Raw genomic sequence first — 288358 nt, 5'->3', positions numbered from 1 at the left:
ATGTTTCAGTAACAAGTGACTGTTTGGTACATCATCATCGAAAGAATGACATTCAAATCCAGAAATTCTGCATTTCTGTAGGGGACCCATGCATTCATTCTGTTACTGGATGTAAATCCATTTCACTTACTGTAGCTCAACAAAAAAGAGATATTATCAAACTCAAGGTATAATATGATAGCTAACACCCCACCCTTTCTGCAAACATATTTGAATGTTAAAGGAGCAGGGAGTAAGTTGGTTGGAAATCGGCCACCTATGACCACCGCGGCGAAATTCTGTTTGAATTTCCAAACAACAACAAATGAACAAATGACATATTTTCTTTCGGGGGTCTCATTCCCTGGTCGCTACCAATTTAGTTAGTTACTACAACCATGGAATATTACAACCAAAAACATTAAATATTGTATTGTGTGTGTGTGTGTGTGTGTATGTACAGTATATACACTACATATAATTGGATGTAAACATTGTTTTAAAAGCTCTATATCTCCTGGTGCCTGGTGGTGAGTCACTCAATGATAGGTTGGTCATCAGCCAGGGCTGAGGATGTCCATGGACAGGAGAGGAGAACACTGCATGGCTGGCTGTGTTTAGTATGGGCGTCTATGAGGGCTGACATGACGCACAGGGACTGCTGCCAAGGGAAACAGGGCTAGCCTGCAGCGCCTCCTCTCCTCTCACAGTGAGGTAAAGAAAGGATGACAGTGATGATGTCACTGAGGATAAAACAGACATGCAGCGGCCAGAGGATCTTATTCGCTTTATTTCAGATTTCTATTCGTCACGTAGCGCAGGAGCGTTTCCTGGGAAACCTTCAGGTTCATGCAGTGATTGTCCTACAGTATGCCTCTAGGTCATTTCGTCTACTCCTACTTTATCTCATCCTTCCTTCCTCGCCTCCTTGTAAATGTACTATAATCACTGATCTAACCTAATAGGACTGGTCAAAGCCAGCCTTGACAGTGCTTATGCCAAATTGTGTCCGATCAATGACTGCTTCCTGGGAAGGGAAGAAGGAAGGACGCAGTTTTAAGAGTATTCAAACAGGGCCTGGGATTGTGGAACAGTAATCTGATCCTGAGTCAGGTGTTGAGGGCAGAGTGGAATCAGACATCTCAGCATTGTTGATAAGCTGTAATCAGGCGACAGTGAGAACACACTGGAGTAATGCAACTCAACAGTATCATTATCAGTCCAATGAGCTGCAGTCTATTTCATTATTCCCTCCTGTTGGATTGCATGGCTGAAGTAATCTAGAAGAAGCATCACTCAGTGTGTGTCCCTCTTTATGTACGTGTGTGTGTGTGTGTGTGTGTGTGTGTGTGTGTCACAAAGGAAAATGCTGAGAGTATTCTGGTCTATTTCTTTGGTCGTTTTGTGATAGTGACGTAGAATGCTACGTTTCATCTCAGCTGCAGTACGCTTAGTGAGATTACCTCTGCTCTTCTGGTCGGGTGTGTGGAACAAAACACTCGCCTGTTGCCCCTGGATACTTCCCCCCCCCCCTCCCCCCCAAGCAAGCCAAGAACAGCGCAAAAAGCCAGTCATACTACAATCAGCATTTCAAATGAAATAAATTTCACCTTAAACATTTTGACTAAAACAAATAAATGACCTCTAAATCCTATACTGTTCCTCTGGTCAGCGACGTAGTTGTGTACCGGACACAACAGCAAAGGCTCATCAGTTCACGCTTACTGTGTTAATTGTGAAAGAGCTTTGTACTAGCCTACAGGGAACTACGGTATCTGCCCCCCTTCTGTCCGAAGCATCCAGCGCACAGCTCACAAAACACTGCTGACTTGGCTGTTTCCCAGTGGCTTTGTGACGTGCGTTTAGCCCACTAATGTACCTACCTATGTAGGTTAAAGACCCCCTTGTGGTCTACAAACGCCATACTGTCCAGGGAGACATCCCAAGGTTACACATGTGCCTGGGCACTCACAATACCTGCTCTCTGCATTGCCGATAGGACAAGCAAATGAAGACCATAGGATGATTATTACAATTATTCAGCAAGACAAGATGAAACCAAACAAATGTCTCAACGTTCAAGCAATCGTCAGTGTTGCACAATTGTGCCACCTAATGTGACAAATGCATGTGCCACAATAGGGGAATGACTCAATTCTTATTCAGAGAACAATTGAGTCATTCCCCCTTCTTTCAAACACAGATGTGATTGACTTATAGCGCAGCACTACAGGGAAATCATCTCAACACATTTCCTGAAAAGACGAGACGTCAGGGACGAGTTAAATGATTTCATTAATCGATTAGTCGATCGTTGGCATCAAAACAGATTTTAAAATCTACCTTTTAGTGGGACAACTGAAGTAAGCCACTTGTCTGTGAGAATGTGAGTGGGATTTGTCTCAAATGTCTTTCATCCAACAGCAGCAGACGCTGTTCTTTCATTCATTCGTTGTCACCGTCAAATCACTCCAGGTGAGCTGGTCATGCAAGAGCTCTGCAGTCATAATTCAAAAAACAAGCAACATTGTTATTGAGATGATGTGCAGAGGTGTGTGGGGTAGATGAATCAACGAATGGATTGACCCTGGCAACCATCAATGAATTGATTTCAAAAGCCCTTCCCTACTAGATGTGCAAGGGAGCTGCCCCATACTGCACCTCACGTAGAGGTTTGCTCCGCGTACAATTAAGCATGGAGCCGACATGGAGCGACGTCAGACACTGCATAGCTGCATGCGGTAGTGTACTGCATGTCCAGACAGCCAATGGATGTGGGAGAGAGTTTTTCCACCAGTCTTAAACTGAAAGATGACCGTGCTTCCACTTAATTACCTGGGCCTGTCTGCGATGCTTACACATTCTCCAACCCCCTCAATTCCCTAAATGGCCTTAGGAATCAATATGAGGAAGACGAGTCCTCACTCAGAATGATTATATACATTCATCACAGACCCTCGTCTGGGCAGTGAAAAAAAAACGCTAGCCAAGGGATCCTTGGATATCCGCTGCATAGGAAGGAAGTCTCCTGCAAATCAAATTTATTTATTTATTTTTTACAATCCATGTTTATCTAAGAAAACAGCCAGTAGTAAGGATGGGTGTTTCTAAGGATATTGATCAAGCAATGACTCATAACAGCTCAGTTAGGTTGTCTCTGTCACACAGAGTGTGTAAAGTACTGCCAAAGAAGGAGTGCAGGGTGAAGTGAGAGTGTGGAATGATAGGAAAGGGTGGAGAGGAGAAGAGAGAAAGCAAGGGAGTTGTGGTTGGGAGAGAGAGAGAGAGTTAATCATGTAATGTTGGGATGGGAAGAGGGAGCAGTGGAGGGGGTAAGGACGGATGATGAAAAGAGGTGAGGAATGGGGGGGACTGCAGTTAAAGGAGAGATAATCTTGTAGTGTTGGGGAATGTGGGGTTCAAACAGAGCCCAATCCCTCACGAGAAATCATCTTAATCCCAGCAATTAGCCTACTGCAATTGCTGGGGGGTTAGAGACAAAAAGACCAAGCCAGACCAAACTGCAGCAATCTGGGCTACACTTTGTCTCTGGATAGGCCTGGGAGATCCAATGGAGCCCCTTGTCCTTGACACTAGACCAGAGGATTGCAGTAAGCGGAAAAAAATGAAAATCTATTCCATTAAAACTCCATCGTTACTGCACAGTACTCGAGGTGCGAAGATATGCAGTTTCTTGACACAAGTGATACATTTTGCTTGGCATGGTTGTCGATAAATGCTGGGAGAACAGTTCTGTAATATCTGCAGCAAACAAACAGTTATTGCTGCATATCGTTCCACGGACCACGTCATACATTCTAATCTCCAGAGAAATGAGGAATGATGAAATAGAGAGAAAAAAACACAGAAGAGACATCAAGGACACTGGAGAGCTGACTTGAAGGTCAAAACGTCTTTGCGATGTTAGGAGACGGACATTTCACCCCAAATTCGAGCTCGAACGGTTAGCTAGAGTGGCAGTTTAGTCTGGGCCTGTTTATCTGTTAAGCAAATAAGAGCTTAGAATTGGACCCATAAAAAGCAATCTGCCCAACGGGCTGTGCTGTGTTTTTCCCTTTTCCCTCTAAATCTCCTTATCGTACTTGAGAGGCAGAGGAAAGAGAGAGAGAGAAAGAAGGAGGGAGGGACAGAGAAAGAGGCAGACAGAGAGAGAGAGAGAAAGAGAGAGGGAAAGAGAGAAGGGGGAGCAGGAGAAATGAGGGAAGTGAGAGAAGACAATGACGGGGATAACATGGGGAGAGAGAGATTAAAGATTTTGAAATGGAGATGAAAAAGAATGTGAGAGAGTGAGATGTGAAACAGGACGCGGGTATTTATACAGAATGGACAACAAAGAGGAGAAAGACAAAGTAACGCAGAGAGAGAAAGGAACAGAGGGGCAGACAGAGCGAGTGAGAGAGAGAGAGAGAGAGAGAGAGAGAGAGACATTGACAGAGAGAGTAAGCATCCATAGGGGCTGGTGCTCTCCTTCAGAGAAGCAGCCATGAGAGGTATTGAGCAATGTGGGCTCCCCTGAGGGAGTGGTGGTGAAATGAAGCATTCTAAAAGGCCTAGTGTGTCCAGCGGGGCCAAGCCGTCACTGCACCAGCAGGCAGCAAACATACACCACACAAGGGCAATATAAAGAAAGATGGGGCTGAATGAGCCGAGTGGAACCTCTGGCACTCCCACTAAGACATCAACATTGTCCTATCTATCTTTTACCTGACTGTTGATGAGGGCTGTTTGGGGGGGGGGGGGGGGGGGGGGGGGGGCTAAAGTACTGTACAGTAGAAAGCTGTTGATAGTGCTTAAAATGGTGTCAGGCCACATTCCAATACATCATGAAGTCTTCTTCCTACTACTACTAATGTGAAAACAGAGGCTAATAAAAAAAGCAATACAATGCCTATCAGGAATGGTCTCTCACCTGTCGAGTATTTCAATGTCGGTGCAGATAGAGACATAGAGAGAGGACACAACATTAGACTATTGAGCCTGTGATTTTCCTCAGAAAACATGACAGCATTTTGCTACGAGCTGAAGAGTGTGGACAACTGCAAGATGCCTTTGAGAAAGACTGAGTTTCTGCGAAGGCTTCGCGTTGAGACAGAATACGCATATCACAATAAAAACCATATTGTGTTGTTTGTGAATGAAGCAAAAACAGGTAGACACACTCAAGATAACCTGACCAATGGCACGCGACAAGGGAGGATCTGGCTCCTCCCTCTACTGTTGCCCGGCGCATGGTTGCCATGGGAGATGTTTATATAAACTGTGCCTAATCCCGTTAACTGGGACTGCGGGTGCCGAGCAGCGAGTGTGTCTGGCACCGCTACAGAGCCCAGAAAACTCTGGAAGGGACAGATAGAGGCTGAGTCCCAACACTCTGGTGGCTGCATCTCACTAGTCCAAATGTTGCACCCTTTCCTCATCTCCTTCATCTGGTAACTGGACTAGGGAAAAGGAAAGTCCCGGTGGACGTCCACCATTTTGCTTTGACCATGGCCTGTGTTTTCAGATCAGTGAATATGGAAGAGAGAAAAATGAAGAGAGAAGAAATGCGACCTCTGAGTTGGCATTGTTTTACATGTCTCTGATCATAAGGTCATGGGGCTGGACTGGATGGCTTTCCACCATTTTGCTTTCACTTATCATGTCCTGTCAGATCAGTGGCGAGGAAGGAAAGAAGATGATGAGAGGAAGACATCTGAGGCTATAAGAACATCATTACAGTTAGTCCAATGGTGAGCATGAAAACAGGAGGTGGACTGGTATGAGAGGTCAACAGAAAAAGTAAAAAAGGGGAAATCCTTCTTTAACCCCAAACTAGCTCCAGCAGCTCTGCACTGCAGCTGACCCTGTGCTTCTCTCAAAAAAAAAATGCTTGAGTGACTCGAGTGTCTGGGGAGGTTGAGAGCACAGCAGAAAATGAATTCCTTTTGAAAAAGATGGACTACAATAATATTGTATTGTATTGTATGACCAGACCATACCCACCCCAGCCAAAACCAACTCCATGGATTAACCACTACAACCAACCAACCGATCACATGGACTGTTAGAATGAAATGTAGTCCCACAAACACTAACCATAACCTCTAAACCACTTCAATTCATACATTTATTTATTTTTTTAAATAAAAAAAACCGAACATGTGCAACATGAAATAATATTTTGTCCACACACTCCATCGTTTTACAAGGGACAGGAATAGCGAGCAAGATATAAGTATAAGCCTAATTACACAGATTAAAAAGCAGAGCGTATGAAAGAGTCATACAAAAGAGGATTATGGAGAGACGGAGAAAGAGAAAGACAGGGATGGCAGAACTGAGAGCTAGAGAGAAGAGCGTTGGATAAAGAGAGCCCATGACTTTCCTTTCTTTCTTTGCTCCTCCCTCCCTCCCCATTTGCTCTATTACATTCCCCTGGCTGTTCCAGAGTCACTCGCCAGCCTCCCGTGAAGGTCATTATTGCCATGACTCCAACTATAATACTGATCTACGGACAGTTTTACATCCCCTCCGGCACAACCATAGTCAAGGTTAGGATTTGGGGAAGAAAAGCTTATCCTAGATCTGTGCCTATGGGCCACATCACACAGATAAACAGGCCAGAGAGGCAGATAATGCATTGTTTCACTGTGAAAGCAGCACAATGGGAGAATCACCTCACATTTTTCCTCCTTTCCATCAATGTTTTGCAGACACACACACACACACACACACACACACACACACACACACACACACACACACACACACACACACACACACACACACACACACACACACAAGCTCTCAAACAAACTGCTGGTGACGTCTGGTGACCTTCACCAGCACTCCTACACACTTATCAGCCTGTGCACCTGTGCTAACCATTGACTCCACCAACAGCGTGTGTGTGTGTGTGTGTGTGTGTGTGTGTGTGTGTGTGTGTGTGTGTGTGTGTGTGCTTGCGTCTGTGTGTGATACGGAGAGACAGAAAGGGCCTGAAACAATGACAGCTTCATTTGGCCTGGATGTAGTCTCCCCCTCCCTCCCTCCCTCCCTCCATCTCTCCCCCCTCTCTTTCTTTCTCTCTCTCTGCTCAGTGCCAGCGCAGCACAGCAGCCCAGTCTGCAGCCCATTAAACACGCTCATGTTCCACTCAGCACAGCATCATCACTCTGATGCATCTGCTGATGGCAGCACAGATACAGATCCACGTTCAAACATGGCCTCTCCAGCTGTGGTACTGTGGCCGGGTCCCAAACCACCTCATTCCATCTCTTCTCCCTTCTCTCCACTGATCTGAAGGGGCTTAGCAGGGGAATCAATATGGTGGAGGCCTATCCAGTTGTTTTGCTCATCAGGAAGTGAAGGGGGGAGGATGGGCGAGGAGGCTGTTCAAGAGTGTTACGCAGCCTGTTACAACCAAAGAGATTAAGGACCGTACATACCGTAGAAAATCCTCTGATTACTGCTATCGCCTTTTGATTTTTATGTAAATATATCTGTTTTGACAATACTGAGTTTCTTCATCCTATAAGTGCTTGTTGTTTGTGTTCCCTGGTAAAGACACATACTATTGTTACTCCGGACTGCATTGTAATCCAAGGTGGCAAAGAACTGTTTTACAGTAGCTAACCTGGGATGCTATAGACAAATTCTCACTCAATTATTTAGTAATGGACAAATAGAAAGTCAATCCTGGACACAATGTGTAGCAAGATGGATAATAGCTCAACTGACTAGATGCACTGTTTACAACCTTTCCCCCACACCACAAAGACAGGAAGAAAGAAAGAAAAAAAAAAACCCACAAGAAACAATAAAAGGCAGAAAGACACATTGAACAAAGTAAGGAAAGACAGCCTTTCCTGACCAAGTGGGACATTTGATCTGAGGTCTTCTTCTCCGCTTTGTAGGTGAACAAAACACCCAAACATTGTCCTTTTGATTGGACAGTTCTGTCAACAAGGAAGCTATCAACACAAGCGGAGCTCTACTGCTGCTGATCCAATTGCACACCTGTCAGTCACGTCATGGCCAGGGGCAATGTGACAATAACAGAGTGACAGCTCTCACACTTTGATACTCTGCAGGTCCGCAGGTGAGGAACAACACAGGCGAAAGAGGGTGGGGGTCATGTGGGCGTTAATGATTAAGTAACGGCGTACGATGACCATGTAGCCAATTAGACTATTATGACAAAAGCCTCAATCAATACATATTGATATTGATTATCATCATCGTATTGATATTGTACCTAAAAGTTCGCAGTGCTTATTTCCTGAGTGAAAGGAGTAGATGTAGAGTACCAATCATGAAATATAATATCAGCAAACATAGTAAATATGTCAATACATTTGATCGATAATCTTAATGGTATTGATGTACTGTACAGCACCAGTCTACCTGTCAGTGCATGCACCACCAATGGCAACACAAAGGAGAGTTCACGTCAAATCACGTCAAACTCATTCAGCTTGCTGGGGAAAAAAAAAAAAAAGGGAAGCACTTTGTTTTTGCTGCATGAATGTCCAGATGATACTGAGTGTGCAGTTTTTGTCTTTTTGATTGCTCATGATAAACTAGAACAGCATAGTGGTGTCTGCAGTTTCACGTCATGTGTGTGTGTGTGTGTGTGCATGCGAGTACTGTATCATGTCGTTCTCTTCTTCACTTACCCAGTTATTCGTGTGAAAAGGTCCAAGTTCACCTGGCGCCTCAGGGAACGGCCCGACGTCGGCCCCTACCTACAACTTCCCTGTTAAACATTGACAAAGCGTGTAGGCCTCGCCAGCACCTCTCCATGCCAGGCTCCCAGGGCGTGAGACCGGGCCGGGCCAGACACCAGCTCATTAAACATGGCCATTCCATGCCAGCTCATCAGCACAAACAGTGGGGGGAGCTTTAAAAGATCCAAAATGGCTGCCGTCAACAATTAGGGTTTTGTTCTCCAGAAAGAAAAAAGGCAAATCTGAGGCGATAAGGTTTTAAACCACTGATAACACGTACCTGTCTTATGTCACTGAAGGAAAGCATCATGAGATTTACTCCATGTGACCAGAACGGTAATGTACTAAAGAGAAGGTTTCATTGATGTTTTTTTGTTTTTTTAAAATGGTTAAAACCACTTGGGGTTGGCCTACATGGCATTCTTTTCAGGGCAATGTTGACTCAAATCACATGGCATTTATGCCTGTCGGCAGTAAGAAAGCCAAAGCTATTTCAAGCAGATTGTTTTTGATATTCAGTCCGTCATGGCTACTGTTTCATACCTTATCTTTAAATTGTATGATATGTCTAATCTGATATACTGTTGCTAAAAAAAACAACATTGGTGGATTGATAAAGCTTCTAAACATTGAGTGTCTTTGTCAGCCATTATCAATACTAAAGACATATTGTTCAGTCTGAAAGCATACTGTAGGGTATTGTTTCCAAAACGGTAGGTTAGGACCAAATGGTAGGTCACAGCTAATTCCTTTTGAGTCATTGTTCAACATTAAAATACCCAGAGTGCTGCTGGAGACCTCCATTTGTTTGTGGGATTTTTTCGTAGTGTAAATAGTGTAACAACACTATTATGTTAAAAACAGACATTTAGGAAAGGTCAGGGAAGGAGGAGGGCATGGGTTTCACAAGGGCAGAGTTATTTTATCGTAGTGTCACATTGCACCTGTGGATGTAGTGTCAACAGTAGATGGCTCATAGCTGGAGCCAGGAGTTAACCCTAACCCTGTTCAGGTCACATAGTTAGGAAGTCCTCCAGGACCTACTCATACTGCACTGCTGTAGGGCTCCAAGGGCTAAAGATTACATTTCCCTTGACTTCACTTGGTATGTGTTGAGATTCATGTAATGCCATGAGGGGGTAGAGAGAGTATGAAGAGGCATGTCCAGTATTCCCCGCTGTAAAAGCCAGGTGGTATTTATAATACTCTGGTTGAGCTAGAACGTGCTGCTATTGAGGAAAGACTCTGCCACCTCATGCCCTGAGGAAAGGCTATTCACAGACACCTGCTTCTCCTGTGGGAGTTAATGACCCCTAATCTTAGTCTAAAACACGCACACACACACACACACACACACACACACACACACACACACTCACACTCACACTCTCTCTCGCACTCATACATTCAGTCATACATACAGTACACACTCAAACCCACAAACATACAGTCCCTCACATACATAACATATCCAGTCATATTGTAGACACACGCATCAACTGTGTCCCCCAGACACACACACACAAGCGCGCACACACACACACACACACACTAAACGCCCTGTGGTGCACAAAGCTGTTAACAGTGGTACAGCCTTGCAGTAGCGGTCACCTTCAATGTCCAATCCCGTTTCTTATTTTGCGCTGGTCAGTGCTGTTATATCTAAGCACACTTGTCTGTGTGCATCAGACAGAAAGAAAACTGATGTCAACTCCTCATACAATACAAGGGCGACAGCCAAGCTAAGGACAAGCAGTTTTTACATGGAATTTACAAGGAATTTACAAGGAATATTCTGAAGGGTAAGGAGGGAAAAAAAATTCTCCTCTCACCTTACAGTATAAGAAAAAAAGTAGTATTTATTTCTTCAGACACATTAAATGATAAAGTGTGTCACTGCTATCATTACCAATGGGGGTGTGCCTTTAAAAGATTCAAATTGTGAAGAGCCAATGAGGGCAGTTTGGTGCAGATTAGAATTTTGTTCAGGGATACACATTCGGGAGCCACCTTTACAACCTACCTGAAACTGGGACTTATTAAGGCTAGAGTTACGGAGGGGTGATGCATTTGTCTATGGGGACTGTGACATTACTTCCATCATGCGTGTAATACCTACAAAATTAGTAAGCAGGCAAGCGAGAAGTACATAGTCTTAGCCGGGCACAGATACAACAGCCTAGAGGAGACTAGGCTAAACTGCTCAGTTTTAGAATATTGTGATAACACACAGCGACACAGTTCTGAGCACTCCTGTAGAAAATTATGTAACTGAAAAGATCTTGCTAGCGCGCCAAATGTCCTTCATACAAACGACAACAAATGTTTGCTAGCTTTAGCAAGCTAGAAATCTAGTTACAAGCTAACGGTTAATACAATTGTTATGACAGTTTAAGAACGAAAGCTAAGATTTTACATGTTGAATCTTGAAAACACCAAAGACGCTCTAAAACTGGGTAGTTCAGATTCAGAATGGAACCGAATTCAAAAACCTTCTCATATTGGCTGTTGTATCCGTACAGAATAATGTCAAACAAGAGATTGAGTGAGATTGAGGGAGACAGTGGAAGTGAGTGTGCATGAGGGAGGACGATGAGGGAATACAGACTAGGAGATACACATTGAAACACACAGCTCCGCACAGCACTGACATTGAGTTGTGGATGGTGTACAGTACATGATGCGTAGAGTGAGCGGAGTGTGTGGAGGGTAAAGAGAGGGTAAGGGGAGGGTAAGGGGAGGGTAAGCGTAGGGTAAGCGGAGGGGCTCCCCTGGGGGCACTTGTTCTCTCTGGCCCCCTTTTAGAGTTCAGGAGAGTCCCTCTGGCACAGAGAGATTAATGAAGCAGCGCTGACACACTGATCCCTACAGGACACATGGCACTTTATACAGGTTACATCACACACACACACACACACACACACACACACACACACACACACACACACACACACACACACACACACACACACACACACACTTCATAGGACACAAGAAGTACAGTTCAAACACATTAGCACACAGTGCTTTGTAGAGATCACATACATTATACAAGTTACAAACACACACACATGTATCTTAATGTGCTACAGCACACACAGATACAGTACACAGTCTACAGCTCACATCTATCCATCCACATAATCTCACACACAGCTCATATTTGAAAATGCTAATCCTAGGAAATGGGTTCTAATAGGATTTTTAGTCATGATGACAACTTTCGAAATAGCCATTTCGGACTATCTATAGTGAGGAAGTACGATACAAAATCTGACATTTGTATGAACTATCCCTTTCATTTGACAACTGAGTGAACTATCCCTTTAACCCTACAAATAGGACCTACCACTCATATGATGGTAACATGATTGGTCTTGTGGATTCCAGCCTATATCCTGCACAACTCTCAGTTGACCGCACCGGGTCACAGCTTCACAGACAAACCGTGGAAACCACTTAGAGGATTAGTCATCAGGACCACCGAAGAGAAAAGGTAAAAGAGGGGGATATTCATTTAATGCGACACCTCAGGACCCCAGCTCAGCCTCCGATGCAGCCCTACTGAATATCTCTGAGGCTCTGGGAAAAGGATAATCAGCTGGTTTCTGCATTGGACAATTTCACACCTGCAGTGTGGCTCACTCCCTCACAGCAACACCGCCACCTTGTGTTGGAACCAATGCCTTCACTTTCCCTCTCCATCACTCCCTTTCATGCTCTCTCTATCCTTCTTCAATCTCCTCTTGCTCTTTCTCCTCTTCCGTTTACCAACCTTGCCAACTCCCTCACTCTCGTTTACACACACACACACACCTGCTTCTCCTGTGGGAGTTTATGACCCCTAATCTTAGTCTGAAACACACACACACACACACACACACACACACACACACACACACACACACCAGCTGAGAGTGAATCTTTGGATAATGATGAGAGGCTTAGACAGTGATCAGCATACGACTCCCCAGTGTAATACTAATCAGAAGCTGCAGCATCGCAAAATTAGTCAACCTCTCTCCTCCACTCTCTCTCTCTCCTCATCTCTCTCTCCTTTCCTCTGCTCTCTCTCCCTCCCTCCCTCTCTCTCTCCCTCTTAGGTTCTCATGACTCAATGTTTATGGAGATTGTGATAGTATATATTAAATGAAAATTGAAATTCTCGCCCATTTTCAACAGCGACCTTGACCTTGTGTGTGGAATATTATTTTTTTCTATCAGTTTTTCTCTTGGGGATAAAGCACCATCTCATCGCTTCAGTGATGCAGTGTATCTCTGTAAATATGCTTAAATCTCTGAAATGTTTTTGATTTTGTACTTTGCATCAGATAACTTAGTCTCGCGAAGCCACACCTCCAAATCACGTTCTTCTCACGCCTCTTTTGGCGATCTGGAGAATTTTAGATTAGCTCATCTGGTTGATTTAACCTGGACGAAGCACAGTGAGAACGAGCTCGCAATTTCATTGGATGTTATTATCAATTTCATTGGATGTTGTTATTATTCCAAGAACCCTCACCCACATTCCGGTAGATGGTTGCTTGATGTTATGTGCGTCGTCTTTTCCGACTGGGTAGGACTGTTCTTCAGAAAGTAATTGACTATGCTAGCTTGCAACATTGAAGACAATTGAAGAAAACCTGAAAGAAAGCTTCGTGGTTTTTGGAGTTCTGCCCAAGCAAGGTATTTCATCGGTTTGACGTGTGGTGAGACATTTCCATCCATTTGTAGCTACTTTCTGCAAAGGATTTCCACAGGTTTTCCGAACTAGGAAAGCCTGGTCTCAACGAGGTTAGAGATAACTCAACTCCCACCTCCAAAGACTTGCTATGAAAAGCATACATCCATGTTGAAAGCTGAAAAGCAGTCAAGATGTCTATTTACGTGCCTGTCTGAAAGAAGTGTTCTTTAGGAGATATGCTGAATTACCATTACCTCACCATATAGCTTATATCCACACCTTTCAGATCTATGATAAGTATCTAGGGGGCAGGGGCTTGGGGCTCATTTGGGATTCTGGGAGAGTGAATCCTGTCTTGTGGAAATCAGCCATGAAGACAGAAGAAGTGTAACGTGAAAAGAGGCCAACTTCCTCACTCCTCCCCACACAAGCACTCAAGGTCGCCCTCTCTCTGTGGGATCATTTGTCGAGAAATGACAGTTGAGCTTTTAGCAAAGACATTAGGGGAGATATGGGTTAAGCACAGAGCCAGAGATAAAAGGAAGCCCCTGTGGAATCTGAAACATGCAATTTCAGGCATCTTCACCAGTCTAACAAACTTTAGACTTGGTCTTCTCTCTCTTTTGTCTTATCTAGATCCATGGTGACAACTTATCTCGGGGGATGGAATCTGGAGGGGGTTAGTGTTGCTTGTTTTGCTTCTACACATTTTGATCTGAAGGCCCTCATGGCTTTGATATTACTATAGTATCTGCTTTGATTCATGAATGATTTTAATTAAGCCAATGTAGCCAATGTCGTTTTTTAATTCTGTCCATCAAAATAAATCATATTCAGGATTTTACTTTTTAGGAGCATTTGTAGTTTTCTATACATTTGTGTATAATTTGATTCAGTCTATGACTGGCAAGGTACCAATAAACACTACTAGGCCTACTACTACTACCACAGCAGACTTGGGTTCAAATTGTATTTTAAATACTATATTTCTAATAATTAAGCTTCATTGAGATTGAGAATGGAACCAATTAAATAGTCCCAAAAGTGCCAGGTAGGCTTAAGCAAACACTATTTCCAATACTTTTTGACTGAAAGAGAGTGATCAATTGGTTTGCATACTGTATAAGAACATGGCATGTTAAAGTTCAAACAGTTCATTCCTGACTCTTGAAAAAAAAACACCTCAGCATGTTTGTTTGTTACAGTATATGCTTCACGCCAGATGGGCCTAGACTACTGTATCACCAGAAATGATAGTGTACATTGTGTCATTTTACTTACATTCAACCTAATCAAGTGACAAATGCAATTGAATGAGATGAATAGAGCATCCTCATTACATCGTTCCTTAACTTACAATAACAACAGACTCCAGCTGGCTATAACAGCCTTATGTTGCACCTTATAGCCTGAGCACATACAGTAGACCTTACCAAATGATCTCAGCAGGGGAAACCATGCTATACATGCCATGTCGGCCTGGCCAGCAGCCAGCGCATGGGGGTGATGAATGTACAGGGCTCCTTCTCTTGACATATCCCATTAAAACCAAGCAGCGGCTTATTTCCATTCCACATGCACAAGCCCAAGCCTCATCACTTTCTGTCCATGCGTTATTATTGGCTGTAGGAGAATAGATTGCCTCATCACTTTTTCTGTCCAGCCGTTATCATTGGCTATTGGGGGATAGATTGCCTCGTCAGAGTGTGTTCAGCATTGAGAGTTTGGATCAGGGAGAGATGTGGGCCAGTTGTGTTTAAGGCACAATCCAGGATCTGGAAATCTGTTCAATGGTCATTTAAATTCATGGTATATACAGTAGGCTACCCATTGATTCCCGAATGTGAGTAACAGTTATTTTTTCAACCGAATAACCGTCTTCATCAGCCAATTGGCAACCAGTTAGCCATTCCAAAATGGACAAGGACAGAGAGCTTTTTGGCATCAGAATTAATTCTAAGGTCATAACAACCTTGATTAGTGCCGTGTCAGTGCTATGATAGGCATGGATGCCAGGTTTTTTGCGGTTAAGAGATTGGCCGAAAATTGCTAAGGACTGAAGGTTTTAAGTGCAGATGGCTATATCACTCACTTCAGGTGTTATCAGGGGCTTTGTAATACTTTTTTGGTAGATGCATTATCTTAACAGCTAAAAGCTAATGGCTTTAAGTATTTCGGGCTTGATCTAAAACTATACAGACGTGGTAGATTAGATAGACAAAATGTCAAACACTATGGCAAATGATGAGATAAGATTTGTCATACCTCGAGGGTAGGTAACATACTCTAGTCTTAAGCGTAAATATTTCAAACACTGGAGGTATTCTTGATTTGATAAGAAGGTGGTAAATAGGCCTACTGTAGCTGACAAAATACAGCACAACTCAAGTGATCTTTGGCTTACATGATCTCATTGGGGAATCCTAAAGTATGACACACATAAAGCCTAGCCTTAATCTTTAGTAAAAACAAAAATGACGACCCAAAGCATTGCTGAAATACAGTAAATAATCCACACGATGAGAATCCTCTGAGTATGATCATCATCAGGGATTCTGTCTGGTCCTGTTTGACTCGGTCTGATCCTGGACCATCTGATCATACCATAATCTTAACCTACCGTACTGAGTAAAAAACAACCCAATACGTGTTTAGGTGTTAAGTGTTCAGGTAGGAGCAAACTGATTCTACACCCTCAGTGTGGCCCCACACAATGGTCTCCACTGGCCAGCAGCCATCAGACAACAGTCTCTCATTTAATGAGGAATGTCGTCTAGAGTTACACACCGTTGCGGTGCACTCAACGAGACAGGGGATCAAAATGACACTTCACCAAATGGTAACTGACTAAAGGGCCGTTCATGGCTCCACAGTAAATCAAGCGCACGTCACTGATATAAAAAAAAAAAAAACTTGAACACATGAACAATAGTGGTGGCCAACAATCACAAGTTTGAAACGTGTCCTGTTGTGAAGGCAATCGGCCGATTTAAATAGTTTTAATGCACACATTTGAAACAAAGCGTATACGCCTCAAAAAAAATTGTCAAGTGCTTTACCAATTAAAAAAGGTACGAGCAGCCAATGGCCGTGCTACAATCACGTATGCCTCCACGGTTCTAATTTGACAACGTTTCGGGTTGCAGCACGCGTGTTTGGATTAGTATGGGTTTACAGAGCACCATCCACTGTTCAGCCCAGACAATTTAGCTGCATGCCTTGCTCTCGTACAAACCTGCATTCTATAAGTATGTGGCCAGAACAGAGAAAACTGCTTAATCTATCCACGAGCACTGATCTTCATAGCTCACCATGGTGCCAGACAGAGCCATAGTGTGCAGAGCTTGGCACACAGGCAGCCATGTTGGCGCCAAGAGTCCATGACAATGACGTTGTAATCTGCTGTCTCACTAGAGCCTGATACGCTATGAGATTGCATGTGTTCCAAACCGCAGAGTGTAAACATAACTGAACATTTTGGAGACATGAAGCAGTGTTACGATAGCTAGCGAAAGGGAGTTGGTGCTGAAGCTAACTATGTACAGTGGACTGTTTTGTCGCAACCCTCCTAGAATTGGCCGTGACTTATCAAAGTCCACCTGAGTTTGACACACTCTGTACATCTCTGGCTCTGGTAGCAGGTACCACAGCCACCACCAAGTGGACTTGAGATGTTTGTTACTTGCTCTCTCAGAACATACCAGTCCCAGTACCTAGGCAACAACATGCTTCTATGGGGAAAATGTGGAAAGTATGGAGCCTTTTCTTCTCCTAAAAAAAGAAACAACAAAAGAAGCAACACAAGCTGTCGTCAATAGCATTAACTGACTAAATAGAAGTTGTTTCGCATGTATTCAAGGTAAATGGTGCATGATAGAGGGTGAAATGGGATTTACCAACCTAATTGAGTGAAAACATCACCACAGTATTGAAAGCAGGGTAACAGGTTGAATAGCCCCCTTGACTGTTGTAGAAAGGTGCAGATGTGCACAATGTTGAAATACTTTGTAACCGTTTGATTATAGCTTGTAACAAGTAAAAAACCCATTGAAATATGAGCATAATTACAAAGTGTTTCCAGTTTCCTAACTTTACCTTTACCGTGTAATTACCTACTTATCCTGAGCTTTAAGGTGCGTGGACTTAATCCAACACATTAACTCTGACTTTGATGTTCATGGGATTATGAAGTAAAATGGGCAGAAGCGATGGGAATTCTATGTGTGAGTTGATCACTTAAGTCTGAGATCAGCTCTATACACGCAAACCTTAAAATGACGGGGTGAGAAAGCAAATCAGTTGGAGAACAGCTTTCTTTCCTGCTTTTCCCAGTTTCTATGAGCGACTGGTTTCAACCAATCTCTTTGACTGAGTGAGGAAAAATAACTGAACAATAACTGAAAAATAGCTGAACAACAGTAGAAATATTGACTGAATGATCATGTATCTACTAATGTTTATTAAAGAGGCCAGTGTGCATCTGTTAAACACTAAGTTCTATGTACAGATACACACCCCCCCCCCCCCCCCCCCCCCCCCCACACACACACACACACACACACACACACACACACACACTCTCTTACATTCACAGTCACAGTCGCGCCACATGTGATAAGTGTGTGTAAGTGCATGTGTGTGGTTGGGGGTGTGTCAGGTAAGAGCGAGGAGGGGGTTGCTGTGGCAACACTGCACAGAGGCCACACTGTTTTTCTGCAGAACTAGCGGGAGAGAGGAATGTGGCACGGAATTGTGGGAGAGAGAGAGAGAAAGGGTGGGAGCAACACACTCGCACATACCTTATCAGATAATACAATCTGTGTGTGTGTGTGTGTGTGTGTGTGTGTGTGTGTGTGTGTATACGTATATGTGGGAGAGGTGTGTGTGTAAGGGGGGGGAGGTAACACTCTAGGGAAAGGGCTGTCACTTAAGGGATCTTCTGTGTGGAAAATAGAGAATGAAACAGAGTGAGACAGAGTGAAACAGAGAGAGAGAGAAAATAATCAAAACATGTGCATCTGCAATCACAGCCATATCAGTCACATCAACATAATTTAATTCTACATTATTCAGCTTGTCTGTCTGGTCAAGCTTTTTCAGTGTTGATATTCATCTTTCTCAGGGTGAGTAGCTCTGGATGTAAGTTACAGTTCTCCCCCAGCCAAACATCGATTTACACCCTGGCTCTAACACTGAGCTGTGGTTTGGCACTGGGCTGAATGACAGAACAGCTAGCCTCCTGTAGCCTACACAGCCAGCGTCTCTCGCTCTCTGTAGGAGATATGTGTACAAGAACTCCTGTAATAGCTAGCTGTGACCTTTTATTGATAAACGAAGTACTCATTGTGGGCATAATGTTTTTTTGTATGGGTCCTCTTGTGCATTTCCTTTTCTGACACATTTTAAATGAATTATAACTTTAAAGGCTTCATGAAGCCTTCATAAACCGTTTATAAACAAAATGTCATGCTACATAAATGTTGGCACGAAATGGTCATTCATTTATTCATTAATGTAAATTAAATGAACAGAGACTGACTGAACTTCAAGCCTAACTATTAGTCCGCACTGTGGCCAGTCCTTCTGGGCACTGAGGTAAACTGACAGGCACACGTACACACACAAACACAAAAGCATCTGAAACCCAGGTGTGAGGGGGTTTGTTTTCAGTATGATATACCAAAGAGAGCTCTCTCTGTCACAAATGTAAACACACACACACACACACACACACACAGCCATACACGTACGTGCGCACACACACAAAGCACGACCTTCATATAGGCTCCATTTGTGAGGTGGAGAGTGGTTGAGAGGTAGCCTTTGATCTGACATGCCTGGGTGTAAGGCAGGGAGGAGCAGAGACTGTCCAGAGATCACTGCCAACATGGCCTTTTCAATACCTTAAAGTGGCTTCCTTTGGTTAACTCCTTTCCTTGTCCCCTCTCCTTCATCCTTGTGGATACAAGAGGACAATACTACTTTCAGCCTGTAGCCTAAAACGAAGGTTAACAAAGGATTTGCTTTCTACTTTCCATTAGATCAGTGCAGAGGAAAGGAGATGTGGTGATGGAAGCCAATTTGGAGTAGATATACTGTATTTTGTCACTATGACAAGGCAGTGCCTTGGCTGGTTGTACTCGCTATGCCCCCCACCTGCCTTGTTCTAAAGCGCCAAAAAGCAGACCCCTGGGCCACACACACACAGTGTGGACTAGGCTACCCTAGACTCTAGCACTTCATTATCAATTGACTAAACACACAGGTGTGCCTCATTAGTAGATTTAATATGCATCTTTGAATTTAAAACAGCTGCCAAATAAGTTTTTATTTTAACCATTTTCATCAACTAGGCTGTACATATAGTGTGCATAAACGGACATGCGTTCTGCAAACGAGTTTTGAAATGTTTGGAAATTGTTTGGAAATAATTTCCCATTAGGTGTAGACTATCTTTTAATCAATTATGCATGCGACCAAATAAAAAAAGCGTTATACTAAAAATAAATTCTAAGTAAAGTTCTAAACTCCAAATATCATTACAAATGGGGAAAGGACTCGGGTTTAAGTTATATGATACCTGCTGACGTCGGGTAAGAAAGGATAGGTGACAGGTAAACGAACTAACGTCAAATCATATTGCCTAGTCTATACTTCTAAAGCCAAGGCCGAGATAGCACTGATCCATTGTCAAGTTCAAATCGTGTCCTCGGGCCATTCACTCCAATAACTAGAAATTAGTAAATAAATTAGGTTTTATTTACTTACCTTTGTTATCAGTTTCGATTCGTCTTTCTTTTTCTCTTCATGGCGACTGAGGGGCATCTGCAGCAACTCGTCCTCGCAACAGATGAAACTCACAGTACATCCCATATAGACTGCTGCAGCTCACGGTGATCCATTAAAAAACAATGTCCCAATATACAACGTGTTGACTATCTCCTCCTATTCGTTCTACAGTACACGTTCGAATCAAAGCTTACGGTCGCAATTGTCAGTTAGACCCACCTGAAAACACGCAGGTGAGACTGCGCGCTAGGAGAACAGAACTCATGCCACAGTCATCCTGGAAGTGTTGCCTTCGAATAGCTGATCGAACTCAAATGTTATCCCTAATAGTTATTAGACGACCAACCGAAAGTTTTACTCCTTTCAGCTGAGGCTTCCTAAGTCTTATGCCTGTACCTCCATACACATGGTAGCCTAAGGAGTAGGAGGAGAGGAGCGAAAGCGACGAAATCTGGGTTGTACAAATCCTTTTCTCACCCTCCAAGGTAGATATGCCCGAGAGAATGCTTCTGAAACATAATAACAATCAGTTGGATCTCGTACCATAGCTTAGGCCTACATACTAAAGGCTTGTAACAATTGAAAAATAACACCGGATAATAATAACTTGTCATAGGCGCAATAACTTTTGCATTTATAATGTAATAAAACCGGATAATGTACGTTGTTAGATAGTGTGAATATCCAACAAAAGCAATTGCAAATCCGGGAAAACACAAAGAAAACTTTAGTTTAATTAAACCTGGGTGTGTGTGTGTGTGTGTGTGTGTGTGTGTGTGTGTGTGTGTGTGTGTGTGTGTGTGTGTGTGTAAAAAAAGGAAACTGCCTTAACTGGCACTTTTACAGTGTTAAAAGAGAAAAGATATCATAAGTCAAATACACTTTTGCTGGATCTCATGCCAGTCAGCAGGAGATGTGAATGAATCCTTAAGTCATCATGGAACAGCCTGTGAGTTAGGTGATAAGAGACCATATCTCATGATGTTTAATAGATTTCCCTCATAAACGTTTTAACCCCACTTACTTTAGCTTGTTCGAGGGTCAACGTAAGTTATAGGATGCTATGTCTTGTGCGTACTGGGATGTTCAGATGTGAAGTTGTTGGAGCCACCTGTGTATGGGAGTGTGTAATTGTGTCTCCACACTCAGTTATGACATGGAGAGAGACTTTGCTCTGAAGTCATGACAGAATACAGTGGCTAAATAATAATGATATTGGGAATGTGTGTGATGTGTGTAGCTCGCATGTCTGTAGCTCTGTAGGTTCGTCTGTGGCTGTGTGTTTTTGGCCTTGATCTGTTGCTGTCCTTGTGTTAATTGGTCCAAGGCTGACAAGGAAGCCTTTAAATAATAATCTTTCCTTCCTCTAGTTTAGCAATTATTTATATTCCTACTGACCCTTCTATGCACTTCCTTTTGTATTCTCAGTGAGGTGCCATTGCCAATTCCAAACCAACCCCCTAGCCCCTACCTCATGTTCACTTGTGAAGATCTGAAAGGATTTGATAGATATATTATTAGCAGTTTTCTAGCTAAGATACTGCCAAGCCTATAAAGCACATCTGTCCAATCCTCCGTGGAGGATTAGGTTCATAATGAGGTTGTTATGGGGTAGTTTGTCACTGTCTCTGGGGTACTGAGTCAATGGTAGTCTCAGCCAAAACGTCACTCATCTAGAAATACAGCACTAGCCCCTTTACAAATGGTTACTTCAATTCTAATTGTTGCTATTGAATAAATCAAATGCAGCCAAGTGCAAGTGTTTGTGGTACTTGGGTGTGAATATGAAGGAGCTGGGTTCAGTGGTCGAACACACGCATAAATGCATTGACACACGCACACGCACACGTTTACCTGACACCCTATACTGCCTGGAGCATGTCCGGTCCATTAGCAGGTGTCCACACACATTCACACACAAACACACACAAACACACACATGAACACCTGACACCCTGTAGAGCCTAGAGTGTGTCCGGTCTGTCAGCAGGGTGTCCAGGGTTGATGACATGCTTGGGGCCATCCCAAGACCAGGGCACTTTGGGAAAGAACACAGAAGACTCATATTTCAGTGTTGTTTGTGTGTGTGTGTGTGTGTGTGTGTGTGTGTGTGTGTGTGTGTGTGTGTGTGTGTGTGTGTGTGTGTGTGTGTGTGTCTGTGTGTCTGTGTGTGTGTGTGTGTGTGTGTGTGTGTATTCGTGCTCAAAGTGAAGTACTGCATGCATTACTTCACTTTAGAGAAACAAAACCGAGAAACAAAACCAAGCAAGCTTAAAGACAGACCCACGAAACATACCATGAACAACATATTTGTGTCAATATTAGATGAGATAGATGGATTAGACTTTAATCATTACGGAAATGACCAATGTTTAAAACAAGCTACAGCCAACTAGGCTGATACACTATCTCTCTAGAGTTTACTTCAAGCCCCTTGAGGATCTTGTCAGTGTTGAGTGCTGTGTTTATTGGGGGTCGAGACCCTCTTCTTCATTCTAAATAATCCCTCCACCCCAGGGGACCTGTATCTGATTATTATAGGGGTGAAAGGTCAGACAGAGGAATTTGTCAGGGATATATTACACAAAGACTGCAACAGGAGTATGGGTGGTAGCATTGCATTACCCTGATACTTCCCAGACTGTCAGAAAAGAAGAACTACTCCATATCACCTGCTTCAAAATTGTAACATTGTTCTAAAAGGAAGTGAGCTGAGATAGCTCTTGCAGACCTCTAGCTCCATCCAAAATCCCAAACCAGCCATTATGCATGGTCTCTTACTGGGAGACAAAAGACACTCACTTAAACCTTGCTGCTAAACGGTTTGATGTGGGCTTCACTTATTGACAGAGCATAATCAGACTGTTTGAGTATAAAGGCATGGTTGTTGCTTATTCTGTTCTTGATAGGCACGCCAACAATTGTTCTCCCTTTCCCCCCACTGACTTTAAATAGAAGAATAGGAAACCTCTCTCCAGATTTTTAAAATTCCACAGTGAATGTGTGCTATCTCTGGCATTATTGCTCCATTTAAATATGCTGTACTTACAAAGTTCATCACCGAGTGACTCTTCTAATGTATCTAGCTTATATATACACTGTAATTTCAGGATTTGTTTTGATAAAGGGCTTATACGGCCAAAAGGTATTGTTTTTTACTCTGTTGTATTTATTTTTTGTAACTTTGAGCAAGAATCGTGTCCTATTTTTTCATTTTCCTGTGATTTTTGGCTGGACCTCATCTCAACTGTTTGATGCAGCACCTATCTTTCCCCTATACGTACATCATGAATTTAAATTACCATTGATCAGCATAACAATTCCCAGATTGTGCATTCAAGACTATGAGAAAGGTATTTTTGACTCAGACTCTGATCTCCCATATTGCCAGACACACATTCCACCATAGAGCCCCTTTAAATCCTTGTATGTTGTTCTACTGTGCCAGGTTCCACTGCATAGCGTGTGTGTGTGTGTGTGTGTGTGTGTGTGTGTGTGTGTGTGTGTGTGTGTGTGTGTGTGTGTGTGTGTGTGTGTGTGTGTGTGTGTGTGTGTGTGTGTGTGTGTGTGTGTGTGTGTGTGTGTGCTCAAACATATGGTCAGGTTCAGGTCGAAAAAATAGCTGATGTGTGCATCACTACATCCCAGCAAAGCTCTTAAGACTACGTATGCAATTCTACGTATCACATCTCAGCTTTGCAGCGATGTATATATATCACACATGACCTCAACCAGCTCTCTTTTCTAGGTTAATGTTGCCTCTCTTAGAGCATGTAATCACCAGTTTGAGTGCACAATGATCCCCAGTCCCAAATCAACTCAAGACCCATGCCCTAAACATTTGTGTAGATCGAAAAGGAGAAATATGGCAAAAATACATAGCCTAAAGCACAAGGTGGAGCTGTTTTCATATCGTTATATGTGTCCAAGCTGATTTTCCAAAGAACATAGAGTGCAGAAGGTATGCTGCACCAACATTACTTTTTACAACGTTTGTGGTGCCTATACTATCTCCAAAAATGCACAGTAACCTCATTCAAAGGTGCAGCTGTATTTATAGGATAGACAAAGTAAGGACACCAACATGGTTATGTTTTATAACAGTTGAATACATTGGGAAATCGTCACTTTTAAAAGAAACTGATGAGAATCTGAGAGGTAATAGGATGGTAATTTCATTATCACTGCTCATTTTAAATGATTGGATTAAAAATATATTTTTTGGTAAATTTTTATAACATTTTATGTTATGAATAGTAACCTACTATATAGGCTACAGATCACAACTAGAAATGTTATATAACCTACGATTCATCTTTAGGTTTCATTATTCATTGTATGCCAATCCCTGCCCTGGCACAGGTAACATCGGTTTAATCATGTTTAATGAAAATGGTAGTACATTTAAGTTTGGAGTAACTGAATGACTCCGTCATTTGCTAAAAGCTGAGAGAGATAGAGAAAGAAGGAGAGAGAGCAAGGACATGGAAAAGTAAGTTCCCCAGCCAGGCATTGACACTTGTCAGTGTCCCCATAGGGCTGGTCAGTGTGCCCATAGGGCTGGTCAGTGTGCCCATGGGGCTGGTCAGTGTGCCCATAGGGCTGGTCAGTGTGCCCATAGGGCTGGTCAGTGTAGTGCACTGATGCTCTTGAGATACACAGCTCTCCTATCAGGGTCACAAAGAGGACCACACAGACTCACTGGAAATTGGCAAGGGAACACTGTGCTCTCTTACTGATTGTCTGTTAGTATCAACACAAATTTGACAAAAACAAAAAACAACATTAGCCTTGTGTATATACTGTATATGCATTTAAAATGTCCTAAATTACAGTAACAAGGTATATTTCAGTAATCAACACTTATGGGAACAGTAATAGTATTTAGTATTAATAAAGGAAATAAACATCTATATCAATGTACTGAAGAATTGTTTGTAATGTTTATGAATAGAAATAGAAAGGTGCAGTTTAGAATATGTTTTGTTTAATTCTTTGGTTATGGCTACACCTAGTGGTCACCTGTGAATTCACCAGAGCTTGAAGGGTTAACTCAGACATAGCACCTTGTCAGCCATTGCCTAGAACAGGTGTGTGGAGTAGTTGGCTGTTTAGGAAGACGCCACAGTTTTTTCAACTGTTTCTTTCATTATGTTTCATTGTATTTGAAGCCTACGGTTTAATTTCTATCATGGTATTTGTGGCATTTGCATTGTCGGCCTACATTAAATATCAAGTTATGAACTGAACTTCAAGAATACATGAGATGATTTAAATGTTTTATTTGGCAAGTAATGCCCTTGACATATTAAACAAAATCAGTATCATATGTAGTAAACCACCACCACAAAAAAAAATAAAGATATCAAACTCTTATTTACACATTATTTCTCACCAAGTCACATGATGTTTACGCTCATGGTTATCCATGATTTATGGCAGATTTGTTTGATCCCCTGAACATCTCTAAATTGCATTATATCAATTCAGATCAAGCAGTATATGATAACACACATTACAAACAACCATAAACACAAGAAACAGACAAAACATTGATGGTGAACATGTCTCTGGTTTTTCTAGAAGAGCAAACACAATGGTGCATAGTGAAGGTGCAAGACAAGGCACCAGTGTGAAACAAAGTTCATCATACTGTGTCTGAAGTATGTGTAACACTTGCATAGCATCATACCTCTAAGCCCCAAATCTCATGAACATGAATCTCATGATCATCTAAAACCAGCATCATCACAGGCAGTCATCGAGGGTCAACTTAGACATTTTCCGACCTCAAGAGTGTCCACGTCCCATGCGTTCAGTTGTGTAGATTCAGCAATATACTGTATCTCAACCCCAAATGACCTGAAGAGACATGCACTGAATACAATTAAGAAATTGTATGGCGCTCATCTTTACCATTTTGTTTGTCAAGTTGGACTTATAAAACAGACGCTGAGGGACGTGGACTTGATATTAGACCACTTTAGAGGTGACAAACTTTTATATTTTTTATATAACTTTTATATAATGCAGATATGTATGTACTGTAGGAATTAATAACAAATGTATACTGAATTGACTTACTTACATAACTCAAAGCAAGAAAGCACAGATAACACCATGTTGCTGCAAAGCTAGCATTTCATTATGTTACAGTGAATATACTGTATCTTCTGTAGTTAGCCTTTCATCTGTCTCCCACCACTGAATATATTTCACCAGGGTACAACCTCACTTCTGAAACTTGGTCCCAAAAATGTCCTCATGGTACCTCTTCTCATTCTGCAAATAAAGAAATATAAATATTAAAACCAGACAGTTACACAGAGTTGGTCAAGATTAAGAGCACTACTGGTTTGGTTAAATCAGTTTTAGTTTTTCCTTCCTTAGATACTGGGTAGTTATATTTTGTTATAATTGTAATATTGTTGTAATATATGCCCCATTTATTCTCACACTCCAATCCAACAATGACAGAATTTCCCTTTGAAGACTTTGTCTAAAAATGCATGTATCCTTTCAAAATACATGTGCTTTCAGGTTTGTGATTGAGAAGAAAGGTCAACCTTGAGCTTGGCCAGGTATTTTACAGCTTGGAGTTGGGTCATGCCGAGCTGGCTACTCAGAATGTCCTGCACCACTAGGGCCACGCCTTGAGCCATGTTCACGCCCCCGCACACGTAGAGGTGCCCCTCCTTCTGGAGCAGAGCACTAAGCACATCCTCAGCCATCCTCTCCCTTAGGACATCTTGGACGTAGACCTGGCCATAGAGGTCAAAGGTTAGCAATTACAAGATGATGTCAACCTACACCCAGTCAGGTTCACTGGAATATCAATCAAATCAGGCCAGAGGCCATGACTGTCGACAGTAAAACTTAGTTGAGACATGGCTACAATGCAGATATGCTAATTTCACATTTTGAGTGTATTTCATACAACAATACTTATCTATCAACCAATATTTTACTGCACCTTAGGGCGACCTGGCTGACGGGAGTATGCAGAGGTGACACTTTTCAGGACCCCTCGCCTCCTCATCTCCAGTATCTCCTCTTTGTACAAGTGGTCTGTCTCTGAACTCTGGCAGCCAAACACCAGGCTCATAGTTCCTGAGATGCCTGCAATGACAGAAATATAGGTCCTAAGGTCAGAAAGAGGCCTCGCACACACACACACTCACACACACACACCCACATGCACACACACACCTGTGTGTTTCATGTCATTGAGTCGTTGTTGCCAGAAGCTCCTGAAGGGGGCAATGCCACTGCCAGCCCCAACTAGAATGACTGGAGCCCTTGTCTCTGTAGGAAGGTGAAACCCACTGGACCTGTAACCAATAGAACATGAACAGTTAGCACTGTTTTGATACCGAATTATACTTTGATCATTGATGAAGGTATTGTGTTTCTGTGATATCCGTAACATTTGCTATAAACTGTGTCATAAATCCAGGAAATATTAACTGAAAAGTGTCGACGTCCAGAAAGACTGTATGAGAAGAGGCCAGGGCAGAGAGAAGAGAATGAGAATCTAGCTGGCCATTGGATACATTCAAATACTTTGAGCAATTTGCTTGGATATGCTGCCTGATGAGCAGGGTTTGCACTTTTGGGGGTATTCAAAATAAAGCACAGCTAAGTGTTTTAAATGATTTCAAATACTATTTGAACCCAGGTCTGGTGTGACTATATGTTATATACTTGAGGATGAAACAGGGGACCAGGTCTCCCTCCTTAATAGTATCCAGCCAGGTGCTGCAGACACCATAGTGAAGGGGACCATGTCCATCTAGGAAAAGGAGAGCAGAGAGCAAAAGGTATTTTCATAGTCAAGTGTGCATTCTATTTTTCAAACATTCTAAAAACTGTGGAGGAAGGTGAAACAGAGACACATATTTCCTATATTGACTTGAGATGCCCTATACGGTACCGACCCTGGGTTTGATAGTTGACAACAGCCACAGTGAGGTGCAGCTCACTGGGGTGGAGCTGAGGGGAGGAGCTGATGGAGTAGAGGCGGGGTTTCAGCAGTGGCAGCTGGCTGAGGAGGAAGGCTGCCGTGGTCTGTAAAGACGGGAATTCCTCCAGGACCTCAAGGAAGGTGGGAAATTGGAATGTCTTCCAGGTCGTGTACTCCTGGGAGTCCTACAAGGGAGATGAAGTCACATGTTATGTCATATGTTATTATTATCAATATTTCTGTTCTATTAATAATTATTGGTTCTATTGCTGACGGGCACTATGCACGAAAACTGTTGCATTCAAGAATGGTTATAGTTACACAATAACAAACACTTTTTCAAGAACAAGTCCGAACACCATCTCCCCATTATCAGAAATGATGCGAGTTACCTTTGCGAGAGTGAGCAGGCGCTGGCGGTGCTCCTTCTTGCTTGCTAGCTCAGACAGTTTTTGCAGGAGGTTCTGAGAGGGGGGTGTGGTCACATCCAGGAAGTAGGTAAGCGCCTGAGACATAGGGCATGCTGGGATGCGCCCGACAGTCTGCCAGCTTTTCTTGTCATCTAAGGGGGAGGAGTAAAGCAGTAATTTCAATAGCGTATGCAAAATGTAAAAACATAATTGGATATATTGTTACCACAAATACATTTGTATGTACAGTAGATGTCAAATACCTCAAAGAGCCCTACTGTTGGGGAAAATACTACAGTTACTGTACCTGGGCAGGAGTCAGAGCAGTACTCAAGCCGAAGGCTCTGGTTGGTTGGGGGTGCATGAGGGAGGAACTTGATGATGCCAGCAACCACCTCTGGGAGATTCCCAGGTAATATGCCTACATGGTCCCCTGGGGCAAAGTCCATTGCCTCTACACTTCCTTCCTGCTCCAGCTCCACCAGAATAGTGGATCGGCTACAGACAAAGTGATAAGATAATATTCAATCTCCTGTCATCAATGTTAATGCAGTGATGGTTCCACCAATACGTTTGTGCTGTGACCCACCTGAAGCCTCTCAACATTTCTTCTGACCCACAACATCAACAAAAAAATTCCTGTTACTGCGCATTCTTAAATCACGAAATCTATGATGCATCTGATATTGTGAGGAAGGTGAGAATAAGACTGTTAAATCTGAAGAACTGAACCTTGAATGGGAGCTGTGTAGGTTCTGCCGCCTCTTGAGTTTCATTGAGAACACAGTTTTAGAGTGGACAGCTGAGAGGGCTGCAAAACAGAGAAGGCAAAGAAGAAAACAACACTTTTCAACATTCAGTAAAAAAAGAAGAAGAAGAAAAAAAAAAAAAAAAAAAGCCAATTGCATTGCATTAGAGTACACTGTCTCAGAAGTAATCAAGTTGGCTTTTTGGTCTGAGTTCAGGAAAAACAAGCAGTACCAAGGCACTGTTCAATTGCAAAGTTAAAATACCTTTATTGACTAAAAACCCAGACGTGTTTTGGCCAAAGCCTTACTCGGGGAGTGAAACAAAGCATAAAAAACACAAGCTTTTCATGTAGAATGGCTGTATGGTATTCAATTCACCATTATTAGGGAGGATATGATTCCACAATTGAGTATATTGGACATAGCCATTGATCTACAAGAAATAGGAACAATGACAGAGCCATGTCCTTCCTTAAAGATATACTATGTTATACGGTATGTAAACATCCCTGTATGTAAACATTCCACAATAGTTAATGGTGTTGTTCTTTACCTGTGACGCGGTCCAGGGAACAACTTTCCAGCACTACACGGTACTTCAGGGGGTCCCACTGTTCTAGCCCAAGGAGCTGAAGGCTCTGCTGACCCTGGATGTTAAACTCCTCATAGACATCCTTCAAACATCGAAAATTGTTAGTAAATCTATTGCATAGCTTCAAATTACATTTTCTATAAAATGAACATGTGCATGTGCAGCATTTTCTGCATTCTTATTTTGGAATCAGTGGTATTAACATTAAAAGAATGGTTCACTATCTTTACACTTACATTCATTTTTTAAGTATATTTCTGGGTTATTTAGCTTTGTCCAGCAGCCCTCTGGCTTGGAATCAAATGCAGGCAAGTAGCTTCCTACTCTAAAAAGCACAAGAACATACTTTCAAAAACTCCTTCCAAGTTCCACCCACCTTGAGGGCAGTGAGAGCCCATTCAGAGAAGGCATCCTCCTGTCCGTTGAGCTCATCCCCTTCTCCTGTGGGAGTCACCCGCATTGCTCCCAGTTCCTCCAGCTTGGCATCAACTGCATGGGCAAATGCACAGAACTGGGGGTACATCCGTGAACCCAGCCCAAATACACAGTACCTGGGCATTAGGAGAGGGGAGGCATTTCAAAACCAGAGAAAGGGATCAGCAGGTATCCTAGAAATGATCTCTGAGAAGAAGAAAACAGCCTGTAGTACATTTCCTAAATACAAACATGTACACACAGTACTATTTTTACATAACACCAGGTTGGGGAGAAAGATAATGAGAGCAATATGAAATACTGGACTCACCTGAACTTGTTCCTGAGATTCTGCATCGACAAAAGCTGCATCTTGAAACTCTATAGAAGGAACAGGTGTATTGGATTGAGTGGTGATTATTCAAACATTTTGTTTTGTAAATGTGGGAAAAAGTTATTGTTAATAACTCAGTCCGTCCGTCCGTCCGTCCGTCCCCACACACACACACACACACACACACACACACACACACACAGGCGTATGAGCCAGGGGGGACATGTCCCCCCCCGCAAATGTTAGAACGGCAAAATTATCCCTCTCAATAATAATAGGATGATGTTGCTACAAGGCTTTTATTTTTTAAAAACAAGTCAGCATCGGGTAAAGTAATTGTAGGCAACAACAAACAGTAAATATGAGAATAAAAAGTGAAAAATGTGAATATACTGAGATGTTAGGAACAATGTAAGAAACTACGTTTTCTTCTGGCTAGTAGTTACTGTAGCTGCGGTGTCAGGTTTTTATCTCTAGCAACTTGCTAAGTTGGGTAGTTCTGGCTGTGTGAAATACTGATAGTGAGTAATGTTTTGTACACTAGCAGGGAAAGAGTACTTAAAAATAGTTGTTTATTTGAAATATATCCACACAATTGTGTTACGACACACTGTCCACACTGATCTGTCTGATAACCCTCAAAACAGGCAGTGACGTGGGTCGTGCTACAGATGACGTGGGTCGTGCTAGAATGACAACAACGGTCATAAGACAATGCAGTCATACTGGTATTCAGTACAGTCCGGATGGCCCTAAGACTGATTGGACTGTACCAGAGTAACTGCCCCTCTGCAAGGCCCCCCTTATAAATTAAGATTACCGATGTTGTATAATTTTCTCAAAAGTCACTATAACAATAATAATATATGCCATTTAGCTGACGCTTTTATCCAAAGCGACTTACATTGCAGTGAGTGCATACATTTTTCAGTATATATGATCCCAGCAGGAATCGGGAATCGAACCCACAACCTAAGCATTGTTAGCGCCATTCTCTAACAACTGAGCCACAGAGGACCACTAGGCATGCCCCTGGACCCCCCCCCACCCCTCCTGCATAATGCTCACCCCTCATGTCCAACTGACTCCTACGCCCTTGCACACACATACACACACACACACACACACACACACACACACACACACACACACACACACACACACACCTCTCCATTTCCAGGGGAGTCTCCATTCCCAAAGGTGCTTGTTACAACAATCAGGAGGCTCTCCTTCTCCATGTCACTGAAGCTGTAGTCCTCCATGCAGAGCAGCTACAGTATGAAGATACAGGGAGACATTTTAGTAAACAATAAATCTGGTTCTGTAGTGAACAGAAACTCAAAACATCAATAGATTGTATCCATGCGTGCACACCTAGTGGCCAACCCTCTCCATCAATCAATCTCCAAATGAGCTCATAATACAGTCTGCAGGTCACAATTTCATTTATTACAACCATCTAAACCTATATGCGACCTATTCCAGGACAGGCATTCACAGCGTCCAGTCAAGTGAGCGCGGGCCTATTTCAGCATGGGATATCTAAATAGTCAGAACATCTCAGTGCAGGACTATCCAAGTGCAAGGAAAAAAGCCACAGTCACTCGCCAATATTTCTAGCCACACTATCTTAGACAGTTGGATAAACCAGCAGCTGGAAACTGAACTGTGAGAAACAACAGAATGATAGAGCTTTTGCTGTCTAAGCAATCTTGTAAGCTTTTATGATTGTAATTAGTGTTTAAAGCTTAAAGCCTGGGTGACCCACATCTGGCAAGGGATAAAAACACATAGCAAGGGATAAAAAAAAACGCAGCAATGCGTTGCAACTCAGCAAACAGGCCTTCCTCTGTGAGCCACAATGCGTTGGTGCTTCATTCAATAGCCGCTAAAATAAAGGCTTTTTAATTTTTCCACAACAGAAAGTGCCTTGGATTTATAGAGAGAGAGAGTGCCACTGTTACACGTTTAACATGTCACTCAGATAGCCTGCGCTGAGCAGTTCTTGGATCATGGGTCTCCTTACCCTGGAGTTGAAGGCAGAGTTCAGCATGGAGTTTAGTCTCTGGGCGAATGTCTGTGATTTTCCTGTTTCAGTGGCATACAGCACAGTGCAGTGCACCCTGCGAGCCAGGGCTCTTCTCATAAGGGTTGACAAGAAGAGCACAGCCCTATGAGAGAGGAACAAAGGGTTTCATACAGCACATAACAGCTGTGTGTGCGTGTCCCAATATTAATGACATTGCTCTATTTTTGATGGATCTATCTTGACCTGTGTATGAAATGATTCTCCAAACCCAGGAATATGGCCCTGTTTACACTAGGCATGATCTATTATTGAGAGTCAGGACACTTACGTCGTTTTAAAAAGTTTAATAAAAATGGTAATACATTAGGTTTGGCGTAATTGGATGCTCAGCTCTGATATAGCTCCTCATTAGCCCATAAACCTTTCAAACCCCCCCCATAGGTAGGTAAAGCATAGAGCGAAACTGCAGGTGGTGTCGTAGAATTTAAGCTATAATACTTTGAAATAAAATACTGTTAACCAGAGCTGTTGATTCATTCAAAGACTTTATTCACGCAGAATATGTAGCCGTTCAAGTTTGCAAAGCTGACCCCGTTATCTCCTCAGTCACCTGTCTTTATAGATTTCACACAGGTTAACGCCTTCTATTCAACGTATTTCTGATTCCTGTCTACATACACCAATAACATTCAAGAACTACATTTCGTCATCAAGGTGTACGCCGCCCACCTGGCTGGCGTCAGTTTGTTCTGACTGTTTATGACTTTGTTTATGACTTAATTACCCTAACCCTACCCTTAATTAGCCTTTAATTATTCTATCCTGTTTCCTCCCACTTTGATCCTTTGTTTTCTTCACCTGTAGCAAACCCTTCAATCTGACCTCACCCCTCTTTACTGCCTTCTCCGAATGTTCTAGGATCATCTGTTTTCCTGTGTCTTCTTCCCTAGGTGTGGGAACCTTATGTTGTCTTTAAATTTACCATAGTGGAAGGTGGGGTGGTGGGTTGGATGACCAAAATGTAACTCACACAGCCAGTGGTAAACAACTGCTCAACTATGGTAGAGTGTAGCAACTCGGCTCTTAAAGCCTGGTCCTGTGAACATGATGTGATGTGTTCGCTTTCTTTAATTGACACCTCTCAGTCCCAGACAGCCAGGTGCCCTCTCCTAAAAGTGCCGTGCCTGAACCTATGTAGACTTTAAGCATGTGCTCTATACTTACCTACATACATGTCTCTCTGATGGTATGCAGAAATTGCTGGCAATTACCTGGACAGTGACTTGAAGCTGATGTGTTGTTTGTTCTGGCATGTCTTGCCATCGCTCCAAGTGTGAGTCACCCAGGCTTCAGGCTTTAAACAATAAACATATAAGCTCACAAAATGTCCTATCAATGTTGTTACTCACAGTTTTCAGGTTTATCCAGCTGTCTAGCATGCCTAACCCTACCCCTAACATGATATTTAGTCTGATGTTGCAGCTCTATGCTTGAAACACATATTATTATTATTATTGTTATTATTATAATTATTGTTTTGATTATGCTTGAAACACTAGGATGTTATTCTACCTTGGCTGAAAAAGTGTTTTCGCATTCTACATAGAAAGCAGCGGTATTTTCTAATGCATAAACCCCTGCAACCCCCCCCCCCCCCCCCCCCCACCCGGACAATTGCACTATTACTCCCCTCCCCTGCTCTTACTCAATACCACTGCTCTTCTGTACATATCTGTCCATACTGTTCATACTGTTCATACTGTTCATAATGCACATAATGCACATATCCTTATATTTTCTTAATACTACTGTTAATACTCTGCACATACTGTACATACCTGTTTATACTGTTCATACGGCATTCCATATTTATATTTATTCTGCTATCTACTTCATGTTACTGTTAATACATATATACTGTTAGACTGCATTACCTATACAGCTCTTATGCTGCTACACTGTTCATACTGTAACTTATTTATTCTGCTATAATGCTACTGCTACTCATATACTGCTCACACTGCACTACTTATATTATACTGCACTACTTACTGCTCATATATTGCACTACCTGTAAATACTGTTCATTGCACTTTCTGCTATTTTGCACTTCTGGTTAGACGCTAACTGCATTTCGTTGTCTCTGTACTTGTACTCTGCACAATGACAATAAAGTTGAATCTAATCTAATCTAATCTAATAAAGTTCCAAACTGAGCCAAGAGATACAAAACTATGCATAAACATGGCCTCACAGTACCTGGTAGTAGAAGAAGGGGGAGAGGATGTAGTTGGCCATCTCCTGGTGGAAGACTGGCATGAGAGAGCCTGACATGGGGGGAATCAGCCAGACCCAGTCTGCAGGGCAGCCGCCACGGAGCCGGAACTCACTCTTCATATGTGTCATAAAGGACTCCGCCGCTGAGTGGTGGTCAGTGATGGTAACCTTGTTCTTCTGCAGCATCGCAAAGACATAAAAGAGACTAATTCCACATGATGATCAACTTCAATCCTTCAGATGTCATGAGGAACATCCAAAGGGGCGAAATGCATTAGCTTTGAAGCAAAAGACAAGGCAATCAGCAGGTTTAGATGATTTTGTATTAGACATTTAAGATATAATTAATGTTCGTGGCCCCCAATAACATAGGTGTGACACTGAGGAAAATCCTTTGTTACTGGGAAAACATGTGTTTTAAGTGTATGGTCAAAGGGTACCTGGAAACTGTAAATGACTGCGACATTGATGACCACCAATGCCTGGTCCTTCCAAAGCGAAGACAGCTTCCTTGTCTCCAAGCCCATCCTGCGCCCCACTCTCTGTTACAAATCAAAAACATCACCCATGATTCTACCATCATGAAATAAGCGTTGTGCCCATTGCTGACCTGAATACTTGACCGTAGTAACATTGCAGACCTGAATAACTGACCATTTCCTTGAGCCTGTCTTGAGTGGCAGATAGGCAGAGGTTCGCACTTTTAAGAGTATTCCATTGGTTCCATTGTACCAAACAAACTCAATCAAATGATTTCAAATACAATAAGAAAACGGCACTGCTGTGACCTGTTTTCTTGTAGAATTTCTCGCCATCACTCCAGCTGTGAGTCACACAGGCTTCAGGCTTTAAACAATAATAACAGTCATAGAAGCTCGCAAAAGCTTCATTTTGTTGGTTTTCACAGTTCAGTTTCCTGGTGTATCCAGCTGTCTAACGTAGTGTGGAGGTTGACCGAGTAAATGGCTGTATTTTTATATGGCGTACCTACAGTACAGAGAGAGAGAACAGAGAGAGTACCTGAATACTTTGACCGTTTCCTTGAGCCTGTCTAGAGTGGCAGATAGGCAGAGGTTTGCACTTTTAAGAGTATTCCATTGGTTCCGTAGTACCAAACAAACTCAATCAAGCACAACTGAGTGATGAATTAAAGTGTGGAGGTTGTGTGGAGTGTGGACGTTGACCGAGTAAATGGCTGTATTTTTATATGGCATACCTATACAGTACAGAGCCGGACCTTACCTCAAGGATGTTATAGCGCTGTTGGTCACAGAAATCCCTCACCCCAATCTCTGTGCCCATGTACCAGCCGTTGAAGGGGCAGGCAGTGAACTCCAGTCCGCCTATCTCTAATAGCATGTTGGACACGGCAGGCACAGCGTACCACTTCAGTCCAAGGTCGTGGAACCATTCATACCTGCGAGGAGGGGGACCAGGTGTATGATTGTAACAATAAGGCTTGTTCTTCTAAGTGTCCAGTGAACAGTAACATCAGTATGATAGATAATCCTGATAAACACTACTTTCAAATATACAGTACATCAACAATATGTGAAAATAACAGACAGGCACTACACAATATTGGAATCTAACGAGAGAATCCTCTCAACTCAAATCAAATACATGTAAACTAACGTTTTGCAAGTGAAACAAAAGCAGTTTGCAAAACCTTTGGTTAGTTCACTAAGTTCTGATAATAAATCCTCAACACATCTTCAATCTTACAACATAGATAGTAGATAGGCCCAACATCATCATTACTACAACTGAACAGTTTAATTTCTGTAGTAAAACATTCACTCCTCAATTTCACAGTTCCCTCTTACTCAATGAGTTTCACACACACACACACACACACACACACACACACACACACACACACACACACACACACACACACACACACACACACACACACACACACACACACACATCTCAATAGTCTGAGATCCAGCTCCTTGAATGACCTAACTTTTAGACTAAAGGTGCTTGAAACACTTCAACTCACTATTGTCTACACATAAACAATTGAAGGCCACTTCAGAGTGTTTAGGCATCTAATGAGAAGAAAATCCTGCTGGTGAAGACTTGCTAGACCTACAAGATTTGGTTTGTGGAAACTATTTGGATGAAGGAATGTGGCACACAGAGTGGTTATTTAGTGTTGAGCTTTCCCATTGAGCTCCAGATGGCTGATTTAAAATATCCCAGGCTCTCAAGAGGCAGGGCAATGATTTGAATGTACCCAGGAATCCACATAACTAACAGATTGAAATGGTGCAGCAGTTAAAAGGTGCGATGAGCCTTCCATAGCACCAAGGCTGTGGAAGCCTGATATAAAACAACATAATAAAGATATAAAACAACAGCACACAAAATAAATGTCTCTCCCATGTCATTTCAATCCTGTTTCCTATTATAGGATCCACTTAATGTCAAATGTTCACATTCTTTAACATTTGTTCCACTAGCAAAGGACGGTGAATGTTCCCAGTGAATTTCAATGCTGTCCTGGAAACATTCAGAACATGGCAATTTTATGGAATTTGGGGAATTATCAATGCATCATTGAAATTTCAATACATTGAATCAGGATTTTTCTCCAATGATCTACACAGCCTACTGGATACTGTCAATGCAAAGACAAATTCTAAGACATTTCTGAGATTATCGAGAAATAAAAACAGTGAAAATCCGATTGCATGAATAAACACCTCCCCATCCTGACCCTTAACAAGTTGCACAAGAAGATGAGTGCAATAATAATAGTTTACATGATTTCAGAATGAATACCACTTAAGCAATACAGTTCTGTCAGTTGTATTTTTTAATCAATTCATGAAATGTGTCATTTTGTTTTACCTTGAAAGTGGGCTGTGTCGTGGGAGAAAATCATAATTGAATTATTTGAAATTCAGACTCTCACTTAAACTGCATACAAAATGTTCGACCATCTTTAAACTCACAGACAAAATGGGCACACAGAAAAACAATATAGAAAGTCACTCACTGAGGGTGTTCCATGGGAACCTCTAGAATCAAATGTGAAGGCATTTCAAAAATGTCCGGATCCTCTCCATTGGCTTGCAGGACCAGGGGCAACACATCAAACAGTCCGTTTTTTGGTTTCCATCCAAGTTGGATACAAATCTTTAAAGGGCACAGAAAAATAACAAAGAAATCATTTTTGTCCAATTAAGGGCTTACTTACGTTGCCATGAAGATCTTACGCAATCATATAAGGATCACTGTCTAAATGTCTTTTTGATAGAGCACAGATCAAAAGTCAAAAGATCATTTAAGATGTATGTTATTGAAACCTTGTACCTCAGTAAACTCCACACTGGAAGGGTCTCCCTGAATACTGCCATCGGGCATACGATACCCCGCATATTTCACCAGCTGACTGTTCCACACACGGAAATCACCCTTGCCATCCTTTCTCGGAGGGAAGATGGTAATAGTAGACCTGCAAAAATGATATGCAAAAGACAATGTGAGAGGCTGTACATCATAACTGGTAGTTCGAATTTATGTTTCTCTCACAGAATAAACTGTATCTCCTTGCTGTATTGCAACATACTTGAGGCAAAATATTTATTATTCATTACAATAATAATGATGATGAAGATCAAGATCAAGATGATGATATAGATCAACGTCATTATTATTATTAATATTACTATTATCATCATGGGTATTATTAGTAGTGTTTATTGTTTGAAGCTTAGAATTTCTTAGTTATCCACATCTGGGTCAATCAATATGGTAGGAACAAAAAGAGCATTAGTATTTTTGAGTGAACTATATCTTTCATCAGCAGCTTTGTTATGCAGTGCCTCTCATTATCCAAAACCCACAATCAGAGGTGTCATGACCCTTATCATTTTTGACAACTGATAGCAAGATTTGGGGGAAAACACTAATCCTTGGCAGCATTAATAGAGATTGTGATTTAGTCCAGGATTTGGATGAGGAACCTCCCTGGGAACCTCAAAGTTGATATTTTTGTTATTACACATACAGTAGGTCTGTTATATCTCATATTGTGTATGTGTTTGTTTACCTCAAGTTGCCTCCATTTGTGGCAAACATCAAGTGTTGACACACAAACTGAAACATGTCATGAGTTGTCTTGCACTTTCGAGCATCAAACACCTGCGAAACAATACAAACAAACAAACAATATATAACACACACACACACACATACACACACACACACACACACACACACACACACACAAATATTGTACATGCATACATACATACACATACACGCACACACGCACGCACATACACACACACATACATCCAAACAAACATACATACATACACACAAACATACATACTGTACATACATACACCAACACACACACACATGCATGCTTGCACACATGGGTTCACAGGTAAATTTATAATTTTTCACCTGTAACTTAGACCACTGGATCCTGCCAATGCATCTTGGTGCATTCCTCCAAGCTTGCCTGGTACCAAACATCAGTTCATCCATAGTCAACTGATAAGATCCGGTTGCATCAATTTCCTTAGTAACTGCCTCCAATCTGGCCAGGTGGTCTTCGATTTTGGGGCTATGCATTGGGATTGAATGTGTCAATCTTGATGAACATTCTCTGTGTTCAAGTAGTCGGTTTTAGCAAAGCCATGAGCAGATTCGCGCATCTTGACCACATAGGGGACAGAGAAGGAGATACTTTGCGAATAATCGGAAGTCATTTCTTGCAACTTTTTTTTAATTATTATAATTTGATCGGTGATTCTACGCAGCGCTTTTCTCATACCCAAGCGGTAATGTGGTAAATCATTTAAAATTAGTAGGCCTGCCCTGTTTAGACGGGTGAAGTATTAACATCAGAGACATTGACTGTATGCCTATTTCAAATGACCATTTAGCAGCAGTTTTTTTAATTATTTTTTTTAAACTGTGACAATATGTGGAGAAATTACAGTAATTGACTTGTTAAATACAAAATCATGGAGAATTATTTTTAACCCCATCCCCGATACTTACACTTTAAGAGACTTGTAGTACTGGTTGATTAAGTCGACCGCCTGTGGTAAGATCTCATGGGTGTCAGTGGTGGCTTTGGGCCCGCGCATCATAGCCTTGGGAGTCATGGAAGAACCCTCACAAACTTTTGATCTACATGGCTGATTCTGCATTATGAAAATGAAGAAAAGTGGGTATTCGGTTTAGGTAGCCAACTCAATTATTTGTGGTGCACTGATTTTCAAATGCAAAGCCACCAACAAAATGTAACGGAGCAAAAATGCATTTCAACAGCACATCACTTGCACAACACTTGATTTCTGGCAGTGCCTTATGCGATTTCGAGGCACGCACCTTGACAGCCTGGTTGTGCAGCGTGTCCTGGAGGTTTGATTCATCACTGACATTCCGCAAACTTATAGAAAAAGGACTTCTATTGGCTCTCGTTTCCCTCTACAGGTACACAGCATAAATTGGAGACATGTGAAACTGATGGCGCTATCAGCCCAATTTCAATCATTATTTTGACATTATTATTAATAATACTATAGCAGTAGGCTTACCTTCATTGGTTCAGTCTGTCGAAGTTGGTTTATCATCTTGAAGCATCTTAGTTGTAAATAAATACATTTAATGTTAATGCATCATCTTATATAACATTGAATTTGGATAAACCAATTATCTCATAATAGGCCAAAATAATGACATCTGTTCTGTTCATCAATAGCCTATTCAAAATATTCACATAAATATTTCAAATGAGCCTATATGTCTAGCTGCTAATTTATCCGAAAATATAAATTTTCACAAACAAAGTGTAATAGGTTTGTGTGAAAAACTACACAGCCAAATATGAGTTTTGCATATAGCCTATTCAACATTTAATTCTGTGATCATCTGCCATCCTGCGAATTTTCACAGTGCAAAGAATGTATTTAATCCATGGCGTATTTCCCTACCTTAATCAGGTATGATGCCCGTTAACTTCAGCCTGAAATTTGTTCTGGGAGTTTTTCCCATTTATATGTCTCTCAACGCGACGTGTTCAGGGCAGGACCCTTGCGTAAGGGAAAACTGGTTAGGCAGGTGGGAGAAAACCAGTCCAAACGTGGTCCAGTAGCATTCTTGTGCATTGCTTTGCTCTTTTCGCCCCTTTTGATGATTTAATTATGTTTATGGATATCATTAGTACTATTAATAGTAGTTCGTATGAAAGTCTAATAGGCCTATGCATTCATGATGCATCATATCTAACGAGACCTACACATAGGCTATACATTTCTTTTGAAGGACCCAGTCTAAATTTCCTTCGGCAACGTTTTGAAATAAGCCCCATCTAATCACCCATTGTCAATAATCTTGTTTATCTACTCTACTTCTTATCTGAAATGAGTAAATCACTGAATTCACTTTAATGTACTTGAACATTAGTCAGACGCCATTAAAGACGTCTAACGAATACATATTGTCTCCACATTCATTGATTGACACCAAGACTATGACAGTTAAGACCTGTCTGAGCATCATTTGATGGGCTAGAATTTTCCTGAATTGTGCCATCTCAGTTCCTAGCCCACGCACATAACCTAATGTAATTCAATCTAGTCTGGTTCCAAATATTTAGGGCCAACAACACAGTTAGGCAATACCCATTAGAAACAAAAGACTACAGTTTAAGAGGGGGAAATGTCCCTTTCACAACAAGAACATTGCATTCCAACAGATATGTAGTGGCGACATTAAAAACATAACAAAATGTTTTTAATGTCAACCAACAAACAAAAGCATTTCATCATTCTGACCATGGTGTCAAGACATAGCAGAGATTCAGGGAAATACAATGGTCTTCTTGCAATCCATTACATTGTTGTGGGACACTTCAGACATAATTTAATCTTGTCAACAACAAACAAATCTTAGACATGCAGTATTATGTAACATAATTATTTCAAAGGGTGTTACAATATCGCAACGACCTATCGCCCAGAGCTTTTATTAAATGGCACAGTATTGACAGAAGTTGTAGACAGAAATGTACACTAGTCCAAATGGTGTAGGTATCCCAGCGGTCATATGAAATTAACAAAACAGAATTCAAAAATAGAGATCAATAAACAGTTTCTATATATGGTTTATTCTGATACAAAATCCTCACACAGACACATCCATACAGTCAGTACAGGATGAGAGTTGTGATATTTGAATAAATACATTGCACATATACAGTGATAAAATCAATAAATATACATTCAGTTCAAGCTCAGGGGATATATCTTGTGCAGATTGTACAATAGTGCAGAAGCTCTAGGGCCAATCTTTGCTTTGAGCAGTAGAAGTGACAGGTCATCTTTATATAGGCCTAGTCTGGCTACACCTGATTACTGCCTCTTATTACCACATTGCACTCCTGGTCTGTCCCTGGGATCTGTCAGCGTTGCTGTACGCAGTCTTGAGTGGTCAAGTGTGGCTCAGACAGTAGAGTATGACGCTTAGATTGTCGATTCCAATCCTGCTGGGACCATATACAAAAATGTATGCAGTCACTGTACTGTATGTAGCTTTGGATAAAAGCATCAGTGCTCAATGGCATATTTGTACAATCTTGCTTTCAACCTGAATCTGTTTCATGTGGATCATCTCCCATGGAGTGGTTGGCTGGCTGCAGTGGGCACCTCCTTGTCAATTTGTTTTTCACACACCTCATTTCTTCTTCTTATACTTAGAAAAAAAAACAGAAAAAAAAACAATTGTGATGAGACATTATCACCTTCTATGTCCATGTTGTGTATCATGATTTGACAATTTAACCTGAAAGTTTGAAAACAAAACAACACTTAAAACTGTAACCTCACTTTATCAAGAATCCAATCTGCATCTTCGATAGCTCTTTGAATAATCAGTTGAATCCTGTCAAGGTTGTCTTCATCAGCGTGGCTGTTGTATCCCTAGGTTGTTACAAAGTAAAAAGCAAACGGTTGATCAGGCTCGGACATAGTTTACAGTAGCTCTTTGACTAACTGATTGATACATGTAACATTCCCATGGGGAACATCTTCTTGTGGTACTGCATCCATACAACACAGATCAGTTTGTTAAGTTCATAATAAAGGAGATACATCAGGAAATTGTGTAAAAAAATAACATGTAAGTAGGCTGTAACAATTCCAGGCTGTGCTGAGGGTGTGTAGCTCACCTGTCTCACAGCATGTTGATAATGTTTTTGCATTGCGGGGGTTGGTAATAACTTGCAACATCTAAGAAGGTAACGGTAGAGGTGAACCGGTGTTTGGACCATCTGGGCTCCCGGTAAGGGAGGCATATTTCCTCTGAGTGACAGCTCCTCTCAATGGGCCCCTGTGACAGAAGCGCAATCATCATCAAAGACGCATTTTTATGTATATAGTATAAATATAATTAACTTATTATCACTCCAAAAAACACTAATTTATGGAATATGTAACATTGTTGTATTATTACTTTTTCAACTTTCTTCGGATGATGTCATTATTTTCAATATCATTGCTGCTTGCATAGTGTGGAAATGCTTGTCACTGCCTTTGTGCAGTCAGAACTGCACTTCATTGTCCAACTACACTACTACTACTGCACAGACACAGTACACTGTTCTCGCCTCGCCTGAATTCTAGTCGGGTTAAATTTTGAAGTCAAACCAGATCTGTCAATAGCAGGACTTGCATAGGAGGATGCCATCCAGCTAGACTTACTCCTTATTGGATCTCATATAGCAAAGAAGTATATGCTAGATGTGTTTAAACAAATAGGCTACATAACGATAAAGCCAGAATTTCAAACTGCAAACAGTGGTTTTCCATACAACAAAAATAATTTGTTATTTTTAGCTAATTGACACGAGAATTTACAGAGCAGACTTACGCGGAACAGTTTTAGTATGGTAGAGATGTGGACTGGCGGTGAATTGAGGCAACTTCCGCTTCTTAGTCTTACCCTGTCAAAACATCCATTGATGAAAACTGCATTGCGCAACGTTATGTCCTGTAATTTCAACTGCAACAATATTCAAGTCCACAAGCGTAAGCTAATGTTATTGAGTGGTTACACAGCAAATATATCTTTAGGTAATAAATATGTGACTTCAGACGTCGATAGGACTAGGTCAAATTACAAAATCAGTGTGTAACTTTTAAACTAACACTGTGGGAAACCTGACGTATCTTGAGAGTTCCTAGTGGATTTCATGTGATCAGATCATTTATAGATCAATTTCATGTGATCAGATCATTTACAGATCAATTACTTCTTTGCACTCTCCAAAACATTACAGATAATTCCAAATATCACATTTTATTTTAATCATCTCCACTGTACTATTTGCTGATTGGTTCTCCATGGAATTCAATATTTTGGAAATAGAAAAGGAATCGTCTGACTGACACGGGTTACTGAATTTGTTCAACTGACAGCAAGGTTTACTTGATAAAGACTACAGTATTTTTTAAAATTCAGAATTGTGTATTTATAATGCTACCTGCAAGATACATCAATAAACAAAGATAATGAAGGAGCCTACTCTACTGACATGGTCTTCAAAAGAAAGACAGTTATGTATTTAGGATTTGCACAGTCTGCATTGGACAGATAATACCATACTCTATGGTGTATATAATATACCATACCCTATGGTATATATAATCTGAGCCCTGAGAAGGAACATACTGTACACAGTCCCTTGCTCAATCATTGTTTTGTGCCTCACATTTACACCCTACACTTATCATGGCTATAAAATGATGGGGAGGTTTTTTACTGACTCATTCTCTCCTGTGAACCGCTAGTGGTAGAAACCCCCCCCCCCCCCCCCCCCCCCCCACACACACACACACACACACACACACACACTGTCTGTTGAGCCACGCCAGAGGCAACCATTGTACAGTTGATATGTCATCTAGAGCTTGTCGAGAAGCCTCCCCTAAAAAGTATACAAATAAAATAGAAAATGTATATAGTAATAAAATTAAACAAAACGTTACGTTATTGTTGACTAGCCTAAAACATGTAGTTCAATAGTTGAACAGGTGATTTTGTAAGAATCTTTTCATTGCTCACAATACAGGTGCTTTCCCCAGAACAAGGCAAACCACCACACTCCCCCACATTCAAAAGATCAGTATACTGAAAATCATTGATTGAAACGTTTCATCTGTGAGTTTCTGAGGGCAAAGTGCCATGATCCACAGAGAAAATATTTTTATCTTGTTTAATAGCTGCTTTACGCAGTGTGAGGTGGTGACTGCCAGTCGACTCGACTGTCCGCACCCTCCCTCCTGTAGGGTGAGTCATAGACATCAAGTTGGCATCCCACAATCCCCTTTCACAGCACACAGGGGGTTCCAAAGTTGCACTGTGTGTGTTGCATGAATGCCCTCATTGTGGTCGTGAGAGAGGGCCAAGTAGCGATGGCTTTGGAGAGACAGCAGGGAACCACCACCGCCATCCGTGATACCTAACCTCTCCATCAACTATCCCCCCCCCCCACCCCTGACATTTTCAAATTAGATAACCTTTGTGAACAAGGGTGCACTGTACAGTGTCATATTGAACAAAGGAAGAAATGAAAAATATGTGGCTTAACATCTCCCGTGGGTTTGGCAGTATGAGTATTTAAGGTAGATTAAATCTGAACCCATACCTCCAGGTGCCCTTAGTGACAGCAGTTGTCCATTACACACCCCTGAGGCTTGATTCCAATTCTTGTGATCTGTGTAAAGATTTGTTGGGTATGTTTTTTTATGGGGGCATTCCCACAACAAATTAATTCCACTAAATTAGATAATGTAAGAATTTAATAGATCGATTTGATCTGAGGTGAACTAAGACGTGTGTGTTTGTGTGGGTGTGCATGTGCATGTGCATGTGCATGTGCATGTGCATGTGCAAGCACATTCATGCGTGTCATTTGATGTACAAAATGTACAAAACACAACCTGAATCTTAACTTGTCTGAGATGTCTTGTGGTAAACAACATGTAACTCAGAATGTTTGATCATGATCCAGAACAAGCAACAACCGAAGGGAGCTATGGTAGGTATGGTATGACATCATCATAATCAAGTACTGTCATGAAAGCTGACTGCACATCTGTTTTCTGCTGTTTAGGGAAAGACACGATCTATTCCTAGATTTGTTGATCTGATCTGTTGTAGGTTTACCAGCAGAATCCGAGATAGCACTTAGGAAGTAGCTCGATTTAGCTTTCTTAATTGATGAGGTACTATTTCTCACATCCTTTTTTATCCCAACTTTCCTCTTGAAATCACTCTGGTACATGATAATATTCATCTTATCTGTCCATAAGACCATTTTCAGATCTCTGCAGGCTTTATATTTTAGAAAGCAGAAACCTGGCCCTCCTTTTTGAGGCTAACTAATGGTTTGCACCTAGCCTCTGTAGTTCGACTGGTGAAGTATTCTGCGGATGGAATTCTCTGACACATTCACGCCTACCTCCTGGAGAGTGTTCCTGAATTGTGGGACAGTTATTTGGGGTTTTTCTTAATTATGGTGAGCATTCTTCATCATCCACTGTAGAAGTCTTCCTTGGCCTACCAGCCCATTTGCGATTGCTGAGCTCACCAGTGCTTCCTTTATTTTTAATGATGTTACAAACTGTTGATTTTGGTAAGTCTAAGGTTTTGGCTATGTTTCTGATAGATTTTCTTTCAGCCTCACAATGGCTTCCTTGACATCTCATTGGTACTTATGTGGACACCTATAGCGAACTCCAAAGGCAAATGCAAAGCCTACAATCAATACTAGACATTGACAGCTCGCTTATGCCTGCACAAATGATGTGACAGAACACACCTGACTTCTCAGAAACAGTCCAATTTTCCAATACTTTTGGTGCCCTGAAACAGGGGACTATGTATAAAAACGGTTGTAATTTCTACATGGTGAAACCAATCTGAGAATGTCTACATTAACCTCATAGTAATTGTTTGATGTCAAATCCAAACTGTTGGAGTAAAGAGCTAAAAGACAAAATGCTTCCTCTTTCCAATACTTACAGAGGGCACTGTAGATAGATTGACAGACACATGAGAGAAAGTTAGACAGATGATGGTAAGATAAATGACAGAATGTCAGATAGATGAGAGAAGGTGAGTACACAAGAGGATAGATATGCTGGGTAGATGAAAGAAACTCAGATAGTAAGATGGACCAATGAATAAAAGATGGTCAGAAGGTAGCATATAGTAAGATAGATGAGAAGGTTGGAGGATAGATAGAGATAAATAGATAGATTAACAGATAGATAATTGGATATAGACTGAATGAGCCTGGGGTAGTTCAGTGGAGTGAACAGAGAGTTGGTTGGTTGAGAGCATTGTCTTACTTCAGGTATTCATCTTAAGACGGTGGGTGAAGAGTGGTTTCAGTAGGGTAATCATTCTAAAAATGTGTTCTGCAGGTCTCCTGTTGTTTTTATTCAAGAGTTCCATAGTAGTTGCAATGGTGGCTTGAGTTTGAAGATGGTTTGGACAATAGACAGATGGAGTACGCTGCTTCCGCACAAGGCACATCTCGCTGGGTACCTTACATTGTTTTAATGAGCACATAGAAAGTGTACGAGCTGCCACTGCATGGATTACAGTTTCTCCTGGCCCATAGACTACTTTCAAGTTAAGGAACCATCTGACTAAAAGGTGTTAAACAGTGATCTATCCCTTTAATCAATCATTAATATACTGTGCCTTCAGAAAGTATTCAGACCCCTTCACTTTTTCCACATTTTGTTGTGTTATAGACTCAATTGAAAATGGATCAAATTAAAATAATTTGCCATCAGTCCACACACAACACCCCAGAATGACAAAGCGAAAACATGTTTTTAGAAATTTCACTTCAAAGCAAGTAAACAAAACCCTGCAGCATTGACAGTTGAAATAGTGTTGTTGTTTGAGGGACACTATTTCATAGTGTCCCTCAAACAACAACTTCCAACTGACAAACATTAGTGGCATACCTATTTAAAATGGCAAGTGCCCAACTTTTCTCAACTCAAATCAGCCGTGTAAGAGAGCCACTAATTTAGTTGTAACCAATAGGAATACAATCAAAACAATCAACACATGACTGAAGAGGTAGAGACCAACATTGTGAATCCTTTATATACATATACACACAATTTTAAATTGTTTCTCTAAAGTAGAAGAAATAATAACAATAATTGTAATAATAATTCTTCTACAATAGTCTTCTACACATTCTAGTGCAGGGGGAGAAAGAAAAAGAAAAATATGCAAATCTCAAAAATAAAATAAAATTCACAGCCCTAAAAATGTGCAGGCTAATACACCTTCTATACAGCAGTATTGTTTTCATTTCCTTGTTTTTTTGTGTGTGGGTTTTTACTCCATCGTCGAATTTGTTTAAATCTATTTGTTATTCACATTTCATATTACATGGATCACAGGAATACATGCCATAGGCACTGTGTGTTCCCTAGGTGTGGACGAGCTGGCAGAAGCCTAACCAATAAACAAACCACTAAAACATTGACAGTTGTACCAATAAAGCATTGACAGTTGAAATAGTGTCACTCACCTTGGTTTAAAAAAACAACAACTTCCAACTGACAAACATTAGTGGCATACCTATTTAAAATTGCAAGTGCCCAACTTTTCTCAACTCAAATCAGCCGTGTAAGAGAGCCACTAATTTAGTTGTAACCAATAGGAATACAGAACAATCAACACATGACTGCAATGGTTTGAAATGGTTGAACATGTACAATGACTGTAAGGTTGATAAATGGTACTTGATTTTAAAAATATTAAAATGGTGAATGAAGGGCCACTTCCTCACAGTAATGTAAATTAATGTTAGTGTTACCACATTCATTTGAGTTCATTTGGCCAAATCAAATGTAATATTTAGATGATTAAAACTGAAGTTTCTGTCTATAATGATAAAACCTTGCCCTCGCTTTATTGTTAAGGGCAGAAATTCTATGTTGAAATGATTGTATTGTGTGTGTGTGCATAGTAGTGGACACTTGAAGACATGGCATAATGTCTTTGTGACCTGTATAATAATAACATTGTTGACTCTTAAAGTATACAGCAGAATCATACTCCAGAAGGTGGCAGTAAATCTCATGTTATAATCACAATCATCAGTGGGGTAGAATCAAACACCCATGTTACACACAGTAACCTTTTAACGTGTATGGCATTTGAAAAGAAGAAAGAATAAGAGCCACAGAATTGATGTTCTTTAAATGTCACATTTAATGAGTTTCACCACTGTACTTCAAATTTACACTTTTTCGATAGAGACCGGACATTTTTCCCAACATACACTTGAACAGATCCGAGGAGTCAATTCCGGTCCCTCAACTTCACCTTGGCTTTAAGGTCCTGGAAAGCAGAGCTTCATAGATATATATATATATATATATATCGTAAATTGTATTCAAATTACATTACCTCTGAGTATAAACTTCAAATGCTTATAAAAACGTGTGACAGCACAAGTAGTACCTATCCAAATTTTGTCCAACATCAGTTGCAGTTCAAGTTAGTCTTTCTCACAGCACACACCATATTTCTGTCTGCTTTGTTATTTGTACACATCCAAAATTAGCATCAGTGGGTTTCTGTACTTCATTCCAACATAAAATCTCTTGAAAACTACCATCTCCAAACCAATATTTTACACAGGGAGGCAAGGGGGGTCGTAACCTATCAAATATATTACTCAAAGTCAACTAACAGTCAGGAATCCCTTGGCTATCAATAGCGTATTTTTTTTAATGCAAAGATCTGATAGGATCCCACTTCCGGCAAATTTTAAATGGGGTGCATTCGTTTTTTCAAATGGGTGGAAAAAAAGCGAGCACTTTTTTTTTTATTTCAATACAAAAGTTGGAAGGGACATTCAAGTTTTTTTATTCTCCACATTAAAATTATAAACTTGTGGAGGTAAACAAACCAAGTCATTGAGCTCAAAGAGGTAGAGACCAACATTGTGAATCCTTTATATACATATACACACAATTTTAAATTGTTTCTCTAAAGTAGAAGAAATAATAATAACAATAATTATTGTAATAATAATAATAATAATAAACAAAAAGGCTTCTACTTCGATATATCCACAGCTCTGCAGTACACACAAGACACAATTAACATAATTGGTTATGTGTTTTTTTCATCATTTTTTGTTTTGGATTACTTTGTCTTCTACACATTCTAGTGCAGGGGGAGAAAGAAAAAGAAAAAAAAAGAAAGAAAATATATACATTTATATGCAAGTCTCAAAAATAAAATAAAATTCACAGCCCTAAAAATGTGCAGGCTAATACACCTTCTATACAGCAGTATTGTTTTCATTTCTTTGTTGTTTTTTTTTGTGGGTTTTTCCTCCATCGTCGATTTTGTTTAAATCTATTTGTTATTCACTTATTTACATATTACGTGGATCATGGGAAAGCATGCCATAGAATTTGAAGAGAAAAAATACAAAATAATAATCCAAAAATATATTAAATAGTTGTTTTTCTTAGAGGTTATCTTTTAGTGGATGCAGACAGATGGGGGTGAGTGTATATGCACGTGTATGTGTGTGTGATGGTAAAACAACGCAAAGGGGATTGGGCTTCACCATGACCTCATCACTGGGTCATCATTCGGAAAGATCTTAATTGATGAGAATCACTCTCTTATGTCTCCCCATTCCCCTGATATGGTGGTGTCCCCTCTCACCAAAGCATCAGACTTATATAAGCCACTGATATAGTTGGTCAAACATACTCACGTGCACATGAAAACATGTGCATACAGTACTGTACATTCGCACACACAAAATTATTGTTGGAACCCTTACGGAATAAACAAACTTTTCCAAGGAATGGCCACACCGATCATCCCCTTGTATCATCAAACGTCTCTTTTTCTCTAAAATCTTTGTTTTGTTTCCTCCTTTAAATAATTTAAATTCTTTTGGTTTTGGCTTCTCTTATATGTTTAGCTTATCTGTCCGTTTTCAAGGTAGCTATATTGTCAGAATACGGCCCGTTAGGGTAGGACTATAGATCCATCAGACATGGGAACCAGAGAGGGATTGGCCCTCGAACTCTAGGATGCCACTTTTCTGATGTACTGTACGTTCAAGTTCAGGCAAACAGGAGTTCAGTCCTTCCAAGCTTCCAGAGAAACGCTGGATAACGTCTGAATAGTCTTCTAGTCAGCACACACACTCTGTGCTGCATACCACAACTTCACTGCTATATGTACCCTAAACTACCGTCTCTCTGTCCTCTTCTACTACTGAACTGTATTTTAGGGAATTTTGAGCTCTGTTACCTTCCCCCCCAAATGTCTCTTCTTTGAAGCCACCATGCTCCGCGGGTACCTTGGCTTACTAAGCTAATACAACATCAGATTTCCACATGCTTTCCACGTATGTGTGTGTGTGTGTGTGTGTGTGTGTGTGTGTGTGTGTGTGTGTGTGTGTCTGAGGGTGTGTGTGTGTGTGTGTGTCTGAGGGTGTGTGTGTGTGTGTGTGTGTGTGTCTGAGGGTGTGTGTGTGTGTGTGTGTGGGGGGGGGGGGGGTCTCACTATATATTGCACCCAGGACGCACACTGAGTGAGAGCGCTCATCCCTCCGCAAATAGTGACTTCTAAACCAGGGGGCAGAGAGAGCAGACAACAGCAAAAAGAGCAAGAACAAATTGAACAAAAGGGCCAAACCCGCTGACTATACTGTTTAACAGTACACCACAAATAAATAAAAAGCAGTATGTCGGAACAGTTGAACGCTACGGTTCGTGGGGAGGGCGGCTGGCGTGAGTAGGTACTGTCTTCGATCTCGTGCTATACATAAAAAGAAACCCTGCTCCGGACCCCCTTTCTCCCGTAATAAATAAATGATGACAAATGATTCATGTATGGAAGTGGGTGTGAGCTGTGCATAGCCTTCTAGGATGGGAGGCATAGAATACCAGAGCACTCTGAAGCTTGCAACCTAATCCCTGCCTTTACACACAACCTCAAGTCCACAAGGGGGGGCCCCTTTACCAGCTCTGCATGCTGTACGTATGCACACGCACGTGTGTGTGTGTGTGAGTGTGTGTGTGTGTGTGTGTGTGTGTGTGTGTGTGCGCGCACGCATCCATGTCCAACTTCACATCGACAGAGCAGTGCGTTCACACACTTGTATACATGGCGCCCCCTAGTGTCCCCTCCATTACCAGTCAGCAGTGGTTGGTTCTTTTAAAAAACAACTTCATTAGTTTGTATTACAGTACACACACAGTCCACATTGCTAGTCCTAGACTCCAGTGAAATGCTACACAAGTTGGGGGATGGGTTCTTGTCCTCAGTAGTCCAGTGTGTGGGCAGGGGGGGTTGGCAGAGGGAGGGGGGGCCATGACAGCAGCTATTCCCACACCAGGGGGGACGGAGGCATCTCTGAGGGCTGGGCCACCGTGGAACTGGAGAGAGAAAGGAGGCAGAAGAGAGAGAATAGGGAAAGGGAGAGATGGAATAGAACGGTCACTCACTGCTGCACCACTTGTGCACTCCCCAACATCAAACAACATCAAAAGCATGAGACTGATGTGAGAGGCCATGTTTAACCCCAAATGATGCCTTTAAATCCATGTAGGGTAGTGCACAAGTGCACACTTCAGGGAAAAGGGTGGAGAATTGGGATGCAGGGAATACTACTGTATGCTGCAGAGGCCCAATTAATTACTGCACTGAAACCTCCCCAATAACTCAGCACACTGGCTGGCTGGTTTGAAGTCGGAGCAAAACTCACAAATCAGATGTTTTAGGGTAATTAACAATTGCACGGAAAAGAAACACTTTTTATTGGTTGCCAATAAACAGGTAGGGGGAAGCTGGCCAATGGGACCGACTATTTCTGTCCCTGCGGTGACATGTCAGGAAGCATGTGTCCAGGTGTGGGCAGGGGGCAAATAATTGAATACACTACACCAACCACCAGGGGGTGTCTTACCTGATGAAGCTCTTGAACGCGGCTGACTGGGGATTGATGCAGAGCGGTACTCGGTTCCCCTTCTGCTGTTCCAGGATGAACTGGTGAATGATCTCTGTTAAGGACAAAGACACGAGCTGTCAGAGTCAGTCAAAGATCAGCAGACACGTGTAAGGGGTGGGTGGCGGGGTGGGGGGGCACTCACAAAGTGCCCTCCATGATGTTTGTTTTTGTATAAAAAATGGTTGTCAGTGCCTATCACACCGTTGTTCACATTGAGTCAGCGTCCCCGTCCCCGTCCCCGTCCCCGTAACAGTGTTGGAAAGGACAGTGTGAAAAGGCCCTGTAGCGTGTAAAGCCCCCCCCCCCCTAACAGCTTAACAGTTCAGTCATATTTGCCAACGTCAATTGCTGTAATCCAGAGAACCTCTGTCAGTATGGGAAAAGGTACGTAAGGTTGTGTGTTGTTTAGAGACAGAGGCCCTTATAGCGACCGAGGAGTGGGCGTTCCACAATGCAGCCGCCCTTAAACAGCTTGGAGTTAGCCGGCAGTTTGTCTACCACTGGGGTGGCTAATCTCTCAGTGGAAATAAGGAGCATGTGGATGAAGGGTAGGAGGGGGGAGGGGGGAGGGGGGGAGGAAGGCCAGGTTTATTTTGAGCCTTCTCCAGAGTAAGCCTGCTTTTAGCCGACAACCTCTCCAATACCTGCTGACAGAACAGGCCACCACTGATCTGGGCCTACCCGCAGAGAGAGAGAGCATGTAAGAGGGGAGGGAAGAGGGGGATGGGACAGAGTGAGAGAGATGGAAGAGAGAGGGTATATGCATGAGAGAGAATTAGAGAGAGGGGAGGGGAGACGAGGCACGAGGGAGAGAGTAAGAGAGATAACGAGAGAGAGAGAGAGAGAGCTATAGATAAAGAGAGAACAAGTAAATTAAAGGACAAGCTCTATTAGGGGTGTGACTAACCCACAGGGGCATGATCTGCACATGGTCCCTGGGCATGATGGAATTCAATTAAGACCTCAGGCGTCCGAAAAGCTGCCCGTTTCCACAAGACAACAGTACACATCTGACTTTACAGTACAGTCCCTTGCACCACTCTGCCCCCTGCTGGCTGGTGTCTGAACTTACCTTTGACCTGTCGCACGGAGGTCAGGTTCTTCTCAAAGCTGTCGTCGAATTTGGGGTTGGTGACAGGCTCGAAATCGCTGGTGTAGACCCTTCCGGAGGAAGTGGTGTAGCAACACTTGCACATGCAGGTGTGGTAGCGCAGCCGACCCTCGTCCAGGTAAGGGTGGGCCAGGGCATCCTTTGCCGAGATCCGCTTCAACTGGGGGCACAAATGTTAAAATCAGCACTGGAAATGTAAAACCTGCTTTGTAATCAAATTTCTGCAAATACAATCCCCCTGTGATGATTCCGGATGAACAATTCCACCTTTGATAATATATACAAATCTTGTTTTACAACTCTGAAGTACAATATTACATTACGAGTTGTGTCAGTCTCATCTCACCATTAAAGAAAAACATGACGGTAATGTCCAGGCAAAAGGGTTGAAGCTAAGCAAGACCAAGCAGTAACAAAAACAGGAAGAATGAAAACTGGAGAGAGCTATCTTGTATATTTTCAAGTTAAAAGTCTCCATTGTCTTTGGTGAAAGGTGCTGCATAATTGTTTGAGATGAAACTTTCACTATACTGTAGGTCTAAAGCGTGTGTCTGTAAAAAATACAGTAATACTGTACATTTGGGAGCCTCCTCACGATATGCGAGTGTGTGATTTATTGAGGTGTGGATTTCCAAGGAATTACAAGGTTTGTGTAGGCTGGAATAAGTTAAATAACCAATAAGTGGCTTGTTTATTCCACCATTTCTAAAGTTTCTCACTGGTAGTTGAAACACATTTAAAAACATGTTTCTGATGTTACCTTTCTATGAATTTTCTATGTATTAAATAAAAATACAAATATATTAGAATTAAATAATTACGATTTCAAGGATAAAAATGCATTTGTCATCAAGATGTGGTCACCTAAACTTGAAATACATGCAGAATACATGACAGTGATAGATACATTACAACGATATAAATTGCAGTTAAACAAAAATATATGCCTCAGTTAAAATGGGATAGAAAGAATCTGCGGATTAACCAAATCAAGTGTTGAGTAAAAATAGATGTCACAGTGGTCTAACTCCCACCCTATCCATCATGCAGTACGAACAAGCCATAAGCGTCCTATACGTTGGATGTAGCCTACAATCTGGTAGACAATTAGGAGACTTTATTTTAGAAATTAGAGAAAGAAGATGTCTTACATCCAGGTTAGAATAGTAGCTTAAATCATTCATTACACTCCACTCACTGAAAAACAAAACCACATTTCTGGAGTATGATGTGACATCAAATATTGTTAATAAAAGCATTGCTCTTAATCAGAAATATGTCGCAACTCTCTCAGACAACCAGTTCCACAGTCAACTATGAATACCAGGTTGAATAATCAGGTTCTCCCTCCTTTGAGAACTATATAAATAAAAACTAGATGTTGAGGACGCATCAAATTAATGTCAGTTGAACACTTGACTGAACAGTCAGCAATACTCCACTTGACAGGGTCTGGTTTGTGAAATGAGGATTGAGACACACTGGCACTCCAGTCTTGATAAAGACATCAGAAAGGTCTGCTCATTTCTACACAGCCCTCCATTAGTCAAATGCATTTCCCCACGTCATTACCCTACTTCAGTTTCCACTAATCCGTTTGTGACAGAGCTTCACAATCATTACCACGCTCATCTTATTTCCCCTGGCAGGCCCGCACGGCCAATAAACACTATGCACTGAGGGTGCTGTCAGCACTGCTCCTTTACAGCAAGGGGTTCTCTCTCTCACACACACACACACGCACACGCACACGCACGCGCGCACACGCACACACACGCACACGCACGCCCCTTAAATTGTTGCCATTTGTATGATAAAACATACAAGGTAGAGTTGATTCAAGACATACAGTAGTTTACACTATTCATTTGAATATACCGAATTTGGTCATCAATGCCTTCTAAAAGATAATAGGTGCCGAATTAATCCATGTCAAATCAACAAGCCATAACAGCCACCATCTCAGATTGTTCTGAAATGGTTTCTGTAGTTAGAAACAGATACGTTAAGCATTCCTGCATCATTATTTTGTAGAATTATAGTTTCATCCCTGATAAATAAGCGAATTGATTGCACCCAAATTGGCCATTTTCATTAGTGGGGGATTCATATAATATTAAATAGAATTCAAACCCCAAATCCAATTTGGACCAAACTCCTACCTGATAATGATTAAGACATGAGGAATCCAAAATGATCAAAAGTCACTCATGAACCCTCCAAACCCCTCCCTTAGAAGATTTTATCTGCCAGTATGGAATATCAGTTCTCTTTAGCTGACAAGTAATATGAATCTGCGGCTTGCACTTTTGTTTCTTCATACTATGTAATGTATTTGTGGTTAATCTGGTAATCTGGAGGTTGCCCTATCTAAAGGTATTAGTCATTGAAATTGTGTTTCTAATGTCCCATTATACAGTGCGATAGTACCAGAGTATGTCCAGTAGATGGCACTCTCCATGCCATTAGGTGAATGAAGTATGACATTGTTATATTGTTTTCAGTGTAAATTCACAATTTTACCTTCAAATAATAATGATTTATACATGTAGAGTGAAGAGTTAAAGTTAGTACAGTTTATTTATGTCACTCTTCAATACAACATCTGACATCTTGGTGCAATCAAACTATATTTATACAAAATATTGATGCAGGAATACTTATCTTATCTGTTTCTAACTACAATAATATATGCCATTTAGCTGACGCTTTTATCCAAAGCGACTTACATTGCAGTGAGTGCATACATTTCACTATATATGGTCCCAGCAGGAATCGAACCCCCAACCTAGGCATTGTTACAGCCATGTCAGCGCCATGCACTACCACCTGAGCCACAGAGGACCACTACAAAAAACATTTCAGATGGTGAGTTAAAATCCTCTTTTGACCCTGCACAGAACCTCTGCAACACACACTCCACACACACACTCACAGGGGAGGACCCATGGATGGAGGACAACCCTACAAGACTGTTTTGTTTTAATCATCTCCTGAGTGTATGAGTGAGTCAACATGTGGGCTGGTAGGAAAAGTTCACTTAGCCTCCCTTTTGTTGCCCAGTCAGCAAATAAGCCCTAAGCCCACAGCCTGATTCATGACATGGAGGATGTTGTCACAGGTCACAGGTCACAAGGAGAGAACTCTTTCACGGACAGCAGCGTGTTTACTTTATAGACGAGTACAGGGTCACTGTCACTCTCTGGCCATGCTGCGATGGATAGGCGTACAGTACGTTTTAACCATAAATCTGAGCAGAGCAGCTTTATGCATCTTTTATTGTGAAATGAATCTAATCTACTGCAATCTAACTAACCGACACCCTGAGCTTGTACCTTTTAACTATGACCCTAAAAGAAAAACAAATACCGTCTGCTTGTTCATCAATTTTGACGACACAGCCATTTTGTCCTTTTCTAACATGGCCATCAAGTGACTTTCATGGTGCAGGTGGCGCCCGGCGCCACTGTGAGCCACACAGACGCCATAAATCACCTCCCCTGTTAGCCTCCAGTCATCCCTCCTTTCCTGAATATATGGGGGGCAGCCAGCTATCCCCGCTATCAGCACTTTCCAGTTCACCTCGGTGGAGTCAAGGAGGTGTCCCTTTAGTGGGGTGGGGGAGTGTGTACATGTCTGAACCTCACTCCCTCACTCACACACCCACCCCTTCCCTCCCTCCCTCACCTTGGACTGGCCACTGGCCAGAGGTGAAACTCTGCCAGTGTAGCTCACGTCATTCAATCCAAAACAGGATTGTTGATTACAGACATGGGCATTGCCGTCTCGGGTTACCATCTGGTCTTCTGTTAGCTTTTAAAAAAAAAAAAATAATAATCAAGATGGCCACTGTCTGGGACATTGGTTACTGAATTTCTGACTTGAGTGTGTGCTGTTCATTCCAATTCCAAAGTGGGGCACTCTCTGACAAATCTGATGTAAGCAGAGGCCAAAGCTGAGAAGCATATTTTCACTGATCTGCAATCCATTCAACCGTTATTTGGAAATGTTTCATCATTTTTCACTCACCGGATCAAACACCAGCATCCTGCACAGGAGGTGGACCGCTTCGTGGGTGGCCTGACTGGACAGGGTGTACAGGACAGGAAGTGATGGCTGCAGAGAGAGGAAGTGACATACAAGGGCGTAAGATACTGGGTGAATTTGACCCATTGACTTCTTTTTGCTTTTTCAGTAGCGTTCTTGCCATGGTCACATTACACAGGGTACACATTTTAAGCTTTATGGAAAAACAGCTGTCTAGAGGAAGTAGGTGTTTAATGACATTTCAATGATATGAGTATTGACTACATTTCTCAGTTTAAGAGAAATACACTTGTAAGGCACTATATAAAAAAGGTTTCATTCAAGATACTTTTGATCCAGAGAAATGTAACATCAGTGTATACAACTACCTTTCAAGACAACAATCCCCAACAAGAAGCTTCAAGTGTGAAAATCTGTGGCATTTACAGAAAGTTTAACGGCTGGCTACCCAACCAAAAAAAAAACTGGATTTACAGGTCTGGTAGGCACTGAACCTTTGAACAGCCAATACTGATCGCAATCCCAACAAATTGTTTTCCGACTCCATGCTAACAGTGACGCTACAAGCCTGTGAGAGCCTGCATGTTATCTGGGCCATCAAGACAAACCACAACCAGTGATTTAACAGCAGCTCTCACTCCAAACATCTCTCACACCACCTGCCGCAGACGGGATCTGCAAAATGATAGCTTGTGTGCTGCTTATCTCATCCAGGAGGTGGGCCGAAAAAGAACAATGAGAGAGTTATTTTTACTCTCTAATTATTCTCTCTCTCTCTCTCTCAAAGTTGATTGAAAAAGCCCACCGGTAATCGTTTGTTTTTCCTGATTAGATTTCGCCGGCTGGAGCAGATGCACGCCCCGGCTGGTGATTCACGCTCATCGGGAGGAGATGACTTTTGGTCACAGCTCACACCGCTGCTCTCCCCCTTTACAACACCGTCAGACAGGAGAGAGTGAGTTGCTTTCACAGCTGCTAAAAGAACAATGGATGTGGAGTGTTCACCTTTTCTCTAGAAGTGTGTGTGTGTGTGTGTGTGTGTGTGTGTGTGTGTGTGTGTGTGTGTGTGTGTGTGCGCGCGTGTGGGTGTGTGCTTCCTTCCCTACGGACGGTGTTGAAATTCAACGTGTGAGAACTCAAAGTGATAATTAAAAGTGGACCCAAGTTCTCAGTCCTCAGGAAGTAATTTGCACTGTTAAATCAGTAGTATGTGTGTGTGTGTGTGTGTGTGTGTGTGTGTTACAGCTGTGTGTGTTGTTGGGGTCTGTGTTGCCATGGTGCGTGTGTGTGTGTGTGGCAGCCCTAGGTTGAGTGGGGTGCGTGGCAATGCACAGTAGCATTAGTATGCATTAGCCAGGGATTAGCAGGGGATGAGGGGGAGGCTGGGCTGGGCTAGGCTGGGCCGGGCTTGGCTTGGCTGGGCCTGGTGCCTCTCCCGGCCCCATGATGCAAACAGACAAATTAAACAAATGATGACTCAGAAAGAGAGACTGGTGACATAACCGACATTTCAGACATCCCTAGTGCATCCATCACTCAGAAACAAACATGTGTAGAATGTTCAGGAAGAAGGCACTAGCAGAGCGAAGACGTGCTAAATAAACTCCTCAATGGCTGGGGGAAGACATAAAAGAGAGGGGGAGAGAGAGGGAGGGGAGAAAAAGAGGGAGGGAGAGAGAGACAGACAGAGAGAGAGAGAGCGAGAGAGAGAGAGAGAGGCCAGTGTATCATGGATCATGACAATTACGACAGTAGCCCCAAGTCAAGTTTTTAAAAACCTTCCCGTTTTGAACAATACAACATTACAATAGAACATTCAAGTAAACTTTGTTCTCATGAGACAGGGCACTCCCGAATCACAGTACACTGACAAACAGACAGTGCTCTGGGACGAAAAGAAAACAGTAAAACACCAGTGTACAGTGGCCACAAGAGCTCAAACTAGCTCGGGGGAAATGGGAGGGAGAAACGGGCAGCATGAAACAGCATTAAATGCTGTTGAATACAAATCTCTTCCACTCCATCAAAAAAGATCACTTTTAGGCTCGGTGGTCAAATATGTTACCAGAAGCTGCAAGAAGGGTTATTATTTGTATTTGTTCTTCTTCTTCTTCAATGGTGGTTGAGAGTATTTCAACAGTGGATTGTGAGATTCTCTCCCTGCTGCTTGAATAGGCCAACCAACGTGATGGCATCTATCCCTGCCTTGAGGCCTTGTTGTTTGAACTAGCCAGGTTTTGAACATCAGGCCAGCTTTTCAAGGACCAAAGAGCCGGAGGTTAGGATTGTTTGTCGACAGGACTTGGCCTCTAACATGATATCTCCATACATCAGATGAGCTCATCTCCATCGGAGAGCTGCTTCTACTGACATTGCATGTCTCCTCGAAGGAAAGTGATTCATTAAATCTCTAGAAAGAGAACGAACATACAGCACAAATTAATTAAGTAGACAGTACAGGTAATGGACCTGTCAAGGTTTATACAACTATAAACGATAGGCTGCATAGTGTAACAACATTCTACTCTGAAACGCTGATTATTCCTTTAATGAGAAACTTAATTAAATGGATCACGTCTGACCAAACGCTGTATTCACTTTCCCTGAACTAAATGCAATGAAATCTCCGACACGGCGCAGAGTTTTGCATGTTTCAGTTCGACAAAGGAACCCACAGCCTAAACAGAAGCCACAGTGGGGGAGGAGGGGAAATGAGCAACGGAGATTACCGACCAGTCTCTTCCTGGCTTACGAGAAGCCCTCTGCTCTGCTCTAGTCCGCTCTTCTCTCTGCCTTGTTGTAGCACGGGGGACTTGACTCAGAGCAACACCACACAGAGCATCCTGTGCGGTGTGGAGAGAAGTAGGACTGGCCCCCCTTTTACACCAGAACAAATGAGGCATGTGATCCCACAACAAACATGTGTTGCAGTGTGGACAGAATTGTCGAGTTTGCAAATGCGTGTTTTAACACCACTTGATCCAACAACATTTATCTTGTAGAAATGTACAGAGGCTGCCGACCTGGTCCAAAACAGGCTAGAGAGGCTTCAAAACAAGGCCAGACAGTGCACCCTGCGCCCCCCCCCCCCCCCACCCTCCACCACAACAAAACCGTTGCAGGGCAAGACAAACACTTTGTACATCATGCTGCCAGGCAGCAACAAAGCCTTCCAAAGCCACAGTCAGGGGGCAGAGAGAGGCACCAGAGGAAGGTTGCACCTGGGGAAGGAGGACAAGTGGGTAGCCCTTCCACTGTTGACTCTGTGTGTGGAGTCTCATGCTAAACGGCTAGCATTAACCTGCATCATAAGCCTGCCCAGTGCCAAAGGTTGATGAAGGACAAGATGATAATAATGTCTGTAATCACGAGGACAAACTCACTGACAGAGACACTGACAGAGACAAGCACACACTCAGATGCAGGCATGCACGGGTTCACATGCACACAGACACACACAGACACAAACAGGCGTACACAGAAAACACAAACGCACACAGACACATACACACAGACACAAAAGCAACCGCTGTGTTAGGGTGCTCTGCTTGAGAGGTCTCAATGTAGGCTACAATTTAGCTAACACAGTTTTGTGTGTGTGTGTGTGTGTGTGTGTGTGTGTGTGTGTGTGTGTGTGTGGAAGGGTTGCTGCGGGCTAAGTGGTGTGCTTCAGCATCAGAGTGAAGCGTGTTCAGGCCCAGTCACATTTCTACTCAGACAGCTTGGGTGACAGAAGATTGGCACTCTGGCTTCCTGTTTCAGCAGAAATGGCAGCACTTAGCCGGGGTTCCAGGGCAGTGCAGTTGTGTGTATGTGTGTGTGTGTGTGTGTATATGTGTGTGTGTGTGTAAGAGAGAGAGAGTGAGTGAGTGAGAGAGAATAAGAGTGTGTGTGTCAAAGAGAGAAACTGAGAGTGAGAGGGTGTGTTAGGGTGTGTGTGCGTTTAAGCACACGGGTGTCTCTGTGTGTGTCGGGCAGGCGGGGGAGTCAAGCTTAGTAGCCCCCTCGAGCCCTTCTCTGAGCCCTAAAGTCAAGGCCTCTGGGGGTGATGTTTATGTGGGTTCGTCTTCAGCATGCTAACAGTACAGAAGCTAATGTGTGGGGGGAGAATAGCTAGCCAGCCATCTGTGAGCAGGTGGAGAGAGGGTGAGGGAGCAGTGCAGGGGGCTCGGGTTACACAGAATTTGGCATAGGAGGATTCACATGTACAAGGTAATGCGAGGGAGGCGCGCGCACACACACACACACACACACACTTTCTCTCTCCCTCTCTAAATGCTCCACTGCTCCATGTGTCACTCAGACCGTGAGCAATCAGGTGGAGTGACAGAACATGCTGAGGTGAAATCCAGACACCCCCCCCCCCCACATACACACACACTTCTGTAAGTAGTGTTTAGCTACGCACACACACACACACACACACACACACACACACACACACACACACACACACACACACACACACACACACACACACACACACGAGCTATTGCAAGTTCCTGGAGGGGGAGCCTGAGGTGCTTGATGGCCAATTGCAGAGTGTCCCCCATGACAATGCTCCAATTTGTGGCTCCACTCCATCTGATAGCTGGAGGATGTCTCTCCAGTCCTCACACCGCTGGGGGGGGAGGTCTCAATACATTACAGTGGCTTCCTCCCCGTCTCCTACCCTTCAGTGGCACTGTTGGATGCCTACCACCTATGTCTACCTCTTTCACTTCAGAGCAGAGAGAATAGGAAGGAGGAAGAGAAGGAGGAGGAGGAGAGGAGGGTGCTATTGAGGTCCACCCAAAGTGCCTGCACTCTAAGGATGCTCTGTCCGACTGGGAGAATGAGCAGAAGTAATGAGGTCTCTGGTGCAGCCAGTAAAACCAGTTTTCAAAAGTGGTAAGCTGTCTGCCTGCCTGCCTGCCTGCCTGCCTGCCTGTCTGTCTGTCTGTCTTTCCTAGTCCTCCATTCCTCTATCCACTCCCTCCCTCCCTCCCTCTCTCCGTCTCTCCCTCCATCAGTCCCATCAGACGCTCCAGACCCCAGTTTGTAAAAACGGACTCTTCAAAGCGTTGGGCCTATTGGCCGGCCACTTCTCTCTGCTGTGAGCTCTCTCTCCCCTCCTCCCTCCCTCCCCTCTCCCTCTCCTCCTCCCTCTCCTCCTCCTCTAGCAGGTTCACTTCCTCCAGAGACAGAGAGAGCGTATTCTTTCAGCGATGCTTCGTTCTCCAACCTTTCTTCTCACCACAAAGCCCCTGCCTCTCCTCTGTGAGGAGGCAGGCAGGCCCCCATCCAACCCCTCCAAAAAACATTCTCCAATGCAGTAACGTCAGCTTTGCCTCACAGCACCTTGACCTTATCACTCTCCAAAAACACAGAGAGTAGAAAAAGTAGCATTGGACTTGGTTTCCACAGATCCGTGCCAATTGCATTAGGGACCTAGACATTGAATCAATTGCAGATATTAAAGGCAAACCTCACTGTGAATGTTTGAGCAGTCATTTCAGGACAGGAGAGGTTTTGCAACAATATAAGAATGGTCATGTGAAAGGCCCTTTCAGTTTTAAAGATATCAAAAACATGAACTTAATGTAATTGGTGGTCAGCTAATTTATTTAATAGAATGCTGTCCACCACTGAACACCCATGCAGCAGGTTTGTGTGTGTGTGTGTGTGTGTGTGTGTGTGTGAGTGTTAGAGAGGGGGGTGAAAGATGAGCCCCAGATTTATATTTCCTACCTCTGCATTTCTGCGATGGTCATACATTTTTCAGGCCATGCTCAAACCCCCACCACAACCCCACGATGGAAGTCTGCATCTAGGTCCGTGCTGGCAGGTAATATGATATACCCTAACTACCCTTGCCTTGGTGCCCCCCCCCCTCTCTCTCTCTCTATCCCTCCCTCTGCTCTTTTTACTCCCGTCCCCCCCGTCCCCCCCAACACACACACACACACACACACACACACACACACACACACACACACACACACACACACACACAGTAATCTGAACGGCAGTCGATAGACATGATTAAAACATCCTGCTGTGCTCAAGGCCTGCGGGCGGCACACAGGAGGGAGCGTCGTGTGACAAGGTCATCCAAATGTCAGCGCACGCACAGGGTGTGATGCGGCGCGTGCACACACTCACACACACACACACACACACACACACACGCACACACGCACAAACCACAGGGAGGGGTGACGTAGGTTATCCTCGGCTGTGGACCTCTGGGTGGTGTGTGTGTGTGTGTGTGTGTGTGTGTGTGTGTGTGTGTGTGTGGAGGACACTAGTCGATTTGAGGCAGGAGGTAAGGCCAATGCCCTTTCACTGCAGTTCCTGTCCTCAACAGGATATCATCCACCAAAATCAGGCATAGCAGATAAACAGCACACACTCAATAACAATCATCCATAGGGTACACACACCCGGACACACAGACACACAGACACAACCACTCGGACACATACTACAAACAGGCTGGGTAAAAACATCGAATGCACAACAACTCAGATCCGTCATTACTGGTTTGTTAGACTCCTGTTCAAAAACAAGGCCATGACTGAAGCCCGTGTTAGACCACTAAGCTAAAGCCTATTCCTGTACACAAATCCATTTACACATCTACGTACTATGCACACAGCTTAAGCCACAAGTCACTGCCCAGAGACAGGGTTGAGGTCTGGGTTAGGGCCAGGGCCAGGGTCTGGGTCAGTGTCAGAGTTAGGGTCTTGGTTGGGGTCAGGGTCTTAGTCAGGGGTCTAGGTCAGGTTTGGGGTCAATAGATCACTCACCTGTTTGTGGGGTCCCCTCAGGATGTGGGCTCTGGCCCCCTCGCATGCCGTCCTCATGGCCTCCAGAGAGGGGGTCCCCAGAAGGTCGGTGATCAGATCCAGCTATAACACACATACACACACACACACACACACACACACACACGCACACACACAATGATGTCAACACACTGCTCGATCCACATAAGAGTTAAAAAACACGCGCACACACACACACGCACATGCATGCATGCATGCGCACACACACACACAAACACACTAAATCCCAGGCCTTGGTACATGTGCAGTGAAGGCGAGGGAGTGTGAGAGAGAGAGAGTCTGGCTAAGGCCAGTGAGACCTTCAGTGAGAATATTAATAGAACCTATGACTGATCTCTATTTGCACAGAAAACACAAAAAAGACAGAAACATAATGTGCAGTAACTTCAGTCTTAACGCAGCAGAATGTGTCTTGTCCCCATTGTGAACACAATGTTACATGAGGAATAACTGTACGTGTCGATTTTGTCGAGAAAAGGAAACCAAGATACAAGAGTGTGTGTTTGTGTGTGTGTGTGTGTGTGTGTCCTCTTCTACAATCTGAACCCATCATCTCTGAAAGGGGGGAGAACAAGGCACAGCTCAAGGCTGGTTGAGAGTGTGCACAAACACTGTGGGGTCAAGGCGACGCTGTCCTCAGTGTCTCAGACCTATCTCTGAAAGCGCTAACCACCGTGCTGTTTTAAAGGACTCCCTTCAATAACACAGAGCCAGTCAAAGCTACAGACTCACAAACACAACTGAGAATTACCATTTTAAAACGCTGTCTTAACAGGCTCAACATTGCACTACACAATGATCCCACAATGTATTTTTTTTTGTTGGGTTGAATATTATCCTTTATTGCCAGTGACCCCAAGTAGCCTACAATATGCTACTGTAATAATAGTAATAATCATACAGTCCTAACGGCGTTTACAGAGAGGAAACAAAAAGGTATGAAATAAATGCATGTAGGCAACTGTAAGTCAAGGTTAAAGTGGCAGGTAATTACGGTTATGACTGGTGGTTGCGAGAGATAAAGGATAATTGCTCAGGCAAGTGACAAAAACATGAGAAAAGTGGCAACATTAACCCACTACAGCCTTTGGAGACACACAGCAGGTTGAATTTGGCACGCCGCTTGAGGCTTGTCAGGTGCTTACATTATGATGTCATTGACACTTCAGCTCATAGTAACAGCACATGGGTCATTTTTGTTGTAAAAAAATGATTATCCATTCCAACATCTGCAGTGGAATCCTGATTTGGCGAGGACAATGGAACGTCTTCATGTCTGCATGTCGTAGTCAAGGATCCCCGCCTCTACGCTGAACTGAAACTCCGCCTCTACGCTGAACTGTAACTCCGCCTCTACGCTGAACTGTAACTCCGCCTCTACGCTGAACTGAAACTCCGCCTCTACGCTGAACTGAAACTCCGCCTCTATGCTGAACTGAAACCCACTCAACAGCTGAACAACTGAGCAGCCATGCGCACTAAAACGTACAGTAGGGTTGCGCAGCGCTCTTTTGCTGAACACTGTGTGTGTACTACATCAGTGTACCTGCTGGATGGGGCTTTGGGCTTGGAATAGGATGCGTCGTCCCAGCAGCTCGGCGAAGATGCAGCCCACAGACCAGATGTCGATGGCGTTGGAATAGTGGCGGCTGCCCATCAGGATCTCTGGGGCGCGGTAGTACTGTGTCACTACCTCCTGGGTCATGTGACGCGACTCATCCAGCTCCTCCACCCGCGCCAAGCCAAAGTCACAGATCTGGGAAAGGGATGGGGTCATGGGTCACACAAAGTCGGAGTGAAATCGAAAATCCCTACTTGTAGATGTCCCACCTATGCAGGGTGATGCTACTGCACCGTGTCACACCAAGCAAACAACACGTTCCTACAAAAACATATACAGTACAAAGACATGTATTTCTAAGATATGCCTCTGGCGGTGCAGTTACATCCTCTCTGCAGCGATTGTTTTGACTCTACTACAGCAAATGTTTTGACTGCGGTGCTGCAGAACTTTTTTTTTTAGAACCTGTACTGATTAGACACAAACCACCAAGCTGTTCTGAAATGATTGGTTGCCTGATATCTCTTTTCTCCATTCCATACCTGAGAGGGGAAGAAGAGCTATCAAAAAAGACATGGTGCGTCACTAACGACATTGTCTGATGGAAACCCTTACTGAAGTCGATCAGTCCTATCCTCCCCTACACCATCCCCACAGGGATACATTGCTACCACTGTCTCCCCCCCACCCCCCCACCCCCCACCCCCCCACCCCCCACCCCCCCAGAGAAAGCTAAGGCCAGCTCAGCAATGTGCTAACTGCTGAATTTTTTTTCTTCTTGTTCTTCTTCTTCTTTTCGCTCTGTTAGCTAAATATAAATTCTGGACAGGATGACAGGAAGTGAGGGAACCACATTAATGTCACACAGCTACAGGCCTCACATTACTCCGAACGAGCGCTCCCCCACTAGCTTTGCACGCAACAGAAAATCAAACAGCTTGACGAGGGGATTATTTTTTGGAGAGGAATGTTCGCAGAAATCATCATAGAAACTAAATGATAAGTGCCTAAATAATAATGGCAGTCTCGGGGCTGAATGAACAGTGATTCGCACAAATTAGGGAATATCCTCTGCCCAATACACGCACACTCATACATGTCCACACAGACACACACACACACACACACACACACACACACACACACATACTAGAGCACACTCATGCACACACACACACACACACACATACGGCAGCAAGGCGCACACACGCACACACACGGCAGCCAGGCACGAGTTTCTCTGAAAATAGCCTCGAAAGTGTGGGGAGTGTTTCCAGTTTGGGGAATTCGATTTACAGCCTAATGAGTAAATGTCTTCTAAACCCTCTGTTCTGCAGAGCCAGCGAGGGTGGTCACTGGATTACTCTTCTCTCTGCCTCCACCTGTGTAGGATTGGCCCTCCTAGCCTGCTAACAAGGGATGCGATGGTAGAAAAAGGGTGGGTAAATGCTGGAAAAAGCTATTTTGGAAGTTGCCTAGATGTCATCATCAAGAGACAGTTTACATAGCAGGGGAGAGGAAACCCACCTTGAGCACGCAGTTGCTGTTGACTAGCAGGTTGCCGGGTTTGATGTCTCGATGTAGAATGCCAGCGGAATGCAGGTACTTCAGTCCTAAAGACCAAACACATGACAGGATTGCAGATCATTACTATACTGTATACACACGCCTTTGTGCACAAACCTGTCAACGTTTTGACTAGAAAGACGACCCGTACAGAAGGTTCACACGTTCTTTAAACAACTAGAAATCAAACTGATCATTTCCTTACAGCATAGCTTACTGCAGTGTCAACGAAAAACACAAGAATAACTGTTAACTGCTGCAAATGTGCTTTCCAAATTCAATTTCTGTTTACACATCACCTGATCTGGTTTAGAATGATTCCCACGTTCTACAATCATGTCAAAAAGGCCCATTCAGACAGAATTTGAGTATCATTCAATAACGGATGGAGACAATTGTTTTCCTATGCCCCCACCTCCCCCACCCCCCAGGTAGGTTAGATACAGAGCTGCTTCAGCCTTGCCGCTGAACATGTGAAGATGTTTTGTGAACGTGTTAATCAGCCACCTGTCACCCACCGTTTGACTTAAAGCGTCCCTTCTCAATGAATGCAGGCTTCATCCATGTAAAGTTGGATTGAATGAAGTCTCATTGCAGAGGAGAAACATGACCCTAATCCCCTGGTCCAGCAGTTTATAAAAGAGAGTTTTTGTGTTACCTCTGAGAATCTGGTAGAGAAAGACTTTGACGTGGTCTGAGCTGAGGGGCTGAGGTGAGACGATGATCTTGTGAAGGTCACTCTGCATCAGTTCCGTCACCACATAGCTGGACGAGGAGTGGGGTCAAGGAAAAAACAAAAACAGGGAAAACTACGCAAGAACAAACCCCACAAAAAGAAGCAAACTAAGTAGTCAAGAAAAGAGAGCGCAGGAAAGCGAAGGAGGATGACATGGGGCAAGATACGTGCATCTTGTATCTGTACTATTACAGGGATTTAGTGGTAGTAAAAAATTGGGTATTCACTGGACACCATAGAAAATGACTTACGTTAAATGTAGCTTATTTCCATAAAAGATGAGTAAATATTATTTACTATATCCCTGATTCTAAACATGCATAACACGAGTCCCAAATGGTCACGATGTGACACTACAATAAAATAACTCTGTTGTGAACCCCATGCACCCCCCCTTCCCTGACCAGCGTCGTTACAATTTCAAAATCACACACAGAAATAAAAATCGTTTTCCAGACAACCACAACTTTTTACGCAAACATCTCACGTCCTGAGGTGCGATTAACAGCTGCTCCCAATTTTGTATGGTGTTCTTGCAAATGTATAATTATATTTCATTACATGTCATTATTGCTTCAGATTTGTGTTCTGTTTTACTTGTTATCAAGCATTGGTGCGTCACAGACGGGGTTTTTTTTTTGTGTTTTTTGTGTTGTTGTTTTTTTTTTACAGTAGGTCATGAGTCATGTCAGTCAACATGTTATATTCAATATGTAAGCTCTTTAAAATACTAAATATGATACTCTAATGATTCTTACTGTAACACCTAACTAAACACAACCAGCCAATTATTTTGCATTGATTTTACACTGTTAAACGAACGTCTCTGGATGTTGCAGAATTAGTAATGAAGAAGTAATAAAATAAATCATATTGTAGGTATTGGAAACATTCTGTTGTTGTTTGACTCCAACAACACTTTGCCTGGGGTGGTCCAGTGGTCTAGCACCGCGGTCTACAGTGCACACACATGCTCGTGTCGGAATGGGTGCGAATCCGGGCCCATGCCCTGCTGAAATGCCCTCTCCTCCTTACTTACTTTCCCGTCTCTCTCCATTATTTCTATCCAATTATATATATATATTAAAAAAAAAAAGAGTGGGACTGCTCCTCTCAGTTTTATTAGATGTAGATGCCTCCGGATAGATCTCTCTTCTTGCCTCTGTTTCAGCCATGTCCTGCTCTCCTCTCCCCACCAGCCATCCATAATACATGACATAACGTGGAATACCTGAACCGCATTGCATTTGCACCTCTCCACTGGAAACAACCTAATCCAGCCATCTCGCACCGTCAGCAGGCGCAGCCAACTCCCCAAGCCCACAGGCGACCCATCCCACCCCTCTGTGTGTGTGTGTGTGTGTGTGTGTGAGTGTGAGAGAGAGAGAGAGAGTGACAGAGAATGATTAGAGCTGAGCGTGCAGCATTGCCTCATCGACCCTCTGCAGCTTGGGCAGGGCAAAAGAGCACACACAATGTTGTAAATGTTGCAGCAAATTAACCTCGACCTGTACAGTGCTCATTATTTGGCAGCAGACCTCATAGGACCCCCCCCCCCCCCCCCCCGGGCTGTTGGTCTGTTTAAGTCAGTTGCAGTTAAAGGATGGGGCAAGTAACACTAACACTCACCCACACACTCCCTACCCCACACAAACAAACAAACAAACAAACAAACACACACACGTTAAAGGAGGAGCCACCATTAATTATGCGGGAAGCACTAACTGTGGCCTGAATGAAGAAAAGTGGCCATACACACCAATGGAGGAAGGGAGATGAGGCCATCCACACACAGACCCCGAGGCCTGGGAGAGGCAGACCCAGCCGGAGTGGAGGAGACAGAGGACACTGGATGCCTTGTGCTCCGCTCGGCCTGCTCCCCTGCGGACAATCAACCCTCCACCCCCCACCCACCCCCCCACCCCCCCCCCCGCCCATCCTCTGCAAGTCAGCTGCTCGAGATCTCTCTCCTTTTCATCCCTTTCCCTCTGTCTATCATCCCTCTCTTCTCCCACACCCTTCCTTTCATATCAAGTCTTCTTCCTCACACAGTTTCTTCTCTTTTTGCAAGGTTTGGTCCTGACTCTCCCCTTCTCGCTACATCAAGGCTTCCTCCTAGCAAACTCTCTTTCTCAGTGGCAAGGATCCTAGATCACACACTCCCTCCATGAATCACGCTTCTCCCTCATGCATGCATGCACACACACACGCGCGCGCACACACACACACACGCGTATGCACACAGACACACACACACACACTCCGCTCTTCTACCAAGTCTGACACATGGAGAAGTGCCATGGAGGATAACAGAGAGGCCAAGGGCCAAGGATTCTTCTATCTGGCCTTGCCTCAGCCTTACAACACTTCGCTTCCTTTACGGTTGATAAAACTAAATCCTTCATTAAGTTCCTCCTCTTCCCCCAGAGCACATGCATGTCTTCAACCCCAACCAAGTGGGCTGTAGCCTTAACCTAACATCTATTCAGAATTGACGTTTTGTTAATGTCGGACAAAAGACGAAGAATGTTTTCGTTTCAAAACCACATGAAGACGAACGACGCAGCATGCATACAGTAATGTGATCTCGGAGTGAGGATGACTTTGACGTCACATAATGTAGTATTTTCATGGGACGGTTGTTTAAAAGTTAAAATCCATTCAAAGTGTGCGCTTTTTCTTCCACTTTACAATAGTGTGTCTTTACTGAGAAATAAATCATGAGTGACATCACAACACTGTTGTAATCCCCCCCGCCCCCCCGGCTAAAGAGGCAAAACCAAACAGAGCCAAATGATGAAAGGAGTGCCGCTGACAGACAGCCCACAGAGGAAGGAAGGACCTCTGTCCTATACCTAATATAATTAGCTTCATGCAAATGCTCTGCATGCTTGATTTCCTGCTGTGAAATGCAAACTACCCCTTCCACTGTGCCCTATTCTCAGAGTGCGACATCCAAGTGCTGACAACAACAACAACAACTTGTGGGTACAGGAGAGAGGGGGCCGTCTAGAGGGAAGACAGACCAGTGACTTGAGGCTGCTGGGGAATTCCTATGTGGTTTTCAGATTGCTGTGCCGACCCGAGCTATACTGTGGAGCGCCAGATATTTGATTTTTTTATTTCGTTTTTTTTTCACTTTAAATGTGTCTTTTAGTACTACAGGTCTATCTTTCCAGACAGGAAAATCACTTCAAACATGTCACCCTGTGCACCAAATGCTCCCGAAGGGCTCCGGTTACCATGCCAACTGAAGCAGCCAAAATGTGGGAAGTGGCAGAGGCACCGAGGGTCTCTTTAATGTCAAGGTGTCCCGTCCCCCCCACCGCCCCCTCTTCTCCTCCCCTCTCCCTCTGTATGACTAACCCCGCAGTAAGGAGAGGAGAGGGGAGGTAGCAGGCAGAGTACTCAGGCAGACACACACACACCTAACACACTGTTCCCAGAGCACCTGGACAGAAAAAAAAAAAAAACTCCCAGGAGCACCATCACATATGCCCAAACCAACAACACACAAGCCCAATTGCTCGACAGAGCCATTCCCAACAGGCTCTGTGACACCGCCATGCCCAGCTTCACAACCCTACCCCGAACTTTCCAATAAAACAACATCTCATTTCTCTCTAAACAAATCAATTCTTTCTTTTTTCTTCTTCTTATTTTTTTTTCTTTTTTTTTTTTACAAACGACGATGAAGTGAGGGGAAATGTTTGAGTCACTTCCAGACTCTAATGGTTCCTTTATTAACATTCTTATGATAGCCGGGGTGATATGGCGAGACTTGGCCAATTACAGGTGATGTTGTAACAGGGCAGGTGGTTTCACAGGAGAACCCGACTAGACTGGGAGTGTGTGCGTGTGTGCGTGTGTGTGTGTGTGGAGCTGTCTGGACTGGGAGCTCTCTGGACTCATTAGTGCCAAAGGAACATATATACCTTTTCCTGGACAGTGAGAGTCCAGAAACACTGTGCTCTCGCCCGCAGGCATGCAGGCACACGCATGCACACACACACACACACACACACACACCTGAAAGCCCATACAACACTTCACAAACAATCACTGTCGTGGTGAATTCTGAGAATACTAGAGTTGATGTTCTATGGATACATCTCTAGCTGACCAATAATAATAATAATAATAAAAAATAAATAAAAAAATGACAGGCATGATAACAGCTGAGGTAAGGTTTACGAATTCATGTCTACTGCTGTTGGAGCAGCTCTGTCTACAGCAATGCTGTTGGTGTTGGAGCTGCTCTGTCGCTGTTGGCCATTGGTTCACTGACCACGGATCGGGGGGGGGGGGGGGGGGGTTGCCACCTGCTCTCTTGCATGTTCATTAGTTTGTCGATTTACCTGAAAAGGTTCAGTTTGCCAGGTGTACCACGTGACACACCATTTTCACCCCTCTAGAGGGGGTCTTTAATCATAATTAGGTGCCTGCGTGTGTTTACATAGCCGAGCGTATTAACTTTAATATGCTACCTGATTAAAGACACCCCCCCCTCTCCACATAATGATGCAACGTAGATCTGTGGACACAACATTCATATTCCTGCTCAGCCAAGACTGAGCCCACACCCTCCTACAGTACTACCTCTGCCATGTGTACTCGACACACACACACACACACACAGACACACACACACGTAAGGCCATGTTTGAGGCAAGAGTGGGACGGCACTTATTCTGTACACAAATACATGCAAAGGCACACAGCCAACGCACAAACACAAAACACATCGACAGAGGAGCTCTCAATCACACACACACACACACACACATACACACATATACACACACACACGGAAAAGGGGTTGTGCCGCATATGTAAGGACTTGTTATATCACCCTTCATACAGTATATATCTCCTTATAAATGTTTTATAATGCATACAAAAGGGTTCATGAGAGACTCATTTGGGTGTGGAACGACCTCACCACCACACGAGCCACCTCTTTACTCAGTGGCATGTACAACAATGGCTCTAGCTGACGCCTGAAGCTGTCCTGTACGTTTGCATGAAGCAATCAGGGAAATGTGAATCAATACACGAGATCAATGGCTATTCATCCTTTCATTCATGTACAATAAGCGCCGCTGCTCCACAGAGAGTCCCTCATAAGGACAGATGACTCCACTGTGTATAGTTTTGAGGCCATAGGGGACACAAATACCGTACATGTATAGCCTCTGGTTAAGTTCAAAATAGCTATATGCATGTACACAATCCGAAAATTCCCTGGTACGGGCAGCCATGTTGGCACCTCTCAAATGCTAATCATGCATGTATGTATAAATGTCAGATCCTTTTCTTCCTCACAGAGGACTAGTCCAGAAACAACCCCGGGCCAGCATGCCCTGTCCTACCACCTGTGTTGAGATCTCATTGGATTGCAGCAAGGCAGGCCACGCTCAAAAGGAGGACACTTCCCAAACAGTGAATCAGGACGCACTATCTATTAACACATCTCCCTGACAACCAATCATATCAACTCTACCTGCATGCACTTCAAACCAACACAGAGCCTTTTCAGACAAGCCGACCAGTTTCATGAAAGTGTGAATTTCATGACGATGTTTGTGTAGGACTCCTCTTTGGAGAAGTAGTAACATTTGGGATAGTCGTATAGTACTACACATCATAACTGACAGCACGGCGCAGTGGCCAACAGAATACCAGCATGGAAAAATACTCAATGACTGGCTTTCTCACCTACCTCCCACACAGTTATTTCCTGCCATTCTGAAACCCCTCTACACTCACTCCCAAACAGTATTGCATTGTACACATGTCACATTTAAGGCTTAAAAAAAGCCTTTCCGTTTGCATTACTCATACGGTCCACTTGTCTTCCATGTGCGTGGGTGAGGTAATAATAAACATTGTCGAGGAGTGCAAAGTGAAGATGCAGGGGTCAAGAGGAGACACTATGGCTGAGATAAATACAGAGATAATGCCTACGGGAATTGTGTATTGTGTAAGTTTAAATAGTGTCTTCTGCCGGTGATACACGCTGGCTGTTTGTTCATTTTTTTTAAATTTCTTTTTTAAAAAGAACCTTTTTCTAGCAGAGCGACTGCCAATGGCACCTGGTCCTAGCTTAGATGTTTGCTTATGATGACTGATGTATAGATGATTCACTTACTTTAGGCAAATGTTCTTGTTGTGAGTTGCGTCTGTTAAATGTCAACAATGGAAATGGAAATGGAAATGTCTTTCACAGAGAAAGCAGCCATGCAGATTCACAATGTGGTCAGTGACCACCTGAGAGTACTAACTGGAGGTCCGGGGGTGGGGTCAGCCTCCCTCATCTACAGAAGGCGTGTGCGTGTGCGTATGTGTGTGTGTTTATGTATGTATAATATAATAATAATAATATATGCCATTTAGCTGACACTTTTATCCAAAGCGACTTACAATACAGTGAGTGCATACATTTCACTACATATGGTCCCAGCGGGAATCAAACCCACAACATAAGCATTGTTAGCGCCATGCTCTACCAACTGAGCCACAGAGGACCACAAGTCCTGTGTGTGTGCCCACATGCCCACACACACACACACACACACACACACACACACACACACACACACACACACGACAGCTACATCACAGAGTAGGGACCTACCCAACCTCTTCCAACCGCCAAGCCTGAAGGGCCCATACTGCCAATGACGCTCCCTGATTTATTCATAGCTTTAGTGTTGCACTATCAAACAAGAACATGAATGCCATCTCTCTCTCTAGTATAAAAAAGAAACATAAAGAGAAAATGTATTGAGTGAGTGAGAGAGAGAGAGAGGACAGGGAGAGACAGGGAGAGAAAGACGTCAGGAGCATAAAAAAAAAGAGTAGAGAGAGAAAAAGAGAGAGTTGATAGAGAGAGAAGCAGCCCATACAGTACATGCTTGTTTTGCGTGCCTATTCCTGGTTTGTCTCCCAGCCGGCTCCTGCCACAGGCCCTGCTCTGGGAAGAGGGGGAATATCCAGGAGTCTGTGTTGCCTCCATTATCGGTGCTGACAACACTCTTGTAATACCCTTTAGCTCCAAACATCCTCCTCTCGCTCGCTCGCTTGGTTAAATGTGGCGGTGGCGGCGAGAGAGAGATTCCTTCAAAAGACACTGCAGACTGACAGTTCAATATGCCACCACTCCCCTGACACGCTCACAGGCGCGCAACTCTTCATGCATGCCAAAGCTCTACTGTATATATTATATTCCAGCGTGTTTTTTCTTAAAGTATAAAAGAGCACACACAGAAAAAACATCCTGCACTCCACACTTCGTAGAGGCTTCCATTCTGTGTTAATTTAATAGCTATCAAAAGGCAGCTGCCTGGAACACAACACAATTAAGTGCAAAACCAATATTCACACTCAATGAGTTAACATCTAAAAATAGAAGACCATTTGAATCTCCTTCCTAATAAAGACAAAGAGGTTTTGTTTCCTTTTTTTTGTTGATAAGAACTGTTATGGAATTCTCCATAACACCAGAAGCCCTGGGCCCTCATTACTAACCATGTTAGTAATAAGTACCCAGAGTGACGTCTGGAGACCTCCATTTGTTGACGCGAGTCTAACAGTGTATTCATTGAATTAGATCAGTACCATGCGAAAAATATGTTTGTGTTTGGTCAGGAATAAGATTCAAAGAACACCACATTTTGTATTTTATAGAGCTTACTTACATATTGAATGTAACATATAGATGGACATAATTGGTGTAACTGTACATAGCCTATTGTAAAAAAAAATACCTGCGGTCAAATGTGAAGCGCCAATGCTTGATAACAAGTAAAAGAGAAGAGTGCAGTCGGGGGAGCGGTGTGTCAGTAGTGTTATTAAATGATACGCTAGATGAGTGAGACCGCCCAGAGAGCCTCCAAGCATCGTTCCACCGACTCCAGCCCCATCAAGGAAATATCAAAAATACAAAAAGGAACAAAACTAAATAAAGATAAAAGGCGGTTAATTACCGCGGCACTAAACATAGTAACTTTCTCATAGAGTAACATAGAGTAACTTTCTCTTCACCCTGAACGTGTAAGGTTAAAAAAATGTTTAGTTAGTCAGTCAGTAAGACAGTTGGTGAGCGTGAGATCCCCACTGATGCCTGACGGACGGACGGACGGACGGACGGTGAGGGTGGGGGGGGGCGGGGGGGGTGAGTCACAACCACACTGTTATCAGCCAGCTCCTTCTCAACCAGCAGGGCAATCAGTCTTGCTGACAAGACTTATTGCCCCTGTTCCATATCAGCTCTTAGCCCCCATATACTGTTGTTGTTCTAAATCTGATACACATCTGATACAAAACATTCAGAATGGAAGCCAAAATGGTTCTTCAAACGGCTCCTCCCCTTTCTTGGTTCTAGGTAGAGCATTTGTTTTGGTGCGGCAGTGTTCATGCCACAGTTCTCATAAGCGGACGGTATCTTTAGTAGAGCTCAGGCAGCCTCCACTGACTCCATACGGGCTCAACCTCCATTTAGCAGCAATGACACACCGCCAGCCTCCCTCCTAACAACAGAACAAGACAACCAGGTCAGATTTAATCTACAGCACGGCAGTCCAGTCTGTCCACTCTAATCTGGGGAGCCAGCAGACAGATCTACTGATAACTAAGCCTGCGGAGCTCCATGGAAACCCTAGGTAGAATGTACAAGCAATCTTCTGGATTTATATGATTGCAGACACGACAATCATAAAAAAATAAAATAAAATAAAAAGTGCCATCTGCAGTTTGTTTTCTGGTAGACAGTATTGACCCACCAGGTGGCTGAGGGTCTAGGTAGGGTCTTAGTGAGTGTACTGTGCTCTAATTGGCTAAAACAGAACTTAATAGGCCTATGTCCTTGCTTTAGACTACAGGTGTTTGTCTGAACATTGAATGCCTCTGCATTTTGTCCCATGGCCATAGGGGACACGGTAGTGAGACTGCACCATTAACTTCAACAAAAACAAAGGTGACCGCAAGAAACAGCGTATGAAGACATCACTGAGCACCATATGTTGTGTGTTGGAGAGAAGTAGCCATGACCCTGTGGTTGGCTGACTAAAGGGGTTATAAGACACACAGAGACATTCAAAGATACATGCACGCACACACACACACACACACGCACACGCACACACACACACACGCACACGCACACACACACACATACACACACACACACACGTCTGAATGCAGTAGTGAAGGATACATTTCCTCAAAGTAGTCGATATGTGGAGGCTGCAGGATGTCGAGAGCCGAGAGCACCTGTGGAGACGAGAGGAAGTCAGACAAAGTCTAGGGGGGGTGGGGGGGGGGGGGGGGGGCTGGGGGGAGGGGAGGGAGAGGAGGTAAGTCCAAAAGGAGGAGAGTCATGACAGCTGCTTTCACATCTGCTTTGAGCCACCACAGGGGAGGTATGATGGTGGGGGTTGGTCCACAACTAAACCAAGGGTGCCAATCATGGGTATAGAGTGCCTTTGGAAAGAATTCAGACTGCTTCACTTTTTCCACATTTTGTTATAGACTCAATTTAAAATGGATTAAATTAAAAGAATTTGCCATGAATCCGCACACAATACCCCAGAATGACAAAACACGTTTTTAGAAATGTCAGTAAATTTATTCAAATTTAAAACACAGAAATACGTCATGTACATAAGTATTCAAACCCTTTGCTATGACACTAAAATGAGCTCAAATGCAAAAATGTCATCAACAATTCAATTCAACTTAGAGTGATTTGTTGATGACATTTTTGCATTTTAGCTCATTTTAAGAGTGTCATAGCAAAGGGTTTGAATACTTATGCACATGAGGTATTTCTGTATTTCAATTTCAAGAAATTTACTGACATTTCTAAAAACCTTTTTTCACTTTGTCATTCTGGGGTATTGTGTGTGGATTGATGGCAAATCCTTTTAATTGAATCCATTTTCAATTGCGTCTATAACACAACAAAATGTGGAAAAAGTGAAGGGGTCTGAATACTTTCCGAAGGCACTGTAAAGGCATTCCACCAACAATTGACATTAACATGACTCACTGAAATGGTAAAAAAAAAAGAAAAAGAAACAGAAAAATACCCAAGCCAGCGCCCACCCCACCACTCACGTTATCGTGCTTGAAGAAACAGAGCATCTTCAGCTCCCGGAAGACTCTCTTGCAAGAGACAAGGTTCTGGAAGACATTGGGCATCTTTTTGAGGGCGACTCTCTTTCCGTCTCTGGGGTCTGTCACTGACCTGAGTGGGAGGAGGAGGAGAAGAGGAGAGCAACGTGAGATGAGACGTGGCTTTAGCAGACACTTTGATCCAGAGCAGCGTCACATAAAGTACGTGTATTCAACCAAGTTAGGCGAGACGACCAAATAATAAAAAGAAAATGTACTGTTAGATTTTCTCTTTTTGCAGGACCTTTTTATTTGAAAACTCTCACAGTGCACAAGGAGTACATTGAAGTAACAGCGATATAGTCTATGCCCTTCTGAAAAATAAGATTCCCATTCCGTTGCAAATCCAGAACATATAATCACAAGTCTGGTGCTCGAAAGTCAAGGTAATATTTCCCTTTATATAAATTGTTCATAACAATCACGTAACCATCTACTGCTTTAAAGGGAAGATTAAGCTAAGGCACTTTCCAATTCCCACCAGTACAAAACAAAAAGGGTTGTGAAATCAGCTGCATTTCCACTGAGACAGTGGTAATTGAGGCACACTGTGTAGTTTGTTGTCCAAGTGCATCCAATCTAACACGGACCAGAACATTCTCTCTCTGTCACACACACACACACACACACACACACACACACACACGTCCTTAAAAATCAATGGACCAAACCAATCAAAAAGCTGTGATAAGGGGAGCATTACACACTACCCTGCTGTCAGGTGTTGGTATTTTCTGAAGCCTCTTCACTTTTATTAACTAGTGGACTTGCAACCCTAATTTGCTCAATTTAGTTTGAGTTAGAGTTAATCATGTACTGACGACAACTGGAGAATTGCATGAATGTTTAGGATTTTTCCTTATGCAGGCTACCATACTATAGGTCAGCCAAGGTAGCACATGCTCTTCTGAGGATTTCAGAAGCGAGAGAGTGATAGAGAGAGAGAGAGAGAGAGAACGACTAAAAGAGAGGGTGAAAGACATTGGGAGAAATAGAGAAAGAAAGAAAGAAAGAAAGAAAGAAAGAAAGAAAGAAAAGAGAGCAGAAAGTGTTGGAAGAGGGAGTGAGAGACAGAGAGAGAGAGCGAGAGAGAGAGAAAGAGAGAGAGAAAGAGACAGAGAGAGCGAGAGAGAAAGAGAGAGCTCACCCTCATTAGAGGCCTGCAGTATAAGCGGCTCTTCGCAGGTGATCAAAGCACACAGAGCACAGAGCCACGTGAGTGAGACCAGACCTTGCCTAGCACCCAGGTCACACCTTAATAAGGACACACACACACACACACACACACACGCACACACACACACACACATACTTCTCCACACTGGGAGAAGAGAGGATCTCTCAGGCCTTATAGAGATGAAAAGCTTTTTGAAAATAATATTATCCCCCCTATTTAAATAGAGCCAAAAAACACATTAAAAAAACCCATAAGAATTTAATCTTTCCACTCCACATCTTATTTCCACTTTCAAACATGGAGCAGAGCTGAAGGAGGAGGATCGACTCAGGTTTGCTTTAATCTTACATAGCTACGCCACAGCAACCAGGGTGGCTGGAGAGAGGTTAAAAAAAATAAAAATAAAAAACACACACACACCAGTATTAAAACACACTGCGGGGTGAAGTAAAGGGCTAGGGCTCTATCCCCAAACACACCCCTCACCCCTTAATCTGGAAGGATTTATAAGGAAGGAAGGAGGTATAAGCAAGATGGTAGCACTCTGATAAGCTTGGTGAAAATGTACCTATCCAGACCTTTCAGATCTACATGGGACATGTGTCATTTTGTCTTATAAGTAGGCATGAATCATTCTAATAATAATAATAGATTGCATTTATATAGCACCTTTCAAGACACCCAAAGCACTTTACATTGTAAGGGAGAAAACTCACCTCATCACGACCAATGTGTAGCACCCACTTGGGTGATGCCACGGCAGCCAAGTGCCAGAAAGCTCACCACACACCAGCTGTTACGATCCATCCCAATAGGAGGTGACCGGGTACCCACGGATGTGGGTAAGACTGGCTATCCCAGAGTTAGGAGTAGAAGATAACATTTTTCCTATTTGGCTGGGCAACTGCAGTACCGAGCTACAAACTGTACAAACTAGATATGAGATTTCGAGAGATTCCCCCACACTGGAACCAAGGCCAACCAGATCTTCTCATAAATACCATACTAGCAAGCTCAGAGTGCTACATCCACTCAACTTCACACTGTGGGTATGGCAGCTGAGAAACTTAGCATTTTCATCATAGGCAGGAATTGATTTTATGCACTTGAGTCTTCTGTGCCTCTATCGTGGCCAAATTGCACCGGAATCAATATTTCTAAAGTTAGTGAACACAACATGTTATTTTCTTGAACTCTATTTTTTTTTTTTTTTTTTACAGAACAGGACAAAACCAGTGCCCTGCAATTCCAATAGTTCTACTGGAACCCCCTTGAGTGGGAAGTCCTTGCAACTGTCAAACATGACAGGGCATTTAAGTTAATTTTCTTTCCATTGTTAATATCACTCGACTCAGAAAAAGCTTACTCTTAGTCAGGGAAACAAAGGCATGTTTGAAATGTCAATAAGTTGTATTTTTAGTCTCACAATGAGATCATGGCGGCTTGGCAAGTTTACTGACAGCACTGCGTCTTGTTTTCCGCAGCGAGGTTAACGCGATGATATGCATTTTTTAGAAGGCATAGTTAGTTTTGACCAAAAAAAGAAGGCAGAGAGAGAGAGAGGAAGAAGGTATCTCATCTGTGTCTATTATTAATAGATGCCTTTTTTCAGGCTGGCGAAAGGATCTGCCTCCACAGCAACTTCCTGTGGTTTTTGTGTCCTCCTTCCTTTCAACGCCGGTAGAGCAGCTGCCTCTGGTGTGTGTGCGCCTGACCCCAGCCACTGTGGTTCTCCCTGAACACATTTTTTACTTTTATCGTTGTTGCTTTGGGGTTGGGGGGGGGGGGGGGGGGGTTGCAGGTGAAGAACCCTCTGGATAGGTTAGCAATGGGCCTGACCGAACTGTATTCACACACTGCAGCCCACTCTAAGTGGTATGCTAGTCTGGCTATTGAAACATTGTGATGGCTATTGAAACATTCCAGCTATATGCCTCAATCCAAAATGAATGGGAAAAAATAGGCCATTTTCAGATCTTAAACATCTGGCAAACTTTGATTTTGAGTTTACTATCAAGTTAAATGTGCAAACACGGCAAACACAGTAACAACTCAACAGCGTTCTCCATAGAGATGGAGCAGTGAGGAGAGAGAGAGTGACCTGAGAAAATTAATGGAGTACATCTGTACCTGCTGTTATTACTGGACATGGGTGGCTTGCAGATGCCCAACAGGCATTTAAAGGTCACTGCCCTCACGTTAAGCGACTCCAGCAGTGAAAGGAAAAACAGGGAGAGAGTGTGGGTGGTGGTGCATCATGGTACTGTCCCTGTGACAATGCCATACAAAACCAGCATGCCTAAAAGGAATACATGCATCATCATCTACAGAAGGGAACACTTGCACAGCACCAGCGAAGGTTTACCACAATCTTTGTTCTCCAGAGGAAGGGCACTTTTCAAGTTCATTCCCACAATAGCCACAATCACAGCCTGCAGCCTGTTCGTTTGAGGCAGCTATTTCAAGGCAGTCTGGCTGTGAAACAGGTGTAGCTATCCGTATTACAGACACCTTCTGTTGCTAGCTAAGTCGTAAAGTTCTACTTGAAACAAACCAACGAAATATCGCAACAGCAATGTAACCTAGTGCACCTCGCAATAAAAGCACGACAGCTCAGCTTTGCCTGGAGCCATTCCGAAAGACACTTTGTTACAAGGCCTTCCCTAAAGGTCTGTGAGAACAACTTAAACTATGTTTTGGATTACGACTATGTCCTCAACAGGAGGAAACGACATATAAAACAAACTTGGCGAGTTGTGGGGTGCCTTGTAGCTGTGAGCCAGTCGGGGAGATGGTACACAAAAGGCAGGCTGCTCCTTTGAAATGGATGCCTGAGATGACACAGAGACGGCACTGTTTTGGCACTGGCAGCTAGTTAGTCGTTTCCCCGGCCCTCTTTCATTTCCTTAATTAACCCACAAAGCCTGGCGTCCTTGCCCACCCTCCACGTGCTTTTCCTTCATCCCGCTGACAGAGCCCCTAACCTCCGCAAACTTCATAACCGTGGCCCCTCGCCCGTTTGGCTGGGCCCCGCTGGTCCCTTGGCATCCAGAAGAGGAGAGGAAGTCAGGAGGGCCTCTGACCTGGAACCAACACACAAGCTTGTGTAGTTTGCGTCAAGACTTAGAAGAAGAAGACTTGCTAGGCCGGGTGGTGCAGAAACCTGGTTAAATTAGTATGAGCTGGAAATTAGCATTTGCCTGCATAATGAATCAAAGCAAGAGGTGGGGAAGGTGGAGTGAGGGGGGGGGGGGGGGGGGAAGAAACAGTTCTCCAACCCAGAGGACCACCGAGAAATGTTCATCTGCTGCAAAAAAACAGCACCTGCTGCAACCGTAAGCAGTCTCTCAGACAATTAGCTGACTAATAAAGAATAGAGCAGGTCTCAATGTACTGTTCAGACTGTAGGGACCGTAGGAGGTAATGAGCATGTTTTTCAGATGTTCACCTCACACCCACCACACGTTATGGTCCAACAATCCATGCTGACTCAACCCCATTGGCTTCTCAAGATTAGTCACCAAGGGTACCTAAGAACATCGTAAACACATTAATAAGCCATTTATAGCATTATATCAGTATCTATGAAATACCTATGTCAACAACCATAAGCTCATAGGATATTCTATGTTGGCATAATCCTGTGGTTATTGACATAAGTATTTCATAAATGTATTGGAATATGAATGCCTTCTGTACGGCTTATGAATGTGTTATAAAGCCCTTAGGTAGATACCCTTTAACTAAACTGTAATCGTTTAAGTCCTCAGGATTGGTCCCACTCAATGATAATGTATAAGCTGGATGGACAGATTACCTTGACAAGCCATTTGTTTTTGTAGGTGAAGAGTAGAACCACTGTCTGAGTATCCAATTAGGCTTTAGAACCTCTCAGGTTTCATGGCAAGTCTTTTTTTTTCTTTGGTAGTTGTGTAACCGTTCACTAAGTCCACAGTTCTGGGTTCATGGTTTGATTCGTACCTTGATTAAAAAGGTAGGAATGTTAACACTTTAATATCACCCCTGCTAGATTTATGTCAGTATTCAGATCATTAATAATATATAAAAATATATCCCGGCCACTTTATTAGTTACACCTTGCTAGTACCGGGTTGGACCCCTTTTGCTTTCAGAACTGCCTTAATTCTTTGTGGCATAGATTCAACAAGGTGCTGGAAACATTCCTCAGAGATTTCAGTCCATAGTGACATGATAGCATCACGCAGTTGCTGCAGATTTGTCGGCTGCACATCCATGATGCGAATCTCCTGTTCCACCACATCCCAAAGGTGCTCTATTGGATTGAGATCTGGTGACTGTGGAGGCCATTGAAGTACAGTGAACTCATTGTCATGTTCAAGAAACCAGTTTGAGATGATGTGAGCTTTGTGACATGGCGCGTTATCCTGCTGGAAGTAGCCATCAGAAGATGGGTACACTGTGGTCATAAAGGGATGGACATGGTCAGCAACAATACTCAGGTATTGAAGAAACCCTAGAAAACTCTGTAAACCCTAGAGATGGTTGTGCGTGAAAATCCCAGTAGATCAGCAGTTTCTGAAATACTCAGACCAGCCTGTCTGGCACCAACAACCATGCCACGTTCAAAGTCACTTAAAATCACCCTTCTTCCCCATTCTGATGCTCGGTTTGAACTTCAGCAGGTCGTCTTGACCATGTCTACATACCTAAATGCATTGAGTTGCTGCCATGTGATTGGCTGATTAGATATTTGCGTTAAGGAGCAGTTGAACAGGTGTACCTAATAAAGTGGCCGGTGAGTGTGTGTGTGTGTGTGTGTGTGTGTGTGTGTGTGTGTGTGTGTGTATGCAGGGCCACCAAATCATAAACAAATACTGAAAATATCACTGACAGTGGCTTTAATGGTCCTGCACACACCAGTGCTTCAGTGTTTTAGCCAGGCAAGCAACCCAATGCTGTTCAAACAAGGCGTTAGCACAGATCTGGTGGAAGCACTCCGCTTGTTTCAAAGGTCTGCAGATTTGGGTCAATGACCTAGTTATTTTCAAATTAAAAGTGTAACAGACACACAACTGCCGCAGTTCTAACATGCCCAGGGCACAGAACATGGAGGATAAAAAGGGTGACATAGCCGCAGGGAGATTTTTAATAAATTGTTTCTGGGAGAGAGAGAGACCGTGACACACCGGCTCACGTTCTTTGATATAATCTCACCAGAGAATCAGATTAAGTGGATACATTTAGTGACAGTATGAGAATATACAAAATATGGGGTGAGAGAGAGCTGCAAAATTAATTCTTGATTATTTTTCATCTTTTTATTTTTATCTCACTGGTCTCATCAGCGGGACAGAGCTGCTAAAATTGGTGATGCGAAAAGACGACAGACCACTTTACATCGAAAAAACAACTCCCACAGAGAATTTGTGTCTCTGGATTAGATAACACCAAACTCTGCACACACTTATCTTGGAAAGGGCAGAAGGGCAAACTAGACATAAAATAAACATATGAAGATAGATTACTGACATTATTATTGCAAATAAAAGGAGGTCAACTCACAAATGTGTACTATGATCCATAAACAAAAAAATATGGATATGGACGAGATTCAATTGCATATGTGCATATACACTGACCCAACACTTTATTAGGAACACTATACCAATACTGGGTAGGGCCTCCCTTTGCTCTCAAAACAGCCTCAATTCTTTGTGGCATTGATTCCACAAGATGTTGGAAACATTCCTTTGAGATTCTGCTCCATGATGACATCATTGCATCACGCAATTCCTCCAGATTTTTCAGGTGCACTTTCAAGCTGTGAATATCCCGTTCTACCACATCCCAAAGGTGTTCTATTGGATTCAGATCCGGTGACTGGGAAGGCCACTGAAGAACTCTGAACTCATTGTCATGTTCATGAAATGAGTTTGAGAAGACTTTTGCTTTGTGACATGGTGCATTATCATGCTGGAAGTAGCCATTAGAAGATGCGTAAATTGTGGCCATGAAGCGATGCACATGGTCAGCAACAATACTCAAATAGGCTGTGGCATTCAAGCGATGATGGATTGGTATTAACGGGCCCAAAGTGTGCCAAGAAAACATTCCCCACACCATTCCACCACCTCCACCAAGAGAACGTATACAGGTGTTCCTAATAAAGTGTTTGTTGAGTCTAGAACCAATCATTGAGTTGTCCTCCTTTTACTTACAATGGTAAGTAAATATATATGTACAACCCACAAAACTATCCAGCAGAACAGCTTTCAGTACCTACAACATGCCATGAAAGAAAGCAACGTTATTTTTCTCCATTATGGACTCGAACAATTCACACAAAGAGACTGCAATTGTAATCCCTTTAAGAGGTGAAATATAAAACATAAATCTTTAAACATAATGCTGCATTAAAGCTTAACAGGCAACGGCAGCATAATAGAGCCCTTTTCCAGGAACTGTAAGTGTGTGTGTGGTTAGCAGGAGAGTGTGCAGGCTGTGCCTGTATAGCCTCAGAGAGAACTCATCTGGTATCAGGCTGTCTATATAGCAAGCTTTTTGGGGGTTGTTTGAGGATGTTAGAGCGCAGAGTGTTTGAGATGGAGAAACGGCTTAGGAGCCACTGGTGGCACACAGCACTTAGAGAGAGAGAGAGAGACAGAGAGAGAGAGAGAGAGAGAGAGAGAGAGAGCTTTTCTCTTAAACATTCATGAGCACTGATTTGTCAATGGCTTATCAGAAATATAAATCCTACAAGATCATCATCAACCATCATTATTATTAATGCCTGGTTTACCATGGCCAATGAAGTAATCAAGTGCTGGTGGCCCATTGGCTATTTCTGTTCCTTCACTTTCTCTGCTTCAGCACACTCCTAGCCAACAATGTCAACATCTTGATTACTATTCATAACATTTCCATTTAATGTATACTCTAGAAGACCAGGATTCAGTCTATTACAGATAGCAGCTTTTCACACTGGGGTTTGTGTGTTTGAGAGTTGACATTTGATTTAAAAATCTACCTTGATCCGCATTCATGGGGAACTGTCTTGAGAAGCAGTCTTGAGGTGTCCCACTTGGACATGCAGCATGTTGTAAATAAAACGTTGTCTAGGATTCATTTCAGTTGTCAGGGTTCTGGCAGTATTCAATAATGGGATCCAGATTGATTGAATGAGTATTGATTTAAAGCACCACAATGGACATGTATGGAGGCCATCTCATGAGTTATATAGTTGGAATAGTTGAAGGTTACAAGGTCATTTAAAAGGTCCAGTATGTAGATTTCAGCTGTAAAATGAGGAATGAGATCACATGATAAAGAACGTTCAGGGAAGAATGTTGTTTTGGTCGAAACAAAGTGATCTGGTGTTCAGGTCAAGCACTGGCCTTTATGTACCTTTTTTACATTTCGTTTGTTTACAAGGATATGCATGTTTATTGCAGCTATTAGAAAACCTAATACCTTTCACATTTTCAATGTGGCCAGAGAGGGCAGGAATGCGCAAAACTACATGCTTCAACTTTAACAAAATGTCAGCAACAAACATTAACTAATTAACAGCCGAGGAACATTGTTCAGAGGATCCAAGTTGATTGCACAAACCAGTTCTCTTTCGCCCCCCCCCCCCAACAAATCAAATACATTATTTAATCTCTCTTCAAAGTACAAGATAAAGGAAGAACATGCAGCAGACACTCCAGTATTTCCCTGTAGATAGGCTTAAGCACCTGGTTCCTTCCTCTGTTGTAGTGCACATCTCATACATCAGTCAGCTTGCCTCCTCTCCCGTTCTTTACCTCGTTTCTGACAGAAGAGGTTCTCTCTTTCTATCTATCTCTCTCAGTCCTCCAGGAATAAGAGGCCCCATTAGCTGTTATTGTACCGAGGACAGTGGTGGGGATGGGGAGTGTAAAAATGTGGTGCACTCTGTGTGTGTGTGTGTGTGTGTGTGTGTGTGTGTGTACAGTTCACGATGTACGTGCACACTACTGCTGTGCTCCTCCTCTCCTCCACAAGGTGCCCCAGGGTTCAGGCCTGCTCTGTTATTAGCAAAGGGAAGGGGGCTTATACACCAAAGGGGCTGCTGCTGACGAGCATGGGGGGGCAGAGGGCAGGCCCGCTTGGGGAAAAGAGCATGTGTCATTAGCAGAGAGCATTCCAGACCTTCTCAGCCGCCAGAGCCCCCACCCCCAAGGTAAACCTTTTCAAATAGGATCAGAGAGGTAACCATATGGTAGCAGCCTAACCGCGAAGGGTAATGTGGTTATGAGAGAGGGATGTTCTGGAGCTGGCCGGGACATATGCCCACTCAGAGACGGCGATTGACGGTAAAGCCGAAGGGAGAAGTAGGCATCACGTTACAGTGGGGAGCGGCAGCAACCAAAACAACACCCACGACAATGGAAACAAGACGGTCGTTAATGACACAAAAGGAACAATTACATCTACTGCAGCTGGCTCAGACATGACTGATTGTTCCTGTGCACAGACTTGAGTCAGCGAAAAGTGAGGGACCTGGGTGAGGGAGCTGGGAGGGGGTTGTCACACACACACACACACACACACACACACACACACACACACATACACACACACACACACACACGTAGCACTAACTGCTCAATGAACTGCGCCATATAGTTCACTATTCGAAAGCACAGTGACAAACAGTTCACTCTCTGCAATCACCTCCTGAGGTCAGACGTGGGCCTGACGTCAGCCAGGGGAGGTTTAAGGGGAAGACTGGAGCTCACAGAGAGAAAGGTGTCACACACAGATAACATGTCCAATAGTGCAGGCATGCCCAAGCTTCACCCTCTTCACCCTCTAGAGTTTAAACACAGAGTGCTAAAACCATTCCCTCTTGAGGGTGTCAACGATGAAACTCAAATAATTGATATAATTGCAACATTGGGCATATAATTCATGTTCATGGAGTACTGCCCAACTGGCCTTTGAAGCAGAACGTATCATAGAACTTCACCATTAGCTCAATGGACATTAACTCCCCTGAGGAATCCTTGGAGAAGCTGCATTCACAAACACTAGCCAATAGATGTGGCCTCTTCCGACAGAATTGAGCAGCATTGTGTGGTGATGCAGCTTTGTACAAATTCAATACAGTTAAAAAAGAGTCAAAATAATGACTATTTTCACCGTCTGCTGTATTGAGCCACTTACACAGCTAGCTAGATAATGCTCTAGGCATATGGAGCCTGCCTCATAGGGACCATTGTCATTGGAGATGGCTGCAATGATGGCTGACGGGATAACAGAATGTTTTTCTGCTCCATGATGGAGAAGCAATCATGAACCGTCACATGGGAGCTGGGGGCTCCTCTGAGCACACCTGAACACATCTTTATCTTCATAGCCATCTCCACAGTTCTCTCAAAGAGGACAGGGAAAATAGCATGCACTGTGTATGTATATATGTGTGTGTGTGTGTGTGTGTGTGTGTGTGTGTGTAGAAAAAAGGGGGGGGGGCAGTTTTGCTAAATAAGATACTGGTTCCCCCTCCTCCTCCCTCCTCTCTCTGTCTGTCTCGAGCTTCCTGTTCCCCTGAGCTGCAAAATCGATGTCTTTATCTGCCATCTCCCACATTTCCTCAGGATGACCCCCCCCCCCCCCTTCCCCCCCCTTCCCTTCCCCTCTCTCTCTTTCTCTCTCCCTCTCTCTCTTGGAGAGGCTGGAATGTCAGCTGTATGTTCTCCCATGTCAGCTTGCAGTGGGTGGATATCCAGAGGCTGAGTGTACTGTATCTGAGCGCCTGCATGCAGCACTGAGGGCATACAGGCCCACCGTGGGCATTCCTGGCCCTGCTCCATGGCGTCCCCAGGAGTGTCAACCAAACACTGACTCACGCCAGCTGGTGGCCCGTGGTGGCGGCCGGCACTGACTACACGTCTCACTGAGCGCCAGTGTTGTCACAGGACTCTGAGTCACACACAAACACACAGGTCTACACTCTTTTAGCAGAGAACTTTGAAGAAGAAGAAGAAGAAGAACCCTTTTTTGGTCCCATCTGGAACCAGCCTTCCCACATGCCACTGTAACTTCCTGTTTGTATGTACATACAGTATGGAGCAGCTGGATTTCTCCAAAACAGTGCTCGGTGGATGGCTGTCACCGCTCGTTTCCCCAATGGGAAATACTCTTTTTTGAGGCTGTGCTCACAATCAATTGCAGCGATTAATTCCCCTAAACATGGGGAATGTGGTAAGTGCTGGGCCTTTAAAATCAAGACGTTGTCTCGAGCAATCTGTTTTTAATTAAGAGGCCTCATTTTTGCAGGTTGAGAGAGACATTGTGCGTCAAGCGTTCACCTTCCCCTTGCTTCACCTCATTTGGTAAATCCAGTCTCTTCCTTGCTGCAGTTTGGAGTGGGACAGCTGGTTAGTGCACGTTTCAATGAGTATTGTTATTTTAACTTAACTTTAACTTAACATAATCAACTGCCAGCTGAATCCTATCCAGGTTTAATAACAATGACACAACCGCAAAGCAGCTTTCTGTACAACTACCTAAGCAAACAAAGTCAGCTACTGATACAAGTGACAAAGATTTAATCTTGTGCTCCACCCTAGAGTCTGTCAAACATAGCTTGTTCAATATTGATATTCAAAATAATGACTATCAATGACAATGAATGAAAAGAAAATGACTGACAGGTCAATGCACCAATCAGATATCACAAGCAACAAACAAATGGGGGAGCAGCTTCCTCAGGCTCAAAACTAATTTGTCTCCAGTGTTTCATATCAGATCCAATCACATTTTATTTTATTTTATTTTTGGGGGGGGGGGGTATAACAGGCATTGTGTCCGAGATAGGCCGGCTGTGAGAAGAGTTTGTCCAACCAGATTGCTGTGAAGCGCAACAGTCTGAAAGCAGTTCAGCTAACAAAAACAGCTGCTGAACACGGCTATGAAGTGTGGACAGGGTCAGTGAGGTCCAGCATAATCTGCCAGTCAGTCACAGGTGACTGAAGGGTTAAAAACAGGCATGCGTTGCAGAGCTTCCCCCACTTCAAAGGTAAAGCCGGCCAGGCAGCCACTCGCCCCAGCCTGTACATCTGCCAAATGCAGCCCTCTTAAGAGCTGCTTCTGACTGCTACGGCTGCCGTAAAAAGAAACAGGCTGTCTGTGAGCCTTTCAAGCTGAAGGTACTGAAAGCCTAAGGCAGTCTGCGGCATCATAATAGTGCCAATGGACGAAGACATTAGATGAATTAGATGAACAAGTCCCTGGCTTACCTAGAGAGAGAGAGGGGAAATGTTAAAGTTAGAGTGCACTGGTCTGTGTTGTGCAGGTATGGGGTGTGCAAGGTTCAGTATGAGGAACAGTGGGTCAAAGGTAAACACCAACGCTGGCTCTTCCTCTGTGTCAACAGCATTGTTTCATATAGATGACCAATCAGAGAGCAGTCATACCATGTCTCCTGCTAAATGTAGTCGATCGGCTGTGAAATGGCAACCACTACAATAATCACGACATTCTTTCAATCAAACTTAGGCTACACTAAGATTAACATGAAAGGAAAGATGATTATCTTAGAATTTAATTTGTCAATACCCTATTCCCTACCCTATTCTTATAAATCGTTTCATGCTGCTCTTTAACTCACTCAGTGGATTTCCTCTCTGAAGCTAAATCTATGTCACCTCACCTGCCCGCCTAAGACTTGTTGGAGTGGCCACCATCTGAACATTAGCCACTGCATGTCACATAGCCCAATGTTTCTGACAGAAGAAACAAGATACACACACATCCACACCAGTTTGAACTTTTCCTCACACTTCATCCTCTTGGAAACATGTTGAAATAAAATGTCAAAGTAACTTCAAAAAGAGATGTTGACCACAATTAGGCATTCTCGTAAGGACTCATGACAAAATAAACAGGCAACTGAGGACAAACAGCCTGCTCAACCATTCAAATCAGCAGAGGTGGATGTCTGTGTGAGTGTGTTTGTGTGTGGGCGTGTGTGTGTGTGTGTGTGTGTGTGTGTGTGTAACATTAGTATTAGGCTGGTGCGGACGACTTAACACCTCATACCCCACTTGGCTCTCCATGACCACACACACAAACATTCCACACCAGAGTCAAACCCCAGCAACCAACAGCAGAACCAAGAGCTTAATGAGCAATGAAACAAGCCACACATTCCTCACTTAAAGGGATAGTATTTTCTCTCTCTGATTGAACTAACTCACAACATTTTAAAGGTGCAGAATGAGGTTCTTTCATAGCTCAAATATGTGCATATCCTTGTAAGCAACCAAAATGGTACATAAAGGCCAGTGCTCGACCACGGCACCAGATTTTAGAAAATGTGGTGGACCAAAACAGTGCTCTTCACTGAACATTCTTTATCAAGTGATTTCATTCCCTGATTGCTCACAATTCATCATGGCAATTATTTGCGCTACTTGAAAACTCAAATTCTACACGCCGGACCTTTAAGGAGAGGCCAGGACAGTGGGCAGAATGTCTCAGTTAAATTAATTAAACCCATTTTCAACCCAATAGTGTTCTCTGCTTAGTCCTTTCCCCCTCCAATTCTCTCTAAAGAATATGATAAAACTCACAGGGATACATTAATTTTACAAAATCAAAATCTTTTTTTCTCCAATTCTCTTTCACCTCTCTCCCAGAGGCAAGCGAGCATACAGACAATAATTAGTTTTTTAATTGATCTCTAAATAACAATAATTTAGCAATTATCTATTGTGAAGGCAGCAATGCCATCCTACTTGACGATAACAACCTCTCCCACACACACACCACAAGTAACTATTTCCCAGCATTATCAAACTAATCTTCTATGCTACTGTATATCTGTATAGAGATGATTGAAAAAGATTTAACTCCCCGCGATGTGTTACTAATGCCTAAATGGATTCCTGCATTTGTACAACTGAATTGAGTCTAATCAGCCGGCTTGTCTCTTTTGTTTTACAGTTTCAAGTATTTTATGCATTTTTAATGGTGCTCCTTTTAGTGTAAACTGTGATTGTGGCTACAACAGTCAAAGCATGCGGAAGAGGAACAATTACCTCCACAACCTAAAGTAAGTCCTTACAAATGTGTGCCACACAATTACAAGTACATCTATTTTCAATCCCATCTTACCAAGAAGGCCAATAGATAAACACACAATGAAAGACAATAGGCCCACTCTTCTTGGGGAGAGACAAGCCACAGCATCATGCGCATGTTATTTTTAGAGTCCTTCGCTTAAGCGCAGAGTTTAAGAGGGGCGATGGCTAAAGGAATTAAAATTTAACCTGAGATGCCAAATTCCATCTGGGGCTGTAGGGCCGTTGAGCACATGACACAAGCTCTCCATGCGAAGGCAAAGCCAATTTACTCCACATTTCACAGCTGCACGCATCAGTGAGCACTTACTGCACTGGAGTGCACTCTCAGAGAGACGCTACGTTGATAACCAATAGCCCCCCTTGCAGTCTATCCCAGTTTCCACCACTTCTTTGGGGCCATGGTCAGGATAGCACAGCTACTCCGTTACTTGTGCCTCCAACTCCAAAAACGTGAGTCAGATATCTGAGAGTCTGTTGATGCCAGTACAGCTTTAAGTACAGCTGAGACACAGTAATGGGCCAAGACAACACTGGTGTTGTTGGTCTCCTCACAGCCTACATTACTTTTTCTTTTTTTTTTGCTTTACACAATTATAACAAAAATACAATCACGTTTCCCCTGTTAGTTTTTGCACACCTGGTCCGAAAAATGTCATAGTATGCTTGTCTTGTCTAGAATGTGACGAAAAAATGCTTCAATGGCTGATGTTTTCCTCCTTAGAACATACTTTTCCTCGAGCTTAGAAAAGGCCCTCCTCATGCTAAAGCTGTGTTTTTCAGATTCATATATTGCACAAAAGACATACAAAATGCATTGGACTGTGTAAAAAGGGAGGGAGAGAGAGAGAGCGTTGTCTGGGTAAGTCTCTGGGACTAGCCCCTGAAAACCTTGGTGCCTCCAGCGTCAGGCTATAAATACCCGGACGGGCAGCAGCGCAGATTAGAAGCAGACAATGAGCAACAGGAAGCGATTTTGAGGAAAGGTCAGGCTAAGATTACAGAGGCAGAGGGTCTGGTGTGCCTGGGGATGCACAGGGTTGACAGACGGAGGGCAAGACTATGACCCTGGCCAATGGTGTTCATGGGAGAGAGAGTAACCAGGTGACATCATCATCCCGCGACTCAAAACACAAGCCTGGGGCCTGTTCAGGAGGTTGGAACATTACAGAATGTCAGATAGAAATGTGCTGTGTATAACACGTGTGAGTGTCTGTTTTTTAGACAAGGGAGTCAAGTCAGCTCTATAAATTACATGTCTGCTGTATCTGCAAACATTTAGCCCCTTGCGTTTGCCAATCTGAGAGATTCTGATTAGTGTAAGCAATATAGCAGAATCTCCCCTAAACCCATTGGAGGGCAACACCATGTACATTATAGTCTCGTCTGCCAGACGTGTTGCCTCCCATGAATTGTATATGCTTCCGGCATACCGTCTGGAGCCTTATTGCATTCCAGCTCCTATAGGTGGATGGGGAGGGACTATCAAATAACTATCGTTATTTGTCTTCTGATTGTGATTGTGCCCCATCTTCAACAACTCCCCCACAGAGTTCTGGTTTTGGAAATGCCATGTCACTTGTACAGAAGCACTCAAATTTGTATTCAGAATCCATAGAGGATGTAATACTTTAACCACCGCACATATTTGCATACAATAAACTCAGTTTACTTATTTGAAATTACCACATACTGTATGATGCCAGAGTTCAAAGGGGGACTCAAGTGAGGCTAAGACAATTATCATGGTTAGGACAAATCTGCTACATATGCTAATTCCTCATTAAACTTAAACTGAGTGTTAGTCTATCAACACTGTCCACTGTTATAATCCCAGTAACTTTGTGTGTGTCCAACCTCTGAGAACAACAGTCCAAACAGACAATATGCAACATTCCTGCAAACCATGTTATCTGGTTTGTGAAATGGAGAGAAAGTTCTTAGCCATTTCAGGATTTCACAGTCATATTCTCCAAAATCCACTGGAAAGATGAAAATATTGATAAAAGACCTACATCATGTGTCTACAAAGTAGGCTAAGACAACAAAACAGAAATAATAGGTCCTTATTGCTTTGGTAATTATATGGTAAGACAGTTGTTCTACAACATGATAATCATGGGGTAGGCCTATATTTCATTATTCCAAACTACTTTTGAGGGCAGGGAGTAGGGAAACATGTTTTCTTTTCATCTAAAGTATGATAACAGACTTATGGCTGTAGGCCTATCATATCTTGAGCATTACTGAGAAACCTATGTTAGTACCAGAAAAAGGACTTTCAGTTCCTACAGTCTTATATTTCATATATTACATTACAATATATATAGCCTATTTTGGACTACATCTTAAAATCCCTTACCAATAACAAACAAACCCTAACACCACCTGGGCAATCAGCTTACACAATTCAGGACTGAATAGGGTCTCAGAAATGGAGGAGATAAGGATCTGAGTTCAGTCTTACTTCTGAGGACTTCATGCACTTTGATTCCATCCGCCTCAAGGTAGTTCAGTGTAGTGCAGAGATTCCTATCACCAGACCTTGTGGATACTTTCCATAACTGTATGCTATTATACATAGCGGTCGGGGTGTTCAATTTAGGGTTACTGTCCATCTGGATTGTGCATGGCTCATAGTCACCAACTCCGCCAAATGAGAAAAGAAAGGAAAACATGTTACTTCACTTACCAGACCACACCGAAAGCTCCATACCCGATGGGTCTGTCCGGCTCTATGTCCAATTGCTGCTGTAAGTGGTGTGAGTGTTGTTGATGATGGTGGTGGTGAGCTTTGACAGCCGCGGCCGCTGCAGCTTGAACTTGGGCAGGTGCCGCAGCAGCTGCTGGGCCGGGGGCTTGTCCGGGGGCTGGCGAGGGAAAGTACGGTTGTTGCTGGCTCGGGTTCAGCATCACCGCCGCAGCAGCGGCGGCTGCCGCAGCTGCAGCTGTAGAAGCGTGTTGTTGAACTGGGTGGACAGCGGCAGCCGAGCCGGGGTGCTGCAAGTGATGCTGGCCCGGGTGGTGATGGTGGTGGAGGTGGGGAGGTGGGAGATGCGGTAGTTGGTGATGATGGTGCGGATGATGGGCAGTGACTGCCGAGGCGCCGCCGTTGTATGCAGCCATCATTTTTGCGGCATTGGAAGCCGTTGTTCCGCACAGAGCCATTCACTCAATAACAACAATCAAAAAGAAAGAAAAGGGAGGGAGATATGGATGAAAATGTGCCGCTTTAATTATTTTAGGCGTAAATAATATCCGTGGTAACTAGCCTATATGGTAGACTATAGGATTGGGTAGATGATTTGTAACTGGTAATTTGGTGGTGGCCAGACGCATAAAATCAAAAGTATTGAACAGGTTACAAATTAAATAAACATGTCAGCTGTTTTAAATCTATGAGAGCAACCTCACTCTCGCTAACAGTCTTATCATAAGGATCTGACCTACTTCTTGAAATGTAATTTTCTTGCGCATGCACCGTTAGCAGACACTATATTGGTACAATAATGAATAGCCTATGTTAATGCAGTGCACCTGTTAAAATGATTAAATAAAATAACCCGCACCCCCCACAATAAATAAATTCTCCACGGCCCTAGATCTCCCTCATGTTTGAAGTGGCGTTCCCCTCTCCACTGACGGAACTCGGTCAATTTCCCCTTCTTGATATGAAAAGGGAAACCGATATGTATCACATGGGAAATAGTACATTCATCTTTTAGATTTACTCAAGTTTGCCATATTGTCTGGTCCAGCACCGCCGTTGTTCCCACCGCCTGTGCTGCATACAGTTTGCAGAAGTTACACGGCTTTACGCTACACCCGCTGCTTGCTTGATAGCCACTTGTTTTCGGCGTTTCAAGTGTGGGAGACCTCAAATGTTCCGCATACACAATTCCGATATTATGGAGAGATGGACTGCAAGAACGGATCGGCTACATCCAAGCGAAAGAGAGAGGTGTGATACAATGTTGCCGATCACGGCGTCCGTAGAAATAGGCTACGGGCCGCTGTCTTCCTTCAGATGTCACAATTCCCGCAACACCCGACCCCAGAAAGCCAAACCATTTTGATAAAATTAGCTATCTTCTTTCCTGAACGAGGGAAACAAATTCTTCCGAGAGCACTGTCAACTTATTTTCCCCATCGAATCCCGTGTGCTCAGCTTGCTTCGTTATCTGTCTCCATACGCAGCACAGACATAAATCCAGAAAAGGGAAATAAAAAATAAAAAATAAAAACATCCAAATGTCTATTCAGAAAACAAGCGGCCAGTGTCAACTCCCTCCAGCCAGATGGTGCTGCCAGGACCTGGGAAGAAACACGCGCAGCCTAGTCTTCTTGGGTACCCGACCAGTCAATTTGTGATGGAAAGCCGTTGCACCAATCAAAGGACGAGTCTTAGGCTTTTTGATGTTGTTCAGCCAATCAGATGAATCTAGACAGGAGCATGGGACTTACCTCAACAGTCAAGGCCCCAGACACTTGAAACTACCGCCATTGTGGCGAGAGGGACATATAGGTCGTGCTGTAATATGAGGGGAACTGAAGAGCCTGAATGGAGAAAAAGTGCTACAGTTGCACGAAGAGATTTAGAGAGGGCGGGGAACCCAATCAATATTCGCCCACCAATAACGTCCTCTTCACTTACAGTGACTGGCATGGATTGGAACCAATAACGATTTACTTGGCTTCATAACGCAATGGGGTTATGAAAAGGGCACGTGCACATGTTACGCCCAAACCTCATTCATTTATAAAGGCCTTACTTATAGGTTTGATGATGTGCATAACCTCCTAACTTATCGACTAAACTGTTTAATTTAAATGACAGTAGTATTAACGAATTGTATTACATATAATAGTGGTTGATTAGGGGTCATTGTAACGTTTAGCAATTGAATTTCGGTAGATGCTGACATTAACTCTATACCTAAAGCACAACGTTAAAATGCATAAACATTATAATGCTATCATAATGCACTGTAAGACTCGTGATAAGCATGGATGGTTGCATTATAATGTATTTAATCTCATAATTCTCTACCTGAGCCCATTTGATCAAAATGCCTTATTGACAGACACAACTGTCACCCACCATACATCACAGTCACCTCCTCCTTACGTGTTTGGAGGTTAGCCTAAAACCTTGGCTCTATACTCCAGCTAGTTTGATCAAATGAGGCAAAAGTAGTGTCAGCTTTAAATCCAAAACATTACCATTTAGAAATAAAAGCACTTGAATGTGTGTATGAATGAATGTATATACATTACGATTTGAACCGGCAATCTTCTGGTTCCCATTCCACCTTTCTGTTGGCTTCTCCTTTAATACACATTTAATGCATATTGAGATAGATTAAAAATGCATTTCCAAAACAGATGGTTCAGTTTTTCACACTTATATTCATTTTTACATATATCTCTCATAATGTATAACATAAAGTTCCCAGGAAAGTTTGGCAGTTTACCAGGAATAATCCCTCACCTTTACAACCTTATCCATAATCTTTCAAGTGAATAGGGTCCTCATTTTGAGTTTGATAAAATAATAATAATATATTGATATGCAATGAATGACCCATAAACAAGAAAAAACAGATACAATGTACATTGTTTTGAGGGCTGGCACCAACATTACCTTTAAAATAAACTAAGATAAAAAGGTGGACTGCAATTTAACTTTACCCTTCCTCTCTCTCTTTGCAGGACAGATCTATTTAAAGCAGCAGGAATAATTTCTGAGTCTGTTTTTAGTAACTCGTTCTTTTAAGTCTTCACAGGAAGGGAAATGAGATGCAAGTCTCACCAATATTATCATGAGAATTTCTATCACAATGAAAAATAAGAAGCTCTCCTGTAAGATGCCTTTCTTTTATTAGGCAAGTCAGTCATGGTTTTTCATCAGTCTTAATGAAAAACAGAAAATTGATGGATTCCTATCATGGTATGGGTGCTCTCTGCTGAGGTGTGACTCTCCATACACAACGGGCTGCTCCACTTTTCATCATTTAAAGATTCTCAGAAAAGAAGGGAAGAAAGGTACCTTGGGCCATCACTAATGCATTTAAGAGCACTCTGTCCCACTGGGGGGAGTACAGTACTGTAGCATGATAGGCAGGAGCATCAGCCACTGAATGTTTTATAGTGGGGTGGAATGCTATTCTTTTGAGGTTCAAAAATAGTGAGACCACAGGAGACCACTGGCTATCTACAGCTCTCTGCTAGTGTGAGCGGCAGGGATTGAACGCAGGTCTTCCGCACTTATCCCAAGCGCATATCATTAAACCAAGAGGATTTGCTCATAGTTCAAGGCAACCGGCCTTTAAAAGGTGCATGCTAATGTGAATAATATGTGTGAATGTAGTCTTCAGAGTGAATTCATCTTTTTATAAGGGTGCGGGTAAAGTTATTGCAACAGACACCTGTGAAAGGAAGCAGAGAATGCCTTGCAAAATTATACTTCAAAGGATTTCCATATGAAATGCAGAATACGGTTGTTAATAGTTTTGCATAATAATATAACAAAACCCATTTGTCTAACAAATCACCCACAGCTATTTTGTACTGACAAGGGCATGTTCCACCAAAACACAACAACATAAAGCAGTTAACTGTCCCACACTTACTAATTTAAGCTAAAAAAAAAATTGTGGATATGTCAAAGTCATGTAATTACTTTGTTGATGTACATGCTAAAATTATCTATGAGTATTTCTTTGCTATTTTAGACAATAGCTACTATGGAGATCAATCAACCTGTTCATGATTTCATAGCTAACCGGGCTATTAGCAGTCAGAGTTACAGCAGAATCAAGGTAAGAAGGCCAGAAACACATTTTCAATGTCTAGAATTGTATCCATAATTACATTTCATTACACTGAAACATTTGTTTGGTAAAACTCTTAAAAAAACATATGGAAAACAGTATACAACTGAAATGTGCAAATGTACTTTAACGAAACTTAAAGGCACACTATGCAGGATTGTGAAAACTCAGAACAGTGTCTCCTCCTCTTTCCCTCCCCTTGCAAACGACAATTTCTTTCTTTTTTTTGAGTGGGGCAGTCCCACTCTTGTATTTTTATTGGATAGAGATAGTGGAGAAAGACAGGAAGGTCAGGAGGGTATGTCAGCAGGGCATGGGCTGGATTCAAACCAATGGCAACACAGGCATATGTGTGCACTGTCAGACATGGTGCTAGACCACTGGACCACTGGAAATCGTAGCTGAAAATGTTTGCGGAAACATGAACACAGAACTAGGACCCAGCCAGTGGAGACACTCACATTCACTAAACCCGAAGTTTCAAACAAATCCGCTCATTCCCCAAACAAAACTCAGACAAGGCAGTAATGTCAAACAGGACGTGTAATTGGAAAAATCATCAGAATACATGTTATCAACTTATTTGTACACAAAGGCTTCTGTTGCTTAGGTCAGCTGTCAGCACAAAGAAATGCTTGCGACTCAGAGGCAGTAGGTAGCCAATGAGCCACACAGAAAACACGCTCACAGCGAGTGGTATATGCCCAGGTATGTCCTGAACATTTTGGAAAAACAGATTCAGGTAGAAGGGCAGGTGCATGCACTGTCACAGTCTGCCATCAGTAATGATTCACCATAGCCATTTAGTGACATTTTCAAAGGGAAAAAGCTACATGTTGCACCTTTAAAAAAGGACACAGTAATATGCATAATATCGCTGACAGCGTTCATAATTCGCAAATAGGTCTACAACAGTTTCTACACTGTATGATTGGAGCATTGAAATGCATGCCAAAAGAAAAAAGACACTTGATGTCTTCATTACCTTATGATCAATTGTGTGTGTGTGTGTGTGTGTGTGTGTGTGTGTGTGTGTGTGTGTGTGTGTGTGTGTGTGTGTGACGATGTCCTCTTTTTTTGTAGATTTAATTTATCTAAATCTGATCCTCGAGTTAACGTATCAAAATATTACTTAAATCTGTGTACAAAGTAAATATTGACCAGAAACTAATATTTAAATTGTATCTAAGTATTTCATTCCAAAATAAATATTTATAAACATATTTAGCAATCTTATTTCATTAATTTTTCTCAATTACTTTCTACCTAAATTAATGCATTACTTGGCTTTGGAATTGCTGCCATCTAGTGAACAACAATTATAAAGCTTCTCCCAAATTCCTTGGACATCGAAGCTGGTTCGAATTGTCATCTGAAGTAACTTTGCCTTCCTTCCTTACTGACTTTGACTGACAGCTCTAGGCCTTGTACACAACCTCCTGTTTTATTGTTATAAGCCCCATATGACTCACACATATCATGATGTTGTTTGAGATGCAATTTCCTCAGATGACCACTTTTTTTGTTTATCTCTTGACCTCTATTATCGGGGAACACTCCAATACCCTTTGAAACCAGAGATTTGGACCATTGGTTCTGAGAAAATACATCTGATTCATGTAAGATATGGATTTCAGATATAAATGTAATTTATAGAGCTGGTGACTCCTGACCTGAGTCCAAAAAGTACCCATAATGCATTACCAGCACATTTAAATGTGAACGTTCTGTAACGTTTCCCCCTCCTGAACAGGCCCCTGAATGATTCGGATTCTAGGACAAGCTGCCGACTACACTGCAATGGAGGCACGGCCCGATGGACGTGCATGGGGATAGTCCACCGAATTCATGGGTAGAAAATGATCAACGCCACTGTCAACACCAGTACGAGGAAACGCAGACGGAGAAAACAGGTGGGGTGTTTTGCACAAATTGCTCGCTTTGCCGAGACAATACTGGTGGAGTTGAAGTGCATTAGCTAGTTTATGTAAAACTAGCGAACAATTAGCTTACGTTAACCTAGCTAGCTGGCCAGCCAGACCAATTTTACAGAAAGTTTGAGGGAGTGTCTCGCCTCGATTCAGACTCCGGGTTGCTAGCTAGATAACGTTAGCTGTCAAAATTGCCTGGCTATCTAGTATCATGCGAGTAGACGTTGACCTTGTGCTCTGACCATGGGCAACGTAAGTAAGAGTCTCTTCACTAAAGAGTAATATGATATTTGGCTTCGTTATTAGTGAAACAATAAACCTAAATGGCTCAATTGAGTTGAACTCCGTTAGCTAGCTAGCATTGGCTCAGCCACTCGTTTTGCAGGTTAGCTTGCCAGCTAGCGAACACTAAGGTTTTACTGGAATGTTCATCATTACAACAGAGGAGCTAGTCTTGCTTATGTTATGTATATCTTGTCCGCCATGTTAAAGGAAAGCAATCTATATTGATTTGTAACGTTAGCTATCTCTTATTTAGCGTTCTCTTAGCTACATTGTTGAGTAGGTTACAATGTTGGCTAGCTAGCTAGAGTGTCCGAAAAATAGTTTGCTACGGAAGGTAGTTAGCAAGGTGGCTTGCTAGCAGCCAAAGTCGCCTGACAGCTAGCTAGTAGCAGGCTTCTGTGTAGTACTATATCGGCCTGTTGCTTGCTCTCGTGTCAGTCATGTTAGAGGGGCAGACCACAGACAGTGGGTTTAAATAACACGTAGTTGGCTGTATATACGAGCTTTTGTGGCATGGAGGGAGGTACGATTTATTGACTAACGCTTGGTCTAGCGTAAAGGCAAGCGCGCACACAGCGATTTTGTCTTGAGACTCCGCCGAGGTTGGCACGGTAGATCGCTCGTGGGCGTTTCTACTCCACTACTCGTAGCGTGCAGCAAGTTTGGTGGCGCACATTTGCGTGTTCAGAGGGTTTAGATTTTAACGGGCCCTTACACGAGATGTTCGTTCGCGATCTGTATGGGTTGCATTTATGTTGTTTATGTTACATGACGCAACCTGTAGCCAGCTAGAATTGACACGTTTCTACCGAAACAGTAGGAACAAAAGTATGGAGTGATAGTAAAGTATGCTTCAGGAAGGATTAGTGGGTGTACCTTTCTCCGTCCTGAGTGGTTATCGCCTAGCACCGCCGCGTTTGGAAAAAAAAAATAGGAAAAATAGACCTGGATCCTATCCTATCTAGTCGCGCTAACCAGAACGACGTCGCCGGAGGTCGTAATCGCCCGAAGTCTTTTCAAGTCACCATCTTTCATTGACAATGAACTCTGCTCGTTTTATATCGTTGCGTCGACCCTCTAGCCCCCAATATAAAAATAGAAAGCTGCTGTAGATTACTGAGAATTCCCAGTTAAATGTTCATTTATCACATTCTAAACAAAAAGAATAGCTGTAAAATTAAGAAATGGACCATTACAAGTTTTAAAGACCACAATCTCCTCTTTTAATATGATATCAAGTCCATGGCAGAATGATTTATATTACTGATTTAATATTCATGTTGACTCATTATGCTTTAATTCAATGACACTACTTATTTCATACTCTTTATTCAAATTTGAAAGTCGTCTATCCAAAACATATTTCAAATCACAGTCACAAATACAAGTTGAGGTAAGTTCCTCGTCAAAACTATGGTGAAAAATCGCTGCAACTCGAGAGCTTATAGCCTTTATATGCGAGCCCCACTATGGTGCTCGGTCATCTCTGCCCCCCAAAACAGCGATCCCTCTTCAGTTGTGAATGTCTAATGACAACATGAACATTTTCCGGTTTTACAGTGACAACCGTGCGTGTACAACGCACTACTGTTAGCTCGCTAATTTAAAAGTTGATACATTTAATATGGTTAGAAAATCAAGGCCGCACCGGCAGCACGTGTGCGCCAACGTTCCCATTCTATTCAATTATTTCATCCACACCTAACGCGTGCGTCTGCGAGTTTATTAAAAAAAACTCCAGTTAAATGCAAAAAATACCGAAAGAAATAACGCTGAATTAACTGAGGAACATAATGTTTTCACTTTGGCTTTTAACAGCGTAAAATCATGTAATGATGTCAATATAACTGAATTGGCGATTGTAATGCTAATATGCCTTTTGTTTGTCCATCTTGCAATATCCTCAGGTGAGGGGAAAATAAATGGAATCAAAGTGCAGAGAGAGGAGACCCCCTCTGCCCCACTTCTGGTGGATTCCCTTCATTCCTCCAGCAACAGCCCACACCCTCTAGAGGCTAACTTGAAACTGAAACCTCCTGGGAAGCTCTCCACCACTCACACGAAAGGCAGTAGCAATTTTAAGAGCAGAATGAACTGCAAAAATGACAAGCTCTCCGAGTTGAAAACCGCTAAGAGCAAGAGGGAGTCACTTGCTCTCTCTAATGGCATTGTGCTTCTTAACTCTGGCCAATTTACAAATGGCTATCCCAGTGAGCCTAGCCCAGACATTGGTTGCAGCAGTCCGGAGAGTCGATACATTACTCCCAAGAAACGCTGGGTCCAACGGAATGCAAAGGCTATGGAGAGTCTGAACTTTGGGCAGGATAGGGCTGTGCCCCCAGCTGCTACGCCTATGGTCCCCAGCAAACATGAGACAGATCGTCACATCTCTGAGCCTGCTGAGAAACCAACAGGCTCTCAGTTGAACTGCAGTGGGGAATTGGCTAAAGCAGAGGCTCTCACCATAGGCTCTGAGGTCAGGGAATCTTCCACCTTCATCACAGATGTCACACCTGTGGATGAGCCGCAGTGTAAGAATACAGACGGCATGGCTTCTGCAGACTCTGTCAAAAAGCCTGAAGACAGACCTGGAAAAACAAAGCAAACCTCTGCTGTCGCCACAAGAGAGGACTCATGGACCCTGTTCAAGCCACCTCCTGTCTTTCCTGTGGACAATAGCAGCGCCAAGACAGTGCCCAGGATCAGTTATGCAAGTAAAGTCAAAGAGAATCTCAACAAAGCTGCTGTAGAGATGCCTCCACCGCAAACCCAGGTTTCCACAAGACTCTCCCAAGTCCCCATGTCTGCTGTGAAGACTATCAACTCCCCAAGCTTCACCAATGACCCCCTATCTGGAGAGGGGTACAACTGCCCCCTACCTGCACCCCTTTTTACGACTGCTGCTGCTTACACTGCCTCCTCGCCTGTTTCTCCATCCCGCAAGGCTGAGAATGAAGCATCCTCATCCAGCAATGGCACCACCAACGCATTCGGCACCACCTCCGCAACGGCGGGAGAGCAGAAGTCTAGTTTCTTTCTTTACCCCCTTGTCCCTTCTTCAAATATGCAACCCCACCACATGTTCCCTAGCGTCTGCCGCCAAGTGGACTCACCTGCTGCTATGACAAATTCAAAATCTCTGGTGGATATTTTCCAAAACCAGTGGGGGCTGTCGTTCATCAACGAGCCCAGCTCAGGGGCTGGGGTTGGGGTGGCGGTAGGCCAGCCAGCAGGGAATGGCCCAGTTGTGGAGGTGACTTTTCAGGGGGGCATCCCAGCAGCTTTAGAGAACTGCCCTGTCCCAAAGACTTATGAGCAGGACAAACGGACTAGCCTCAGAACTCCTGGCAGGTGTCTCCCTCCTGCCTCGGGAGCTCAGAAGGGTGAGGCTGAGTGTAGAGCTGCAATAGTGTTCTCTTCTTCTTCTTCCTCAAAGGACCCTGGTGCTGAGCTGCCAAGATCTAGTTGGGGGTCGTTTGACCTAAAAGCTGCTGTTATTTATCACACTAAAGGTAACTTATGCTCCTGTATTTGAGTCTGAAAATGAGTGTATTTAAACATTGATGTGAAGTCACCACTGCACACAATCTCACCCATTTCATGTGTTTAGTAGCCGTCACTCTCAAAAAGCCGACTTTGCCATAAGAAGGATTTGTGTTGGTAACGCTTTATTTTACAACCCAGTACGTACCTAGAAAGTACTTACTGGGTAAAACTGTTATTACCAGATAATTGCATATTAATTATACTTCAGTTTGTTTGAGAAGCATTGGCACAAGCTCCACTATGTACCGATAGTGCTGAGTTAAGGTATGTACCAGAAAGTATCCGTTTTTACTCCTGTACATAGTTTCTTAGTTAACACCGAATAAATACAGGACTGTAAAATAAAGCGCTACCTAAATGTTTACCTATGGCTGGTCCAAAGAACAGAAAGCACATCATATATGTAATTATTAGTGTATTGTATTAATCTGTCATACATTACTGAAAACATATTTGTTTAACTTTTTACAGAAGTTGAATATATTCTGAATTTACAAAAACAAGGTAAGCAAACTTTTGATTCCTGCCATATGATTGTGGGCATTATCAGTATGTAAATATATAAAGAGATATTTGCAGTAACGTAAGCTATTTATCTAATGTTAATTAGTGAAGAGAGGGCGGAACGCAAATGTATGGGATCCTGACTGAGTAAAAAGTAAAAATCACATACTAAGCCAAAGGCCAAAAATGGCAACAAGCACCAGTTATGTTTTTCCAACAATAGTGAGCAAATAGTAATATTGATTCTGAATTTGCTGGAGTGTCTTTTTTTAAATACGTTCATAGTCTGAGCTAAGCAAATTGTCTCTCCTCTAGATCCAAAACAAGTAGTCCTCTACGGTGAGACCAAGGATGGGCCTTTTCAGTGAAGACATGTTGGAATGCAACACCCTCTCCTGTCTACAGCCTCAAACAGCGCCTCCTAGGACACCTCTGCTCCCTCTCAAAAACCTGTTCAGGACTCTTTTGATCTCAGCTTGTGCTCTGGAGGGGAGACGGTGGCACTGCAGAGACACTGAGCCTTTCCAAGAGAACGGCGATGCTGTTGAGGGATTAGATGGTTGAACAGTGGGGCAACAAGCTGTTTTGACAGGAAAGTGTCAACGGGCAACCTCAAAATTCTCTCGTCCTCCTCTTTCTCAGAGACAGGCTTCAGGGTGTTTGAGGACATCAACTTCTTGTCCATAAATGACCACTAGCCCCCAATTCCCTAGACACTTGTGTAGATGTGAAATTATTTGATAGGCTTTACCAATCGGAGGGCAAGACAAAGCTACTCCATTACCATCATGCTCTTACCTATCCTTTCAGATCAACTCAAGTGAAGAGGGCAAAGGTGTCGGGGGTTGTTTCTGGACAGGGCCCAAGTGACTTGGTGTGCACAGCCCTCTGAATTTAAGCTCACGCCATCATTGAAATCACAAGATATCGGGGACTGGCATACAGATGACTTCCCCTCCCTAGCATTTCAGGAAAGAAGATTCCTATTCGATTGGTTTCTTCATGAATTAAAATGTTCACATTTCATCTGTAAAGACACATGCGCAATTTGTATTTGTACCGAAACAAATGGAAAAGACTTGAACGTTTTAGAATGATTGCCTTCTAGTTTTGAAAAATTGTGGCTGCAATATCATGGGTTGAAGCAAGAGCCTTGTCAAGAGCCTCTGCTAAAATCAAATGTCTTAACTATATTTTGGAGTATGGAGGGGTCAATATTTTGTTATTTAGCTTCCCCCCCCCCCTATCAAATTTGGCAATGAAGTTAAAAAAAAATCCCAGTGTCATTGGGTGGACAGTGGGGTGGTGTTTTTGTGTTCAGTTAAAATAGTAAAAGTATGTATCCCTCCCCATTTAAGGCCTCATTTGTTCGGAATTTCGTATTAGTCTTAGGGTTATGGAAAGGGTTAAGCGACTTTTTTTTTTTTTTTTGGGGGGGGGGGGTGTGTGTGTCTTCCTCATTAGAGACTAGATGAGTGTGTGATGGTGGTAACTAACACAGGACAGATATAATGTAACCAGTTTTTTTTAATGACTAGCCTAATGCACTGCCATCTAACCCAATGAATTGCTTTTCATGTTGCATCTTCTTACCATCTCAACACATGAATGCAGCTTCTTTATTTGGTCTAGGAGTGCACGTCTGTGTCTCCAAAAACCAGCCCTAAGTATGGGACAGTATTTTTCCGAATATAGTTTCAGAGGGTTCAGATTGTTCTGTTTTGCCTGTTCATGTTAATTGTTTGGGGCATGTTGAACTAAATTTCCGAACTAAACATGGGAAATCATTTTGCGTTGGTTCGTCTTTTATTTATTTCAGGACATCAAATTAAGGTCAATGTGAACCACGATATGACACATGGTATGTTTTAAAATTGTTTTTTTCTTCTACAGCCTAATCTCCCTGTATGTATGTTCAGTTTCATTATATTGTGACTTTAAAGTTCTAACATAGCTGCAGTATGAGCTTACTCTTGTTTTAGGAGAGACAAAAAGCCTTTCACGCTTTCTCGCTTCTGTGTTTGTTCATGTTTCTTACAGGAAAGTCCGAGTGAATAGAAAAACTCAGTCTAAAAGTAAAGGCCTAGATGGGGAGTTTATTGCTCATTAATCACTTTAGTAATATATCTAATCAAGATTCCTTCCTCCTCAGGAAGTTTCAGAGAAATAGTGGGCATTTTTGGGGCAAATTCTAATGGAATATCCCTCTGATACCTTATTAACTGGAGGGTTGTTCACAATTAGGAGCTTTTTGAATTTATTGGAACTGGACATGTTGTAGGATTGTACTTATTTTTCTGTCTCAATCTTGACGCAACTTTTCAGATCTACCATTAGTGCTTCATTTTTGTTAGCTGCATGTGTGATTGAGGCGGGAGTCAAACACAGGTCTCCCACATAGAAGACGTGCGTAAACTCAACAAGCCAAAGCCTAGGCATTAGCTTGAGGAGCTATACAGTAATGCTTGTCTTCAGGTCTCAGGAAAGGTTGCTCATCATGAGGGTGGTCACTGAACCACCTCTGTTACACATGGGTCAGTTGAAGATGTATAGCTTAGTGTAACTTGTCTATGCTCTTGGTCATTTCTGTTTCACTCTTTTTTACTTCAAAAGGCACATTCATCTGATGCCATCAGTTTATTTGTTTCTACCTAACTTTTCTTTGAACCCCCAGACAGGTCTTGTTTTTGTTTTTTTTAGCTAGTCACCAGTGGAAGGGTTGGGCAAGGTTTACTTATCCATGTGAAAATACAATACAAATTAATTTATTGCATCTTGAATCTCGGTTAGTTTGTATCCCTCAAGGTTTAAAATAAACTACAAATCGAGAGAGCACTTACTGTATTAGATGCATTTTAAACTAAAACTACACAGCCCATGTACCAAAACGTGATTTAGACTAACTAAGCAAACAGTTAAGATGATGGAGGGGCAGTTGTGGAGCTGCAAAATCATTGTGAACGTGCCGACAAAGGTTTAAGCCTGTTTGAGGAGCCCTGACTTATATTATGACAGACGAAGTGGCCAGGGTTGCAATGGCTGTGTGTGTGTGTGTGGGTGTGTGTTAGAGAAAATGTGTAGGTGTGTGTGTTTCCTCACAAAGATGTGCAAGGTTCCCTGTCGAGAATCCACACTAGATACAGGGTGCTTTTGAAAAATAATATTTGAATTGGATCTTCTTAAATTTAATTGAATCTTCAAGTTGTGCCATGTCTTGACTGTTATTGCTGTGTATTAAATTGTTAAATTTGTTGACTTTTCATCTCCTACTGTAGTTGCAGTAAGGATTTAACATTTGTTGTCACAGCTAAATAAATCTATTAAAAATAACAGTTTGTCAGTTTTTTACTTTTAATGGTAAGTTAAATTCATAAATATATATAATGTATAGCCACTGATTTTTGAAGAAGACCTCACTCATCATAACCATTGGGATCTACCAAGTTTTATGTCAGCCCTAAAGAGTTGGGGTTTCTTTTACCCGTAGAATCGAGAGTACTAGAGAACAGACAAATCCCCCAAAGACACAGAGACCGGAAAAATGTTAATGCTCAATTTTCTTTTTTCAATTTTGTCTTGCTGACCGTGCCTCCTGGAAGACAGGTAATGAGTCCACATGCTGAAATCCTTGTGAAACATACCAGAGATGACAGTAAGGGAATCACAACTTGTTTCACATTATATTAATAAAACCTTGCTTAATACTCTGTCGACATACATTATTTCCAGGAAATTAAATATTGTCTGATGCCAAAGCCTCGATTAAAATCAAAGTACTTTAAAACAACTGGAGCTTTGTCATTGATGTAGACCTCTATGGGGTAAGGGGCCAGGTGTTGTCTGGACAGGGTCATAGTTTATTGTTGCAGATGTAAGCCCAAAGTTCCTTGCCATCCTCCAAATTAACCACTGGAGGGCAGTCAAGATCCAACAGGTCCATCCTGTTGGAGTGTACGATTTTCTACTTGACCCTACTTGTCTTCTTGAGACAAGTCTTTCCCATGATTTTGTGTGGGAAAGAGCCCTTGGCCTCCTAACCTTGACCACAGTGTGAGTGTTTTGGGCTGTAATGACTGCTGTGTAATTACAGCATGTGGCATTCTGGAATGTATGCTTCAAAGTATTTAGCTTTTCTTGTTATGGTAAAGGTGGAGAAGTTTTTGTTCAACACTTAGTTTTTTTTTGTTCAAAACTGAAACGCCCTGTATTGCTTGTATCTTCCATTCTTGATGTGTCTGTTTCTGACCATAACTGTTTTGTTAAACGCTGGGTTTGCACAGCAAGGGGTGACAGACAACGGGTTGTGTTATTAGCAACTCATATTTCACTGCTGGAATGCATCGCTGTCTCATTAAAAACTAGACGTAAGAGGTATGTCTCTAGAACAGCATACTGTAGAGAAATCATTTCTTAACTCTTTACCCTTTACCCAAGAATAACTTTTCATTTGTGTAAAAAGTGTGTAATTATTATTATTATTATTATTTATTTTTTTAAATATAGACACTCTTATTTGTCTAAGCATTGATCTTCATGATTTTTATATCTATTTGGCATTCTTGATAGAATATTTTGCTTTTCTTGGCACTTAGCTGGGAAAGTTTGTGGCAGGTTCTCACCATGGAAACTGATACAACATCAAGATAACAATACAGCTCACATTTTTACGGTCTGTGTACTGTACATGCACAGCCAAGTCTGATGTGGTTATTGTGTGTGTCATTCTACTTAGAAGATAAAGTAGACAATGTTTTGACGGGACCATCAAGTTTATTTAATATCCACATGCAAGTTTTACAGATTGAAACTGCAATACATGAGTGTTAACAGTGCTGACTACGGTCGGGTACATGAATAAGAAATGAGGAAAGGATGGCACTACTGTACTGAGATGTTATATTCTTTCTTTCAGATTAACTGCTTGGAGCTTTAGAACTTTAATGGATATTAATTAGATATGTGATGATGAATATTCATCTCACGCACGCACACACACACACAATTACAAATGTATTCTGTATTTAATAAGGGGTGGGGGTAACATTCTTTGCAGAGGCATGCTGACTTTTCCTAGTTTTAAACAGCATTTCAAGCCATTTCATTGCATGACTCAACTTTACTCTCATCCAAGCACAAAAATGCAGTGGTGAGTGGTGTTTTAAATAGCTAAAGGCAATTGGCCTACTACTAACAGATCAATAGCAATCGACAGGAGGCAAACCCAGGACATTAGGTTAAAAGGTGAAAGCAGCAACTCTCTCTTTCCACAGGTAAGGGTAGAGCAGACAGCCCCTGGTGGATGAGTCAGAGAGAGAGGGCGGGGCAGGACGGAGGTAGGAGGGGATCCTCCTCTTCCCACAGAATGGAGATCCTGTCCATAAACAGAGGACAAGCTGATCTGCCAATGTAGAACAGCAGAGGGTGAGAGCATGTACTGACATGGTCCATCACAGGTTTAGAGATGCAGGGCCGGAGGGCCGGGGGGAGGGAACCCCAGACTACCTGGCTGATGTCTTTATTACCATCACACCCATTTGGATTCCCCCTGTTTAGCAGGGTCTTAAGTCAAGCTCATGGATGAACAAATTGTGAAATTAGATCTCCCTTCACGTATATTACAATATTATCAAAGACAAGCACACAGTGAAATGGGTTAACAAATGTTTTCATTGGTTTGGTTTCACACTTGAATTAACATGAAGTGATAGGGGGGATGGAAATCATGCCTATTTTGTGTACAGTATATATCATATATCAAGAGGACTTCAATGTTTTTTTGGGCCTAATTAAAAGTCTAAGAAGTAATCCCCCAGGGGGGACATGCATAAGCAACATTAATGATATGAAACATGTTTACAGGCAAGGTTGATTTGCATACTCACTCATTTGAAAGTGCCATCTGAATAAACCCCTAAACATAGATCTACTGCTGTTGGAAGTTAAAGCCACAATCCGTAATTCATGAAGCCGTTTTTGGATATATAAATGTATGACATGTACCCATTGATTCTTGAAAAATATTAGTTATAGATGTCTCAAAATATGTTTAAAACTCCCATTATGTCTGAATTTGAGATTCTTCCAAATCGATTGTGCGGCTCTCCAAGGAGGGTAAAATGTCCTCATTCTCTACACTGCAGTGATGCTGTCAGAAAACTAGACCACAAACTGGACCCCAAGTATCCCTGCTCTCTAATTACACCTGTAGAAATATGCATCCATAAAAAAATATCCAAGACCTCTAATAGTTTCCAGCAAACAACTGCTCATTATCAGGAGACTGACAGGAGATTTACAGTAAATCTCAGAGGAGAAGGGTTGAGTTGGATGCGCCTGCTTTGGAAAAAAAAAGAAAAGAAAAATGCTTGTGTCAATGGGGTGTGCTTGATTTATTCATGGCGACTAATAATTACTGGTGTTTTGTCGTCTGAAAAAAACACAGGGCAACGGATGCTCCAAACTATACAGTTGGAGCTTCTTTTTGTGTTGAGGCTATAAATCTGTCATGCTTGGTTTATAGATCACCTTCCTATGAGTAAGCCTGTTGGTTCACTACTAGTGACATTACACACCACACTCTGGAATAGACTTGGAGCCCAAAATGCTTTCAGTTGCTAAATAAATCTAAGCAGGCAGAGCAAATGACAACACCATAGACAAATGAATGAGTGGAGAAAGTGGAGTCATAATACAGCAATAATGATAGTGGACTTCAGTGTCATCAGTTCAGTTACCGCAATTTGTGGTTTATTCTACCTGGCAGAATGGAACCAATCTGCTCCAGGCAGACTCAAGCTAATGCTACACCCTTCTACAGTACATGTTTGTCAGGGAAAACCCTGACTTGAAGCTCCTAGCACTGTGACCTTCCCACCTTTTTCAAAACCAAACCAATGATTAGCATGCAAAGGCTATGGGTTTTACAAATAATTTTAAATTATAGAGTGAATGAACATCATGACAGAATGCAGGGACCTGTGTTTAAGCTACCTACACATTACATTCTCATTGCAGAACAAGAAAAGGGAGGGCGATATTGTGATTCTTACCTAAACGACATCTTTTTGTTTACAGTACATCAACAGACACATATTGGGTTTTTACTACAGTGTTGCAATGGGGAAAACACCTTGTCCTCCTCACAAGTTTACGTCAGTGCAGTGAACAATACCTTCCCATAACACATTTTTAATAGCTGAAATTACAACTTCATTGTCAACCAGGATATGGATATTTCCTTTTGCATTACTTTAAACCTTGATAATCATAATAGCGTACTGTAGCTACAGATATAAGAATAGTGAGCATAATGCACACTATCAGTATAAAGACTGATTCTTGTTTTATATGTTGCAGAATCTCTTACAAATGCATAAAGTAGCAAACAAACAAAACCAAGTAAAAAGTTATGGACACACACACATTTCTCCACTTGCAAGGTGCACCAAGTTATCACTGTTCTGAAAAATCACTCATTTGACATTGCTGGTGGCTACCAAAGCCTAGATACAAAAGGAAACAATTACAATGGCTACTAGGAGAGGCAAAACACAATCAATCACACAAGTGACAACTTTACACACATCTCTGCAAACTCTTCATTATCTAGGGTTAGGGTTATATTCTATTCCTAATTAAGGATCAGATTTAGATGCATCAATGGCTTATGTAAGGCATTTTGGATTTCTTGTCAGCTCAGAGAGTGAGTTTGGCACAGTGTCTGATCTTGGTTGTCCTGTTGACAATGTCAATAAATAATTGCCATCTGGAGACAATAGAGATGTATTAAATTGAATGACATGACTCTCCCCCTAGTTGAATTCCGAATTGTGCGACATAGAACAACTAGTTGAGTTTTCAATGACAGGGTTAAAATAACCAGGTGGCTCTGACTTTAGAGCACCGGTGTCAGATGGCTTACCCTCATGCTCTTATGATGGAAATGCTAATGCGTAATGAGTGTGCATACATACAGTACCACTTAAGCTAATTCCGTGCTCTGATGGGATAACTCAAAACAAGCACCTCCTAATTGTCTTTTTAGCAGCATGCTGTAAAAACCCAGGCAGGAAGGAAACAAAGCTTTCAATGACCCCTCAATGAGCGTGTAAGTGTTATGGCCCCAGTTGGCCTTTGGGCTGATATGATCAGCAGTGTAAGGCAGTTCAGTCCAACTGGTGAGGGTCCAGGGCCTTAAAAGAAGAAGTGCTGTTGTAAATTTAGTTTTGAGAAGTTTTTGAAAGTAGTCATTCTCAATATAATGACAGTGCCTAAGAAGTTGAAGAAGGTCAATGTTCTTTTAAGGGAAATATATCACTTGCTCATGCGTTTGATCCCTAAAAACGATGGCTCATAATGGGTACGTTTCATGCTGGAGGCATGTGAAATGCTTGAGGTCTGTCTTGTGACCTCTTTGTAAAAAAAAAAAGGAACATTTTTTTATAAAACATTGCTATTGAAAATATAGATATAGATAATATGTTTGGAAGCTATTTGTCTCATATGCTCTTTTAAATTCAAACCAGATACACTACCATATGTGAACAATAAACTGAGCAAAACAAAACTAGGTTTGACAAAAACAAAACAAAACTGTCAACACAAGAATTTCAGAGAAAATGACAGATCGTAAAGAGAAAAGTGATGCCCTGGGATAGGATGACTGCTTCTACTAAATCAAACCATTAAAGTTTCCTTTTATTTTGACTGTATTGTAATCCATTCATTTGGATGAATGGTTCCGCTCACTTAAAAACTGTCTCACAGGGGTGGGGTAGTGGGGGAGGGGGGAGGGGGGGGGGTTAGGTAGGCGGCGGAAGAAGGAACAACGTAGCACACAGGGGCCAAGCACTTGAGCCAACAGTGATCACAGGTGATAATTGTAAAAAAATGTGCTCCCTTTTCCCCTGCTTTGAAGTCGTGGCCCTTGTCTGTTCATGCCCTGAAGGCCACTCAGGCAAGATTTATGGTACAGGTACACAGTAGACACCTAAATTACACTATCCCTAACTCAAGCCACACCAGAGTAGGAATCAGTCAATAGAACGTGGCTAATTGTTGCCATGAAGATATCTGATTTGTTATAATAATTAATAGTTATTTCGTTCTAGACACCCGAAGTGCCTACATTGAAAGGGGGAGAACTCTTCTTTTCCTCAGTTATAAGTGTTTATATATTTATCGTATTTTATAAATTTATCGAAAAGGATGAACCCGTCTATTTGTCAGGAGGAGAGCCACAATTTGTTATTCTTTTCAGTTAAACAAGTGTGTGTGTGTGTGTGTGTGTGTGTGTGTGTGTGTGTGTGTGTGTGTGTGTGTGTATGTGTGTGAATGTGTATGTGTATTTTTATCATTATAATGTAATGAAATCATGTAATCTCACCCTAACAGCATTTTATAACATGTATTATACAAGTGTCTTAACTGTCACTGATAAACGTTCTCTGTACTCGGAAAAAAAATCCTTGTTGTGATCTCATTATTTTCAAAGATAGCATTTCTAGCTGTCAAGAAGACATTCATTGTAGAATGTGAAAGACATTTCACAAATGCCTTCCCTGTACCTTAATACCATGTTTTCAAAGCTTTGACAAAGTAGACGTCAGCAGCACCACTTAGTACATCATCACACATGCAAGTTCCCTTGTGACACTTTTAATAATAATGCATGGAGATCCTGCATGACTGCAAGAGGGCGTGTCTGAGTCTGAGCAGTTGATGGATCCTAGCCTCTACCCCCGTTTGCCTGGAGGGCTCTCGTAAACACAGAATATACCTTTGCTTATAGGCCAGCCTACTACATGACACGTAAAACAGACGTGTCTTTAAAAGTGCCTCTCACCTGTCTGACCCAGCTAGACGTATAAACTGAGTCAGTGAGAGGAGCTGAGTGACTGGGAGAGGATCTGAGCTTGAGATATGGGTGGAGACACCACAACCACACAGGACGGACTAGGAGCTTGGAACTAACAGCCCCCAGAGACGCCTCTTATCCTCTGTACTTCAGCTCCAAAGGTAAACATCTGTGTTGTCTTCAGCCTCAGCCTCACCCTATCTTCTCAACAAACACAGGGGGGTTAGTGGCGTCAGCCATGAGCAGCATGGCCAGTCTGACAGAGTCGGAGTTCTCCGAGGAGGATCTTGAAGACACTCTTGACCCACTTGATCCCAACGAGGATAGTGGCAGCGGCAGTGAGGCCGGTGCCAAGAAGTCTTCCCTGGAGAGCGAGGGTGTGGCCGCCGCTGGCCCAGATGAGGTCACGGCCAATAAGAGGCACGGTCGGCCCGTGCGTTCCAAGGCCCGACGGAAAGCCGCCAACGTGCGGGAGCGCAAGCGCATCCTGGACTACAACCAGGCCTTCAACGCCCTGCGCACCGTCCTCAAGCACGACCTCGGTGGCAAGCGGCTGTCCAAAATCACCACACTCAAGCGTGCCATCAACCGCATCTCCTCGCTGTCTGTGTTCCTGCGCACCCACCCAGTGCCAGCCCCACCAGACCAGCCTCCCTGCACCCACGTGGAGTGTAATGGGAAGAGGAGAGGAGAGGAGCCCAGGTCAGACCTGGGGAAGGACAGGGGCTTCCATTCCCTGGCAGAAACCTACCAGGAGACCTACAGTGTGTGTAGGCCACACCAGCACCAACAGCATCAGCACCAACAACAGCAGCAGCAGCAGCAGGAACCTCACAGTGCACGCACAATGAAGTCTCCTTCAGAGCTACAGCTCTTCAGAGACACCCCCGGACACTGTAGCCTCTCCTGCCCGTCCTCCCCACCTTACGTCCTATACTCGCCCCCTGAAACCCAGCTTTACATCCCCCATGGACATGGACGTCACGGCCACCACCGAGAGGAACTCGGCAGCCCCCCTTATTATGGCAGTGAATGGAGTAGGGGGTCAGGTTACCCCATTGAAGTGAGGGCAACCTGTCCCCAGAGCCACACGGACAACGTTTCAGACTCCCCTACTGCTGTTCCCTTGGCTTGGCAGCTGAGTTACCTGCCAGGCTCTACAGGGTACCAGCAGTTCCTTACCATGCACTGAAGGGTCAAGGGACACCATAGTTGGGAGGACATGTTCAAGAAAAAATACTATGTAAGTGCACCACCCACCCCACAGCTCATATTCTGAACAGAAGCAATAGTATTCACTGCTGAATTGTAAATGACAAACAAAGAAGATGTGCATAATAGTATGGCATGTACTGTATGTCCAAATATATACATGTGACTATGTCTATGTCTATGTCTATGACTATGACTATGTCTATGTCTATGTCTATGTCTATGACTATGACTATGACTATGACTATGACATATGACATATGACATAAGACTATGTCTATGACTATGACTATGACATATGACTATGACTATGTATGTCTACAATGATGACCTAGGGTATTTGCCTTTAAAGGTTTATTTCCTAGCCATGTACCTCAGTTGTTAAAATAGAAAATGATAAAAGTGTTGAAATTAATGAAATTTCATAGCACACATAGTATGTGGCATATGTATTTCTAACTGCAATAAAGCAATTCAAATGTGTTTTAACATTTTAACGTGTTTGTTAGGCAGTATACGTGTGAAATATGAAATCGACTAAGATATGAGTTGTCAGTCTGAAGGCAGTTGTCAGTCTGAAGGACAACAAAACATATCATTTGTAAGATTTGTTTACATGAGAGAGATGACTGTTTTTTCAATGAGAATCCAATGCAATGCCTTTACCCTAAACCCCAGATAAAGCAACTTTTAGCAAATAGTGTCGACAGTCAGAGAATTGTTATCATGCAATGTTTATTTTTGTGTTGGACATACGTATGAACGTATTAATGTAATAAACATGATCATAAAAACACTGTGGACAAATGTTACTTTAAATGACAAAAAGGCTATGTACCTTTATAATACTTTTAGATCCAAAACATCAGGTAACAAAAAAAGAAAGAACATGCTGCACATCCTGTACCCATGTGTAGGAATATTTAGTTAAATTAGGGGTCATGCAGGCTATGGAATCAGAGAAAATGGCTGGTTGTTAGGACAGTTAGGGCCTTGGTTGTCTCATCTGGTTGCCTGTGTGCCACCTACTGGCCACCCAACACCATGTCGAGCTTCAGAGGCAAGCCAGCAGTGGTTTGTATGGTGTCATGGCTGTCTTAGCTGATATACAAGATTGAGTCCACATACAGTTTTAGTGCCAAAGTCCCTAATCTGACCCCCTCATCTAATGTTTCAGAAACTAAGACATAAAGGCTTTTGTGTGTGTGTAAACTTGCTAGGAGACTGTGTTGCAAAATGTACCCTTGTGTTGACTAAAAGCCTGTACTTTATAGTAACTGGGGTGGTGAAAACACACCATTAGAACTGAAGTTGGAAAGTACCGTCTAAATCAGGCTTGCCATAGAAAGTGCATTCATTTCACAAGAGGATTCCTAGGGTTTCTGAGCTGAGCTAATTAACTTTTTTTCCTTATTGAGGAGCAGGGTGAGATCATTAGGGAATGGAAGTTGACACAACAAAACACTGAACAGGAGGTGCAGTTCAATTCATTTCAAGAGAAGGAGGGGGCCAGGCTAGTATACCTGTAGCTCTGGTCCATAGTCAGATGGTTCCTTACCCTGAAAGTAGTCCTGTAGTCCATGGGCTAGGTGAAACTGTAATCCATGGTTTAGTTTAAATAGCCACGACTAATTTCACCTTACTTTGGTCACTGTAAGAAAAAATCAATGGGAGTGAATGGGGGCAGTAGACAAAGTCTTTCTGACTTGGTTGGTAGTCACTTTGAGGTGATTTGGCCACAAAATTGAACTTTTTGTACTGCTCCCATTCACACCCATTGTTTTTTAAATTAGCTGCAGTTAGTAGTGGCTATTGAAACAAATCTGAACCATGGATTGCTGTTTCTCCTGGCCCATAGACTACTTTCAGGGTAAGGAACCATCTTTAACAATATAACATACATGATAACATACATTACATTTAATTTGTACAAGTTTATAAGTACAGCATTCAGAGACAGACTTGGCAAACTTGTAACATAAAACTAGTTGAATGTTTTGTGCTATTTATGAAATGACTGTTTTCTTATCCATCTAAAGTTAGAATTATAACTCTACCCATTAGTAATACTGATAGTAATTTTCCAGTTATAAACTATCCATAGTTATTGTGTTCTTATGGTTGGTGAATCTAACTTTGTTCTGTGCAATGTCACCAAAGTACTGGCTCACTATTTCCCTTAATCAGGTATGTACAGTACTCTATTTCAAAATATTGCGATGCCCTAAGGATATATATATATATATATATATATATATATATATATATATATATATATATATATATATCCTATATTAAATTGTCTGAAATCATTTAATCATACCTGAACAGAAAAGGTTACACTTAGCCTACTGAAATTCCCTTTCATGTTCACTTTGATAATAGACATCAGTGCACAATAAAAAATAGAATCAATACACATAACCTGATAAGTAAAGTTTAAAAGCAAACATCAACAGAGACTGTGGGCTCACAATTCAAAATTACTTTTATATAATTGATACAGGTAAATCCCAAAAGTATTTACCAGTTTTTCTCATACCTACAAGGACAACTGATTAACTGGTTAAGGTTAGGGTTAGGGTTAGGGTTAGGGTTAGGGTTAAACCTTTTATCTAAGAGTGTATAAAAAGCAAAGCATGAAAGGTAAAAGAAAAGTGGGCAATAACAATCACTACTAGAGTACATTGCACAGCTTGATTCCCTCTAAACTAGTCTGAACTCAGATGACTTTCCCCATAATGAGTAGGCTCATGAAAAACACCATGATGAAAAAGATCCACATGAAGAATCGGTCTAAGACCTTGGCCACCTTCTTCCACTCCCCAGTCCTTTTCTGTGTGGCTCTCTGATCTCTATAGCAGTTGGCAATGTACTCTATATTCCTCAGGAGCTGCTGCTGTTGGCATGTGCACAGGGTCTTGTACGCAGCCTCTCTCCCATTACCCATTCCGTCACTCACACCCCCTTTCCTATATTTCCTCGCCGCCCCCAGTGTGTCCCACGTGTCACAGTCCTGGCTCAAGAACGTGCCGTCCCTCCCATACCGTCCCTCCCAGGCGCCGTCGTGGTTGGTAGGGTTTCTCCCCATTGAGCCTGTGGGACTCCTCATCTGACCCATGTCCTCTCTCTCCTCTGGAATTTTGGGGACCTCCTGAACTCTCTCCTCCTTCAACGTGAAGTCCTCTCTGCCGGCTTGTCCATTCATGGTACAGTTGGTGCTTCTCTGAGGAGTAGGAGGCTCTTTTTCTGGCTGCACTGACATGCAGTTTTCCCCTACTTCATACACGAAGCACACCCTGGCCATGTACTGCAGGATGAATGTCTTAGCCCATTTGGGTACAGGTTTAGCATCTGGGCCACAGTGGTGGATGTTCATGATAAAGATGGTCAGGGCAGTGGAGGCAGTTATCATGGTCATGGTGGCTATGTAGTACTTTCCTGTAGGAAGAAGAAAGGGAAAGAGGTTACAGAAGACCTACTGCTGCTGCCCCTCATTCTCACATTGATAAAATCATTTCACATAATCTTCTATGAGCTATATGTACCTTCAGTATATCATTTTAGGTCATTTTATCCCTAGAAAAACCTGTAATGGAGTAAAAATTCAACAGTATTACAATGTTACACATCTTTTCTTCACTACATACTTGCCGATTGTCCTTACCAATGAGTGGCACGTTCTCTGAGGGTGGCATGATCTCTGCCACCAGCAGTTGAAAAACAGTGAGTGCCAGCATCACAGTGACACCCAGGGACACCTTCTCCCCCGAGTCAGCAGGCAGGTAGAAGCCCAGCGGAGCCAGGAAGGAGATCATCACACAGGGGATCAGAAGGTTGAAGACATAGAAGGAAGCCCTCCTCTTGAGTTTGAGAGTGTAGGTCACATCTGGGTAGGGGTCAGCACAGCAGCCATACAGAATGATGTTCCTCTGAGCGGGCATACCCAGCACCTCCCATTCTACATTCGCCACCACGTCCGCCAGGTCTGCGCTTTCCATGGCGTTATGAATGTCCACAAGGTTTCCATTGTATGTCCAGGAGCCGTAGGTGAGGCCACACTGCTGGGCGTCGAACGGGAAGAAAGACACGTCCACCTTACAGGAGCTCTTGGTGATGGCAGGGGAATCCCACATGATCTGCCCGTCATTACGGATCACCACGTTAGTGTCCATGGAGCCAGTGAAATGGTCATCTGCACTGAAATACAATGAGGTCATTGCTAGGAATAAGAATTAAGTTTTGATTCCAGAAAAACTATATCGGTTAGTGTTTTCAAAAGGACAACAATTCACAATTCATATTAAGGCCATTCACACTGGCAGTTTGATGTGTATCAAATCATATTTTTTCCCATATCTGATTCAAAACAGATTTTTTTGCTGCAGTCTGAATAGGCAAAAACCACATGCAATCAGATATTTTGAACCACATTTCAAACCACATTCAGAGGTGGTTTGAAATCAGATACAAATCTGATTCCTGGCCATGTGATTTGTGTCTGAACCTGAATGATTTTTTCGTCACTGCAAAAATGCGAAAATGTAAATATCATGCAATAAATCAGAAAGACAAAAATAATTAAATATGTAAGAAAAACAATTCTTCAACAAGACGTGAAAAGGAGAAGAGTTAACACCTCTTCTTAAGTTGCCAGTAATGGTTAAACTACACAGATTACCACAAGAGCTAAATATTCACACACTGGCAGAAAGCAGAAAGAGACCTGACCCTCAATGAATAAATGGCTTCAAGGAATGTTCAGCTTGTGCCTTTACATCACAAAAAAAGAACAGGCTGTGTGTGGAATAGATAGCAGGAGCAACTGACTCTTAGAAAAAAAGAGTTGCAATTTAGAACCCTTGTTGGTTCCATGCAGAACCCTTTCCACAGAGAGGATTCTACGTGGCACCAAAACAGGTTCATCAAAGGGTTCTCCTCCAGGGACAGCAGAAGAACTCCTTTTGGTTGTAGAACCATTTTTTTCTAAGAGTGTAGAGCTCCCTCTGATTAACCCAATATCAGTCCGACCTACTTGTTATATAGGACTATATCAGGTCTCCATACATAACTACTAGGTATACGGATGGTATCAAGTCCATCATAATCATCTTTATTCCAGGTGAGGTACGCATCTATCCACACCTGTCGTATCCATAAATATGCGGTCAAAATCTGGTTACGTTCATCCTGAAACAGAGGGAAAACGGTTAGCAATTGCTTTATGTCACTAATTTACATTACATTAGTGGTCACAAACAAGTTACCATATGGAATACAACGTGTGTATGTGCGTGAAACTGAAATATCAAAGTGCACAAATACAAAATGTCTAAACAAGCAAACAGTGCCAGGCAAACATTAAAAACATGTGTAATAATCTCAGTTAGAAACATGTGAAATAATCTCAATTATTTCTCAAACTTCCATTAGCATAGACTGATTGACTTTAAAACTTCTAATATATGTAGTAAAATCTATTGTCTAGAGAAAGTGTGTGTGTGTGTGTGTGTGTGTGTGTGTGTGTGTGTGTGGCTGATGTCATTTTACCATGTCAATGATTTGTGATAAGGTGATCTGCAGAGTGACATTCAGAATGTTCTCTGTGTCCTCCACGGGCCTCAGGGCACTTGTGTAGTTACCGAACAAATCATTCAGAAGCTTCTGGGCATATTTCCCATGGGCACTCCAGCAGGCTGGGGCAGGACACCCATAGCCATGTTGATAAGGTCGAAGAAACAGTGGGCACAAGTAGAAGTGTATGAGAGAATATGTAAACACATGACAGATGGTTCAGAATACTGGGACGAGGGGGATTTCAGGGTAGATTACCCTGCTAAAGCTATAGAAGGAGATCAAGCAAATCTGCCATTATGCGCCATCAGATACAGCTATGGGGACCTCTGCTGACCCTGAGCATGTTGTGTTGATTTCCACCCTAATCCTGTGGCACACCACATAAAACCACAAATACATGCTTATGCATGATATTTCATTAAGTTTACATGGTCAACATATAAAATCTTAAAAAAAACAAACAGTGTTGTTTTGGATTACAAGTCTTACCAAATGTTATTGGATGATTGTATTGTACAGTAGACTACCGTCTCAGCAATAACAGCATACCGAATACTTTATTTTACAATTTCACAGAAGTAGAGGAGTATTTACAGTATATGAGTTTGCAATGGGCTAAACTTGCAAATCCTCATCTCTGTTTAAGGGAGTTGAATTCTCTCTTCATTCCTCGGAATCCATTGTTTAACTTAGAGAGCATGAGTGCACATTTTGAATTTTAGATTTAGACATTAGATTTTTCCTAGAATTCATTTCAAGCTTGTGACAAATGTACTTGAGTTAAGAACACTGCCAGAGGCAATGTTTACTAAATCCCTCAGTGGGATTTAGGTATAAGCCAGATGTTAACAGTGCTTCGCTGTTTCAATAAAACCTTTTGAGAGGGATGCAGAGAAGGGCCACAGGATTACAGTCCATAAACCAATCCCTAAACAACTAGCTCAGTTTCCGGATCTAGAGAAATGAAAATCATCATGAAAACATGAAAAGATGAAAACATCTAACAACATATTATGAATAAACTAACAACATTAACAATGTACTTCACATATTATAATAAGATCTAAGGAAATCCAATAGCATCCTATCTGTCTATCTATCTATCTATCTATCTATCTATCTATCTATCTATCTATCTATCTATCTATCTATCTATCTATCTATCAGAGTTTAAGTCACCACTTGAATAATGCTGGGAAATAAGGCATTGAGAACAATCTTTGCAATTAGATTGTACTACAGTCCCAATGGGGTCAATCATCTGTAAAACACCTGTAATGCCTTGCATGTCATGTTTTCATTAACATACTGAACAATTCTCAAATAACTTTAAAATTCGCATTTTATACTCTTTTCATATGCACTTAAGGCTACTGTTTTCTTAACATATAAATGCAATTGTGCATTGTATTTTCAACTTCCAGCAAAAGAGAGAAACCTAGCCATACCTGGAACAATATTCATACAGAGAATAAAATGGATTAATACTCGAATTCCCCATAGTTTCATCTTGCTGTACTATATGTAACTGGTTATCTCGGTCCAAAAATATGCCAGTTGATCATTTTAGCGACGCAATTGCCATCAGATGTACCAGTCCTTTTTCCAAGAGGACAGTTGAATATGTGAGGAAAGAGGGCAGAGGAGGCGGGGGTGGGGGATTGACAGACGACACGCGTTTTAATCACTTGCGTGGCCAACGCTCATGACGGAAAGCGTGGGGATATTGTGTTTATACAGATATTACAGTGATATTACAAAGTGACATATATGTAGGCAATTAGCAATCAGACCACAAATCAAATGTGTTTTATATTGTATGTGTATATATATATATATATCAAATGTGTTTTATATTGTATGTGTATATACACACACAATATAAAACACATTTGATTTGTGGACTGATTGCTAATTGATTATTAGCTCATTTCAATGCGGCACAAATTCAGAACCAAGGATAGCTCCCGTGAGTCTCTTTCAAACTGAGTCTTTTTAAGAGACTTTGCACAGTCTAGTTTGCATGGCGTGGCTAGCGAGACCACAGGCTAGGCTATGAAGATGCCCTGGAAACAATTGTCTCTCGTGGTTGTCATACCGAGATATATTTTATATTTCATGTTCTATTCCAAGATAGAGAAATCATGTCATATGACTGGTTCTTGATCTGCACGACTTTTTGATAGGTTGCCTTTTCGCTGCTGTGCCGCAGCATTTCTCTTCCGGTTATCACAAGAAGTGCTGCTCCGAACCTGTACAGAGATCATCTTCTTTTAGCTGCTACTCACAAAGCTTGGCTACAGTAGGCCTATTTCTTTAAAACAATATTTACATGATATTAGAATTATTAGGAAGATATAGAGCAGCGGTGTGATGTTGATGATGATCCAGTTACAGTAGGACGCTTTTGCATCTTATTGGTGCTCTGAATTTAGCTCCCTTTTTTTGGGGAGAAGATATTACAATCGCGAGAATAACCGTATCAATTTAAGTCTTAGCATTAACAGAATACAGTAAAAATGCATGGACATGTAATGAGCCTGTCCAATTAAATACTATAGAGAGCATTTCTGTTCTGTGAATGCAAGTGTTTACCTTTCTATGAACAATTGACCTGTATCATGCTGCCCTTGAAGGTATGAATAATTCAAATCATATTATAGATATGGACCAACCACACAGTCAATGTCTTGCCTTAAATCACACACATGTTTGATTTTGCATAAAGCATGTTCAACTCCCTAATCTCTTTATATATGATGATGCATTGGGAAATGTCACAAACTATTAGCACACAATATAAATACAATATGTCTGCAAGACTATTTTTGTACATAAATATGACCATGTCCCAGTCTAGGATGATGCAGGGACCTAATATCCTGGGACATGACAAGCCTCTGATCAGACTGTCATTCACCACCTGTGTTGTGGGCACCGTCAGTCTGCCACTGCTTGGCTTAACAACTTGCATCTTCATATCCTCTGTTTTCCATTTTGAGGACTCCACTGAAACTCATTGCAAGGTAATCACAATGTTTTTGTTATCTAAAGGTTGCACACACACAAATACATGTATTTTCAATTGTCCTGATTTTTTATCTATTTGGTGTTGTTGCTGCTGTAGGTTCCCAATTATCTGCCCTCTGTTAGTGCGTCCATAAGTCTGAGCCCTGAGAGCCACATCTGGCGCTTCTGCATTGGTTTACACTCTGCACCTCGCTTCCTAGTTACAGTGGCCTACTTCAACTTCTATAAGGGCCGCTTCGCTTCAAGGGGCCTGGAGTGGTTGCTCAGCTGCCTCAACCTGGTTTGTGCAATCACTGAAAACTTTGGTCTCCTGCTCCTCACCTACGTTTCATCCAATGAGACATACCGTGAGTGACCTTTGAGTGACCTTTAATTGTCATTTTATCACTATGGGCATAGCAGATTACATTCAAAAACAGTACAAATAATCAATTGGATTAAAAGGTGTTTAGTCCTTCATGACTTGAACAATGGCTTACAGGTATTTGATTGTTTAATAGTAGGTTTTACAGCCTGGGATCAGACTAAGAATGTTGCTAAGCTAAGTGAATATAAATCTGTCCAGTCCCAGGGTCCCTTATTATTTGATTTAACTCTTTTTTTTTAGGGATCACTCTTATAATTCACTTGTGACATTCTATTGCTGTTTCTAGAATATCATTGTTTTTTAAAATGACAAATAAAGCCTTTCTCCCTGTCTGTCTTTTCCCCTTAGTTGTCCATAAGGAAGGTTTTGTCCTCTTCATAGCCAGTTCTCTAATCCACATGTTGATCACCTGTCGGCTATGGCAGGTTATAAACAAGTACTCAATGAGTCCTGAGGTAAGGTGACTTCCTTTGGCTCTGCACTTCATCTGCAAATGTTCAGGCAAATTCTCTTCAAATTTTATGCCAATGATCTACATTGGTAATATGTTGAAAGTGCATGAAAGACAAAAGTAAAACTACAAGAAGAAAGCAATTATGAAGAATTGATGTTCTTCCTCAAACGCAGAGCAAATCATTTTTATATTGCAGACGATGCTAATTTGGTTTCCTGGCTAGGCAGATGAGTTCTTGTAAATCCTCCAAGAGGGACTTTTTGTGACTTCATCAAACTGTTGTCTGCAAAGTTAAAGAGAGTTGCTACAGACTTCTTGAGTACAAAGTGAAACATTTCGGTCTCTAAATGCTGAGCAGAGTTTTTTGGCGAACAATGACTTACTGTGTTGCAGTGACTCAAACCACTGTTATTCTTTGCTTGAAGAAATACCAGTATTTTGAACAGAAGCATATCTGTCATAATGGGCGTTGCTGTGGTCTGTTGTGCCAGACCTGGAGGAAGGGAAGCCCCTGGCTGTGTTTACTGTATCCTAATCTAAAAAATCTGCCCTCAAAGATGTTAGGGTTTTAGGGATGGGCAGTATGTTAGAACTAGATTATCACCCATATAAACTCCAGAAGATGAGGGGAAATTGTGTCACTTTGAGCAGTAGAAATAGAATTTGTGGAAGGATGTGGCTGAATTAGACAGTGTGTTTCTACACCAGCTGCTGCATGCTTCCCCATCAGAGTTGCTGCCTCGTCGTGACGGGTTTCTCACAGTTTCTCACTGCTTACTGCAGATTTAGATGTACACCACATTGGTGGTGAATTGTTCATAAAACATTGCTCATCAATCCATACTGGATTAGATACTTTTTTTAAATGACAAAAGGGTTGAAGCCATGGTATACAACCATGTTATTACACTGTAATTAAACATAACAGATGATTTTGCAGTATTACAATAATTGATATATCATTGCATTTATTTATTTTTCTCACACAGGACCTGAAATCTTTCCACTGGAAAATACGTATTTTGATTCTCAACATATCTTTCTGCTCTTTTGCGGCTTACTTTTACTGGAAACACAATGTGTACTGTGAATCAGGGAGTAAGTACAGCATAAATGAAGCAGTGTTTGGGTCCATCCTATTTCAATTCAGCTAACCCCACACAAAAAAGGTTCTACCTACAACCAAAAAGGGTTATATGGCTGTCCATGTAGGAGAAATATTTTTGGTTCTAGGTCTAACCTTTTTTCTAAGAGTGTATTGTTATGAATTGTGATCTCTGCCAAAGTGTTAATGCATAGTAATACTCTGCTCTCTCTCTCCTAACTTTCTCAGGCTACACTTTTTTTGCCCTCTTTGAGTATTTGGTGGTGTTCTCCAATATGGCTTTCCACTTAACAGCATTCTGGGACTTTAAGAGCAGAGAGGTAGTGGTCATCTCACCAACAGAGGACAAAGACTTCTGACTGGGGAATCGACGGGCAGGTGCCAGGTGTGCAATCACCCACCCACCACCCACCATCAACGGTGCTGACCCTGTTCGAGAGGGGGAGGAGCATGAAGAGAGTTTCTTTCATATATTTACATGGTGATGTCATGTCTAAAACAATCATTATTTTGTTTCTCTTGGCTATGTAACCTGAAAATCACACACACACACACACACACACACACACACACACACACACACACACACATATATATATATATATATATATATATATATATACATACACATATATATATATATACTGTACTGTACTGTACCAACATAGTGATACAAGTGAATGTAGATATTTGGCGTAAAGTGCAGTATGGTGAATAGAACTTAAATGGTCTGTGCTCATTTGGGACAATAGGGCTACAAACTTGACAATTGCCAATGGTGTTGCCGGTCTTAACATGAGTGGTACATATAGCAGTCTGTTTGTTTCCCAATCTCTCACAGTATTTTCAGCATTCTGAGTCATTACAAGCGGATGCTGAGCTGTCAGTCAGGGGTTAACCATAGGCAAAATTTGAGGAAGCTAACATGTAGAGCAAATCAACTTCCTATTTTATAAAGAGGAGAGAGAGAGAGAGAGAGAGAGAGAGAGAGAGAGACCTTGGATTGGGGTGCTGTATGGGACGTTGTTATTGTATACTGTACACATTTATCCCATATCCCTTTTATCACCAAGGTGATATTATTTGTATATTTTTAAATCTTGGACTTTGGTTTGGTTCTCACACAAAGAGGGATCTGTTATTCCCAGTGTTTCTGCCCACAGGCAAAGGGACCAATGCCAGATATGTTCGACATAGAGGCTCTGTCCATGCCTTATTTTACTGTCAAATGAGTGACAGTGGCCTGAGGTAAGGGACTTTGGGCTGTAAATGAAAATGTATCTTTCACAGCTCTGTAACAGCCAGCTGGGTTATTTGACTTCCAAATTAGAAGGCAAATCAAGGACTGCATTATTGTTTAGCATTAAGGTTTGTGTTCACATCCAGTGACTCGTCCAGTGACCATGGAAATGTCATTGGATTTTTGAAGTATCAATCACATGCATGTTCTGTATCTTGGTTTTGTTTCTTTCTAATTCTTATGATCTAATTCTTTCTAATTTCTTTTTAGATCTTAAATTCAATAAATCAATGTACGGTTATACTTATCTTATAGTTACTTTTAAGACCTTGTTGCACATTTATTTGCTATATCATATGCTAAGAATAAAGTTATAACACACAATGTTCAGTCTTGATTTATATAACATCTGATATTAAGTAAGCCACCACTCCCTAGGGTGGATTTTCTGCTCTTTGCCTTTGAGAAGACTTCTCAATATACTTACACAACAGTTAATAAAAACTTCCAGAACCCCAACGAAACTAGAATAGCAAGCAATCTATGGACTGGAGGGAAGTTACTGCTAAGTTCCCTTTTTCAATCTCTCCTCCCCCCCCGCCCCCCCCCCTTTTTGCTCCCTCTGACTAATGACCCTGACCCTGACCACACTCAAGGTAACGTGCAATGTCTCTCTCTGTGGCATGTTGGTGATGCACTGCACCAGCAAAAAAACTGATGATACAGTAAAATTGACTTCATGGCAGCTTATTTTGAAAGAGAATGCATGTTTCACACACACTTACTGTGCAGTACAGTACAGTCCAATCGTTATTCTTAAACACACTTGTATTCAGTGATATTCAGTTATTTTTGTAAAGCCAATATTTTAATATGACACATCAGCCATCAAGATACACATTTGAAATTATACAATCACACAGAATCCACTTGTCCCAGGTGCAGTCTTAAAAAAAGGCATTCTTCAGCTTAATCCCCTTATCTTAATGATGTTCTTAGAAAAAGGGTTGTACCTTGAACCAAAAAAGGTTATTTGACTGTCCCTGAAGCTTACCCTTTGAGAAACTGTGGTGCAGTGTAAAACCATTTTGGTTCCATGTAAAACCCTCTCTGTGGAACCAAAAAGGGTTCTACGTGGCACCAAAAAACGTTCTTCTACAGGGTTCTTCTGTAGGGACAAGGACAACCTATTTTTCTAAAAGTGTTTGATATCGGCAATACTTCCTAACATAATCCATTTCTCAAATCAACTACATCAATGGCTTATACATCCACAACAATTAAATATTGTTCTATTTGATTTATTCCTGTAAGAATGTCTTTATTTACTCTACAATAGAACACAGGGTTTCTTGGTGGTGGTTGGTTGTGGGTTGAGAAAGGCACGCACAGCCTCAGTGAAAACCTCCTTGATTCCATCTTGATTGAGGGCAGAGCACTCAAGGTACTTGATGGCTTGGATCTGTTTTGCCAGAGCTGTGCCCTGCTGTTGGGTGATGGTTGTCTGGTTCTGAACCTTCAGCTTCTTCAGGAGCTCTGGGTCATTGCGCAGGTCTCTCTTGGTGCCCACCAGAAGAATAGGCACGTTGGGGCAATGGTGGGTAACCTCTGGGTGCCACTTGTGCTTGATATTCTCATAGGATGGTGGGCTGGCGATGGAGAAGCAGATGACAAACACGTTGGTCTGGGGATAGGAGAGGGTGCGCAGACGGTCATACTCCTCTTGTCCGGCTGTGTCCCACAGGTTAAGGCTAATAGTCCTGCTGTCCACTGTTGTCTGGGCACTGTAGTTGTCAAACACTGTGGGGATGTACTCCTTAGGGAAGGCGTTAGTGGTGTAGGAGATGAGGAGGCAGGTTTTTCCAACAGCACCGTCCCCCACCACCACACACTTAATGCTCTGCATTCTGACCCCTTCACTGTCTCAGACACCTGTTAAAACACAATGAGAAACTCTATCACATACAGTTCACAAGTGAGGTTTGTGGTTTAAATTGGTTGGTTTCAAAGATATTACTTACACCCTCCTCATCTGTCTCTTCAGTTCCAAGTCTATTTATATACGTACATTTATGTTCAACTATTCTTGCTTGGCTTTTATTTATGTGAAAAGGCTTATCTGTATGTACGGTATGTTTTACCTCAAGTAAACAAGTAAGAACATTGGACTGGATGGTTGTGAATATTTACATATTTCCAGTGTGAGACCCGTATGAAACAAAAGGATTTCTATGACCTGAATCAAAGATTATGAACCCAAACATTCAGACCTGGTTCTCGTTTTTTCAAATCCCATAATAACATAAAACAGGCTCATCATAAATATATTGAAATAAATTACTGAATGCATTATAATATACAGTATATCATGAAACTCATCTCCTCGTTATACATAGATACATTGATACATACTCTACATACATACATTAAAGCACACACACACACACACACACACACACACACACACACACACACACACACACACACACACACACACACACACACACACATTGAAATCAGCTACTCAGCAGCTAATAATAAAAATGATTTGATCAAACTTACCAGACATTGCCTACAGTATCTTGATCCAAATGAGTTTGTATGATCATGGAGCCTCTTCTGTAACTGATTGAGAGCAAAGCAGAAGTCTAGCTGTGAGGGAAGTGTACGTGTTTAAAATGCCTGGATGAGGCTCAAAGAACTATAGCACTGTGTGAGGAAGTTTGACTAACCAATGACAGGCCTAGGACTGTGTATCAAATCTCTGTCAGGAGCCCCTACTCCTAGCCACTCCTATAGCAGGTCTGAGAGGATGGATAGATGTACAATCATATATTTGTATATCCTCTCAGATTAAATATTTGGGATTCACTCACAAGCAACTCTCTCACTCATTAACTCTCTCACTTATTAACTCACTCACTAGCATTCTCCTCTCTAATCCACTTCAGCAGCCTATTATAAATATCGGCAGAACTTGCATTATAAACGTTGGCTAGCAATTTAAAGCCACAGCCTGTCATTTCATTTGGGTTACTTTGATGCGATAAGTACAACTGTCTTGAACCTTTCATATTGGACATAAAGGACTTCATTACTCATTGTTTGTTTTTTGTTATTCGATTATAAAAGTATGAAAGTAATACCAGAGATTATACCTTCCTTTAAAGAGGCTTTGGTTATACTGATCTCAGTGTCATTCCTAAATGCACTAAATGCCACAGCAATCAAGTGTTGTATACGTATTTTTTGTTGGTGACCGCCATTCTCTGATGGTATGCAGAAATGAAATGAGAAATGAGAAATGAGTTTGGCCTCAGGGTGGCATACTTGAGCTTACAATGTTGAGCTAAATTCCTAGTGCTGTGCATCCCTTCCATTTATCCTTCATCCACATCATTAGGCGGCAGTGTATGTAAGAATCCACTGTATTGGAACTCTGCGGTTTTCCAAATACAGAGAGGGACTGAGAAGTCTGATCGAAGTGCCGCTGTGTTCTGCTGGGAGAACCAGACATTTGCTGTAATGTTGAAACGTAGCTGAATAAAACCGCTCTGGGTTTTGGATTAATGATAGGTAAAACACATTTTTGTTGTCATGTACTCAAGTGCATTCAGTCTAGCCGCTGATGCTAGCTAAGTAGCTGTCTATCTAGCCAGCGTAGAATCAGTCGCGGTCTGGTTTGTCAGTGTATGTCGCACTCGTGTGCCATATAAGCTAGTATCGGGCGAGTTAGCGACCGGTAAATAGCAATATGTGAGACAAGAAGGTGACTACCTCTCTAGCCTAGCATAGCTAAACTCAGCCAATGATATCCAGCTAGCTATGTAGCTACAAGCTGCCTCGGCCGCAGTGTGATAGCAACAGTGACACCGCCTTGGATTGTCTTATTGAATGCGGTCTACTGCTAGCCAGTCATCATACGCAGATTTATGACAGCCAACTACTACTAGCCAACAACGACACGTTAGCTCTTTATCCATGGAGTACAGGGGGGTCTCTCATAGTGTGGACTTCAGACTGAAGACGTGCCTTTGATCTAGGACAGAGTTACCAAGTGTGAAAGATCAGAAGACCTTCCAATGCAAATATCTTGAGAGGTAAATCTATTGTTAAAAAGCATGTGCGTTTGTTAGCTTTCAAACGACTGATCTAAATGTGACAGCTGACGACGTAGCTAGCTTCAATCCAGGCCAATGCTGGCCAGCAGTTGTCACTTTTCATAAACATTGTTTCTCTGTCTGGTGGCTGGTTATCTGTCATACGTTAGCCTAATTATTTAGTTACTCTAAGCAGGAAATATTGCTATTCTAATATATGATATTTACGAAGCTGTTCACGCATTGTGAAATAACATGAGCGAGCTAGCTAGCCAGCTAACGGGGAAAGCTCATCATTTTTAGGTTTCAGGGAGGGGAACTGTCAGACAATGGCTTGTTAGGCATGCAAAGTTTTCTTGCTACTGTAGCAGACCTTTTTTCCCCTCAAAGTCGACTCTACAAGCTTCTGTATAAAATCCCTGTACTAGATATTGGAGCGAACGGCGGGGTAGAGCAGCTTGCCCTAAGCGGGTATCGAACTCACAGTCTTCCGCTTACAAACCGGTCGCGCCAGCTACAACACCAAGAGAGTTAACTGCCTTGGCAGAGCTGCTAAACGGGCCTTACACAGGGTCGTTACAATATATTTACAAGATATGTCACATTATACAGAAGACTGTAGGCTGGAGTTGCCTCGGTGATACTTTAAATGGCTCTAGTGAGACCAGTTCTGTTATCATCAAATAGGCGTTGAGAAAAGGTCTTCTTCATGTGCTATTTTCATGTAAAAGTCACTTGGTCGGATGGGTATTGCATGTCAACTTGTTCAACTAGCTCTCCGGGCGGATGTCACTCAGACCTGATCTGGATAGTAGATAATACAGGGAATATAGGATGAACGCGTGAGATCTCACTAAACTAAACCACTTCTTTGCGTACCCCTATCTAGCAAACGTCCAGTATGGATTTCAGCAAATTGGTGACCTTGTGGATTGTATGCTTATGTCTCCTGGGCGAATGTCGGACAGAGAAACCAGGCCAATCCAACTCAGACCATCAACACATTGATAATGGGGTGTCAGGTAAGTCATCATTTAGAACGTAGTTTTCGTATATCTTGATTCATATGGACCTTATTCAGAATGTCGAGTCATTCAATGCTTGAAATGTCAGGTGATGAATATTGACTCATTGTAGACTTTGTTATAGAGCACTTAAACCTCATGTCATCCAATTCTGTATTTAGAAATTGTGCCTGCTCTAAATGTAGCCATGCTGAGAATAGTCAGGGTATGCATTCTCTGTTAAGCTCTGTCCTCCATGAGATCATGGCACACTGTCACATAAGGGGGACCAGTGCATCTTGGTACTAATGCATGTTTTTCAATGGGATTTAAATGATTGGACAGTGGTTACAGAAAAGTAAATCGATTTGTTGAAGTGTTTCAGTTCTACCTATCTAGATTTGTAGTTTAACTTCATTATATGCAATTCTATGGTCTAATATATGTCTATGTCTACTCTAGGGACACAAAAAATGTCAACCCATTCCGTCATAGGTTTTGTTAAAACTGAACAACATACACCTGAATTAAATATGTAGATCGGAGTGGGCTTTGTGGAACAATATCTTCGTCAGTTAAGTTGCACACTATTTATTGTCATTTTGGGAAATCAGTGGAATTTGGAAGAAAACATTCTGGAGAAAGGTGTTGTTTGAGGTCAGCCAGACCCTGACCTTGTATGGAAGTGTTTGCTATAGGCCCATTGTAGGTACTGTATGGGAACACCCCAACTAGTCTCACTCAGTTTCCCTTTCGGGTGCTCTGGGTCATGCATCAACATATTGCATTTGTACAGCTGAAGGCAAAAGTTAAGTGCTTGCCAATTATTTCCTGCAATTTACTGTTTATACAGGGCGCCTGTGATTGCCCATGAACAATGTTGATGTTAAAGTTGTGGCATTTGTAATTTATCATGCGTTCCCAAGCTTCCTGTACCAGGGGCCTTTGAGGAGTGAAAATGGTAACTTGAATAACACTAGCTTTGAAGACGAGATGTTAGTAGCTTTAAACCACTTACAGTGATTGTACCTCAAAGTTAATGGCTTGCAAGGCCTTTTGATTTGATTACATGCTTTAAGTCCAGAAGAGCTCACTATTGACACAACAAATTGTCTGTCATAGTCGACCATAGCCATGGAAGATTGTTATTTATGGTATGATAAAGATGATGGACCTGCCAGACAGACGCAGATGCTCACACACACACACACACACACACACACACACGCATACACACGCACGCACCCACATACATACACACCCATACATACATACATACATACATACATACATACGCACACACACACACATACATACACACACATACATACGCACCCACACACACACACACACACACACACACACACACACACAGTAGCTTACGTAACTTAACTCTCTTAAAAAGGTAGACTAGTATGTAAATATATAATCTCGAGCCCCAGGAAGTTTGCAAACCAAATGAGAAAGTGGAGAGGGTGGGTGGGGTGCGTGACAGAGCTGCAGGTAGGGAGCTTGATTCTTCCTCAATATCTGGTGTTGAATGAATGAGCACCACATTTCTGGAATGTAGACTGACTGGTATTTTCAATTGGCAAAAAACAAGGTGCAAAAAGTAACTTTTCAACCACACCCCTCTACATTACAGTGGGTACAGGGCCTAACTATGGGTCTGTGCAGGGGTTTCAGAAATAAAGAACAAGTTGACCTGGTATCTGAAGTCATGTTAGGAAGACTTTTAGTTTCAGATGCATTCGTACACTGTGTACTCTAAAGTAGGCTATTTACTCAGGTTTGGTGGAAGGCTATGGTCATGCTGGCTGATGAAGCTGCTCAGATACTCATTTAATCCCCACTCACTTAGATGGGGATGCTAAGGGTGTGGCTGATCAAACTGCCACAAAAGACTGTTTTAAGATTGTACAGTTTTGACATTTTACTCCAAAGGAGCTGTAGTTATGGCAGAGGAAGTACTGTTTTTCATCAGAAATGCTCCACCCCACTTTCTGCTGCAGTGCAGTGGCACATTGTGTCATATTCTGTGTGTATTGGAGAAGGGAAGGATTTACAGTATAGCCTTGTCAGAGATTGTCAAGCAAGTCTGAAGTTGACAGACAAAGACAAAAACTACCCGACCTAAACATAATTGACTGTAACAGCTTATTGTAGCCCTTTCTTCCTCTAGTAGAGTGCTCTGAATGAGTAGGTCCATTTTGGCTGTTTTTGATATTATGGTATTGATTCCACATTGCCCACCTGTCACAGGCTCTGTGGCTGCAAGCCCATGAGAGGTTGGGGTGGGTTAGCTTGTCGCAGTTGTGCTGTCACTGAAAGTCGCAGTTCCAGTGTATCTCTTTGTACTAGATACAGATACCTACCTTATGTTCCTAGGCTTCCTGCAACTCTTCCATGCATGCAAAGGTGTCTGACCAGGTTATACTCCACTAGTCATGAGACATTAGCCTATCCTACAATCCTAGCCCAAGTGGATTTGTATTGGAGTGGGTGAGCAGAAAGTCAAGCCAAGAGTGTCACAGAATAAAACAGACATATCTGACCCTGATTTTTCATAGATCTGCTGGATTTAATGGTAGAACCTGCTGTGTCTTATGTTATGCTGACTCATGCCTACATTTCTCTGTTTGCCTTGCCTTGCTCAGAGGACTGTTGACCAAGCACCACACCGCGCGCACACACGCACAAATACACACAAATACAAACGCACACACACTGAAGCATAGCCCACACTAAAGCAAATGATGTCTCTTGAACTGTTTTCTTAGCTTTGAACTGTCACTTTGTCTTAGTGAATTAGTAATTAGTTTTCTGACTGACTTAATGTAGGCTTAGACTATCTAATTTGACAGTGGTTCTGTAATCTGTTATTTATCATTGGTGGTTGTAGAAAATATATTGGAATGTGTTTTGGGAGGCAATCTCAATAGTTTATTCTTGGCAGTTTAGTCTCTGTAGTCTAGACGGCCTTTGTCACGCTCTTGTGTTGTCTAGAATGTCCAGAATGTGTGCTGCTATGTAGGCCAAACTAGGTTTTCCTCAGTGGAAGCCATGGTAGCCTTGTATGTGATCTACTGCAGAGGGTTTCTAGCCCCTCAGGAGAGAGGAGGGGAGAGACTGCAGGCAACACAGACAGGCTCCACAGGTCCACAGCCATTTCATAACCATGGCTAGACTAAGAGGTACTCATGGCATTGGATGCCATGTAGCCAAGGCCCCTCTAACCTTTTTTTTTTTGCTCCATAGCTGGGATTATTTTGATGTTATTGACAATGTAAGCCTAATTGTATGAGTTTTATATTTTAGGCTTCTATATCAGGATGCTGTTATATGCTTAGTAGCTTGTTCTAGGCTTGAGATAAATTGTCTTGCTAATCTCATTATCCAAGCCTTTGAAATTGACTATGCTTTAAACTGTGTTACTACAGAGATACCGGTCATATATAGGTTATATAGGTCCTCCTTCCTCAGCAAGACCTCAACTCAGTGAATGAACACGGGTGAGGTAGACTTTACTGTGTGCTCTGTCATGGTGTAGATTTTTGGCCTTCAAAGGTTGCAGTTAATTTCTACTGGTAAGTGATAGCCTTGGTGCACAGTAATCAGATAGGGTACTCTCTGTGCCAACATAACAAACATGGGTTCAAATAGTATTTGAAGTCATTTCAAATGCTTAGCTGTGCTTGATTGAGTTTGCCTGCCACAATCAAACCAATGGAATAGTCTCAAAAGGGGCAAACGCACCCATCTGTTCCCAGAAAGGCTAGGGCAAATTCTCAACATATTGAAAATATTTCAAATACCTTTCAACCCAGGTCTGGTTAATGAACACAGGGTCTTGTGAGACACACATAGTGGTAGATCTTCTGAAACGCTTTAATTGGTTTCTCCAACAGTATGTCACTATTGTTACAAGGTAGGCTAAACATCATCAGGGCTCTCGAATAATTCACTACGCAACGATGATTTGCCCTTATATTTTCTCCTGGTTTGTGAGTTCCCCCACACTATGACTTGCTTCCCCACGCATGTAGCACTTACGTTGATGGCATAACAGCAACACCCTTGTCATTCTGAGTGTGGGTAGCGATCAGTTTACTACACCACTGACAACTTCCAACCCTCCCCACCCTTCTCAACTATCGGTAGGCCTACAGCTGGACAGAGCCAGTCTATAAATAGGCTCTTGCTAGTTTTAAGTAATGCTCCATCTATATTTAAACTCTCTTATAGTTGTTTTGGGTGAGGCTGTGAGTTCCAAAGTTCATCTGCCACGGTAGCAATTGAAACTGGGATGGCCTCAACATAAATAGAGCTTTGTTTTTTGTTTAGTTTTTTTAAGCCTAGGGGCAATTCCGCATTTTCCCCATTCTTATGATGGAAGATGGTTGAGAAATGTATTTCTTACTTCATTCCCCAAAAATATAGATTCTTAGCTTTCATTTGACAACCAATTTGATATACTCTGATGGATTTTGGTCCTCATGGGTCCTTTTACACGCCCCTAGTCCTTAAGCCACTCCCTGATGACTGATGCATTTAACCTCAGATTTACATTTCAATGCAGCAATTGTTGTAAGTCGGGTTTCCTTTACTCAGTAATGGCACTCACTCCTATTCCTCTATGATTAAAACCCTCTAAGCTGCTCAGGGATGAGAGCCTTGACCTAATAGAACCTTGTCATTTCTTCTTCAGAGCTCTGTCGTATCGACCAGCCACTATGCAAGGACGAGAACGCCGCCCTCAGCTTCGAAGCTATCCGAAGTATCCACAAGCAGATGGACGACGATGCAAACGGCAATGTGGATGTGTCAGAGACAGACGGGGTGAGTACCTCCAGCTGCCCTACTATATACTGAGCAGACCTGGGCTCAAATAGTATTTGGATTCTGTCAAGTACTTGATTGGGCTTGCCTGGTGCAATGGAGCCAATAGTCTGGTGCAATGGAGCCAATAGTCCCAAAAGTTCAAGCCCCGCCCGCCTGGCTGGCACTCCAGGCAGGCTCAATCCAATGCTCAAAGTATTTAAAAAAAAAAAAATACAAAACTGTAAAAAATACTATTTAAACGCAGGTCTGATATTTTCTTGGAATTGCTGATTTCTTCAATATTCACCTTGTTGTGTTGAAGGGGATTCAATGTATTGTGCAGCACCTGTTTTGCCTCTCCCACACACAGAGGAGGCCTGTAGGTATCAGTACTGTAATCTCTTGTTATTTACCAGGGATTCCTTCCCAACATGGCCATGGATAACCAGATTAGTTTATCGCTGTCCTTTAACAGCCTTTATTTGCTCTCGAAGTAAATGGAGGCTTTGTGCCCCTGCAGCTCTTGTCCTGAGCTCACTGTCGTTCACTGAGAACTTTTCCCACTAAGTGGTCATCAGACGTACTCCTCGTAGTGTAATCAACTGTGAACTGATGAAGGACTTCATCACTTGGGAATCATGTGACCATCACCCTAACCTCCTCTTCTTTATTGGCAGTGTCTGGATTGCTAACGTCCCATCTGCTTTCGAGACAGTGTCCTGGGCCAGTGCTTTCTAAATAGTGTCCTGGGCTAGTCCTTTTAAAACTGTGTCCTGGGCCTCCTCAGGGAGTGCATGGCAGCAGGCATTCCTGCTGACCAGGAGAGGTCAAGGCTAGTAAGATGACACCTGTGTAGCCTGGCTTGGCCTGTCAGCCTGCAGCAGGCCTCTGACCGCAGCCAGTGTAACAGGGTCAATCCTTGTCTGCCCAAGGCAGGTTTCAAACCCATGATACATGACACAAAATACTCTAGAAATCAGTGTACTAACAATCCATTACCCTTCCAAAACATGGCGTTGGTTGAGCGAGGGGGACACTAATCTAGGTCTCAGGAAGGTGACGTCACTGCACCATGCTGAACTTGGCTATCCGCTACACCAGCAGTGCAGCCATGGCCAGTCTGGTGTGGCCTGGGCCTGTGGCCTGGGCCTGGGGTTGGGTCTGGCAGGCAGTCTCTTCAATGCTGCTATCTACAGCAGGGGATGAGCAGTTTTGCAAGAGACACTACTCTACAGGCAGCTGTCCGTGATGCTGTGAATAAAGCGCAGAATGGTGGGGCACTGCTGTGAGTGCTAGCTCTGAGCCAATACTGAGGGGGGCTGAGAAGGACGGTGAGCCGAGCTCCCAAACTAAGGCGACCTTGCAGGCGGCTTTTCGGTTTGAAGCTGTGGTGATTGAAACACGGTGATTAAAAGGACATCAGGCCCCTTGGAACACATAACGTATTGCTGCAGATGTAGGCTAGAACGCGATTTTATCACCTGATGTCTTCCAAGTTTTTCCTCTCAGACCTTCTGTTTACTACAGCGAAACCCTCCAACACTAAGCTGTCCTCCTCCCATGTAGTATGAGCTGTTCTGTGTGGGGGCGGGTGTCGTACAGGAGCCAAGCTTCTCTTCCTCACAGGAAGAACTGCATGGGGGCTGAGCTGATATGGACATGGAGAGCTAACGTCAGCCAAGCCCTGTCAGTGGTGTTGCTAAACAGAACTGGGCTCTGTCACTCAATGCTTTCTCTATAGTTACTTATAAGGCTATGTGTAGTACAATGGGGCCATGAGATAGAATGATTGACAGTGCATGCCTTGACCTTAAAGAGACATGCTTCTCTGGTTCTCTTCTTTTATCACCAAATGATGACCTAGGCTGAGTATTGCAGACTCTATTTAAACAGTCCCAATTGTAATGTTAAAGGAATAGTTCACCCCTTTTCACTGGCTCTCAGGCCAATAAAGCTTCAGTAGAAAATGTGACACATAATCCAAATGGTTACAGATCCGTGTCATCATTCACCTGTTCAGACAATGTCTGGATCTTAATTGTCACAACAGCTTAGACCATGTCTTTTTTTTTTTTTCTTCTCATTGTGTGGTCTTGAGTGTGGATTTCCGGACTCAGTTAGCGCTAGGTGTGAACACTGGGTCTATCTCGTAGTCATGAATACCATGATAACAAGGCAAAGTGGAGTGCACACAGGGGAGGAGAGCCAGTTTGCAGTGCTAGCTGCGTTGTCTGGCTCTGCAGGGGTAGGCCCAGGGCATGTCTCTCTCTTACTCTCTGGGCAGGCAATGCAGGGCTCCCGTTAACTCACTGATACAATACAGTATGTTAGGATTGGGTATAAGATATTCCTGGGTGAAGAAGGTATTTAAGCTTATACCTTTTTATTTCTGTCAATACTGCCGATATCGTCTCCACCTGTATCTTGCAATTATTATACCCACCAACATGTTGTTTAAGAACATTATCGAAATCAAACTTGCACACAAGCATCACAAAACATGATCAATAACTCTTGTCTGAGGGCCAGGGGTGGAGAAGGTCATAAATATGACTTTTGGGCTGGTAACGGTGGCCAAAGAGAGAGAGAGAGAGAGAGAGAAAGTACTTACCATCGATCTGCGAAAAGTTTTAGTCATGTTGAAAGTCCTCTAAAAGGTATTACCGTATACCGGGATGTTTTGGACGGTAGGTACACCGGTTTGAGAATTCTAATGCCGGCTCAAGCCTACAAATATGTACTTGGAGGCAATGTTCCAGGGTTCATACTGTAGATCTATATCTGGATGAGTGGCAACCAGGTGGTACAGCAGCTAGCCACGAACTGTATGCCTGGTGCAATTGACGGCCCTCTTCCTTCCCCCCTATGACACCCTGCGGACCTGCAGTTCCTGAGAGAGGACCTCAACTACCACGACCCCAAGGCCAAACACAACAGTTTCCATGGCGATGACCAGTTCATCAGCGTTGAGGACCTTTGGAACGCATGGAAGGGATCTGAAGGTACTACTTTACTCTCTGTCTCAGTGCTAGGGGCATGGTAGGGCTCTGAAGGGGTAGTCTCTGTCTCAGTGCTAGGAACATGGTAGGGCTCTGAAGGGGTAGTCTCTGTCTCAGTGCTAGGAACATGGTAGGGCTCTGAAGGGGTAGTCTCTGTCTCAGTGCTAGGAACATGGTAGGGCTCTGAAGGGGTAGTCTCTGTCTCAGTGCTAGGAACATGGTAGGGCTCTGAAGGGGTAGTCTCTGTCTCAGTGCTAGGAACATGGTAGGGCTCTGAAGGGGTAGTCTCTGTCTCAGTGCTAGGAACATGGTAGGGCTCTGAAGGGGTAGTCTCTGTCTCAGTGCTAGGAACATGGTATCATGAATCAGCCCCTCGGCACACACTGCTCAATGCATCTGTTTGCATAAATGAGTCTCAGAAGCCGACGATGAATCTAATTTTGTACTCTGTGTTCTCCTCTGAGTACCTCTGTCTGTCTCCCTCCTCGTTTGATGTCTCAACACTCACTGATACCATGTTTTTATTATATATATTTTTTTACATCAGTACAGCTCTGATGGTTGCTGTACTCACGATCCTCCTACGAGTGCTTTGTGCCCACATAGATGATTTAGACTTTTTTGCAATTTGTATTTGATTTCAATCACCATTAGATTCGAGGTTACCAGGTGACTCAGGCAAGGGAGATTCGATTTTGCTTCTCAACCATTGACTGAGCAGAGCATTCATACTTATTAGATTCGATTTTTTAGATTAGATTCAACTTCATTGTCATTTATTGTCATTGCAAGTACTGAGACAACGAAATGTAGTTTGGCATCAAAAGACATGAAATTGTAGACAGTTCATGGTATTACAGTATAAGGTATTACATTGAGTGTAAATAAATGAATATAATAAGTGAATATACATGAGATGAATATCAATATGATATGTACAGTTGAACAAGAACAATAGGTCTTGAGGTATGTTACATATGTAAGATGTATAATTAGAGACCAATATAATAAATATGGTATGTGCATATTTACTTATCTGCCGGTATGTCAGCATTGTCAAGAGTGCAGAGTAGACCACTTAGCAGCTCAAGCCTCCTAGCAGAGGGGCGTCAGTGGATCTGTCAACACCACCAACAGTAACACACACACACACACACACACACACACACACACACACACACACACACACACACACACACACACTTCACCTCCTTCTCTTTGTCCTGCTTGCCACACTCTTATCTCTAGTGTCGCCTTATCATACAGCACTCATGGCTTTTCCCAACTACCCCTCGCCCCTCTCTCCCCTACCCCTCTCTCCTCTCTCCCCTACCCACATCTCTCCCTCTCTTTCCCCTACCCCCTATCTTTCACCCTCTCCTCTTTCCCCCACCCCCCATCTCTCCCTTTCTCTCCTTTTTCCCCTACCCCCATCTCTCACTCTCTCCTCTTTCCCTTTACCCCTCATCTCTGGTTCCATATCCTCCATCATTCCCTTTCTCTCCTCTTTCCCCAACCCCCCATATCTCCCTTACTCTCCTCTTCCCCCCTATCCTCCATCTCTCCCTCTCTCATCTTTCCCCAACCCCCCATCTCTCCCTTTCTCTCCCTCTCTCCTCTCTACACCCCCCCCCCACCGCCTACCCCCCACCCCCTATCTCTTCTTCTCGCTAGTGGTTGTGTTTGATTCAGCCTGCATTGCAGCTCCTCGTCAGGCAGGGCTCAGAGGAGGTGGAGAGCCAGGAATCTGGGTCTCTGCTGCTCACTGCTCAGGCCAGCAGCATGCAGCACATTAACACAGGCAGCCCACTCGGTTGACTCCCTGCCAAGGGGGCTGTATGTAGCCCATCTTCCTTACACTGTTTTGATTGAGAGTCAGCCAGCATACGCTTAAAAGTCTGTTATGATAGAGGATACTTTCTTAAGTGATTTAGGATACAGACACATTAATAATATATTGAGGAGAATCACAGATGTCTGTATGTGTTATTAGCATACAAGCTGTATTGGAAATGATAGGCCTGTCTGAACTTGAATCTGTGTTAGAGCATAAAGAACAGGGAGGTAATTATGGCAACACAAAAACATCTTCAGCTAACACCATGTTCTCATTTGAGCATTGCGTGCAGAGGAGCTTCAGTTAGTACAGCAAAAACTTGAGGGGGGGGGCGGAGAACTTTGCGGACAACTTACTTACTTAACATCTGACTTTCTTCGATCCCCGATTTCTCAACCAAGGGTTTTCAGAGATTTAGTTAGCCGTACTGTTAACGTAGTAGCGTTTACGTGTTCCCAAACACCTTTTTCTTCTATTCCCACATCCCTGATTGAGAACCAATGACGGGGAGTTGATGCTGTGTTCCTGTGTATTTGACAGTGTACAACTGGACAGTGGATGAGGTAGTGGAGTGGCTCATCACCTACGTGGAACTGCCTCAGTATGTCGACGCTATCCGCAAGATGCACTTCAACGGCAGCGCCATGCCGAGGTAAGTCACCGTACGACCCTACGATGTTCTGAAAAAAGGTTCTACAGTATATAGAAGCAAAAAAAAAGGGTTATTTGGCTGTCCCTGTAGGAGAATCCTTTGAAGAACACTTTTTGGTGCCATGTACTATAGCAAAACCTCTCTGTGGAAAGGGTTCTACGTGGCACCGAAAAGGGTTCTACGACAGTGACAACCAAATAACCTTTTTTTTTTTCTAGGGGTCTACTCGTTCATGTTATCACCATGTTACTGTTTTTCTGTTCCCTCAGGCTGGCGCTGAAGAACACCACTCTGACAGTGTCGGTTCTGAAGATTCTGGACCGCAGCCATGTCCAGAAGTTACAGCTCAAAGCCCTGGACACTGTCTTGTTCGGAGCTCCACTAAGTAAGCACAGCTTTTTTTTCCCCCAATCACCATCATTTTCCTTTGAAGTATTTCTGCCCTAGTCTAGTGTGTTTTCACCTCCATTTCACACCATTAGAGAAAGGAGACATTTTGAGTTGGACATTGAAGAGACAGTTTGTGATTGGAATAATAATAAGAGGGGAAAGAACTACACTATCAGCGCCGTAACATAAATGGATTCTGTTGGACTAAATCCCTGGATATGTTCTGCTCTGAATTTTCTAGGAGCCTTACTGCTGCAGTTGACACTTGTGATTCAGATCCATTTCAGTTCAGCTGCAATGCACTTGATAAACAACAAGCTGTGTTCTAAGTCCAGGGACCACTATGCTATCCGGAGCAAAAGTGAACAAATGCTCATTCTTTGCTGCTGTGTGTCTTGCCAAAAACCAGGGCCCTGTTTTGAATTCTCTTAAAATGCATTCTCCCTTCCTCCCACCTTTCCTTGGAGGAAATCACTGACCTGAGATGAGGTGATTGGTGAAAGCAAGCAGCGGTAGACTTGCTTTGATTTCAATCATGTTCGATCCGTGATGGCTTCAAGGAAGGGAGGAGGGAGTAGGGAAGGGTTGAATTTCACAGCTATTTGAACAAAGCCCTGCTGTTCCACCCTGAGTAGAGAGGTATTGAGGAAGTGAGGAACTGTAGGTGAGGCTGAGCTGATCTGTATTCTAGGCACACCTCTCTGGCGCACTGAGACAAATAAACAGCCCCCCTCTTCCCCTTCCCCCTCCACCTCCACCATCACCAGCTCTCTGGCGCAGCTCCAGAATGCTGGTTTTCAGTATGTTACCCAGTATGACGGTGTGTCCAGCAGTCAGTCATGCATGCGGATACAATGGAGAAACTGGAGAGGTTCACCAATTACCACAGCTAGTTTAGCTGCCTCTGTGACTGATTCGTGTTCTAACACGCCGCTGGCACTGTTAGCATCCTCCCGCTCAGTTCTGTGTATTTGTGGCCCAGTTCTGTGTATTTCTTGTTCTATTCTTCATATTTCCTGCTTAACCAGGGTTGATGGGAATGACTGACTGATCATGACCACTTAGAACCGGCAGTGACATGTTCTGTTTTCTGTTATGACAAGCAGCCCTCTTAACACAGTGGAGGGCTGACTCCTTGCTTTTACATGGAAATATGACTCTGCAGTCTGCACTTCACAACGGGAGAGTCTTAATTCTCAACAGAATCTGTGATCGGGGATTATGTAACCATGCAAGAATATTAATGTGCCCTCAGGCTGTCTTAGTCCTTGATGTTCTCTGTGCTACCCGTACTAGAGAAGGGAGAGGACTAGATGTGCAGAGAGGGGTAAGAGGCAGGGGTAAGAGGCAGGGGTAAGAGGCAGGGGTAAGAGGCAGGGGTAAGAGGCAGGGGAAACAAGTGCATTTGGATGGGCAGAGATGATAGTAAAGAAGTATAAACACCATTAGGAGGAAGGGTAGAAGAAAGATTGGGACTTGAGGGTAGTGGATGCGGGGCAAAAGGAGGAGGGGTGCTAGTGGTCTGTGTCTGGCATGTGTCATTGTCAGTGTGTATGTGTGTGGGTGTGTGTGTGTGGGTGTGTGTGTGTGGTGAAGAGTTCCAGCTGGAGGAAGAGAGGGGAGGGGGGTTGTCTGGACATGACAGCCGCAGTGAGGAAGCCAGAGATGCCCCGCTGATAGTCATAAGGGCTGGGTGTGCACAGCAGCATGATTTTAAGACAGCTATCACAATGGCCTCATTGCATTTAGGAATGGGTGCTTTTTTTAATGGCTAACACATTTACCAAAGTGCATCCGTTTAACTGCCCTGTTTATGACTCATTTTACATAAAACCTGACTGTTCACCTGATGCATAACAGAGAGGTCACGTTTGAGCCAAGTCATTCCCAGTATAATCGTTTAACATGTCACTTTGGACTTGGCAACATTCCTGCAAGTTGATGATGCAGTGTTGTAAGAAAGAGAAAAAGCAATTTGTGTGTGTGTGTGTATGTGTGTTGCCTTGTGTTGTACCGGTAATTCAACTTTTATCGGGAGAAATGGAGAATCAAATTATGTTGCTTTATGACCCAAGGCTCATGTATTCCTCTGCAGTGTCTGTCTGCCACGGAATTTGTGTGGGTTTCTAACGCAGACCCGACTCGAATTGGGCATTAAGACTAAATAAAATGCCATAAATTAATACAAGTAGGAGCTGTAATGTTCCTGAGGGAGAGAATAGATGATTGGCATATGATGTACATTGGTAAACATAAACCCAGCAGTGGTGTAAAAACGACCAGAAAGTCATATTTAAGTGAAAGTATATTGTACTGTAGACCTTGCAAAAAGAAAATACTCAAGTTAAAGTGAAAGTCATCCATTTAAATGCTACTAGTAAAAGTCAAAAAGTGTCTGGTTATGCTACTTTATCAACAGTAAAAGTAAGTAAGTTTATTAAAAATGCAAGATATGCATGATAGTTGCCTATTTTCTTCTGTCTCTGTAGTGTCTATAAATGTCTATTCTACTTATACGTCATACGTTACTTTACACCACTGAAACCCAGTTATCTCTACTATGGTCGGCAGGGTGGTCTGTGGTCGGCAGGGTGGAGAGGAGACCGACTAGAGACCCACAGCTGCCCTAGGCCCTAGACAGAGTCCCAGGGCTTTATAGCAAAGCTAGCCCTCCTTTTTGTCCTATGGCTTTACTAGACTGTGGCTTCAGCACAGTATCTTGATGAACGGTTATGACTATCAGTCCATGTACCATTGCTAGTGACGGACAACCTGTGTTTGTACTGATTTGTGTAGACAAGGCTACAGTACAAGAGTGCACACAGGGAGAGCTCTTGACTGATGACTGTGGACAAACACTACAGGCCTAATGATAGGCTCATTACCCTACATTGGAGGCATGAAAGGAGAGCCCCATGTCAGGGGAAGTTGTTTGTCTGTGAGGGGAACAGGGAGGAGAGAGGGAGGTCTTTGTTCCATGTAAATAACAGCTACATGGATTAGTCTGTAAGGCGTGTTTGTGAGTTGGCATGCCCTCTATGAGCCTGTTTACAGAGATGGGACTGCCTTCTTTCTTTGTCTCCCTCCTGGACGTGAGGGCTGTGTTTGCTTAGGTCTCAGCTGGCTCTGTCTTTTCAGATCCTGCACCCTCACAGGTTTAAGACCAGGCTTTCTTTCCATGCTTGAAGGATGGTGGAATTGAATGCTGTGTCCCATTTCTCCACCCTTTCTCTGAGGGAGAAGGACTGGTCTAAGCATGGGCACCTATACCAATCCATTCCCATTTAAACCCATGTAGGAAAGAGCACGTGTGTGTACTTCAGGACAAGCACAAGGTCTTGTGCCTAATTTTATATTGAGGGTTAGTTGCTGCCTGTGTGGCTCTGACTGCCTGGAATGGGGCAGGTCTGAATCCCTTTGGGATGGCAACATAAGAACATTATTAGGACATTCACCCCTCACTCCCCCAGCCTTTCACAGTGCAGGCAGGAAAGGAGATCTGGGATTTGATTTGTCACCCCTCATGTAAATGTCACAACTCCCATGTCCCCATGTTCTCTACGTGTTGGATCATTAGCATCAGTTACCAGACTGAAATAGATGGTGTTAATCTGGCTTTATCTTGGTCTTGGCTTGGTCACCCCAACTCCCCATTTCATCCACCCCCCCCCCCTTTGGAAGGACTAACAAAAGGCCACCAGTACACCCGGTGTCATGGACCTAAGTGTTGGGTGGGTTGCTGAAAATGGCCATAGATCAGACGAAGGGCCTGCTTTCAATCTCAATAGAGACCCTTCCTTAAACATAGCTTAACTGCTCTTCCTCTGTCTCCCAGTGAACAGGCACAACCACCTGAAGGACTTCATGCTGGTGGTGTCCATCGTCATCGGCATGGGCGGCTGCTGGTTTGCCTTCATCCAGAACCGCTACTCCAAGGACCACATGAAGAAGATGATGAAGGACCTGGAGGGCCTGCAGAGGGCTGAGCAGAGTCTGCACGACTTGCAACAGAAGTTAGTGTCTTTCCCCACACCCACTGCATCATTAGCCTTAGTCTTGGGAGCCCATGTCTGCTAGTATGTTACAAGCAAGCTTGAATGCTGATACTGTAGCATTGTGAATTCTAGGCTAGATTACTATTATCTGTATCACTTTATAGTTTGGTTGTACACATTAATTATTGGCCTAACCCTAAATTAAGACATAATAGCTAATTTACTCACTCAACAGTTTTGACTAGATAGATAATCTTCGCTTTGTAGCATGGGGGTACTGTGTAGTAGGGTACTTTTGGAGACCAGTGAGTGAGAAACAGGAAGTGTAAGCTTACCTGTGGTGAGAATCCTTCAGAACTGGGATTGGAAGGTTGGACTACTCATGATGGATGAGGTTCCTCATACCCATGATGGATGATGGTTCCTCATTCACACTGCATTCTAGAGATTGCTGTAGTTGTGTTAATAGACAAAGATCCCAGCCCATCCTCACGGTTTAGATGTAGTCTGTGTGGAACAACAATAAAGTTGTGAAGGGATTTTGCAAGTCATCAACTGCTCATTCAGACTAGGCTAAATACCGATCCGTCTTCAGATTAATTGATATGCAAAAACCGTGAAACCTGTGATGACTCCAGTGCTGTTTCAGAGGTTAATAGGTATCGGCTGCTTGTTTTCTCTCATCGGGTTGAAGTCCAAGTCAGTGGCTCACTTCTCCATCCAGCTCAGCCCCACGCAGTCTGCACACCATCATGCCTTTCTCCTCGTAGCTATGTTACTTCCCTCACAGCTGTGCGTGCATGCATGTGCGTGTGCATGTGTGCGTGCATGTGTGCGTATGTGTGCGCCTGTTCGTGAGTGTGTCGCAGCGGGGGATCGGAAAATATGTCTCGCAGCACGAGCACAGTGTATTCTGCCTGTTGAATAGGCCTACAGACCAAAAGGCCCATTCACAATTCCATGGGGACAAGCCAGGAGGGTCAAGCTCTGTCCCCCTGAAAGTGTGCCAAGGCAGGCTGTGTGACATTGTGGCCCTGTACTTACTGCAATTAACGCTCAATACATCTGTGCTCTCTGATGTCATCTTGAGTAGGTGGTTTTCTTTCATTTCCTCTCGCCCATCTATGGCTCAATACTGACTCATATACACACGCTATACGTATATCCTCTTCACCAACTCATTTGCTAACCTGACTCAAAAATGTAGGCTATCCTGTTCTTCACCAACTCATTTGCTATCTTGGTATTTGCTATAGGAATACTCCATGTTTCCACTGTACGATTTCGGCCATCAGAGACGTCAGTCATTTGATGGGGCCTTGCTACCTGGAGGTCAATGATTTTGAATGGGCAGCTCATGCATTCCTTTGCCTTGTTCGCTGAGAGAGTTTACCGGAACCAGAGTTTGTCCCCTGCTGAGAGCAGCCTTGGAACAGGTTCATGTTATGATGTCTTTCACCCCCAGACAGACACTGACATATATCATATCTTGGCAGTTGTTACAGGGCTGAGTAATGTTCTCCTCTGTCCTCTGTACTCTGATAGTAAAACACTCTCTGCCATTCCTCATGCTATGATGTGTCTACTGGGTTTAAATCCCAACACAGCTGTTATTATTCAGATAAGGGAATATAAACCACTTTGCTACCTGCAATCTTGTGAGACATCTAGTGACACTCCTCATTTTTCATGTATTGACTATTAATCTAATAATGTAAAGTACCGATCGATTATTATTATTTATTTTTTACTGAGGAATGGGAACAACTTGTATACTAATTTGTGTGCACAGTTTTGTGATGTTACTGGTTTGGCATCTGTGCAAATTGAAAGGTTTCCACAGTTTCCCTGCTAACCATGGCAATTCTGCTTCCTTCATGACATTGTCGCCCACTTGTTGAGTCCCCTAGGTGTTTGGCGCGATGAGAAAGGTATTAGAAATAAGTCTACATTGAGTGTTTGTTTACTTAAGCCTGGGGTTTGCACTTTTGGGACTATTCCTTTGGAGCCAGTGTGCCAAGCAAACTCACTCAAGTACAGTTAAGAATTACAAAATCATTTGAAACACTATTTGAACCCAGCTGTGTTGTGGACAACCATGTGGCCGAGGTAGACGCAGGGAACTTGCAGTGTCACTCTGCAGGACTGCCAGATGCTGGTTGGCGTCTCTTCTATGTGAGTCTAGGGAGCTGAGGGAGGCTGTGTCTTTAGCCGTGCCTTCCCCCTGATTCCTGCTGCCAGCTGCTGTCTGCCCAGACCTTCAAGCAGTATCCCGTGGCCGGATCAAGTGGCTCAAGTAGCTTCAGCCTCTCAATTTAACTGCTAGGGGACAGAAAGAGGGCGGGCACTCTCTCTCTGGAGCTGTATTTCATAGTAGTGTTTCCTGGTTGACTTTTACAACGCAAGCTGGTCTTAAGGGTTCGCTGCTTAGCACGTCAGCGACCAGCTCAAATACACACTCCTGTGGACGGAGGTGTGGCCCACAGACACACTGACTGCACAGGCATGCGGAGGAAAGACTTACAAACTCCATACTAAACATCAAAATCAATCAATGACATGGTTGATGGATATCATCTACAAACGTGCACCATCCATATTATTGTTATTCATACTCCAGTTTCTCATTATGTAATTAATAGACAAAAAGTTATGGAATAATAAAGGCTCATACTATAGAAATGCAATTCATGTAAGTCTGCATAACCCATATAGGCTGTAGAATGCGGATACTGAGCCTCTGCTGCAAGAGCTGAGCTACACAGAGGCATTGAATTCATTCGCCTGTAGATAAGTCCTTTGTTGGACCCTGCAGTGCAGTGGGACTGAGAGTCAGTCTGCATTGGGCCTGTCTCATTGCAGCGCAGTGCTTCCCTCTCAGTGCTGTTGGAAGCCCTGGCTAGTGAATGGCAGAAGTCAGGGTGGAAAGCATTAGCAGGAGGGTCCACTGCCCACATTTTCCACCCGCAGCCCCCTCCGGATCACCTTTCACTGGGCCTCTGTCTGCCCGCTCTGCTCTGCCACCTCCACTAGCTTTACCATGTCTTCATGGCTTTGGTGAGGATTAGGCTGCTTCCTGGTGGTTGAGAACGGCATTACTCCTGCTTCTTCTTGTTTACTCTACCGCAGCTCTCACTCCCTGAAACCTGGCTGATAATTCCTTTTGGAGTTCCTAGAGTTCTTGCTGGAAGATACTTCATTCGTTCATGTTTCATATATGGAATGAGTCGAAGCTTTCCACACGACTACCATTATGACGTGAATGCTGTTCTCACCAAACATTAATCATCTGAAACAGATATTGTGATCTCATAACAACAGCCCCAGCTGACTGTAGGTGTTAGCAGTATCACTATGGACTGCATCTGGACAAGCGTGTCAGTCCTAACTCTCCCAGGACCCTCTTTTGTTTTTTCACTCTTGTGACCGACTGCCAGGGTAGTTTGACGATCAGCAGCTCACAGATGACCAACCCAGCCCCTACCCCTACAAACGGGGTCCTTGTTGGGATTTTTCTAGTAATGTCTGAGCCTAGGGACTAGAGACCAAATGTCTTTGATGATACAGCTGTGCCAGAAGAGCACCTCCATAAAGGGCATACAGTTCTGGAGTCTGCCTGACGTCAGTCTACTCTGAGTGCTCTGGCAGCTGTCCAGTAACCTTTGCTCAAAACACATTAGCCATTGTTTCCGGCCGCTAAGCGTCGATACAAGCCCCTCATTTTCCTCATAACCACTACATCTCTGCTTATAATACAGACTCACTCACATACTTATAGGCAGGGTTTTTAGGCCAGGTTTTTGGCCAAATTTCCACAGAACTAGCTGCAATTTTGTAATGTATTGTTCTTGATTAGTTGTTTGTGCTCTCTGATGCTTTTATTCTGCTTAATGCTGCATAAAGTTGCATCTAATCTAATGTCAAAGCCTTTTCTGTTAATGGGTCCATTTCACGTTCCATGTGTTTTGGGATGTCAAAGCATGGCAATTCCTGAAATTCGCATGGTATAGGCTAGCCCACTCAGAAGTCAACATTAAATGTCTTCATGTAGAAATTACCGAGCTTACAAGACAACTGCTGGAGTTTACTTATAGCATATGAAACTAGACCCTGCTTGTAAAACCAACCACGTAAATCAGAGGGTGGTGGAGGGAAATACCTCTCCAGTGGTGGACTCCTTTCTGGGCCTTTAGTAGTGGTCAGTGTCTTTATAGCCTGGAGCACCAAGGACAGATAGTTGGATGACATGTCACCATGCCAGTCACTGGTATCTCGTAAAAGACACAGACAGTTCTATTGTTTGGCAATTTAGTGTTACATCCATACCTTTCCGTATCTGATCTTTCTATCTCTCTCTCCTTCTCTCTCCCTCCTCCCCTCCCTCCTCCTCAGGTTGCAGATAGCACAGGAAGAGCATCGTACGGTGGAGGTGGAGAAGGTGAATCTGGAGCAGAAGCTGAGGGATGAGATCAACTGTGCCAAGCAGGAGGCCCAGCGGCTCAAGGGGCTGCGTGAGGGCACCGAGAACGAGCTGAGCCGACAGAAATACGCAGAGGAAGAGCTGGATCAGGTAAAGCACTGTACAGTGTCATCCGAGGGAGGGAGGGAGAGAAGGTGCTGGTGCCATGATTTAGGAAAAGCAAAGCAGAGGAGATAGTCAGCAGGACCTGTAGCATAGTAAAGACACATTGCGGAAGCAGCCTTTACCACTACAGTATACATTCAGCAGAAGCAGTGCTACAGATTTGTCATATTCAGAATGGTATCAGTATGAATACTCCCACTCAGCTCTTTGCCCATTTGGGAGTTGAAAGGAAAAGAAGCAGGGGTCAGCCCACACAGACAAGCAGGGGCTCACGTACTGTTCTCCCTTATCATTCAACAACTATCACAAGGATCTCTTGAGAACACTCCTCAGTCTGCTGGGGGAAGCAAGAGTCATTCTGTTTATCAGATTTTCAATACTGAAGACGTGACCACAGAGAGACTGTGGTGGAAACTGTAGACCTGAGATGGGTCCTTCCCATCATCCTGTGATGCAAGTGAGGTGTTTAAATGGATCATCTTTAGAGTGTTGTTAATCACATTTTCTGGGGGGTATTCCATGTGGGATTGAAGAGAAATGTGGTTTTGACCATTCAGGATACAATTGCCTGATTAATGTAAAACAAAAAAACACATTCCTCCAAAGGGCATTGTTTGTGTTAAATTTGGGAACATCTAAGACTATATGAACATTCTTGTTCCATTTTAACACGGTAGGACCCAAGAGATCATTCGTAATGGAAATTCTGTTCAGATTGCTATATACAGTTCCCTGCGTAAGTAATGGGACAGTGAAGCATTTTTTAAAGAGAGAGTTGTCCATTTTTAGTAAGAGAGCTGTCAATGTCTAGTATTGATTTATAGGCTTTGCATTTGCCTTTGGAGTCTGCTATTGGTGTCTGTCAACATGAGAACCAAAGACGTGTCAATGAAAGTCAAAGAAGCCATTATGAGCTCAGCAATCGCAAACAGGCTGGTAGGCCAAGGAAGACTTCCACAGTGAATGCTCAATAATTAAGAAAAAACACAACAACTATCCCTCAGATTAGAAACATTCTCCAGGAGGTAGGCATGAATGTGTCAGAGACTACCATCCGTATAATACGTCACCAGTCAAACTGCAGACGCTTCACTGCAAGGTGCAAACCACTAGTTATCCTCAAAAGGGATGGTCAGGTTATAGTTCGCTAAAAAGTACCTAAAAGCCTGCAGAGGTCTGAAAAAAGGTCTTGTGGACAGATTAGATATTATCATGTACCAGAGTGATTGCAAGAGGAAAGTTTGGGGCAAAAAGGATCGACCCAAGATTTACAGCATACCACCTTATCTGTGAAACATGGTGCATTGGGTGTTAGGGTTGGGCATTTATAGCTGCCACTAGAACTTGCTAACTTGTCTTAATTGACGATTGTAACTGCTGATGGCAGCAGCAGAATGTATTCTGCAGTGTATATAAACATCTTGTCTGCTCAAGTGCAAGCAAATGCCTCCAAATTCATTGGATTACGCATCATACAGTAAGACAATGACCCCAAACATACTGCCATAGCAACAAGGGAGTTTTTCAGGGCCAAAAAGTGGAAAGGTCTTGACTGGCGAAGTAAATCTTCAGATTTAAATCGAATGCATTTCATTTCCTGATATGATTTTAGTAAAAAATACCTCAAAACAAACAATAACTGAAGATGGCCGCAGTACAGGCCTGGCAGAGCATCACTTGAGAAGATATCCACCATCTGGTGGGGTCAACGGGTCGCAGAGTTCAGGCAGTTATTGCATGCAAAGGATTGTCGACCAAATACTAAACATTTAACATTTAATACTTAACAATTACATTAATAGGTCTTGACTTCAGGGTCCCTTGCACTACCCAAACTGTGACCTAGTTCTTTTGGGAATTTAGAACAGTCACTGTATCTTTTAGAGGGTTTCAGCGGAAGCCAGTTTTCCTGTTCTCAGATCCCAGTGGAGTTGAAGCTAGATCAGTTAGGAAGCCACAATGAGAGTTTGGGTACACAGGGCCAATCCTGACAAATCCTTCTTGTCTCTAGGCTAATTTGCTGGTTGTCTCAGTGGACAAAGAATGCTTTACTTTTAACAAGCCAATGAGATCGCAGCTCTTAATGAGGTTCTCTAGGCGGACAAAGAGTGCTTTAGCTTTCACAAGCCAATGAGATCACATGTTTATCCCTCTCTCAGTCGTCCTTTACATATTGTCCTGAGAGTAGTGAGTGTGGGAATGACACACTTGTGCGAAACATTGTGTTTGGAGTTTGTCCCTTCATAAGTAGACCTCAGCCTGTCCTTTCACTGCCTTCCATAAAAAAAAGGATTTTTTGTGTTTTTATGTTGACTTGTGTCCTTTGTTTGTTTTGAAATCCAAACTTTTGGAGTGTAGAGCCAAAAGAAGAAAACAACGCTTCACTCTCCCATTACTTACGCAGGGCACTGTATGTTCTCTTGATCCTGTGTGTTCTGCAGGTGCGAATGGCTCTGAAGAAGGCAGAGAAGGAGCTGGAGTCTCGGTGCAGTTGGTCGCCCCCAGAATCTCTCCAGAAGTGGCTACAGCTCACCCATGAGGTGGAGGTGCAGTACTACAACATCAAGAAGCAAAACGCAGAGCGCCAGCTCCTGGTGGCCAAAGAAGGGGTACGCAGGCCCTTCACCATTGGAACACACACATGGACTCCAGCCTGATTCTCCACCTTTTTCTCGAAGTGTGCACTCTCATAGTGTATACTTTCCCTCATGGATTTAAAAGGACTGGACTGGTGTAAGGAAGAGAGTGGAAACTCTCTTCAGCCAGTCCCATGCTTTTACATCTGTGTGAAGGGTAGAGAAACCACTGTATGAGAGAAGGCAGGATAGTTGCGTGGCAGAACCTGGGACTAATGTTGCGTCTTGTAACCACAGGCAGAGAAGATAAAGAAGAAGAGGAATACCCTCTTTGGCACCTTCCACGTTGCGCACAGCTCCTCCCTGGATGATGTGGATCATAAAATCCTGACTGCAAAGTGAGCATTTGTTTAAATGAACATGTTGTTGTGATCTAGCTCAGGTAAAGTGCTCTAAAAGTGAATGTATGTCATTCTACAAAACATCTATGTATATTGTACATTAAGATATTTCCCCTTGGCTGCTATTTTAGCCTGGGTCTCTCTTGGAGAGTTTTAAAATAAATCTCTTATATCTCTTATCCCCCATACAGACAAGCCCTGGGTGAGGTGACCGCTGCGCTGAGGGAAAGGCTGCATCGCTGGCAGCAGATAGAGATGCTGACAGGCTTCACTATCGTCAACAACCCTGGCCTGCCCTCACTAGCCTCAGCCCTGAACCTTGACCCAAGCTTAATGGGCGGCCGTGCCACCCCCCAGCACTTCATCATGTCTGACGACATGGATGATATGGACGAAGACATCATGTCGCCCGGAACTCTGCAATGTAAGGACTCGTCCGAATCTGTCGGCCTTACAATGGGGTCTAACAAAAGAAAATCCAAAGGAAAATCCTAGGAAAATCCAAAAATCAGCTCACATGAGTTTCATTAAAGGTCGTTTTATACTTTCTGTACGTCTGCTATCGCATAATTGCAGAGGTCTGCTGAGGCTAGTCTGTGAAATCTCTGAAAATACACTACGTAGATGTCTGCACATACGTAGATCTCTGCACAAGCATAAACAACTATAAATGCAAACCTGAAAGTGGACAGTCCGCTTCTTAACAGGATGCTGTTTTGGGGCATAAATCAGCCTAAAGTTCATATTATTCTCAGAATTTTTGCCCTGTCGGTGAAGGGATTCAGGTTTTTTTGTCTGTGATTGAGAATGAGTGTTCAGTGTTGTGTTTCAAATCTGTATTATATTAATTGACATTTTACATGTTTCTTTTTTGTACGTATTTCAGTTGATTTGGGTATTTTTTTTGTACCATTTTGAATATTAGTGGTGCTTCATTACAAGGTTTCACTTGGGGATGGAGAAACGTGTGCACAATGTTGATATCCCATGCTGTGGAAATTGAACTTTTAAAGAAATACATACTTGAATAACACCAAAACTTTGTGCGGATGTATTATTAGCAGTTGTCTCTTAGTATGGCTATAGAAATTTGCTGATACTATAGGTCAAAGAGCTGGTACATATGGTAGGGAGACACACACACACACACACACACACACACACACACACACACACACACACAAGTGAAATACAATTTAAACAGATGTGTCCCCTGTAGACCTTTTAATGTGTTTTTAGTCTTGTCTTGTGGTAGCCTAGATTGGTTATTTTCATTACAAAATATTGAGGAGAGCATCATTGTTAACATATCAAGTAAAACATTCTATGCAGGTGAATTTGAATTTGGTAAGTCATAGGGCCGCATTTTGCTTGAGCAAAACAGTCCCAAGAAGTGATCAAAGTTGTACATCAGTTGAATACTCACTGTTTTCTCAAAAACATTGTTAAAGACAAGGTACAATGACAATTAAAGTGCTCACCCTTTCAAAAAAGGGAAGAAGACCGCTACATCCAAAAATGAACTGTATGTCACTATAGTTTTCTTCCCTTTGTTGGAAGGCTCAGTTCTTGCAGCACTTACCAAGACCAGCACCCCATTCCCACAAAAGTGTTTGGTAGCGCATACCTATTTTTAGGAGTTGTTAGTTATTTGCACTGTTCAGCACTGTTTTGCTCAAGCAAAATGGAGCCCACAAAGAGAAGGCTTGACTATCCTCAGGGAACACTAGTGCTGCAGAACGTCTGCCTCTGCAGTGTCTTGAGTAAGTCCTCCTATTTAATCCATATTAATGCACCCTCTCCCTCACTCCCCCTCTCTTCCTCCATCACCTCTTTGGTCTTTGACCCCCGCTGCCGTACGTGTCACGGCCCAACTTCAGATGCAACCTGGCTTTTGGACCGTCGAGCGAGTGATCTCTGGTCCATTGGTTCGGACTGCCAGTCCCTGCGGAAATACTCCGGTTGGCCTATAACTTATGCCCCCCGTCCCGAACCCGGCATCCCTCATCTCTTTGGCCGTGTCCAGAATCCCCTAGACCCTACTCCCTAGACACTTGATAAGATCTGAAAGGATTCGATAAGTATAAACTAAGCAAGATGGCAAGCGAATCAGAGACTAAAATGGAGCTACTATCTAGATCACAGTATGCCTATCCAATCCTCTCAGGTCTACACAAGTGTCTACTGGGTAGTGGTAAGAGTTGGTTCTGGACAGGACCTTGATCTCCTTAAGTCACACGCTGTCAAAGCCTCACAAAGCACATAACACTGTGTGGGGCCTGGAGATGACACAGCTGAAAGAGAAACTAGCTCTCCATGCTACATCCATATATCCTGATCAGACTGATCCCCCTCTTCTTCATCTACCCAGCACTCTTTCACACGTGACTAAGTAGTTTACCATTCCAATGTCTCTCAGCATATAGACACGGCCTGATTTAAAAGGAAAAGGTTATTGTTATTTCACAATGACGAGGGAAGGGTAGGTGTAGACTAAAGATGTCAAGTGTTTTCCGTTGTCCCTCCCTGCAAAAGATCTTTCCCGACACAAGTCAAATGTTGCCTACAGAGTGTTTAGCGAAGGCAGTGCCACCCCTCTTGTTCTCCTCTTGTTTTATTGATTCGTTCTTTAATGTTACGGCATAGTCTTACAGTAGCTAAGAGGTGCTCAGACTGGAATCATTCACTCAAATGTCTTCTATGAATTATGTGTCTTTCTCACAACTAAACAATGATAGTTAACTGCTCAAACAAACAGAATACTGTCCTTTAGATGTCCTGTTTTGGTTTCTAGTTCTTTGCACCCATCTTTTTGTAATTGGATATGTAATGGGTACAAGACATCCAGATACTGGCCATACTGGCTAGAGATGTAGTGAAAGGTAAACACACGTGAACACAATTTTCGCACCTTCCCTTGATGATAAATAGTGTTTACCCACCTTTTTATGAAATTTTGTGGATTTTAGTGGTTTATGTTTGTCATCTTCTCCAGCGTTTACCCACTTTCCTAACACTTGTCACTGCTTCTGACTCCACACCTGAGTCTTCTGCTAGTGCCTTCCCAGTCTAATTCCTATAGTCTTTCCAATGACCTTTTGTATTCTCTATTACCTTTGATCAGTTGACTGATGTTATTTTGTATCTGTACCCACAGCTCCCAGTATGATGTCCCTGCGCCAACGCCACATTGACCCCCAGCTGGCGATGGGCTCTCAGAGGTTGGTAGAGAGCTGTATGTTGGCAGGGCAGCAGGGAGAGGGCACCTCCTACCAGTCCAGGCCTAGAGCCACCCTGAGACAGTCCCGCAGCCAATCCTTCGGACAGTTGGACTCTATCCATCTGCCTTCAATCTCCTCGGCTGTCTCGCACCCCTCTATTATCTGCGCGTCCTCCCACCCTCTTCCTCCTCCTCTGCCCCTGTCCTCCCACGGCTCCTCGTCTTCCTCCTCTGCCCCTCATTCCTCCCATTTCTATCACTCCTCTTATTTCCAGCCCATGGATACCATCCCAGACTTCCCCTCTCCTTCAGATGTCACCAAAGCACACTCCTGGCGTAGCGGCAGCTTCGGGTACCCCTCCCGCTCTCTCCTCTCCACATGCAACGCATGTGTGTGGGCCTCCCCCCCCCCCCCCCCATATTTTTTTATTTTTTTATTTAGTTTTGTTTATGGTTGTAATGCTTTCACCCACAAATATGTCATTATCGTTTTGTTCCATTGGACTATCACACGCCCATTTTTCACTCATCATCTATCATATATATTTTGTTTGCCTCATTACATTTTGATTTGATTCATTCCGCCATTTTCATCCTTTCATATTTTTGCTCCACTCCCAACCCCCTTTGTGTTTTCCTGAAATCCTCCCTGCCTCTGCCCCAGCCCCCCTTCTGCCTGCAGTACTACTAACCAGCGTGGAGCCTCAGTGTCCGGGCTGTGCCCAACTGTCCTTGGCTGTGCAGGAATAGGATAGATAATCCCCAGCATGCCATCTTTCAGCTTTGATCACCTATTCAGTCTTCCTCCTCCCACTCTTCCTCCACTGACTTTCCTTTTTTCTTCCGCCACAGGGACCTGAATCGCTCCGACTCAGACTCCTCCCTGTCCCTCTCCCAGGTTGGTGATCGCCTGTCCGCCTACAGCTCCAAGATCCACCCAGTCAAGCCCACCTCCCTCCTGCATGGCCCCCCAGCCCGGGCAGACGACCCCGCCGCCCTGCATGCCCTCACCCCCAACGGAGGAAACCGCGTAAAAGAGGCTGGGGCGGATGCAACCCCTGACAGCCCCATACTGATGAAGAAAGTCTATGGTATAGAGAAGTCAGCCAGCCTGGGAGAGATCAACAGTGGCCCTATCAGCCTGTCCATGTCTGAGTCCTCCCGCTCCCTCAGCCCCAACTCCACTGACCCCGACACACCCTCACCCACGGGTGGGCAGCCGGGGGCTGCAGGGGTGGCCAAAGTCAGCACCCGCATTCCCCAGCTCTCCTCCAAGAAGAGCCCCCTGGAGGAAGACAGCGGATCCACAGGTGAAGACACTGACTCCGCGGCAAGTCGCAAGAAACACACCTTCAAGATCTTCAAAAAACAGAAGAAATAATAAGGGCTATGAACTACTAGAGTTGTCAAACCTGTTAGACTGTATCTTATTTTGTTTTGTTTTTTGGAAGAAGAAAAATAAGTTGTTGCTTTTACATGGTTTTGTAGGTACTTTCTCAGAAGAACTGTGGGAGCAACCAGCTATTCTATTATATAATATATCTTTTTTTGGGGGGGGGGTTAATGATGAATATGTGAGGAATGGGTGGGATTGTATGTTGGAATGTAAAGCACTATTTATTCTGCAGGAAAAGGTGCCAGTCTCTCAAAGGGAAATAATATCTCCTGGGTGGATCTCTTTGTTTTACTTCAGTCTGTATCAGTTTGCATGTCTTCACCTTTGTTTGAGTGATATTTGAATGCTCTTAGGTGTTTGCTTGGTTCTTGTCTCTATTCTGCTTATACAACACTTAAAACTCTGCCCTTTCTTTTCATGACTCGTCCAACCAACTCCTTGTTATGTGTTTCTAACTAAGGTTATGGTGCCAGATGGACATTGAGGCCTTGTGGTAGTCAGTGTGGTGGAGGGGGGAGGCTGAAAAGGGCTGAACAATACTAGTAAAACCTCCCTGGGTCAGTTGTGCTTATCCAAAATCTCGTCACATTGGCAGGACTCTTCCAGGACACCTGCAGGCATTGCAACACCCACCAATACAAATACGGTATGAGCACATACAGTGCACACACAAAAAGGCAAACATTGTCATGGGATGGTGAGTCTTCTTGGGTTGAAGTGAACACTTGCAACAAAAAAGTAACCTGTGCTAACAAGAAAAAGGTCTTTTTTGCTGTATATTATGATTGGCCCTGATTGATGGAAGTTTCCTTTATTACAATAAATATACATTTTAAACAGCCAAATATATCAATAGATACTTGATTGCATATCAACGTCTAGAGTACATAATTATGAGTGATTTGGGAGGCCATGCTAATCATTTAAGTGCCAAACCAAAGATGCAGGTCAGAGGCCTTGATTCTGACATATTGTACAGTATTACAGTGTATGTACTGTATATTGTAACTTTGAGGCAGCTTTAGCATGACATAACTGCACTGCCTTCTCTTCACTTTGTATCTAGATACTTCCAACAAAAAGGTTAACAATATGGCATGTCGGACTCCCCCAAAATTCAACTAGGATTTTCGAAGGTGGTGTAGACTTCTCCAAAGCATTTAGGTGTTGTGGTGTTTCTAGAGTACCATAACACACCCACATTACACAGATACAATGACAAGCACACATTACCATGAACAAGAAGAATGGTGTCTACAGGTCACCATAGCAAACTCACTTATCTGTATTAATGGTTTTGTGAGAGCACAAATGGGCTAGAACAGGATGGCACTGTGCATTTTGGTACACTCTTAGCAGAAAAAGAGTTCAGCTGAAGGACAGCCGAAGAAGACCTTTCCCCCCCCCAATTACAGTACGTCAGTTGTAAGCCTGATGTGCTCCTGAATCTGTGGAACAACCAAAGCAGTGCTGCAAAATACACCACCACCCCCCTATATGATATGCCTCACAGTGTGAGAGAGGGTATGGGTGAAAACAATGTATCTAAATGTTTTAAAATAATTATTTCATCGATCAGTTCAAAACACAAACTTCCTATTGGTACTTTTTAAACAACTGTCATTTGTACCTATTTTGCACGATAAAGCTGTAAATGGATTATGCTAGTTATGTAAGTGAGTGTGTGTGCGTGTGCGTGTGTGTGAGTATGTGTGTCAGTCTTTCCGCTCCCAGTATAGTGCACTGCGTTGTATTGTTGCATGTCAACTACTGTAACACCTCTATTGGGCAGGGGATGGGATCAACTGGACCATCTGGACTCTCTCCACCCCACTTTTCCCTCCCTACTTCTCCTTTTGAGCTTCTATTTATGAACACGTATATTTGTACAGAGAAAAAAATAACATTTTTGCATCTTCTGTGACGTTAGACTTTTATGGCACTCCTGCATGATAGCAATAAACTATTTTGAATGAAAGACTACTAGGCATTGTTTATCCGACCGCAACAACTTGATTGTGGGCTATGCCAACACATAATAATGACGTCTACGTGTATTCTAATCGCCTAAAATATGCTTTGGATTCGGTGGATTTTAACCCTAAAACACTGAAAAAGACTACAGGTTCAATACACAGGCATTGTTTGTCTTCATACAAAATAAAAACATTTGTGTGTCCTTTTTGTCAATTCATGGAGGTACAGATCTTCTCAGGGGACCCACATTTGAAATCAGTGGGTCCCGACTCCCAAGTTTGGGAACTCACCAAATGCTTGGACAAGCACATAATACAATCATGTTCCTCATCATTCTTAATCAATTGGAATTGAGGCAAAGTTTATACCATAGTTATACCGTAGATCTACATAACAGATGGCGTGGGAAATGGCTTGCGTCCCAATTCTCCTACATTTTCCTTTACCTTTCGTACTAATGATGTGGTTTTGGAATGCAGCCTACAACGCTCCACCTGAACAGGTGCGGCTTCTTCCCTTTCAATATTTACCTTTGCGCCTACTCACTTGTGGACAAAGCAGGATATTAGTCCGGGTTTATGTTATTGAAACATTATCTCGGGTCCATCCAGTGAAAAGGACATGCGAGAGAAAGCGACGGACTTTAACATAATCGCTGTCGATTTTATTATTAGTATCCTATTTTACATTTCAACCACTTTTAATTTTCCTCAGGATGACAAGGTTAACTTTTTATTGAACAAGTTATACAAATTAAATAACTCACTTGGACCATGAACAACCATAGGTTGGAACAGTGTCTTTTGCTGTTTCACCTCATTTTACAGGTACGTAAAGCATTCAAGATCTGTCAAATGCAAACACTATCATTTTGATTTCGATGTATTTATATATTTACTAACACTGTAGTGAGCACACATTTTACTCACGTTTCTTCTCCCCATCAAACGCAGATGGTTTCAGGCTTAGACAACAAGGTGATATTTCTGAACTCTCCAGATGAGCCTGTGTCTGGGTACTCCCTGAAAGTGATGTACTCTTGTGCTAAACCTGCACTGGTGCAGCTGGAGTGCCTAGTGTCCTTTGACACTGGATTGAGCTCCACAGTTTTCCAAAGACACTGGAGCTGTGAGCCGGGCTCCCTCCGGGTAAGGACTCTCATACTGAGCCTCCCTGACTGGCTGGTGTACCAGCCTGATTGGACAGTGCCTGACTCTCAGTGGGTGCTCAGTGGCATGCTGCGTGTTATGGTCATAGAGGAGGATGGATCTGATCACAGATACAGGTCTGTCCTGGCTCAAGACGTGGTCACCCTGCAGCCCACACCCCCTCTCAGTCGCCCCCTGAAGCAGCATCAACTCTGCCCTGGCTGGGGCACACACATCCTCTGGCTGTCCCGCAGAACTACTACCACACAATGCCCAGTGGAGCAAGGTAACTTGGATCATTAAGTCAGTGATTCATTTTCAGTGGAAAATGATCTACAGTTAGGTGTATGCCAATCTTACCATAGTCCTGTCTGTTACAAACGTCATACAAGACCCTGCAATTATTTCCTTGACACGTAATTTCTCATTCAGAGACGGTGCATTTGCTCTCCTCGATGTATGCCTCAACTGGAGAGAACTTTGGCATCACCAAGGTGTTGAATGGCTATGGCAGTGAGGTCCTGGAGTACCTACGACTTGATGCCCTCTCCTACCCATGGTGAGACATCTGTAGGGGGCTTTACACACTACAGTGCCCACCCAAACCCGGATATATTATTTTCACATTGTCTGTTGCAGCACTGTTAAAGTAACAATGGTGGATGTATAACCAGGCCAGCACAACACAGTACAGCTTGGTTCTGCTTCAGTGGAGTCTGGTAGAGGCAGAACGCGTGTGTTTGACCATTAAATATACCATATACCATTAAATACCATTCCTTGTTCCATTCCATACATTACCAGCCTCCCCTGTTCTGCTCAGTCCAGCTCTGTAGTGTGATTGGTGTACATGTGAGCCTGAGACATCAGTAAAACGTGGAGGGATGAGATTTGATACACTTTTCTTTGTTGCCAGGTGTATGTTTTCCATGTGGATATTCCTGACCCGGCCCTGTCAGAAACGCTTTTGTGGAGTCTTCCACCATATAGATTCCCATAATGACTATGCCTCACCCACATTACTCCTGGCAAGTTCAGGTACTGTCATGTCCTCTTATTTTCACCTCTCAAATGATCAGACACATTGTTTCACTAAGCTATTGGATATGGGGAAAGACTAACTGGGATCCCTGGAACCGCCCTACTCTGACGTCACGGTCACCCTGTTAAAGATGAGATCGAAAATGGTTAAGGTAGGGGTTAGGCATGGGTTAATGGTAGGGTTAAGGGCAGGGTAATCCTGAGGATCCCACTTAGCATCTACAATTAGATACAGCATGTCAGACTAAATGCTAAGTTGGCCCCCTCCCTCTCCCAAGGCCAGCTCCATATCCAGATGCATGGAGAACATGGGGTGTCCTCTGCTTTCCTCAGCCAGTTCAAGGTGCTGTTGGGTCAGTGGTGCCACATCCAGATGGAGCTACGTGGCAGAACGGTCAGTAACCACAGAGGCTCTCCACTATATGGCCATGCTGCTAAGTGAATAGGTCTTTCTTGTCAGCATTGATAAGAGTGTGTAGAATAGTGATTTTGTCTTATTTCAGCTATTTTAGGTAGGGATGCATTGTTTTTTAATTGTGAAATGCTACTCGAAACACTCACCTTGCAAATGTTGCAGTTTTACAGGTGTCTGTCTCACGTGAAGTAATTCCAGATGCAGGATATAATTCCTAGACAGCACACTTCCGAGAAAGGACACTTCCCGTCCAAGTAGTTGTTAGTGCAGTAGTAATAATCACTGTCTTTGAATGCATTTCAGGTTGATGTCACCATGGTGTGCCTGGATGGGCAACAACATACAGTTTACTCAGCAGAACATGTGTAAGGCTTAACATGACAGGATTACAAACATCATAATATAACATAACTATAGCATCTCTCCACCAATTAATGTGGAATTGATGTTTTACAGGTTCAGACATTCTGTAAAGTTAGATGATACGGATGGATATTTTGTGGTTGGTGGTAGTCGATTTGTAAGAGGAATTGAAGGTTACTATGGGTCTTTGGTGTACTATCGCAACCGAATACCTTCTGTCAACACGGTAAGATACAGTACAATCAATATACATACCTAACTCTATTTTACAGATGAATGAACACAGCCTATTACACCTGTAATCACTTTGTTTTCCACAGTCTGAAGTCCTTGTTCCAGACCATATAAGGCTGCTTAATTTGACTGGATGGTTACAATCCTGTCAGGATTTTCAGTTGGAGCTTCAAGCCAAAATGACTGTATATTTACGGAGGGCCAAAGTGAAAGAGAAGTCTGGTAATAACTTGTAATGTCCACTAGATGGTGTGAAAGGAGTGACTCTGTTGCAGTGCTGCAGTACAGCTGGAGGGGAATTGACGTTATTGTTTTCCAGAGAGCTGTATGGATGTATATCATAAGTGGATCTTAAAGGAGTCCCTGCCTACAATGCCACAGTGTGAACCCTGGGAAGCGATAAGTGGCCCTCAAAGAAAACAGGCTGTACGACTGGCAGAAATATTGGCCTTCAACAATGGTAATAGATGGTCAACCTTATATGTGCTCAGCAACTAGTTTAACCTCTTAAAGTGACATACCTTTACATAATTATTTAGGAAAAAAGTCATATATATATATATATACATACCGCTTCCATTATATTGGAAAATGTGTTTGCTGCAAGTTGCTCAATAACTATGGATATGGACTTAACGCTGGAGTGAACATAGGTGGTTAATCACAGAAATTAGATTTTAGAGTGAACTATCTCTTTAAATGTGTATATCTTCACGGCAAACTATGCTTTTTTGTATTTCTGTACAGGTGGCAGAAATGTTGGTGTGGCATCAGTTGGCAGAGCCCTGTACCACCGGTTTCTTGGTAAGATGGGTCAGATGAGCAGTCCTCGAGGAGTCCCCCGAGTGATGCCCCTCCTGCTGCAGGCTGGCTGCCTGGGGGACAACAGAGCTCTGCTCCTGGCATCAGTACTCTACAGCAGTGGGCTGGGGGTCCAGATGCAGCCCAACAAGGTGAGGCTGAATTATTGAATTAGAACTTGAAAATACATAGTTGTAGGCGAAAGGCGAAATCAACAATACCCACTTTTAAAATCCTTGAGGTTAAAAACACAATACAGTCAACAGACCTATTTCCATTGTGGTCCTCGTTGTCAGACGGGCGAGCGCATCTTGGCAAGTCTGTAACCACATTATGCCTTCTCCCTTCTAGGCGTGGTTGTTGTCCCTGCTGGCAGCCCAGAAAGACAGTAGACTGGGGCTGCTGCGTCTTGGGCACCTGCACTACCTGGGTGATCATGGCATGGCCCCAGACCCTGACCTGGCCTATGCCTACTACTCCAACATAGCCAAGCAGACATCCCTTGACAAGCATAACCCCTCCACCCAACAGGTAGGCTCTCAATTCAAAGCCCTTTACTTCTACTATTGTATGTATTTTTAGGGGGAAGTTCATTCACTAGCCCATCAGGATTTCTTATCCTCCCCTGCACACTTTAATTCATTCATTACTTCATGATGATGCCACTGTACATTTATGTACATTTATGTTAGTCATCTCTCTCAGCCCAATTTGTGTACAAATAAAAAATACAGTACAACATATACTGTACAAAATAAATACATTTTATTATAAAAATCAACTGTTCTTAAAAGGTGAACTATCACATGTGTAGAGTATAGTATATGAATAAACCCCTTCTCAGAGTTGTCTTTTATCTCTGTGTTGTAGAAGTTTGTGGAGTCTATATACCTGAACAACGAGGAGGTGCTGCGTCTCCAGACCAGTGAGAATGATGATCTCTTCTACTGGTTAAAACTCCAGGCTCGCAATGGAGCCGCAGATGCAGAGGTACAGTACAGTACACCTGTCAACCATCTCTGCCTTGGGTGTCACTATCAAGCATCTCAAAGTTGTTTTTCATGCAACTTCAACAACTTCTTAATGTTCTAAACTTCAAAGTGAAAATATATCATTGACTTGAAAAGGTTGTGGATGCCAAAACATGGGAGTAATGTGCCATATAGTCATGTGTTGTTGTTGTGGTTGTTTTTGTACAGTTTAGTCTTGGTGATAGTTTGACTGCTCTCTTGCAGCAAGCTGTAGGTCGGATGCTGTTCTGGGGCCAGCAGGGCGTGTCTCCAGACATCCAGACTGCTGTGAGACACTACGAGAGGGGGGCTATCCGACTGGAGGATCCAGTGTCTATGTACGACTATGCTATAGTCCTGCTCCAGGTCAGAGTTTACAACACTGAGTCTGAGGAATGTAGACCTGTGTTCAAATAGTAGTTGAAATGATTTTAAATTCTTAGCTGCGCTCTATTACGTTTGTCTGGCACAATGGAACCAACGGAATAGCTCAGGCAAACACGTATTTCAAATAGTCTTCGATCCAGATCTGGTCCATTTAGAGAGGTAAATGTATATGTGCTCTAAATCACTCTGTGATAGTGAATGTCTCTTGAGCCTCTCATGACAATACCCTAACTTATTTTAAGGGACAAGGAGTCAAGAAAGACATCCCAAAGGCCGTCTTTTTCCTGAAGAAGGCAGCGGAGAAGGTAATGCATGTGTGAAAATAAACATGATGCCACTGTACATTTAAAAAATATTTACATGATGCATCATTACAGTTGTAGTACAATGACGCCATCAAAGCCTACGGTGCCTTGCCATGACATTCTGTCCAACAGGGTTTTGTGCCGGCGATCAACGCCCTTGGCTGGTACTATGAGCAGTTTGAGCAGGACTATAAGCGGGCGGTGGACCTGTGGGAACAGGCTGACAGCCAAGGGAGCCCAGATGCTGCCATGAATCTGGGTGTCATGTACTCCCAAGGCCTCTACCCTGGGAAAGCTGCAGACAAGGTACAGTAAGGGCCACTCTGAATGGAGTCTGTGTGTGGTCTCTAACGAGGGTGTGTCATGTGTGTGTGTGTGTGTGTGTGTGTGTGTGTGTGTGTGTGTGTGTGTGTGTGTGTGTGTGTGTGTGTGTGTGTGTGTGCGTGCGCACGCATGCACAAGCGCAGCAGATCAGGTACGGTGATGCTTACAATACACACTGATCTTAATCCAATCGATGTGTGTGTGTGATAAACCAGTGGTGCTTCCTCTTTCCCCAGTACACGGCCTATAAGTACTACCTGAGTTCTGCCCAGAGAGGAAACATCGATGCTGCTATTCAGCTGGCTGCTGTGTGGACCACAGGGATCCCTGGCTATGTCAGCAGATGGCCTTCAGATGCCACATTGTTAGCCACTTAAAACTCATGTTCATTTTAATATTCAAAACATTGCCACTATTCAGTGTTCTGTTCGATGTTCGTTTGTGACTGTCTGCCAGCCTCTCTTTGTTTTGACCACAGGTGGGCTAAGTGGGCGGCTGAACACAATGGATACCTGGGAATGGTCTTAAGGAAAGCTTTGGAATCGCATTTCAAAGGGGACAGGTAACCATCTCTTCCATTAGAACATCCTACGATGATGCTTAGCCTGGTCGCCCCAGATCTGTCTGTGCTGTGGAGTTGGCTAACAGCACCAACAGATATGGGGCAACCAGGCTAGATGATACAAATCAGGGGAGGCTGGTGGAGGTAGAAATCGGAGGATGGGCTCATTGTAATGCATGGAATGGAAAGAGTATGATACCATTCCTCATTCCATTCCATGCATTACAATGAACCTGTCCACCGATTTCTATCTCCACCAGCCTCCCCTGAAGCTAATGTGTGATTGTTATTGTATGGGACTATTTTGTCTTGCCTTTAACAGGTTATTGGCTCTGGTATACTATCTGATGGCGGCTGAGGCAGGGTTTGCAGCTGCCCAGTTCAATGTGGCATACCTATGTGAACATAACGATGTGAGTTGGATTGGTGAAATGATAAGGACAATCTTAATTATCAGCCGACACATTTTTAGGCATTAAGCATTGATTATATCGTGTCTTAATTTTTAGTTTTTTTGCAAGTCATACTGACTGTTTTTCAATAGGGAGGTTTCCTGAATCATACTTTTGCAGCGCAGTGTATGAGGAGATACTACCACCTCACCACTCAGAGTCAGAATCCTGAAACCTATGGTGAACTAACTGTCTTCGTCATCAGCAGTCCATACATTGATTCTTTGATGGTATTTTTGTAAGGTGAACACTATTTAATTCACTCCGTACTCTCCAGCTCTGATCAGAATGGGTGACCTGTTTTACGAAGGCCACGAGCAAAGGCAAAGAGACGTGGTTTCAGCGGCAGACATGTACAAACAGGCGGCGCTAAGGAATGACCCACAGGTATGGCAGCTCTCATACAGGTCACACAGCCTTGACCCGCTATATCATTAAAACAATGTTATAACTGGCACTCAATCATTGTACTGTCACTGCCCTAATGTGTGTGTGTGTGTGTGTGTGTGTGTGTGTGTGTGTGTGTGTGTGTGTGTGCGCGCGCGTGTGCATGCGTGTATGTTTTTTCTCTCTTTTCCAAAAGGGATGGTACAGTCTTGGTGTACTTGTTCAAGAGGAACAGAGGTTACCATTACCTGTGCTGGTTGAACTGGGTCTACCAGAACTGTATACGGCAGATCACACTGAACAACTGACTACACTGTTTCGCAGGTGTGAACTTTACACAACCCCACAACACAACACATGGGATTTCTATACACACACTGTTGTGAGACTAACTCTGATTGCATATACTGTTATCTTTCACAGGTGCAGAGACTCAGACAGCACAGAGTCCTACTTGCCCTGCAGCCTTGCCCTGTTCAACGTATATGTACAATCTTTCCAGAAGGACTACAGTGCTGCTATCAAGGTCTGTATGATGTCTGAATGTGTACAGACACAGTACTTGAATGTACTTCAACATTAATTCATCAATCACATTTTCTTTGCATAGCGCTTAAAAAAAAAAAACCTGACCTGACCTAAGACCCCTTAAAACCAGGAATAAAAAAACGCCCTGGTTGGAATATTAATTGACGAATTTATTAATGTACAGTATTTGGTGTATCATTCCTGGGTGGTGATGTTGGGCTGTTCTCTCAATCCCCCTCAGTTCTCTGGTGCCGTGGGCGTGGCAGTCGCAACTCCACCCATTCTCTTCCTCATCCTGGGGGTGTTCAGAGGGCGTGGCTTGTCTCATCACTAGGCCCAGGGATCAGATCAGGCCAGCAGCACAATGGACAAAATCAAGTTAGGGTCATCAGTGATGTGTGGCCTGTTGCTAACCTTAGCAACACAGCCCTAACCCTAACCCTAACCCTAACCCTATCTGTTAACAGTATGGCCAGAGCTTGTTAATTGCTTGCTGGCTTTTTGCCCCTGCAGACAATAGCGATGGTTCTGTGGAAATGCATTACAGCATGAACTCTCTCTTTAGGCTTCCAAGTTGCAGTCTGTATGTAGATCACAGAACACCTACTGTAGAGTACTGTACATTATCACTGATTGTATTCTTATAGCTCTAACATTATTGTTGGATATTTAAAAGAAAAACTGATTTAATGTGACATATTTATTTGTGTTAAATGTTTACCTTGAATGGTTTTACAGTATAATGTTAATTGAAGAGGTTTATTTTCTATACTACTGCAACTGGTGTTTAAATGAAGTCATCACAACCAACTGTCTCTTGTGCCTTGAGAATATAGCTGCTTTCATCATGGACCATGGATTGTTTCAACCTTTGGTGATAGAATAAGTGACAGCATGTTTTACATACTCCTTTAAATACTCCATTCTGACAACCATGACCATATTTTATTGTTACATTGTGCAAGTCATTCAAATGTACTGTGTAATAATGTTTTAAACAACTGTGTATCTTGATGGAACAAACATAAAAACGTAAATTAGAATTTGTTCTTAATGACTTGTCTGATTAAATATGTTTCACATTTTTGAATTTCTATTGCCTGATGCTCTGTTATGGGACAGATGATGATACACAGGAGTGACTGAAACAGCATGTTTTTCCCTGGGCATGGAAAAGTCCCTCTCCCATGGAAGACTGGGGCCATGTGAGGTCGAGGGTGGCATTGAAGGTAATGACCGTGTGCTGAGGCCCCAGGAGTTCACCATGAGCTGGCACAAACAGCAGGTGTACAGCAAGCTGCAACCTGTATACACACACTCACACACACACGCACACACGCGCACACACACACACACACACACACACACACACACACACACACACACACACACTCACACGCACACACACACACACACACACACACAGGGGCATGGAAAGCACACAGTCTCCCTTCTAATTGAAACAACATGAAGGGACTAAATAATAAGATGGAAAAGAAACACGTGACTTTATCTAATGGTCATGTCACTCTCAGATCTTCTTAATCCCTTGCCATGCACTAACAAGCTCACGCAACAGTACCGTTCTCATTTTGTCTGCAACATTTTATCTCATATATGAGTTGTCTGCATATAGATAGTTAGGTCATCACTAAGATATATTGCAGATCAGGTTAGCCATAAATCTAGTTATCTGATTAATTACTTTCATCATAAACATGCCTCCATAGTTTTCAGAACATGCACAAAAGGACAAAAATCGATTCCAACAGTGCAAAATTAAGTGTTTGGCTAGTTGCGTTCGAAATTTGGCAACTTAAAATGAGAAAGCATAGCTGTTTTGAACACATACAGTATAGGCTACACATCAGAGAATCATGAGATGTTCTACAGGCTATTTGTGTATCTACAGTACACAAGACACAACCAAAGTGCAGAGTAAGTATCCATGTCTGACTAGTTACATCACATTAATGTTTCCCTCCAGTGTTTCATGTACTCTCTGTATCTCTCTGCATGAACTCCTGTCCATGCTGGGACTCAGAGCTGGTGTGTAGGGAGCTCTCCCTGTTCTTAGCAGGGGCATTCTCCTCCTCAGCTTCCTCTGGGATGATCTCTGTTTTCCCCTCCTCTCCTCCATCCTTCTCCTCCACCCCCTCTTCCTTCTCCTCCACCCCCTCTTCCTTCTCTTCCTCCACTACCTCCTTGAGGTGCCCACGGACCAGGAAGGGGGCAGGGCTGTCCCCCATTGCCTCATCTTTATCAAAGTCTTTAAACTTGTTCTTGGCTCCTGCTATGTACTTGCCCAGGAAGCTGTTCCCGTCGCTCTTGTCACTGGGCTTTACGACACTCTGATGGAACTGCTTCATGTCAGAGTACAGTCTCCCCACAACCTTGTTCAGCTCTGTGATCCTGTTCCCCACATCTGGCCCAAACAGAACCCAAACACAAAAGAGTTCAGGAAGCTCATTTGAATTAGAATTCAATAATGGCAAATAATGCATTTGTTTTCAGTGATTTTTTTTATAAACTGAAAATGACAAGCTTTCTACATTACAAGTTTTTCCATTTTTGAATTGTAGATTAAAATCACGTCCTGAATTGACTGAATTCAAATTGATTGACCCCAACCGTACAGTACAGATCCACAATAGAACAGCCATAGATACTGTTCTGTCAACGTTCCAAACTTCAGCAACATATACAATATCTGTACAAGACTCATCCAAGGCTTTATTGTGGGGACACATTTGGTTTGACAGCAGTTCATCAGCTCACCTTTGCGTTTTGTCTCTTCAAACTGCCGGCGGGCTGCTTCTATGTAGCGTTTCACCAGGGCTTTCATCACCTGAAGGCGGTACGGCACTCGGCCCTCCATGGACCCTCCACTGCTGTTCAGTGTATTGTTAGACTGACAGGGCAGTGTGCAAAGAGGATCAAATCATTCATTACAACCTTTCTCTGTTATGCATATGTGTAACCCTATTGATAAAGTATGTTTACTGTATGTTACTCACCGCAGAAGTAATAGGGGGGTAGTCTGGGATTTTCTTTTGGGTGCAGCAACAGAAAAGGCGCCTATGACAAAGGAAGATAAACACTCGATTAGCTGTTTTCTTACCATTTCCATTTTGTTGCTGTTAGTTATGCTCTAGCTTAGAGAGGCTGGTGGAGGTGGAAATCTGAGGGCAGGCTTATTGTAATGGATGGTATGGAATGAGGAATGGTATCAAACACCCATACATTGGGGTCATGTGAGGTCGAGGGTGGCACTGCAGGTAATGACCGTGTGCTGAGGCCCCAGGAGTTCACCCTGAGCTGGCACAAACAGCAGGTGTACAGCAAGCTGCAACCTGTATACATATACACACACACACACACACACACACACACACACACACACACACACACACACACACACACACACACACACACACACACACACACACACACACACAAACACACAGGGGGATTGAAAGCACACAGTCTCCCTTCTAATTGAAACAGCATGAAGGGACTAAATAATAAGATGGAAAAGAAACACGTGACTTTATCTAATGGTCATGTCACTCTCAGATCTTCTTAATCCCTTGCTATGCACTAACAAGCTCACGCAACAGTACCGTTCTCATTTTGTCTGCAACATTTTATCTCATATATGAGAATTACGACACTTTTAAGCATTCCATTCCATGCATTACAATGAGCCCGTCCTCTGATTTCTACCTCCATCAGCCTCCACTGAACCAAGTCCACTCATTGACTTGGACTACCTCAGTAAATAGAACACGGTCTTGGGTGAGGGGATGATGTTGAAGGGTACAGGGATAGTGGAGCCCTCTCTGAAGTAAGTCAAGTAGAGCTTTGAACGAGCAAACTTCCATTCCACATCAGCATCATCCTGACAGAACAAAACAGAGCCATTCAAAGACGACATTACCAGAACAAACAAATGAGCCATACTGCTCACCAGTGCTTTCTTTCCTTTTAAATGATGTTCTAAACTGTTGATTTCGGTAGGTTTAGGGTTTGGGCTTGGCAGACACCAATAGCATACACAAAGCCTAGAATCAATACTAGGAGCTCTCTTATGACTGCAAAAATGATGTGAGGGAACACACCTAACGAACGAGAAACACTTGCAAAGCCAATTGTCCCATCACTTTTGGGTCCCCTGAAATAGGGGGACTATGAATACAAAGTGTTGTAATTTCTGCATGGTGAAACCAATATGTACACACATACCATCAAATAAAAACTGAGAATCTCTACTTTAACTACTTTTACTTCAATAGTAATTGATTGATTTCAAAACTTTTGGAGTGTAGAGCCAAACAAAGAAAAAATGCTTCAATGTCTCATTACTTATGCAGAGCACTGTATATGTACTATATTTAACAATCTGTGTCTGTGTCCATACATTACATATCGAGTATATGCCTTACCTCAATCTTCTGGAATGAGTTAGTGATCATAGCAATAAGCATGTTGAGCAGCACGATCACAATGACGAGGGTGAAGACCCCATAAAGGACATTGCCCATAAGCTGTGCCAAAGAAAACTCTGGCATGTCCACATAGCCTGTGTTAGCCGCCCCGAACATGGTCCAGAATAAGAAGTTGAAGGTTTCATTGAAGCTGAAACACCAACAAATTACAATAATAAACAATAATTCGATAAAGTATGGAACATGTTGTCAAAAAATACAGTATGAATTCAAAACTGAGAGACTTCCATACCGTCCAAGATGTGGGGAGGTAACATACGGCATATACATGTTATTCAGTCCACAGAGGAAAGCGGTTCCAATCATCATCAACAGAAACATGAACCTAAGTGGAAAGGGAAGCAGGGAGTTTTATTTACAGAACAAGTGTAATGGACATTATATACATTGAAGCTCATAAAACCAGTGTGTACTGTATGGGGCTAAATAAATTATACATTATGCTACTATATGGAATATAATTTCTAAGCATTTCAAGATTCAAGATTCAAGATTCAAGATTCTTTATTTGTCACGTGCATACAAGTATACAGTGAAATGCAAAGGTGACAGTGCCACAGAGTAGTGCAACAATAAGTTTTAAAATAGAATAAAATAAAATAAAATAGAAATACTAAAAAAATATAAACAGGATGAACAGCATTTCTGGAAGCATCTTGGCTAGCCTGTCTTTCAGTGCCTAACCTCATCATGTCATCGATCATCTTGGCGATGGAGATCTGCAGGGTGCCCAGGGACTCATGCGCCGGTAGGATGGAGGCAAGGCGGGTGAAACTCAACATGCTGGTCACAGCAAACAGCACCTCAGAGATCAGCTGAGGGTCCTCCTGCCACCACTGATCTCGCTCTGCAATCACCACAATGGCTAGCCTTACTGTAGCTACAAGGTACTATTCAGGTTAGGGATAGTTCACTCTATTTCGTCAATAACTGTGGTTATCCATACTGTATACACCTTCACTCCAGTCAATAACTGTGGTTATCCATACTGTATACACCTTCACTCCAGTCAATAACTGTGGTTATCCATACTGTATACACCTTCACTCCAGTCAATAACCAATGCACTTTTCAAGTCCTTATCCTGCTTATTTAGCAACTTACAGCAGACACATAGATAAATACATTGTTAAATTATCGGGATAAGGACTGGGAAAGTGCCTTGGTGTATCGACTCTGGTGAAGGCATGTGGTTATTCATAGAAATGAGATTTTAGAGGGAACTATCCCGCTGCCTGACTTGGCAGATGGCACGTAGTTTGTTGGCTTGGGCAACATGTGAGAACACTGGATCGTGTGAGATTGTGTGCTGATACAAGATGTTTATGTGTGACTGACAAAGACAGACGGACATCTCACGTGTTTGGGTGAAGTAGGCACACTCCTCAGCGTAGTTCTGGACCTGACACAGGAAGTGGCTCTTGAGTATGATCAGAATACGCAGAGCGAAGGAGGCCATGTACGTGCTGAGCACCATCATGTCCAGAATGTTCCACCAGTCCAGGAAGTAGCCCTGCAACCCCTCTATCCACACCTCCTTGCATTCACCCCAGAAGTAACCTGGGGGGGCAGCATAGCGTCCTCTAGAATTCCTATTGTCCTAAAACATTTAGAGCCAGTTTCCCAGACCTAGGTTAAGCCCTCTCCTAGACCAGGAATCTTTTTAAATAGAATTTAGTCAAGGATTTGGCTTAACATGTCCACAAAACTGCCCCTTGTGGCTAAACTCTTACATGAAGCCTGAGACTTAAGCACTGAGCATAACATTGACCTACCAGTCACCCAGATCATATGGATGGAGTTGTGGATGATGTTTTGCTTGCGGGATGCAAATTCAGCACGGTACTTCTCCATGTACATAGATTCAGCTAAGAGGGTGATGATGAACCACAAGTAGGAGGCAGAGTGTAGGAGGAATTTGATAACAGGAATCTTCAGTGTCTTCCCAATCTGTAACAGCAACACAATTCTTTCAACAATGTATCTTAAAGTTACACAATGTATCTTAACTACTTAATTCATAATGTCTACCCTTTCTACAAATTTCATGTCACATGTCTATTTGCACAGAAAAAATACTACACAAAGAAAATACTCTCAGCTCACTTTGGATTTTGGAGCAATCCAGTAAATCATAGAGAGTACAGGCATGGTGAGGAAAATCCCCAAAGAGACCAGAAGTTTCCAGGATGTCTTGCTGCCCCTCCACCCGGAGAGATTTCCACACCAAATGGAGGACAGCACTTGCTGGCAGATGGGATGAGTCACAAACTTGAGGTGGGGAAAAAAGGAGTGAAAACTACACTTCTTCACTTACTCTCAAGATCGTTCTTGGTATGTTTGCATTGTATGTTTGTTCGAAGACAATTTTGTTCAGGAGAATGTGAGGAAAATCAATAGAGGATGGTAATTTAATTTATTTTCCTATGAGGGAACTTCATTTTTAGATTTTTTTTTAGTGCATACAGTACAAGACACAAGGGTTTTTGCGGATATCCACATACAATACAAGACACCAAATGTACTGTTGACCTGTTTCTGATTGTAAGTGATGGCCAGACGCAGGCGTGACAGGCTTGGGATCCCCTCCTCGAAGGTTTGCTGGTCCAACTCATCATCATCATCCTCGTCACAGTTGTTGAGAATGGTGGTGACCTCACTCTGGTTCCGACACATGCCCAAAAGCTCTACTGCAAAGTCCTGACACAACTCCTCTAGACTCAGGTACTGGGGCTGTGGAACATTATATGAATATGGAATAAGGGGAGTGGACACATGTACATTTCGCTAACCCTTATTTAAACATCTGCTGAGACGTTCTGTCGATTTATTGTGCTTTATTTGGTCTGTGAATACAATATATTGTTTATTACATATTTGATAAAATATGACATGTTTTAGAAAAGATTACACAAATGGTGTTACTGTATTTTTCCATTATCATGAAACACCTCCTACCTTAAACTCTTGCTCTTTCTTGGAGAGCTTGCGTAGCTCGCGGCTCAGGCGGAAGGCACTCAGCATGGCATCCTCGGTGGAGATGGAGAGGTAGGCGCGGCTGGCGATGCCTTTGTAGGTGTTGATGCGAGACAAGGAGAACTTAAGCAGGTCGTACTGTCTCCCGTTGCGACACTCCAGACAGGTACAGGAGATGGAGTGGGGCAGAGGGATGGCATGGCCCTTGCTGGTCAGCATGCTGACGATTTCATACAGATCTTTCTGACAGGCCAGGGTCAGCGGGGTCACTCCTGGGGCAAACTGGGAGTTGTCGATGGAGTTGTCGAATATGGCCATGGAGAAGGAGCGGACGTCCATTTTGTTGCCCTTCTCCTGGTCGAGACGGTCCAGGAGCCTCTTGACCATATGAACCTGGTTAGTGTCCACTGCCACGAGCAGGGCCTCGTGGATCTGCCTAAAGTCGAGCTTGACGCCCAGCATGAGGGTGGCCATGGTGTCTTCGTGGCCCAGGCGAATGGACAGGTTAAGGGCTTCCCTCCACAGACGGTCCTCAGACTCCTCCAGCTGGCGAATGATGCCATCACCAGTGGACAGCAGACTGCTCACTAGGACTACATTGTCCTCCTGAATAGCTGCTATCAGATCCGGGGGGAAACGCAGCTTTTTGTTTGCAATCTCCCGCCATTGATCTGCCTGAGAAGATCATTTGTTTTTATGGACAGTGATTTGATGGAAATAATCATATTATTGTCTGATACCACATGAATACTTTGTTATGAAGGGTTATGCACTCACTGTAGCACTTTGACATTGTTAAAAAGTACATCATTAATTCAATGTATTATAATAATAATAATAATAATAATAATAATAATAATACTGCTACTACTACTACTACTACTACTACTACTAATAATAATAATGAATCTTCTATTTCAACAGGGTTACATTGAGTCCTCATTACATCATAGATGGAGCATAATCAATTATTTAAACTTCAGAAATGTGAACCAAAAGTCCCACGGCAATTCTGCACAACTCTTACTGTAACATTTTCCATGTTGATTAGGAAGAGAGAATGCTGATTAAATCCTTCTCGTAGAAAACCTTCGTACAGTCCTGGAACTTGGAATGGTGTGTTGGATTTGGCGAGTGAAAGCCTGCTAGACAGACCAAGGCAGGATCCTCCAGGCAGCGCTCCTTCTGCCTCTGTTCTGTTCAGCTGCTTCTGCTTGTACATCCGTTCCTGCACAGACCAGTACTGGGAATGTCCCATCTGATTTCCACTCAACCAATAACAAACACTTCCCAGGAGAAGCAGAACAATTATATCACACAACACCTCATTAAGGCCTTGTATAGTGCCTTTTGGTTTTAGTTTCTGAACTTTGGATACAACCTGCAGGTTGTGTGCATCTGTGTGCATATTGTTATAGTTTGTTCAAAAGTATGCAGCACAGTATATTGGCAACAATGAGTGACCCTAGGGCCTACCTCAAGTACCCTGTATTTTACTACTCTGTCACAAAAGCAATTTCCTTGCCCTGCACTGACATTGCACAGATAACTTTTCCCCTTTCAACCCCACCTACACACACCAGACAGAGTGCATGATACTAGCGGAATACCTTTATTTTGATATGGGACTGGACAAGAAAGATGCTCATCCGTAAATACGCCAATAACCCCAATGAGTAGAGTATAGTTTAGTAGTGATTATATTAAATTCCTTGAAATACACCACCTGATAGAGAAAACTGGATTAAACATAATTTCTGGAAAGTATTTTTGAACACAACAAACCAGTTGTTTCTTTTGCTTTCATGCTTACCTGATGGGAAAATAAGATGCCCAAAATAACTTTGTTGTTGTGTGACTTCCTCCTTTCTCCCTCAACACTCTATTTTCCCATAATTTGTTTTGACAAAGTGAGAAAAAAACATATTTATTCAAATGGCCACATGCTGCTATAACACAAAAAAATATATAGACTGGCTGTTAAAACAGGATGCAACGTGTATTCCCTTAAGATGACACATTGATCAACTGACCATGACCTTCTGACACATTTTTTTCATCCTCATTTGGAGAAGTACAGTTGTTCCATCCGGAACGCGGCGTATTAATTACACTGATGGACTCTGGTGGACCTCCTGAGCTCTCGGAGGAAGCTGGGACGCCGTCTGTGCACTCACGACAGTACCTTTGCAATTCAAATTAGACAATACATCAACCTTTGACAGGTATGCATTTTATTCACTGTATAAATCTGCTGATAATATACAATAATAGAAAAAAAAACATGTGCTTGTAGCACTGCTACACTGCTAATGCACTGCTTGTGTCCTGTGTGTTTAACTGACTGCTGAGGCAGAATGATGTTGCTATGTCACGGCAGTAGATTTATTGTATAAGCAAAAGCAACAGGTTATTTTGCATCACCGAATGCAATGATATTTTACCTACCTTGTTAAGTGGGCTAGCCTACTCAGTAAGTGGTAGTGGTTTATTAGGACAATCTCGAAATGACTGACTGATTATCTGTCTGTCTGTCTGTCTGTCTGTCTGTCTGTCTGTCTGTCTGTCTGTCTGTCTTATCCATTCCATTTTGTATCCATCCAGTATTAGGACAAGGTATCAACCAGCTTTGAGAGCAATACTTTATATAATGCTTTATAATATGCTTTATAGTACTTTAACAGAGCAATCTTTGGGCTTCAAAGGCCCAATCTGGGATGTGTGCATCTGTTAAATGGCCTTTTAATTTACATATACCCATTGATTCTCAAAGAATATGACTCTATCCAGTGTGCTTCGAACAACTATCTCTCCTTATCATGACCCAAGGTCACTTTATTTCATTGTTGGTAAACAATATATTTGTAAACAAACAATGCAAGCTTTGAAATATTTTTTTAAATGATAATTTAATTTTCATGGACTTAGTCCTTGCATCCAGAGCTCTGTCTATGAATTTGAGAGTGATCACATTTTCCCAGCCCGATCTTTCATCCTCATACCAAAACAAAAGGTGGACCACCCATTTGGTTGATAAACGACTTACGGATTGCATCTTTAACTTCCATTTAGTGCACGGCACAGGTTTATCTGTGACCACAAACTGGGGAGCCCAAATGTGAATAAATTAATCGCAAGGAGGAAGCCCAGCAGTGGCAGGGAGTGAGGGAGGGAGGGAGGGAGGGAGGGAGTGTAAAATTAAATCAGTTTAATTAAGGCTGCTGAGATGACAGAGGCTTTTACTCCTTGTCTATTGGATTACCAGGAATGCAACCTTCCTACGACAATCTGCATTATCAACGCAATCTCTCTTTCTCTCTCTCTCTCTCCAACCCTCCCTTTCCTTCTCTCTCTCTTCCCCTCACTCCGTTTCTTTCTCCCTCCCTCTCCCGTTGCAGATGGGCAGTACTTGGGTAGTGAGTAGAGCGCTCAGCCAGTTGTGTGTGTGTGCAGTAGAAGCGTGAGAAGGAACTCCAAACCCAGTCAGGCTGGATGAGAAGCCTGGCTCTCTCCAGCGTGTGGGATATATAGCCCTGGCAGAGTACTGTGGTGCAACCGAGCCCACAGATAAAGGTAAGACCGCATGTGTGTGTGTGTGTGTGTGTGTGTGTGTGTGTGTGTCTCTCAGTGTGTGTGTGTGTGTGTGTGTGTGTGTGTGTGTGTGTGTGTGTGTGTGTGTGTGTGTGTGTGTGTGTGTGTGTGTGTGTGTCTCTCAACAGTCCTCCGCTGGACAGGTGTGCATGAGCAGGAGTGCTGGAGGACAGGACAGGACTGACAGTGATCCTCACACTGTCAGTCCTGAAACACCAGTGCTTCCTTCTTCAAACTGAATTTTGGATTAATTTGGAAAACCTTTGAGTGTTTCAGTTTATTATGCTTGTCATAATTCCTTAGACAGGTTTGTGATTGCATAGCTCAAACATCACCGCTGCCTTTTTCTCAGTCAAGTAACTTTTGACTTCCCTCTATTGTCCAACCATACAGCAGAACATTGCCGTGCACATTTGTACAGAGAGAATACAGTAGAGAAGCAGTGTTTTCTCATCTGTGCCTTTGCTACATGATTTAGCATATGAACGCCCACGGATGGTTATTGTAAAACTTCTTGGTTGAATTAGGAGCTGAAGAAATGACTCACTTCATTAAATAGCTAACCATTATGTACGGTATTAAAGCCATGGTGGGAATCTAGAATCTTTTCAAAGACACAGCACAGAGCACTTTTCAATCACCTGGTCTCCGTTGAGGCTGTCATAATTGGTTTGTGACAATATAGCTCTCCAAAAGCTCTTTTTTTTTCTCGGGCCCCCTGCTGTATAAGTATGATAATTGCAGTCTGTGCTCCAGCACAAGATAGCAGTGTGTACTAGACAGCTTGCTGGATTGTTTGCATAGAGAGCTTGCTATGCTTTGCGCAGACAGTCACTCATTCTGCTGTTTGCTTGGTGGCACAGGAGGGAGCCTGCATAATTGCATTTTGACAGCATGTCCGACAGCACGACTGTGCGTTACTAACGGCCACAGGAGGTAATGGGGGTGAATTCAAGCCCTTGGACAGCTCCCCTTTTAGCGATTTCCATTCTTAGGGAAACAGATGATAGAGAATAGCTTAATATAGCCACCTGGCTGGTGCTGCTCACGTCTCTCCAATCTGTCTCACCTGGGCCTCTGTCCAGCTCAGAACCACTGACCACCCACCATCCTCTCTGTCCTCATGGTCAGGCCTGGAGGTGATGCCGTGAATATGACCTTGGAAGATTTTCGAACAGTGTAACCTTATTCAGAAGTGAAAGTGATTCACAGTGATGAACAGACAAATGAGTGTGTTTGATATCAACTAGCAATAACACTCACTCTTTTTGATTGTACTTTATGATGAGTCACAGGCAGAATCGCAGGTTGTGTGTAGCTTTGGTTCTACGTATAACTGGTTGCATGACTGAGGGCTCTTATACAAATGGAACGATTATTCTAATTGTTCACCAAATGTCGCAGGCATTTCTAACAAGCAAAACATTTATTTTGCAATTCAACCAACTCAAACTCAAAGCAGGTCGCCTACTGCCGGACTCAGATTTGAGGTAGAGGTGCATCAACAGTATGTGCTGCATAGACAAATTCCACAATCTCAAAAATAATTAATCTCTCTCAGAAGTGTCTAGATTATAAAATAAATGGGTGTGTTGTAAGTGTAGGTCTATTGATTTCCCCATCCTTCGGAAGCCTGTTGTGAAACGTCAGAGTGAGTGATAGCACTTAGCCGACTGCATCACATGGTGTACATGGACAGAGCTGGACAGAGCTTCACGCCTAACTTTGGGAAATATATCTTATCTTTCTCCAGGCAGAGTTGTGCAGAAGTCACACCGACATGGCCTTAGGCTTGGTGCTCAATGGTTCACATTTACCCTGTATCAAATGTAAAACGACAAATCCATTCAGTTCTATCAAGATAGCTTGTTGCACCGCCAGTGTAGGCACATTTGAGTTTTCTTATTGAAGTTGGTCCATTAGACTTGATCTACTATAGTATTGGAGTCCTGGTACTGTATACCCCTTGCTGGTGTAGTAATGCACTACTTACCACCTCAGCAGTCTTAACATGAAGTTCTGTCAGTATTCCTCTGGCCCTGTTCTGAGGTAAACTGATGGTACAGTACTATTCCACCCTTCATTCTCCAGATAGATGAAGCTCATCTCTTTCAGCACAATTGGATGTGCTTGACCTGTCCTGTAAAATCTCTCTCTCTCTGTCACGCTCCCCATTGAACATATTCATTCACAGGGATACAATAGAAATGAAGAACAGTATCTCACACCTGTAAACCTGGTCTTTAAATAGATTAATGGAAAGAAAGCTCTTTCACCTAGCCAGACTTGGACAGAGCTCGGCAAATTCTTGAGGAAATATGGCACCTTCCTTTTTGTAAATGTCAGGTCTCCACTTCAACTTCCAACAATGACATGGTTCAAAATGAGAATGGATTTTGTGTCTGTGGGGGGCGGTCCTTTGACAGTTTCTCAGATGGTAGATGACTATCTTATTTCTCATTAACGGGGAAACGAGGGCCAGCCTGGTGGGTGTTACACCGGCATGGGAAAGATCAGCTGCTAATGAGATTAACCTGATTTATGCTCCAACATATCTTTTGGATGGGGGGGTTCTTCGGTGACCATGTTCATGTGATGAATAATGTTGCCTGAGATCCGTTTCGAAACCCAGCTTGGTCACAAACTGCAGTTAATTTCTGAGCAGCAAATTCAGCCAAGGTTTTTACTTCTGCAACCTGTCTGCTGGGATATTTTATTCCTTCTGATCATGGAGAAATAATTCTTAATTGAGTACAATGGTAACACCATAAATTTCACCCCAGAATGCAGTTATAAATGTATCGTTAGGGTTTGATGAATAGTTGGTTCATAAAAGCTTTGTGGAAAGTTAATGAGTTTCTGCCAAAGACTAATATTTAGTACCTCTACACTCAGTGAATTAAAACAGGCTTAGCTAGATATCTGCTCACATGACGGACTGTCTGCTCAATTTATCAGAGCAATTTAGTAGTATGAAAAGACTACCGTATATTATGTTTATGTGTATGAGCACGTATGTATAGGCCAATGGAGGCTGGTGGATGGAGACAAGGGGAGGACGGGCTCATTGTAATGGATGGAAAGGAATAAGCAATGGTATCAAACACATGTTTTATACATGTTTGATACTATTCTTCATTCCGTTCCGTCCATTACAATGAGCCCGTCCTCCCCATTTCTCCCTCCACCAGCCTCCACTGGAACATTTCTGTTCCCTTGTTAGAATCTAAATGATCTTATATTGTTACTGTCAGGTTGTTACTCTGTAAATGAGTCATGCAGGACTGCTCTCTTACCTGTTTTGTCATTCCATGGATGTCTAGATGTAACGAGGTGTATTGTGACCTCTGGTCTTGCGATGGCTTGTATGATTCCTCAACACACCTTCCAGAAAAGAGCGGTGCAGCAAATGGTGCAAGAACCATCAAGCTCATTAACCATGTTCCCAGGACTGGGCTGAACCAAGCCGGCCTAAGCTGTATTGTTCTGGCCTGGTTATGCTCCCAAAATTGCTGCTGTACAGTAAGTTTACAATGTGAAAGAAAAATATCTGAGCCAGCACAGTACGACACGAGTGGTATAAAGTGTGTCCTCCCCTACCTGTGTATTGGCCTTACTTAGGGTCCTTTTTCTCCCTAGCATCCGATGGTGCGATGGCCTCCAGGACCAGACAGGGCAGTGTGGGATGTAGAGCTTCTCCAGCTGGGGTACCTCTCGACATCCTCCCACTCCTCCTCTTCCTCCTCCTCCTCCTCTGTGCCCACCCGCTGGATGCCCAGGGTCAAGGTAAGACTGATGGGTTTTACTACCTCCACATGACTCCTTGTGGATGTGGGGTTTTGATTTTCACTGGCAAACATCTCTCTCTGAACCACCTCACAGGATGATGGCAGTTTCTCCATCGTGCATTTTGTTCCCTTAAGCGATAGTTTGTGTGTGTGTGTGTGTGTGTGTGTGTGTGTGTGTGTGTGTGTGTTGCGTGTTTGTACGTGTGTGTATTCCCAGGGACTCGTCATTGGAATATCGTTTTCCTATGTATGGCACAATAACCTCTTGGAAATCTAATTGGGCTTGTCAGTCTTCAAACGTGGTTCATTCATCACACAAAGGTGCTCCATGGGGTAAGATTTAGCATATGCATTGGGTAGTGTGTGTCTACCTGGGTGCAAGGTGGGTCTGGTTGCTGATTTTGGGTCCAGATTTAATCTGCATCTCCCAGGGAGTCAAGGCCACTGTGCCCTCTGCTGTCAGAGCACCTTCACTGGCTCCCTCCTCTCCCTTCCCTGTGGCCAATCTTATTTATAGCATGGCCGGAACTGCCACACTAACTGGTGAGGGCTCTGAAACAAACCCTCACTCTGACTGACACACACACACACACGCACGCACACACACACACACACACACACACACACACACGCACACACACACACACACACACAGACAGACACACACACGCACACACACACAGACACACACAGACACCACGTTCACTCTTGCTACAAACAATTGCCAAGTTTTGGGGTGGGGTTGGCGGGGTGGCATGTGGGGGGGTGGGGTGGGGAGGGGTGGGGGGGTGGGGGGGGGTCTGGGATGGAATTGAAGCGGCTACAAGGTTAATGTGGAAGAGTGGAGAGGAGTGGAGGAGCGTTTTAACATTCTTCCCTCATACAATGAGCTCTGATTAATGGGCCTCAACTGTGGCACATGGCAGGGTAGAATACACCAGCCGTGGAGGAGGACAGGTGTGCATAGGGAGCAAGACAGGGTGTGACACACACACACACACACACACACACACACACACACACACACACACACACACACACACACACACACACACACACACACACACACACACACACACACACACACACACACACACATCCTGGCTAACTCATACCTTAAACACACAGAGGATCATACAGTAGGACACCAAAGGGATAGGCATACATTCTGTCAATGAGGGTAGAAGAGTTTTCTTGCTTCTCTTGTTTTGGTTATTTCTGATGAAGACAGCACGTGTACCTTGGAACACAACAAGAACCGTACACTGTGCTGCATTGACCAGATTTGTGTTAAAGATCCCTACATAACCTTCAAATCTGAACCGCCTTCAGCGAGGGGATTTTACGTCTTTCTGTTGGCTCGGCTGCGTCTATAGGCTAAGATTCATTGCTACGAAGGCTTGAGTCTGGGCGACAGAGACAAGGCCATAAAACCTTGGTGAAGCGCCTCTAAAGTTAGTCTTTTACAAGGACAGTAAATTGTGTTGAGAAAGGTTGGAGGAGGGAGGGCTAAAGCCACTCAATGTAAAAGGCCTTGTTCCTCCTGTGATGTATGGTTGTCCATGAGCCGCGTTCTCTTAAATGTTGGTCTGACCTTTGTGGATGTCATACATGGCAGCAGCTTTGTCACATCTGAAGAGACAACATCAGGATAAAGGATAAGGACAACATGATGTGGAGTTAAAGAATCTATCTATGCATCGGTTTATAGGATGGCTTGATTTGCTAATGAGACTGTCGTATGGATGGATTGTACCATAGCAGTGGGCAGGGGCAGCTGGTGGGCTAACCATGTTACTGCAGATACGCCTTCGTCCCTCAGGTTTATTTGGCTCCGGCTCTGTTTAACCCCCTGCTCTTCGGCAACGAGGTTAAAGGATTGTCACGCCCCTCACTGGCCATAGACAGTGACACCAACCTGTGTCTTTATTACTGTACCGACAGCATAGCTCTCTTGTGCTAAGATAAACCATGAGGCTAACCCTCCCATAGTACTATCATTACCTCCCTGGCAGCCAGTATAACTTGGTACAGTCCAATGCTTTTAGGGATTAAAACGCCCTCAAACATACATTAATTTGATAAGCGATAAAAGCTTCACTCTTTCTACAAAGAAGGCGAGTGCCATCACTGAAAATGCTGCTTTCTCGCCCTCAATTTGATCACATTACTCTTTGTATCTACTGGGACAAGGACACCATTCTGACTACTTATCGATGCACTCAGTGGGTTGGTGTATCCTGTCTAGCAACAGCCGTACTGTGCCAGTGTGATAAAGTACAAGGCTTCCGAGGACCAGCCTCTGTGGACAGGTTTTAGTAAAAGGGGTGGAATGGATTTGCAATAGATTTATGAAACTAATTAAGACTACCAATCAAGAACCCTTTGAAGTAGAAATTAGGCTACAAGCAACCTCTCATCACTCAGTGGGGGAGACGTTCAATCATATTCAAATATTGACTTGAAACAAAGCTAGAGAGTGCATGGGTGTGTTACTGTACCACAGTGCCATGTCTCTTACCACTATTATACACCCTTTACAGTGTCCATCCTATACGTTAACTGTAAGAATGTTGCAGTGTCTATCTGTGTGTTAAATGTGGGTCTCTACACTCTGCAGGTCCTATGATTTATCTCTCTGCCACACTATCAGGCAACTCACTGCACCACAGACAGCTGCCCTGGCAGATGTGCTCTCTCCCCCAGCCCCTGGATGACACACACACACACACACACACACACACACACACACACACACACACACACACACACACACACACACACACACACACACACACGTGTGCAAACACACACACACACACACACACACACACACACACACACACACACACACACACACACACACACACACACACACACACACACACACACACTAGTATCTCAGGTGTGCAGCAGGCAACAGCTGCTTCTTATTTATTACACCTTGAAAGGCAGGCAGGTTTCGTTATATATTTCACCATGACATCTGCATCAGCTGTCAGCCTGGTTTTACCGCCTGAATGAGCTGTGTCCCTGATGACAGAGTCAGAACAATACCAATTTCAGGCAACATGTTGGGAGGTCCATATCAACAACAGTTCAGTACTGTACCTGCCCAGTACTAGCTTTCAGTTTCATTGTACTGGTAGATGCCTCGGTTGAAAAGAAGGCTACTGTTGAGATTAAAATGTCCTTGATTAAACATAATTGAGGGCTTTTCTACTCAACAGAGCATGGGTAATGAGACTTGGATATGGGGATGGAGAAAGAGCCTCAATCAGTGAAGTACATTGAGAACTGGATGGTAGATAAGTATGAGGCTAAGGGGGTTTGGACATAGATGACTTTATGTCAGCTCTCTATGATTACACAAAGTATGCTATACAGTAAGCGTTCATCTCATCTGTCGTCATGATGACTGACACGTTATGACATGTTAGAACCACCAGAGGTCAGCGGATAGTCTTTCTACCCCTCAATCCACCTTGCCTCAGTACATCATTGTCACCAGTTTTTGTTCATGGGGCCTAGGCACAGGCACAGGTATTGCACAGGTATTGCCTAGGCACAGGTATTGCCTAGGCACAGGTATTGCTTTGTACTTTGTTCTGTTGTAGGCTCCTACAGTATGTTCTACTGTATGCTACTTACTTCTATGCTATGCACGGTGAGTGTGAGAGGCATTATGGATGTGAGGACAGTGGGGCTCCTATACGATCACTGTCTGCCATCTGTTCATTATCTTTCTCCGCTTCCTCTAAACCTCTGTGTCTACCGCCCGGGATGTGGCACACTGCTGTCAAGGTGAACTAGCTGCTGCAGAGACAGAGCATGAGGTTGTCCCTCCCTTATACTGACAGTTTGCCAGACCGGACCAGAGGAGAATGATGATCTGCTCTGCAGACCAACTTCGAAAAGTATTTGAAATACATTCAAATAGTTTGAGCATTAGCTTAAGCCTGCCTGGGGTGCCAGGGGAACAGATTTTGCACATTTGGGACTATTCCAGTGGTTCTATCGTGCCAGGCAAACTCAATCAAGCACAGCTATTAAATACTAAATATAATTTCCACCCAGGTGTGATGCTCTGGAGTGTTGCCCTGTCATATGGGTTTTAAAAGTACAGTACCTGATTTTATATTACTGTGGTTACATAGTTGTCGGTTATGAGTTGACAGGTAAAGAGTATCAGATGAATAACCTGTTCCATATATGGCATAGACCTGTATGAATGTCTGTATGAACACAACCCTTTGTTGTTAGGCTTAGTTCATAACATGGAACAACAAAAGCAAGAATGGTCGGCTACTGGGCTTCACGGTAATGTCTAGCCTGAGGAGGGTTGAAACTGGGATCTCCTAATGGCTCTGAGAGGCTTTATTGAGGAAACTGTCCTGTGTGCGGATGTGTTTTATTCCCTTGTTTGGTATTGTTAGCCTGCCTCTGTCTATCCCTGCAGTAACTCATCTCCTGATGATTTACAGGAATTCATCATGGAAATTGTTCAGGATTGGCCATTAGTTTTTTTTTTCTTCTTTTTTTCCCCCCTTCTTTGCCTCTCCATGAAATAAATGGAAGGCTGATGGATATTAGAGAGTGGGACTGTTGAGCAATGGTATTTCAAAAGAAACACAGTGAAAATGCAGGGGCCGACATCCAATAGACGACACAGGGCAATTTGTAAAGAGCAGTGCTTTTGAGATATTAATGTCAGAGTGACATTTCTCAAAGGTTTTTCTTTTGTCCTAGATGACTTCATATAGCTCCATACATCTAACCTCATAACCTTAGATGTTTCTTCTCTTTCAAAGGAATGGGGGGGGGGGGGGGTCAGTCCTAGTTATCACGACAAATGGCACAATTACCACCCCCCCCCCTTTCTCTCTCTCTCTCTCTCTCTCTCATATTAACTCAATAGTGGATGATGAATTCTCTTGAGACATCCAGACATTACTGAGCCTCTGACTCCACTGTGCTGGGTTGATGAAGCAGTCCTCTCCCAGTTTGATGCTGGGTTGATGAAGCAGTCCTCTCCCAGTTTGGTGCTGGGTTGATGAAGCAGTCCTCTCCCAGTTGTATGGGAGTATGATGTATGATGTAGTACTGTTTATTCCTCTCCCAGTTTGGTGCTGTTTGTACTCTCTTACTGGGTCACCTCCACCGGTTTACGGGGTTTGATATGAGACACTAGGGGTATCTCTCTACTGTACCTGTGAGCTTTAGTCAGACCCTGCAGGTCAATTCTCCACTCTCTTCCCTGGAGCGTATACTTTACTCCCCCACAGATCTGGATCCAGGATAACATGGACTCCAAAATCCATGTGGGCTAGTAAACAAGAGCACACCTATTTAGCGGAAATGGAGGAGAGTTGGATTCAAGGCTGAGTTCCGGTTGTGGACACATGGACTGGAACCTCAAGTCATATGGAGTCCTTACATCAAACCCCAGGACCAGCAGTGGGGGGCACACATCTAACCCCTCAGAACTAGGCCAGGAGCCAAGCCCACCTTATCAGTTGCCATGGATCCCTGCCAACCCCCATGCAGATTGATTTTTTTATTACCAAGAATAAATGGATATTGAATCTAGGAGTAACGGAGTAGCCTGGCAATGAAGACACTAATTTCTCAAGGCCAGTGTTGGAAAGTGCAGTTTGACGTCCAAGCTGATTCTATTAGGTGTAGTGTTTTACATTCACTCAATGGAGGGTGTCAAAGCACATTAACTCCAGCATTGAGAGAGTCATGGTATTGTCAATGGACAGTCTGAGCATTTTTTATAATCTCCCTATATATTGTGTTTTGATCACCTATTTTACTTCTATTTTGCTTATTTCCTTTTCTCTAACTCAGAGTATTTATCACATACTAAACCTTATGATGTAGGCTTGTAAGTGTTTTATGGACCATTAGAGACATGAATTTCAATTGTGTATTCAATTTACTGTACCTGTGTGAGTTTGACAGGAGCAAGTGTTGGACTGAGGCCCCCTAGTGGGATTGCGTTGCTAAAACATCTCACTCTTCAAAAACATGTCATGATTGGATGATCAGAGAGCTCAGCATTGGGCACCTAACATGTCTAGTGAAAAGATGACTGTTCGTTACGTCAGTCTAAAAATACTACTAAGGACTACTCGTAAATACTAGTCCATACTACAAGTTAGTTAGTGTGTCTACAGAATGTCCTCATGTCCCAGTTCAGGGGTAATATCCCATGGATCTCATTGACAGGATGAAATAAGAGTTTGTCTGGTTTTCTAGAGTGTCCAGAAATTACTTAGCAACTGACGTGTTATCGGTTATCTATTTGTGTTGGTATCCCCGTGGCCCCTCCTGTCCATCCCCAGGGTAGAATCCTGTATGTGTCCTTCTTTTTGTATATCTGATACATGCAGGGTCAGTGGAGGCAATGCTCACATCCCACGGTTCCAGTGTGTTTCATGAATGGGAGTGGTTTATTAAATGAATCCACAGTAGAATACGTGTAAGGAGGAGGAGAAGGAGCAAAACCACCAGTCTTGCACTAGATGGCACTATTGCTTCGTGTAGGACTTCATCAGTAACAAAGCCTTATTTGAAATCCTTGTGAGTCATTCTTGAAGTAGGTCTACAGGAAATGGAGATGACTGTTATGGTATGATCATCAGGTCAATGTGTGATACATTGTTGCGGAATATTTTGGTGTATGTTCACATAGCTCCTCAAATCACGACTGACCCTTGTGTGTGTCTGTGTCTCGTCCTATGGGGCTGTGTGAGTCTGTGTTGTTTCTCTCTTTTCCCTGTGTGAGAGCAGAGTGCAGTCATCTAAGATTAACCAAGCCAAAACATGGCCTGTTGTTGTCAAAGGCAATAAGGCCACAACACAGCAGGGAGCTGTGCTGCTCAACCACAAATGACTTCACATCGGCATTTATGGGAACCACAATTTAGGCAGTTCATTTAGGATGCCTGGTTGCGTTTCCGCATTTACACGACCTTGTTGTCATTGAGAAGACTTCTGTGGTTGCATTCGTTCCAGGGGACCATCACGGTTCCTCTGCTCTGCCTACATGTCTCCCTCTCTCCTTCCCTGATCGCTGCCTGTAGATAGGCTCATGAAACATTATGGGCTGCCATAAAGACCGTGGCTCTTACATGCCCCAGCAGCACAGACAAAAGGGAGAGCCGCCCTGTGGACCACGACGCGGTCCTCAACCCCACACTCCCCAACACACAGCAAGCCCCATTAACTCTCACCCTGTAGCTTCACACTCCCACTGCTACTGCCTCTTCTTTAATAGGAATCATGATGATCTTTATTTCCATTTAAATTATGAAACGGAGATGCTCTTCCAGCGTCTCGTAAGTGAATATGATGAGGTTGTGTCCTTTGAAATGTGTTTTTCCTGATGGACTGCAGAGAACAGACGATAATGTTGTTATACAGATCACTGTTGCATAGACAGGGACATTTGATTTTTATATAATTCTTTGCTTCTTATTAAAATAGCAGTTGTTGAAATGTTCTTGTCTTTTGGTCATTTTGTAGCCAAATGATTTTGTATTTCACTTTGTAGTTTTTGGTTTTCGATGATTGCTGGCTGTTATAAATCCAATGTATGTACTTTGTGATCCGTATTCCATTTTTTTCCGCATGGACAAGGATTTTAGACACTAAAACCCAGGTGAATTTTTATGCTGTGGCTGCAATTGGAGATCACGTTTCCCTCTCAAAATAAACACACAAAGCTATGATGGAACATGTTGCTGTGACTTGACCTGCCCTGAGGGAAATGCTACAATTACACAAGAAAAGCTCCAGCGTGCCCTCTGACCCCACCATTGTGTATCCCTGTGTGACCCCTGTGTGACCCCCCCTCCCCTGAGAGCCTGACCAGCTTCTCTCTCTCCGAGGTGGAGGGCTGCGTCTCGGGTGGTAGCCTCTGGAACAATGCCATTCTGCTGTCCACCCCCCTTTCCCCATATAGACACACAGAACCCTTAGGGAGATGAGATGTGTCTGATGTTAGAAATGAGTCCCCAGCTACCAGAGGTGCTGAGTCAGTTTACACATACATTTGTTTGTACTGGTTCATGATCATTAATATGACTGTTGGAGTAACCAAACATTTAAATGTCCTCTGAGTGGAATGGTGTGTGTGTGTGTGTGTGTGTCTGTGTGTGTGTGTGTATGCGTGTATGTGTGTGTGCGTGTGTATGCATGTGTATGTGTGTGTGTCTGTGCATTTTGTATGGTGTGGCTGGGCGTCTGGGCTCTTGCAGTAGCGGTGAGAGTGTTTCCGCTTCAGGGTGACATTTCAGAGAGAAGAACTTTCCCCCAGATGCATCACAGTCTCATCAGGTGTTGCTGTGGACCATACAGTAGATGGATGGGTCTGGAGGGTGATTATGCAGGACTGTACATCATGTCTGCCTGGCTGCTCCTCCTGCTGCTCGCTCTGTCAATACTGCACCTTCCCAGTGGCCCAGCACTCTGCTCCATACGACTCACAAGTCACACCACTGAACCACTCACCAGGATTGAAGTGGGAGACATGAGGGATCAGTTTCTGTCTGTCTGTCTGTCTCTCTGTCTGTCTGTCTGTCTGTCTGTCTGTCTGTCTGTCTGTCTCTCTCTGTTTTCTGTCTGTCGGTCCATTGGCTCACAGAGAGGATTGGATCTGGCATGCTAAGCAATAATGTGGTGGATGGTAAAAGCACGTAAATACCATACACACCTTTTTTCATGATGAATAGCGTTGACCTACCTTTTACAAACAATTCATTGATTTTAACGTTTGTGTTGATGCTTGTTGTTTTCTCTGGTGTCTGTGTGTGTACATTACCCCCATTCCTTTTTTTCTATCACTACATCCCTGATGCTGAGGGATGATAACATGCACTTTATGGGTGGGAACATGTTGAGTGGGAACATGTTGAGTTGGATTTTTAAAAAGAATCATAATTTCCTCCCACGGTTTTGTTATTGGCTGTGTGCGTTGTTCGCACCAGGAAACCAGATGAGCACTTATATTTTGGTGGAGCGCAACATCATCGGGTGTGCCAAGAACAATGGGTGCGTTACACTAACCGAAGATCACAAAACCAAAAGGCCACCGAGCCAATTCCCAGCATGCAATAGAGAACATGACTTCTCTGGTTCAATCCAATAGTCTCTGTTTGTGATCCCATCTGTAGGATATCCTAGGGCAAAACTAAAAGCCAGCCAAAGTGCAAACAACCTCATAACGCAGGAACTTGCACCACAGCCCCCCCCCCCCCTCTCACTTTGAATTTATGTCTGTGTCAGATTGGAAAGTTTAAACTGTAATTAAATGGATTGGAACTACTAATACACAGCCCTTTTTACAGCTCTGAAGGCTGTAACTGCTGAGTTAGGCTACCTGCACGCGTAAATTACCTCTCAGACTGTCCCTGTGCCCTGTGAGCCCGGCCCTGGGTAGGGGGTGGGGGGTGCTGGGGTGGTGGGTAGGCGGTGGGGGGGATGGATTAATCTTCCAACCACATTATTGAATGCGTTCTCCCGCTCGGTAGCAGGCCGATAAATTGCGCTTGTCACAATGGCTCTGCACCTGCTCACTGTAGCCTTGGAATCTCTAACAAAGCGTAGCATTTCTGCACACAGCACTCGGGGGGCCAGGAAAATAGAGACACAACAGAGACAGTGCTGGGGAGAGATGGGAAGGGAGGGGGGGGGGGGGGAGGAGGTTGAAAGAGAGAGAGAAAGAGAGAGAGCGAGAGAGAGAGAGAGAGAGAGAGAGAGAGGAGTGGAGTGGAGTGGGAGAGAGAGGCTTAATTGATCTTCATCTTAAGTGTTTTAATAGCCCTCTTGATTTGCATGTGCACATATTCCTGCCTACCCGACCATCATGAGCCTCCATTTTGCCTCCCATTCTGCAAGTGTTTCTGGCTTACAGTGAACACTGCACCTGCTCTGTAACATACGGTTGGTACAGTAGATATTTCTCTATGAGGTCGATTAGCTTAGCTGGTCACATTGTACGGCCGTTGAGTGTGATGTAAGTGTTAGCCTCTCTGCTGCTCGCTCAGACTGTGTAAGATGTAACGGCTCTCTGTTTTTTTCTCATGGCAGTGCAATCAATGGCTTAACAGTCGAGTGAACTGAATTAGTCAGCCGGCTCCATCTGATACGCTTTAACAAGCCTCCACTATGAATACTCCACCTGCATGGCAGAAAACACAACAAAATCAATGGGCGCTCTTTAGATTCGTCGCGACTGCTCACCAACTGAAACCGCTTCTGCGTCCACATTAATTCTCACAGTTACCCGGCAGCAATAGTCATCCTAATCAATATTATGTTTACTCGCACTTAAGATTCATTGAACAAACTGAGAGACTACAAAGTTTAAGAAAATGTTGTAAAATACTATTATTTTGTTTTTTTAATTTAGTTTAGGCTCAATCCAATTGTGAGGAACTGATTCTATACATGTGTTGTGTTGTTTGCCTGTCGTGTAATTTACCTCTCACGCTTCTGTACATACTGTAGAGTTGACTTTTTCCATCTTGGAACATGGCCTTGTCATTTGTGTTGGTTCCACCAACAGGGGGAGCTTGTACACTTGCCATGACTTCAGCCTCCCGGCAAGCCTTTCTCATCCAGACGTCTCCCTCCATCTCCCTCCCTTCTTGAGTTCTTTTCTCCTGCACATTTCTCCCTCATAATTCTTTTCATGTCCTAATCTCTGTCCCTCAGGTTTTCTCTGTGGCTCATTTTCTTTCTTTTGTTTATTTGGTCACATAACTTGTATTTTGCATGCTTGTGTGCGTTACAGTGAGGTCACACCAACCACTAGCTTCACTTTCTTTTTTCTGAGTCACAGATGGTTCTGCTTTCCCCCTAACAAGGCGGTGGATAGCAGGTAAATTATGCATTCCACAACATCGCCTAATCCATCTTCTCTCTTCTTACTTTCCTCTCTCTGCTCTCCTTCCATCACTCTCTTCTTCAGTCACTCAGTCACTCCTCACTCTCGACTCTCTTCTCTCCCTCCCTCTCTCTCCCCCCTCCTCCCTTTTTCACATACAGTCTCATCCCGGAGGTGAGGAGCAGACTCCTATAATTACCCAAGTGTCTGTGAAATGAATCATTGGGCGGCTGATTGAGCTGCATGATGGGAAACATCCATCCTGAGTGGTGTGACTGAGTGCGCTCCCCCCCCCCCCCCTACCCAACCCAACCCCCACACCCACCCCCCCACCATCCCCCCACCTCTCCACTGACGCCCACCCTGGCACATGCGCTCACTGCCACTGTCGAGCAGGGAAAGGGAAAAGACAGGGTGTGGTCTCTCAATGTGCTCAATATCACAGCTGCAGCAGCAGCAACAGACTGGGGTGTGGTCTGTCTCAGTACGGTCACCAATACGGTTCCAGGGGGAACTGCAGTGACATGAACCAGTGTGTGATTATACTACTACTACTGTTGGAGGGAAGAGCCAAGGATAAGGCAACGCATGGTCTCAGTAGGAATGGCCATGAGAGGAAACAAGACATGAGGAGATTAATATTTAGTAACACTACAGAGGGTCCTACAGTACATGTCACCAACGGGTACTATAATTAACTATAAAGGGTTCCACATGACCCCAAAAAGGGTTCTCCGACCTATTCTTCGGGACATGCCGAAGAATGGTTTGTGGTCATAGGTATAACCTTTTTTTTATAAGAGTGCACGCAAGTTTGATTTTTATTCTGTGATGAATATATGAGATATGATTCTGTGCATCTGTATTAAGCTCAAGTGCACAAATCGGCAAGTCCCTTGTGGTTGTTTTAACAGATTAGCATGGTAACACCTGGTAAATCCGTCTCACATTTTGGCTTGAACTTAATGATGAGACGTAGCATCTTTATCTCGGAGGAACAACTCCACATTATGACTTCCTGTCTTGGAGGTGATATTCACAACAAGAATCAGACCCATTTATGCTCAGCATGTGGTGGACCTCAGAAGTCTAAATGACAAACAAACTCCAGTTCGGTCTCAGTGCCATGCACTCTCCCTCAGCACTCGCCTGCTGCTTTGAAGTTGACTCTCTCTCCCACTCTACCACAAAGAGAGAGAGAGAGAGAGAGAGAGAGAGAGAGAGAGAGAGAGAGAGAGAGAGAGAGAGAGAGAGAGAGAGAGAGAGAGAGAGAGAGAGAGAGAGAGAGAGAGAGAGAGAGAGGACAAACAGCGGGTGACAAAGGCCCTTCTCCCAGCCTGGCATCAGACGATGGTTTTCTAGTGGAAAAAGGATGAGCGCCGTGACAAAGTCGATAGGACAGGGGGATAGGGGCTCCACGGGCCTGCTGTACAATGATTGTTTAATTAGCCTTTCCTCTGTGAAACGCCAGCAGAGCCAAACCAGAAGGAAAAAAAAATAAAAATCTGGGGGAAAAAACTGAAAAGAAAACAGCCACCCACTCTTGGCCAGAGCTTAGTCGCCCAGATTGCGATGGCTTACGAGATCCTGGCAGAGTTGTTAATAGTGTCATTATCATTGTAGAGATTCCTCTTCTGCTAGAAGCCAAGACTCTGATAATGGTGAGCGTAGTTAATGTTTTTATTTGTTTTTGAGGGACTGGCTCCAGTTGGTAGTGGGGTATGCCACATTGCCATTTAGCAGGCCTTCTCTGGCACTTCAACTAGTCAGCACTGTCACCTTCTGTCATCCCCCCCACCCCCACCCCTGGACCCCCCAGGCCCCAGTAAAGGCCCACAGGTCTCAGTGCTCCTGTACTGCCAGCCAGGACCTACCAGAACCACAAAGTCTTGTTCCTTGTTGGAGAACCACCCTTTGAACAACCATTTTTTGTGCCATGCAGAAGTAGTTTTTTGTTTCTCTGTGGAAAAGGTTCTACTGTACACGTATCCAAATAACGTTCTTTAAACGGTTCTCCAACATCACAGGGACAAGCCGAAAAACCCTAAGCATTCACTTTATCTCTCCTCTACGTCTGAACTGCCCATGGAGAGAGCTGGGCTCTCCCCACTGAGCTCCAGGGCTGTGTTACACCAGCTGGTCTGATAGAGCCCCCAGCTCTAATATCATCCCTCTGATCAGTGAATACCAGTGCTTGGCTGAGATCTGTGGCTAACCAAGCTCAAGCCACACTGAGCCAATGGGATCCTGCAGGATTGGTCCATGGATGGGCTGAAGATTCCCGCTGTTCCTACCAACCAAAACCTCCCATGAAGAGAGATGGAGTTACATACTGTAAAGTATGTGCTTTTCGGTGAAATTGAAGGATGGAATCGATTAAAACATGTGAGGAGTGAAATCACTATGGCCATGCTTCTGGGTATTTAATTATAAGATGACTGTCACCAATGAGCTTGACAATACCCACTGCAGCTGTGTCTTCCCTGTAGGCTTGTCTCAATGTAATTCGCTCTCTACACCTGATTTACTGCAGATCGGAGAGCAATTCCCACCTGTCTGTCTCAGGGAAATTGACAGCGTAGGTGTTCTGTGACATGTGTTTGTCACTGCCAGGAACTGGGTAAATCCAGTCCATTTGTATGGAGTGGAGTGATGCCCTGACGGCTTCAGGAGCTCCCCAGCAGTATGAGAGGGATTATGGCTGTTGATATACCTGACTGTTGTCAGAACTGCCACCTCCACCCACCCACAAACACGCACGCACGCACGCACGCACGCACGCACGCACGCACACAACACACACACACACACACACACACAGACATACACCCTCAAATGCAATATCACCAAGCCTTCACAGGTGGAAAGACACAAATAATTGTATTTATGAAAAAAACTAAAAAAACAACTCTCTCCTTTCCAAGCCTTGCCATCTAGGATCTGTTGATTGGTTTCTTTGTTTCAAGCTGTTTCTATAGAGCTATTCCAACAGCGGCTACTCATTTAATGAGCATATGCGCCGCTCCTTTAGTAAGCTATCGGTGGCTAATGTCAAAAGTTATCGAACAAAAATCGCAACTCATACTTGAAACCTCCTTTCTTATTTTGTAGTTGACCCCAATTCTGCCATAAGCACCGTCTGTGAGAAATATATTACATTTCTCATAAATGGAACCTATTTAGATACAAACAGAGGATATTGTCTCCGTCTTTGCCCATGTATTATTTATTGAAGTTTGAATGGAAGTACTTTATGAGTCCAGATAAGACCTTTCGGGCGTGAGACTGTGAGTGTAATATCACTGCTACTGTCCTCTCATTCTGGGCCAGTGCGTCTGAGACGGGGACCAAATGCCTTCAAGGGGGTGTTGGCTGGCTGAGGCAATTTGACTGTGAGAGTGCTGCGGGATTGTTGCAGATTTATTGAATCTACAAAAGGAAAAGAAAAAGCCTGCTTCTTAATATAACACCACAGGTTATTTTCCTACAGGGCAGTATTCATTATGTTTACCTCTTGTGGAAAAGGAGGCCTCAATAAGAGCTAAGTGGCCCAGGTTTGTGCTTCTGTCTGTAGGCTATAATTATGAAACCCACACAGCCTTGTTGAGGGGGGCCGGTCACGCTGCAAAATTACCACTCGGCTTCTTCTTTTATCTTGCTGTCATGCTGACACCGCAGTATTCAAAGTATTTCTTTTCACTTGTGCTGCTTTATTTCAATGTAATTTACATTGAACTGCTGTATGCGGAAAATGCTGAACTGAAACAAAAAAAAGTGAAACAAATATGTTTCTCATCGAGTCTGATTTTGTCTCTGTGTGAGTAATTCTATTTTTTGTGTGTGTTAGAGTGTATGCACTTACTTTGTGGGCACACTGTATGTGTGTGTGTGTGTGTGTGTGTGTGTGTGCGTGCGTGCGTTCGAGAGGGTATGTTTTTGCTAAGGCTCATGTACAAAAGCCTGAAAAGCGAACGAGCTATTAAGCTTTCACTGGCCTTTCAGGGTGTCCATTTTGATGTTTCTCCCCTCGCCTGATGGGTTCACCATTACAATGATTCAGACGTTTCATGAAAGCACACAATTTCAATTGGACACTAGTGTAGCCCCTCCCCACCCACATTCTTTCTCTTTTTAATAATGACAACTCTAATTGCCAGAAATTGATATTTGAAATGCCAAGTTCCGGGGGCTTCATTAAAGTGGTGTCAGAGGCAATAATAAATATCCTAAAAGGAGGGGGGGGTAAAGATCGTTGTTAAATAATGACTTTAATCTAATTCCCAGGATCATGTTCTCTTCTGAAAGCCATTACGTTCCCGTGATTGGCATATACCTCCACATCTGGGTGGGGGGGCGGGCAGCAGAAATGAGCGAGGGCCCATCTTATTCTTAAGCGTGATATGAGAGCATTAATTTCATCGTGCAGACCTGACAGGACAGAGCTCCGAGGGCCAAGTTAATACAAAATGATCACATTTTCACTCATAATCAATATGGCTCTGTGACAGTGGGCCTCTATTTGTCATGCAGCCGGCCGCGTGGAGAGAATGATATGTGACTCTCCGCTGTGAAGGGACCCTCTCAGCGACGCGGAGATGGAAATAGCATTTGTGTGGCCTATTGGAAGCTATTGATTATGGAGCCGTTTGTGCAGCAGCCGTTTGTAAGCCTTGAGAGCTTCTCCTGCTCTCCTTTCTTGGCGGTCCGTGCCAGGAAAATTGATAAATTGGGGAGCTTCACATCCAAACTCCCATGTAAATACCACTGTGAGCAGGCTGTGTGTTCTGTAGTTACAGTTGCTGTCTTCTGATTCCCTCCCTCACAGCTCTTCTCCTCATTTTATGAGACACCCACAACCCTCTGGCTTTGTGTGTCTGACTCTACAGTATACAGTATCTCTGTTTGGTGGAAACATGACATGCTTGACAAAACTTGATGGACACCGAAACGAGAGATTGAGGGGTGAGGGGGTTGAGGGACGAGAGTCAATATTGTGATATCCTTCCCCTGCCGTGGCGTCAGGAAACCCAACGGCAACATGCATGTAGCTGTCCCAACGCTGTGAGGAATGACACCTCACCACTCATGCATCACGCTCCAGCAGCCTCGCTCCCCTCCGCATGTCACGCGGGGGCCAGCAGGTTATTGGAAACCCTGTGTCACTCGCCGATCATTGTCACTCACTAAATGACACCCCTAAATTTGCCTAGTATCAGAGAGATTGATATTCTTCTGCCTTTTACTGAGCTGAAAAGGATGTGTGTGTGTGTGTGTGTGTGTGTGTGTGTGTGTGTGTGTGTGTGTGTGTGTGTGTGTGTGTGCGTGAGTGTGTACAATAGATGGTGGATGTCAAAGCTGTTTGGCAAGGGACAACAGGCCAGGAGGAGTATCATCCTCTGTCCTCTCTTGTTAAAATTCTCTCTCTCTCCCACTCTCCCTTTCTCTCACTCTCTCTCTCTCTCTCTCTCTCTCTCTCTCTCTCTCCCTTTCTCTCACTCTCTCTCTCACACACCGCACACACACACACACACACACACACACACACACACACACACACGCAAACATTGTATGAACCACCATTTATTGAAAAGGTCTTGCCTGAGATAAACGAGGCACAGACATGTGATCCATCCTCATTGTAATTACAGAGAAGGTGTCTATGCTATGAAACACAGGCGTTTACTTTTGGACAAAATAGAAATTCATCTGGAGCAACACATGAGTCTTAAACCAACATGAACATACTGTAGATTCTTGCCTGTTCAGCAAAAGATGCATTGAAAACAACAAGTGTCTCCACTTCGCCAATGGTAGCTACTATATCCTTTGACCAACTGACAGATGTTGTTGCTTTGAGCATTGTGTGTATTGAGAGGTTTTGGTTGTGATATTTTTCAGTTTTTTTTTTCTCAGTTTTTCTGTCCATCTGAAGTCAACTGCTAACTTGTCTAATCGCAAGATGGACATCTCCCACAATGCTTTGCCACCTCCAGGAGTGGCAGTATGACACAGGCCCAGCACTCTGAGGATTTCCATACCCTGTCAAATCTATATCCTCCTACAAGGATGTAGCCACAAACCAACATTGTGAATACAAACTGAAAACTGCTGTTGCAAGGAAGATCTCAATTTTGGGCCTGTGCTGTTAGATCCCTGCGGAGTCGGAGGAGCTGGTTACGAGACCTGCTCTTGTCATAAATCGGAGAGAGATAGTTCCCAGCCCACAAGAGGGCTCATAACTGAGCTGACTGAGGACCTGACACATTAAAACATGGCAAGAATCCATCAGCTCATACTCCCTGAACACCAGGGGTATAGTGGTAGCAAAGAATCTGGGTAACCACTGGAAACCCGATAAAATCGGGAAATGTTTTGTAAAAAGTAAATGCTATTCACCATAAAAAGGTATGTAAACAGCGTTTATAAGTGTGTTAACCTTCCACATAAATGCTTACATGACGTTTACACACCTTTTTATGGTGAAAAGTATTTTATTTTTATTTATTAACCTTCTATGAACCAACTCAGTGGCCTTGTGGTTGGAGTGTCAGCCCTGAGATCGGAGGGTTGGGGGGTTCTATCCCTGGCCATTCCAAAGACTAAAAATGGGAGCTGATGCCTCTCTGCTTTGCACTCTGCAGTATTCAGAAGATCCATTGGGGGTGTGGGGTATGGATTCAGACGAGTGTTCTGTCCAGGGGTTTCCCTGCCCCTATGGGCCATTGTGGCTTGTCTGTTCCAGTGCACAAGGTTACTACTACAAACCTTCCATTAAATCCCTGCTAAACACTTCTCCCTTGCCCTCGTAAGCTGACCATATCAACTGCCAACACAATAGAGAGCAGCAAAGATAAGGTGCCTCATTTGCAGCCAGTTTATTACTGTACCACCACAATGAAGGTTGTTCCAGCATTGCTTGTCGCAACCTAAATATCTGTCACAACCCCAATTGGTAAACCAGGAGTAGATATGGTCTTTACGCCATCTACCCCTGTTATGGGCTTCCTATGCTCATTTGTTTTTGGGCAAGGATAATAGAACACATTGACATGAGTAGGAGTAGGTGAGGTGAGAGGCGGAACCATTAGGAATGATTGGTATCTGGGTACGATAGAGTGGGAGTGAATGAATGAGAGACCTGAGCAAAATGGGGAGCAGGTGGGATGATATGACATTGTGTGGAGGGACATTAACTGAAGGTTTTTGTTGTGGTGGTTGTTGTTGTTGTTGTTGTTGTTGTTGTTGTTGTTGTTGTTGTAGCTTACCGTGACGTCCCCTCAGGCCCAGCAGGCTGTGAAGGCAGACTCCATTTCAGAGGTAAGGAGGAGGGTGAGGCCTGATGAAGGAGGGAATGCTGCCCTAATTGACTGCACATCTGCAGAGATATATCCTTCTTTCCACACCAGTGATGTGCCCTAGAACAGGAGATGCAGAGTCAGACACACACAACCCTCCCCTGCTCAACATAGCATAGCCTAGCATAGCCCAGCCAAGCCCTGCATAGCCTAGCCCAGCCCAGCCCAGTCCAGCCCATTGTAGCCTAGCATAGCCCAGTGTAGCCTAGCCCAGCCCAGCCCAGCCCAGCCCAGCCCAGCCCAGCCCAGCCCAGCCCAGCCCAGCCCAGCCTACCATAGTGTGGCATAGCCCACGGGCTGCCCCGTCACCCCTGCCTAATGAACACAGGCTGTGGGTAAAATGGAACGTTAATTAACGGTTGTCACCAGAGCTCATTTCTATGTATAGGCTACTGTATATGAAAACAAAACCTAGTCAGGGTTTTGTTATTGATACAAATTGGCTGTACAAAGTCATTTATGGAGGCATAAATTGACAAATTAGCCTATTAGACATCATAACATTTCACGTCTGTGATAATAAAGCATAATGGTCTCTTTATGCTATTTCCCTTTGCCTGCGGAGATGATGTTCATGGCACCTGTTTGTCTTCTCTCTCTGTTGTGGTGTTCAAATGAGCAGCCTTGCACGGGTAAGAATATTGTTGTTTTTCTTCCCCTAATAGATACCATTTTTCTACAGTATTAGAATGATACAACATACAAACATTTTTGGGCGGGTGGAAAGAAGGTTAAATTGTGAAAGCTGATTGCAATATATCTATACTGTATATATACTGTATGTCCTAACATGTGAAAAAAAAACTATTGATCTTCCTCCCTGGCCTGTTGTCCCTTGTCGAACAGCTCTGACATCCACCACCTACTGTACACACACACACACACACACACACACACACACACAGAAGTACATTTGTGTACACAACAACTAGGTAGCTTAATGCATCTCCCATGCTATGAGTAGTTAAGAGTGCAACAGGAGTTCATTAGCATCGTAACATGGATTAATGTACCACTTCTTACATACGCTCACATTCAAGAATAGCATCAATCTGGGTTCGCTAGGAGTGCTACTAATACTGGTGAATGATGAGACCAGAAATGTATGTAAGGTAAGGTGTATATACATGCTAGCTCCTTTGTAACAGAAAAATAGAATACAAATAAAAGATGAGCTCGGTTCAATCAATGCAATACAGTGTCTTCACAATTGTAAAGGTAACGTCTGCCGGGTGCACCCTTCACTAGGAATATCACTGAGAGAATACAATTCACCACTCTATCAATGCATTCCAGTCAGTTCACATAATCACACATTCAGTCAGTTCAACAGTGTATAAAGTGAGTGTCTCACTGCCAGGGTGAGGGATGGTGAAGGCCTTTCAGTCCACCCACACAGTATACTGTATAGTGCAGCAATGGGGTGATGAAATGTTCAGTCCTACCACACTGGAAAGAGTGTAGCAGCAAACCCAGTCAGAGTTAAGTCCTCCAAAGGAAGGAATCTCTTCTCTGCATGTAATCTTGAAAGTCTTGTTCAGTTCGGGCGGCTCGTCATCCTGGGTGGGAACTCTGAATCCATCCAAAAAACCTGACCCAAAATCCTGGTCTTTTCCTGTCAACACACCACATCCACAGCAGCGCTGGGTAACTGAGCAAAGTTTTCCTTCTGGCATATATGTGATATACACGTGTGTTTGATACCATTCCTCATTCCATTCTGTGCATTACAATGAGCCCGTCCTCCGATTTCTACCTCCACCAGCCTCCACTGAATCACAGCTAAGTCATCACTCACCTGAGCTACACCACAGTAGGCTACCTGCTGGCAGCCTGCCCCCCTGCCAGATGGTGGTGGCGGTGGTTTTCACCTGGGTAAACAGATTTGCTCAGTCTGATTCTGTTAGCTTAGGGTGAAGCCCCCCCAGAGACTCCACTGGCAGGAGACAAAACAGTGCGTTTGATTCGCTAGCTCGGCGCCAGTGTGGGTGGGATAAAACTCTTTACACACCTACACTCACAACTATTGGTTTGATATAGTCAAAATCGGGCATCACCGGTGTGGTCTACTGTCAGATTTTCTTCATGTGTTTGTATGTTTAGATGCACAGGTAATTTGGAATTGAGTGTGGATGTACAGTGGGTATGTTTGTTTGGTAATTTAACACAAGGCCTAAGATGTTCCCATACACAGGGGGTGTTTTTGCTGCCCCTGTAAAAGTGTTTGTCAGACTGACTGAAACAGGTTGTAATGCCTGGTTCTCTGCAGGGTCGTCACAGTTGCTGCTGTCTTCATCAGAGTGAGTGGCTACTGCCGTCCTCTGTTATGTTCTGTGGGTTTTCAATTTGTCTGTGTGCTGCTTCACTGGCCTGTGTGTGGCAGGGGGCTGTAGCCAGTCAGCCATCAGCGCTGGAAGTGGACACGGGAGATGACAATGTGGCTATATCTGCTGAGTGCAGTCTGTCTTCTGTTCCAGGAAGTGTGTGTTGAGGGCATGGGCGAAACACAGCGCTGTCCTCCTGTCACTGTGTGATACAGAGACACCTGGGCTTAGAGCAGAGACAGGCAGACAGGAGCACAGCAGAGAGGATGTTGCTGAATGAACTCTCATGTTGATACAGTATGTGCCTACAATGGTTCAGTCACACACACACACACACACACGCACCTGTGCACACGCACGCACACACACACGCACACACACACACGCACACACACACACACACACATGCAAAACACACCATGCCAGGAGTAAAGGAGGTCTCAGAGGACATCAGGAAGAGGGTAGTGAGAGATCAGTCTGGGGAAGGCTATCAAATCATCTCAACAAGATTTGAGCTCCATCAGTCCACTGTGAGGCAAATCATTTACAAATGGAAGTGGTAAATATAAACCTGTTATGTCAGATAAAAAAGACTGGTTCTGATTAAATAAATATTCTATGGTCAAAACTAAAAAAATCAATAATTGCACAAGGGGTTCACATACTTTCAAGCAGCACTGTGTATATATATATATATATATATATATATATATATATACGCACGCATGCACACACACACACACACACACACACACACACACACACACACACACACACACACACACACACACACAACAGAATTGTTCCCAATGAAATGTTGTGACTATGCAAAACCAAGATAATGGCTTGAGCTGAGCAGGGATGCTGTTAAACAGAGTAATCACAGCCACAACATTTTACAATGTAGGTATTTGCCAAAGGCTGCATCTGTTGAGCTAGGATCTGTAATAGGCCTGCATTTAAGTTGGACTAAAAAGCCCTCAGGAAGTTTTCTGAACTGTAGCCTCAGAAGTTGCCTGACAGATTCCTGAGTGACCCAGAGGTGTCTAAATGTGAATATAACTGCTTCGAAAAGCATCCGTTTTCATTGCTCATTAATTAGCTAATTACTTTTCCAACTGTCCTCCCTTCAGGGGATGCTTTTCTGAACCAGAGGGCAAGTCTCCCAGCTGGTGTTTGATAACAAACTATCAATCCTCTCCGTCTCAGCACTTTTGATAGATTTGGCTGAAATGTCGGTCCACACCACTGTTTTTTAACATCCGTTTTTGAGTCATATCATCTTAATTTCTCTCACCTCTATGAACAAAAAAAAAGAATTGTCACATTATTGAATGATTGTATAACATGATTGATAATACTTTATGGACAACAAATAGAATCCTTTCCAATTCACAGATGGACAAGCTGAAGGACTCTATTTGGTTCTTCCAAGAATATACCACTATGTCTGCCTACCTCCAAGGGGAGTAGTGTCTGTGTGGGAGGACTTGGTCAGGGGAGAATTGCCGAGCCCAGATCAGTGGACTATGTCACAGCACATTAGCTGATGGAATTAGCAGGCGTTCATTATCACATTAATGAAGGAGATCCTCTGGGATCCTCCCAGACTAGCCCATGCTGCTCCGCACGTCTCACCATCTGCAGAGGCACCAGCTACACCCAATGAGGGGCAGAAAGGAGAAATTGACACAGTGACACTTGAGAGAGTTCTAATCCTGCCAGTTCGGTCCAGAATCTTTTTTTTATCGAAGATTTTGGATAAAGCAGGGTAGTACACCAGGGAGGAGGGGGGGAAGGGGGATCGGGGTTATTAAATCTCCTCTCATGAACCCATTCTCTTAATCAACTGAATGCATACTTAATATTGTACTCGTTATTATAGACTCCATTCATCATAGAGCCCCCGTGTGGATAATGAAACATACTTATTATTGCCTGTGCTTTCTTTGTCCTGGACTTGTCTGGACCAGAAATACTGTAGATTGCAAAGGACCCTATTACATGCTGTACACAATAGGCTATGTCGTCTATATTGTAGCCTGTCTACCAATGGTAGATTAGAGAGAGAGACACCTCATCTACTCTACCTCTGTCACTGTATGTTCACACAGTAGCCTCAGTGGACCAGGCCCTGGTGCTAGCTGCTAGCGACTCTCCAAAGCCTCCAGCCCAGCCGATACAGTATGACCGTCTTTAATTTAGTTAGTTTTCTCACAGGCATGGCAGAAGCCTCCTGGTAGATACACAGTGTAATGCTACTGTACATACAGTAGGGGGGAAAAAGGATGATGGTTTCATTTCACCTCTGCATCGGTAGGACAAATCCCTCAGAGTATCACCTAATGAAATAGCTAGCGCTCCTGTAGCTCAAGGCTTTGGAGGCTCTTGTGCTGTGGAGACAGGAGGCGGAGGTTGGACTGTTTGCTCTTATGGATTGCAATGTTCCGTAATTGCAGGAGCACAGCTCACCCTGTGGCAGATGTGTTGATAACATACTGTACTGCACATTCCTATTCCTATTGACTTTTCTGAATCTTTCAGTGTTTTCTAGTTTGAAGATTTTAAAAGGTTTTTTACCTGTTTTTTTTTTTTGGCTATCAGCTGTGTTTGCTTTTCGGAAAAAGATGGTTCTTGCTAGCCACACCACAGATCCATCTTAAACAAACTTACAAGGCTTAGCAACAAATCAATACACACCACGATCGATACACAGACAGGCAAACTGCTTTTTTGTGCCTGTAAACATGTTCTTGGGGGGACAAAAAAAATCCATTCCTTCTTCTCTGTTTTATAACCACTTAATTATATTCCTTGAGATACCACTGACCCATTTTCCCCTCTCCCATTGTCCACTGGTCAATGCCTGCTATCCACCTCGCTGTGCCGTCTCACAAGGTGAAATTGGTGTTTACTCTGAAATGTTACTCCTGTGCGATTTACAATCTGCAGAACCACTAGAGGGCAGTAGTCTAAATGATGTATCCCAGTATGTCAGTTAACTGTGGTGTAGTAGTGGAATGGGAGGGGAATTTCATTCCCGTTTTAGTGTAAATGTAGTCTTGACTACAACATACCCTTGTATGCTACAACTGTACTGAGGTTTCATATTATTGTTCAAGACTTCCGCCGAGATGAGGTCACCATCTGACACCAGTGAAATACACCAGTAAAGGATTTCTAAATCCCGGATGTTGTTGCTGTCCTTCATTTTCTTACAATACCAATGTTAAAATAGCTTTCTAAACATACCTCCCATGACTGTCGTTTATTGACTTCATTCTACATGTTCACCTACAGTACTACCAATCATCATGATAATGTAATAAAGTGATGAAATATTGATCAAAAAGAGGACAGCGGTCATGAAAACAGGTCCACTGTGTGTGTGTGTGTGTGTGTCTGTGTGCCTGTGGCTGTGTGTATATGGTGTTTAGTGTATGTGTGTGTGTGTGTGTGTCCGTGTGTGTGTGTGTGTGTGTTTGTGTGTATGTGAGCTGTATGTGTGTGTGTGTGTGTGTATGTGTATGTGTGTGTGTGTGTGTGTGTGTGTCTCTGTCTCTGTGTGTGTGTGTGTGTGTGTATGTGAGCTGTATGTGTGTGTGCGTATGTGTATGTGTGTGTGTCTGTCTCTGTCTCTGTGTGTGTGTGTTTGTGTGAATGTGAGCTGCCTGTGTGTGTACGTGTGTAATGATAATCACTCTCATGTCCTTGTATCCTGCATTATCATTACACCACATTACTCATTACAGCAGCAGCCAGCCTAGTGTGGGGCCACAGCTGTACCAGCCTGCCCCATATGCATCCTCCTAAAGTATGCTGTCCTCCCCCTGGTTGACATGACGGGTGGGCCCTGGCTCTGCTGCTTCTAGATGAGCTCTCACTGACAGCTGGATGCAGGCCGGTCAATCCTCCTGGGTCTACCTGTCAGCCCGTGTTTCCCTCTGCCCTGTAAAGCACTGCTGGCAGCTCCTCTGTCCCCCTCTCTTCTACTCACCTCCTGTCACTCTTCACTCCTCTCTCCTCCGCTTCTCTCTCTCTCTCTCTCTCTCTCTCTCTCTCTCCTCTCTCTCCTCTCCAGTACAGGGTTAACGCCTCTGGCGCTCAGCTCTGAAACCCTCCATAGCCTCTCTCTCCCTCTGTGCCTGTCCTTTGTCTCCTCTCGCCTCCTCTCCTCTCCCCATTCTCCCACCCTCTCCTCTCCTCATCTCTACCTCATCCATGTCTCCTCTCCCCGTCTCTCCTTCCTTACCCCCTTCTACAGTATGTCCTCTATGAGGATGCACCACTCTGATAGAAGGGGAGCTGTCACATATCACAGGATTGTCAACTCCCTGCTGTACACAATCAGACCCATGTGTCTCCCTTATTTCCTGTCTCAAACCACTCCCCCATGCATGCAGGCCCCCTCGGCATCTCCTACTCCAGTCTTCATGAATCATGAATAATCAACATGGATGGTAAACATGGTTGGTAAACATCTTTTGTGCGTAATAATATTAAATATCATAGACTAACAAAAATGCATTAAAAATGGTATGATAGTTCATCTATATTTTAGAATTATACACTGGTTTTCGGTTTAAAATGTCAACTTCATTAGGAAAATTCATAATACATGCTCCCGTGCTCATACTTTTTAGGGGATTAGGGAAACTTTATTTTCTTTTGCATACTTTGTTGGATTTGACTCGAAATTACAATTCAATTACTATTCAAGCATAATAATGTCCTAGTGTTTGTTTTTAATTCCATTTTCTTACCTGACCCCTATGTCACAATAATTTGTCAGCTTGCCTTTTTCAGCCTACATTGATTAATAACTGTAGGTAGAGGTTGATATATGAACAAACAACATACAGCCCTGTCATTTATCAACAACATTCACTGTGGGCACCCAAGTTCAAATAACAGCATGGGAGTTATTAATGATGATGCCAATGTAACATAATTAATCAGTCACACAACTTCAACAGAAACCAAGTAATAACTACAAACAACTCTCTCTCTCTCTCTCTCTCTCTCTCTCTCTCTCTCTCTCTCTCTCTCTCTCGCACTCTCACACTCTCTCTCTATACACACATGATTTTCAAAACACACACACGTTCGCACGCACGCTCGCACGCACGCACGCACACACGCACACACGCACACACGCACACGTACAGAATGAGTTAATCCAGGGTATTTGAAAGTGACAGGTGGTGAATAGCATGCTAATATGTTCGAAATCTCACTAACCGCATAGCCTTCCACTATTGGAAGCCTTGCTACCATCGCATTATAGGGGATTAAGTCCTTGTGTAGTGTTCTTGCACAGGCATTTTTGCGGATTTAAGTTAAGGTGCATGCACTTAAAATAAAATTGATAAAATGTCTATTAATTAGATTTGGTAATTAATAAGTGCAGCTCTCGGGGGCTGGAGTTATGAGGAAGATTTGCAGCTGAAGAATGGTCTAGCAGTTAGACCACTCAAGATTATACATTTTAAGAATATCCTCATTATTTCTTCTCCTTAATGAAGTGGCCGTGTCAATGTTGACTGGGAGAGGGTAATATGAGAGAGCTGATGAGAGGGTAATATGCCTATAGTAATATGAGCAATATGCCTATAGTAATATGAGCAATATGCCTATAGTAATATGAGCAATAATGGTCCAGCATGTAGAGTTTAGCTTTAAAATAGTGCCAAATTGTCATGATAAATTGGTAGCCATCAAGGAAATTAGATCACATGATGAAGAACATTCAGTGAAGAGTGCCGTATTAGTTCAAATAAAGCATTTTCTAAAATATGGTGTCAGGCATTTACGTGCCTATTTCACATTTGGCCTGTTTACAAGGATATGCACATTTGGCACTATTAGAAAACATAGCAAATGCAGCATTAATAGAAAAGTCCAGTACATATATGTATGTATTGGATAGAGGCATGGTGTTGCTCTGTGCATTAACCAACACCTAAACTGCATAATCACTGGTCGTTAATGAAGTGGATCACATTAGCTCAGAGGAAAGCGATAACAGTCTTGATTACAGACCATTTGATTATGCCACTGAATATTTGAAAGGATACAGGGATTGTTGTAAAATCCTACTTGGAACCTTTATTTTCTGTGCTGTTCCATTACGTGGACCCACCTAATGTACAGTAGATGTTTTTAGTGTGCTGGCATTGCTATTGCTGTAATCAATGTCCTCTGTGTCTAATTCAGTTTGCTGTATTGGAGCATGAAATAAACCATCATACAACACATGTCCAATAAGGGTGGTACAGTACCTCACATCAGCCTCCATAGAGAGTCAGGCCACGTCCCTTCTCCAGGACTGTGATCCATCGGCCATGATGGGGAATTGATTAGCCAGTGTTGACTCTAACCACATACCAGCCAGGCCAGGGACACCGAGAGACTAACCTGTCATCATCACAAATTCATTTCTGTGGAAGAAGAATCATTTTTTCCCCCTCCGGGGGAAAAAAAGAAAAAATGAAGCATGGCCCTTTTGAGTCTTATAGAGGTTCTGATTCTTCTGTATGTCCTTCCAAGGCCGAAGCAACTGGAAATACATCTTAAGTGGAGGCAAAAAAGCAATCCCTCTCCGCAGGTTTACAAAACAAACAGATTTAAATGTTTTATCCATGGAGCTGCTTCGTTGGTTTTCTTGTTGATCAAACCTATATTTATTTATTTCGCTGTGTGTTATGTTACTTTCTGTTGTTGTGTGTTAATCTCGCCGGAGCAGCTGTGTAGCAGGGATTAGGCGACGATGGAGAGCAACCATTGGCGACTGGACGAGAAGCCGTTTGGAAATAAACAACAAATGACTCTAGGGGATAGGAGACGGCCGTGGTCTCGGGCTGCAGCGAGATTATCACTGTCCAGCAGCAACAAATACACATCACGTGACACCCGAATTCAAAGCCTGAATTAATCAATGAATACTTTGACGCAGCCGAAACAAAATCCTCTTTTTTTTGTTGTCGAAATGATGGCAGAAGCGGAACGCAAGTGTAAACATGCCGCGATGGTTTTAGGGGTTTTTATTTGGTGTCATGGGGATCCCTGCCTGTTGCCCCAACTAGGCTGATGCAGACCTTCCCACAGACCCCCTGTCAAAACCATAGAAATAGAATTCATGCATCACAATGCCATAACAGAGTGTACCCGTGGTCCAATGACCGTTCTGAACCGTTTGGATCTATACATTCTATTTCTATGGTCAAAACCATAGATCTTGGATGGATGGGTGCCACGTCCCTGTCACCAAGCCATATAAGCAGCATACCAGTGAGCTGACTAGTGGTCCCATTGATGATATGTTCCTCTATCCTTCTAGCCACTGTGTGTGTAGCATGAGATATGGAGTGTACCGTATGATGCTCAATGCCATGTTAGCAGTTCATGTGAAATTATTTCTTTATCTCGTGGACGGTACAGTTTTTCTCCGATTTATTTGTATATTTTGTTTCATTGTGTTATACAATTTTCAAGGTCCACTTGTGCTCTGCTCCTCTGTAACACATCATTGTGTGATGCAACAAAAGCAAGACATCCTTTTAGCATTCATGGGACCTGAACGATATTCAACCGTCCTGTATTCCGTTGCCAAGTAATCAGTCTAGCGCCTTGGTTGAAATGTTAAATGTCCTTGTAAAGTATTGGACTGACAAATGAAGTTGTGGTAGAAAAGGTAAAGCTGTGTGTTATTCCCTTTCATTGTGAACGGTGCTGCGGCTCCATGTTGATGCTGTGACCTTTCAGGTGTAAGAGGCTTGTCAATGTGCTCACAGACACAGACGTGTGAGCTGCTGTGAACACCAGGTGCATACTGAAGGGGAATGTGTGTGTGTGTGTGTGTGTGTGTGCTTTCCAGCACTGTTACAGCAACTATTTTGCTTGCGTAACCAGACCAGTACAGCTCAGCTCGGTCTGGCACAGTAGTATGATTAGGCTGTTATTGGGTGGAGACAAAAGAAAATCAAGTCCCACTTCTCCACAATCTCTACACCTCCTTTGTTTGGGTTTTGTTTAGAACCCCAGGAATACAGCAAATATTAATGCTAATTCATGTGTATGAAATATTCATGTCACCCAATACAGAGCTTCAAGGCAACATAAGCAAAGCCAACTCACTAGTTTATTCATTATTCACAGAACAAATCACTTGGAAAGAGATCGGCCCTTTCTCAACAGCCCTTTGAAAGGAGCATGTATCTTCCCGCTGCTAACATTGTCTGCAAACTCTCCAGATCAAGTGAAAGACTGAAGGCCCTCAACTTCAGAGACACCTCTCGCCGCTCTGACAGTGAACCTGTCTCCCCCCCTCATTGGACGGTATCCAAATTGTAAATGGAAATGCATTTGCGAGTCGGTCGAAAAGACGCCGGGTCTCTCTCCAGTTAGCAACGGTGCTTCTTTTGATTAACGAGACAAGGGGACGTGATAAAGATGTCCCTGATTGCGCTGTCAGTCTTCCAAATGGACGGGACCTCTCCGCTCACCCTTCCGCCATCCTAGTCCAAATGGCCGGCTGTGGAGATGTGCCTGTCCATCTCCAGCACTTACTCATCCTAATGATCCCCACAGTCAGCACTAAATCAGCAATGGCCCAGGACCAGATGAGCCCCCCGCTACCCCCCCCACCCCCCAACAGGAACAGGGGCCCACTAGGGCTAGGCCTGCTCTGCCCACCCCCCCCCCCCCTACCTCACACAGGGATACCTCTCCATCAGCATGAGTGTGACTACAGCAGGAATTCGAACCCAGGTCTCCCAAATGGAGACTAGTTGAGCTAGGCATAGGCATTGGCTTGGGGAGCTAACGGACGTCTTCAGGTCTCAACGCAATGTAACTATTCATGCAATCCCCACCCTGCTTTGAATTAATTGATGAACAGATCATCTAATACTGATTTCTTACAGGGCTTGGTTTGACTTCATTCTGTCATTTCACGATAATGATCTTTTCACTCAATGAACTGTTCTACACGTTTCCACCCCATTTCATTCATCTTTCTAACTGCTCTGACCTTACACATGGCTCGGGTCCTGAGCAACTTTCCACCCCCCACCCTTTAACAAGCAGCATGTACTGTACAAAAGCGAGCGCACACATGCACGCACACACACACACACACACACACGCACACAGACACAAAACACACACGCACACACACACACACACACACACATGCACACGCACACACACACACACACACACACCGCATGCCTCTCCGCTGCCTGCTTAGTTAATGTTATACTTCAATTATCACAGTTAATAAATGGATTTCTGTATCCCTGGTGGTCGATACCACGCCAGAACATACATTTTTAATACAAAATTGATCCGCGACGAATTCCCCCAGGGGAATCAATCACGGCCGATCGATGCAGTGCAATGTGCCACTGGGCCTTGGGTTTAGATGTGTATTTTATCAAAGATGTGAACTTTCCTCTCTCTCTCCTGCTCGATGGTCATGCCATGGGAACTTAATGCATTGGTAATGTATCGCAAGAGGCAGGCCAAGCGCAGATTATTATTGACGAGTCGAGTGTGTGTTAACAGTAGTGTAGTGTACAGTATAATTCACCTGCAGATGGACACACACAGTACAGTTAGAGAAGAAGCTTTGACAACCCCTGGGCTAGCACCGTCCCCTGCCTGCTGGGACCGGGTGACAAGCTATTTGTTATCTCCAAAAGGTTCATTTTCAGCCCTGCAACATCACTGTAAGCCCTGTGATAAATACTCCCAGCGGTCAGGTTTATTGGGACCCTGCTTTCTTCCCATAAACACAACTTTTTTTTTCTGCGAACCAAATCTCCCTCCTCGGTTATTACTTTATGTGGGTTATACAGTAAATATGCTACTGCAGATTAATTTATGTAGCCTCTTGCTACATTTTTTTTTTTTTGCAAAACGCTTTCTTTCTGTGGAGCACTTGAAAGTGAAAAAGGGAAAACATATTAGTAAATCAGGGAACTGGCTCTAAGCCGGAAGCAAGTCCCTGAGTTTCTCCCCGACCCGACTTTCAGCAACCTTCAAGTTAGACTCGTAAAAGCTGGCTAACTGTCACCCCTGTCAGCACAGGCTGAGGGGTGGAGGGGACGTGTCATCCTGCTGAAATTTAAAATGTGTTTTGAGGCCCCCTCACTGAGAGGCTGCCACTCTTTCTCATCCCCAGGCAGATTTAATGCCCAGCACAACTCCCGTGAGCAATGGGTCCACCACAGTACATCAAGGGGTGTATTTTCTGTGTGTGTGTGTGTGTGTGCGCGTGAATGTTTGTATGTGTGTGTGTGTGTGTGTGTGTTTACAGAATATACCATTCTTTCCATTGTGACGTATACATTGTGACTCTCTTTGTTGGTTATTGAAATTCACTATTTTGATATTGTGATAGCCACATTAAAAAAGGCTCTGCTTGTAGCTGAATGTAGTTTCTAGTGGTTGTAGTTGTTCTGCTACTTCCTGAGTCTACCTTTAGGTTGTAATATCTTGTAAAACAATTTGGTTCATTGTAAGACATTTTGACAGTGAGATTTTAATAATAACAAGCTGATGTTAACAATCTTTCAATCTATTTTGTTGCAATAGTTTGCAACTGTGCAGGCAGGCATATACTGTAACATCTTGGAACTTCACATGGTCTTTTCTCCACAGACTTAGGCCCATGTTTAGAATAAATGTGCTTATTTCAAAAACTATTCTCTGACTCATTGGTATTTATCAGTGAAACTCCGACTTCATTTCTACACTGGAGAAAGCAGGGTGAGGTAGATAGACAGGCTTCCACTCAATATGCCCCCAGAATGTGAGAGAAAGAGTGGGCGAAAGAGAGCAAAGTCTCCACACGTCCTCTTGCAGAGTTATTGAATCAGAGAGACGTTTTCACATACAATTTCACTCACTACATGAAAAGTGATCCTATTTTCTGGAAGAGACTGAAAGAAGAAAGTGAGAAAGCGGGTGAGGAAAAAATAAATTCATTACTGAAAAAACGCCAGACTTCAGTCTGAGTGCACGTCTTTTTTATGCTCTTATACCCGAGCAGGCATATTTTGAACTGGTTATAAGGGTAGTAAATTACATATTGATTGGCGTATTATGCTCATTCAATTTGCAGTGATCAAAAGTGCTATTGAAGTGTCAAGACCCACTCTGAATCCAAGTGACTGTATGAAGCCAGCCAGCTATGGCAGGCAGGCAGGCAGGCAGGCAGGCAAACAGGCAGGCAGGCAGCACCAATAAAGCCTAAGGGGACTCTCCTCTCCTCCACCTGAGAGTGTCTGGGAGATGATATGATTGAGGGAGATGATAGGGGTAATGGATGTGGAGAGAGAGCTTTGAATCTGCTGGCAGCCCTAGCTAGCTCAGCCTAAGAGTCCCACATGGGAGACCATCTGAGAGACTGCTGCTACTGCAGGGGGGGGGAAGTTACCACTGAATCTGACTCGAATCACAACTTCTTCTCTTTGACTGGTGTTTATTATGATTATGATGATGCCCATTTTGGTATTTCTACTACATTTATTTGTCTCTCTATATAGGCCTCAGTATGTGTGTGTGTGTGTGTGTGTGTGTGTGTGTGTGTGTGTGTGTGTGTGTGTGTGTGTGTGTGTGTGTGTGTGTGTGTGTGTGTGTGTGTGTGTGTGTGTGTGTGTGTGTGTGTGTGTGTGTGTCTGTGTGTGACCAACAAGCCACCCGTAGGCGTAAGTTCCACAGTATTCTCAGAAGGTACAGAAGCCTCGGGAATGTATGCAGCGTTATTGATTGATTGGGCAACAGTACCGTAGTTTGGGAATGTACTGTATTCAAATGAAGGAGAGTGAGCAGCAGCCTGAAGCCAAACAGAGGTAATGATATATGTCTGGTGGTACATCGACTTCACATACTGTAGACAGACCCCATTCCTCACTTCTCCACATACACTACCCATAAAACTCCTTTTCAACCTGATCTATCATGGTTTATGACGGGCAAAATGAAAGTGGACAACTTTTGAATACAGGATTGGGACTCTTTGCTGTTCTTGTTTCACCGATTTTTCTAAGAACCCAAATCACCCTAAACCCGAAATGTTTTGTATTTAAAGATGATGTACAATTTGTGTGTCTTTCACAGTTACAGTAATGGTTTAAATGAACCCCCACAATATGAAAAACATCCATACATTATCTTGCCATCCTTGTTTGGCTTTTTCCTTGAACAAGCAATGAGTGGGAATAAATATTGTTCCAGTATACATTATGCTATCGAAATGTACTATCAACACAAATGCATAGTCGTTTAGTTACACAGAGCAGAACCCAAGCCTGTAATTGAGTTTTTTATGGTTCAGCGTGATACTGATGGAGAGAGAGAGAGAGAGAGAGAGAGAGAGAGAGAGAGAGCCGGGCCCGTGGAAACTCGTTAGACAGTGCTGTTAATTGAGTGTGTGAGACGGTGCATGCACTGTTGTTTGTCTGAAGAGCTGGTGACCGTGGCTGAATAGCAGGGACGTTAATGAAAGCAACGTTCAGGTGAGGCTCTCTAGCCAACCCCCCCCCCCCCCCCCCCTAATGGAGACTGGGAAGACAATCAATTGATTCTCCTCATTGCAATTTCATAATGTGTTTCAATTATGGCACAGCATATAATGGTGTGTGTGTGTGTGTGTGTGTATGTGTGTGTGTGTGTGTGTGTGTGTGTGTGTGTGTGTGTGTGTGTGTGTGTGTGTGTGTGTGTGTGTGTGTGTGTGTGTTTTGATACCTCTTGTTTCAGTGTTTTGGGAGAGTTTTGCTCTGCCTGCCCTTCTACAGTATCTCAGGTCTCTGCTTCCCATACCTCATGCCCATAGGTGTGAAGCGTACATTTCTTATGGCCACACTTCTTCATGTCTCACTTTAGGCCCTTCACACTTCAGTTTAATCATGCCTAAGCAACATCGTCCCCTCGACAAGGTTGTCTCTCCCACTTGGGAAGAGTGGGTCTGTTTGACCTTGTAAAACTAGGATTAGATAAGATTATTTTATCTAGTTTTAATGGTACATGAGGTTTAAAGGTCCAGCATGTAGATTTGTTTAGCTTTAAAATAGGGCTAAATGGTCATAGGACATCGGCAGCATATTGACGTTTTCACATTTTCACTGTGGCCACAGAAGGCAGCAGCAACCAAAACGACAAGTCTATACTATCACTTCTAAAGTTTTGAAACAGGAACAGTACAACTACCTTAAAAATCCTAAAACCTCAACATTATTCAGTTAACCTCCGTGTCATCGTAACTTAATCTACGTCGTAACTCACCATCAGATCCTTCAGGTCCGTATCATAACTCAGTCACGGGGGACGAGCTTACGACATTGGGCCAACATGGCTCGGATATTCACGTCATAACTCATCTTGTATTTGCTGCCGTTCCTTAACAGTGTGACCCCATTAATAAGGATCGCTCATTGCCACGGGGCTGCGGAGGAAGGGGTGTGTGTGTGGTGGCGACGATGGGGCGGGTGGCGTGTGTGGCGAGGGCATAGTGCCAGGCCAGAAGGGGTGGTGGTGGTGGTGGGGGGGGGGGGGGGGGGGGTGTGGAGGGTGGCACCACACTACCACCAGCACACAATATTACTCTGTTGGCTTTTTTAGTGTCTACTTTCCGGTTTGCAATGCTCTATTAGACAAAATGTCCATCTGCCAATATATTCAAAATGCACTGCAGAGGTTATTAACGTGCCCTTGGCAAAACGGGTATAGCTCTGCGGTGCAAGCGCCTCCATAAATCGCCGCCGAGGCAGTTTCATTACAGGTTGTAAATAGAACACCCTGCCATATTTTATGACAGCCATCACTAACTCATTCTGATTCTTATTACTTCTCCGCTCTCAGAATTCGCTGCCACTCTCTGAACGCAGGTTTATGCCTTATAAATGCCGGATTGTAAAGGAATTTATTCCTGATGTAATTGCACCTTTAGCACACGCTACAGTATTGACTTCAATTGCTGTTTTCATGGCTATTATAACAGCCACGGTCCGTCGCTGAATGAGAATGTGTTACATTTACATTGGAAGTGCAATTTGGAGAGAGGGCAGTTGGAGGTTGTAGGCATCAATCTTTTTTTTTTAAGGAAATCAGGGCTCTACCCACAGCAGTACAGTTCAGTTAAAGTTGATAACCTCCATCGGGTTGATGATAATTGATGCAACAGGTCTCAGGTGTTCAAAGCTTCTTTGCTTTCTCAGGTGAGAAAGCTGTTGCTCACGCACGCACGCACGCACGCACGCACGCACTTTCTCCTGAAGTATGCACATGTGCACTTCCCGACGTGGTTTTAAAATACATAGGATTGGTCTAAGCATGGATTTTTACACCAATCCATTCCCATACAAATCCTATGGGGGATACTTCAGGAGAAGGGTAGAGAAATGGGATGCAGTTTTGGACCTCATCACTACCAGAATGTTGTTTTGCCTTGTTTACTCATAAAGCCAATTGATAATGTTGTAATCCGCTTATGATCTCTGACATTTGGTTGCCACTCGCCGTACTGGGCTCATCTGTTTTGGAGTGCATCGGACGGTCGACCCTGAGCCTTCAAATGACAGAAGAATGCACTTAGAATTTGATGTACGTCCATGTACTGTATGAACTCTAAGCTTTTTTCTTTTTTTTTTTTTTTTATCTGTTTGCAACATGATGTAATTGTTATGCTAATATCTGTGGCCTTGAGATGCGACAGACAGCAACAAACATTCGGGGACTAATAATAGCAGTGTACTGTACCACGACTGTGTGGTGACTCTGTGTAAAGTTGCTGAGCTCTGATTGTAATGCATTACAATTGGAATGTTAATCAGGAGCCAGATGGTGGCAATGCTGGAGAAATTAGCATTTCAGACAACACACAAACACACACACACACACACACACACACACACACACACACACACACACACACACACACACACACACGCACTAAAAAAAGACAAACAACCAAATCTATTCCAATATGGACTTCCAAACTACACCCCTGTCCTGCGCTGGGACACACATAGGAGGGGTGAATAGGGATGGATGGCAGGATTAGGGATGCCGGGAGAGAGTAGATTATCCAGTATCTGGGCAGACAGATGCACAGAAGAGAAAACGGCTGCACAAAGAACCAGATCTCCATCAGGGGATCAATTGATGGTGCGCACTTCCTGTGAAAAAGCACATTTCATGGTGCGTTTTCAGATGGGCCAGCTTCAGGGCTCCTCTTGCATAAAGATGGCGAGAGGACAGTTCTCTCTCTCTCTCTCCCTCTCTCTCTCTCTCTCTCTCTCTCTCTCTCTCTCTCTCTCTCTGTGCTGTTGTTTCATGCACAGTCAAACACACACACACACACACACACACACACACACACACACACACACACACACACACACACATACACACACACACACACACACACACACACACACACACACACACACACACGCACGCACACACACACGCACACACACTTACAGACCTGCTGTAACCTACATCTGCTGAGCATGGTGAATGCCTGTGTGTAAATGTTTTAAGAGGTTTAGACCGAGAGAGCTGGAATGAGCAGGGCTGCTGGCTGGGTTTCTCAGCCCGGGGCCCCCATGCCTCACTCCCCCCATTTCGCCCCACGGAGCTTCCTCCTTATCGCTGTCCCACACCCCTCCTCAGCTGAAACTACGCTCCTCTTCTGCTTGGACACGTTTATACAGGGGGCTCTTGTCTGGGGTGATAAGCTGACAGGCTCCCCAGCATGGATCCGGGGGTCCCCACTTCCCCATCACTTCCCCCGCTTCCCCTCCACTCAACTCTGCAGTGGGATGCGCATACACACACATGCACACACATACGCACTGACGCACGCACACACACACACACACACACACACACACACACACACACACACACATCTTTCCCACTTCCCCTCCGCTGGACTTTGCAGTGGCAGTATGTAGACAGATGCAATGCACACTCCAGGAGGCCATGTTGGCTATCACACACCCTCCTCCCCTCTCTCCCCCTCTGTCCTCCGTCCTCTCCCTTCTCTCCTCCCCTCTCTCCCCCCTCTCTCCTCCCCTCTCTCCCCCCCCTCTCTCCTCCCTCTGTCCCCTCTCAGTTTGTGAGTCCTGTAGTCAAGAGGCAGAATGTCTTTTTTTACTGTAGCAGACCCATCTGCGAAGAGTTAGTGTAATGGGCTCATTGGGACCCTGGACAAAGACAACATGGATGCTAAATCCTGCTCTGCCTCGCCAGAATGTCATTGTCTCAACAGATTTTACACAGTCGTCAGCGCTTATCAAACTCAATGTCCTTTTTTCTCTCACTAAAAAAACAACCAACATGCATTTAGTTTTATGTGGATTTGTGGATTTGTTTTTTACCCTTGACATTTTTTCTTCTTTTTTTTCACGGAAACTCTTCCCTAATTGTTAATATTTTTCCCTGAAAGGTCTCTATTATGATAGTAATTAGCTGCTCATGGAAATGAATGGATGCTATCAAATTAACCCTCGGTTTTAGATTACGTTGGAAAAATCGTAAATTGCTTTTCAGCTACATTACAACACTGTACTATACTGTAGCTACACTGGAATATAGTCAGCAGTCACACTGAAATCAGAGCTGAGAGCTGAGATGGGAGTGTCACTACTTAGGGAGTCTGTGTGTACACTGTAACAATAGTAGTAGCATTGGTATGGCAGTGACTATTAAGAGGACTGTGTCACTTGCTATTATGCCATGGCATATTAGGTAATGGAGCCCTATGCTATATGCCATAGCATGTTATGGAATGGAGCCCTGCAACACACACACACACACACACACACACACACACACACACACACACACACACACACACACACACACACACACACACACGTTCCAATTCCCCTCTTCTCAACTCTGCAGTGGGACGCACAGACGCATGCACATGCACACACACACACACACACACACACACACACACACACACACACACACACACACACACACACACACACACACACACACACACACACACATTCAACTCTTGATATGAAGTGCTATCCCTGCTGTCACTTTAAAGTCTGTGTCGCAGCGCCTGTAAGCTGCAGACCATTTACCATTTAACACCAGCTCTGCCACCTGCTTCACATTCACCAGGTCCATGCCATCCTCCCCTCCCCTCTTTTCCCCTCCCCTCCCCTCCCCTCCCCACTCTTCCCCTCCCCTCCTCTCCTCTCCCCTCCCCTCCCCTCTCTTCCCCTCCCCTCCCCAGTGTGACAATGCCAGGGATGCTCCAACTGGAGCCCAAGGCAAGGCACTTACCCAAAGTCTGTTTCTGCTGCTCTGTGCTGGGCTCTTGACTCACCACACAAAGAGTGTAATCTGTGAGTAATCCCTTATTAGAAAGAGGCTATATGATGAAATGCAACTCCTACTGGGATGTTCGTTTACTGGAGAGAGAGAGGGAGGGAGGGAGGGAGGGAGAGGGACAGAGGGAGAGAGAGGGATGGAAGGAGACCGATTATTATTATTAAACCTTTCTTTATTCAGGGTGAGAGAGAGAGAGAGAGAGAGAGAGAGAGAGAGGGAGGACATCTGGAGTGTTAGCTAGAATAGTTAATTATATAACTGGTGTATATAATAATTATATACACCAGTGTTGGTTCACTGTATACAGAAGTTTATATCTTAATTAGCTTGGCTTGTCATAATTAGATTTATATATTGTAGAAAATGGTGTTCTAACCTGCAGAGAAGGAAACACAATGCTTGTTTATCTGTCATCACAAATGTGTATTACCAACAGATGCTCCTGCTGGTGTTTCGGAAAAAATACACATCGCTTTTCTCATTTGCCGAGAGCTTAATTATAGTGGCTGGTACTGTTGTAGGTTGTTATGGGAGAGAGAGAGAACGGAGAGGGAGAACGGGGGAGAGGGGTGGGGGGTAGGCAGTGTCTGGAGATTACGGGTGGATTCAGGATATTAATTTGCCCTGTGTATAAAAAATTATGGACTTAATCATGGATTCCTTCAGAAGCTGTAATTAGGCCATTAAAGCCACGGTGTGTGTAGCAGACAGCTTGCTTACGCTCCCCACTTGTGAAGTATCTGTTTTATGAACTTGGCGGCATAACAACCTCGCCGCTTTGTTAGGGAAGTCTTCTGTGGAGTCTTGTGAAACAAAAGAGTGTCAACAGTATAAATGGTAACTTTTGTCTCCTGGAATTGTTTTAGGAGCAATTTGTAAGTAACCCTAACTCACACACTGGTACTATATGTGTTAATGAAAACATATGGCCAATCACAGTCAATGTAAATAAAAAAGCTGGCGGTTCAAGAGTTAAAAGCACAGTGCCACGGACAGCAGGTGTGTGTGTGTGTGTGTGTGTGTGTGTGTAAGCAAGCCCACAAGGCTGTCACCCTGCATACTCTCCTGTGTATGATTAGAGAGAGAGACACACAGAGAGAGAGAGAGAGACACGGAGAGAGAGAGACACACAGAGAGAGAGAGAGAGAGAGAGAGAGAGAGAGAAAGCGCAAGAGCGCACGCTGGGACAGCCCACAATGAGTCCACCACCTCACTAGAGCTCAGCTCACCTCCTATCTGCCCACCCCCCTCTCTCCTCCTCTCTCTCCTCTTCCTCCTCCTGGTCGGCTCCGTCAGTGAAGCCCGCTCCTCCTCACCTTGGTCAGGCTGATGCGCGCTCTATGCGAATGCCTTATTACTCTTTAAAGAGCAGCTCTATGGGGCTGCCGTGGCTATTAGGATCAGAGAGTGAGGATTAGAGCTGTCAAAGAGATCTCTCCTCTCCTCTCATCGCTTTTCCTCTCCTCTCCTCTCCTCTCCTCTCCTCGGTCCTCTCTCCTCTCCACCATACTCCCGTCACTCCCCGTGCCTGCCTGCCTGGTTGTTTGTTTGTGTGTTATTTCACACTACCAGACCCCCCCCCCCACTCCACCTCCACCCCCCACCCTGCACACCCTGTAAACTCCTCTCCAGAGTGCAGACTGTGGGTTGTGCTCCCTCCTCTCCTCCGATGTGTTGAGCTCCGAGAGCGACTGAGAGAGAGTGAGAGAGAGAGAGAGAGAGTGAGAGAGAGAGAGAGAGAGAGAGAGAGAGAGAGAGAGAGAGCAAAGAGATGAATTCCCAGTGAAACCCAGCGAGAGAAGAGGAGGGCAGGAAATAATTCAGCAGCAGCAGCAGCACCAGCAGCAGTGCCATAGAAGCAGCAGCAGCAACATCGGCATCAATAGCAGTGGCAGCAGTGAGCGCGGAAGAGAGAGAGAGAGAGAGAGAGAGAGAGAGAAAGTGTGTGTGTGTGTGTGTGAGAGAGAGAGAAGGTACAGTACGAGCGAGTAACGGTGTGCTGTGCTCAGCTGAGCTGAGCTGAGCTGAGCTGTGCCGTGCCGTGCCGATTGTGCGTTGAGTCCGTCTGACTCCCGTGCGCTCTGGTGTTGGCAGGGGGGGGGGCGCTCCAGGAGGGAGAGATATGTCTTGGGTCTGAGCTCCATGAAGCAGTAGTAGTAGACCAAAGCAGAGGAGAGAAAGCAGCCAGCCTGAACAGACATCCAGCATGGCAGAACCAGAGAACCACCGCTCCTGATCCACCAACCAGCCAGATGTGATGTCCGCCCACGCGGGGGTTACCGTGCGCCACTGCCACCCCGTCGCCGCCACACCGAGAGGGAACACAGCCATGTGAGAGGGGAAAGATCCCCCCCACCAGCAAACTCTCGGACATGTTTACCCGCAGGGCGAAGTCTGGATTTTTCTCAGTTTTTGAACTTGTTTTGTTTCTTTTGGTGTTCTCCAGCTGTCCCCTGCTAAGCCACCAGGGCAGGACTAAAGGCAGATGGACCAAGGGGGGTAAGTGATGATGATGATGATGATGATGATGATGAGGAGGAGGAGGATGATGATGGTGATGACAGGCTGGGATGTTGATGTGTTTCAAGTCAGGGGGTTTGAGGTCTTCAAGGTTCATCCATCGTGCACTCTGTGTGTACGGAGCTGATTGAGATATCAGTGGACACCCAACGTGAAGTGATCTAGGGTGGGACGGAAATGATGGATGCCGCGATACAGCGTGTGGTCCCCCCTGCTTTCATATAGAGAACATGTCTGGGTGGTCGACGTCTTTCTACTCATTCTATCGAGTCTTTCCATTGTCCTTTATCGTGTCAAAAACAGAAGTGATGATGGTGTTATTTCAGATGGAGCCTGCGCTCTGTCAGAGAGAGATCCTCTAACTTTTACTTGCTGATACGGGGCTGTCCCGTTTGTTGACAGGAGTGTGTGGCAGACTGCCGTCCGCCAGTGTGTGTTGAGTTTCACAGGGGTGTGCGTTTTCAAACGGGGGAGGGGGGGTGGGGGTGGGGAACGCTACCGGGATCTACGAAAGTGTTTAAATGACGAGTGGAGGGTGTACTGTTGTATCTCCCCTCCGCCCCCCCGCCCTCCCCCCCTCTCCCCCTCAAACCAAACCCAAGGTTTGTGTGTGTGTGTGATGAGAGATTAGTCTCATCTGCCCAACCCCAGCATGTGTGGCTTGGCTGGAGCCCCTGTTGGAGTGGAGCGTCTCAGCACTGTGATTTTGGGTTAAAGACCCCGATCACCAGCCTGAGAGGAGTTAACAATTCATCTAGCCCCTCCACGCGAACCACCCTCCTCTCCCTCCTCTCCTTCCTCTCCTCTCGCAGCGTTTAATCCCCTTTGTTGGATTGAAGGAGCCTCTAATCTTAGTGCTGCTGCTCTGTGAGAAGGAGGAGGCTGGGAGATGCTCCCTCGCTGCAGCCTCAGTAGTATTGTTAGCCCTCTAGGCTCCTGCTTAGCGGTGTATGCCCGTCTTCAAAGAGACCAGCGTCACCACTGTGATCCATTTAATGATTCCGTCGCCACCGGCCCATCACTCCCTTGCTCCTTGACTCATTCTCTACCTCCTCTCCCCTCTCCCTCTCTCTCTCTCTCTCTCTCTCTCTCTCTCTCTCTCTCTCTCTCTCTCTCTCTCTCTCTCTCTCACACACACACACACACACACACACACACGGAGGGAATGGATGAACAGATCCTTCTAAAGTGCCTCTTTTCTTCTCTTCTGGCGTCTCATTTCACGGACCTTTAAAACAGGCAGAACATGTGGGATGACTTTTAAGATTCACCATCTCTGTCACCGTTCCCCCCGTCTGCGTGAGAGAGGGTCCCAGCTATTCAGATCTGATGAAAAAGTGGCAGGACATCAGGCATCCAACTATAGGGATGCCGAGACTAATGAAGAAGAAACGTGCGAGGATTTTGTGTATTTTGTGATTAAGTGTTCATTTTCTACTGCACATACCCCACCCGACAACACCCAAGTTGGGGGGAAAAAAACACAACAACAAAGCAAAATAAATCATGTATGGTTTGGGAAGAATCTTCAGTGCGTGCCACTGCATTTCTGTATTGTAATCTGTAATTTTAGCCAAGGAAAGTAGATACAGCATGAAATCCCTGCTATCTTTGGCCCCTGGTGAAATGGGGGGCAGTGACCTCCCATCATGTAATTAGGCCATGGACGGTGTCCCCTGGCTGTGTGCAGTTGCACCAATCATCCTACAGCCTAGTGCACGCCTCAGCCTCACACACCCAATCACAGCTCAGCCTCCCATTTGAAAAGTGTAATTTGATCCACGACTATGATAGGATCAGTGTGTAATGGATAAATGTTTTTGGAGAGGTTGTCATTAACTGCATGCGATGGCCTGGGTTCCCACAACTGATAGTCATTTAGTTGATGTGTTGGTCCCATCTATCTAGGATTTGTTCAATGTCACTGAATTTCTCTCAGTGGCTGGGCTTTTCTAATGGGGACTTAGAATCACTTTTCTTCATTATCGTCTCTAAATGAGTTTTTTTGGCCTATAGTTCACCAATATGTGTGGTCATACAGTACTGTTCTTGTGTGCACACTGAGGTAATGTAAATAAATGCTCAATGGCACATTATAACACAGAATTCTATGGGACTATGGGATAACTATGGAATTCTCAACCCAGTTTTCAAATGAAAAAGTCCTGGGGGACCGTTTCTGCAGACCAAAGAATACATTATGTGTGAATGTGTTCTCTAGCTATACTGGGACGGGAATACAGAAGGCAGAACGCCTTAGGACGTTGGTGGGGTGGTGGAGGCATTAACAACTTGACTTGCAACCCGAGCGTTGTTGACTAGAATCACACTTGGGATCTTTTTGTTGTTGTTGCTAATTATTGTTGGTAATGCTGTTTGCTAAATTTTTCCTCTAACAACTTACCCTTACCTTAACCACTCATAGTCAGTGTCTAATACTGCCACACAAATAATCGCCATACAAATCATGTCTTTTAGAATTTTACAAAACTCTCACACAACGTATCTTCAGTTTTTCAGTTCATATCTTAAAGCAACACTAGTGGTTGACACTGGTATAGCTAGATAACACGTGAATACAGAACGTGTTCTTTGGTCTACAGAAACTGTCCCGCAACACGTATTAATTTGGAGACCATGTTGCAAATTCCAATGGACAAACTTTATGTCACAGTACAATATCCTCTTGGTAGCCTCTGTGACATCATGCCCATTTGGGCTTGTTTTATAACCACAAGCTACCGATTAACACGACAGTGTCACAATGTTGTCAGAAGGTTGGACGAGACAGCCGGTGACAACATTGTTACAACGTTTCCACAGTCCTGATTTGTTTGTTGGTAGGTTGTTCAGCCGTTGATATAAGGTTGTTTGGAGGACCAGCCCATGGTTTTCAGTTGTCGTAGTGAAGATGTAGGGTGGGTGGTGGGCATAGAGATCTGTCATCCCTCCTTTAGAGAGGCTCCATCACCTCTCTCTAAGGCACTGAGGCTCAGAACCCGCTCATTCTCCCGGAACTCAGTATGCATGATCTGCACTATAGCCCAGAACCCAGAAAATGACTGCTCCGGTTGCTTATTATCCCTCACCACCCTCCAGAGACAGCCTCCATAAGTAATCCCCTTCCACGCACACACACACACACACACACACACACACACACACACACACACACACACACACACACACACACACACACACACACACACAGACATACATACACACACACAGAGCCTGCAGAGACTGGGGGAAAACCAATTGGAGCTGTTACGACCCCACAAAAGTACTGGTGAATGGTAATGAAGCAGACTGTACCAAGTGGATGGGCCTTGGTTGTGCTTCTATCAGAGCGCCAGCTCCACAAGCGGATGATATGTGGGCTAGATCAGGTTCAGGAGGAGGCTCATTTTTCCTGCTGGCTCCGACCCCTGACTTACTAAAGAGGGCCCAGCTGAGACAGCCCGGGGAAGAGTAATGGTTAAGAGAGGGAACCTACACCACACTCTCTCTCTCTCTCCCTGCCCGTGGCTGTCTGTGGAGAGAATGGAGAGAATATCAGATTTATAGAACAGGTTCAGGAGGAGAAGAGGAATTGATATTCCCACAACTTCCTGCCCTTACAGTACTGTATCAGGTATCCCCAATTGGGAAAAAATGCTGTGACAATTTCAGGGAGGTCCATTAGTCTATGCATAAACGTAATGATATAAAACTGTTGCCTTGGATTGATGGTGTCAGTTTGTATTCATTCTATTTGTTCCTTAGGCTTTGAGTACTTCTAGGAAATTCTGGGTATAATCTTCTTAAACTGAATGAGATGAGGGTCTTTTCTCTATGAAGTCAGAGGCATACATTCTCCATCCCAGGGCAATATGCAAAGCATTCCACAATGTCAATTCCAGCTGTATGCGATGTACGTGACAAATAAAATGTTATGTATGCATTCTTGTCACTGAAGTGGATTGGTTTTCTACCATACATTCCACCTATCCTACCCACAATGCAGGTACATGTACAGTATTACAGTAGATGCAGGTAAAAAAGTAAATTGACAGGGTAGTGTTCAGTTTGTCTTATTAAAGACTGAGATGGAATTAATAAATGATTCAATAAATGTGTAAAGTCCCATAGCTTTAAATGCCCCCCCCCCTCCCTTGCCCGCCCCCGCCACCCTCCTCCACCATACAGTAACGCTTAACTGCCTCATTCCAGTCACTCTCTCGCTAATGAAGCTGCCATCTAATTGCAGAGGAAATTGCGTCGAACAATAACTGTGTTTTATGGGTGGATTTCAGACTGTAAATATGACAGCTTAGCCTGATGGATAGAAGCAGGTAGATTTTACTGCCCAGGACCCTATCACCCTGTCTTTCCCTCCCTCGACTACGGTGCACTATGGTGGATCCAAGTGCAAGGCACACACACACCCACACACACACACACACACACACACACACACACACACACACACACACACACACACACACACACACACACACACACACACACACACACAAGCGTACAAGTGTACAGGCATACAAACACAAACCCGTCATCTTCTTTTCTTATCTGTTGTAATCCTAACTTTGCAGTGAAACGGACTGTTATGAATGTCAACCATTGCTCTTGCTTTGCATTATTCAGTGAGTCTCACTCAGTTAGTGGCTTGATATGAAGCTTACACAGCACACTGTACATGGGGATTTGCTGACTCTGTCATAGATCATGTGAAAGCATGCATGGGTTGACCTCATATGCTGTCATCCGCACCTTATGAAAATTATGAAAATTATGATGAAAATTATGATGATGGTGGCAAAGATGATTATAATGATGGAGAACTCCTCTTTCTTGTTGCAATGGTAAATACCACATAATCCAATGCTATCATTAACTAGTCTTTTCTCCATCTATGTCTTGGTCTTAAACTCTGCGATACCTGGCAATACAAGGTTACTCTACTTGTAGATAAAAGCTGCCTTGAATCCTGAATGGAGGTTAGGAAAGAAAAGAGAAATATCATTCGTGATTTTTGTCCAATTGGATGATTTTTCTGCTGTTGCCGGGAAGATGACGCTGTCAGGGTCACAAAAAGCAATCCTTCACATAGTATCGGAGTAGACACAACACTGACGCTCCACCTTATGCTTGTGCGCTCTTTTCTAAGACTCTCTCTCTCTCTCTCTCTCTTTCTCTCTCTCTCACTCAACCTCTCTCTCACACTTTCTCTCTCACCTCTCTCTCTCTTCTATCTCTCCATATACTCTCTCGATCCTTGCTGACGTTCTCCCTCTCCCTCCCTCACTCCCCCTCTGTTTGCTGTCTGCAATAAAACTTTAAAGAGATAAGAAGCTTTTTTTTTTTTTTTCTATTTCAGGGTCACCATTAGCCTGAATAATGCATCCGCAGGAGAAGAGCTGTTTGAGTTCTATGGAGGATAGAAGCACAGGCTTCAATTAAATTATACATCATTATCACAGCTGGCAAGGCTGCTGCGGCGGTAGCCACTCTCTCCTCTTCTAAATGTTCCATGTTTCTGTCTTGTCCAATATCGTATGTGGAGCAACAGTCGCCTCCTGTGCCAGGCCTATGGGTTTCCTGTGGTGTAGATGGGGCAGACTGCACTGTACTCTACTGTATGGAGGAGAGGAGGGGACAGTCCCATCAGGGCTGCTGTAGGAGGCTGCACAGCCGAATGCAGGCATAGCAAACCAGCTGAATGCAGGCATAGCAAATGAGATCACTTATAGGAGGCACATGGGGTGCTATAGGGAGCGAACGGGGGCAAAAATACCACTTCTTAGGGTCTTGTCATCGGAGAAGGAATTAATCTGGGTGTTCAAAGTGAACCTTTGAAGAATGGCTGTGATGTTTTTGAACCTCAGGAGGGACAGGGGGGTGCAAGAGCTGTCTAGGGCAGTGACAGACTTCTATATGATTCTCTCCTTTGTAGAGAGAGGGAGATAGAGAACAGGGGGAGGGAGAGAGAGAGAGAGAGAGAGAGAGAGAGAGAGAGAGAGAGAGAGGGAAAGAGAGATTGAGTCCACTCCCTACTACAGTTGAAGATGACATTCAAGGATGTGTTCTTTTCACCTGCCCTGTATTAGTGCTGCATTATTAGCACTGTCCTTTGCTTAGTACTCAATCAACCCCTAAGACCTTCATTTACCCACTAATAGTGCATCATCATGAATTAACTTAATATTCTCATAACTCAGATTGATAGATGATGATAACAGCCATGCTATCAGTCATATTTGAATATGACTATAGTGTATGTGCACTGAATTATCTTAATTCTAATCATTCATCATAATATACTACAGTATATGCAATTATTGTAGCAGATGATTTGAATCAAAGCGTCTTACATTCCAGTACTTACATGCTGTACGTCTTTCGTAAATACGATCCTTCATGCATGACCAAAACATTTCAGGCGCTCTGCTCTACCGTGCTCTCCAGGCGAGGCTGGTGGAGGTAGAAATCGGAGGACGGACTCATTGTAATGCATGGAATGGAATGAGGAATGGCATCAAAACACATTCCTCGTTCCATTCCATGCATTACAATGAGCCCGTCCTCCGATTTCTACCTCCACCAGCCTCAACTGGTGCTCTCCTACCTAAGCTACAGTGACATACAGCACTGAGATCCTCAGAACCGCCCCAGATGTTCTGTCTGAGTCCGATGATGGACTGACTGTGTTGTCATCCTTATTCTTCATTTCAAAATGCTACATTCCAACCAGACGTTCGGTGCTTGTTCATCCGTTATTATCTGTAGATTTTTTTTCCACAGTGTTCACAGTGCACCTTCTCCTACCCAAGCATGGCCATTTTATGCCAGCTGAATTTCAATTAGCAACAGAAGTGATTGTGTAATGAACACCTGAGCGTGTCTGTGTTAATCCTTTCCCACCGCTCTCCGTCTGTGAAGCGGTTCTCTCTTTCTCTATCTCTTTCTCTGTCTCTCTCTCTCTTTCTCTTTCTGTGTGTCCCTCTCTTTCTCTCCCTCTCTCTCTCTCTCTCTCTCTCTCTTCTCCTCCTCTCTCACTTTCTCTCTCTCTGTGGTGGTAGACTGTTGTGTAAGCTCATATTTAGCGTTGCATTAAGCCCCTGTGCACGTTTGTGATGTTGGATTAGACTGTTTATTGTCCGATTTGTCATGCTCGGTTTGCCTGCCTTGAAAAATATCTCTCCATCTCTGAATATGTAATAGCACGGTGCTTGGGAAATACAAAGCAAGTAATATGAACAGGTTTGCAATCTCCTAACTGATGCCCTGTAAAAGTCCCAGAACTCACCTCACTTTCGAGACATGAATAACTTTCGGGAATATTACCTTGATCATTTGATAAAGATGAATCATTAAGACCTCAGCTATCACAGAAGGGGATATGCAGGATCTAGAGAGTGTCTTGCGGAATGTATAGATTTGCTTCGTAAGCCTCAATATGAAATTGAACGGAAATGAGAAGATGCTGAAACACATTGGACTTTAGTAGAGAACTGTCTGTTCTGTCCTGTTCGGTCTCTCACCGTGATTCAGAAAACGTTTTGTACTCATGTACTTTTTCCAATTGTACGTGGCAGGTATGTAATGATGCAAGGAAGTGATATGAAGCCCCTGGTTGATTGTGAAGGATGACCAGGGAGCCTTTTACCCTGACCGAGGCTGGATTAAGAGTTTAATGATTGGTAACATAGTAGCGCTCCATCCAAGGTGACCCCCGCGGAGGTGATCGTGCCACCGCCAGATGAGAAGTGACGGTAATCCTTCCTGCCTTGTTCCCTGATAGCTGTCTCCCTGCTCAGGCATCGTCACCAAGGCCCAAGGCATGTAATTACACTTTTATTGGCTTTAGGAGGACTGCACCATTCATTCAAAGCATAATCTCAGACTTGTGTGCACAAGGTACAGCGGCAGATAGATCATGCCCGCCTCACCAAGGCCTCTCACTGAGACCTCAGAGGCAGCGTTGGTTAATGGGAATTTTATGAATTTGGGTTTGATGCATGGTTAGTAGGCTGTTAATGCCTTCATGTTATTTAGACAAACTCATATCCTACACTCAACTGCACTGGTGTTGCTGTTTTGTAAGTTGAAAGGCGAAGGCCGAGAGAGGGAGAGAGAGAGAGAGAGAGAGAGAGAGCGAGAGCGCGAGAGAGAGAGAGAGAGAGAGAGGGAGAGAGAGAGAGAGAGAGAGAGCGCGAGAGCGCGAGTGTCTGGGTCGACTGCCAGCCAGCCTTGACACCATTAGCTCCGGTGACACATTAAGGTTCTGTTCGGCATGTAATTTGTTTTGTCTGTCAATTTGATGGATGTCTTGTTTCTCGGCACTTCCTCACGCATTGGAAGACGGTGGCTCGAGGACATTGTTAAACGCACTTCAGAAAGGGTGGCAGAAGGCATTTGTTTTCTCCAAACAGGTTTTTGGTGTTAATGGGTGAACGGCAACACGGTGCGGACGGATGCCGCGCCGAGCCCAGGCATCTGCTAATTAAAGGTGAAAAGCTAATTTTGGAAGAAGAGCAGGGCAGAGCCAGGAGGCTGGAGGGGGTGAAGGGGGGGGGGGGGGGGGGGGGCTAGAGGACATGTTTGAAATAGCATCCTCTGATCAGTGTGGTGAATACGTCCTGTGGGCCGGATGGTATTTATCACCTGTCACTTTACACTCTAGCCAGGGCTCCTTACCCCTCACCTTCACAGCACCTTTGATGTCACAGATTAGCTCCCCCCTCCCTTTAAAAAAGTGATTGTCAGACCACGACAATGGCAGGGGGGGATCACCCTTTGCCAGTGTACAGTACATGTCCCCCCCCCCAAGCTCTTGAGTGACCTCATCACCACTAACTGTACATCCCTGTCAGAAATAGAAACACAGTTTTCCAGTTTTTGGTTTGTGCACAGGCCACACCGTCCTCCAACATTGTCCTTTCCAGCAGTGTTGCAGCTCCATAGCGTAGGGGGAACGATAAACACACCAAGTGCTTGGTCACCCTGATACGCTGTCAGCTTGTGTTAACGAAGCACCACAGGCTACCATGTGATTATAGGTGCTAGGATATCAGAACCACCAATCACCGTAGGTGCTAGGATTTGATCACGCTGGGGAATCATGTTGTTGGGGAGGATATCAGGTACCACACTGCTATTGAGTCCAGTCACCTCCAGTCCACGAAGGAAGCAAAGACCACAGTACTGTAACTGGCTGACTCACTCTCACTCACTCACTCGCTCACTCACTCGCTCGCTAGCAGACCTGATGAAGTACTGTAGGCCCAGCGCTGTAACTCTCCATTCTGTCTTTCCCACCCCACAGATTTCATTTCTATAAGAAAAGTCAGACCTTGAAATGTGAGAGACTGCGGTGGCAAGTCTGTTATAGGCATATCACAGTCTTAAAGGCATGGTTTCCCCTCCATCGTTTTTTTTTCCGTGTGGGGAAGATAATGTGTGACAGCTGAATCTTTTCACTGCTCTAATCCACGGAGCCGGGGATGAAATCTTATTTAGGGATCAGCACCAGTGCATCGCAGCCATGATAAGAACATGCAACTCTGCAAGCTCTTTTTAAGGGTATTAGAGGCAAGGCAGGAATCAGTCAGCAAAACACCTCCTGGCTGGAAAAAAAAACCCTTTTCAATTAAAGCAGAAACAGCAGAGATACTGCAGGCTTGTGTTGCCAAACGGATAGTGTTATAATCTCTTCATTCATTCACAAAGTAGTCTATTAAACCATGAAATATTGCCAAGTTAAAATGAGAGACTTGCAGCGCCATAGAGAAAGGTTTTGAGGAGAGAGCCTTGGATTATTCAAATACAGACTCCGCGAGAAGGAGCTTTTGCTGCATGTGTGTGTTTGTTTCTTTTTCCGTGCTTTTGAATCAGAAGACTGGCATGTCTCTGAAGGATATGCAAATGCAAATTCCACAGAAGAATGACTGTCTGGATCTCTGTGCAGCTTTTATCCTCCAGATTCAATATACGGTATACACTGAACGATGATGTGGACGTATTGATAAGTGTTTTAACAGTATTGATAAGTGTTTTAACAGTATTGATGAGTGTTTTGTGAATGAACTGTCCTATAGTAGTACTGTTTATAATACTCCCATCTCAAGGTTTCAGTTTTTATGCTAGAATAACGACACCCTTTGGTTTTCAATGTTTCTATAAAAGCTATGAAAAAGCTTAATTTACATATTCACATCTGCTAATTAATTCTAATTATTATCATAATAATATATGCCATTTGGTTGACGCTTTTATGCAAAGAGGCTTGCAGTACTGTGACTGCATACCTTTTTAGTTTATATGGTCCCAGCAGGAAACAAACCCACGCGCCAATCTCTACCAACTGAGCCACAGAGGACCATAAGTACTGTATTATCATTCTTTATACTTTGCACAATAAAATGAGCCCATAATTTTACTCTCAGCACATACCGTTGGTGATGTAAGGTCGATAAGTAGCAGTACATATAATGCCGTCTTTCTCTGATCTGTAGGGCCATGATTTTAACAGTTTGAAAGGAGTCTCATAATTATAGCTAATGGCTGAAACTTTAAACTGGTATGAACTGATATGCTACCTTGTATTTTACGTTCTTGCTTTGACTCAGACCACCTAGTTCAATGGTAAGGTCTTGAGGTGCTCATAAGACAAGGTTGGCCTTGTCTTGATTCATACCTGCTAATGAGAGGGGAAACAAGGAGGGCAGCTCTCCTCAGTTAGTGCAGAATCACTGGAGCTGGAACTTGCTGCTCCGGAACACTTGCATGGCCAATCAGGGTCTCCGAGGTGCCGTGAAAAGCTGAAGGAAAGTGTCACAGCTTATAAAGCGGTGCTCAGGAGAGGTGTTATGCTGCGATGGAGCTCAGAGCCCAAAACTGCAGAGCTGCAGTTTGACGGGCAGGTTCAATCTCAGTTGTGCACAAATAGCTGCTTACTGGGACTGTTCACCACGAAAAAAAGAAACCCTGATGGTCTCATTTGTGCTGCAATTACTTCATGTTATGAAATAGGGCCAAATTCTCCAGCACTTATTGGGACATCCTCGATAATGCAACGGAGAATGATTCTGTAGCTCATTAATGAGGACTAAATCTTTTTTTAAATCAAAGTGCATTTGTAATGAGGCAACATGCAATTAGCATATTGGAACAGCGCTACGATTAATGGAGATAATTTCATCAAGTATGGAAGGATCATACACGATACAAATGTGTGCTCAGTGACAGATTACAACGACAGCTGAGAGGATAGGCTTGGACATGAACAGATGAGAGGACAGATGCACATGTGCAGTTTAGTACCACAGGTGAATTTAATTACTGTGCCAGTATGTGCCAGTTCAGGGCAGAAAACCTAGCCTTCTCCCAGTCAGCAGACAATTGTGGTGGCACATATGGCTCAGTGAAGGAAACGGCAAGTATTATATAGGCCAGACCTGTTCTGAATGTGAGGGGCCAGCCCTGCGTGAGAGTTGGCAATTTGCTATGGGCCAGCTCCGGTATGAGGAAAGTTGTCCCTGCCAGATTCCTGTAGTAATGGAGCCATCTACAATATGGTCTGAGTGTGGTTGACTAATACTGGGGAACAAAGTCGTACCTGGGCCACATCCACACGCTGGCCAAGGTGTGGCCTTTTCATCTCCAAGACAAGGCTCAGGAATGGCAGCCAGAGTCGGCCCGCTTCTGGCCCAGGGAACAAAGCTGTACCTTGGTCACATCCGGACACCAATAGAAAACACATATGGGCCAGATCTGGGCTGTCATTTCTCTGCTGACAGGGCTGCATGAACCTCAGAATGCACTTTGAAATGTCAGCATTTCACGCTTTGAAATCCATTGACTCGCTTGGTCACCACAAGTTGTGTGGGTGCCTACAGTTAGCAAGTGCCTAGAGCTTGGACTCTAAAAAGATGGACTTCTACGACAGCTGAAGGGCAAGGAGGCAGTGGGTCACACACTGCCAAATCCCCCATCAGACGTTTGAACAGAGCCATTAGACAGACCCCTGACCCCTGCACGACCTTCACCCAAGACAACATTGACGACGCCAACCACATCTCCTGTTGATAAAGTAACTGCCATGTTTTTCTTCATGTTTATTCCTGCCACTAGCTGGATAGGCTCAGTCATGAACAGATGAGGGAACAGATGTACCTGTGCAGTTTAGTACCACAGGTGAATTAAATGATGTGCCAGTTCAGGACAGACAACCAAGCCTTTTGTGATGCATCGTGAGCTGCTGCAGACACCTCAGAATACCCTGCAGTCCAACGGACAGATGTGAGCTGTAAAAAAATTCTGTCTGTCAAATTCTGTCAAAACATTTACTGCAGTGTTGCACAACTATTTCTGCTGAGATGTACAGTAACTTTACTGTCAGGGGGAACTTTTCTGAAATTGATTTATTTCTTGATGGAAGATTGCTAATGAACTTGGCCTTTATCATAATACAGCACTGTAGCGTCCCCCTGTGATACAGTTTGGCACAATGACCGTACATGTCGGCAGCAAGACACACAGTCACAAAAAAACATGTTTCTATGCCTGGAACCGTAGGGGAAAGAGAGCAGCGAAAGACTGTATTATTTCAGATAGAGTCAATATGAGTATTCCCATATCGGCATGTGGTGAGTAGTGAAGAAGGTGTAACCCTAAATAGGTCAGCGTGATCACATACTGTATAAATATTTTATTGTATGTGTCATAATGGGTGCTTCAGTATGTCTCGTGAGAAAAGCCTTTTAATATGGTACTTCCTGTTACACACCGACCTCTGTTACCCTGTTGGTTAGTCTCTCTTTTTATTCACTGCTTTTCATTGGATTGAGTGTATTACTCATATACTATGTTACTCTTGATTATGTTAACCATCTTAAACAGCAGCTTCTTTCTACAAATGGACTGTATTTTGACAGTTGCATGATAAGAACTACGATATGGAAGGCACGGTATGGGTTTTCGGCACTGATGCTTGTAAAGATAGGACACTTACAAACCATATCCCTGTTCTGAAGGTCTAGGTCCTACTACAACCTTCACTTGTCACCTTATCCCAATGTAGTTTGGTAAACATATATAATACCATTACAAAGTAAAAAAAAAAGGTAATGCATGTGTAAATGAGCCTGAGAGTGAAAGTGTGTTTCACATCACGTGTGCTTGAAGCTCTTCAACACAGGTAGGGAATCACACCGAGATTAAAGTCAGTAAGAAAGTGACATGTACCTCCGCACACACACACACACACACACACATGTAAATAAAAGCCATAGAGCTGAGAAAGTGCTATGAGATAGACTACCTGATTAAATAATTTAGAGACCAGCTACACATTAAGCAACGATGACGAAATGCATATGCTTTGTATAGCTCTCCCAAGGTAATAGCAGCGGATTATTCCCTGAATAGCAGGACATTTTGGAACAGAGAAGAAAGGCACCTCTAAGGGAGAATTGGCACTGCCTTCACATTGGCATCATTGGCACTCGCGCCAGCTTAACCAAACAACCATGAACCAGCAGATACATGCCGGAAGGGGGGAGGGGGAGGGGGAGGGTGAGGGGGGGGGGGGGGGGGTTAGTTTACGGCCCCTCTCAGGAATGAGGTTCCTGTCTCCGTTTTATCGTCCACTCCACATCAAACTCCTGATGCCAATCACTGGCTATTTTATCTGGCCATGCTCTCAGAGCGTGGTGCCCCCCCCCCCACCCCTACCCCACCCCACATCACCCCCTACACCCGCCCACTCAAATACTGTGTCTCAGATTAGAGAGAGAGAGAGGGAGAGAGAGAGAGGGAGAGAGGGAGAGAGAGAGAGAAGCGCTTAGCTTTATCTCTCGTTGTTCTCCAACCAGTAAAATTGGCTCCAGAGGGGGAATGGTAGACGGAGGGGAGAGACAGCAGGGGACGAGACAGATTGGCTTTATCTCCATCAGCAGCAGACATTAAAAAGTTAAAGACAATTAGTTTTTTTTTTTTTCTTGCTCTGACTGGGGTCATAAGGGTTAAGATGAAACTGTGTTAGTCTTTAAAGAGTGGGGGGGGTGTAAAAAGGATTTGTCTCAGTGTGTTCTAGCAAGAGCACCCGCCTTGAAGGACAGTTGTGAATAGGAATTAAACTGTGATGATGTGAGGTTAACCAAGGCTAGATAAGGCAGACAGGAATCAATAAGATGCTTTGAGCCATAGATGTTTTGTTGTTGAGTGCTTCCTTTTAATATTGCCGATGTGCCTCTGATCTGTTAGTGAATCACAACTTTGAAATGTCAGCGTCGCCATGCTTCGAAATCTGTTGACTCACTTGGTCAACACAAGTTGTGTGGGTGGACAGTGGCCACTGTTATTGCACGTGTCATGTGCTCGCCTACTTTGTACCTTCCATCGACCCATTCATCTATGATCTGCTCATCACTTTGTGTGAGTGCCAGCCTACAGTAAACAAGCTTGGATATAAAAAGATGGACTTCTATGACAGCTGATGGGCAAGGGGGCAGTGGGTCACACACTGCCAAATCCTCCATCAGACGTTTGAACAGAGCCATGAGACAGTGACAGACCCCTGACCCCTGACCCCTCCACGACCTTCACCCAAGAAAACATGACCGCCGTGTCAACCAATCAAAACCTCGGATTCACACCAACCACTCCCCTTGATGAAGTTGAACCAACTGCCGAGTTTTTCTTCATTTTTCATTCTTCTCCTTAGCTGACTTTAGCTGAGACACTGAGCCTTATAACTGCACCTCTCTTCTCCTTATGAATCATCTGTTACCCTTCACAATAGTTCTCTTATTTGCTCTCACTTCCCCATAGGTTTCATGTTTTAATCAGGCCCAGGGGCATGATTGACAGTTGTTATCGCCAGTAGATCAGTGCAGGGCTGCCTATCTAGGCTCTCTCTCTCCTCTGACTGGGAGTCTATCAGAGCTCCTGCTATCTCTCCCGCCTGCAGCCAGTGGCTGCCTTGCCTTCCTACCACCAGGAAGAGCAGCTACATCTGGGCCTCGCACTCTTATCTCTTCCATTTTTAAACATCCCATAATCAAGGAGCCCACGGTGTTTGGCGGCTAATTGCCGGAGGATAATAAATCGCAGAGGCTCCGCCTCACCCCCCGCCTCACCCCCCCACCTCACCCCCCAGCAGCCCCCACAGTTGCTTACGGGCAGCAGGTAGCTAATAATCTGTTTCTTTGCCACCAGCTCTGGATTCCACGCCCCCCGCCCCCCGACACACACACACACACACACACACACACACACACACACACACACACACACACACTGACACACACTGTCGGGCACATCCAGCCTTCTCCAGCAGCATGCATGTTGACCCAGTTTAACAGCGACTTTACCTGAAAACGCATCAGTCCCTCATGGGGAGTAATCCCATGCATCCTACACCGCCTGCCAGCATAGAAGCACTGTATGGGGGTTGGGATAGAGATGGTGGGGGGGGTTTCATTTGAAGTTGGTTCATTGCCCCAATTTATAGGATTACTAGCTTATGACTATGAGTTGGTTACGTTAAACCAGATTTACTGTGTTTAAACAGATGGCATATGAGGGTGTCAATTTTGCATGACAGGATTAGATTGTACATGTAATTGGAGTGTTTCTTTATTTTTTTGTCTTATTTATTAATAGCTTGGCGAAGCAGCAGGATCTGAAGACATGAGCGTATTACTGTAGACTGGAAGCTTTCATATAGTGTGGCTCTGTGTGACAGAGTGTAGATAATTAGCCGGGATACACCCTTAGTGTTAATAATGCAAGGCTTAATTACTCTTTGAAAAGGAAATGTTGCCTTTGGGCGACTTGACGATCTCAGCTGCAGCTCTCTCTCCATCTCAGCCTAATCTGCGATGGCTCTCGTCCTAAGTGAGTGTAACGTTTCTGTGTTGTCTGGTATTGAATAACATCGACGGGTCTATTGAGACTTATCTGTGCGGGGATGTTCTCTCCCCTGTCTTATGATCACTTTAGGCGGAGCGATGCGGCTTTTGATAGAAGCGTGACAGTTATTACCTCTCAACATCGTGCCTAACGCCCCCACACGCACGCAAGTCAGGATCCCTTTACTCTATGGGAAGAAATGGAGTCTTTCGCTGGAATTGCATTTGTCACTTTTGTGTGTTCCATTTATCAGAACTAATGTTCAGTACATTAGAAGCATGTTTGACTGTCAAGCCGATACTGTGAATTGGCAATATGATCTCTGAGTGCATTATTCTTCCTTTTCTTTCATGAACCCTTTATTTTCTCTCTTTATCCAGACTGTACCCTCTTTCATGTGTACTGAACATTACCTGTCATTAAAGGACCCCCCCCCCCCCCCCCCCCCCCGCCCCAAGCCTCCCGCCCCATCCTCCTCTGGGTTCTAATTAATCTGTAGAGAGGAGTCTGGGTAGACAAGCGAATGCCACATCAGGGCCTCCTTGTGTCTCCTCCCAATGCCACAACATCTCAACCATAAACTACAGACACACACACATCCCCTCTGTGTCATAAATGCAAATGGTATTCCCCAATGTATACACCACCACATTCCAGAAGGAATCCCCCTTTGGATTCAATATGCAGGCCTGTATCAGTTGTGCACAACTGCCATTTTGAATATTTGAAAACATTCCATCTTGCTATTACCAACTCTAGCATATCTTGGATATTTTATACAGTATGGGAATTCTGTGCTGTTGAAATATCTCTGTCTCTTGACAATGATGTGTCAGACAATCAGTACTTTTTTAGGCAAGTGTGTGTGTGTGTGTGTGTGTGTGTGTGTGTGTGTGTGTGTGTGTGTGTGTGTGTGTGTGTGTGATCGTGTGAGAGCATGTTGAAGTGGGTATGTTTATGTGTCTCAATATCTAATGGGACTCTGAAATGAACAATTATGAAGTTGGGAAAATCTCCCCCTTGAGGTCGCAAGACAAGCTGCTGGTAAACATTCAATGATATCTGGAGTTGTGGTTGCCATAGCAAAGACAACTCTCACTCACAGACGAAACAGTTTGCTAATGTTTGTGTGCAGCAGATAGATGCAAGCGGTGGATGTATTATTGAAGTTTCATTACACGACGTTGTAATAAATCCTCTTGACTGCTATTATTCATTGCATAATGGCTTCCATTCATCATCCAAAACAAGAGGTTATTCAACTGCGTGTCCCTTGTATGAGTCTCTAAGGCTTCTCTGAAAGGGAGACTTCAAAGGCTTTGTAGTACTATTTTTATTTTGAGGGAGAATGCATAAGGTTGCATTACAAAAGAATGTAGAGAATGAAGTTCAAGCTTGACATGCACGCACACATGCACACACGCATGCACGCACACACTCACACACACACACACAATGTTACTTCTGCCCATCAGAGCTTTGACTCTCATATCTTCAGATTGCTGAGCTGAATTGTCACTGTCTCCTTCTATTATCTTCAACCCCCCAATAATTATATAATAATAATTGAACAAGGAATGCGTCAGAAAGACCAGAATTAAACTGCTTAATTATGCATCCTTCTCACATTAATCTTTCATGACTTGGGAATCAACGTTTTCAATTATTCACGGCTGCAAAATGTTGGAAAAGTTTAAAACAAAAAAAGAAAGAAAAGATGAATAAAGGACTAAGCAAGACAAAAACACATCAGTGCTGCAGAGGTCCGGTGTTGCTACTCTAGGATGTGGTCAACTCCTATCTCCTCTCCTCACCTCTCCTCTCCTCACCTCTCCTCTCCTCTCCTCTCCTCTCCTTTCCTCTCCTCTCCTCGCCTCTCCTTGTCACTCCTCTCCTCTCCTCTCCTCTCCTCTCCTCTCCTCTCCTCACCTCTCCTCACCACTTCCCTCCTCTCCTCTCTTCTCCTCTCCTCTCCTCTCCTCTCCTCACCACTTCCCTCCTCTCCTCTCCTCTCCTCTCCTCTCCTCTCCTCTCCTCTCCTCTCCTCTCCTCTCCTCTCCTCTCCTCTCCTCTCCTCTCCTCTCCTCTCCTTGCTCCTCCTCTCCTCTCCTCTCCCTCATCATTAACAGTTAAATTGTATGTGAGGTAGGGAGAAGTTCTGGGCGTACTGTAATTACCTGATGAAATGTTAATGTGGAGGAGAGGAACAGAAAGGGCTAAATGGTGCAGAAGGGATCTCTGACTGGGAACACAGCTAGGAGCTGCTGGGAGCTCAGACCAGAGGGGGTCAGCCAGTGGGGTCTGCCAGGGGGGTCTGGTGGGGTTCAGGAGAGCGAAACAATCAGGAAAGTTGCCCAAATGAAAATAGACGGGATGGGATATTTTCCTATGAGAGTTTTGAATACTTCAGTGAGCCATTTCAAAGCCTTAAAGAAATTCAGACTGTTTTGAATAATCTCTTGTTTTCCAAAAACATTATTAAAAAAGACAAGGCACCATACAAATCATTCTGCAGAGCATGATAATATACTCTACAGCATACTAGATTATATATGATTATTAATAAATACATTTGTATTATTTTCAACAGTGAGACAACAAAACAAGAAGACATAAAGAAACACCCAGGGTACCAGAAAGGGGATGATGAGGTAGAGGAACTGTTGCATCATGCAACGGCAGATTCTAATGAACCCCTATCCTCCCCCTTGCCAACAGGGCTTTGGTTACAGTAGTGTGTTTAACACTGGCTGTTGAGGTTGCAAAAAAGTATTTTAAACTACATTCAATAATTGGATCTTTTTTTCAAATATAGCCTATAGATAACCTGTAGATCTAGTCTTTGAAATGGTAGGTAAGTAAGATGAAAGATGAAAGATGAGTAAGATGAAAGGGCAAAGTACAAAGTACTGATGTGCATTTCCATCATGAGCAACATGAGAAAGGCCTATCGTACCCTGTACGAAACGTTGGCTTACTCAATAATAACAACAGGCTTCAGTTTGATGTGGACAGTGTAGACCTCTTTGACTCCATTTCCACATCTCTGTGTGTAAAGGGGTTGGGGTTTCATAAAAGGGTCTTTCAGAGCTGAAACTAAATATTGGCTTAATGCCCCCCCCCCCCCCCCTCTCTCTCTCTCTCTGTCTCAGTCTCGGTCTGGGTCACAGGAGGGTTGTTACTGTGTGATTGGAGGTCACCCAGGCAGGTCTGGTGGGATGGCATGGGGTCTCCCAGCATGCTCTTCTGGTCAGTTTGGCTTCCAGGACTGTCCAACAGAACAAAGACCTGGACTTGGCCCTGCTCTCTTACACACACACACACACACACACACACACACACACACACACACACACACACACACACACACACAGGCACACACACACACACACACACACACACACAGGCACACACACACACACACACACACACACACACACACACACACAAGGTGACCAGGGCTCCCAGGAGGGTCTTGGCCTGTCATCTGACGGAGCCCAACAATAGCACCAAGCAGATGCCCAGGTTCTGGGGCCAAACAGATGGAAGGGCCAAAGTAGCTTTGGATAAGAATCGGCATGGCCCGGGGAGGCTGCCCAGGCCTCTGGCTGTCAGAGAGCAATGTTTTAGATAAATTAACACAGCAGGAGGAGGAACAATGGGCATAGCAAGGGTCTGTGAACAGCTTGCAGAGGAGCAGGCATGAAAGAGAGGCTGGCTCAGGACCTGGAGCCCCATCAAGTTTAATCCCTCACCTTGGGCCAGGCGAGGGCCAGATCAGGGGGCAGACGGAGAGGACTGAGATGTTAATGGAGCCATAAAGCATAAACGGATTCATCCGCTGGATGAATGGGGTTATAGAATGAGCACAGACTTGAGGCACCGCTACCACCATAGGTAGCAGCACTGTGGGGAAACATCGAGACCACACGAAGTCCAACAATAGCGCTACCATTCTAACGACCCCCCCCCCCCCCACACACACACACACACAGCTCAGACAGTTGTCACACCTCCACTACCCCATAGTCCTCGGGTTCGTGTCCAGTGGCTGTCCATGTCTCAGAGGTGTCTTCCATGGCACCACTTCTATCCCTGCTGTCCCTCCTTCTCCAGGTCCTCTCTCTCCCACCCCTCCCATACCGACCCTGTCCCTGGCCCTGGCCCTGGCCCTGGCCCAAGCAAGTCGGAGGCCTGGGCGAGGAACCGAGGAGAGCAGGGAAGTCTTCTTCCAGGCAGAGTTCCCCTTGAAAGGCACCCTGGGTGCTACTGCTGCTGCTGCTGCTGCTGCTGCTGCTGCTGCTGACAGTAGTAGTGCTGTCAGGGCTCTGATTAGGCCTGTGTTGGCAGGGAGAGAGGTAATTTGAGGAAGAGGAGGTGCTGGTCGCCTTGACCCCTGACGTGACAGCCGGCCCGCACGGCGTTGAGGTGTGGTGGGTGGGGTGGGGCAGGAGCGGGGGGGGGGGGGGGGGTGCTGGCAGCGTAATGGCCTTGAGTGGAGGAGGAGTGGAGAGGGTGCTTAGCCAGGGTAATTTAAGAGCAGGACATACGGATGGGATTGGGGGCAGAGAGGAGACTCTGGAGGGCAGCGGTAATTAGACAGAAGGGCCCTCCTGAGTGCAGAGATGGAACTCAGCCACCGTGACAGAGGAGGAGAGAGAGAGAGGGAGAGAGAGAGAGAGAGAGAGAGAGAGAGAGACAGACAGAGACAGAGAGAGAGAGAGAATTGAACCGAACCCTTTACAGTACGTCTTTGTGAAAGTCTTTAAATACTCCAATGGTGGTGGCCATTATGAAGTAAGAAAAGGGGAACCCACACAGTGACATAGTCCACTGGGAGAGGATGACAGGGGAGCTGACTCCAGGGTTTGGGGATCCATAATTAAAGGGCTTATTGGAATAGTTATGACACTGCGGATGACGTTATTTGTTAACAAGGCAAGTATGCCATGCTCAGTGTCAAACGTTCCTGTTGTAAGCAGGATTAATCACAGGTTCCCCAATAGGCTTGAACACCAGCGGGTCAACCTACACCAAGTAGCTGTCTGTCTGCTGCCGCATCACTCTGTGTCAGGAGGGTTATGAAATAGCTTATAACATCATATATGCCCCAGAAAGGGTGTGTGGCTTGCGTGTGCGTGTGTGTGTGTATGTGTGTGTACAGTATATATGTGTGTTTGTGTGTGTGTGCGTGTGTGTGTGTGTGTGTGTGTGCGCGCGCACACGTGTGTGTGTGTTAACACCCCACTTCCAATCCCACTACCCTCCCTCCATAGAATACAAATAATATGTCTAATAACACCAAATCGATTCCTTGGCCCTCTACTTTACAACGTATTCCGCCTCCCTTGGTAAGTACCTTACAGAGGGGTCAGCTTGTTGTTCTGGGGAAAAAAAACACACACATATGTATGCACAGAAACATGCCATGCGATGCACAACTGTAGGCGCAGCGCATAACAGGCAATCACGCCAAGCAACGAACACACGATCCATCCAGTCGCTCAGCCCTCTGGCTCATATTTATCTGGGGGTACATAAATGCAAATGGGGAACAGAAAATGGCTCCCAGCACCTAGCATGCTGCACATGTCTGTTTGGACATTAGGCCGTAATGAAATCCAAGCGTCTCCTGTCCAGCCCCGTTTGGAAAATGACGCCTCCCAAATGAACCTGCCTCTCAGTTAAATGTTTTCACACTTCACAGTCCATTATGGTGCTGGATGAGGCTGGGGAAGACAGGGATGGTGGGGCAAGGGGAGGGTTGAGGGCTGTCAGTGCAGGGAAGAGGCTACTGTACATGTTTCTGTGAGCGTGGGAGAGAGGGGAAGGGAAATGGAGTCACAGCTCATTGGGAACGTCAGGAAGGCTCCAGGTGGAGGACAGGGAACAGGACTCATTAGGTATGAGCCTTGCGTCTTCCTATGCTGCACTGCATGCTAATATAGGAGGGACCAGGGAAAAAGCGTGCAAACACACATACACACACACACACACACACACACACACACACACACACACACACACACACACACACACACACACACACACACACACACACACACACACACATACCTGCACAACACACCCTCTAAGGCCCTTTCCCGCTTTCCGGAACAGCGACTATTGGGCGCCACTGTGTACTATTGTCTTCTCTATCACGTGCTGGATTTTACCACCACATTTAATCTAACATCTGACCCACGGCTAGAACATACAGTTCAATCCAAATTCATTAACATATACTGAGGAAATGACATCCTCGGAAATCCTTTGAAAAATGCTTTTAGAGAGAAAAGCCATGTCAGCCTGAGATGACATCACATAGATTATATACATTATCACTGTTAAGAGAGAAGCTGTGAGAACTTTTATCAACCGGCTAATGAGGGATATTAGCCATACTTCAACAACGTTGACAATTTTACACTTGACATTAATTGCCTTTCAGAAGTACTGAAAATCTTTTTCCAACCTCCAAAGTGACATTTTTAAGTGAGGGTGTTAAACATGGAAGGGCTGGGCAATTAGTGCCATGTCATGTGGCTGGGGGGTGCTAAAAGTTTTCTATTGGCAGCACAGTTGAGATTTAAACGAGTTGATGTGGGCCTTCACCACTGAAGATGTCAACGTGTGTTAAGATGTCAATACACACACACACACACACACACGCACACACACACACACACACACACACACACACACACACACTGAGCATTTCAAAGTAGTATTAGCATTGCAAAACCCACTGCATCTCAATCACCTCCCAGCCTGGCTGCTGTTAGACAAGCTATCACACTGCTCTGCAAATGATTACTCCACATCACCAAATGGAGTGTGTGAAATCAGGGTGAGGATGGAGTGTGTGTGTGTGTGTGGGGGGGGTGGGGGGGTGTATGTGTGTGTGGGGTGTGTGTGTGTGTGTGTGTGTGTGTGTGTGTGTGTGTGTGTGTGTGTGTGTGTGTGTGTGTGTGTATGTGTGTTAACGGCACAAAACAAATGTGTGCTTGTTTGCTCTTGAATTGCTCTTTTCTTGGCAAAGACTAATTAGATGCTCGAGGATACATCTGATTAAACAACGTGCCGCTCTCGCAATTAAATGTCACGTGCAATTACTCCGCGAGGAGTGAGTGACCGTCTTTGCCACACACCCATTTGCATCTATCTCTACATCTTCCACCCTCTCTCTATCTCTCCCTCCCCCTCTCCCTCTCCCTCTATCACTCTCTCCATCACATCCTCTGTCGAGGGAGGGATCATAGGCATGTCGTCTGATTATGGCTGAGAGCCAGTTGGCCTTTTGAGAATTGAAGACCTTTCACATCAAATCCATACAGATACCTTTGTTCTACATCCTCCAAGGTCATCTGTGTCCGACCTTGTCAACAAAGACAAGAGAGAGAGAGGGATTGAGCGGTGAGCTGTTTCCCAGCCTTATGCCGCCCGATAAAAAGTTGTGCTCAAAAGAGTGAGGTCCTTTTGACGGCATGCCGAAACAGAGGCGTCCCAGTTATGAACAGATTCATGTGAGATTTGCAGTCCCTGCTGGAAATAAACAACATTCCCTCTGGGTAAAACTCCCACTCTCACCAATATGAACAACAACAAAAACAAAAGTAAAAAGCCAGGTACTCCTAAGGCCTTTGGAGCTTTTGTACTGTTTTGTGCCGTGTTTTGGTTGATGCTCACCTGCAGCGGGAGACCCATCTGTGCAGTGGGCGGAATTCATTATGTGGTTCTGTGTTGACTTGTAAAGCTGGAAATGCTTTAGGAGGTGTTACTGCCCTGTTGATTTGACCCGCATGAGGTGACCACATCCCTCAACACAATACTTTTGCCCTGCAGCAGATATCTAAGGGAAGCACCTTCAGATTCCTCCATACCTGCTGCTGCACTTAGATCAGCCGCCTCTTCTCCCTCCTTCGCACAAAGCTATGCAAGGCCCTGCAGATAGTTCCCCCTCCCCCCCCCCCCCCCCCCCTTACTGTCACAATATCTCCTGGAGAGGGAGGGTGTTTTCCCTGGAGTAATCCTGCTTTACTCCCCCTCTGAGCCCTGCCCGCTGCTGCCTCGCTACACGGTGAAGCTGTGCTGTACAGTCATAGCTACTCTCCTCTTCTTTGCTCACACACACGTTTACCCCACCCCTCAACATGCTTTTCAGCTGTTCCAGAGGTGAGATTGGGAGCCGGGTAGGAGTGTGTCCAATGGCATTAGCCGACAGTGGAGCCTGACTTAGAGATTAGACGTGCACAGGGCTGAGCAGGGCTGGGTGGGAAGGAGGGAGGTGATACAGTAGTTGGGTGAGCCTGCAGGAGTCGGGGGGGGGGGGGGGGGGAGCTCTGATCAGGACCTGCAGGGGTGGGGGGATAATATAGAGGGGAGGATTAAAAGCAAAGGGAGGGGTTTAAGACTTCTGCCTTAGAGACGGAGGTTAGTGGTAAATGGAGGGATTCCTTTAGACTAGGAACAGGGATGTAGTGGGAGAAAAAAGTGTGGAACACTAAACACTGGAGAAAATGAGGTTTGTAAGAGCTCATGTTAAAATCTGGCCATTTTCATTAATTGGCTTGGTTAACACGAAAGCATGAAGAGTCCCTGCTGATTCCGTAGAACATCGGTGTTCCATGGCACAGAAGCCACCCAGACTGTGTAAGATACACATTTAGCCTTCATGGCTGTGTACTAAAATTGTTACTTTGTTTTATCATATTTTAAACACCTAATTTCACTCTCAGCTTACTTCACTGTGAAGTCATTTTTTGTTAACTGAAAGTTACAGTAAAGAGAACATTCCAGATGTTATTGAAAAGAATGTCCTCGTCCATTTGCTATGTCAGCGTTATCTTTTCATCTAAATCCACGCATTAACTTCTTTTTTTTTCATCAAAATAGAATGATTTAACGGCTTTTCTCATGACATCCATTAATTCAGTCTGGTGCCCTCACAGATAAACTCCCTAATAGTATCACCTTAATTCCTCAGCCCAATTATCTATTTACTTATCTCTCTTCTCTTGCCCTCTTCCTTAAAGACTCCCTCTGTGTCGTGACGTTAGGATTATTAGGCAGAGCATGAACATTTTTATGTTTTAGACTTCATTCCTGTACTCTGAGGAAAAATAATTACAAAAAAAAAAAAGAAAATAACATGATTTGAAAGAGTGGAAATTGGATTATATAGTGTTTTCTCCTTTAATCTTTGAATAGAATGTACTTTGAATAAAAATATGATAGCATCAATAAGCAGAGCTGAGCGTTAGTACTGTCCTGTACGTGTTTCTGACTGAAATTATTCACAGTCTTCTCTCTATGGACATTAAAGCAAGTCTCTCGGCTTCATGCTAGTATCATCTGATGTGATATCAGGACTGTGATGTGCTTTAAATGTTTCATTATATGAAATAGAGGGTTTGCCACGGACACGTCTTTCAAAAGACACATGATGGAACTTTGATCATAAAGAGAGATTTGCGGGATCAAACAGAACACAGTTCTAGGGAGAGAAATCTGAAATAGAAACGTCTTGCTGAGCTGAGATGCCTTACGACGAGGCTTGTTCTCTCGACTGCTTTGAATTGAGTGACGGGGGAACGTGTGTAATAGTGTGTACGCCTCTCCACTTACGCTCCTTTATTTTATCACAATTCATAGTGGTGAGAGCACCTTTTCGCCGTTGCTGTGTTTCGTGATGAGGCATGTCTCGTGTATAGTCTTTGTCAAGATGCATATGTCACCATTAGTACCGGTGGAGGAGACAATAGTGTCAAATAAAGCAAGCGTCAAAATCAATTACCGGGTTATATTCTGTCTTTCACCTTCCCTTCCCCATGCACTTGCATACATGCACAAATCCTCTCACTAAAACACACTTACACTCTATCAGGCCCTACCTCCTATATCACCACTGTCACTTCTTGGAAGTATGTCACTGCACAACATAATTTACAGTAATGTGAACCATAAAAATGGTAAATATATCAATCATGTAGGCATGCACATCCCCCCACTCCCCTCAAACACACACACACACACACACACACACACACACACACGCATACACACACACACGCATACGTACACGCATACACACACACACGCATACGTACACGCACACGCACACGCACACACACACACACACACACACACACACACACACACACACACACACACACGCACACACACACACACACACACACACACACAGGTGAATGAGCCCATTAGTCTCCTAAGCACTCGTTAATAAGAGTCAGGTTCATAAATAAGAAGCCTGGCAGTAGGCTGATGTGAGCAAGCCTATGGCACTCCATGTCTCAGACACACTGAAGTCAGTGAAATATGGTGTGTTGACTTGGTACTGGAGAGCCAGGGTGGCCCTCCCGTTCTTAGAGCTGACTACAGTACGAGCACACAGGAGAAAGGAGGAGAACTGGAACGCAGCCTAGCTGAATGCACTCTATGGCACTTGACTGATAGAGAGAAGGTAAACTGATAGACTGATAGAGAGGAAGGGAAAGGCCCTCTCCTTTCCCTTCCTCTCTTCATCGTCATGACAAACACACTGAGAGGATGGGGTTACCTTGGTTGTTTAAGGCACCCTTGGACCACCTGCGAGCCCAACCCCCCTACCCCCCCCCCCCCCCCCCCTATGAACAGCGCCCCCTGGAGGATTCCAACCTGTCTCTTAACAAGCCCTGGAATTAGGACAGCCAACTTGGCATCAGCCACTTATTTATACTGCACAGAGCTGGAGAGTCATTATTATGCAAATGCATTCAAATGAAAGGGGGGGGAGAGAGTGGTCTCATGAAGATGAGGAATTGCGGATAATTAGCAAGAAGGCATTTTGTTTGAACCCAGCCATTTCGACTTGGGATGCGGCTACAGAAGTGATAAACAAGCAACACAGAAACACAAGTGGGAAAAGAAAAGAAAAGAAAAAAACAAAAACCAACAAGCCTTTCATCTAAAAACACACACACAGATAAGAATAATCAACCGTTGCGTTGCTAAATGTTAGTTTGTTATTGAGGGCAGACAGCTGCGGAATTGGCCATCTCTAAACTGATTGTCACCAACGCGTTAATCCCTAATGCGGTATGTCTCTGAACTCCTCCAGCGAGGGGCGGTACAACTGCTTTTGTGTTGGGCCATCATCCATGCTTGCATCATCCATGCTTGCATCATCCATGCTTGTTGGTCTCTCGAGGGAGTCATTGCCTCCATCCCATTTCATGCCATCCTCAAATGACGACCCATCCTTCACCCATGCCTGTACAGTACATGGATAGGAGAGATATATCTCTAGCTTGAAATACCACCAATGAGCTCGGCAGGCCGAGGGGACCAGATATCTCACAGACAGTCCGCTTCTCTTCCGTCACATTTTTGAGCACCGATCCAACTCCGAAAAAAAGTTTTAAAAGCCTGTTTACCTTGTTGGGCAAGTATTGCTGTTGTCACCTCTGACCTCCTCGTCTCTGCGGCACGAGGGATGAAACAGGAGGTGTGGCAGCAGAGCCCTGCTCTGTCTTTCTGTGTACAGCTGGTCTCTACACTGTGAGGTGTCATTGTTTTCCATCCCATTTCACAGCAATCGGCCTCGCTCGGGGGAAAGTGTTTTTCTATCCTTGGGCTCTGCCATTGTCACTTCAAGGCCTTGGCTTGATCTGAAGATTCTTTTATGAGAGTTCTGCAAGAGTGTGTGTGTGGGTATATTCTTCTGTATCTCTGTGTTCACATATTTATTAGTGCTTGTCCGTGTGTGTGTGTGTGTGTGTGTTACTGTGTCTCTTTCTCTCTTTGTAAAGGGAATAAAGTTGGGCTGGCTTGCTGGGCTGATGGATCTATTTTAGTGTCAGTCTGAAAGCATCCCTGTCAAAGAGAATTGCATTAGTTAAGCAGCAGACCTTGAAGGCACCTTCACAACACAATCACTAGAACGGAAAGCCTTTCATCAACTCTAAGCCTTAATCCACTTTACAGATGGTATGCAGAACTAAAGGTTGTTTATTCACCCTCACTGTGAATCAAACACTACTCAATATGTATATTTGTATTCCCAGTATTTTCTTTATATGAAGATAGCAGTAGCTATATTATTTATAGAATATTTGGGTACTTTGTGATAGAAATGCTCACCCCGTTCCCAATTCTTCAAGTGGTTTATGTGAACACAATTGGGAGGATTTGAAACAGGTAACAATGGGGATGACTCATTCGATTGTTAGTGGGGCACATGCCTCTTCAGTTATAATTACCTCCTGATTACCTGGGTGGGATAACTACAGCGCTAATTAATCACAACCAGTTTTAGTGGACACATTTTAACACACACACACAACTACACACGCAAGCACACACATGCACACATGTGCACACACATGCGCACACACACACACACACACACACACACACACACACACACACACACACACACACACTCACACACACACACACACACACACACACACACACTGCTGAGGTGATCAATCAGCCAAAGACACTCTTACAAACACACACTCTCACGTTCCCACCATGGTTGCCTTTATCAATAAGGTCATTTGTCTCCTTCTGCTAAGTTAGGCAATTTGATTGCTCACCCATTTAGCCTCAGACCTTTCCTTCCTTTTGTCTTCCTGCCCCCCACTTAATCCAGCAATTAGAGAACCGTGCCTGCTACACCGGAGGTAGCCGCTCCCCATGAACTCCTGTCTGATCCACCACAGAGCTCTCTTCCAGAGTACTACACACACATCCAATGAAGCCTGAGAGACACTACCGGGTTCTTCAGCCAAGAGTGGACTACTGCCACACCCCAGACACACTCTCCTTTCTTCCACTCTGTCTCTATATGTGTCAGTTCCACCCCCCCCCCCGAACTCTAATCGGTGTTATTTTTGTCTACCACTTCTCTCTCATCCATTTCCCCTGTTTTAATTCCCCCCCCTCTCAAATAAAGGCTTACGGAATTGATAAAGCAATAAACACAACAACAATGGCCTTAAGTGCATCCACATAATATCACGCTCTCGCACGCTTCCTTCATGTGCACAATATCCTCTCTCATTCTCTCAATTGCTCTCTCACACTTTTTGTTTCACACTGTACCTCTCTCACCATATAACTCACGTCTCTAATTCATGTCTCTCTCTCTCTCTCTCTCTCCCTCTCTCACTCTCTCTCCCTCTCTCTCTCCCTCTCTCTCTCTCTCTCTCTCGCTCCATCCACTCTTCTTTCATGCTGCTTTCAGATCTGGCATGTCCACAAATGAAGTTGAAAAGAGTCAGATGAAGAGAGCCTGTTCTCTTGTGAAGATTAGCGGAGGCACATTGGAACGTATGCTTTGTGTTAAAGAGCCTGCCAAATGACAGAACACGGTTGGGGGATTCATAATTATCTTTTTATTACTCTGAATGTATAATGACTACCTCCATTATAAAACTCTCAGACAATAGCTCAGACTCCATCAGCACAGGAGCATACAGAACATTATGATATGAAGAAAAAAAAAAGAAATGTTTTAATCTCTTCTTGATAACATAATCGTTTGCTGTGTTATTGTTATGATGTCGTTCAGACAAAAAATGACAAACTCAGCAGTCTCTCAAATGAGCAGCGGATAAACGGCTCACCTAATGAGTGTTTCTCCGATTTGCTGAATACAACAATTATACATCGTGAAATGAGATGCCGCATTTGACTAATTATTGCCTATTTCTAGGCAGAGGCATTATTTGCAATACGTAATACTGAGTCTTCAGAGAATCTCAATTATCTCCATGCAGTGTGCACTGGAGTGGCACTAACCTCATTGAAGGGGGTGGGATCTGTTTGCCTATCTTAATATCTATACTTCTGCAAGAATCATTTTGGGAAACAGTGAGACCTAGTGGTGTGGGTGTAGAATAGGAGCCTGAGGACTTGCATGGAACTGATCGTATCTCTCAGGATGTTGATCTTTCAGGTGGATCTTCAGGTCTCTGAATTTTACCATATTTTTACCATTTTTCTGTTACCTTGTTATCCTCCTTCTGTCCTGAAACTGAAAGGGAGGCAATTTAATCCTGAGGCCACAACTACACAAATATCTGTAGATACATGAAAATTACCCTCTTTGTTATGTTGAGATGCACCAATCAATTTCAAGCCTTCCTCAGCTACAATTTGTCTCACATGAACGAACAATGACTGGAGCAACGGTTGATTGTCAGTCATAACAAACACACCCACATACTGTACAGTATACACACATATTGTACACACATGCACACGCGCATGCACACACACACACACACACACACACACACACACACACACACATGCACACACACACACACACACACACACACACACACACACACACACACACACACACACACACACACACACACACACACACACACAGCAGAGAGGTACAGGAGCTGTGAATGAGAGGAGTAAGTGTTTGGAATGAGGATAGAATAGATTGTGGGTCTTGGTGGCTCTAGTATTTCTGTCATCTGAAAAACAACAGAACTGCAGGGTTGTGAATGGTAGTTATTAACACCATAAATCACAGTGCTGCTGATGCAGTGCCTCATCTATGGCATCCATCACATACACACACACACACACACACACACACACACACACACACACACACACACACACACACACACACACACACACAGGTGAAATAGGAGCAGGTGGAGGAGGAATTCCTCCACATACTAAACATACTGGAGCCATCTCTCTTTTCAGGGGAAAATGTCCACTCAAAATCATATTGAGATAAGGTATATATTTTCATGAATACCTCACAAACATGCTCATGAGATATGTGTGAAAATAGAAACTAGACCAGAGTCCAGGTAATGAAGAAGAATGGATTGAGGAAGAAGGAGTGGAGAGGAGAGGGTGGTCTTCTGTCTGTAGGCAGCTACTTTGTGGTCATGATTTAAGAGGTCAGAGAGGGAAAGATAACGGCCTGTGCATTATTAATGTCAAAGTGATCTAACTAAATGTAGGTGGAGGACTTTACTGGAGCTGTTGCAGAGGAAAAAATACCAAGATTCATCACAGTAGTGTGTGTGTGTGTGTGTGTGTGTGTGTGTGTGTATATATATGTGTGTGTGTGTGTGTGTGTGTGTGTGTGTGTGTGTGTGTGTGTGTGTGTGTGTGTGTGTGTGTATTGTTTAGAACATATTTGTTCTCTGTGTGTATTAGTTTTCATTATTTTCATGGTATAAAAATAGCGAGAATCAGAGCCTATTTTAGTCACATTTCCCTGGGATGAAAGAGCATGGGAAATGTACAAAACGCATCAAAATGAATGTTTTAGATACATCTCCACACCCATCCATTCCTGCAGTGATTTCAAAGGAAAAGTGCCTCCTTTGGTGTGTCAGCAGATGGGGAGCAGGTGTGGGACTGGATGTGAGGATGCTGTTCCTACACAAAGTCGTGCCTGTAATGGCAGACTCACTGTTAGCTGGGCTGAGGCAGGGCCAGGCCGGTGCTGAATTTCTCCTCAGAGTGCTGCCTTTACCAGAGGGGCAGGAAATTTAACAGCAAAGGGGAGTGTGTGTGTGACTAGTGTGTGTGCATGTGTGTTGTCGCCCCCAGTGTTGGATTGATGGCTCCCAGACAGGTAATTTATGACCTCTCAGTGGCTGGCAGAGAGGAGGGTGACATGCGACTTTCCCCACAGATAAATAAGCACTGCTCAGGGGCCTGGTTCGCCTGTGCTCAGTGCACGTTTGTGAAAGCCTGGGTTATGCTTATCCCTCTTAAAACAGCTTTCTCTCTCCCTCCCTCCCTCCCTCCCTCCCTCCCTCCCTCCCTCCTACGGACCCTCTTTTTTGTCTCTCTGGTTCTCTTTTGTCCTCTCTCTCTACCTCTCTCTGACCCTCTTTATTCCCACCCACCCACTCTCTCTCTCTCTCTCTCTCTCTCTCTCTCTCTCTCTCTCTCTCTCTCTCTCTCTCTCTCTCTCTCTCTATCTCTCTCTCTCAGTAGGGAGCTGGGACCTCAAACACACCAGCCATCATTTACAGGAATATGGTGTGAAATCGATCTCATAAAGACCCGGCTTGTGTACTAAATTCCGGGAGACTGAAGAATTATTCCTCGGGCCTATTTTTGGTGAAACCCAGACCCTCATTAAAATAAAGAATGTCCCGTAAGAACTGAGCGGAATATTATGTCATAATTCCTCATGTGTGGAGGAACATTTGTTCCCCTTGCACAAGTGACGGGGCCTGAGGTTTATTGAGAGGACAAGACAGCTTCAGTTGAGCTGAAATAAACATCAAATGCTGGTGTTGGTCCATCCATCCCTGTGTCCGTCTCTCTAATCATGTAACGCTGAGGCTGTGCCTGGTCAGGCAGGAGCGATGGGCTGTGAGGGAACTGTTACAGGAGGCTCCACAGGGTTGGCTGAGTGATGGATCTGGAAGTTATCACACCCCTGGGAGAAAGTGTCATTTATGGCTCGCTCTTGTCTCTTGTGGCCTCTTGTTTCCTTTATGGCCTGTAATTACTGGGACGTTGCACAAACAAACAGCTTCCTCTGAAGAACCACACACACACACACACACACACACACACACACACGCGCATGCAGGCAGGCAGGCAGGCACGCACACGCACGCATGCATGCACATACACACACACACACACACACACACACACACACACACACACACACACACACACACACACACACACACACACACACACCATACACACACCTTCACACTCCACACACTAGCTTTAATCAACCCTAGTGGACTCAGCCAGTGTCAGAGCATATTGAGTGTGTGAGAGAGAGAAAGCCATCAGCACGAGGTGGCATGTCAGGTCTGTTAGAGGACCCTGTCAGCCCCACGTGTGGCCTGCTAAACCCACAGGTCATTCCAGATGGATCCCCGTAGACCTCTCATCACCTGGTGTCTGAGGTGTTCAGCTTCCTCATTCAACAGCCTCATTCGGAGAGTGATGTGGCAGCCTGTGAATAGACAGAGACAGGAGTGCGCTGACTTCCTGCTTGCCTGCGGAGCCCTCCATTCCCCAACCAAGGACATCAGCAATTGAGTAGCCGCTGTCCCTGACACGGCGACCGAAGCAGCTCATTGCTTTGTTGTCCTATTTTTCATAATACCAGTTTTCGTTCAGGGCTAAACAACAATACCAGAAGAGAGCGGGGGCTTTAATAAGCAGGGTCCTCTCCTTCTCCATCTCGGCTTTCGGAGCTCGGGGGGGCTGGTGGCGACAGTAACGGTGTGTATTTATTATTGATGTCTTCTGCACCTTGGCCCGTGTGTTTGCAGGGGAGAGAGGGAGGAAAACCAGGTCACTGCAGAAAGTGCCAGAAGGCCCGGCTGACTCACCCCACCTGCATTATTGCAATATTATTGCAGTTTTTTCATTACTGCTATCGTCTGCCATTTTAATACCTCTGAGTTGGAGTTATAAAACTCCGAAAGCATAGCTTATGGACAATAACCACATCGTCACGTCAAACCAGACATGCCACGCAGATCTCTTTCTCTCTTCTTCCCTTGATTTTCTCTTTTGTTCCGTTTTTTGTGTCTTTGAAGCAAGGTGATAAAGACACCACTTTCGGTTTGGTAACTTGCAAGGAATAATGCATTTGTATCCAATAAAAGATTTCTGTATGCATAATGCATTAGATATGTACTCATAATGCACTGTGGTAGAGTAATAGTGCAGTATAAGTATAGTTATATAGTTTGAAATGCATCACACTGATGGTCATTATAATGCTGTGTGGTCCTTGAGGAAAAAGTGACCAGCAACTATGAAAGACAATGTCACTGCACATTCTTGTGATTATGATTATACTTTTGGTTTTGGTATATAGAATTATACGTCTATATAAGTCTTTGTGTGTCCAACTATAACTATGCTTACACTGCAATATTACTTCATAATAGTACATTGTGAATACATGTATAATGCATTCTGCATATGCTTTTCATAAAAAGCGTTACCCTAAAACATCTAACACACTGAACATGTTGTGAATTTCAACATAGCCCCCCTGTGGTTTTTGGAGTCTGTAGGGGTACATTAACTCCAGGGTTGTTCTAGCTGAAATAGGATTAAATCCACTTCTGGAACACTGACATTTACACTAGGTGGGAGTTATTTTAATTTGTTGGCTATGAACTGAGTGGCTGTACATGTGGTAAACACTGGAGCAGGGCATTTCACTCCCGGTCTGTACCAAGGTGGGAGTTGATGTTTAATCACTGTCATGCATTGATTAAGCAGTCATTGTGTCATATTTCTTGACGAGAAATGATTGGAATTTGTATTTATTGGCTCATGTATGTTCCAGGGCTGTTGTTTGCTATGGGGGAGGCATCTATGCTCTAAATGGACACAGGACCTATAATATGACCAGACCATCGGAATGTTTCCCATTCAACCTGCAAATAAAACAGTGCGCATACCATATTGTTTCTATCATCTATGATATCTATGATATGCTTGTTTGTAACACATACAACTATATTTCTTCAGTGCACTGTGTTTTACAGCATTTTGATACACATTATGACTCCTTCAAATCTGCTCAGTGTCTTCCTCTGTAATTCCCCTGCGTTTCAGAAAGGGAGTGTTTCTGCTTATTTATTTATTTATTTCATGGCCTGTTCCAGATCCGCCCGGCTCCATTTGGTTTAATGGAGGAAGAGAGGCCAGCAGGGGGTGACCAGTGCCCCCGTGCTCCCTGGGTCAGTGTTAATTAGCCGTGGCTGGAACCCAGGAGCTCTATAAAACTGGGATAGGTCATCTCAATCTCCCCCCCACCAAGGCCAATCTTCTCCCAGAGCTCGTTTTAAATGTGCTCACTGACCCCCAACAAAACGGCTCCATAAAACACAATGCAATATCCCTGGGCCCTCCAGCATCAGTCATGTTTTCTGTTTGTTTGAATATTTCAGAAACGACTGATTGATGACTGCGTACGTGTCCATTCGCTGTTGCACAGCCCTGATTCCCACATAAATCCCTGAAACAGAAGCGTTTCCAGCCATGGCCATAATCCCCTCATTACGCATGTAATTTAAAGTTCATCATTATTAGAAACCTATTTACCTAACTAATAATAATTGATAGTGTCAAAGCCCATGCTACTGGGCCACTGGCTAATGAGGGAATCTAAAGGGAGCGCGGTGTCTCTGACACCCTTCCATGGATCACGCCTTTAACTTTGATGCATTGGGTTAAGTGCTGGGGAGACATCTTGTTTTGCATTGATGATCATTATCACCATGATGAGCTGTATGCAGAGCGGTGAGGGTGGGGGGTGGGGGGTTACATTATCACCATGATGAGCTGTATGCAGAGCGGTGAGGGTGGGGGGTGGGGGGTTACATTATCACCATGATGAGCTGTATGCAGAGCGGTGAGGGTGGGGGGTGGGGGGTTACATTATCACCATGATGAGCTGTATGCAGAGCGGTGAGGGTGGGGGGTGGGGGGTTACATTATCACCATGATGAGCTGTATGCAGAGCGGTGAGGGTGGGGGGTGGGGGGTTACATTATCACCATGATGAGCTGTATGCAGAGCGGTGAGGGTGGGGGGTGGGGGGTTACATGCTGAGGGGCTTACCATGTCCATACTGAACAGGCTGGAAAAGTCATGTCACAGAGGAAAATATGAGACACAGCAGAATACATTTCACATATTTTGGGAGGAAAAATTGAGAGTGCCTTTGGACTAGGGCAGTGAGGTTGAGTTTCACTAAATGACCTGCATGTTACCGTTCAACACTCTTAGAAAAAAAAAAAAAGGTTATTCGACTTGTCCCTGTTGAAGAACCCTTCGAAAAACCCTTTTTGGTGCCATGTCGAACTATTTCACACAGATGGTTCCATATGGCACCAAAAGGGGTTCTAATTTGTGGTCCTCTGTGGCTCAGTTGGTAGAGCATGGCGCTAACAACGCTTAAGTTGTGGGTTTGATTCCTGCTGGGACCATATATACTGAAATGTATGCACTCACTGCAATGTAAGTCGCTTTGGATAAAAGTGTCAGCTAAATAGCATATATATTGTATTATTATATATATTTGCAGGCACCTAAACAGATTATTCAAAGTGCACTCCTACAAGGACAAGCCGAATAGCCCTTTTTGGTTCGAGGTAGAACAATGTTTCCCAATAGTGTATTGAGAAGAAAAACGATCGACTTCATTGTTCAGAACGAAGATGTAAAATAACCCCCCCCTCAGATCTCTCACAGCATCACAGCATCTCGTTTTTTTTATCACAAGAGTCCAGATTTTTCTGTCACTCCACCAACTCATTCTCAGCATGTCTTTTTCACGTGTCTTTGTCAAGCTTATTCTCAGCATTCATCTTCAGCCTCTCCTCATATTCAGACAGTGATGTCTTTTATGGCTATTATTGGAGATGGTGGTTGTCTTCAGAAGCCAGCGCAGAAGTGTGAGTGGTCCCCAGGGCAGGGTTTTATATCAAGGTTAACTTCTTAGATTAGGATAAGCGGCTAGTGGTTGCCATGGGGATGAGGAAGCTGTAGCTGTGGAGGATGATAAGCCTGCTGGCTGTGACAGCGATGTCATGTGTCTCTTCCTCTGTTTACAGTCAGCTCTGATCAACCATGGTCATGAACTACAGTCATGACCGTGTACATTCTAGGATTCAACATTAGCACCTTCTGTTAAATACTTAAGTCATTGTTACGTGATAATTGAGTCACCTGACTGCACATGGAGTGTGTTTTTCAGTTTTGCTTTTCAGTTTCAAACAGGTAGCATCTCAGAGAGTTGATCTGTTTTGTTTTGTAACTGTTGTTTAAAAGAGACAAGGCACTTGAGTCTGTGTTGTACCGTGAATAAAGTCGCAGCTGATGGGTTGCCAACAATGCCCCTCAGCTCTTTATTTACGATAAAACGCGGCCTCTCGTGCCTTATTGTTTAACGGAAAGCCCCTGGTAACCTTTGTTGGCATCCCCATGTACATGGTGGTAAAGACAACTCATCATCTGTCCTAGCTATGGTACTTTTCATATGAGCATCCGGCGCACGACCGAGGTCAAACGAGACACGCAGGTCTTCTGATAACAACATTCGAGCATCAATGTCTAGATTAAGCCAAAAGCCTCAATTTATTTTTCAAATGATTTTCTGCCTCAGTGGCCACATATCAGAGACATGCAACAGATAGAGCATCATCCATGTCTTTGAGACGTGCCTCAAACCTAGAGATTTGTAACACCTTGCCAATGTTCAGTGACAAACACACATTTAACGTTCTGTAATCTGCACAGCAAAAAAAAAAGAACTGGGTTATCCCAAATGATGTGCAAACCATAATCTCAAACTCAATCTGTCACTATCAGTCTTGTCATCAGCGTTAATCACCAAGTTGTGTTGGCGAATGGCTAATGAACTCTTTGATGCCCCAATGCCTTTATGAGTTGGATTAGGGCATAAAATGCCAGTGGTGAGCGTTCATCTGAGATCTAGAATTGACACTGTAGGCGACACGATGATTCACCCATATGAATAGTATTTATGGATTCACACCCACTGTCATGACAGTGTGAGGCAGTGTTACTTGATGATATTACTGTAAACGATGCCTTCTGGCCCAGTGAGCCTTTTGGTATCACTATAGTTATATAAAAATGTGCACAGTTCCAGAGTCCTCTCCAGCATAGTGTGTTTTACCCCTGGAGGTGAAGTTGAAGCCTGGGGATCTTCCTCACTAGGGCCCACCCCGCTCCCTCCCCAGTGCTATCCCTACTGCCTTCACCCTGGGGCCCACTCCCCTCACTCCCCTCACTCCCCAGTGCCTTCCATAGTACCTCCACCCTGGAGCCCAGTGCCATCCCTAGTACCTCCACCCTGGGGCCCACTCCCCTCCCTCCCCAGTGCCATCCCTAGTACCTCCACCTGGGGCCCAGTGCCATCCCTACTACCTCCACCCTGGGGCCCACTCCCCTCCCTCCCTAGTGCCATCCCTACTACCTCCACCCTGGGGCCCACTCCCCTCCCTCCCCAGTGCCATCCCTAGTACCTCCACCCTGGGGCCCACTCCCCTCCCTCCCTAGTGCCATCCCTAGTACCTCCACCCTGGGGCCCACTCCCCTCCCTCCCTAGTGCCATCCCTAGTACCTCCACCCTGGGGCCCACTCCCCTCCCTCCCCAGTGCCATCCCCAGCCAACAGTCATTAATGAGCTCTCAAACCAGCCTATCATCACCGTCACCCATTATCCTGAGCCTACCATGATAATTTGACTTAGCTCGGCGCTAATTCCACATAACTTAAAAGGCAATTAGGAAAATGTGTGGGGTTTTTTGACGGGCAGAGGGATTAGGGCTAAGCTGTGATGCCACCAGCCTTCAGAGGGCACAGTTCTGTTCTGGGCATGCAGGGCCCCACTTGGCAACAGCTATTATCGGTCATCGTTCTCCTAACCCCACGTTTCACATCTCCACTTGATGTGCTCCATTTAATTAAAGTTGGAGGTGGTGTGGCGAATGAACGTCTAATTGGAAAGCACCTTTTGAACACACTCTCTTTGCCCTAAAGAGCAATATATAGAGTTATGGTGTCAAATACATGTTATAATTTGTTTCTGTCTCACACGTTTCCGAGACTGTACGTGTCTGTGTTTACCTCTCATTGGGTAATACTGTATAACAAATGTTGATATTGTTGAGACATAATATGAAACACTAAAGAGTAGCATTCCAAAATGTGTGTGGATTTAGAACACATTGTTTGTACTGTAGGTGGATACAGAACACATTGTTGTAGGTGGATATTAAACTCCAGTAGATGCATCTTATTAATTTCTCCTCAATGTATCCTTTAGACTTTTCTTCCAGGGGAGGAGAGTTAAAAATGGAAAGCAATTGAAGAAGAAGTGTCAGAGGAGGAGATGTTGCCGGAATTGAAATTTCCCCCCCAAACAAACTGTATTTTAGCATATGCCTGCAAGCCTGCTTCCTTCTTTTTAGAACCTGGAGATTTGAGAGTTTTGCATCTGGTCCTACCTCACTTGCGGAGAGTGAAGGCAGGTCTGTGTCTACATCAATATTAGAAATGTTAGGAAATATGGATGGTTGACCTATTTCCGCAGTTGGAATCTCAAACGCTTCATCGTATGCTATTTCAGATTATGTTAAAGCTCATAAAAATGTAAATCGCACATACTGGGGCGGAGTGGGGTGGCGTGATTTATAAATACCTTAGACAAACTGTGCATTTCCTACTCATTTACTTCCTCGTTTGAGGTCTCGGCTGCTGAGAAATGGAAGTAAACTGACATTTCATACTTCTCAGACTATTTTGTATTGGGAGATATTCATGGATTGTGGTATTATTTTTGGTGCTACCTCAGCATTCTGTGGGTTATGGGTAGTGGATAAGGATGCTTCCTCGTAGGAAGTGATGTTGCTGCTTAACTCAATCTTTTTAAAGGCTTATGAGCTTTTCCAATGAGTGTGTGGAGTATTGAGAATGTGATCCCTGGTTTGGAAATTCACAGATTACTGTATGCATGTTTAAGGACTAACTTGTTTTGAGCGGACACCCTTAGTGAATGTTTCTCTCTCTCCCCCGGGCAAAGCTGTTTCATATACACTATGTAGAATCAGTGTTTACCATAAGAATGTCTGTTTTTTTCCACCCCTTTTTTTTTCTTTTCTTTTCCATCCCTCCATCCCAGTGTGTGTGGCCCTGTGTTTGTCCTGTTCTAACATATTGTAGATGTAACACATCTAATTTGCTAACGAGAGCCCGCCTAAATAATGAAGGTCCCTGAACAAACAAGCTAGCAATATTTACCCTTGCCATACCCCAAATGAAGTCTTGAATCAAAGTGGAACAGAAAATAAAATATAACAAAGAAATAAAAAATAACTTGTTTTCTTCCTTTCTCTAGCACTGTGACTACCAATGGCACTTGGTTCTTGGTGAAGGTTTTTACTTACAATGATTGATGTATAGCTGATTCACTTACTTTAGACAAATGTACTTATTATAAGTTGCTTTAGATAAAAGCTGCTAAATGACTTACATATAAATGTAAAATAGATTTTGCCTTGTTGCAATGGAGGCAGATTATCCTGTGCGCGTGGCATTCCAGCCCCTCTGTATTGTAATTCATATCTCATATTTATATTTTTTCATCTACCTCATGCTGTGTAGTAATGACTTGCTAGAGCATGATTAATGCAGGTATTGATTCCATTGTTAAATGTGAGATTAGATGCATGTGCTCCAGTGCTATTCATCAAATGCATTGGCATATAATTAAATTGTCAGTTCATATTTTATGACCGTACACATTTATTAAATATTAAAGTTCTTGGTGAGGTTACCCACAAAGCAAGACGGGTTGCGCGTGGGATAATATTGACATGCGGGAGGTTGGAGATGTGTACATATATTAGATATCACTCTCTAGGGTCAAAGGTCACACTAGCTGTATACTGTGCATCCAAGTCACATAACCTCTCTCCTCTGTCGTACTATTCCCAGCATCCTCCACTCTCATCCCAACCTTGCCCTCTCTATAGCCCCACTCTTGGTATACATACCATACCACACACACACACACACACACACACACACACACACACACACACACACACACACACACTCTCGTGCACCAGTCCTGGGAACATGGACAGTGTCCCAATGCATTTATATTTCAGTGCAGACTAGTATCCTTAGTGTCACTCCCCATCATGTCTGTGGAGGCAACGTGGAAGATCCAGCTCCTGTAGAAACATGTTCCTGACCCAGATACTGGATCCTCTTAGCATGCATCTTTACCCTCTATACACACACACACACACACACACACACACATATACATTTCGCATGTACAGTATGCAGTTTATTTTCCTCTGAATGCGTGTCTGTGAAGCTGATTTCAGCTCTGTTAATGCAGATCTCATCAAGAGGACCGCCGCTCAGCACATGTATGATCTAAATGGAGACCTGGAGCATGAAGAGGCTGCGTGGTTGGATAACACCAGCAGTATGAGGAGAGGAGGGCGCCAGCGGATGCTTTAGTGTTTCATTTAAAATACATGCTATTCAATAATGTAAAAAGGCCTGTGAAAGCGCAGTCATGTGTTCAAGCATACAGTAGAGGCTCTCAACAGTACTGAGGAAGTTGAAGGTTCTCTGTGTGTGTGTGCGTACTGCATTTGTGTGTGTGTGTGTGGGTGTGTGTTTTCACACATGCGCACCTATGTGTGTTTGTGTGTGCCTTACAGTACATGTCTCCAGTTCCCTGACAGGTGATCAACACATCAACCTGCCTGGCTTCACAGAGCTGAAAGAGTCTCTGCTGTCACATTTCCCCTACCTCTGCTTCAAACAGCACTGCCTGTGGACTGCTGTAGGCTGCTGTGGGCTGGCTGTGTGTCTACAGCCCTGCTGCTCTCTATGGCAGGCAGGTTGTCTCTCTAAGTGGCCCTCCTGCCAGGGGATCCATGACGGACTGCTGCATCCCCAAGTAATGAGCTGTGAATTTGGTAGAGATGGTGACATTACTGTCTCTCCTATACAGGGTTCCTGCCAGGTTGAAAGGCTCTGTTTCCCACTGCGCTCTCTCCCCCTCTTCATGGCAGAAAGGCTACCTCTGAGAACCAAAGCAACGGTAGTGTTTTTTTTTTTCAAACAGGTGGTAGTTTATCAGGTGTCGAGTGTATGTAAGTTTAGTGCATAACCAGAGGTTGACCCAGGAAATGGGAAAACATAATCTGGGATAAAATAGGTAATTGTTCCTCAGTAGCCAAAATTGAGATTACAAAGAACCATGACTCTTATTTGCAACCAATCAATCAAGGTTCTCGGGAAGCTTGGCGTTGGACATGTGTTAAGCTAGTGTTAAGCTAGCTGGCCAGTCTCATGCCAGCAAGATGGATGCCCAGCCTCTCCCCCCCACCCACCCCATCTCTTTCTCTCTTTCTCTCTCTCTCTCTCTCTCTCCCCCCCCCCCCCCCCTCTCTATTGTTGTAACCCACCTGGGACACGAGGCCAGCTCATGCCGGTGAGTCTTGTTGTTTACAACAGTGATGTCTTTATGCGCTCTTGGCTCAGCTCTTGCATCAGTCTTCCTGAGCGTCCCCCCCTGTGACGTGCAGCACAGGAAGCATCATGTTGTTCTGAATCCTCAGCCAAACCTGAGACTATTTCAGACACTTGACATCATGGACCAACTCCTCTTCATCTCTCTCTCTCTCTCTCTCTCTCTCTCTCTCTCTCTCTCTCTCTCTCTCTCTCTCCTCTCTCTCTCTTGTCGTCACTTTCTCAGGAGGAGACGAGACGAGTGGGCTTGTCTTGGCACTGCTAGTGTGCGAGTAATTAGAATTAGCGCACATCTGAGCCCTTCACATAGAAATGCTAATCCACACCGTTAACCTTGTCATCTCACGTGTAAACGTCGGGCGACAGATGCTGCACCAGTGGCACCGAGTCGCACTCCAAACTCGGTTAACATCCCACCGCTTTGGCGAAGGCCAAGCAGCCGGCTGGAAAATAGGCCCCCCGGTTTCCTGGCCAGGACATTGCTATGGCAACCCTGCTCTCAACCCTGACTCGATGCCGGGGCGGCCCCACTGACAGATCAGCCAGGCCTTCTGTAATGAATACTGTACCCCAACCGCCCTGTCAATGGTCTGTTCTCTGCCCACTTGGAATAATTCACTGATTGGATGATCCCACCACCCCGCGCCTAGCTTTGGACATTACACTGATAACACTTGAGGGACAATTGAGGAGGGTCAATGACAACGAGAGAGAGAGAGAGAGAGAGAGGGGGGGTACTTGCTTTGTACCCCTGAATACCCTGGGCTACTTGCTCTACAACTCTTGAACCCCCCACTCCATATGAAGAGATTATCTCCCAATTGGAAAAGTCAATGGTAATGGCCAAGGCCTGATACCGCCCCTGATCTGCTGCTACAGTCATGAAGGATGTACTCAGTGTTATCCCATCATTTTGGGTGTATCTCTGGGAAGTGGTCACTTTTTTCTGAGCAGCTGCGTTTGTGCGGTGTATCCGCTGAGGGAACAGGAGTTTTTATCTGTCTGCTTGTAGAGTCCTGGATGTACTGTTGAGAGGACATGCTTCAGCGGGTTCTACAGGCTCGGTCCACTGCGGTCTCCACTGGGATGAACAGTTGTTTTAGCCATGTCTACTTGCTGATCAGTGACACTGGCGCTCGATCTGCTTTATCTGCTCACCTTATGCTCTTTGTTTTATTTTGATGTTTTACACTTCATGGTTTGGTAGGTCCGGCTCGGTTCACTGGGGTTCTGACTGTGTGTGTGTGTGTGTGTGTGTGTGTGTGTGTGTGTGTGTGTGTGTGTGTGTACGTGTGTGTGTGTGTGTGTGTTTTATTTTTTATTTAAGCTTTATTTATACAGGGAGACCAGACTGAGACCCTAGTCTCCTTTGCAGCAGGGCCCTGCTCCCAGAGAACAAAGGAAAGGAAAATAAATGAAATAAACATACAATACAAATAAAAGACACAACACTAACCACAAGTGCAATCCTCCCAAAAATAAATCCTTTATCAAAAACTTGACCCAATGGCACCAATGTCCACTTCAAAGGTGTCCTGTAGGTCATTCCAAAAGCGAGGAGCACAGTAACTAAAAGCACTTTTCCCCAATTCTGTAGAAACCTGTCTGACATTATCAGTAGCAAGTTCTGAGAGCGTGTCTGATTGCCACTAGGTCGCCATGTAAGTCTTGATGTAAGGTAAATTGGGAGTTTTGAAAGAACTGCTTTATATAGAAATAAAATCCAATCATAAGCCCTTCTCAAAGTCAAAGACTCCCAACCCAAACGACTGATACAAAAGACAACGGTGGGTGCAGAAACTATCCTTAAAAATGAACTGCAGGGAAGAGTGATAAACCCAGTCTAGCACATTTTGTCACCATAGTAGAAGACAGGGAGGGTTCGGGTTATTCATCAGTCTTTTCAACATGCGTTTTAAAAAACAATTTATCACCAATCCAAAAGCCCAGGTACTTATATTGTTAGACTTGGATGAATTTGGGCTCTTCTGAGGGTACAAATATGCAGATTATTGTAGTCCACTGGATCTAGAGGAAAAACATCAACTTTGTTCAGCACCAGCTCGAGATCAACAAGTACATTTTTAATAGAATCAAAACCATGCTGAAGGGCAAGAATAGCTTGCTGAGCTGAGGGGGCACAGGAGTAGACAACAGTATCATCAGCATAAATATTCAATTTATTGTTCTAAGACAAACTAACATTATTTATGTAAATGGTAAGCAGAGTGTGTGTGTGTGTGTGTGTGTGTGTGTGTGTGCGTGCGCTCCGCTTTGGGCCCGATATGAGGACAGTGGAGGGTCAGCAGGAGAATCAGTGGAACAGAACCTGACAAGAGAACATGAGGGGTCCCCCCGGAACAGAGCAGACAGAGAAAATGGCTGTCTGTCTCTGTAGGGGGAACATAACAAAGATTGACAGGTCTCAGAGTTTCAACTCCATTACTTTTTTTTAAAAACAACAAGGGAGCAATACTTGCATGGATACAGGCTTGTCGCAAAACAAAATTGCTCTGACCAAAAGTTGTTAAAAGTTGCCATACTTCTACTCAACAGATCACAATACTTTCACTTTCAAACAGGGCTGATTGATGGCTAACTAGCTGTGATCGGTTGCTAGCTGTGGATCTGCATTACAGCAGCACTCCATTTATTGTCTGGAAACGTTACTCCGCTACTGGGTGGCTTGCTCTTATTTAGCTACAATCCCAAAATGAATTTATCAAATGTAATTCTTCATAATATAGATAAAAAGACGTCTGGCACGATGGCATACCAACATTCTCAATGTGGTAGAAATGTATTGGCCTTCGTTATGAAACATCATCATTATCTTCATACTTTTTTTTGGTGTTAATTTTTGCAAACAGTTGAAAATTCTCCTGACAAGCTTTTTCCAAAACATACTGAACATTGACATGTGTGTAAATGTAATCTGTTCTGCAAACATGGTTGGCAGAGTCTGTGTGTGTGTGTGTGTGTGTGTGTGTGTGTGTGTGTGTGTGTGTGTGCGTGCGCGTGTGCGTGCATGTGTGAAATGGCTGCTGTTTTGATGGGGAGTTGATTATAGCCCATCTTACTGCCAGCATCCTCAATCGGCATTCACAACTACAGAGATGAGGAGGAGGGATGTTTATGTGGGGCTGATTCTGTAAATGCCAGGGTGGAGACATAAGCTCCATGCCTTATTTTCTAAGCTCCGCACACACACACACACACACACACACACACACACACACACACACACACACACTCTCCTCTCTCTCTCTCTCTCTCTCTCTCCAGGGGTGAGCAAGCTAGCTGGGAGAAATGTTTGTGAGCTGAGATGGAAATGGTGACGCTAAACCCCCCCACCGCCCACACCCCCACCCCACACCCCCTCTCACCCTTTGTCTTCAACTCCAACCTCCCGTCTCCTTTCAAAAGTAGCATTCGCCAACCCTTAACTTCTCTCCCACCACCCCGTCAGACAACACACACGCACGCACACACACACGCACACACACACACACACACACACACACACACACACACACACACACACACACACATACACAAACACACGCTTATGCATACACACACACACACACACTGACTCTTCTGTGCTGTGCTGCACGCTCCAGTGCGCTGTCGGCTGGTGACAGCCTATTTGGGATTTACCCACTGCTGCTGCCTGTCTGTGTGTCTGCAGCCCTTCATGGCAGTAAAAGCACAACCTCTCACTCCCCTCCTCTCCTCTCCTTTTCTCTTGCCCCCTTCTCTCCTCTCCTCCCCCTCCCCCTCCACTCCCTCTCCTCCCATTGCCCCTCCCTGACCCCTTCTATCTGACATCCCTCGCCTTCCCTCTTCTCCTTCCCTATCTCTCCTCCTCCTCCTCCTCCTCCTCTCCTTCCCCCTCCCCTCCTCTTCTTCCCCCTCCTCTCCTCTTCTTCCCCCTCTCAGACATCATCCCTAATCCCGTTTTCCTGAAGACTGTAATTGAGCAGCACGGCATGCTGGGATTATAGCTGTTATTGTGGGTATTATCATGGCTGGAGAAATGTGGGTGAAGGTGCGGGGAAATGTAACCCACCAAAGCTGAGGAGAGGAGAGGAGAGGAGAGGAGAGGAGAGGAGAGGAGAGGAGAGGAGAGGAGAGGAGAGGAATGGAGAAGAGAGAGGAGAGGAGAGGAGAGGAGAGGAGAGGAGAGGAGAGGAGAGGAGAGGAGAGGAAAGGAAAGGAAAGGAAAGGAAAGGAAAGGAAAGGAAAGGAAAGGAAAGGAGAGACGAGGCGAGGCGAGGAGAGGAGAGGAGAGGAGATGACATCCAGAGAGGGGGTTCGTCAGAGGCATCTGCCACCGACGGACCCTGTTCTGACAAGGTCAACACGGAGGTCAGCACTGACATCCAACGGTGCGGACAGGAAATCTATAAAACCATAAGGCTTAAACAATAAAACATCAGGCCCCTACAGTCACAAGGTGACTTCCGATCCCCGTACCATGATGGAAATGTTCTCGAATGTAATACCCAACGTTTTGAATTACATTTGGTCTGAGGTATTGGATCCATTTGTGTGATTGATTCCTGTGGGACTGATCACCATGGATCTGTCACATGTAGGGTAGTGTTTGATGATGTGTGCTGTGATAACCTGTGGCGCTGCACAGCTCAGACAATACAGGAGATTTACTGTGGGGTGAATGAGGATGTTAGTTGTTTAGATGTGTTTGCCAATTCATATTGATCAGGTCTGTGGCTCCTTGATCCTCTATCGAGAGGCTGTATTACTCTCTACGTTGTCCTCTACCAGGATGATAAGATAAAAGAGACCCAAAAGAGCGGAATGAGATGAGGTCGATTTCACCTTCATCGCCCCCAATTCATTGAAGGGAATTGCTATGCTGGACCCAGACGAAGCATTGATTCCTGATGTTAACCCGATTACAAACGGATGGTCAGTTGTCAGGGCAAGGCCAGGCAAAGTTAAAGAGGCCAGGCAAAGTTAAACAGACCCTTGATGTAGTCAGCGTGCTGGTGCAGGTCTGTGATTGTCAAGGCTGTACGAAATATTTATCATTCAGACTTTAGCTACTTGTACATATTGATTTTGGGGGTGGGAGGGTGGAGGAGGTGTGGGGGATGGGGGGGATGGGGGGGGGAGGTGGTGCCTTCATTCATTTGGATTTCAAACAGTGCTTAGACTACATATAATCATTATTTTTTTCTCTCTCTCTTTGCAATCCGATGTGCACATTTTTAATCAACCAACTTGTCATTTTGATCAGCGTGGGGGTATGGTGTGTATTTAAACTCTCCAGGGTTTTAAAGTCTAGCCAAACTGCTGTGGCATCATCAAGTTTATTTCTCTGTACTTTCTAAGCTGCTTAAATCCTTTACCAGCTTAGTGTTGCCATATTAACATCACCCAGTGAGACAGCTCTGACGAGCCCCCGTCTTCCTCTGCTGCCTCCTGCTCCTGCTGCGTGGCTGGCTGGCACAGTGGAATAGTCTGCTCACTTTGTGAAACCACACCCATGCACGCACACACACACACACACACACACACACACACACACACACACACACACACACACACACAGGCGTCCTCCTGAGAGAGTTACAGAGCACAGTGCTGTCTCCAGGCTCAGGATGGATGGGGCTGGAAATGAGAGGAAAGATCCAGACTGCCCTCTGCCCTCCAGCCCTCGAGCATGGCCCTGAGTGTGGCTGAGGAGATTACTCCTGAGCTGGGACTTCCCTGCTGCTGCCAGTCCCTCTGGGTGCTGCTGGCCTGAGCTCCGTGGAGAGCCCTGTTAGAGTAGGCTGGTGGGACTGCTAGTTAGATTTAACCCACATACCCTACAGTATTGTAGTGTAATGTAGCGCACAGAGTAGACAGCATATCTATCGCCCAGGCAAAAGCAATCTGGACCATAATGGACTGTTTTCTATTAGTTGGGGCTGGGATGAGCAGCTATAAGTTCCCAGCTCTCCAAGCCCCAGAGATCCCTCCACTGAGGGTGTTATTCCTCTCCTCTCCTCTCCTCTCCTCCTCTCCTCTCCTCTCCTCTCCTCTCCTCCTCTCCTCTCCTCTCCTCTCCTCTGGAGTTCAGCCTTTTTCTTCTGTTTATGGACACATGGACACTTTCACACTGGCACTTACCAACCCAGGTTTCATTATTATTGTTCAGAAATATATGGTTGTAAAATGTTGATTGTCTGACAAAACAGATTTTCTCAGGCAGCAGTAATATATTTGTGTGATGTATAGTTATATTTGTATTATGTGCCAGGTTGGGATTTCTCTCGAGGCACATAGAAACAGGCTCTCCAGTCTCAAAACTGGAGAAAAATGAAAATGAAAGCCAACATTTTGTAAAACATTTTTTATTTATATCCCATTCTTGAAACATTATAAGCCATTTTTGCGTTCCAATAGCCTACAGTACTACAATCTACAGAAATATCAAAATGTTTACAGTTGGTGGTCTAATCTCCTCATGGAGAACTGTGGAGTCATTAGGGTTTGGAAGGAGTAACCAGAGGTTTGTGTATCATTTATAATGTGTAATGTATGATTTGTCTGTGTAATGAGTACAGAGCTCTTTTTGTAGCGGTTCCACCCACTGTGTGCCCTGATTGATGAGGGCCAGGCGTAACAAACTCAATGTATTCATGCCTCTCCTTAATGCTCCGGACCCGGGCTGGGATATTAGCCTCTATGTATTACAGTGAAATATTCACCCGCCCATGCCAGATAAATCATACAGTGCACTGAGATTACTGTAGATGGACGGGCTGATCAGGTTCAGCACATTCTTTTTCTCTCTCTCTTTCCCTCTCTCTCTCTCTCTCTCTCTCTCTCTCTCTCTCTCTCTCTTTCTCTCTCTCTCTCTCTCTCTCTCTCTCTCTCTCTCTCTCTCTCTCTCTCTTTCTCTCTCTCTCCCTGTCTTCTCCCTGTGTATCATCTCTGGAAGCATGTCAGGGACAGACCACAGGGTGGGGTAGGAGGACACCTAACCACCAGACGTCCTCACTCAGCAGCCCGGCAGAGAGGAGGAGAGGAGGAGAGGAGGGATACACCGGGTTCCTTCCTAGTCTTATACACCCAGTATACAACCAAAAACAGGGCGTTTCTAATCACAAATTGTATTTATAATGCGCTTATTCATTTTTGTTCTCGGTCTGATCACAAGTGTGTCGTTCACGCAAAGCCAGTTACGTCTGAACACACGGTGTTACTAATGAGATGAGGAGGCTGTGGCTGAAACCTGTTTCTGAAGAGATGTGTTTAGCCTCGCCTTTTGTTTGATTTCAGTTCGTTCAAAAGGGAAAATGGCACACGGAGATGGGGAACGTTACATTAACGGACGTTAAATGAAGACAAAACACACTTAATTTGCTTTGATAGGCATACACGATATTCCATTTTGGTTAGCAGTATTATTGTATGTCTCTGAGCGTTGGTGTTATTTTGCACACTGGGAGGAAGGTATTGAGGTGAGTAATTGAGGCGCTAATGTAAATAATAGCCTTGGATAACTGTTCAATCATTGGCTTACACTGAGCCCTGCAATATCCTACTGGAGTTTCAGTTTGACATAAGCCTTCATAAGACACCAGAGCCATATTAACACTGCTATCCTCCCTGGAATACAGAGAAGGATGCAATAAACCCCCTTCCAACATGTTGGTTGGACAACACGCACGCACACACGCACGCACACACACACACACACACACACACACACACACACACACACACACATACACAGAGACACACACCAACACACACACACACTCACACACACACACACACACACACACACACACACACACCTACAAATGCAAACACACGCACACAATGTGGATTTCAATGAGAAAAAGGAAACAGCTTTTCTCTCTCTCTTTCTCTCTCGTTTAATTATCAGTGGCTGTTGCTGGCAGTCTGTGGAACTGACCTAATAATTATTTAATTAACTTAGACTAGGCATAGGAGAAGGCAGCCACACTCCCCTCCTCCTCCTCCTCCTCCTCTCCAGTCTCATGGTCACACAAACACACACACACACACACACACACACACAGGAAGACAAACAGTCCCCCCGATCAGCATGCCACGTTAATGCAATTTAGAGATGAGTAACAGTGAGAAACACACAGCATAATATCAACTAATGGCTTTGGCTTCCCCATCCATCTAAGTGCAAATGTGCATGCTGTCATAAATAACATTACTAACCACGCCTGTGAAACAACACACATCTAGAGCAAACAAATGATAGCAATGTTGGAATAGCACACCGATATGATTCAGGGAAAAACAATGGCCAGGAAAAAATCGAATCAGATATCATATTATATGTTAAAAAGTGTTGTCAGAGGTGTGACACAGCAAAGGCAGATATCACAACGTCACAAACATCTCTGATTAAATTTGACTCCATACCTTATTTCACGCTGATAGCCTACTAAAAGATCAGTTTATTAACAACAGCCTTGGTACTCCAAACAATATGACTGCTACCCCTGTTGACAGAAAGCTGTGGTTATACCACTTTTGAATAATACATTTTTTTGTTCATGCAGCATGATGTATTAAATCGTAATGCTTCCTAACTGTACTTCTCCTGCAGGGCACATTGTAAAAGTTGTATAATTAGTTTGATAGTGATTTCATAATTCCTCAGCTCTGCTCCATGTGCCTCTGTTATCTATCACACATACTGTAGGCCTTCAGCTCATTCTAGAAATGCAATTCAGCGGAATCAAATGCTGGTAGAGCAGTTCCTATTTTATTCAGCAAAATGTCAACCATCACCCCCAAACTGAAATGATCAATGAATGGTCTATATTGGATATACAGTAAAAGCCCTATTTTTTTTCTTTAAATCTAACATTAAACTGAAATAGTAATATGACACGTTCAAAAATACAATGAGCAACTCTCAGTTGTCTGTCTTCGTAGTACATGGTCAAATTCTAATGGCAAAAACTCATGCATTACTTCATTACTTCATAATCTTGAATAAAAAAGGAAGATTTTGTACCAAAGTTAAAGTCATGTACTGTACAAATATTTCCTGTGTGGTACAATTGACGCCACACTGTAGATGTATTTTTCTTCTTCAAGGTTGAGGTAAACAGTACAATCTATTTCTATTGAGCTTAAACTACTTTGGAAATGTCGAGAAATTCAGTCGCACCACGTGAAAGAGCAGACGAGAGATGGAATTCCAGCTCTCCTGCAGCCTTGAGCTTTGAGCCTCCCTGTGAAGCTATGTCTCAGTCTCTGTCTCTGCCAGTCCGTTGTTATGGTGCCTGTCTATGGTCCTCCCTCGCTGGGGGCTGGTGGCTTGGAGCTACTGGGGGCTATTGGGGGCTGGTGGCTTGGAGCTACTGGGGGCTGGGGGCTGGGGGCTACTGGGGGCAGGGGGCTACTGGGAGCTGGTGGCTGGGGGGGGGGGGGGGGGGTACTGGGAGCTGGAGGGCTAGTGGGATCTGGGGGCTATTGGGAGCTGGGGGTTGCTGGGAGCTGCAGAGAGATGATGTAGGAGGGAACCAACAGGATTAACAGCCCCCCGACCCCCCCTCTCACCCAGCTTTGGTCGACAGAGATGAACACAGCAGGCCATTTCTATGGAAATGCACTGTTACTTGAATGGGCTGAAATCTATTATTTGACATTTGAATCATAAAAGGGATGACAAATTGTGATTTTTTTCCCCCTACTTCGTCAGATCCCTATCAGATGTTGTTTCTTTTTTTGCGTTTTCCAAAGGAAAACAAATTGATGTCCACACTCTTGATAAAAAAGACCCCCGGGATAGTAAATAGCTGTGCAATCTCACTCCCATCTCAACCAATGGTCCTGGGAACCAGCCTTAACAAAAAATAACAACACACTCCAATGTATTCATACATTTCTCTGAATCTAATGCCTCTATGTCTCTTGGTGTTTTATACTAACCCATCATCTTAGCATGGGCATGACACAGCTACCATGAGCGATGATATTACTGTGGCAAGCTGCTCAAGTGTTGCTGAGGCTGGCTGCTCTGCTGTCTGTTGCTGCTGTCAGTAGTTCCCGCCAGGGTTAACGCAGCCTGCTGTCAGTAGTTTCAGCCAGGGTTAACGCAGCCCCACAGGGTTTTAATTGGCTGGCAGTGTTCCATCCACTAGGAGGAGAGGCTGGTGGTTTGGCCGCTCTGCTCCTCTGTCACGTTTCTGATAAAGACATCACGTCTAATGGGGAATGTTGCCAACGCCTTCGGTTGGCATGACAAATAATGCCATTAACCCCTCCCCCAAAACAGCCATTTTGATTGATGTCGCAGGGAAAGGCAAATGGAAAGGGTGTGTTGTTGTTGTTGTTGTTTTGTTTTTTTCTCTTTTCTTTTTTTTCCCCCTCAGAGGTCTTTTGTTGCTGTGACCTTCTAAATCTGATTAAAATGCAGCTGGTCAACATTCCAATTAGGAGTGTCCGTGTTGCCTCTAATGGAACAGGTCTCTGGCCTGCTGATCCGAGATGAATACAGTGTTTAAAGCCTGTACTGGAATCCCAGGGCTGACACCTTCAACACATTCACACAGCAGTTGCTCGGCACTTGGTTGGAGCGCCCATGGCTTATCACCAGGTGGCAGCACTAATGTATAGAATGTGCAGGACACGTTTGCTGGTGGTTACAGCACCACATTACAGTACTGTATATTCTAATGGCTTAGCCTAGAGTCACTGGAGCTTGTTCTCAATTCAAGCATAGGTTTCTTACAGCTTTTTTGTGGGATTGAGAATCAAATACGGTAAAGTACATTTCATGGATAATGACTCTATGATATGGTACCAGACTCTTTGTAAGCACCCCATGTCTGCATTGATATTTCATTTACAGTTGAACAGTGACTCTGATAAGCATAACCGTTCTTTCTGTTTTGAACAATTGTGTCATTAGACAATGTCATTTGATTGGGATGAACAGTGTGGAAGCTGCTTGTCATCACATCATAGAGAGCAGGTTCATTTCCAGTCTCCTTGATCCTGATGTCAAACTTTTGAACGTGTTCCCATATGGAATGTTGGCAATTAAAATCAAATGTCTGGGGAAGAGGAAACTCAAAGTCTCATAATTAAGAAATGGAAGACATTTAGCGTGGATGAAATTTTAATGGAGCATTAATAATTTACGACAACAGATGGAATATTTCTCTTTATCCACAGCCTGCCCATCAGTCTAACTGCCACATGTGACAGGAAGTGTTAGATGCTGTTCTAGTCAGCCATTGTTATTGGATATGTGTGTGTGTGTGTGTGTGTGTGTGTGTGTGTGTGTGTGTGTGTGTGTGTGTGTGTGTGTTTGCATGTGTGTTTGTGCACGTGTGCACACTTGCGTGCGGGAATTGAACAATAAGATGCATTGTTCATTTGTCCATTAGAAAATCATGGAGTGATTCACTTGATTAATCATATACTGAAATTGAGCCATGCTGAATTATGCATCTTGCAAATCCCAAAAGCTGAAAGTGTCTGCCCGCTCCAGGACGTGAGACACAAGGACATCTCACACAACCTGACATCTGTCAAAGGCAACAGTGATTGGTTCAAATCTCCTGGGTTCTTCCCACCGGGTGTCAACCCAGCATGGACTACCCTACTGACTCACCTCATTGACCAATTCCACGCATGCCAATAACATCAATGTCTTAAGAGGCTAACGGAGAGTGAAGGTGCTGCCAGATGTCTTCAAAGTGAACCGCGAGGGTTAAAGACTAGGAAACAGCATGACCAGCCCCACATGGACAGATGCAGCAGCCACACTCACATGCACATGCATACACTTTCTGTGTGTGTGTGTGTGTGTGTGTGTGTGTGTGCATGTGTGTGTGTGTGCCCTTGCAGTCCTCCATGGCTGTGTTTATTCCCACTATGTAAACTGTGTCATTAAACAGCTTGCCAATTATAGACGCCCCCCCCCCCCCAAACACACACACACACACACACACACACACACACACACACACACACACACACATACACACTCCAGAACCCCCCCCCCCCCCCACCCACCCCCCCCACCCTCCCTTCAGATTGCCCTTCAGTAGGAAACACCGGAGCCCAAAAGCACTGAACCCAGGACCAAATGGATATCTGGCTGTTTTAATAAAGGAAATTGCAGCTAGGACGCAGCGCACCAAATCAAATTTGAGTGATGATGATTCCTCCTGCGCACAGACAAGCTAAAAGAGCTTTGTGTCCTGTGATGTGCAGACTGGTTGATGTGTGTGTGTATGTGTGTGTGTGTGTGTGTTTGTGTGTGGGTGGGTGGGTGGGTGTGGGATTGATTGCATTAGGTGCTGGGGGTAGGTCCCTATGGGGGGAGCCACATGCCTGTTGTACCTCAGCTGTATCTGAGATCTAATATTCTTCCTTCACCGCCGTCATGTCCTCTGTCAGCCAAACCCAATGGCTCCGATTTCTTTGTGTGTGGCTGTGAGGAAGGAGGCCTCCCTGACAATAGCTGATTCTCCAACGCCAGACATCTTCCCTGGTTTTTTAACCACACTTGATGGTGTTGAACACCAGATGTCTAATGATGGCACACTATTGCTCCAATGTATCAATGTATCAGTCAGGGTACCTTTGCTTGCTAGCTACAGTAAGACAGTTCATTTTAAAAGTGTTACTGTAGATCAGTACTTTGCTAACCCGAACCCTAACCAGTCTACCAAGAGGAGATATATAGAGTGTGTTTGAGACACAGCCATAGCTGGCTGTACACATGGACATAAGGAAGAGAGAGAAATAGAGAGAGAGAGAGAGAGAGAGAGAGAGAGAGAGAGAGAGAGAGAGTGAGAGTGAGGAGAGAATAATAATCACAGACAGTTATCACTCTGCTTACAGAGGACGGGGAGGGTTGGTCCTCTGTATTGGGTTTTAACCTCCCAGATGGGGAAGTGACCCAGGAATCACTGCAGTGTTAATTTCCTCGCTCGAGAAGAGGCCCTGAACACGAGTGCATTTTCTGTTTATTTGCGTGAATTAGATATTATTTTGGTCCGAGGCTTTTTTCAGTAATAGGCTTTTGGGGGTGGAGGTGGGTGTGAGGCGTTGTGTGTGTGTGTGGGTGGGTGGGTGGGTGGGTGGGCGTGAGAGGGGGCACTTTATATACCTTTCTGTTCAGATGGACACAGTGAAAGCCTCCATTAGGGCTGCTTCCATTCAAGGTCTGTTCAATCACATCTCCAACCACCCAAACAAAAGCTCTGACAAAGCAAACAACCCAGAAGCACCTTCACCCCCCGTGCCCGTCGCTTTCAATTGGCCAATTAACTGCTCATTTCAATACGTTGCCCCTGCCGCACCAGATGGTCACAGTCTCAACTATATTTCTCATTTAGGATTCACTCTGCGACCGTTGCGTTTGTTTAGCATCTAATGAAAACGCTCCCTTCATTCTGGGTGACATGGCCCTCCTTGCTCTCTGTGCACTGCCATTATGTGTGTGTGTGTGTGTGTTTGGGGGGCGTGGGTACTTTTAGCCTGTAATCTCTCTATATTGTTTCTGCTGATTTTTGTCATTGTTATCAATTCGTAGGCCGTTCAGAGGCTACAGTGCGAGATAGACAGAGGTGAGTCGGATCCTCTGCAATTAGCACACCCCACCAACAGCTGGTGAGAGGGGGAGATGGGGACCAGCTTACCCAAGGGGAACCAAAAACAAAGATGGATAGTTACACTCAGTGTCTCTGGAGCAACAACGCTTGCTGTCAATACAGATGCCTTTGTGGTGAATTCTAGCTTGGTACAATATGTTCCAGAGAATAGGACTCAATATGTTCCAGAGAATAGGACTCAATATGTTCCAGAGAATAGGACTCAATATGTTACAGAGAATGAGAACACACAGCACACATACTGTACAGATGCCACGCGAGATACAGTCTATGATTTGTATGTTTTTCAGAACCATCTTTAGCACGTTCTTCTCATCTTACTTTTCGTTGCAACATTCACAAACCCTACCCCTCTGGCATCGCTGCAAACAGCAAAGAAGATGAATCGCCCATTTGCCAGATGTTCTTCTCCTCGCCATATGCGCTAATTTCTCTCCCCCTCAAAAATGTATGCTCATATGAAGACCGGTGAAGACCTTGTTTTCATTTTTTTGGGGGGGAGGATGGGGGTTCACACACCCATTTCACCAATGACCTGCATGTTTACCAACATCTGCTCAATTACCCCCCCCCCCTCCTGCTTTGGCTACAGAGCCAGCTAGCCTAACAGACTGCAGAGCAGAGTGCCATCACCATGCCCAGTCCAGGCCAGCGTCCAAACGGCCAGCAGGTGACCAAATTAACCACTGGACCCCAGACAAGATTGATCACAGCAATAGCACCTCCGGATCCACATCTCTGAGATGATAGCCGAGCTTAGCAGCGGTGATTGGAGTCTCCTCGCTAACGATCAGAGGGGGTGATCAGGGGGTGCAAGAGAGGCAGACAGACAGACAGACGACCCAGTGGGTCATTTAGAGTCCACTGTGTCCCAAGCAGGACGGGCTCAGTGGCCAGATGTTTGATAACAGAGTGGCCTTCCAATTGCCAAGTGCTTGAACATGCATGACCTTCGAGTTATTGTCCCATTAAAGCTGAGGGGCTCACTGTGATTCTTTGCTTTGTCAGTTGGTTTCAAACCCGTAAATTGCCTGTGCATTCACTATGCCAGGGATTGGAGATGTGATACATCCATGTTTACATGTTATAAGCCCCAATAGGGTCAAGTAAAAGGTAAAAGTGTAATACCAAGTATCTAAGAAAGGGGAAATAATAACAGCTCCTTTTTTCAGACTCATTTTCATTGCACTCTGGGGCATCTTCCAGCTTTGCGGTTGTGTAGATCAGTATCTCCACCGTTGAGAGTCAGTTCTGGCTGTAATGAACTTGTATAATCCCACTGAGGGCTCTTAAACCCACACAGTCCTCTCACCCACTGGAAACATCCACACAGTATATTGTCAAGTTGAACTTTTCTTCCTGGGTAATTGACAGCCTGAGGATAGGCGGTCCCATCGCGACGATCCCTCTCAGTTTTAATCCTCCAGAAATGCGGTATGGTTTCAATGTATAGTTTTTTTTCATGGCACACTTTTGTGTGTTTGTGTGTGTGTGTGTGTGTGTGTGTGTGTGTGTGTGTGTGTGTGTGTGTGTGTGTGTGTGATGTAAGCTTGCCCTTGTGTTTGCTATCTCTAGACCCCCTGTAGTCCACAAGCTCCATGGCTTTAGATCCCATCATTTAATTTCCTGGACTTCGGCACTCTACTTTTTAATGCCCAATGCATGGAGTCTGTCATATACTGTAAAAACATCGATGATAGAGTTGATTTAATCATTGAATAACTTCAGGGTGGTTCCTTTTTTCATGGTTATGTGAAATACTGTATCATCTTACCCTGAGCTGTGCTCATAGGCCAGTAATGAAAGTGTTTCACGTTCTCCACTTTGCTACCGCAGCACAGGCTAACAATTAGCAGCTCCCTCTCCAATAGACAGGATTCTATTGAGGTTTCTCTTAGAAGATTTTGGCATTTAGCCTACTGTAATTTAAACGGTCTGTCGGAATCCTGTCTGTCGGAATTGGAGAGCAAAGTGGAGGAGAACCGGAGAAGCTTTCACCACTGGCCTCAGGGCAAGAGGACATTTCACCTAAACATGAAAATAGGCTGAACCATCCCTTTAACCTCATCATTCAATCAGATGAATCAAATAATCATATGCTATAAATCATACCCCTGTATCTTTGAGAAATGCAGATACCCACATCTCCACATCGGAGAGTCAGTCAGTGCTACATGGGAGCTGAACCTCAGTTCATGTGAATTAGCTGCACATGAGCAGCCTAGCAATAGGAGAACAGCTGAGAGACATTAAAGCTAATCAGAGGCTGTTCTATCTGAGCGAATGGAAGGATGTCACGGCTCTCCAGGGTCCTGTGGTCAGGGGGCCAGGGGTTGGGGAAGGGGTTAGCTATGGCCCACCACGCTGTTTGTCGGTCTGTCTGTCTGTCTGGGGCTTTGAAACGTGTGGGTGTTTTTAGACCACCAGTGGAAAAGACTGTGTTCTGTGGAATCAGAGTTGGAGACCCACAAACCAGACCAATAGACTTGATTGATGGTGGTTTTGCTGTTATATTTTCTTTAAGCACTATATAGTGAGTTTGGTCTTTTTTAAAATGGAAAATATGACAGTTTCACATCCCTCTGGCACCCTCTCCTATAGTCGGAACTAATTTCAACTGTTTTCAGCAGCACTGCTCACAGAGGAGTTGCTCGCCTCTATCCGTACATTTACTGTGCAGTACAGGAAAATCCCCCACCTCTTTGTCTTCTTCAGAGACACGGTGAATATCCTTTCTGTATTCTAAGAAACGTTCAAAGAAACGTTCCTCAATTCTCAAAGAAATCAGAGATAAGATGAAGTGAAACATTGGTTATGGTTAACATTGGATCATCATGAAGTATTGAAATGATAAACTGATTACTTACACTCACTGAACACTTTATTAGGAACACTACACTAATACTGGGTAGGGCCTCTCTTTGTTCTCAAAACAGCCTCAATTCTTTGTGGCATTGATTCCACAAGATGCTGGAAACATTCCTTTGAGATTCTGGTCCATGATGACATGATTGCATCACAAATTCCTGCAGATTTTTCACTTGCACTTTAAAGCTGTGAATCTCCCATTCTACCACATCCCAAAAGTGTTCTATAGGATTCAGATCCGGTGACTGGGAAGGCCACTGAAGAACACTAAACTCATTGTCATGTTCATGAAACCAGTTTGAGACGACTTTTGCTTTGTGACATGGTGCATTATCATGCTGGAAGTAGCCATTAGAAGATGGGTAAATTGTGACCATGAAGGGATGTACATGGTCAGCAACAATACTCAAATAGGCTGTGGCATTCAAGCGATGATTGATTGGTATTAACGGGCCCAAAGTGTGCCAAGAAAACATTCCCCACACCATTACACCACCTCCACCATGAGAAGGTGTACAGGTGTTCCTAATAAAGTGTTTAGTGAGTGGATGTATTAACACTATTCTCTATATTGAGTTCACGAGTCCAAATCATATCAGAATGTTTTATTAATGTAATATAAAGCCTCTGTATTTTCTGATTATATAGCTCAGGGACATTAATGAATTTGGGATGATAGCGAGAGAAAAGGGAAGATGACTGCACCCAGGAGTGCAGTGTAACCTTTGAAGAGGATTCTCTTCAGCACCTCGGTTAGCCACTGGTGATGCCTCCACTGAGGCAGAATTTAATTTCATTAAGAAGCATTGGCGGGGGGGCGGGGGGGGTTGGGGGGGTTGCGTGTGCCTCCAAAGTAGACCCCCACATTCTATCACAACACGTATACGTACATCAGTGTTTCAGCACGAGAGCAGGGATGATCAATACCTAGTACTGCAGGAGCTCAGATCAGCAGGATGTTTGGCCGATAAGAGACAAAACATCAAATGATAGACGCAACCATTCAACTTCTGAGAGTACAGAGGCTAGGAGAGGCACCAGTTCAAGGTGCTTTTGCGGGTAGGTAAAAATAAATGAAAGCCTCTCTTTTTTCTCTCTTTAATCTACTTTCACTCTCTCCCCCTCTCTCTCTCTCTCTCTCTGTCTCTCTCCTGCTTTCTATCAGTGCCCTTCCAGCACAGTGGATAACACTGAGAGGTAGACCAGAAGGGTACAGCTCTGAGAACATGACTTTATCTCCTGTCTTCAGCTGGGCTCTGCTCCGGTCTATAGGGAGAGAGAGCAGGGGGCGGAGATTGACGCGCACGGCTGCAGGTTAAACCTGAAGTCATTAAACTAAGGCCTGAACAACAGTCATGGTGTCACAGTGGAGAGACAGAGAGAGACAGAGAGAGACAGAGAGACAGAGAGAGAGAGAGAGAGAGAGAGAATACAGCGTTCGCTCTGTCAGCCAAACTCTACTGTATGTTGCGCCTCCAACATGGCTGGGTGCACCGCACTTAATCCTCCTGTCACAGCCTCTCCCCCACCACTGCATCTTGTTCACCAGTGCACTGTTCACTTAATTGTACATACGACATACACATCTGAAAAACACCACATGAGGCGGCCACTTCAAATGGCCTGTTTTTGTGTTTCCCACAAAGGAATTGAGGAAGGGAATGCATGGGATCAACAATGAACTGTAGCTTATGCAGCGTTATGCAGTATACTGTATGTGCTTCGCGTTCCTTGAGTTGAATAAAGGGTGACAAACACTGTACACAGAAAGAGAGACAGACAGACAGAGAGAGAAAGAGAGAGAGAGAGAAAGACACACACACACTCACACACACACTAAATATAAAGAAAATTGTCATTTTCAGGTCCACATCGACGTTCAATCTGCCTTACATTAAACATTAAACAGCTGCTTCTGCTTTAATTAAAACCCACAATCCTAAAGCCGTCTGTCCCCGAATGTGTGTGTGTGTTTGTCTGTGTGTGTTCGTACGTGTGTGTGTGTGTGTGTGTGTGTGTGTGTGTGTTTTTACGTGTGTTTGTATGTGTGTGTGTGTGTGTGTGTGTGTGTGTGTGTGTGTGTGTGTGTGTGTGTGACCATGAGACTGGAGGAGGAGGAGGGGAGTGTGGCTGCCTTCTCCTATGCCTAGTCTAAGTTAATTAAATAATTATTAGGTCAGTTCCACAGACTGCCAGCAACAGCCACTGATAATTAAACGAGAGAGAAAGAGAGAGAGAAAAGCTGTTCCCTTTTTCTCATTGAAATCCACATGTAACTCAAGACTGATTTGTAATTACAATTTAGGTCTCATTTTAGATTAGAATTCAGGCATGTTTAACATGTCTCCGTTAGATTGTAAGTAGCCATGCCGATATGCAAAGCCTGGTACCATTTGATGCAACCTTTATTTACAATGGAAAATAATACGTATCTTGTGTACTGTATATATGTCCTGTCTATAGTTGTTCTGTACTCTGTCATGTGTTTTATGTAACGTGTGGACCTTAGGTAGAGTAGTGGCAGAATGTGCAGCAGCTAATGGGGATCCTGATAAACAAATAAACTTGTACCTCATGTCGACAGTGTGTTGGTTATTGAACTGACACATGGAGATCAAGGCATTTCCATGCAAGCGGAGTCCTCGTGCTTCTAGCACTATCTGTTGTGTGTCTTGCCGCCCACCTCATGTGTTTAATGTCTTCCTTCCCTCAGACAGTCCTAATGCTGTGTGTGTTGTAATCCCATCTCAGTTTGTCAGTGCAGCGTTGATCCCAGACTGTGTGGGACGGACCCAACCCTAGTCCTCCGAACCATCAAGTCTGTTTAGTGCTCACATGTTCATGTGTTACTACTAATCATCATCAGCACCCTGAGTGGGAGTTGAATAAAGCTGTTGTCCTTATGACACATCAGAGAGGATTGTGGGATGTAGGACGTGAGGATCGCTGTGTGCAGTGTGGACTTCAAAGGACCAGAGACACTTCAAACAGACCTTTGAAGTGGATTTGTAATACAGATTGATACAGTAAATACATGGGGAATCAAATTGGGGGGTATTAGAGTGGTGTGTCGCTGGGAGTCCAGTGAAGTAGTGGCACCGTGGCAAAGAGCTGGAGGCTGATGGTGGCCTAGCTCTTCACCGCCTGAAGGCAGCTAGAGAGCGAGAGAGAGAGAGAGAGAGACACACACACACACACACACACACACACACACACACACACACACATACACACACACTGAGGGAGAGTTTGCTCAGGGGGAATGGGATCAGTCTGTTAGCGCTCCATCTTCCAAAAGATTTGTTACTCACACTACACGCTGCTCTCTCAATCCCCAACATTGGA

General features: G+C 43.9%; 11 protein-coding genes across 19 annotated transcripts; 5 read left to right on the top strand and 6 right to left on the bottom strand.

The window, feature by feature from the left end:
• Positions 1 to 26412: 26412 nt before the first annotated feature.
• Positions 26413 to 40528, bottom strand: nos2b (nitric oxide synthase 2b, inducible; the record flags this gene model as incomplete). Its single annotated transcript, XM_083685100.1, has 25 exons — positions 26413 to 26463; positions 26748 to 26942; positions 27155 to 27300; positions 27391 to 27512; positions 27886 to 27973; positions 28119 to 28329; positions 28537 to 28706; positions 28862 to 29052; positions 29287 to 29365; positions 29857 to 29977; positions 30272 to 30446; positions 30641 to 30690; positions 31810 to 31914; positions 32670 to 32814; positions 33944 to 34026; positions 34932 to 35126; positions 35390 to 35491; positions 36192 to 36366; positions 37960 to 38099; positions 38277 to 38418; positions 39016 to 39107; positions 39378 to 39540; positions 39981 to 40126; positions 40314 to 40412; positions 40523 to 40528. The coding sequence occupies 25 exons, from the start codon at positions 40526 to 40528 to the stop codon at positions 26413 to 26415; spliced, it is 3192 nt and encodes a 1063-aa protein (XP_083541226.1).
• Positions 40529 to 42072: 1544 nt separating this feature from the next.
• Positions 42073 to 44098, bottom strand: lyrm9 (LYR motif containing 9). Of its 4 annotated transcripts, none has more exons than XR_014554598.1 (5): positions 43854 to 44098; positions 43153 to 43313; positions 42812 to 42904; positions 42573 to 42677; positions 42073 to 42471 (listed from the first exon to the last, which is right to left on the bottom strand). XR_014554598.1 is itself a non-coding variant. In XM_083684406.1 (4 exons), exons 2-4 carry the CDS (start codon positions 43276 to 43278, stop codon positions 42660 to 42662), a joined length of 237 nt encoding a protein of 78 aa, XP_083540532.1. In that variant the 5' UTR covers positions 43279 to 43313; positions 43854 to 44098; the 3' UTR covers positions 42073 to 42659. The 4 variants fall into 4 exon arrangements, 2 of the variants coding, with proteins under 2 accessions (XP_083540532.1, XP_083540533.1); XR_014554599.1 differs by having other exon boundaries at positions 42073 to 42468; XM_083684406.1 differs by having other exon boundaries at positions 42073 to 42677.
• A 5127-nt stretch (positions 44099 to 49225) lies between these two features.
• Positions 49226 to 97600, bottom strand: nlk2 (nemo-like kinase, type 2). Its single transcript, XM_083684780.1, has 11 exons — positions 96001 to 97600; positions 78984 to 79113; positions 78082 to 78137; positions 68787 to 68893; positions 68090 to 68175; positions 66548 to 66757; positions 64963 to 65064; positions 58154 to 58240; positions 54086 to 54284; positions 52972 to 53065; positions 49226 to 52441 (listed from the first exon to the last, which is right to left on the bottom strand). Exons 1-11 carry the CDS (start codon positions 96474 to 96476, stop codon positions 52387 to 52389), a joined length of 1602 nt encoding a protein of 533 aa, XP_083540906.1. The 5' UTR covers positions 96477 to 97600; the 3' UTR covers positions 49226 to 52386.
• Positions 97601 to 101955: 4355 nt separating this feature from the next.
• On the top strand, positions 101956 to 109729 carry LOC310815418 (FMR1-interacting protein NUFIP2-like). The gene is made up of 4 exons (XM_083685176.1): positions 101956 to 102054; positions 104265 to 105869; positions 106375 to 106407; positions 106723 to 109729. The coding sequence occupies exons 1-4, from the start codon at positions 101958 to 101960 to the stop codon at positions 106773 to 106775; spliced, it is 1788 nt and encodes a 595-aa protein (XP_083541302.1). The 5' UTR covers positions 101956 to 101957; the 3' UTR covers positions 106776 to 109729.
• Positions 109730 to 116501: 6772 nt separating this feature from the next.
• On the top strand, positions 116502 to 117455 carry LOC310815362 (class A basic helix-loop-helix protein 9; the record flags this gene model as incomplete). The annotated part of the gene is made up of 1 exon (XM_083685099.1): positions 116502 to 117455. One exon carries the CDS (start codon positions 116502 to 116504, stop codon positions 117453 to 117455), a length of 954 nt encoding a protein of 317 aa, XP_083541225.1.
• A 2742-nt stretch (positions 117456 to 120197) lies between these two features.
• chrna10a (cholinergic receptor, nicotinic, alpha 10a) lies at positions 120198 to 128695 on the bottom strand (the record flags this gene model as incomplete). The annotated part of the gene is made up of 5 exons (XM_083684422.1): positions 128554 to 128695; positions 123026 to 123171; positions 122511 to 122665; positions 121143 to 121675; positions 120198 to 120916 (listed from the first exon to the last, which is right to left on the bottom strand). Exons 1-5 carry the CDS (start codon positions 128672 to 128674, stop codon positions 120198 to 120200), a joined length of 1674 nt encoding a protein of 557 aa, XP_083540548.1. The 5' UTR covers positions 128675 to 128695.
• LOC310814950 (post-GPI attachment to proteins factor 2-like) lies at positions 125914 to 128367 on the top strand (the record flags this gene model as incomplete). Its single annotated transcript, XM_083684528.1, has 5 exons — positions 125914 to 126078; positions 126180 to 126429; positions 126798 to 126904; positions 127893 to 128001; positions 128237 to 128367. 5 exons carry the CDS (start codon positions 125914 to 125916, stop codon positions 128365 to 128367), a joined length of 762 nt encoding a protein of 253 aa, XP_083540654.1.
• A 1285-nt stretch (positions 128696 to 129980) lies between the features above and the next one.
• On the bottom strand, positions 129981 to 131947 carry LOC310815401 (rho-related GTP-binding protein RhoG-like). The gene is made up of 2 exons (XM_083685148.1): positions 131811 to 131947; positions 129981 to 131180 (listed from the first exon to the last, which is right to left on the bottom strand). The coding sequence occupies exon 2, from the start codon at positions 131152 to 131154 to the stop codon at positions 130579 to 130581; it is 576 nt and encodes a 191-aa protein (XP_083541274.1). The 5' UTR covers positions 131155 to 131180; positions 131811 to 131947; the 3' UTR covers positions 129981 to 130578.
• A 715-nt stretch (positions 131948 to 132662) lies between these two features.
• On the top strand, positions 132663 to 163355 carry stim1a (stromal interaction molecule 1a). Of its 5 annotated transcripts, XM_083684323.1 has the most exons (14): positions 132845 to 133348; positions 134238 to 134370; positions 139061 to 139191; positions 142061 to 142175; positions 144550 to 144661; positions 144931 to 145046; positions 148887 to 149064; positions 153439 to 153616; positions 156073 to 156240; positions 156505 to 156605; positions 156800 to 157032; positions 158489 to 158569; positions 159766 to 160180; positions 160681 to 163355. In XM_083684323.1, exons 2-14 carry the CDS (start codon positions 134250 to 134252, stop codon positions 161207 to 161209), a joined length of 2478 nt encoding a protein of 825 aa, XP_083540449.1. In that variant the 5' UTR covers positions 132845 to 133348; positions 134238 to 134249; the 3' UTR covers positions 161210 to 163355. The 5 variants fall into 5 exon arrangements, with proteins under 5 accessions (XP_083540446.1, XP_083540447.1, XP_083540448.1 ...); XM_083684320.1 differs by lacking the exons at positions 132845 to 133348; positions 158489 to 158569 and adding an exon at positions 132663 to 132824 and having other exon boundaries at positions 159766 to 159829; XM_083684321.1 differs by lacking the exons at positions 132845 to 133348; positions 158489 to 158569 and adding an exon at positions 132663 to 132824 and having other exon boundaries at positions 159766 to 159829; positions 160727 to 161009.
• A 468-nt stretch (positions 163356 to 163823) lies between these two features.
• Positions 163824 to 172242, top strand: LOC310815523 (protein sel-1 homolog 3). Of its 2 annotated transcripts, XM_083685341.1 has the most exons (23): positions 163824 to 164028; positions 164155 to 164635; positions 164782 to 164908; positions 165266 to 165387; positions 165669 to 165784; positions 166109 to 166170; positions 166262 to 166394; positions 166489 to 166624; positions 166722 to 166862; positions 167150 to 167355; positions 167555 to 167734; positions 168074 to 168193; positions 168439 to 168579; positions 168843 to 168905; positions 169038 to 169211; positions 169466 to 169593; positions 169708 to 169791; positions 170114 to 170204; positions 170336 to 170423; positions 170521 to 170630; positions 170827 to 170954; positions 171054 to 171156; positions 171400 to 172242. In XM_083685341.1, exons 1-23 carry the CDS (start codon positions 163975 to 163977, stop codon positions 171490 to 171492), a joined length of 3081 nt encoding a protein of 1026 aa, XP_083541467.1. In that variant the 5' UTR covers positions 163824 to 163974; the 3' UTR covers positions 171493 to 172242. The 2 variants fall into 2 exon arrangements, with proteins under 2 accessions (XP_083541467.1, XP_083541468.1); XM_083685342.1 differs by lacking the exons at positions 170827 to 170954; positions 171054 to 171156; positions 171400 to 172242 and having other exon boundaries at positions 170364 to 170423; positions 170521 to 170580.
• Positions 172243 to 173052: 810 nt separating this feature from the next.
• On the bottom strand, positions 173053 to 179684 carry trpc2a (transient receptor potential cation channel subfamily C member 2a; the record flags this gene model as incomplete). The annotated part of the gene is made up of 14 exons (XM_083685096.1): positions 173053 to 173064; positions 173360 to 173583; positions 173937 to 174069; positions 174176 to 174236; positions 174932 to 175059; positions 175604 to 175796; positions 175899 to 175991; positions 176351 to 176513; positions 177026 to 177226; positions 177442 to 177616; positions 177773 to 177937; positions 178199 to 178399; positions 178625 to 179317; positions 179670 to 179684. The coding sequence occupies 14 exons, from the start codon at positions 179682 to 179684 to the stop codon at positions 173053 to 173055; spliced, it is 2457 nt and encodes an 818-aa protein (XP_083541222.1).
• Positions 179685 to 288358: the final 108674 nt, after the last annotated feature.

Source organism: Argentina silus (assembly GCF_951799395.1).
Source record: "Argentina silus genome assembly, chromosome: 14".
NCBI classification, from domain to species: Eukaryota; Metazoa; Chordata; class Actinopteri; order Argentiniformes; family Argentinidae; genus Argentina; species Argentina silus.
The sequence above is the reverse complement of the archived record's forward strand: the minus strand, read 5'-3'. Positions and strand labels throughout refer to the sequence as shown.

Excerpts from the sequence above, each read along its gene's own strand:
- lyrm9 (XM_083684406.1), bottom strand. The coding sequence starts at position 43,278 with ATGCCTCCCTTACCGGGAGCCCAGATGGTCCAAACACCGGTTCACCTC. Across the intron at positions 42,905-43,152 it reads ATCAACATGCTGTGAGACAG|GGATACAACAGCCACGCTGA; the intron begins GTGAGCTACACA and ends GTAACAACCTAG.
- nlk2 (XM_083684780.1), bottom strand. The coding sequence starts at position 96,476 with ATGGCTCTGTGCGGAACAACGGCTTCCAATGCCGCAAAAATGATGGCT. Across the intron at positions 54,285-58,153 it reads GGATGCTGGTGTTTGATCCG|TTGAAGCGGATCTCGGCAAA; the intron begins GTGAGTGAAAAA and ends TTGTGCCCCCAG. Across the intron at positions 53,066-54,085 it reads CTCCGTGCGACAGGTCAAAG|AGATCATTCACCAGTTCATC; the intron begins GTAAGTTCAGAC and ends TGTCCTTAACAG.
- LOC310815418 (XM_083685176.1), top strand. The coding sequence starts at position 101,958 with ATGGACGTGCATGGGGATAGTCCACCGAATTCATGGGTAGAAAATGAT. Across the intron at positions 102,055-104,264 it reads AACGCAGACGGAGAAAACAG|GTGAGGGGAAAATAAATGGA; the intron begins GTGGGGTGTTTT and ends CAATATCCTCAG. Across the intron at positions 106,408-106,722 it reads TCTGAATTTACAAAAACAAG|ATCCAAAACAAGTAGTCCTC; the intron begins GTAAGCAAACTT and ends TCTCTCCTCTAG.
- LOC310815401 (XM_083685148.1), bottom strand. The coding sequence starts at position 131,154 with ATGCAGAGCATTAAGTGTGTGGTGGTGGGGGACGGTGCTGTTGGAAAA.
- stim1a (XM_083684323.1), top strand. The coding sequence starts at position 134,250 with ATGGATTTCAGCAAATTGGTGACCTTGTGGATTGTATGCTTATGTCTC. Across the intron at positions 139,192-142,060 it reads ATGTGTCAGAGACAGACGGG|TTCCTGAGAGAGGACCTCAA; the intron begins GTGAGTACCTCC and ends GCGGACCTGCAG. Across the intron at positions 144,662-144,930 it reads AACGGCAGCGCCATGCCGAG|GCTGGCGCTGAAGAACACCA; the intron begins GTAAGTCACCGT and ends CTGTTCCCTCAG.
- LOC310815523 (XM_083685341.1), top strand. The coding sequence starts at position 163,975 with ATGAACAACCATAGGTTGGAACAGTGTCTTTTGCTGTTTCACCTCATT. Across the intron at positions 170,424-170,520 it reads TCAGAATCCTGAAACCTATG|CTCTGATCAGAATGGGTGAC; the intron begins GTGAACTAACTG and ends CGTACTCTCCAG. Across the intron at positions 170,631-170,826 it reads CGCTAAGGAATGACCCACAG|GGATGGTACAGTCTTGGTGT; the intron begins GTATGGCAGCTC and ends CTTTTCCAAAAG.